The 288,358-nt window shown below is 37.5% G+C and overlaps 2 protein-coding genes across 3 annotated transcripts; both read left to right on the top strand.

Annotated features, from left to right (window-relative positions):
• The first annotated feature begins 28,088 nt into the window (after nucleotides 1-28,088).
• SYT4 (synaptotagmin 4) lies at nucleotides 28,089-40,277 on the top strand. Of its 2 annotated transcripts, none has more exons than XM_059836619.1 (4): nucleotides 28,089-28,593; nucleotides 31,358-32,166; nucleotides 33,715-33,835; nucleotides 36,826-40,277. In XM_059836619.1, exons 1-4 carry the CDS (start codon nucleotides 28,560-28,562, stop codon nucleotides 37,131-37,133), a joined length of 1,272 nt encoding a protein of 423 aa, XP_059692602.1. In that variant the 5' UTR covers nucleotides 28,089-28,559; the 3' UTR covers nucleotides 37,134-40,277. The 2 variants fall into 2 exon arrangements, with proteins under 2 accessions (XP_059692602.1, XP_059692601.1); XM_059836618.1 differs by having other exon boundaries at nucleotides 31,358-32,172.
• Nucleotides 40,278-95,710: 55,433 nt separating this feature from the next.
• Nucleotides 95,711-267,576, top strand: RIT2 (Ras like without CAAX 2). Its single transcript, XM_059873774.1, has 5 exons — nucleotides 95,711-95,813; nucleotides 144,176-144,232; nucleotides 163,418-163,491; nucleotides 181,404-181,595; nucleotides 265,978-267,576. The coding sequence occupies exons 1-5, from the start codon at nucleotides 95,711-95,713 to the stop codon at nucleotides 266,203-266,205; spliced, it is 654 nt and encodes a 217-aa protein (XP_059729757.1). The 3' UTR covers nucleotides 266,206-267,576.
• Nucleotides 267,577-288,358: the final 20,782 nt, after the last annotated feature.

The raw sequence follows: 288,358 nt of genomic DNA, 5'->3' as shown, positions 1-288,358 counted from the left end.
GGTAATAGATACAGTAACTGAGATACTGTAGGGAGTGCTGTTCACTATTGATTCAAGCGTTCTGAGCAGAGCAAAAAATGTGGTCCAGAAAGCCCTGCCAAATTCTGTTTTCACTCAATCTGTCATGAACACCCAAATGCCATTCCCAGGGCCCAACCTTGTTTCTCACTTCCCTGTATTTATCCTCCCCCCACACTATGATGCTCCTTCCCCTCTGACACAGAGTTTGTCACTTCACAGTCCACCCTCTCATTTTCTGCTGTTCAGTCTCCCACCCCTCTCTCAGAAATCATACACATCTATTTCTCTGTTTTAACAGGCCAGTTGTTCTGATTTCCTGGCTTGCTCAGAGTACAGCTCCCCAAAACCAGGAATCCTCTTCCCCTGACAGAGGTGGGTTGTAGCATGTCACAAACAGGTGACACAGCCTTACCAGAGCCAGGGGTGACCTGGGTTCAGCCATGCACTGAGAGCAGAGAGGTAACACACAGACCTTCTCCTGTCTGTCTTGAAAAGAAGCTCACATCCTCAGAAAGTCCTTGCCTACATACTCTTTGTTTGCAAACCAAATCCCTATTTTTAGTCTCCTTCCCCACAAAGGATATGAAATATACACATAGCAGTAATAGTCAACAGTAATAATGAGGATAACTCCTTGAAGTATGAATCATAGGCAGTGTAAGGATTTGAACTGTGAATCAGATCTGGGCAAGAAGTAGTTTGTCAACTTTTTTAAGCACTCTTTCAAAGGGAGGATAAAATCTTGGGATTTGGAGTATTGTTCATACTCATTTCCCCTTTCCACCCAAACTCAAACAAGCATTTTGATTTTGATGTTTTTTGATAGAAAATTGCTCTGAGTTTCCACTGCGGTTATAGGTGGAAGCTATATTTACCTAAGATCACTAGTCATGTTGCAAATATTGACAGCAGGAATTATTTCAGCACAGGGCAAAAAGAGAAAAATTACCTGTTATTTTAAAAAATTCTGAAGTTGCTATAATATGGGTTAGATCACAAACCAAATCTCACGTGGTATTCTAATGCTGTAGAGTGTTTGCAATCAGCATGGTAAACTTCCCCCTAATCACTGATTTCATGGTGCTATAAATGATTAATTGTTCAACTCTTACTGGAATTCTAGTGTCTTACATACAAATATGTAAGGTTTCTCAGACATGCTGGTTGTCAGTTCTGTTTAAGGATAAGGCTGAGTTGAGAGATGGGTAAGATTCCTCCCCACAATCCTTTCTGCTGGTATTGACCTTTGTTTTGGTGTCCTTGCACATTGACTTTGTCATTACTAGGGGGGGGAAAAAAAGAGCAAAGAATTTTATGGAGGGACACTGTTAGCCATTTATGTGACTAAACTCCTTATCCAGTTGTCCTATTCCCAAAAAGAAAGTAATCATCCAGGATAATTTCTGGGAAAAGTCCGTGTACCTTTCTATTTTGTAAACTGCTTGAGCACTGGCAGTAAAAGTACAAACAGGCCCAGATCAAAACAGTGCTGGTGTGGTGGCAATTTTTAGTTTACATCCCTGCAGCATAAACACAAGGATTTTCACACGTAGATCCATGGGTAAAGAACCATTAATTTGGAAAAAAATGATATGAATGTGATTTTTCTGGAAACATTAGCAGTTATTTCATCTGTCAGTCAAGTCCCAGTCAGGGTCATTGACCTTACTTGGTATCAGTGGGCTCCATGGTTTCTGAAGTTGCTTTGCATTTTCAAGTGATGTTAATTAGACATGGGTGAGCCCCTCATCCCCCTTTTCCCTACTCTTAAGAGTGTTAATCCAGAGATTTACACATTTAAATTCCTTTTATTTTATGTAGAGGGTACTTTTCTCTCTACCTGCTTAATTTGAGCATCCTTGAAAGATAATTTGAAAAATTTCTTAAATACCTTCAGGGTTGGGGAGAGTTCATGTTTTCCTGTTTTCTTAAGCATCCGAACTCCATCAAATCCCATAGTTTTGGTTACTTATCCATTTTTCTTAGCCTGCTTTTACATTTCCATATCCTTTCATATTGCCATGATTTTACAATAGGCAATTATTTTATTTGCTTTGCATGCATATTAACCTTCAGGCAGCAGCTTTGCATGTAATAAATGATCCTGTCAAAGAAAGACTTGGAGAAAAAAAGAGTTTTCTGGTAATATCCATTTCATCTAAAAAAGAATTACACAGCAAACAGACATTTATTCCATATCTAACTGCCAATTCATACAGTTCAGCAGACTGTCAGATTAACTGTAATGGTACCTTCTGGTGGCTGAATAATACAACAGTCTGTGCCCTCTCAGTGTTTCTTGCCTATTTTTTTTTTTTTTAAGTGTCTGTAAGAAGTGTGTGTATGTTCAGGTTTTGGAAGTGAGGGGTTTCAGGATTGACCTCTGTTAGGAGAAGTTAAGGTTTCTCCCTGTGTAAATCTCTTTTAATTGGCAATAAAGCATGAAGCAATAGGGGCTTTCTTAGGACCCAAAAAATGTCAATAACTTTTTCCCCAAGCTGAGTCTGTTCTGTCAGTGATGGTAAGTGCTATGCAGTCCCCCTGCCTTTATAAGATGTTTTGCCAATGAGTCTGAGGGTAGTTGTGCAAAGCCTGGTTTGGCTTAGAGGGGCATTGTCAGAATGAAACACCTCTCATGTAACCTAGTGATTTTGATACAGCTGCATGGGCCAACTTTTTTTAATCTGGAAAATGGACACAGTCTCCTCATGTTTTCCCCCCATAACACAGTGGGCAGCTGGGTGAGCAGTGGTGTTTAGCTCTTGAAAACAGAATGACCTCTTTTCCTTCATACAGAGAAGTGAATTTAGTTAGTTCAGTTTAAATTTAAGTACCTCCAGGCCAGATCTACATTTCCCAGTTATTTAAGTGAAAAAGTAAACAGAGAAGTACCTTGTTCAAAGATACATATAGCTGTATAAACTGTGCACACACTTGAATAATACAAATGGATTTTATACATGATGCTCTTTAAGTGCAAGAGAATTTACCCTATAATTTTAGATAAAAGAGAAACTTAGCTCTGTCATTAAATTATTTAAAAGCAAAAGGTAACAATTTAGACAGACAAAAAAGAATTACCATACAGCCCTTTACTGAATCACAGAATCATGAAAATTATAACAGTTGGAAATAAGTCAAGTCCAACCTTTAACCAGCAACCAGCACCTTGTTCATCACTAAATCCTGTCCCCACATGTCATATTCAAGTGTGTTTTGAACACTTCCAGAGTTGGTACCTACATCACTTCCCTCTTCCAATGCTTTACAATGCTTTCCATGAAGAAAATTTCCATAATATCCAACTTATACCTCCCTGTCCCAGCCTGAGGCCACTCCCTCTTCTCCTGTCCCTGTTCCCTGGGAGCAGAGCCCGACCCCCCCGGCTGTCCCCTCCTGTCAGGAGTTGTGCAGAGCCACAAGGTCCCTCCTGAGCCTCCTTTTCTCCAGGCTCAGCTCCTTCCCAGCTCCCTCAGCTGCTCCCCACCAGACTTGTGCTCCAGCCCCTTCCACAGCTCTGTTGCCATCTCTGAACACACTCCAGACCCTCCATGTGTTTCCTGTATTGAATAAGAGGAAAGCAAAAGCAAAGCGAAAAACAAATCCAACTGACTCAGGTTCTCCCTGGTCTGTTCCACTGTGAACTCCCCCTTCAACTTCTAATAGTTCTTCTAACAATTACTTTCTGTATAATTTGTTATTTGTCATTTCTTCTTCAACTGAAAGGCAGAGAAAGCCTTTGCAAAAGCCTGTGCACCCCACAGCCCCTGAAAGTGGTAAACAGTGTTGGAGAAATCTTATCTTCTGTCCATAATAAAAATAAAACTACATTATTAGCTTGACAGGAAACAAGTTTCAGAAGAACACAAACAACTGAGGAGTTGAAGCTCCTATAGAGCTTCAATAAATCTCAATAAATGAGATTTAATTTCTAACTAAAGTCGTGTCTTGTTTATCTGTTGAAACATGTCCTAACCTGCATATTCAGATTAATTTAAGCAGTTTGTGAATTCAAGACAATTTCAGGTAATTGCCTGAATCATAAAAGAAGAAAAGAAAGACTTTCTCTACTGCTACTTCTAAATGGAAACAGTAATGCTTTTTCAGCTCAAAATACTTTATAATAACTGAAGTAACTCAAAATTAGAAAAAAAAATCTCACATATTTTCAGGTTAGTTTTTCCAATAACTTTCTTATGGTGTATGTTTGGCTTTGTACATTTACATTCTCTTTCTGACTGTGGAATGGGGAGAAATTGGCTTTTGATTGCAAAAGTTTGTTTCTGTGTCTTTTCTTTCCTCTTCACACTACTTATATGAACCTTAAACATTAACCTAAGTGCCATTTAAATATTATCTAATGGAAAAGTTGATACAATTTTCCTATTTGAATCTTACTGCACTTTTTATTTTCTCCCAGTGCTCAATTTTAAAAAAATATACTTGATCAATTAAAAATCAGACACAATTTATTTTGGAATTAAATTGTTGTGAACATTTTTTTCAGCTGTGTAAATCAACATTGTCCTATTGAAATTAGGGGAGTTTCCACTGGTTTTAATAGAACAATTCTGATTAAACTGTAAAAAAGGCTCCAGCCTCTGGTTTCCAAATCCAAGAGTGAGAGGTATTTATATGAAAAGACAGTTTCCCAGCCTGCTGCAGATATGGAGTCTTATACATACATAGAACATAAAAACACACACCAGCATGCCAACAGGTTTTTAATTATTTATCACACTCAGAACACAGAGTGTGATAACATTTCTGAAGTCACTTTTTCGTTTGCTATAGCGGGTTTGCTTAATGAATGTTCAGCATTCGTTTGCAAAGCATGAATGTAAAATGGAACAAAATTAGATCCTTGTCAAAGACCATTTAAATGGTAATGCCAGTATTGCAAAAGGTGATAGTCTGTGTCCCTTGTATAGGATTTATTTCTACTACCCCTGCATAGTCTGCTTGAAAAGCTGATTGATTTACCACCTAGTGATTTGGACTGACAGATTTTTTTAAAATGTCTGTATAATTTAAGAGGTACATATATTAAAGGTGTGCTTGCACCAGGGTGTGCAAGCAGGGAGGAGGTCTTTTATAATTTAGGAGATGCCTGGTGTTTTTTTTCCTTCCTTTCAGAGAAGATTACTTCAGTAATTTCACTTTTATTTGTGTCTTTTTTATAGGACTCAGAGTTTTCAAATCCAAAATATGTAATAAGTGACACTCAGTAAAATACTTCTTTTTGACACTGTCTGTGAAATCACCCAAAGTTACAAGTCATTTCTAGAAATAAGATACATAAAATTTTCTTGTCCAATAGATACAATGTTATATAAAAAATCATGTATGTTTATTGCTTGATTCAATTACAGAAGTATATCCACAAAGGAGTTAATATTTAAGCTGCATTTTAGGTTTCTGAACCCACCTTATTAAGCTCACATTTGGTTGAAATCCCAGAGTACCTAAGGGGAATAATTTTTCCAATGCCTCTCAGCCATCAGTCCCTTAAGTTGTTGAACACAGATGTACCAGCTGCAATGGTTATTGGGGAGGTTTATATCAACTGTGTCTTTGAAATTATCAGGAATAAAAAAATAATATTCTTTTTTGGGCATTTGGGATACAAAAAAGTCTTTTATAATCAGTGGCTGTCACTTAAATAAGCTTATGATGAAACTTCTTGACTGACTTTTTTTTTTTTTTTGAGTTTTTGAGGATTAAACTCAGGGACAATTGAGACTTTAAATGCTGGTTTTTGGTTGCACACAGAATTTTTTCCTGATTATGATAATGTTTATGTGTGGTTACTTTAATTTTAGCTGTTATGGGAGGATTGTAGTGAGAATTAGTCATTAGTGGAATTCCTGGTAAAATAGATAAAATTATTCTCTTAGAGAGGGCAAATAGCTCCTTTCAAGGGTCTCAGTATGATACACCTTCCAGAAGAGTTTTTTAGCAGACTAGGCAGAAACTTTACACTAATTTTAGATTCCAAAGTTAGGTAAAATGATCCATTAACTCCAGTGCCTTTTTTATACTCTAGGGCCTTTCTGGATCAAAAAGTAGCAGCATCCAAATCCAAAATCACCCGTAACTAGCGGAAAGACTTCTTTTCAAATCAGTTGCCTCAATCTCATTCTTCTTGGCAGAAAAACTTTTTCATTTTGTCTAGTTACTAGTTTGTCCTCTGGCCTTCTACTGCTTCTTCCCACACTTCCATACTAATCAGCTGCACAGCTCAATATTAATTTAATAAATTTTTGAGCTTGTTCTCTGTATGTATAAGGTGTAATACGGAGCTTGCAGTCAGAACTCACAGCCAAATATTTTCAAGCAAAAGATTTTTCACAAGGGGCACAAGAAAGAATGCTATCACCAGAAGAAGAATGGTTCTCAAATCCCCAATAAAATTTCTACAGTACTGAGAGACAGATCCACCTATCCTAGAATACATTTTTTACTATGGATGGAATATATCTGCATATCTTCCATTTTGGGATAGTGCTGGTTCTTAGTTTAGTTACTGCTTTATTCCTTTGCAATTGCCCTTTTCCTCCTGACATTCAGTAAATTTGCCACTGAATACATTGAGACTGTTTTAACTTTGTATTTCCAAACCAGTTTCAATCTATGGCTGGCTGAAGCAGAGACAAGGTGACTGAATCCACCATGTAATCACAAGGTGACTGGAACCACCAGAGTTTATTGTTTATTGTAGCTGCTTCTCATTAGCCTTGTTTTCAAGCTAAGTCCACTCCTACATTCAGCTTCCTTTCTAGAGGTCAGTCTCACTGAAGCATCTTCTACTCTCTTTCAATGCTAAAAAGGGCCACAAATACTGGTTCCTTCTCTGTGTTTTTGAGGACATTCTGGTTCTGTCTAGACCAAATGGAAAAACTTAGCAGTAGTAGGGTACACTGAGGTACAGGAATGTCACTCTAAGTGCAAGAAGCCAAAAAAAAAAAAGAAGGACTTTTGGGAAAGCTCAATGTCTCCTGCATTTTGCCATTCTAATATTGCTGCTTGACAGGGAACAGAGGCTAGCAACACAATTCGCATGGAGGGAAATGAGATGTTGTTCCCATGGAGCACATGGAAGTTTCTGAGTAACCGGTGCCTTTCTTCTGTACAGGGAGCATGTGGAGAATGTGTGGATCTACCAACATCATGGTTCAGCAATCATTCCTTCACATTTCTGGTAGCTGTCTGTAGAACACTCTTTTTTCACTTTTTCCAGGACATCAGCAGCAGTGTGTGCAGCAGCAATTCCCAAATTTCCTCTCTCACCACATTTTTGAGTAATTACTCTATTCTTTCTCCTACCTTGTAGCTTTAAATTATTAAATGTATAAACCGGATACATTTTGAAAATCCATTTCCTTTCTGCTTTTATGAAGCCTTTCACTTTATTGTAATGTTTGCTTTTTCATCCTCACTGTATGAACTTAAATAAGAGAAGGAACAAATCTTAATTTATTATCAAGTTCATCAATTTTACACAAGAAAGATTATATGTCATGTTTCTTTCTGTGTAATCTATTTCCAGAGGTCTCTAGTCAGGAAGGTATCTCTCACTCCAAACTAATCTTTGCCTAGGTTTCAAAAATATTGCCTTAAATGAACTCTGACACTGTGAATAAATAATTTCTTTCATTTTGCAGGAGTCTATGTAGTTGAAAAATGCTACCAGCTCACTCTGCTGTTACTCCTCCAGCAAAGAATTTGCAAGCTGTTCAATCTCCTAGCAAATGCTTTCTGAAATTCTGCTTGCTTTCCTCTTGCCTCCTTTCAGCTGTTCAACATTTCATTAGAAATTCAGGGGCTCAAAAAGATGTACTTGCCTTCTCTTCTTAAGTTCCCTGGTTTGTTCCCAGTCTTGGATATCTCCACAAAAGAGATGTTGCTGAAGTGAGCTAACCCTGTTTGGGGTGAAGCTGAAGAGCTGTTTTTAAAGATTGTCTCTGCTCTTATCTTTAGAATAAAAAAAGACTACCTATACACTTCTAAAAGTTGTTTTCCTTTACATTGGTAAAGGATGGCTTCTGCTTCAGATTTTCTGTTACTTTTGCAAGAAGTTCCTGAGGTGGCTTTTTTTTTGTTGGGTTTTTTTAAAATTAATATAGCATTTCTTATTATTTTAGAAAATGGTAAGATTTTTCTCTTACATGAAACACGAGTTTGGGAATTTTTCTGTTTCTGAAGATGTCAAATTTCCCTATTTTCTGCACTGCCCCACAGTACCAAATTCCAAATGTCTCTGGGGAAGCTTTCCCCTCTGAAAGAGGTCTGCTTCTCCCTGCTCTCTCCCAGAGGCAGAGGAGAAAACTCACTTCTCTGGACTGAAACTTACTCCATGAAGGATCTCAAATTCAGACTGGGCAGAATGAGGAAGGCAAATGCAAGATGCACATCCTTGGAGCAGTAGCATTGATTCTTCTGAGGCAGCAATAATAGAACCTGCTCTGTTGACTGAAATGGTTCAAGCATTTAAAAGCTGCTGCTTCAGACTAGATTCATCTCCTTGCTGCTTTCTCATTCAGCTGGGAACATTTCATGGAGACGAATTGGTCACTTCACACTTCCGTGAACCTCCTAAACTGCAGATGGATGTGGAGAGCCCTTTGCTTTCATCCTTCTTTTTAAAAGTCCCTTTTTCAATACTGGCAATGTCACTATGGAAAAAGCAGTGTTTTGTGATTAATTTTATTTTGTGGGGCAGTGGTTAATAGACTTCCTAAAGTTAGGCTGAAAAATTTCTGTCTTCTGGGAACTTTGGAAGTATTTTACATTCTGGATGACTGGCAGGATTGTTTAAAACTTGTTTCCTTTGGTAGTTACCTTAAAAAGTTAAGATTTTAAGGTAATAGTTTCTGAAGAAAAGTCCTCTCAAAAGTCAAAGATTTATACTGTATTATTACTTTGAGTGGGATGAAGGTCTAATTAGTGAGTTTTTCTGTTTTTCAGGTAATGTAGTAACACACATGGTTTGTTGTTTACTACCGGCTGGCAGCACAAGTGCCAATTCTGCACATTTCACACATCTTCAAGAAAAGAGAGAAAGCATTATGGGAGAGCAACTGTTGGTGCATTGCTAAAATCCACCCTGAATTTTACTCCTGAAAAATACAAGAGGTAGAAATATAGGAAAAAAAGCAAAACGTGAAATATTGTGTAGAAAGATTGTGGAAAAGATTGATTTGACAAGGTGGAAGAGAAGGAAGCAAGGTTACCCTAATGTACTTCTATATAGTAATTACACTAAGCGGAATGGATGTTAAGGAAAGTAAGATGTAAAGATGGGGTCACCATTTGTTGTCTTAGATATCACGAGTTCTAGCATCATCATAGCACAAGGATTTCGTATTGTCAGAGCTTCATACCTTCTTGATGCTCCTCACGGGCAGCTCCTTTACGCACTGACTGTTCCAGGTCCTTGCAGTAGTAATCTGACTCCCCTCACTCCTCTTTCCTTACTCTTATATATCGCTAGTTCTTGTTGGTTACAGGTGTGGCCTGTCAAGATCAGGCCTGCCTCCAATCTTAAGCAACTGGTCAAGCTGCAACTCATTGGGGGACAAGATCACCCTCTACACAAAGGTGCTTCACAGGTCCTTATATCTCCTACCAGTGGAGACCCAGAGCTTGGGCCAAGGGTGACATACAAGCGGGGTTTAAGATCCCAAGAAATACAGCTGTTGAGTAGGTAGGTAGAGCACATAACTTCTTCATGAATTCAAAAAGCAAAGCAAAAATGTTTTGGTGAACAAGTTGACTATATTCTGTGTCACAGCTCAAGGTAAAAAGCCAGGTCTGAAGATGTGGGTGCTGGTTGGCCAGGATGTTTTTTAGCTGAAGATACATTATTTTTTTATAATCTAACAGCAGAAGGAGCTGGTTATGATTAGTTAGAGCAGTGTAAATTTGCCACAGTGAAAATTTAACCAAAACCAGAAAGAGTATTAAATAAAGTAACAATCCAAAAAAAGTCTCTTGTAGTAAGTATGTAAATCATTTTATTGCGGGCTATTTCTGAAAGGTAAATTTTCCAAATTATGTCATTTACCAGCATTCAGAAAATATCTATTTTAGATAAAAGAATTCAAGGAAAATCTTTGTATGTGGAAGCAGCACAAGTATGGATTCCATTTTTATTTAATTGTTTAAAAAAAATTAAGCGTTTTTCATGGAATGTAAAAATACCCAGTAGCACATTAATGTCACTCCAGGAAATAGCACAATATGAGAATGATATACTGCAAGAAAAAACTTGAAACTCTACTAGTATGTTAATGAAGATGGTTCTGTTAGGTTTTGCTGTTTTTTTTTTTTTTTAATTAGGTGTTTGTCAGTCTTTGATACATATCTTTTAAAATGGCAAAATGTCTAAAATGTGCAGAATACTGGAAATCACTTGTCCTACATGTTGATTTCCCAGAATGCATTTCTCAAGATTTCATATGTGGTCACTGTAACTTTTTTATTTTTCTCCTCTCAACACAGAAATACCAGCATTATTTTCACTATATCTATCTTATCTAAGCTATTATAATGTGAAATAAGCATTATTATATTATTCAGCCACCACAGAGAGAGAAAGCAATATAAAGTACAGGTTGCTTAGTGAGGGAATTGTCTTACATTTAGGGCAGCACTGTTTGGTAGTTATAAGTTTAGGTCATGAAGGTTTTTGCTATCAAATATTGAAGAAAAAAAAAGAGTGTTACCTCAAATCACCTGTCTGCCATTTCTTTCATTTCTTTCCAAATATACCGATTTATCCATTTATCTGAACTACATCTTTATCTGACACAGCACTACTTACCATGCAAATCAACAAAGTTTTATCTCCTTTATCTTGAAAGAAGAATGTTCTTTTCCTTTCTCTCCTTCTCCTCTAAGCCATTAAAATATTAGACAATTTTTGTTTTGTTTTAAACCCTCTGCACAGGCTCAGGACGCCCCAGTTTTTTGGTGGTGACACAATGCACAGTGGCACTAAGAATTGTCTCCCTTCTACAGAGAGAACCCCACTGCTGCATTTGCCACCACATAAATGTGTCCTTTAGAATGTGTGATATTTCTTCTAAAGATGTTGCGAGGATAACTTCATCTTCTCTCTCCATTCTCCTCCCCATAAGAGTGAAAAACAGTGCTTTCAGAACAATAGTAGTTTCATTTATATTTCTTCTGGTAAAGTAGAATAACCATGGTTTCAACAGGAAAAATACATATTTTATAATATCATAAAATTTTAGGGGTTAAAAGGGACCATATGGATCTTGATCTTCCAGTTCCACCCCCTGCCTTGGGCAGGGACGCCTTCCACTATCCCAGGTTGCTCGAAGCCTGGCCTGGGACATTTCCAAAGATGGGGCAGCCACAACTGCTCTGGGCAACTTCTGCCAGGGCCTCAATACCCTCATAAGGAATTTCCTCTTATTATTTATTCTCAACACAGTCTCTGTCAGTTTAAACTCATCACCCCTTAATTCTATTGCTACAAACCCTTACGAAAAGTCCCTCCCCATCTTTTCTGTAGCCCCTCAAGGTACTGGAAGACCACCAGAAGATTTCCCTGGTGCATCCTTTACTCCTGGCTCAACAACCCAAACCTTCTCAGCCTTTCTTAATAAGAGAGCTGATCCAGCTCCTTTGATCACCCTTTTGACGTCACATTATAATTTATATTTTTTGAATCAGACTAATAATTTTTCTTAGCATGACTGGAAGGCACTGCCAGTCATGAGTCATGATTCTTTACCTCTTTCCATCTTGTTTAATGGAAAAAAAAATAATTCTGTGCTGTTCTTGCTTTCTGCGCAGTTTTACTTAAAATAATAAGTTCCTGTTTTTCCTTTCTACCTGCTTGCCTACAAAATAGAGTGTTATAGGCTGACATCTTCTGAAAGCCTGACCTCTGAACCAATGTTCAGAAAATTAAGCAAGATGATTAGTAAAACCAGCACAGGTGACAGTGTGTCTCCGCATGTTTGAGGGAGAAGAAACACTCTGGCATAAGCCCTAATGGTTTTGATGAATTTTAACAACCACTTCAAAACCTTGCCTATACTCTCAAGACAACTTCTATGTGATGAAAATTCTTATATGATGAGAATTTCTGTATAAGGCAGACCCATTATGGTGAGGAGCTAGACTCTCCTTGAAAGACACAGCAGATTTTTACCTGTTTATTTCTCTGGTGGCTTGGCCCTGCATGGGGTGCCCAACCAGCCACTCCATCACTCCCTTCCTCATCTGTCCAGAGAGGAGAAAATACATTGGGGGGGAAAAAAAAATGTGACTCAAGTTAAAGGCAGTTTAATAAAACAGAAGCTACCTGTGAAAGCAAAGAAAGACAAAAGATTTATTCTCTGCTTGCCTTCAGCAGGGAAGGTCCAGCAGCTTCCCAGGATTCAGCATGTGTGGCAGCTACCCCAGACAACAAATGCTGTAATAAGGGATGCATCCTTATTCTCTTTTAAGAGAATAAACTTCTGTTGCAGAGCTGAAACCAAGGGGTCTGTTGGGTCAGCATTCCTGGCTGTGTCCTCTCCCAGGACCTTACCCACCTCCAGCCAGTGGTAGAGGGAGAATGTTGGAGAGACATCACTGGGCCTGTGCCAGTACTCCTCAGAGTAGACAAAGCAATTCTGTGTCATCAATGCCTTTCCAGTTACCAATGCACAGCACAGCACTGGGAGGGCTGATATGGGGGAAATTACCTCCATTTCAGCCTGACTAAAAGCAGCTTCTTGGCAATAGTGGAAAAATTCGTGATTTATTTTCTTGGTTCTAGTGGGGTTTCTTGGCCTGCTGTCCATGAATACTCAAGGCACCTTTCTAGGAGCTGCTCAAAAGATGGAAAGAACAGACAACTTTTTGTTCACTTTCAAGGGGCCTGGGCCTCCCCAAGAATATTTGAGGATTGACAAACCATCATAAAAATCTGATGGCCACTTCTTTATTAGATTCTAGCCAATGTAGGCAAATTATATCTGTATTTATTGATCTGAAATTTTCAGTTTCATGACATCTTTTAAAAAGTGTGACTTTTTTTGGGTTATTCATGGCTGACAGGCAATGTGACTCTGTGAATCATAGGCAATTTAGCTATGATGTAAATTCTTTAAGAGGTTTGCTTAGGTTTCAGTACTTACAGAATCAAAATCTTTTCTCTTAAAATAATTTATGACTTAGTTTGCAGTAATTGGCAATTCTCTCTTAAAAATTCACATTTAGCATTTACCAGAATGGTTTTGTGCTTTAATTCCCTAAATCTGAGACTCATAATTAAAGTTTTAGCATTCACAAGACAGCATGAGTGAAAATAGAGAAGTAGTTAGGTATAATTTTCTTATTCTGATTACATTAAGAAACCTGACCAACCATACCCCTGTGCCACATCTGTTCCACACATAGATGCATAAACCTATTAGGACTTCTAAAATGAGAGACAGGTTCCAAAGGGTTGTTTAGAAACCACAGTATGAATTCATAGATTGCAAGGAATCAATCTGTGATGCATTTACGTTGGTTCCAAACGAGACCATGGATACGGGCTAGGCTGTGAAATTATTCCTGTCACCAGATGCTGTTTGTCTGCTTCTGTGCTCTAATTGCTATCAATAATTAAACACAGGTCTCTGATTCATATGCACAGAGGCAGAGATTCTTAAATTAAACATTTTAAAGTCATTATAGTACATTTTATATGTTCAGCTAAACAGTGCACTCAGGCTGATTATGATTAAATACACTGATATCAAAGTACATATTGATTCCATAAATATCAACGGATACCCAGAACAAATAGGATTCCTAGTAAATAGAAGGAACATTTTCATTTCAGATGACTAACAGAAAGTAGCTTATGTTCATTTATATATGATATATTATGTTGCACATTGAGCAAAAAGATGGCATTTCCCAACTGACCTGAAGAAAACACAAAATAATTTCCATTCATTTGGAAAACATCAAATGAAAACAGTGGGGTACACTGAAGTTTGTGTGAGAGCCACTTGAAAATCCAAGTTTGAATGCAAGTGGAGCTTACACCTGTTAATCAGTTTGTGGCAGTCACAATGTTTTCCAAAACTGTGTCCCCAAGGTCATTCTCACTCTCTTTAAATAGAATACAATCTTCAGGAAGTGTAGAGGTGGAAAAAAAGTGCTTTTTGAAGCTGTGTTTACCCTTTGGCAGGCTGTACAAGGTGATGACATATTTTCTTATCATGATTGCTATTAGTCATGCTGCCGTCCTGCACAAAGGTTTGGCACACTTTCAAAGAGAGGGATGATGATGATGATGATGATGATGATGATGATGATGATGAGCTATCTCTGGTGATTCACTCTTTCCACTCCAGCCACTGAGGTCACTGTAGTATGACCACAAATATCATGTTTTTAAAGTGCAGATCCTCTGATGCCCCTGTTCAGACATTATTCATCTGTTTCTTCCAGGCCTTTGGGACTGTTTTTCTCTGTTTCCAGAATCCTGTGAGCTTTTTTCTGTGACTACTGGTCAGCATGAGAAGATCCCAAACCACTCAAATATTCCTTGGCTACAGTTTATTTCATTTGCAAGTTCAAGCTAGGTTAGTTTTTTTTTTTTGAAACCTGCATCTAGAAGTGAGTCACTTTTAAATTCATATTAGCTTTCTTTTTTTGCTTTGATAAGCTGCCACTGAATAGGCCTGAGAAGGCACTACTTGGGAAGAGAGTCTTGCTGGACAGAGGTTACTGAAAGATAATGAGTTTCAATAGGCTTTGAAAGGCCCCATTCTGTTTTCAGACCAGCTCTTAAAACTAGTTTATCTGGTGCTAATAGAGTCTCAGAAGTGTTAGCTCTAGGGAAGTATTTGGAAAAATAGTGTGCCTGAAGTATAGTGTGAGTCATGACATTTTATAGACGCTTCACCACTGTACACTGTGGAAATCAGAAGGTGACTTTCAGTCTGAGGCATTGGCAAAAAAACATTATAAGAAATACATCACTTAAAGTTCTTTTACTCAACTGACACTTCCAATCACTTAGGTTGTCTTCCACAGATTTTTTTTTTTTAGAACAGAAACTGTCTTTTTTTTTTTTGAAAAATCAGTTCAGCTCCTAAGATGACCAGTGCAAATCAGCAGTTGTTTCTACAGTCAAATGCATTTCTGAAAGGAGCTGCAGTTGCTCAGGAAACAAGATAATTTAACTGTATTGCTTGACACAATGTAGGTACTTAACCATAATTGTCAAATTGTCATCTGTTATTCTAGATGTACCAGAGGTTTATGTACCTATACCTCCAGCTTCACTGCAAAAAAGCAGAGGTCACTCCTAAGTGCTGCATCGTGCACGTCTCAGATTTCTAGGATGTTGAAAATGACATTTATGTTGAACGAAGCTGACTCATTAACGCATCCTAATGCATTGCTGGTACAGTCCACGGTTAATGTTCACAAAGTACTTGGAAAAGGAAAGTGCCCAAAGTGTAGCATGTGTCATCACAAAGTTAATAAAACTAGAAAACTTCAATCAGATGTTGCTTGCTGTTAGCTTGAATTTTTGCATTTCTTTGCAATAGCTCTACTATAAAAACAAACAAACAAAAATTACCAGAAAAATTTGCCAAATTAATTGCCACATTTTCTAATAAGCTGATATTATTTTCCAGAACAGCTAGGCAATCTGCTAAAAAGTTCAGTTGAAATTATTCATTTTAAGACCTTGTTTACAGCTGCTCACAACTTTACAAGCCCATAGTTCTGAGGACAAAAACACTTTATGTACATATGGTGCTTTGTGCACAGACTGAACACATAACTAGACCACTCAAAATATTGTTGACGGTTTTTAGCCAAAACAGCTCACATACCTCCTATTATAAGTAAGCTAGAGAAATAATATTCTGGTTTGTCCTCAGTAAACTCACAGTTAAAACCATATTAATGCAATCATTTTGTTTTCACATCTGTGTGTTGTAATACAGGCTGTGCATTTGGCAGGGATGTGGCCTCAGCAAACCGACTGAGCCACTTAAATTCAGTCTCTCCCTGGGCATTACTTAATGATGGAATTATGTACATGGGTTCCCTCTCTGTTCCAAAAAAGCTGATGTATCCTAGGGATCAGGCTCATGGAATGATGCAGACTGCTGTTAGTAGGATTCCACCTCAAAAAAGGGGAATAAATAATAAACTAAGTAGTAGACTGGGAAGAAAATAATATAATCTGATAACTTAAATTAAGTCCTGCTTGCAATGGATGAATAGACTGATGACTAGTGAGCTTCTAAACAGAATTATTGAAAGTTGTAAAGTGAACTCACACGTTTGTAGACCTGAAGAAAAACCAGAGGAATGAATACCATGAAAGCTTTGATAAATAGATTTCATGCATATTGGACATACTCTCATTGAGAAAAAGTCCACTTGTGGGCAAATCCTTTTCCTAATGTGCAATGAAACCCAAAATCTCTTCTGCTCCTCCTCTGCTTAGGACATCTCTAGTGACAGCAGACAGGTGAATTTTGTGATTTCTGAAAATGGGTAAGTTTATTATCCAGTTTTTTCCTCACTGAGATCTTCTGCCTGCCCTGCTTCCTCTCTCTGGCCACTCATTCTGGAGCTCCATTCTTACGAGTTAAAAAATATGACAAGCTAATAAAGATTTCTCCTACAGAATGAAAAGCAGAACTTTTGTCTCCTCAGTCACAAAACCTTTGTCATTTCTACCCTGTGCATCCTCCTTGCCAGAGCCCATCTACCTCCTTCCCAAACCCTGCCCCAGAATTTTCCAAGTTTCTGTTTCTTTTTGGCCTGTCTGATGGACAAGAGGCGCTTCAGGGAGTGCAGTGAATGGGGTGATTGGTTATTTGCCTTTCAACCACTGAGTTGATCAGGCAGAATGTGAATTGTTCAGCAAGCACATGTAATCCTTAGGCTGTATTTTTGTACATCTCAGCTGTGCAGACTTTAAAATATTTAAGATTTCTTCTCCTCTCTCCAGTTTGGCTGATATTAGCCAGAGGGATCCAGAGTTATTGTGAGAAAGAATCAGTCACAGAAACAGAAGTGATGCCATCACATCACGTTTGCCCCCTAGGAAATCAGACTAAAATGTTGGACACTTTCAGTATTAGGAAATTTGATTGCTGCCCCTGAGAATTTCCTCGCTGAATCTGCCACAGCTTTCTTATGTGATGGTGGACACATCACTTCAATCACCTAAGTATGATTTCAAACACAAAATGCAGTGGAACTGAGCTCTGGCAACCAGGCTGAAGTAACTAGGGCTTGTGCTTTAAAAACACATAAATTACAATATAGTATTAAGATCTCTGAAAACACAAGCCCTCTGAGACTGTTGTGGGACACTGAATAAAGGCAGACTCATGGCCTGAATTTTTCTTGCAGGAATTTAAGAAAACATTTGGGTTCTTGAAGAGACATTTGGGTGAAATTTCAAAGCAGAGGTGTAGGAAGACAGCTCTGAAAAGACATGTTTACTTTTAAGTACTTGCTACGTTGGTGAAGTGGCGATACTTAGTAATGTATTAGGAATTAGCAGGTTCTGAACACGTGTTTTGCTTTTTAGTTTCCAGTGATTTCTAAAAACAAAGTACTTAGCTAGTCCCCAAAGAAAACCATTCCATAGTTTGGTGGTGGAATGGAAATGGTGTCAGTAGTATGTATCATTGTGGTGTCAGTCACAATGGTACCAGATTGTGACTATCTGCTGGTGTAAAACTCACAACTATATCTTTTCTGTTCTTATCACATCATACAGCCAAATTCTAAGCACAGCTTCACTCCACTGTCTTCCTCATGTTCTTTGTCATAATTCTCACTCCTGAGACCTCCGTAAAGTTAATTCTGTCCTGTTAGTATTTATATCATCTAGGAGTAATAATCCATGGTCACATGCTTGCAATTAATTTATTCTAAGAATACTTTTTGTTTCAAGTTTCCTGTGGGTGTTCAAATACTTCATGCTGCTGCCATATCCATCTCTGTAAACAGATTTTACATTAGACAATTGTGCTGTCATTTTTCATTTATTTAACTGGATTGCCATTGGAAAGAGGAGATCACTGAGGGAAAGACTTCCATTATGAGCAACAGGAAGTACATTTTTTTGTGTCATGTTTTTTTCCAGAAGGATAGAGGCAACCCAGTTTTTATTGAATTTCCTTAGGGAAACCATGCCAAGCTGAATTCAAATACAGATGGCCAATTAGGCAGAGAACAAGCTTCCATTACTTTAATTGGAAAGTGAAGCTTTCCATGAAAGAGCCAAGCAAGTAAGATGAGGCTGGAGGGCCAAAGTTGATCCGTACTGATGTGTAATTCTCAATATGTGTCATATACTTAATTACAGCTTTTGATCATTGTGTTTTGTATCATCACATTTTGTGCCTGTAATCAAAATGTCTGTTGTGTTTTTTCAGCTATTTCATCCCACTGAAATATTGGTCTTTTCCTAAAGTGTCAATTTGTGGGACATCTTGCAGCACCTAGAACGAGCTGAAGTTCTTGTGGCTTGATATAATCTCATAAAGTACTTTGAAGTGTATAAACATGCACAAGACAAGAACATCCACCTCATAGATAATCCAGAATGCAACATGTCTGAATATTGGGTGCAGTATTGAGTGAGATTTTCCAAGAGATTTTTGTGTACCTACTAGTTAAAGTCCAAGAGGAGTATTAAAAATTTTCCTCACTAAATTCCATTAATATAGGATCTCCTTGTATTAATCCCATTGGAAAGAATTCCGGGAACCTTGGTGAGCCTGTGAATATTTCCAATTCTCATGATCTAATGAGAAAATTAAAAAATATCATTTGAACTGTTATCTTTATTACTGAAAAATTTTGGAGAGTTAAATCTCTCTAATCAGGATGTTGGTAACTGTCAGAATCATAAAGTAGATGGCTCACTGAAACACTGGGCATCATTTGAAAGCATAACAGTGGAAGATATTTTTAATCTGCTACCTATGAAAATAATAAACAACAAAAATTGTACACTTATTTCTGTTACTTCTTATTTAATTAAATGAAATGTATTGTTCTTTTTTCTAAAAATACATCTTTGTATCTGAGATCATTACTTTCTTAACCCAAAATCTTGTGAGAAAAATATTGGAAAATAACTTTGAATATAATTTTCAGCAATTCAATCTCTGTCTAGATTGCAACATAAAGTGTGTGGAGTGTTCCTTTCCTATTTTGTCTGTTTTCCTCTTTTATTTTTCCTTTTTTTAGTATTACAGCAGTTGGCTCCTTTAAACTTATCTTCATGACGTGAAAGCTCTATCAAGCACTCTTCATGTTCTCAAGAATCCCTAACAAAAGCAGCTCTTGAGATGTGATGCGTACCACATTAAGCAGAAACTCAGTGGAGCAGAACTGTAGTCGAAGATTCCTCTCTTGGATTGTCTGTGGCTTGCATCACTACATTATTAATTTTTTCATCCTTGCTGTGCTACCGAGCTGAACAACCTCTTTTCCTCCTTTCTTTCCTTCTCCCTCCCTCCTTGTGTTCTGCTTTTGAATTAGTTTTCAGTGAAATTTGTCCAATTTCAGGCTTCAGATTTTATCATAGTCACATTTCAGAGAATTCTACAGATGTATTGAAGAGTAAATCCTCATTTTTATCTGTTACTGGTTAATATGTGAATGATTTGGACCCACCAGTCTACAGGATAGTGGGAAGAAACAGAGACATAAAGGAGGAAGGTTTCTTTCTTTTCTTTCTTTTCTTTTTCTTTCTTTCTTTCTTTCTTTCTTTCTTTCTTTCTTTCTTTCTTTCTTTCTTTCTTTCTTTCTTTCTTTCTTTCTTTCTCTCTTTCTTTCTCTCTTTCTCTCTTTCTCTCTTTCTCTCTTTCTTTTCTTTCTTTTCTTTCTTTCTTTTCTTTCTTTTCTTTCTCTTTTACTTTCTTCCACCAATGAAGAATTGAACTCCTCATCATTTGGCAGATTCATATGGATTAAAAACAAAGAGCTCCAAGATGATCACTTGAGCTCACATACTTCAATCTTCATAGCACTGATGTAGAAATAACTTGGCTCAGAAATCCTAATGCTATATTTAGTTAAATGAAAGTACTTCTCATAAATGCTTTCATCTGGATGGTACACTTGGTTTTCATTTACAATTTCCATTTATTTCTGTAGTGGTTCCAGAAGCCCCACCCCACCTTAAAAATTTAGATTTTACTGACACTGTTTTTCAATTTTTTACTTGATGTGTTTCTCTTCCCCAAAGAGCACATACTGTGTCAGGGAAACATAATTTGGAATAGAGAGCAATATGCAGTAGTATGGTATCAGATTTTCAATGAATTTTGGGAGTACTTGATCTTTAAAAATTAAGCTCCACACATTGTAAAATTAATTTGTATTCTTAAATTGAGGTATGTTAGCTTTAAGAACTTCAGTCAGAGCTTTCACATCTGATGAAGACACACACTAAGTGCAGAATATTTGGGATCAATTATTTACTTGTAGGTATGGATTTTTACAGGGTTTTTAAAGATAAAACACCTCTTTCTTCCCTTCCTCTCTTTTTTTGCTGTGACTCCCCTTTCCTGTGTCTTATGAGTGTTTCATCTGTGCAGAATAGTAAGTGTTGCAGCATTTCCACAATTAAACTCTGTAAATGTTGGCAGCAATACCTTTGCTGAATTGTACCATGTAATCCTTGAAGCTGAGACAAAGAGCAGTCTTAAGAGTGAAAATCGCATAAATTGCATCAGTTGCCTTTACTAAATCTCTTCTGTAGTGCAGAGCTTTTAGTCTGAGTTTCAGAGAATTTCTCCAATGTTTTAGCTTTTAAAAATTGAACCTTCTGCCAGAGAGAAGCATTTGCACATGTAATATTCAGCTGCCATTGGTGCTATGACAGAGAACTGCTTGGAATGAAGATGAGAAAATGCATCTCCATCCTTAGAGGATTGATCTAAGCCCTGTGTTCATGCTGCATATTTATTTTCTGACCCAGTATATTATTACATTGGAAAATATCATTAGGTACATTTCTAACTTTAAAGAGTGTTGTTCAGGATATTTACAGAAGAAATAGGAGCAAATGAAAGATTTGAACCTGGTCATGGTGAAATGCTCCAATCTCTGATGTCCTAGAAGGAAATGGGGCTCTCTCTGCTTTTTTTTCTGGTACCTGCTCCATCAGCCATGTCTGAGGAATAGATATAAAACAAGTGCTAACAAAGGAACGAATTGACTCACTTCTTCACATACCAGGGCAAGCATTTTTAAACATGGCCAGAAAAGAAAACACCTTACAGGAAGTCCTTATTATTATTATAAGGTTTCTCAAGAGGTTAACATTCTAAAAGATAAGTCCATCAGAGACCTGAAGGTTTGAATTTTATATTAAAGTTCATAAAACAGGAGTTAGGTGAGATTTAAGCCTTAAACACTTGGGTTTGCATAGTTTTCAGTCCTTATATTTATTAATCAAATAAAAAACATAAAAGTCCTGAAGGATGAAAGAAATCTGAATGAATTAGGTAAGAACTTAAAATTAGTTTGAGCCTTCTAATACCACAATACTTCTCTAAAATCTCTGCTTGTACTTCTCTAATAAAACCTTTTTTCTTTATTTGAGTTATACTTCAACTGCTAAGTAACAGGCAAAAGAGATCCATGACAAAAATAAGATTCTGATTCTGCCTCCTATTTTCAGCACTGTTGTTATCAAAACCTTTACTTGAAGAGGAAATGAAATTTTCTTTTCCTCTACGGGCAGAGGTTACTAATATGAAAGAGTGTTCTATCTGCTGAGGTATTTATAGACCTGGCTGAAAGTGTGAGAGTTTTCTGACTCACCTAGACTGCAGAGCCTATAAAACAGATACAGGCACAGTAGTTTTACCAGCTGACACATGAACATTTACACATTAAAACCAGCTGAATCTAGCTGTTAACAAAGTGAAACTGTCAATTGAAATATTTCCTTGAAAAATGTAACTTAAAAATAAAAAAAAAAAAAGTAAGAAATGTCATTATTAGTAGCTGCTGCCTCCAAAACCAAGGTCTGCTTCTTGACACCTTGTGATACAAATGTGCCAGTAACCCTCAGAGTGCCTGATTTTGAGGCACGTTGGAAAGACTGTGAGTTCCAGTATGTATGGATTGAAATCATCGTGAAAAAAAATCCATAGCACCGGTAAGTGCTTTTCTTTTTCCCTTTATTCATCCACTATGTAGAAGTGCAGAGATATCTTAAAATGAAAAAAAGGAAAACAAAATAAATTTTGTTGTATGCTGAGCAAAACATTGTGCAAGCTGCCCCAATTCTGAAGGCTTGGAAAAATACTGCTTCTCCATGGAAGAACCTTGTCACCAATCAAATAACCAATGTTGCTTCCTCAGTATAAAAATCACTGCTAAATGATTGAAATTATGTCCTTCAGTCAGTCTTACAATTTTATCAAGACACTGGTCTACAGAGTGCCATTATGGAGAAGAAAAATAATTGCTTTCTAATGAGAAAATGCATCTGTAGACTCCTCACATAGCCTTAGGAATGGAGGTCAGACCTAAAACAATCATATCAAACTTCATCCAATTGGCATTGAAGACTTTCAGGGAATCCACAACATCTCATGGCAACCTGCTACAGTGATCCCTGGGACATGACTGAATCTCATGTTGAAAGCATTAATGTACACTTCTACACATCTGTAGATGAGCTGGAGGATTGCCTCAGCTGCTTAAAAGACACAGTATAATGAAATTTGAGGCAGGTTGTCTATACAAACCATTGTAGCAGGCACTTCTACCTGACCCTCTGCTGCTGCTCCAGGCCTGTAGAGGTGTCCTGCTTATCCTTGTATTCACTGGTTCTCTGTGAAATCTTAGGGCTTTTAGTTGACTCTAGACACAGGTTCAGAAGCAATCCAACCAAGTCCCAGAGAGGGGAAAGTTTATATCTAGGCCTGAAATTCAGTGGATGTGCTAGAGGATGATTCAGTTACCAAAAGCCATACCTCTTGTGCCATTTCAGAAGCTCTGTGGTATCCAGTGTAGGCATATGGGAATGGTAAATACAACCCAGGAAATGTACACCATTCTGCAGCAGAGACTGGAACCATGCTCAAGTATTTCACTGTAGCACCGAACATTAAAATGCATGAAGATGAATTTGGTAACGACCTAGGGAAATATGTCATATGGCCAAATAGGCAGCAAGGTGAGTCTTCAGGTGATAAGTGCAGGGTTGTGTGTGTGGCGCTCAAAAAGTTGCCTATAGGCAACTAAGAAGTGTCAAAGGCTGAGAGATGAGACATGAAGGGATGATGGCCCCTTTCTGCTGTCTAATTGTGGAGCTAACTGAAGTGGAAATTAAGCAGAATATGACTACCTAAATCCTTTGTAGATTCCTTTGAAGTTGTATGACTTTCAGAGTGTTGAATGTTCTTCACTTCCCAAAACCAGGGACTGATATTGGTATTCTTGCTTGGGTTTTATTTTGTAAGCATGGCTGGAGGGCTTGATTTTCATAGGTGTTGAATAGTATTAATTAATGTCTGTAGTTTGGCACCTGGCAACTGCAGAACTCAAAATTATTTGAATTCTATTTTTAAAAATGTGAAACCGTCTTTAAGCTCCAGGGAAACATTCTACAGAGATGGAAAAGGGCTACTTTCCCAGCTTCACCTCTTGCACATAAATCACTGAGTTTTATTTTCAAGTGTTGGCTGACTTTGGGGGGTGGGAAGGATTGGGGGGGGGGGGGACACTTGTTTAAAATAACTTGTTGTTTTGTTTTTTTTTTTTTTTCTTAAATGGAATGACTATGTTTTCTCCACAGGTAGATGTGGGATCTGAAAAACAGTGACAATTAATTTGCAGGTGTGGGGGGGCACCTTTTCCAGCCCTATGTGTGTGTTTGGGGACTCTCTGCTTTGGGAAGTGTACAATCTCTGTCACTTAGCAACCACACTCCCTCTTCTTGGAGTAGCAGGAGGATGATCTGTGCATGCATGTGCACCAGTAATCTGGTTTTCAGACCACAGAAGGTCCTGTTGTGATACAGCCAGCCAGATCACATACTGTGATATTTTCCTGATGATCAATCCATTTTGATTCAGTGCAGGAAAAATCTCATTCAGCTCCTTTTAATGTTCTGTCTCTGAGCTTGAAGTGTTTGAGATCTCTGTTTGCAGGAAAAAGGAAGGGAATATTACCTGGGCAGTGAGTTCCTAGCCAGAGTTTGTACTGAAGAGCCTGTTGCAAACGGTGTGCAGGGAATATACACAACGCTGCCTTAGAACAGAAGGAACTGTGAAGAACTTACAGCTGCAGAAATGAGGAGTCATTACTGTTTTGCAGGACAGAAAGGCCATCAATTAATTCATTAAGAAACACACAGGGCTCATGCAATTTTCTCTCTGGACACTTGTCAGAAGTGCAATGAATCAGCAGTGGGCTGGTTATGTATCCTTGTGCTTGTAGTACCTACAGGGGCGCAGGTTCGTCATCCAGTGCTGATGGCTCTGAGACGTACACTAGATGGTGCTTGCACAACGCAGGCAGCAAACGTGTGTCTGTCTCGAGATGTGTCAGCAGCTCAGTGCTCCACCTCCCCCTCAAGTATTTTCCGTGATGAACACTCAGTTCCATTAAGTGGAGTCCTGTATTAAATACAGAAGGTTCATGTGTGACGTAAAAAAATATTTATTTGCTATTTTGCCGACCAAAGCAATAAAGAGATAAAATTACCTTTTTTCATACCTATAGATATGTTTACATGTGCTTCTGTATATACACAGTCTTGGCAGCTCCAAGTTTCTAAAGACAGAGACTTGCTGTCATGAAACCTTTTCATGTTACCTTTATTAAAGTGATACACATGCATAAAACTGAGATGAAAGGAAAGGCTCTCTATGACTGTACAGCACAGAACATCACTCATGTCTTAACTGGTATCTGAAACCTACCACAAGTTGTCACGAATTTCTGAGAAGAAGAAAAAAAAAAGAAATAATAGGACATGCATCTTCCCCATTTCATCAGCTTTGTCCCAGAAAAGAAAAAGAAAAGAAAAAAATAAATCACTGAATGCTAAAGGGAATTATCCCTGTGAATTATTAAAATAAAGTACATATTGTGTACAAGCTTTTTATATATCCCTGGGATGTATGAGAAACTAAACAGAAGAAAACCAGAATCAATCATTTTTATAATTCTGTGTGGTCTCTAAATGATGCATATTTCAACAAAGGAAGTCTTGGGGTTTGCTCAAAAAAAAAAAAAAAAAAAGGAAAAATAGAAAGATTCAATAATTACTGACAATAATTCAAGTGTAAACATAGTATTTATGATCAGCCTATTGCAGCTCAAGTAGGATAAATGCACTACCCAGATATCTATATATCGATTCTCAGTCCTTTGTTTTTAAAGTTCAGACATAGTAATTTACAGTAATCCAAAAATCCAGTTATATGTGTTTAACGCCAAATTTTTTTTTTTTGGATTTTGTTTATTTCAATCAAGTCTGAAATTTCATATACTTGAAATGTAGTCTAAAATCAAATGCAATTGCTTTCAGTGTCCACACATTTTGAGGAAGTCTAAATTTTGGACAGGCAAAGAGAAGTGGATAGCAGGGATAGGGGAATGAGGATTGCCAGAAAGAATAAAGAAAGTGAGCCAGGTTTGCTTGGATTTGTGCCAACACGTGAATCCAAAGATTCCAAATCAATTTGTGCTGCCAAAGCACACCAAAAAAAGAGCTCTTCAACAGTTTCTTCAGTCTTCTTATATCCAAATTCATTGTACTCCAGGAGTTTGTAAGAGGAACAGCAGTGGAAAGCTAGATTCTGCACTTTATTAAAAGGATTGGGATCTTATGAAGATTAGGGTAGTGGGTGCAGCTGTTCCTGCAAGAGTTTTGGATCTGTATACTGAGGCCCAGTTGCTGAAGGTGTAGGAGAAGCAGATAAACAAAAAAAAAAAAAAAAATTAACCAATGGATTCTAAAGACCCAGGATATGCCCGGCATTTAAATCAGCTATGTTTTTACACCAGCTTGCCATGTTGACTCGAAGGGAGGCAAAGTTTGCCAGTAAAATTAAGTTGGGAGGAGCTGTTGACTCCCTCAAAGGCAGAGAGGCCCTGAAGAAAGACCTTGACAAATGACAGAGATAGGAAATCACCAACTGCATGAAGTTCAACAAGGGAAAGTGCCAGACTTGCACCCTTGATAGGGCAACCCTGGGTGTATGGAGAGAGTGGGGATTGAGATCCTGGAAGGCACTGCCATGGAAAGGGACGTGGGGATCATGGTCAGTGGCAAGCGGAACTTGAGTCAGCAGTGCCCTGGCAGCCAGGAGGGACATCCCTGTCCTGGGGACATCAGGCCCAGCATCACCAGCTGGGCAAGGGAGGGGATTGTTTCACTCTGCTCTGGGCTGGGGCAGCCTCACCTTGAACACCGTGAGCAGTTTTGACCATAGTATAGGGAAGAGACGAAGGTCTTACAGGGTGTTCAAGGAGAGCTATGAGGATGGTGGAGGATCCAGAGGTGAACCAGTATGAGAAGTGGTTGAGGACACTTGGTCTGTTCAGCTGGAAAAGGGGAGGCTGAGGGGGAACAATATTACTGTACACAACTGTATATATATTCTGTATGTTTCTCATGAGAAGCAGCAGAGGGGCTGGCATTGGTCTCTTCTCTGTGGTGAGCAGTGACAGGACATGAGGGAATGGCCTGAAGCTCAGTCATGGAAATTTGCACTGGATGTTTGGAAAAGGCTCTTCCCTCAAATAGTAGTTGGGCACTGCAACAAGCTCCTCAGGGCGGTAGTCACAGAACCAAGCCTGGCAGAGTTCAAGAAGCATTTGACAATGCTTTCAGGCACACAGTGGCATTCTTGGGGTGTTCCGCTCAGGGCCAGGAGTTGGATTTTGATGATCTTTACAGGTCCCTTTGAACTCAAGATTCCATTATCTTCCCACTTTAATTTTTCTAAAATCCCTTCACTGAGAAGGAAGAATGTGCTTTGAAATGGGGCAAGACATACTAGCTTCCAAGTGGCTGACTGTGGAGTAAGGTCATGCCAGACAATGTCTGCATCTGGATTTTGTTATTTAGAGAAGCAGCAACACCTGTTTCCCATTTATGCAGAAGAATTAGCTCCAAACCTGGCTGCTATACTTCCATTTGAATCCAGGAGGAGTCAGATGCCAGGTGCTGGCTTTTGCGGCTCTGTTTGACAAGGAGTTAGCTTGGTTTATTATACACTGCAGACGTTCTAGTTACAGGCAGCCCTGCTTTCTTGTCCTGTTCCTCCCACATTCCTCCTCTCTGCCACACTTTCCCTGTCTCTCCACCACATTCTCAGTTCACACTGGGAGACAAGACATCTAAACCAGGAGATCTAGAAGTAAAGTCATCTCTTTCCCAGACCTGCAGGAAGATCAAGAGGATTCCCAAACTAGGGGCTGAATGTTTACGTGGGGGTGGATGTTTGGAGGAAGCAGGGAGGAGGCACAGGGACAAGTCACATCCGGAGTTTTTGTGACTCAAATTTAGTAAATGTATCACGTCAGTCATAGGAAAATTGTGTGCCCTGAAGCTGGAGCCGAGGTGTCTGGACTCCCTCACGTTGGCAACTCTTTCACGTTGTTGTTGTAACATGCACAGCTGATAGTTAATTAAGCAAATGAATACATCTTACCCTGGGAAAAGAGGCACACCCATGTCTTTCAGAGGGTGCACTGAATCACAGACATTGCCATTTCACTGTCTGTGTCCGGTGGAGGGGTGTGTGGGGGAGCTCATAACCTGCAGCAAGGCAGTTAAAATAATCGATGAGTGCGTGTTCAATCCCAAGACAGGGATGGGGAGAGGGGGAGGAGGAGGGTGTAGGAAGAGAGAGAGAGACAGAGAGGAAAGGAGGGAGGGTGTGGTGGCTAGGGAGGGGGGGAGGGAGGCGGGAAAGGTGCTGATTTCAGCCCTGTAGCGTCAGGATTGCGTCAATTTGGGTTTCAACCACGTACTCAGTCTCAGAGCAGAGCTACTCAGAAGAGCCAAAACAGGAAGGGGGTTGCAAATCAGTGTGCAAAGGGGAGGACCGAAGGTTCCCCTCCCCCCTTTCCTCCAGTCCCGTCACAGCCTCCTCCTCCACTGTCCCCACTGCTCGTGTCTCCGGGTTTTGGGTGGTTTTTGTTGTTGTTTCTTTTTTTCCTCTCTTTGTAATTTTTTTTTTTTTTTTTTTTAAACTGCGCTGGCAAAGACGGTTACCCGGGCGCCGTGAGAGCTGAGAGCCAGGGGGGGACAGCAGTGCAGTGAGCTCAGCGCCCCGGGCGGGTCTCTTGGCATCCGGGGAAGCGGCTCCCGCATCCCGGACAGCGGCTCCAGTACCACGGACAGCGGCTCCAGCACCGCGGACAGCGGCTCCAGCACCGCGGACAGCGGCTCCAGCACCGCGGACAGCGGCTCCAGCACCAGCCAGAGGCTCCAGCCTCGGACAGCGGCTCCAGCCCCGCGGACATCGCTCGCCACCAACATGGCTCCGATAGCGGACAGCCGCCAGCAGTTCGGTAAGCGAGTCCCGGCTCCCCGCATCCGAGGCCGGGCGATGCTCCCCTCCCGGGAGAAGAGCAGCCTCTGCTGAGCCTCCCGGTGCCTCCCAGCACGCAGCTTGTTGGGAGAGACCTGGTTTTCCCCCCAGTTCTCTTCAGGTCTCAGAAGTTGTGTGAATTTGCTTTCTTTCCCTAATCTCTCTTCCCTCCTCCCTCCCCGTTCCTCCTCCCTGGTAAAGTACCGGAAGAGATAAAGAGATTTTTGCAGGTGCGGTTTTGGATGAGAGATATTTGGTGCTGTTTTCTGTGTCTCTGTTAAAGTAATGTGCAGCAAGAGTTATATGATGTAAATGCCATAGAGAAAATCTTCAAGTAATTTTTGAAATAATTGTCATTCCTTTTATTCTTATGTTAGGTCAATCGTTAGTTAAAGTGAAGGGACATTGCTAGGAAGATGAAAATATGGGATTTCAGCGTTTTTAGCTGAACAGCTGCATCTTAACCAACCCAGTTTCAATGAGAATAACAAAGATGACAATGAACTTTTCAGTTTTGTCATTTCTATGCCCTGGATGTAGTGAGGCATCAGAAGTTTCAGAAGCAGTCATGTATGTGCACTTATAAAATGCATACATAAGTTTCTTTAGTGAGAAAAGCAGTAAGATGGAACATTTCTGAACTCTGCTTTACAAATATTGACTCTAAACTATATTAGGCTTGCTTTAGCAGTGGTTTGATTCAAGGATCATTCCACTGACTTAGTGAAGAGACTCCAGATTTATATCACATAACTGGAATAATAACTTCTCTCAGAATCATTAGGTGATATTTTCTATTAATGCACTGTCTTGAATGTTAACCAATTGATTATGACAAAAGCAAGAAATTCATTTTGTGACACAATTAGTTGTAAATATAAAACCATTTTAGTTACCATTTCATCTTCTTTCCTCTTCCACCCACTTGAGGTTTCTAACCACACTTGTGACATCATGCTTGTCTAATTACTTATTTAAGAAAGATAATTAATATTTTAAACATCATATTGATTCTACCACTACTTCCAGTAGTTGCAGAATTAAAGTAGATTATAATATCCATTACTATAAAAAGTATATTATCTCAATAAAAGTTTTTGTAAATGTACAAACCATTCTTAAAAGATATTAAGGCATTCTGATTAGTTTTCAAATACTTTTAGCTTTCTATTTATATCATGTACATTTAAATTTCTGCAGTCCAGGGAATTCTTGAAACTCAAAACCATGTGCTTAAGTTAGGAAAAACACTTTTTGGCTACATATATGGTTGTCAGTCATTTCATTAAGTTCCTGCAATTAAGTCTATAGACAGCTTTTAGTCATCAGGAAAGTTGTCATAAAAAATTAATAGCCAGGGCTCATCCTTTCTGAGCTGGAACATTATGTCCTACTTTGCTGTGATAGTATTGTTGTAGATTTTTTTTTCTGAATCATCACACTAAAAAGCAAAGGTGTATTGGCAGCACATTTATCTGCTCGGCTTTTGACCGCATGAAGCTGATTTAGTAATGCAGGGGGATAGTTCCTCTTTACTCCTCCAGAATGACCAGAAACAGAACTGTTACATAACTGCCTTTATGCATAAACAATGTCACGACATTAATATTCCATTGTATATCCACTGTTGCAGGGAATACAGGTTGAGCTCTGGTTGTTACATTTTGGGAGGTTTAAACTCACTGAGTAATGTTACTTATGGGCAAAATTGGATTTCTAATTAGTTGTGCTCATTTACCCTTCGATGCATGCTTTGAAGGGCTAATGATACTCCATATGTAAATAATATATCCCCTTGGCAAAGAAGGTTGTAACACTTGCCTAGGTTTCTCTTTATTCAGTGTAAGTATAGAATTCATATTAAACTGTAGAGAATAATGTTTTAATGTTTTTTCTTATACACTCCTAAGCAGTACTGAGCCTTTCTGTAAACTCCCCATAAGCTTTGCTTCAGTGTCTTAAATATAAAGCTTAGTGGTTAACATTGATAAACTTAACATGATTTTTTCAGCTTTGAACTCACATGTGCTACCTAATATCACATCCATCTGGAAAAGACACTTGTTATATAATTATTCTAAATTTTCTTGATAGACTTCCTCCTGCAAAGTATTGAAAATCCCAGTGAAACTGTTGAGTGCTATAACCTCCAATTAAACTCACTTCTTTCAAGAGATATCTACAGGCAATTATGGGAACAAACGATAAAAAATGGCCAATTGAGTGCACAAAGTATTCCAGGAAACACTATGGAAAGCAGATGATGTATCTATAAGTAATATATATTTCAGAATGTGTTTTAGCTAACCAACAAACCTCCATAAACTCAAAGCTGAAAACAGCTGAGAGCTGGTATTATTCACAGACATATAAGCTCAGAAACTACACACAGAGGGTTGAGACAGGATAGAAATTACAAACAGTGATTATTATTAGGATGGGAATAGTATTTTCCTCCCTAACTCTGCGTGTATGGAAAAATACTAGCGTAACAAGCGTGTCTTGGAGTGGGACTGCACACTGGTGCCTGCAGGTGGCGAGCAATGTGTACAATGCAGAACACTTCCAGTCTGTCAACCCTGCTGATATCACCATCTCCTATCAGCTTATAGCCTGATATCACCATCTCCTATCAGTTCATAGGTATTATAGTTTATAATACCTAAATTATTGCTTTATTAAATATCACGCAGAATTCAAGGTACTGCTGCTTATGTGCTTGTTGCTATTTATTTAATTTACAGATGAAATTCCTACAGTGGTTGGGATCTTTAGTGCATTTGGCCTTGTCTTCTCTGTCTCCCTCTTTGCTTGGATCTGCTGCCAGCGCAAATCTTCCAAGTCCAATAAGACCCCTCCATACAAGTTTGTCCATGTTCTGAAGGGGGTTGATATCTACCCTGAGAATCTCAACAGCAAGAAGAAGTTTGGAGCAGATGATAAAAGTGAAGCAAAGAACAAATCAGCAATGCCAAAGAACTCTCTCCATCTTGACCTGGAGAAGAGAGATCTAAATGGCAATTTCCCCAAAACAACCACAAAAATGCAGGGCTCTCCAGATCTTGAAAATTCATCTCCTAAGCATTTTGCAGAAAGGAAGAAAGATTCAGTATCCCCTGATAGCTTAAAGTCCATCACTTCTCTGTCATCTGAAGATAAACAAGACAAGCTAGGAACTCTCTTTTTCTCCTTAGAGTACAACTTTGAGAAAAAAGCATTTGTAGTGAACATCAAAGAAGCTCGTGGGCTGCCAGCAATGGATGAACAGTCAATGACTTCTGATCCCTACATCAAAATGACAATCCTGCCTGAGAAAAAGCACAAGGTGAAAACCAGAGTGCTCAGAAAAACCTTAGATCCAGCTTTCGATGAGACTTTCACATTTTATGGGATCCCCTACAGCCAAATTCAAGACTTAACGCTTCACTTCATGATCTTGAGCTTTGACAGATTTTCCAGAGATGATGTCATTGGAGAAGTCCTCATCCCCCTCGCTGGAATTGAACTCTCAGAAGGAAGGCTGCTAATGGACAGAGAGATCATCAAAAGAAATGTTAGGGTAACATCTTTTTTATTCAAAGTTTGAAAATGTTGTGATAGGGTTAGCTATGATTCTTGTGTAATGCTGCTGCCATCTTGGAAAGAAAAGCCAAAAAGCTCACCATGCAATTCCTGAGATGCTTTCCTAATGGCAGTGTGAGGAAGCCATTACACAAATGCAATAGAAAAAAAACACTACAACAAGCATGTTGACAGAAATTGCTAATGCCCTAAGTTCTAATATCTTATTCATCTGGTCCAGAAGGTTTGAGTGGAGCAATTCCAGTTAGCTCAAGCTGACTCAAACCCCACTGATTTGCTTTTAGTTGCTTTTAAATGAAAGAATTAAAAATATTTATGTATTATTCCCTTTTTCCTCTGTCCCCTTTTATATTTGACATCATTCTTTCTTAATTCTTACTGCAGTCAATGGAAATATCAACTGCATGGGTGGCGTAGCACATTCTTAAGGAATGTAGGTGGTCTTTAGTTAGGGAAGTGGGACCTGCTAGAGACCATATTGTTGATGTTGTAGCATGTTCCTGCATGTTGGTGCTGTCACCACCTTGTCTCTCATGAATTGAGAGAGGTTGTATCTTTACTAAAGGTAGTATGGGTGAAGCCATAGACTTTGTGGAGTTACCAACAAAACTTCCTGACTTTTCTGGGACAAAAATATTTAATGCTGTGTTGTCTCAGTTCAGAATGCAAGGGTCATTTACAACCACCCCAGCTGAACCACAGAAATGCACAGGCATCACACACACACACTCTTAAATCTCTGCTAAGGAAGTGGAATGTGTATTGACGTTCACCATGGTTGGTTTTAAATGACAAGCATACTGGCAAATAAAATAAATGTCTACTAGGCAACATACCTACAGCTAATATTGTTGTTTTGCAATTCTATCACTATATGGCAAAAAATATACATATGTCACTGATCTTTTGTTGACAATTTATCGGATTTTCTGGTATATAAGGTACTATCTTCTCTTGTCTCCCTTGCCTTCCTTCTCCATTTGAAATAAAATACTCCTGCAAATTCAAATCAAATAATGATAGAGAAAATCTTTCATCTTACCTTTATTTCATGTATATTATACTGCTCTTGAGAGTGTCAAGGGATAAGATTTCACTGACAGTTTGAGTCTACCAAATGTTTTTTCTTTACTTGCACTAGATTTTTTTCTCCCCATTATATCTTCATGGAATTTTGCTTTGCTTAAAAAAAGTTTATTTTTTTAGCTGAGATTTTTATTCCTCAGGATTTCATTTCTACTTTCCAAAGATAGTGATGTCATGTCAACTTATATTGTCCATTTTTTTTTTAAATTTTATTCAGTCTGATAATAATAGGAAAAGTTATATAACTAATATAGAGGGAAATTATAATCACTTTGTAAATCAGAATAGCTATATATGGTATGTCCTTTTAGACAGCTTCATACACTTCTGTGACATTACATAAACCTTTTAAACTCTGGTTTAAAGCTTGGTCAATATAAATGCTTATAAACAGTTTTATTCCTTTTATTTGTTTTTCCTTTAATTTCCTCAGAAATCATCTGGTCGTGGAGAATTACTGGTCTCTCTCTGTTATCAATCTACAACAAACACACTCACTGTCGTTGTTCTAAAAGCCAGGCATCTACCTAAATCTGATGTGTCAGGATTATCAGGTAATGGTTTTAATAATGAATATGCCCTAGGAATATAAAGCAGAATGACAAAAGACAGCTGAAACACGGTATTCCAAAGACTGAAAATATTCCATACATGCAGAAATGGTGTTTCTATTATTTACAGCCTATTCATTTCATTCATATCTAGGTCAGTGCTTTATTTCCAGGGTATGTATTTTACAAATTTGTTCTTCAATCACATCATAAAAAAGTGACATCTGTTAGTGGTGGAAACCAATGAGTTTTATGATTGTCTTGAACAGGACCCATCTGCCATAAGCGTGGGATGTTGTTTGCAGATACCAAAAGCTTTTATTTATGACAAAAAATGAGTTTATTTGTAGAAGATCAGTATTGAGTGAGATCATCATATAATTTATCTCAGAAGAAAAGCAGCATCTTGCCTCTGTGTTGAATTTGAGCACTAAAATTTTTTTGGCAAGGTGAGAAGGTGAGCTGTGCCAGTGCTGGGAGGATGATGCAGCATGACACACATGCTTTATCATGAGCCAGACTTGGGGTGCACTAAGAGGGATCAGGTTTTATCCTCTCTTCTCCTTGTCTGCTGCCATTTCTCATTCAGTGGAACCTCCTCTAAAGCCAATTCTCAAATTGCACATAGAATACATATTTAGGCTATATAACATAATAACAGTATAAAATTTAATGTCCTGTATATAAGACTGCTACACAAAAACAACAGTACACAATAAAGGGCTATAGTACCACATCTGCTGCTGCTTCTTTATAGAACTTATAGTCTTTCATTTCACTCAATATTATGAAAGAAGAAGAAGAAGAGGAAGTAGTTTTGGGAAACATTAAACAATTATCACTGCAGCAAATAACAGAGTTTTTCTATTTTTCATACTGCAATTCACCTGGAAAGTTAGCCTATCCTGAATCCAATGCAACAAACCTATAGGTAACTCTCATCAAGTTCCATTTAAATCTTCCTTTTGATCTAAATTTTGTTCACATATCAGAAGGAGAAAAGCTATATATTGAGCCCAACAATTTACTTGACTAAAAGAGAGGATATGTACTTTTAAAAATCAACCCCAAAGCCACAGGAGATAGTGGTGGCTTCATGAAGACAGCATGACAACCAGCTGATCTCAGCTGACTTGCCTGATGCTTACCCAGATGGGAAAATAACATGGTAATAAAAACCTTTATAGTCACAGCATCTCTACCTGGACCCTATAGAACACCCATTTTTTTACTTCAGCTCTCACAAGTAAAGCTGTAAAATTTGTTTGCATTTCCTGCATTCCCTGGGAGAGCCTTGCTGACTATAATTGGAATGCAGTATTTCTGCAGGCAGCCATGTAGCACCTGGACTCCTACTCCATTTAAACAGTTTTCTATCATTTTCTGTTTGTCAATAAGGCCAGGTGCAATAGATATTTGGATGTCAGTAGCATACTGCACTCAGGACAGTCAAAATTTCCTCTGTGACTTTCCCCTCCACCCAAAATTAATCTTGGAAAAGGAGGAGGATGAAGTGGTGTTTCTATGGGATAAAATAAACAATTACACAATTCAACCTGCTTGAGAAGAGGGAAATTTTTATATTCAGAAACTCTTCCATTTTCACAATCTCCTTGATTTCCTTGGTCACTGGTGCAGAGTGACCTTTGCTAGCCTAATAAAGTCAAGTGGCAATCTCTAGCCTTATCTAGTAGCTGCTGTCTTCTGGTAAGAGAAAACTTCATCTAAAAAGAAATGGAAACCACTGATTGATATTGATTTTGATATTTCTAATGCTTGTATGGCATACAATAATTTCAAAGCCAGTGAGTGTTTTTATTAAGCCCTGGTTTTGAAATGTTCATTATGGTAATAGAATAGGAAAGGGAAGAGATACCCCATTACACCCCACTTATGGCAGGCTATTGTCAGTTCAAGGGAAAACATAACTTTTACTCATCCAACTCTTTCAGACTGATAACTGTGACATAAAATTTGTAAATACCACTCAGTTTTAGTACTACTTCTTTTAAAATAGTTTTTAGGAGTTCTTGATGATTAACTTGGTTAATTGTTTACATAAACTATCATGTTTGACTAGACTCAGTAGAGAAGATTTTGTACTACATCCCTGCACCATGAGAACCTGGAAACAGGCCCATAATTTCACTGAATAAATGCCAAGGTAATTGAAAGGGTTGACTTTTAAAATGTCTCCTCTGAAAGAATAAATATGGCCATTATTGAAGGCAATAGCAAGGGAACCTCACAACAATTAAAAAATTGTGATGAATGCAAACATTCAAAGTTGGTTGGCAACTAAAAATATGGACATTTTCCCTTTCCATACTCAAAAGTAGCACAGCACCGTTGTAAAGACAGATGCACATTCCAGCAGCAAACATGCTCTTACATCTAAGGTTTAGTGTAAAATTTGTTCAGTAACAATTGGTGGCCCAAATTTAGTCAGGTGAATTGACTTCTCTAGGACCCCAGCAGAAATATCACATCCATTCTCTCAGCCCGAGTTTATTCATTTCTTTCCAAAAATTTTCTTTTCAGGGGTTTGATTAGTGCTAATGATTACACCCCAGCAGAATGTGTGAAAAACAAATTTCTGTCACACTTAAATGTGTAATGTGACATATTTCTCAGAGACCTTTATAATTTTGTGCACTTCCAGACCATCTTTGAATATGGTAGAGTGTTTTTGGTTTCATGGACTGCAGGACAGGATTTATCTGATAAAAGAAACACCTGTATTTGGTCACAGTCTAAACTTCAATGCCTGCCTTGAACACAATTTTGGTGACCATACAAGGAAATTAAAGGGGCTAATTCAGAGGTATAGAAAAAAAAAAAAAAGGGATGAGAAGAATCAACTTTATTAACTTGATACAACTACTCATTCTGATGTAAATATATTGGATAATTTTGGAATTTACCATAAATTACATCAAGGAATTTCTAAACACTGCTCAATAGCTGATCTGTGCTCTTTCTTTTCATTGCAGACCCTTATGTCAAAGTGAACCTGTACCATGCCAAGAAGAGAATTTCTAAAAAGAAAACCCATGTGAAGAAGTGCACACCCAATGCAGTGTTCAATGAATTGTTTGTCTTTGACATTCCTTGTGAGGGTCTTGATGATATCAGCATTGAATTTCTGGTTTTAGATTCAGATAGGGGGTCAAGGAATGAGGTCATTGGCCGGTTAACCTTGGGATCTTCAGCAGAAGGAACAGGTGGAGAGCACTGGAAAGAAATTTGTGAATATCCTAGGAGACAAATTGCCAAATGGCATATGTTATGTGATGGTTAGCAGGTTAGAGAGGGGTTGGATCTTAAAAAACTATATATATTTCCATAGGCAAGGAGCAGGTTTTTTTTCTTTGCTATGTATAACTACAAGCTTTGAACTACAAAACATTTTTTTTTTTTTCAAGGTGGGTGGGGGGTTTGAAATAAGCTTGAATTGAACAGAAGGTAACTTAATTTTCAGAGTAAATAATGGAATTTCTATTTCATTAAACTTTAACATAATTAGTTCAGATTAATATTCTTCAAGAGTTTAAGTGGCCTGTAAATTCTGAAGCACTGTAAACCTCAAGAAGAACAAACTATGTTTTGAAAGAGTCACTTATTAGTGATTCATATATAGAAGAAAATAACCTTACTACAATACATCCAAAAAAAAAACCCCACCTGTGGCTTATTAGGGAAGGGGATGGATCCATAAAAGCCATGGGGATTGAGGGTGAGTAGGGGGGGGGGAAATTCCTTCTGCCCCTCCACCAAAAACCTTCTTTTGTGAAAAATTTGTATTATTTGTAAGTTTTGATTACTTATACTTTGATCATCCCAAAGAATTATCATGTTTTCAGTATTTTGCTTTACATATCACATTGTGTAAAACTATTTTTTTTAAGTGTCGAAATATTATATAATTAATTACACTTGGAATTTTTTAGTAAGTTTATAGATATAATTTATTACAGTGACCAAAATAGATATGTACTTCAAGCTCATGAAAGTTAGCATACCTTTTTTTGTTAAAAGGGCTCCTTTACGGGTGACTGTACATGTTACAGTATAGCTAGAATTTGGGGTTAGATATGGCTTGCATTTTTTTCCTCTAGGTAGGATTACACTTTAAACATTTCAAGCCATACAAAAGAATTTCTGTTGAGATGAGGTAACATACAGGATATTACAATCAATTACTTTTCACCAATTATATTTTAATGTTTCATTAGTATTAAAAAGAAGTTGATGCTTTTTAAATTTTTTTTTTAGTTTCATTAAAGAATAGACAAATAGTGAGACAAAGAAGAAAACCTTATTCTGCTGTTTAGCTTTCTGTGTTTATCCTCTTGGACTGTAACAGAAGCCATTACAGTCAGTACCAATATACAAACTCCAGCGCATTTTTTAAATTTTGCAGGAGAGGAAACCAAATTCACTTTATAATTTCTCCAATATTCTATAGACAAAGTACTTAGAAAGTACTTTGGTTATATGAATTAATGTACATTACTGACTGTACTGAAAATGGTGGTGGTAAGGGAAAATAGCATCCTGATTTAATGTCAGTGTGACACATGTCTATTTAAAATTAAATTGTGTCAGACTAAGGAAATATCAAGTGTAACAATAACAAGTGTACAAATAAAGCATTTAGACCTATGAAATTTAGTCTTGGTCAAAACAGATAGGTTTTTAGGCTGTCAGAACTATAGCACAACTATATCAGATTATTTCCTAAAGTTTGTGCACTAACTTCTGATACAGAATTGTTTGCAAGTATTATTCCTACTTCATTTTCAAGTACAATATATATAAAGAAGATAGTGATGTTCGTTGTTGACATAAGAAGGGTTAAAAGAAATGGAAAACCATTTTCAGTATTTTTGCATACATCATTTGTCACATGTAATCCCACTGAAGTGAACAAGACTACTTGGGAATTAAGGCACTGCTCATTGTGAGTAAAGGTAGCAAAATGGGCATGCCAGTTAGAACAAACCAAACATACATTGAATGTCAATCTACTTTCATTAAACAACAGACCTAGGTCCTACTTAAAACTGTTGGGGATTTGTTGTCTACTTTACCTGTTCTCATATGGCCAAATTATGTTTGCAGGAAAGGACACTGAAATATGAAATATGCAAGTAGACAAATAGTACTGGAAGAATTCCATTGTGGCTCTTCCAGGTTTTGTGTCAGTATTTTCTCCAGTTTTTGAGAATGTGTTTGATACAACAGTGTTTATAGATTTCTGTAAAAATACATTTTCAAAATAACATAAACATGCTTTTTATGATAATGCTAAATGTAAAAATATTGCGTATTGTATGTATAAAGGAGAGGAATCTTTTTTGATTATTTCTTTAGAAAGCTGATTAACTGCTTAAGGGCTAGAGTTTACCAGCCACATTAAACCAGAGCTAATCCAAAGCCACCAAATGAAAGATGCCCACAGGCTTGAGTGGGGTTTGAAGTGCAGTCAGAGAGCAAAACTCTCCTGAGTCAACCCAGAAATGTCACTGGGACCATGGATATGGGGAAACATTGTTTTATCCAATGGAGACTAGGAGAGTTTAGGTCAGCATGACACAATCAGAGTTGTTACAATTTCGGAAAAGGGAAGAACTGAGCTGGAAATGATTGCATCAAAGTGAGTGGGGCATCTTGCAAATAGAAAAGATGGAGGTTTTGTACGCTGGCCCATAAGTAGTTCCTTATCTCTAAAAATCAGATGACAGGCATCATCTGTCTCCAATGAACACAATATATGACATTAGGGGATAACAATTCATCTTTTTGAATTAATGCTGGGCTGTGATGATCATCTTTCATTTTGCATCCAACAAGTCGTCACCAATTTTTTTTTTTTTTTTAAATAGTAGCTTGAGGGTCAATATTTCTAAAATTGCTAAATGGCAATTTTTTTGGGGGGGTAGGGGAGTTGGAATTGGAAAGGGAAGCAAAGACATTTTTATTAAATCTAAAGAAACCCTGTAAATATATTTTTTTTCATTTAAAGCAATTCTCAGTTTGAAAAGTTGAATAAAGACGACTTGTAACACATTTTAAACCAGAAAGAGGCAGGAGAGCGAATGTAGGCCTGTACTGAGGTGATTCTGCTGTTTTATAAAGTGTTCAATTCTCATTGTGAATATCTTGAACTCTGTTAAGGATACTGTACTGTATTAAACATGTAAAAAAATTGATGTTTGTCTAAGTAGCTTACAAAAATAATAACTCCTTGAATGGGAGACTATCCATGTCTGGAGATCTGTCGTAACTAAATTCCTGATTCGTTATGGTGTTGTAACTTAATAGAAGCTATTCAAGAGAAAGCATGGTGTATGAGACTTTGTAAGTTATTTGTGCTGGTTCTGTATGTTGTGCCATGTGTGTAAGACAAGAATAAACTGCTGCTTTTGTTCATCCCATCCCACCTATTATCCCACCTATGTATCTTTCTTTTCCCCCAAAGATTTCTGCTATTGTTTGTGTTCATGGTCCACTCTTTCATGCTTCTATCAGAGAGCATTTTACTTACAAAGTCTTCCTCTTCTCAAAGAGGTGGATTAGATTTGTTCTGACAAATACCACCCAGGCACATCACATGCTCTTTATTCCCAGATGCTTGTTGAATATGAGTCCTGAATTGTACTCTGCACTCAGGCTAGAGCCAGAAACACGGCCCATGACAGAAGATATGAATCTTATAGGGACAGATATACAGATGCAAACAAGAATGATTTCTAATATATTAGGCAGAAGGAGAAATATTAAAGTCAAATTATCCTACTGTAGTTCTAGTTGTTATTTACCCTGGTCAATTATGCTATACTACTTCCTTATAGACAAGGAAGTCATGTCGGGCTCCAGATTGTCAGGTGAGTTTGGAAGTTGAGGGAGAGAAAGCATTCATTCAAGTGCTACATCCAAATACAAACTTTGCTGTAGTGCTCTCTAAGATTTTCAGAGTATTTACTGGCACATAAACAGAAACCTGGAAAGAAGAAGTGAGCTGAAGCTGGGATACATGCTGCCATTTAATGACTCCCATTGTGAGCTCCAACACCTAGAATGATTCCCTGATCCTTGTAGCAGAAATCAATTGCAGCCCCATTCACATTCCATCCACACTTCTTCAGAATAGAGATCAAGAATGTCTTTATTTTTTGATCAAGAATGTCTTTATGCTTTGATCAAGAGTGTCTTTATGTTTTCCGAATATGATGCAGATGAGCCTCGCGGGGAGTCTCAAAGCTAATGTTCTGATTGCTATTTGTAGCTCAAATTGCTGCAACAGACCACTGAGAGAGCCTTTGCAGATGTCCTCCTTACAGGACAAATCCCCAAGGTCTAACACTCTTCTGGAAGCCCGTTGTATTTTATTGCATCATGGACAAAAACATACTTAACACATGATAAAAATAAATAACCACAGATGGCCATACACAACACTTTTTTTTTTTTATTCCTAAAACAAAATTCAAATATGGTCTATGTAGGCAGCTATACTTCATGATGTCTCATGGAGGTGCTGAACAACTCACAGCATTATTGCAGCTGCTGTAACTGGCACTGACACTTATTTGTTTTGCTGATGGTGATTCCTGAGAAATTACCTTAATTCAAAAAGTCCTACCCAGTTCTCACAGGCTTTTTACATATTTTTAACCCTCCACAACTGAACAATTGTTGTAACACAACCTTGGTCTGGAAGCAGCACTGGTAGAACCAAAGGACCAAAGTCAGTAAAAAGGGAAATGAAAGAAGTTAAATGCTTTACTATGCTTGCATTGTTATGCCAGTTTTGCCATTGTATTCTTCCCTACACGAACAGAGAACATCCTGCAGTCACAAGTGGGAATGCTCTGGTTGCACCACTAGCAACAGAATCAAGTGTTGTCCTGAAACATCTGTCGAATTCTGCTTTTGCTCTTCAGTCTCAGCTGCAGCCCTCAGGCCCTCACACTTCACCCTACCCCCAGTGCTCTGCAGTCACCCTTGACATGCTCTGGATAAACCCTGGCAGTACTGTTCATGCCCAGATAGAAGAGCTGCAACACTCCAATGGCTGGAAAAACTTTGGCAACAACCTGGGTCTGGGTCTCACTGCAAGGACCAGATTTCCCAAGATATCACCAGGGCAGGTTGGCAGATTGGTCATCCCTCCACATGAAGATGGAATCTCCAGTATCTCCCACCCTCCTTTTCTTCTCTGTGAACATCCTGTTGCTCCAGGCTGAGGCTGGCTCCTGTGTCCCATCCCTGGACACTGAAAATTTCATCAGTTTCTGGCAGGTGCCAGTGCCCACCCTCACTATTCACTCCTGAAGCTGCAGCAGCCCCAGCCACGTAACTCCCACATATTTTAGAGTTTTTGTAATTGTGTAACTGCTTCTCTTTAAAAAAGCAGCATGTCATTCACCCTGGAGATCCTGTGGGATTTCTTGCTGTGGATCTTTCTGACAGCAACATGCTCTTAGGTCAGTAAAGAGCAAGTTGGGTCTGACTGGAAAATGCTCAGCCTCCTTTCATCCTGACAAAGGAAATTTCACTCATTACTGAATCTTCTTCTTCCTCGTTGAACAGTTGTTCCAGAAGGTTTTTTATAGGTGACTGAGCTCTAAGAAGGCGTGGTTTTGCATTTTTGTAAGTGGATGTGGAGGCGTGGAATTTGGGTTTAAGTGAAACATGCAGGAATGCCAGGTCCCACTGGGTGACAGATAAGTGCTGTGCTACTGAAAACAGCTTCACTGGGGCCGAGATCACACACAGGGCTGAGGTAGCAGTCATGTGCAGGAGTTCTGAGTCATAGCATTTTGGATTGTGACTTAAACTAGAACAGATTGCTTGCAATATAAGTTAATGTTGCAAAAAGGTCCCTGTCTTTCTTCCAGGTAAGAAATACTGTGTTATGAAAGGCTCTAGTTAGAAAAAAAAATAAAATAAATAAACCAAAAAACCCAAAAAAAAAAGAAAAAGAAGCACAAAATCTAAGAGGCAAAATTCAAAATGCACAATGAAACACATTAAAACTGTTTTCTTTAGAAATTGTGGGTGAAAAAGTATCATTGTAAAACAATATCATGGCTGTTTACAGCTCTTTTTCCTAACCAGCTAAGGGTGCTGTATGGTGACTGTGATATTTAATTTAGTCTTGAAGACAACCCCAGGGATAACCATGAATTTTCTCTGACAGATGCTGTAAATATTCTACACAGCTCAGAAAACACAACTGTTTTTATGGAAACAAGTATTTCACAGTATCTCTTGCCATATTGATTGCATCTCCATAATACCCTCTCAATGAAATAGCCTTTAGGATAGTGTAAATGACAGTTCCTACTTGAAGAGGGAAACCTCTATATGCCTGCATCTGAGTGCCTCTGTACACTGATTTGTGGGGCAAATAAACAGTATTCCAGCCTCAATTTTCCTTTCGATATCATGGGATAAAGCTTAACAATATCAAGAGCAGATACTGACTTCATGACTTTGGTTATGAATTATTATTTTTGCTGTTCTCCAGGGTTGTAATGTTGATCTGGGGACTGCATTTTCTTGAGATAAATCCCTCAGAGCTGTATGCTGCAATGGATATATATGGCCAAGAAAGTGAATCACAAAAAGGCATGTAACAATAGAGAATTTTCCCAGGCTAAAATCAGAAGTTATATTAAACAACAATAAAAGGTACAGATAAGTAAATCAGTTTGAAGTGCAGATGAGTAAAATGCTGTCAGAGGAGAAGAGGAGGAGAAGTATCACCTAGAAGAAGGTGATACTTTTACAGAACAAGCAAAACCAAGGTGCAGATAGCCCCTGATGCACACTTGGAAGTCCTGTGAGGAGCAGCTGAGGGAGCTGGCAAGGTGCTGAGCCTGGAGAAAAGGAGGCTCAGGGGGACCTTGTGGCCCTGAACAGCTCCTGACAGGAGGGGACAGCTGGCTCTGCTCCCAGGGAACAGGGACAGGAGGAGAGGGAATGGCCTCAGGCTGGGACAGGGGAAATTCAGGTTCGACACCAGGAAGAATTTCTTTACCGGAGGGTGTTTCCTCATAGAAAAGGTTGTAAAGCATGGGAAGGGGCTGTCCAGGGAGGTGATGGAGTCACCACCCCTTGGAGGTCTTCAAGAAGTGACTTGAAGTGCTAAAGTGCTCTTGTCTGGGTGACAAAATGGGGATCAGTCACAGGTTGTACATGATGGGTTTTGGGGACCTTTTCCAGCCTCAGTGATTCTGTGATTTGTATTGGTTGTTTTTCACCTCATTCACTCAGTGAAAGCAGCATACCCTTATTTTAGCCTAACTTGATACATGCTATGTTCACTGTGTTTGATTGGTGCTGCCTTTCCTTTGGACAAAGTCTGCAAGGGATGAGTATTGAATGTCTTTATTTGTAGAAAAATTGCCTAAGGAACTGTCAAAGTTTCACTGTCAGGAGGTGTTGGGCAAAGGCTGATGCTGTCAGTATAGTGGTCTGGACTGGTATAGTGATCAGGAAGCTCTGTTTTTCTCAGGTGTTCCTCTAGTACCCAGGAAAAGCCTTTTGCTTTCATTCTTTGTTAGGAGACTCAAAGAGAGAAATTGGGGTATGCTCAAAACAAAAGGTTTAGTCTACTGCTCTGCTCCAGGCTTTTTGAACCACTGCATTACTTTCTAATTTTTTAGTAGCTACTAAAACTACCTTAGTTTTGCTGCCCTGATATGTCCTTTCATAGGTGTGAACTGATCAAGAGCACCCCTGCCAAGAAGGACTTGGGATGCTGGTGGATGAGAGGCTGGACCTGACATGGCCATGGCACTCACAGCCCAGAAAATCATATCCCAGGCTGGACCTGACCTTGCCATGGCACTCACAGCCCAGAAAATCATATCTCAGGCTGCCTCCAGAGCATCATGGACAGCAGGTCCAGTGAGGTGATTTTGTGTCTCTGCTTTTGTGAGACCCCACCTTGAATGCTGCAGCCAGCCCTGGGGTTCTCAGAACAAAAAAGACATCAACCTGTTGGACTGAGTCAAGAGAAAAGCCATCAGGATGATCAGAGAGATGGAGAACCTTGACTATGAGGATAGGCTGATAAAAATGGGATTTTTCAGGTTGGAGGAAAAAAGGCTTCAGGGTGACCTAGTTGCAACCTTTCAGTACCTGAAGGGAGCCTGAAAGAAAGTTGGAGAGACACTATTTATGGAGTAATGCAGTGAAAGAATGAGAGGGAATGTTTTTAAACTGAAACAGAGCAGGTTTAGATTAGATATTTAGAAAAAGCTATTTATTTTAGGGGTGTTGAGACCCTGGCATAGGTTGCCCAGAGAAGCTGTGGCTGCCCCATGCCTGGAAGTGTTGAAGGCCAGGCTGGATAAAGCTCTGAGCAAATAGTGTAGTAGAAGTTGTCCCTGGACATGAGAGTGGAGTTGGAATGAAATGATCCTTTAAGTCCCTTCCAACCCACACATTCTCTCATTCACCCAAACAGACAACCTACATTTGTTACTCTCCCTGCACCCATTTCTCACAGTCATGGTCCTGCTACATCCATAGCCAAATTTTGAATTTCTGGTACAGTTACCTAGGTAACCAGATCCTCACAGGCTTTTCTTGAGACCTTTCCTTGGACATGGCTGGCACTGCCAAACTTCACTCCCACAAAAGTCTCTGGTGCTTCTCTGTGAAAGTACACCTTTCCTGGCTGTGATTGTCCCTTAATCATTTGTGATAGCCAGCCCTCCCCATAATACTTTCTGGGAATTTTTTGCATCTTCTCACATTACAGTTGGTCACACTGAGCAATTTCTTAAATCAGGCTCAGTAGTTTTCTATTAAGGTGGCTAAACATCAAGCCTATGCCTGGCTTTTTCTCTGTGGTCTTTTAACTGCCACATTCCTCATGTGCTTTTGTAGGGCAGAAAATAAGCTTCAAGACTTAGGCTTGGATTGTTGCTGTCCAATACATCAATAAAAAAATTAGTTAATTTGTTTTACCTTTGTACCATTGGGTGATACTTTAGCTCTGGACTAAATCTTTAAGTTGTGGATGCCTCTTACCAACTGTGACACCTCTTAACACTTCATTTAGGCTCTCTCGAGCCTTTCCTTGTTGAGCCATGTGTGTTCCTTTATCGCTAGCATGGATGAACTCTGTTGTCTCACAGTCAATCCACAGATTCTGAAAAAAATACACTCCTTATTGTAATACAGTCAACAGAAAAATTCTATTTTTTCCCTTTCCCCCTACAGCCAACATGACAAAGCCAGAAATTGAGATAGAAATGATCCTTCAATACTAAGTGGAAAATCCTGATGCATAGATCTGGGGCAGCTCTGAGGTTTCACAAACTGAAGTTTATCCATCTCTGATAAAATCTGAAAAAATGCAATTAAAGTGGAAGCAGATTTGCACCTAATCTCAGAGTAAGGCATGTTGAAATGACACCTGAATAATATTATAAGACTATTCTTCATGGAGAGGCAATACCTTGGCCATCCGTTTTGTTATGGACTTAAAGTTTGAATTGATATTTTTTCATAATTCACATTTATGCAGGATGCAAAGATCTTGTCACATGTTATGGCTCTCTGCTGGACCTTCATCTCTCCCAAGAGGTTTTGTTCTTTGACCATGGAGGCAAGCCTCACACAGCATTCTTTTGGAGGCAAACTTCTGACTAGAAATTGTTATCAAAACTATATATTGAAAATATATTCTAGGGACAGAAATTTTATTGTGATTGGTGTTTTTTTCCCTGTTTAGACTATCAGTAAAGATTTTGGAAAAAAAATAGTTTTCCCAAACCTTTAATGAACTATAACAGATAGTTATTTAGAAGTAAATTAAAGCTGGAAAGTTACTATTTTAATGTCTGTTACATTAATTGAATTGTTAATGCATTTATGACTTGAAGAAGGCTGGTCCAAGTTGTTACTCTGCCTCAGTTTCAGGTAAATGTTCTACCTCTGAGATCACTGGGTACTTAGGCATCTCTTTACATCACCCCCTTCTTGACCCTAATAATAATTAATAAGAATTAGAAGCAGGCATAGATATGACTCTTGGGGAGAACACTTAGTCATGGACTTCGCAGTCCTGGGGTAATGGCTGGACCTGATGATCTTAAAGGCCTTTCCAAGGTAAATGGTTCTGTGATTCTGAAACAAATGTTCTGGTGAAGAAAATAAATTATTGCTGTGAACTAAGAAAATAGCTAGTTCACAGCAATTAAAAAAAGAAAAACCAAACCAAACCCAACCATGCCAAACAAGAAAATTGCCCTAAACAAACAAACAAACGAACAAACAAAAAAGACTCCAAACCAGTAAATCTCACAAAACCTATGAAAAAACTCCAACAAAACAACAAAATGAAAAACCGAAACACGCAAAAAAGGAAGAGCCCCACAACCCAAAACCCTCAAGCATCTTTCTTGGTTTAGAATGGAGAGTAAAATCATATTGTCAAGATTGTTACTACACTCTTTAGAAATCAGGCCAACAAAAACATCACAATGGCTTTGGAGTTTCTTGCTTAGAAAATTGAATATCTGATCTTTTGAAGGTAGAGGTGACATAAAGGGGATGTTACAAATGCATTATGCAACCTGTAAATTAACAGATGACACATTTCCAGGGTCAAAAATTCTACTGACCCAAAATATAAAATATTTTTTGCTTGGTTATATTTAGGAGAATGTTTAATCCTTGGGGAAAAGAGCACAAGTAAATGGTGGGGACTTATCCACAGCACTCACATGTGGGCAGAGTGCATGTATCTATGATTTCTATTGTATTCTGACCATAACTAGCTGTTTTCATGAGGGATGATGGGTCAATCTGCTCTCAATAGGAAGGGGATGTTAATGCTTTATACTTCTCAGGGTGATTTTAAACCTCAGTGAAAGCACATTTGCAAACCCTGTGTAGATGAGTATCACTAAGAATTGTTGTGAAAGTGATCAAGTCAGAGCTTGTGCTTGCCTGGCATTTTTTACCCGCTCAATGATAATTTGCAACTCAGAAATGTAAGAGAGTTATGATACCCAGAGCAAGGAAATATCTGCAAAAAGATTATACTGTCAGCCAACACCAATTATTATGATTAAAATCTGATGCAATAATATTGCCTGTCCTACAATCCCCTTGACAATAACTTTGTTATATATACATGGCACTGCAAAATAGCATTCACACAGACACTTAACTGAATTTGCCCTTTGCATAAATCTACAATATATAGTACTTATATAAAGCAGGCAATGTTTGATATGAATTCTCTCTGAAATATGGTTCATAAAACTGATACAAAACAAGACAAAGTCAATGCAACTAAAATATTTACAGTAAGTTATTTAGGTCTACAATATGAATTTTCTTTTCTTTTTCCCTCATACTTTTGTGTTAAATGCCAAAACTGGCCTCTAATGGTGAATGAATAAGAGAATTATGATACAGTATACAGCAATCATGTCACTTTTATTCTGTGCAATAAATTTAAATGAAATACAAATTATTTGAAGAGGTGTTTGCTATCTGAACTGAAAACAGACATGTTCTCTGCCAATCTTCATCTTATATTACCCCAATTGTGCTTCGCACTTGTAATTTTTTTTCCTCACTTCTGATTAGACATCTAAAAATTTTATCTTTCACAACTACTTCTGGAACCACATTAATCAGCCTGTATTCCTAGTTCCTGGTGGCTTCAGGATACAGGAATTGCTCTGAACCCAAGAAAACTTGGGGAAAGGTAACTCCATCTAAAGCAGCCACATAGGTGTCGGACTGTGAATTGGGAAGATATATTTTGCCCATTGCAACCAGTGCCCAGGACAGGTGCTGCTGGTCATTTTCTGAACAAACATAAAAAGAGTCATGTTCAACCAGAGCACAAAGTCAGCAGGTGAAGACACTGGAGCACAAGCCTGATGAGGATCAGCTGGAAAGGGGCTGAGCCTGGAGAAAAGGAGGCTCAGGGGGGACCTTGTGGCTCTGCACAGCTCCTGACAGGAGGGGACAGCCGGGAGGTCGGGCTCTGCTCCCAGGGAACAGGGACAGGAGGAGAGGGTATGGCCTCAGGCTGGGACAGGGGAAATTCAGGTTGGACACCAGGAAGAATTTCTTTTCTGGAGGGTGGTCGAGCACTGCCACAGGCTGCCCAGGGAGGTGGTGGAATCACTCTCCTGGAAGAGTTTAAGAGAGGACTGAATGTGGCACTTATATGTTATGATTTAGTTGACAAGGTGGTGATCACTCAAAGGTTGGACTTGATGATCTTGGAAGTCTTTTCCAACCTAGTTGGTTCTATTATTCTCCTTTAACAATGTGTGTGTGCATCTTTGGGCCATCATTTCTGCCTGTGTAGTAGCAATATCTCTGACCAGTGCAGCAAACTCATATCCTGTTATATGTCACTGTAATATGATTGTGGAGTGCTCACCTATGTAGTTTGTTAGTTTTGGCCATTGGTTTTGTTTGCAAATTAAAGTTCGGGTTTGTTTCCTGCATGCAGCTGTTTTCATGCACCTACAAGACAGCTTTCTGCAGTGAGCTGGAGGTGAGTTGTGCTCAGAGACTGCTGAGCATCTCTGAAGAATGCCAGAAAAGGGAAGGGATCTCCCATTAGCATTGTGCTGTGTGACACAGTGGGAGCAGGAACACCCTACATTTTTGCTTGAAAATCTGAATTGCACCAGAATCCATCTATGGAGCTAGTCAAAACAAGTAGTGATGAGATTCTGTCAGGTGAAAAGGAAAAAGAATTCTTTTTTGAGAAACAATTCATTCTACTATGAAGACATTTTCAAAAGTGAGATTTTTAAAGTATTGTTGAAACAATTTTGTTCGTTAAAAATGAGAATTGTCTGAGGGAGTATCAGTGTTTGACTACAGCTTTGTTGCTTTGATTCATTTTTTAAAGTTTTACACCATTTTCAATATTGCATTTGCATACCACAGTAAGTAGAAAATAAACCTTGATATATTGTCACTAAAAAAACATTGGTTCAGAGACTCTGAATAAAATTACTTTGTATTTGTCTTATCAACGATGCAGAGGAAAAAAAATATGGATGGTTTTCCAGTTTCAAATTATAACAGTTTTGAATGATGTTTTTCCTGTAAAATTGAAATTATATTTTCTGAATAGCTGTTGCTAGGAATTTGATTCTGCAGCTTTAAAACACTTAAAGTGAGACAGATTAGCAGCAACCTGAAGGAATTAACAAGCCTGAAGGAACCTTTTAGCTTCCAGGGCTTTCTCGAGAGCATTTGTTTCATGTTAATGCATTCTACCGAGTTGTCAAAGGGAACAAAACAGCATCCAAATCAAAGCCTTTTTATCTGTTGTATGGTATGTAGTAAAAACTGCAATAGAGAATTTGTGGGAAAGCTCAATTTTTTAAGGTGTACAGCTCTATCCTTCATGACCACTCTTTCAATGGGTGTGTTTCCTAGGGGCACACGGAGATGTCTTGCAGTGTCCAGAGATGGAACTCTGCTATTTAGTTGTGACCTTGAACTCAAGGTTTGCTACTGTGGTTAAGAAACTTAACTGTGCTGCCTCTACTCCTTAAACACAAAGGGGATTGAGACATGATGTATTCCTCAAACTTTTCAGGGATGCCTGAGCACAAGCTCTTCTCTGTTTGAAGTCCAATGGTTTAACAAAGAGATTTACAGTGTTCTCCTGTTCAGCCCAGTGATGAAATAGGACTCTGAGCCTCTGGGATTGCAAGATAAGAGTTCACATGAAATTGTTACACAACTTTCCTCAGTATAATAGAGCCGTAATACATGTCCATTTCCAGTAATATATCATAAAGGAAGATGATCAGAAGCCAGCAGAGCTATACCAGATTGGTATCCAGAAAAATAACTGCAAACTTTCCAGTTGATGCTTTTGGATTTTCAAGAGTGTTCTACGTTTTAGAGTCCAAAATGAAGGACTGTGGTTCATTTTCTCAGAATTGCACTTTAACAATGTAGTGTGTGTTATCTCCACTTGCCAGGAAGAAACACTGTGTGCACGGGATTAAGCTGTTAATTCTGATAAAACTGGATTCTCAGATTGCTGCATCAATGTTTTCGAGTTTGACAAAATATTCCAAACTTTATATAAGGTGGAAAATATGAGGAGTCTTGATTTCCATGATCAAGGGTTTGATAATGTGAGCTGAACAGGAGAAAGGAAATGTCTTGCAGAACAAGCTAAGAAAAGTAAACAATGTTCATGCCTGGGCTTTCTACCTGAAAATTTTAAGCTTTATTAAACCTTTTTTATTAAAAGGCAATCTCAGTGAATTTTACCACAAATAAATGGGCAATCTTCTCCCTTACTATGGTCACAACAAATCCTCAGAAAGAATAATTCATTAACCTGAAAGTTATTATATATTAGAGGCAAATAGTGCGGGGAATCTCCTATTTTTATGAACTTTAAAAAATGATCATGTTACAGTTACTCACTTTCTTAGCTCATTATCAGTTAAGCACAAAGACTGTATTAAAACGAACTTTCAAACTTCTCGACTTCCCCTGCTAATTTTCTTCCTGAATTTATTGGAGTCTCTGTGTTCCAAGTGCCCCCAGTAGTCACAGAAGACAAAGCCAATGCCTTTGTGCAAATGAAGTTCTCTTTACAAACTCATTCAATCTTTTACCCCTGCTCAGAGAAGGAATTTGGCTCTAACCCAGGCTCCAGCATAACCCAGACAGAGTAGTCAGGGTACTTGTTTACCTAATGAATCAGAAAAGATAAAATCTGGTCACTTTTGCGTCGTGGATTAAACTTACTTCTCATTTGATATATAGATAATATACACTGGGTGCCCTTCAGTACGAAAAATAACACTTTACTGTCTTAATTAATTAAAAAAAACCAACATTTCCCTGACTTTAAAAAATAGCTATTGATAATATCTAGAAACAATATTACAATAAATTTCCAGAATAATATATTGAAAAGTAAATTAAGGACAGCATTAAAAAAGACAAAAAGCAAGGAACTTGTGACATTTTAAGTTATCACTGTTTCTAAGAACAGTGCAAATTTTTTCTACCATATAAATAAATAATGTAGAAAATAAGGTCTGTTTGAAGTGGTATTCTGACTGAAGAGAAGGTTGAAAGAAAAAAAAATATTATTGATATTATTGTCATTATGATCAAAGGAATCTCTGTAAAGGTGCCCAAACTAAAAAACTGTTAATTCAGGGGAAATATAGGAACCAGAGGAGGTCTTTTTAAAACATCTAATATGTACAATATAGGATGATTATAGAATATAGGAACATTATATATATTATGGAGTGATAATTTGCATCTTAAAATTAATACAGTTGATATTAAAAGAGTGAAAAATTTCATTGGAACATTTATATTCATATGGAAATATATTTTTACCTAAGACATTGTGTAATAAAGGGAAGGGCCTTATTTAGAGGTTTTTGATTTCCTTTTAATGAGTGTATTCTCTGGATCACCTTTAAGGATTATCAAGATTCTGTTTTTTTATAGAAGGGTGATGAGAGATTTTACAAGGACATGCTTAACCAGCTTCCTATTAGAAGGAAGGCAGCATTACAGTCATTAATGAGGTAGAAACTTGGTTTTCCTCTAGGTTTTCCTTTCAGTGTGATTATGGAACAAACAGGTATCTGATACTAGATGACAAAAATATTGAGGACAATCTGATAAAGAAATTTTTTACGGAAATGTTGCTAACTAATCTTTTAATCAGAGAGGTGTGTAGCTAACTCTTTTTTATGTCTTCCTGTGGACTAGCTAAGACGTCACTTTTTCAGGTCAGTTGTGTCCAACTTTCATGGCACTGCTGGGTGAACTGGGATATGCAATGTTAAAAAGCTCCTTTTTTCCCACTCTGGTTTTGCTGGAAAGGAAAAGAGGGTACTGCAGTAGCACCAGTTTAGAGATGTGAGGTTGCCTTTTGTTAACTAAGGAGCACATTGGCTCAGAACACTGTGCACTCTCCTGAGGATGAGTAAATGCTTTTTTTGTGAGTACATCTGGGATGACAAAGGAAAAGACGTAGTTCAAGTGTTCCTCTTCTATAATTGTCATTTTTTTCCACTTGACAGGGCCTCTCTCTACCTCTACCCTTGTGTTTATTCCCTTCAAGCTGCACAAATTGGATGAAATAGCAGTAAAAGCAGAGCTTGAAGGTTCTCAAGTTTATAAGGAGGAGCATTCAGAAACTAGGTAGTAATAAAAGTTGTCTCTGTTCCCCAGGTGTCTGACAGGCAATCAGTATTACAACAGAAAAAAGTAAAGGTGTAAAGGTGATAACCTATATTTACTATAACCTAAAATTATATTATAGAGTTCCCTGCTTTGAGCAGTCCTTGAGCTTCCCACTTGCACTTCATATTTAGTTGTGATAAACTTAAAGGCAACAAGCAGAAGAACCTGAAACCCTTTGATTGGAAGTGATATTTAATGACCCACATCCTTTGTTCCAGAGGAGATCAAAGGAAATGTAATTAAATTATATTTTGGCTAGAGAAATTATTCTCAAAAATGAAACCAAAAAGTTATTATTATCTGAAACGTAATAATAATTTTAATATAATAATAATTTTTCCTATAAATATTTATCAATATGTATTACATTGGCACTAAAAAGACATATCAATAATAAAATTAGGAAATCTGAATTAGCTGAACTTATATAGGTTAAGTTCACTGAAAACCATATGTTAAAATGGCTATAGCAGCAATTTGATGTTCAAGAAACTAACTTCAGAAGGTGATAGCCAAGGATTTCTGTAACAAATTCAGGTTTCTAAGTCTTGTCTTTACTTTACTTTATTCTACTTTACTTTACCTATGGGTGTACCTTACCACCACCATCCTGCAAGGAAAAGAAAAGAGAAAATCATTCCTTTATACTTGTAGTTACCAGATTGCAGCTAAAGACACAAATGTAACCTGAAGAAAATCTCAGTGGTCTCTAGACAGAAATGGAATTGGTACTAGGATTACCTTTAGAAGGAAATCTGATAGGCTGTGTAATCTGATTATCAGACTTTACTGCAAGATCAGAGGTTCATATGTATATGCTCAGGCAGGTGTTCTTGTACTGGTCTGATGTATTAATCAGTGCCATTACTAAGAAATAATTGTCAAAATGGGGAAAAAAAAAAAACCCAACCTAAAATGATAATGGGAAAAAGGAAAACACGGGACTGGGGAAGTCTACATTGTTCAAAAATTCATTTTAAGGTGGAGAGAGAAAATATTTCCTTAACTTTATGTATTGGTCAAAAATTTTTAGTAGTTTTTATAATGTACCATTAGTCTATGCTCCAGGGCTAAAAAGCCACACCAATAACAAAAAGTCTATATTGAAACCATAATTGTGCATTTTAAGGGCAGAGGTGAAAATCAAAATTGTACGGAGAGATATTTTCTCTCCTAATTAACTACATTGAGGGCAACATTTTTGGTTTTAACTCTCATGGAGCTGCAATGTTCCTCTGCATAACAGCCAAGCAAATCATTGGAATGGCAAAGAGCAGCTATGTTAAATTCAAATGGAAATATAAACTGCAAAATGACTTAAAATGTGCCTAGCATCAAATGAGCACATTACAGATTATGTGTTTGGCCCGATGCCATCCTCTCCACTTGGATAGATGCACAAACACAGGAAGACTTTCAATGGACTTTCTGAATGGTTTTATGTCTGTAAATAAATAACTATGTACAATTCTACACAATTGATTGGGAAAAACATTGCACAAATGTGTTCCTTGTAGCTGGATAGACGCTGCTGCCATAGCTGTTAATGGTTCCACTGCAGCTTTTTGAGTAAACAGTCCCAAACCCAGTGTTGTGGCTGAGAGGTTATGTCTTTGCTGCTTGTCTCACCTAGGCTGAATCAACAAAGACCTCGGAGTCCTAGGGGGCTCCCAGTGCAGTGTCTCACATATTGGCTAAGTTAAGGTAGTGTTGTTTTCCTGCTTTAGTGCAGTGCCATTTAAGTGTTTGATGTTTTCTCTAATTGTGTGTTGAACTGCACAGAATAAACATATCTTTGGAGAAAACAGTGATTCAGAGCTTCCAGCAGTTTTCTAGTCAATTCTCTGTTTTCTCTACAGAATCAATCAATAGTTCAAGTTCAATCAGTTTAGTTACATGCAAACAACTTCTAACTAGAGAGGTGTCCCTTTGGTCCATCATTCCTCTTAAGAGTAGTCCATTTATTTTACCCCATTTCAATTTTGAATCAGTGAGAGAATGTTGAGTACATACTTTTTAATTCTCTTAGGACTCGCACTGTGGCCTTGCCTATCTCATTGCAATAATCCTTATTTTTTCCAGAAAATAAAAATTGGTGTTCAAAATGTTTGTACGGGATTCTTTTCTTCTGTACAAGGAATTAGGTCATAGTTTTCCTTTCTCCTCTTCATCACACATCAGCTGTAGTAGAGGAGCTGGTGCAGGGAAAACTTTGGCAGCTCCATCCTTTGTACAAAAAATCAACATTTACTCTTGTACACTCAAATGACTTCCAAGTTTCTGAGTGGTGAGGAGTTTATGTTAAAACTTAAATTTTCTCATATTGAAGTATCAAACATCCTCAATGTCTTGATGGTCAAGAAATAATAAAAAGCATAAGAAATAGAGACTGTCTTGACAAGCTTCTTGTTTAGAAGTCAAAGAAAAGAGATGCACAACTAAATGAAAATCTCTGCTCACAGCCTACAGGCTTTAATAGATAAACAAAAAGCAGCACCAAATTTAGCAGTTTGCTGGCTTTCAACATATTATCTGTAAGTGCGCTGGGGAGAAATGGACAACACTTAATAAGAAAGGGATACAAGTTACTTTCTGATTCTTTCCTTCCTCTTAGTTCCTGCAATTTGTAATTCTTCCTTTCCAGAGGAAGAATTACAAATCATACTGTTCCAGGAAAGCATTGCAGCTGGAGAGCCAACAAAAGCTACACTTACTCAGTTGTTTGTAACTTCATGAAACTTTCAGGCTTCAGGCTACAATTTTATAGCCTTAGCTTAACCCTTATGGATTTTATATCAAAAGCTAAATATAGTGAAAAAACTCTTCTCCCACTTTCACTATTTTGACATTGCGAGGACCCCCAGGACACAGTGAACACATTCATCACTAGAAGGAGAGCTATGGATGGATCGCAGAGGTGATCTGCTTCTTACCTATCCCCTCAAAGCCAGAATCCATTGTGCATGCACATATCACACACCAGACACAGCCACACATCCACAAACAGCCGCATGCAACAGGACATGTATGTCTTTGATTCCTTCTCTGACTCTTAATGATCATTTTCTCTCTGAAAGACATTTATCGCCATTTTTAAAATTAAAAAGTATATTTGCAACTGACAAGGTGTAATTAGTACAAACCAACATCCTATAAATGGTTGGTTCAGAAAAACTCAGATTTTTTTTCTTCTTGTACTTCTTCATGGTGTCTCAGAATTTTTTATAGTGTATATGCACCTACTTATCATCATTAAAATGAAGCAGTCAGGCTAGGGGAACTGGAACTAGATGATCTTTAACACCTCTTCCAACTCAAACCATCCTTTTATTCTAGATTTTGTGATTTTAAAATTGTCTATACAAGGTCATTAACATTTCCAAGAAGCATAATGACTCTTCTTTCCTACATACCAGAAACATAATGATGTCACAAAAGCACTTTACCCCCCCCAATTACATGAGGATTTATAAGTGTGTACTATATTGAACTATAAATTCTTTGAACTTATTGAACTATAAATTCTTTACTCTAGGAGCTATAACAACCTGTAATCTGCTGGCACACCTTGTAGACTAAGATATTTATTATTATACTCAACAACAGTGGTAAGAAATAAGTCATACATTTCAATATTCTGTAATTATTAGTGATCATTTGAATACCAGAAGGTTTAGCAGGCTGAACAAGTACTGGAGATATAGTCCAAGCCAAGAAATGATGAGTGCAGAATGTAAGGCCTATTTATGTTGTCCAGTCAAACTAACTAAATGCAATGACACTGGGCATTCCTTGAACTTCAGACTTAATTCCTTTATCTCTCTCTTTCCAAGGGCCTGATCCCACAAGGAAGTCTTTATTACAACATTCCCACAATGACGGGAAACATCATCTTCACCTATTCATTTAAATACCAGTAGAACTTGAACAGATTTTTTTATTTGTTAAGCTGAGCTCCTGCTTTGCCTCTGTAGAAATTAGCACAGCAGGCTCTGAGTCACCAGAATGCCATGATCTACAGTCAGAAACGGGGCTGTGATTCCTCTCTAATGATAGAGCTTAAGAATGTGGAATACCTAGTGACAGCTGCTATGTGAAAATAATCAGCCTTAAATCAGTGGGAATGATCTCACAGCAGGCATCTATTGTTTGATAGCAAATGTTTAGAATAACAATTTTATTGGTGCAGAAATGAAAAAGAATTAAGCAATAAATAGTTTGTCAGAAACCCCATAGCAACTTTGATTAGGGTTACGCTGTTACTAACATACTCTAGGGACAGAGAATAATATTTGGGATTTTTTCATCCAAGACTGGAACATGTTGCTGTTCCTGTTGATTTCATTGTACTTTCTTTCTTTGTAAATGCTTAATAATAGGAAATGAATTATTTATGAAAATACAGACTTGAAATGCCGACCTGCAGCTTCCATGTAGCATTAAAAACCAGCAATGTTATCGCCTACAACAAACAAGCTCTTGGGGTTTCACTGAAAGTCACAGAGTTCTGTTTCTGAGAGTTGTTCATGCCTCTGTAGCATCAAACCTTAGCCACTGCAGGGGGGGTTAACAGAGGCCACAATAATATTAATATTAATAAAATTAATGCTATTAATATTAATAATAGTAATAATAATAATGATAATAATACTAATAATAATCATCAGCTCAACAAAACAACTGATGACACAGAGCTGGACACTTTCAACACATGAGATTGTAGTAGGATTAGAGTATAGTCATCCTGAACTAAAATTGTTGTTACTGTAATAATAATACATTTTAAGTGCCTGAAAAAAAACACAGAGCAGAAGTTAGATCTAATGGTACAGATCTCTGAGTTTGTGATATATGCTTCGAAGAACAACCTTTTAATAAATAGGCAGGATGAATTCCAACCTTGTCTGAAAATAAGAAGGAAATTAGTACCTTACATGTGGTGCACTTTAATTGTTCATTTGCCCAGGTAGTGGGCCTGGAAAAGGTGGGTGTGAAGACATAAATTCACTGCATTTCCTACTACAATTTCAGACTGTGATTGGATTAACAGTGGCAAATAAAGAACCAACCAATTAAAAGAAAGATTTTTCTCTCCTTCTTTCAATTCTCTTTTAGTAACCCTTCAGAAGTGTTCATTTGAGCTCTCTAATTTCTCTGGTCCCAGGACACACAGAGGCCTCTTTTCTGTGCACCAATATGCCATTCATAAACACTAAAGTGTATTTTGGGAAAACAAGTCACTGATTTAAATATCCTGTTTGGGGAACCCCACTGAGCACTTTGGTAGAACTGAGACTAGATGTGATCCAAGGGATTTTTCTAGAACATATCCCATATTCATATGACACACACATATAGATTTAAATATATTTGGACCAAAGAGACAGTGGCTTTGATTGATTTTTTTTTTTTAATAAAATCCTTCCAAATGGAACCCTTTTTTTTAGTGGTGCACACTCTTTTGGAGTTTGTCTCAGTAGCTTTGTCTTATGTCCGCAAGAAACTCTTGCTCTGAAAATTAAATTGGATGCTTTTGTCTTGATTGATTATAGGCAAAAACAAAAGCAGTCAGGCTCAAACCCAGGGACTGATTTTGAAGTTACATGGTGTTTACTGAAACACTTTGCTGCAGGTGTGGAATTTAACAAAAATGGAGTTGAAACACAAAGTTGTTGCTTTCATAACTTTTATAACACCTCTTTTATAAAAACTATCCAAACCTAGCTTTATTTCAGGTGAGAAAAAGCTGTATCTGTGATACTATTCTAAGTGTTTCATGATTTTTTTTTTTTTTTACTTTAACTCTGCTAATTTTTTTATCTACAGCTATTGTTCAAATGGAGGGGATTTGGATGCCACTCAGGAAAGACATGGACCAGAGCATTTGGTTACAAAACACATTAGTACATCATTCTGTTCCTTATTTCAGATGATGAGCTGCCTGAAGGAGGATAAATGGCTCATAAAGTTCTCAATGGCCTAAAAGCAGGACCATCTGTTGAAGTCATCAGTGACTTTGTGTCTGAGCTTAGCAGCTGGGAAACCTTCAATTCATCAGCTCTTCCTTAATCAGCTAGGTATCTCTGAAGTCAGTGGGAATTATTGTAATAGATTCTGGAAGAGCTTAGACAATGGTACGAGCTTCCCCCATTTTGAGATGATATCCATATTTCAACTCATTTCAATACACAGATTTTTGGCTGTTCAGGTACCTGGCCCTCTCATGCTAAAACTGCTCTACATCTGTTCATGTTGCTCAGAGAGATTTGTCAGAATCATAGAAAGTGATAAAGATCTACTGGACCCTTGCATCTTATACTGCTGGTAAATTTGAGTAATCAAATTCACATATGTGCTTCTAATGAATCCTTGCTTGTGAATGCCATCATCCTTGGGAAGAGAAAGCATGAAATGCCAGAGCAAAGGGAAGAAGCAAGTGGTTTTCACAGCCTCTGAAAGACCAGAAAGTTCTGTTATCCCTTGCTATTCAATCCATGTGTTCATGTGCAGGTAGATTAATACTTTCAAGTTGAATTACAGACCTGAAGCAATCTTTAAAGTCATTACCTGAGGAAAGGAAATCAAACACACTGCAATGGATACTGAGAGCTGATTAACTGTATTCTAGGGGAACAATGGAGATAAGAGTGCACCTAAAATCTACATTCTCAGAGAGGATATTTCTTTCAATTGTGATGTGACATATTCCCAATGCGATTCTCAAAATGAAGCAAAATAATCTTTGAAACTTATTCCAGGAAACTCTGTGAAAGGAAGGATGGTGGTCATTCTTGCAAAAGACCTCAGCTACTGTTTTCCCTGGCTTTAGAGATTAAATTATTAATTATTTAAGTTATTTAAAAATAATAACCAAAAAATAAAATCCAACCCTTCCCCTGACAGGATTTAAATATGGAATTTATATGTCCAAAATCTAGGCATTATATAAAAACTGTAAATGAAAACAGTTTATAAATAAATTTCTCTTCATTTTTGCCAAAAATACCAGGTAAATCAAAGGCTCTGTATGTACTTAACCTCTGTGTTACCTGTATCTCATTTACCAGGAACACTGCAAAAATCCCCATTAAAGTATTGGCACAGAAGTTTCAAAAGTGTTATTAAGAAGGAAAATTTTAAAACTCTTATGCACTGATAATGTAATTATGTTCACCTAAGTGTAAAGGCTTCAGATAAATATTGGAGCACAAAATTCTACTGAAACTTAGAAGTAATTTGCTTTTCATAACATGCAGATTCAAACCCTATTAATGGAAAATATCCAGTCTATTTATCAAAACTGAAGAAGGTTAAATCCTGCAGAAGTTTTTAATCTTTCTGGGGAAAAAAAAAAAAAGAAAAAAAATCCCAAACAAAGAAAACCAAAAAAGCAACCAACCAATCAGTCAATAAAAAAAAAGAACCGTAGAGAGGATATATTTATTAAATATGAAATATTTCACATGAAGTTGGGTGGGAATTTTCATAATTCTCTGCTTATTATGCATCGTTTCAACCCAGGAATGGTCAACAATTATGAGAAATACATATATTTTTCTTTTGTTTTTACATGTGAATCAAGATCTTTAGTTCATTTATCTTGATAAATAGAACATAATGTAAAAATAGCATAAAAAATAACAATCGCATGCTACTTTTTTCTTCTTGAAGTCTAACAGCTTGAGGATAAAAGTGTTTACATGGACTACAACACCATACTTTTTGTATTATTATCTCACGACATATTTTTGACTCCCCAAAGTGAAGAAAATAACTAGAAAATTGTTGGAAATGCACACTCTCATGATCTACAGCCAGTGGGGGGGAAACAGGTAAAAATTAAATTATCTAATGATTTAAAGTAACCTAGAGTTGTGGCTTTCACATCCTTCATTTGTTCATAGAGCAAAAATATCTCAAAGAACAGAACAAAGAGGATATCCACTGGACAATGAGCAAGATTTGATTTTTCACTGTTCTATTGTTTTTTACATCATCAGGGTGAGATTTAATTTTCTTTAATGTTGTACATATAACCATTTTCAAATTCTGCATCAATCCAATTAAATAAAAAAAGTCATCTGTTGGTGAGTAAAATTATGTGATATGTTCAGCAGAAGCAGCCACAGCATCAGCAATCATATTAGAAAATGCCACATGCTTCAAACCCATCTTGTGGGATGCCTTGTTTTGAAACAACCATCATTCAGAATGTGAGATTTAAAAATGCAGCCTCTCTTCTGCGGCCGCGGGGCTGTACAGGAGCCCGGCTAGGTGGCCCCCGGCCCGGCCGAAGCTGGCCACACCAAGTGCCACTCCCGGATTCTCTCCGGAACCCTGGGCAGTGGTTACCGTCTGTGGCGTGGGTGGTGCGGGCGGGAACTTCGGCTACGAGGTACCGAAGCAAAGGAAGGAGGAGCGGATGCCCGTATAAATACCAAGGATCTTTTCATCTTCCCAGGTGGGGTCAGGGATGGGCGACCAAAACGGGGACTTGGAGCGAGGCACTGATAAAGGGAGTGGGTGTGATGGGAGGAGACACAAAGATTACCAATAGCAAGGACCCAGGGAGGAGCGTGGGTTACAGCTGAGTCACTGAGAATCACACAGGGGAGGAGAGAAACCCCAGGGGCAAATCATACATCAAATTAAGGAATGACTGACACAGAGAATTCTCGAGACAAGGAAGGTGGTTACCATGACAGGCAGGGGAGGCGGGGGGCGGGGGCAGCTCCAAAAGGGAGGAAATAGGGAGAAACCATTGTGAGGGAAGTACATGGGGGGAACCGAGGACAAAACCATTATTGAGTTAAAAAAGGAATAACCGATTCTAAAAACACACAATGCCACATCAAAAGTCACAAAACTTTTTAGTATGTACAGACAGTCAACAGATCTGACTGCCCAAGTGGTAGGAATATCCTATTATCAAGAGAGGACTGGAAAAATTACCTTTATGGAGGGTTTTTTCTCCACTTTTTCCATTCTACTGAGAAACTTATAGGCTGTTGGTTTTTCTTGTCAGCTGCTGGTTTTTGGGTTTTAGTTGTGTGGTTTTGGGGGTTTTTGTTGTTGTTGTGTTGGGGTTTTTTGTTGGTTTTTTGGTTTTTTTGGTGATTATTTGGTAGAAAGAAGCCTTGAGGCAAAAGCCTTGGAAGGATTCCCCTTACAGTCAGCCATGTCACACATTAGCTTTGGCAGGCTATGTAGTTGTCAGGGTGAATCACTGATTATTTCAGCTTTCTTCCTCTTCTCACTCAAAAAGAGCAACCTTCTGCTGAGGGATGGACACACGGAGATTTGTGAACAAGGAAAATTATGGAGGCCATGCAAATAGGACTGGGAGAGCCACAGTTCACAAGTATACATGCAGAAGTGTGCACCCATTCCATGGATTATGGAAGCACTTCCTGTTGAAGACGCCACTATCTTGAACAAAAACTCACAGTGTATTGCACATTTTCAAGGTGTCAGTCACTGAGATTTGAGATTCCTCCACAGTTGCACGTGGCAGAAATCCCTTAGAGATGAGTCAAACAAATGCAACCACTGCTAAACAATACTTAAGCAGCTATTTTTAAATGGGTTGTTTTTCTGATGTGCATTAATATCTCACCCACCCACTTGTAGTACTCTTGTGCTATAACTTCAGTGAAAGAATGGTGAGCACCAGTCAAAAGAATCCAGCGTGGCATGCCCCTCTCTCTTACAGATTCCTTCATGTCGCTATTCCCCTGCCTTCTAAACTCAGTGCTCTCCACACTGGCAGATCTCCAAAAAGCCCCTTTTTCTTTTTCCATACAGTATTCCCTCCTGCCCAAGACATGTTTTCTTTTCTGACAGCAGTACCCAATCCTTCTCCAATGCACTTTCAACTCTTACAACTCAATAACTCCCGGGAATTGCTCTATACAGCTTGCCAGTCAGTTAGAGAGTCAAAAAGTCAGGCTTTCCTGTTAGCCGGGGCTGTGTGGTCTTATTCCCTGCTGCATGGCTGGGTCCTGTGATCTGTGACCCTTGGATGCTGACTGTTTAACCAAGATATAGGAGCAGGGGTACCACTGAGAGCTGCCCAGCCTGCCAGGAAAGATGCGTTTTTTTTTGGTGGGAGTGAAACTGCACTGTTTCACTGAACTGTTTAAGTCATCCTGCTTGTGAAAGGCATTGAATCATCAGAGGATGATTCTCAGTGGATTACTTAGAAGACCACCTAGCATGCCAAGGACCAGCAGAATACAACGACTTCAAGAAACAGAATTGCAGCTTTGGCTTGTATTTCAAAAAATAACTACTTTTGAAGGTCTTCAATTGAAAGGTTGTTCTGCAGCTGACAAATTTTATGAAATTTGAAGCAATCAGCATGCTCAAGGCAAAGATTGGCAGGGCCACTCTAGATTTGGATTTCCATAAACTCACTCTTTTATTAGTGGGTCCATGTATAAACTCAATATAAGTGTTTTAGGGGGTTTTTTTAAGTGTCCTGTGGAGCTTTTTGAACTCACATCTCTGTCTGTGAGAAATTTGCTAGGAAGAAAGAGGTGACTGTAAGTATCAGCGTATTTAGATGTGTTTGGTTGTGTCATGGGGCTTGAAGTTTTTATCTTTTCCTAAAGACAAAAGTAAAGAGGAAGAAAAAGGCACTCCTAGAAGCACAGCTTGGAGGATAAGCTAGAAGTTGTTTAGATTCAACAGCACAGATAATTACTCAGGGATCTGGTTACTATGACTATGTGTCTTTTCCCCTCAAAATATTCCAGAACTTGTTGGTTGAGTTAAATAATTTGGATTTGTTTCAAATTATTTGGCTCTATTCCAGGTGATTGAACTCTGTAGCTGTTTGAAATGAATGATATTCTGTGCTTTTACATTATGAAGAGCCAAGTCCCCACTAAAAAAAAGGGGTGGCATATTAGTATTACTGCATGGTTTGGAAAACACATTGTTTTTTTTTTTTACTGCAGAAGAGGATGTCAGTGTAACTTCATAAAGTGAGATGATATCTTGACTTACCAGGCTAGGTGCTTGCTTGCTTGTTTATGACGGCTCTTTTTCTCCTTTTTCCTAGCAACCAAGGAACACAATGTTATCAGTCTAAGAGCAGTAGGCTCTACTCAACAGGAATTAATCTCTCTTTGCTGTACAGAAACAGGTTTTCTGGCATCTTTGTGCCTCTTAAGTCCACTTACACCCTCAAAGACACATACAAGCCTTGGGGTATGGATGAGGCTGTTTTATGTAACCCACTTTAAAATCAAACCCTTAGGGATGACCAGAAGAAAGATGGTGCAAAATGGGAAAATGTTCTTATCTCTTTTCAGATTTCTGTACATTTTTTTCCTTGAACCATAGAGCTTTCTTTCCCTCTGATATTTTTCTTTCTTTTCTGCCTTCCACATTTCAGTGTAATTCTGAAGTTAAGAAAAATCAGGAAATAATATTTTTTTTGCATTATAATCTAGGAGAGCAGCAAGTCTATTTCTGCATTTTCTTTCAAAATACCTGTTTAAAATAACTTTGAAAACCTAGTAACAACAGTCATGTTACTAGGTTTGCACTATAATACAGGTATTGCACTATAATACAGTTTTCTTAGTTTTATTCTGAAATTAAGGATTTATCTTTCCTAGATAAACTAAATATTATTCATTATGATGATGATATGAATTTACAGATGAATATTGTGCTTACTGTGTGTTAATCAAAGGATACATTTGCTTTTACATCTTCACATAAATGGTATCACACCAGGAAATGTTTGTGGGTTTGGATAAATTTTGGAAGTGCTATGAAAGTTCTACTTTTAGCAAGACAACAACAATCATTCTGCAGGTTATGGGTCAGATTCCTCATGGCTTTTGGGCTCAAGTAAGTTGTCATATTTTATCCTTACAAACAAACAGTATTCAAGCAATTAACTATTTTTCCTGTATTTCCCATTCTGGATTTTTGATGAGTCTTAGTAACATGATTTTTGAACAGGAGTTTAGCAGTTCTCATTGGATTGTGGAGCTCAGCTGATCTGAAAACCAGACTTTCAATAGAGGATCAACCATTGCTTAGCAGGTAGATAATTCTGATTTCTTTCTGCTGGCGTTATTGCAAGAAGTATCATGGCTTAACCACCAGGTAGGTTCTAACTTCAGCTATGCATAATCAGAGGGCTAAAAATACCTTTTAAATAAATTTTTGGACCTTCTGTTGAGTGGAGAAAACAAGTAAAGCTTGTAATAAAAACAAATGCTCCCAGCTTTCAATTGCATTTGAAATTCCTTGAAGTCTGAAAATGGAAAAAATAGTTCATACTGAGATCATCCAAAAGGTAAAAAGAATTGCTGGAATGCAAAGAAAAGGAAGAAGACAAACCCTACTTTCAACCCCTAGCAAAATCTTCCCTATTGCCATTGATAAAGTGACTGTTTTATCCTACCTTGATCAATTCTGAGTAATCAGGGAGACATACAGAGAATTGTATTTCACTTAAAAGAGTGTCAGGGAGGAAAATATACGGCTGTTTTTTTTTCCAAATGAAAAGGAAGAAGATGAGTTTCTGATACCAGGAAGCACCTACAAGCCTTATTTTACAGTTGATAGAATATTTAGGACATAAAACATTTTTTTCTTGAGCATGCTTGTACATGTGAGAAGTAATTATGTGAATGATACGAAAAAACCAGAAAGATTTCACAAAGTGACATGTCAGAAAAAAAAGTCCAAAATATAACCTCCAAAATCTTTGACATATCCTTTGAATGGAAAAAAAAAATAGATTACAACCTATCTTTTCAGAGATTTTTATGTTTTTCATCATTAATTATCGGCAATATCTAAGGACTTACCTGCCTATTATCTGAGGCTTATTAACTTCTCCTCTCACATGGCACAATTTTCCAATATCTGGCTTGTAGTGCAGTAGTGACACTGACAGGATTCTTATGTATGTCTTTTTCCTGGTGTAAATTCCTAAACTAAGACACATAAACCATTCAGAGTGTCACGAGTGAAGAAAATGAGCTTTTGGGTATCTTGCCAATAAGGTGAGACTACAAAAACTGTTTCTTGGGATACAATATTTAAACAGAACACAGAACAAATCAATCTAAAAGGATTGAAATTCCTCTAGTTTCTATGCTGATAGGTCCCTGGTACAACTTAAATGACAGCAAAAGGCATGATATGAAATAGATAAAACATAATGATTATGAAAACTTCTGTACCTAAGTAGAACCACAGAAAAGAGAAAGAAATATTGTGAAGAAAGGAAAATATTGAAGGAGTTTTTCTTCTTCTGATTCTTGAAGAGATTTATTGAAGTTTGCCAGAGCAGAAAAAGACCTATGTAATGTTAGCCAAGGTGTTAATTGAGGCATTATATGAAGGAGAACTATCATCTTATAAATGTCTATTGAAGTTTTATAAACTTCTAGACAAATGAGTGTGGCCAAGAGGATTTGTAGACATTTTAAACTGCTGGACAAAAAAATTTCAATTGCATCTTGAATGGTTTTGTGTGAGACAGGAAAAAACTCTCAACAGAGAGCAGGGAAAATAGTATAGGAATTTTGTGATAACAATGATAGCATTGATCTGTGAGGGTAAGGAAATACTAAAGACTGGTAAAGACTCTGGATAAAGGTATAAAAGTTATTTTTCTAACTTTTTTCCCCCAGAAATACAAATTTTCCCTGAAAATTAAGTTCTACTCTGTTTATATGTCAAGCAGTAGGAAAAGCTTCAAGTGGTATAAAATCCACCTCAGATACTGAGGTTCCAGAGTAAGAGCTGGAATCCAACTTGATCAAATGAGGCAGTCTGAATAGTGATTATTGTGCTCACACTGTGGTCAGTGAGGACAGGGGACAACTGATCTGCCAGATCCATTCAGTCTTGAAGTGGGAGGGATGAGACATCAGCAATTGTCCATTGGCTTGTGCCACGTTCCAAAAAAGACAAAGAATGATTCCTTGTCTTGCTCTTAGTCAGGGAACTAGAGGTTGATTGGTTTAATCTCAGACCCTGGAAACTAATTTCCAGGCACATGAAGGACAGGAAAGTGACTGAGAACAGCTACCATGGATTTACCAGGCTTAAATTGTGCTAGATCAGTGCAGTAGAAATTATTAGATATGTTGACAACAGATAGTTGAAGAAAGTGGCTCACCTTGACACCAGCAAGGCTTCTGGCAGTCTGGCATAGTATCTTTCTACTTGGAATGCCAAGATATGGACTGGTGAGTTAGGAGGTGAGGTGGAGACTGGCAGGACTGGTGAGCCTAAAGGGGTAGGTCACTGATTGAGTTTAACTGGCTGTTGGGTGACAGTGATGTTCCTCAGGGGATGAGGATCAGGAGGATGCTCAAAGGGAGTTCCGCTGGCTGGAGGAGGGGGCTGATAGCAAACTTAGGGGTTTCCACATGGAAAGTCCTGTGTTGGTTACAGAAATATGACACAGCAGCCACATATCTCCTCATGCCTTGATGTGGTAATTTTGACAAGACATTCCTGTTAAGAGGTGTGGAGGAGGGAAGAAGAGACAGCTATTTTTGTGTAATATAAAAATAAAATAATTTTTAAAAAGCAAAACAGAAGATCAACATCCGAGACTATTTTTTAGAGAAAAAGACAAGCTTATTTCTCTTGCTTTTACTGATATTTGTAAGACTGAAGAGTATTGGCAGACAGCTCTGAAATCCTTGGCTCTCAGCTACTTCTAATCAAAAATACAATGCATTTCTGAATAATTACTTGTCATCCACAAGCATGTAGATGGCTAAGTGATTCCTGAAAAAGTTTTCAGGTCTAGAGAGTTTGGCAAATTTCAGGTTATTTGCTGCTCCAGTGGTTGATGTCAGGAGCATTTTAATACTACTGTCAGAATTTTGTGATTCTTAGCAGGGTTGTTATCCATGCGAGCAAAGAATAGTCTGTTCATGAGCTTTGGCAATAAAGCCTAGAAAAGGACTGTTTTTAGGGTTAAATTACAAAAAGAGCCCTTGGCTGTCAGAACTTTAATTGTGCTATCAGTGTGAAGCATATTTTATTTGAGATTATAAATAAAACAGGACGTAATTCTATCCCATTGTAAGAAAGCATTACAAGGCTCCATGGATGTGAAACACTGGTCTGTTAAATCTCCTCTTGTATTAACAGTTACAGTCAGATTCTTCCCTCTATCACTGATGTGGTAAAGTTATATAAATATTTTAACAGGCATTTCTGTTATGCCTGGAGAAATTGCTGATTGAAATGCTTAAAGTGAACTCGTGGGGAGTCCATCACACTGAATATAATACATAGTGGTTTGAATCACAAGAATAAGAAACAATAAGTTTGGTAGAGCTTTTCTAAGAGGTGAAAGTACAGCTTTAAACAGTTTTTCACTCTGACTTGCTGTGGAGTTACTCGACAAAGGAATGTTTATTAGAATTTTTTGTATAGAGATATAATGTGCAAGGATTTGTAAGCCTCTAAGGGCCAACAGGAGCTGTTGGAGCTCATGACATCACATAGCTATATTTTGACAATTCAACAGCTTTAAATTACTTAAATGGGTTTAGTTACACTATCATATTGACATATAAACATGGTACTGAGATTGAAGACCTCAGGTAGTCATGTAGCAAATATGAAATTATTATAGGCTTGATTAAAGTCAAACATTTTAAAGAAAGACATAATTTTTGTTTTGTGGGTGTGATATCTAATAATGCGACATTTAGTATTGGAGAAGAGCAGCAGTGATATTAAGATGCTGTGCAGGAGGTCTGTGACAGAAACACAGATTCTGAGTGTCAGTACTTCAAATATCCTACAGTGGGTACCATAAATGCTGTTCAGTTGTGCTGATAGCAAGGTTCACAAGTCTCTGAACCTCAGCTGGGTATTTATGATTATAGACACTCACAGGGACTATTAAAGTACAAAACACATCATTTTTAAGGCAATTTGGCTTTGTTTTATACCTAAATTATATAACATTATTTTTATCAGAGTTCTCCTTCAAGAGATGGCATAAAATGGAAGACATGAATTGTTAAAAAAACAAAATCTTCCAGGCATAGTAGGATCTTATACAGAGAAAACGAGCTTTCTCAAAAATGTCAGATGTAGATTAAATCAGGAAAAAATTATGGTGGAAGAACAATCCTGCAAGATGGCTAATCATCTTCCACATTATCATTGAAGACCTACTTTATCTTTGAAAATAAAGGAAAAACAGGAAAAAAAGGGGAAAAAAAAGGAAAAACAGGAGAAATAGGAAAAATCTTCAGTATGTTGATCAACAAACTGGGAAGCCAGAATAAAAAATTGATTTCTGCTACATTTTAATAAATCCCACCTACACATTCCTTTTCTCCTTTCATTTAATGAATTTGTCACCTTAGAACTGGTAAATTTTTGAACTACTTTCTTTAAATATTTAAGTCTATTTGGATGGGAGATAAATTTTCCCTTAAAAAAAAATTGTGTGGAAGGCATTTTTAACTTACAAAAATCTCATCAACACCAGCAAAAACCCAAAGTCTAGAATAAAACAAAAGAAAACAAAACTCAAAACCAAACTTATGCAAATTGAAGGAAAGCTAATCCTCAATTTGGGCCATGTGGTTTGGAACCCAGGCTGTAAGTTGCAACAGGTGTCATATTTTGCTATGTTATTATTTTATTTTTTTATTCTTTTTTATTCTTTTCTTCTTTTATCTCTTTTATGATAATTTCCAAATTACTGCATTGCATAGGCAAAAATATTTTAAAAAACCCAGACAGAGCATTCTTATTGCATTAATTGGATAAATGAAACTTACTTAATATATAGAGAGTATTCTCAGAATAAAATGTACAGAGGGAAGAAATCATGGGAAAAAATAGCTGAGTGTCAATAGGAACTGCTGGAATAAAACATGAGCTAAATTTCATCTTGCACCTTGGAAAAGCTAGTTCTTCAGTGTTTTCACACTTTTTTGAGAAAACTCTGCAAAATAGTTGTGTTCATGCACATATTTAGAATGGCCAGCAAAGTGCTGTGCTACTTAGGTAGAAATAAACATAAAAAAAAAATTATTCAAATAAAATTTGGGAAATTTAAATGCTACAAAGTTTATATGACAATGAAACAATGTGGAAACACCTCAGAGCTTCAGGTTTATTTTCCGGTGGAAAATTGATGAAACATCTGGACAAATTCAAATTCAACTCTGAGCCAACAACAATGTAAGAACTTAGGATAAAACTGATAAAGAACAGTTTGAAAATTTCAGTTGTACTCCTGGACTTTAAAATATGATATGAACTTTTATGTGGTATTTATGATATGAACTTTTATACGGCATTTATTAAGTAGTGTTCACAAGGGATCTGATTGAAGTGATATATAGAAGATATAACTTAATATAAGTTCAACAGAAGATTTAAAAGAAAAAGCTGTATGAATTTTTTTTTTAATTTAACTGCCATTTCTTCCTATCACAATGCAATAAGGTCCCTATTTATTAACTTAATATATTTAAAATAAGTAGCAAAACTTTCAGCCAATATCATATTTAGTGAATTTTTTTTACAACAAAATGCAATAGAATAAAATTAGAAGGTAGCAATTGGAGTTTAGGAAGGGTAGACTGAGTTTACCACTGCAGGATAGAAGAGGTTAATCTGTGTTTACTAAAAAGTAGAGGGAGTAGCATTCCTATTGTAAAGAAAGTTAGACATTCCCTGATTTGCTATGAACCACTGAACAGCAGATTAATCTGTGTCTATCTCTTAGGAAGACTGATGGTGTTCTGCTGCTCATTAATACCAAGTCCTTTTTCATCCTGAGAGTTGTCTTTGTGATGGCTCTACAACTTTCCAAGGTTACTGTATTTATGATAGTTAATAATCTGCCAGTTCTGCTTCTGTTGCTTGAAATAACAGTCTTTCTACCTTAAATTGCAAATTAATGGCCATAAATATTTACTGGGGATACTTCCAACTCATAGAAGAAGACTGAGAACAGGGGATTCTTCCAAAGGTAACTTTAATTTGATAATTTGGTAACAGCAGTCTCCCATACAGCTGGCAAATACAAATGCAAAAATATGCTTATCGGAGAAACAATTTCCAAATGATTGCAAAAGTTTAACAGAAAACTGAAAACAAAAAATACCTCACAAAAATCAAGCCTTGATTCTTCACATTTCTGTGTTCAGCATGTTTTAACAATTTGGTCTGTATTTCTGTCATTGGCCACCTACAGAGTGTATTGTAGCTAAATCTGGATTTGGCAACTACATGATCATGAGCCAACTGAAGCTGGTAAGAAATTATTCACTACTTCATGCCTCTTCCTAGGTAGAAAAATTATATAGAAGACTAGAAAGGATGAAGACGTTATTGGATGTCTCAAACAGCAACAGCCAGTTGGATGTTGAGCCAACCACAGATGGTTGGTTGGTAGCAACAGGCTGTGAGAGAGGACAGGATGTGGCTGTAGAAGGAGCCATGCAGAAGGAGGACATAAGGTTTTTGATATAAACGTCCTTGTTCTGGCTCCTGGAGATAAGCACAACACAGTACAGCAGCAGTGCGGGAATACGATCAAGAAGTCATGGGCTGTAGGGATCAAGGTCATCAAAGACCCCAAACCCCACTGGCTCATTTCCAGAAAGGTCTGTAGCAATGGACTGTGCAGGATAAACTATTTGCCTAGAAATCAAGAACATTATCTTCAGGACAGGGAAATCTGTCTATAAAAGGTGCCTCACCAAGCCCTGGTTCATGTGCCCCAAGACTCTGTGTATCTCATCCACTGGACTGATGCTGGAGCCAGGAGTGGTGACCTATTCCTTTCTTTTATCTCTCTCACCCTCTCTTTAACCCACCCCCCGCCCTGTCCCTTTCACTACCCTATGCCTTTATCCAAACCCACTGCTGTGAACTGATTCTGAAGGTCAGGGACTACCGCACCAATTTCCATGCGAAATGCAGAATTTAATCATGCAATCTTTTTAAGGTTTTGTGAATCCTTTGACTTTTGTCATTCCTTTCATCCATGAGCATCCACGAGTCTTGTCTGTTCCCTTCCCCGTAAGGGTGGGGTGGCACAGATTATAAGGTCATCCGAAAAAAATGTCTGGATAGGAATATTGATCAAAATTTGTGGTGGTCCTCTGTTTCTTGGGGTCAGCCTTGATCCATGGAAGATCAAGGGGCTTTGCTCATTAGAAGGCAGCAATTTTCATGGGTTGCAAAATACAGTTTTCTGATCTATAACTACCAAGTTAGACTTGTTGTCCCCAGGATTTTTTTATCTATCTATCTATCTATCTATCTATCTATCTATCTATCTATCTATCTATCTGTCTGTCTGTCTATCTATCTATCTATCTATCTATCTATCTATCTATCTATCTATCTATCCATCTACCCATCTATCCATCTATCCATCTATCCATCTAACCATCTATCCATCTATCCATTTACCTATCTATGAATTTATCCATTTATCTATCTATTTTCAGCAGTGCTGTGCCAGAATCCCTCACACATAATTCTCTGCTGGTCATGTAAAATACTGAAGATCATTTCAACATCCAAGTTATATATTTTTATTTTTAACCAGAGGATAACTTTATTTTTGGGCACAAGTAGTGCCAATGGCTTTAGTTCATCTTGTTACAAGTGGATTTTGAATCTAGGACAAATTGTCTAATGGCTAGAGCTCTTATTTGTAAGATATTATATCCAGAGATTTCTTTGCCTATCCAATTTTACACAGCATATTAGTATTAAGAAACCTCTTTCAGGGTACTTCCAAGTAGTAATTTCACATAGGCCATGAAGAAATTATGTTCTATAAATGCTTCACTTTTCAAAAAGACATACTTTTTATATAATTCTTAAGAACAGAATGCAAATACTAGCTGTCTTATGAATGAGAATTTTTCTTTTAGAAAGGGAGGAGTTTGATTATCAAAGTTCAGTAAGTACAACATTATTTTCTAATTGTAAAACATAGCACTAAAATGCTTGAGATTTCCACCAACGTTATTATAGTTAGCAGTTAAGATTTTTAAATTTATTTTTTAGTGATCCACTACAGCAAAATACAACTCCTTTCTCCCTCAATTTAAACCAGTAGTAAAATTCAGGTTTTGATGCTCAGTTTACCTTGAACTGATGTTTTGCACTCTCATTTTTTATTTTTAAAATCTCATCTAAACTTACAATAGCAGAAAGTCTGGAATTACTTGTTAGATTTTAATTATTTATAGTGGCCCGTGGGAATATAAATTAACACAAGGTAAGTGATAGAAAGCTAAAATCACTGGTTGGGCACTTACTTCTTCCATAGCCGTGCATTTTTTTTGTGATTTTGTATACTTTAAAAAGAAACCGAAAAGAATTCTTGACCTGTGATTTATCCCTCTGTTTTGCTTAGTATATCATTATACATAATTTATGTTTGTCAATGTTACCAGAGAGGCATGTCAGCATTTTGTAAAGATTTTCCTTCCATATCCACCAGAAGCAATCCACACTTCAGCTTTGTCAAATAGGTATTTTAAAGCAGAGCTAACTGATGATCTCCCTTACAAGAATCTAGACAAAAAAAAAAGTAAATCCCTAACATCAGATGTACTGATAATGGGATGAAGTCATAGAAACTTATCATAAAGATATTAACTAAGGCTGAATGCAAGACTTTGGAACACATGTTGCTTCCAGTAGGCTAAAAGGGTTTGTGACGGTGTCATTTATCATGGAAAAAAAAATCAGTTTTGGACAGTCTGAAGGCATTTACAGTTCTAAATAGGATTCAACTATTGTTACATGAGTACTGTTAAACATTTCACTGTTCCTGTAATTTGTAGGTTTGGCCACCAAATTTAAAAACCCAAGCTATTCATACAGACCTTTTTTTTTGACACTGCTGAGAGGCAGATGTTAAGCTGAGGAAGCACTGTAACTGTGGGTAGTATTTTCCATGGTTTTTTTTTTTTTCTGTTAATAACAGTTTTTTATTTAGTGTAAATTTGTTTGTGCATGAACACAGCCTTCCCTCAGTGCCACAGCTTTCTCAGTTGTAATGTTTGGGATGAGTGGGCTATGGTTTTTCTGCAACCTCCACTGCTGCTAGACTTCAGTTACTTCTGGGTTTATTAATGTATGAAATTATTCCCCTCATAGTTTATATGATTACTAAGCTCTCTGTCAATAATAAGGAATATACCTGGGCAATAGGGATCCTTCAACTGAATATCAGATTTAAGTATGCCAGCTATTCTTCACTAAAAATCTTCTAGGCTTCAGAGATTTAACAAACTGAACTTGGGTGAAATTTGGGCTGTTTTCATCGTACTTTTGCCTACATAGAGAAACAGAGAGAGAAAAAAAAAAAGGAACAAAAAGGGAATGATCAATCATTTAAAACTCTAAAAATTCCTATGCAGTTCCAATAAAATACAGCATTTTCTGTGTTTTTTTTTTTTTTAATTTTTTTCTAGAACAGAAGAAATACATGGGGTTTCTTAAGTGCAGTTTACAGATGATTCTGGACTGAGGTTCAGCAAATACAGGTGCTTTGTCTGTGCAAAGGTTATCTTCCCTAAGCTCATTTTTTCAGGGCAAAGAGGTTGTTGACATTTTTAAGAAAATCTATAGCAAGCTGGAGTCCATGAAGGAATCATAGCTTTAATTTGAAGCAGCTGGATAGCCAGGAAAAAAAATCTATTTTATTTAACAAAGGACAGAAAAATATGCTAATACTAAGGCATAAGGCTTGACATGGGGTGCTGAAATCCTTCAGCAGTTTATAATCCAAGCGTGCTGCAAAAAATCAATGACTTAGTCCTAAGTGTTCAAGTCAGTGTGTATGGGTATTAGTCACATGAATCCTAGCAGTCAATAAGATTTCCATATATCTCCAAACCGTGCTTTGAGAATGCAGTTCTTATCCAGAAGTCTGAAGCTCATGCGGAAAAAAAATTCCTCTTGATTTCACCACGCAGTGAATACGCCATTTGTGAAGAGAGTATCTTTTCCAGGCAGCACCCCTGAAAAATCCATTTAGGACAGCCACACAGGCATTTTAGCAAGGAAAGAAGGATTAGAGAGTTAAAAAGTGAAGAGACAGGTCCTTCTTCTTGACTAACAAGGAAGAGCACTGTAGATTAAAATGTGTTTGCTCAGCCAATGCAAAAATTGTAATGAACGTTTACCAGTAACAAGTACGATATAGAACTTATTCATAATATAATAATTACTATTTTTTAAAAAACTTCTTTTCTCTATTAGATATCAAGAAAGAAAACTAGTGATTTCCATTTATGACAATGCAGCATTCCCGTATGAAAGCAAATCTCTGTTTAGGCAAATTGAATTCTGACTGTGTGGTTTGGTTTTTTTGTTTTGGTTTTTGTTTTGGTGTTTTTTTCTGTTTTTTCAGTTGTTTCACTAGGGGGACCCCCCCCCCCCAATATTTTTTTTTCCTCTAAAAACTCTACAAAACAAAAGAGAACCCCAAAACACACTGTCCCTGGTCCCTCCCCCCCCCCCCCCCCCCCAAATTTATGTGAAAATACTTTATTCTTACAGGTGTTTAATGGGTTTTGATTCCATTTACAGAATGGCAGATTTTCATAGCTCACTACTGCCAGTTGCCATTCCTTGGTAGAGTTAGTAGGAAGGCAGTGTATGTGAAGGATGCCTCTGCAAACATTATTCAGGGAAGCTGACAAGACAAAACATTTGCCATGCTTCTGTGCTTGTCCTGCATATATCATGATTGCAACTGACCCAAGTTCTGTAGATTTGCAATTCCTAAGTCAGTGTTCAAAAATAAAAATCAAAATCGGCTGCCCAATCACTAAACACCTGAGCATGTAATTTAACAAACCTGGCTGATTTATTTTTCATTGATCAATTATTTCCCTACTAAACGTCACCAGGATTGTTCAATAAATTGAATTCAACATCATCAATATAAAGGTTAGAGTTTTCTCCACCAGCATTTGTAACCCTTGTGGATTTTATTCCTTCTAACTGAAACAGGTACAGATTCCACTAAAATAGCAAGAAGCAATTTGAAAGCTAGGGAGACTCTCAGTGAGTGCTTATTGGTAACAGTGAATAAATTCTCAAATAAGATTAAATATTCACCACTAGACATGTGTTAGGATCCATTTGGAAAAGTCACATTTAAGATCACAGGGAAACCAAAAAAAAATACTGTTAATCTTAAAATAAGGTATAGGGAGATCTTTCTTGTGCTGTGTAAATATCTAAAAGAGTTTGTCTCCTGATACCCTTTTATAATCTAAAATTAGGAAAGAGGAATCATGTCTTCTTCCTAAGGTGGTGTTTCAGAGCACTGCTGTCCCTGTGGCAACCGTCTCAAAATTCTGTTACGGAAAACAGCACAAAAGTGTAAGTAAATGCATGTCCTCTGTTACTTCTCAGCTTTGCTTTGCCTGCTTTGTGTCTTCTGGAAGGAAAGGCCGTGAAACTTTCTCACCTCTAAATGAAATTTGGCCTCTAAATCTGTTCAGTTATTGTTTATAGTGGAAGCTGCTGTACAGAAAATAAGTGTGTTTGTCAGGCTTTGAAAGATGCTGCCATGATGGTTTACAAGCACAAACTCAAGATTCTGCTAGGCTTTCAGTTTGTATTAATTAGGAATTCAGATTTACAGGAGAAAGTAAAGATCCATTTCCACTAACATTTAGTACCAGTCATGTCTCTTGGGCAATAGCAGTTGTTACTTGCTTTATGTGCATATTGTTGTGTTTTGCTATGGGACATTTTTCTTCATTTGTACACTTTGAAGCTAATTCTCTCTACAATTCTCATGGTAATCCATCAGCTTTCCACCTATACATGGAGCAGTATTTTATTCTTATCTTTTAAGAAGCTAGATCCTTTACACATCTTACATTTCTTGTAGATATGCTTTTCCAAGTGTATTAAATGCAACAACAATAGCGAGCAACCACTTAAAGGTCTTTTAAAGTATTTTGTGTTCCATTTCTGTTTAGATTTTCGGGTTAGATAATTAGGAATATTAGAATATCTGTGTGGCATTGAACAGAGAATTTTGCAGTGATGATTTCCCTATGTGCATTCTTTACCATTTTCAATTTTTTAAACACAAAGCACAGTAAAAAGAGATTTGTGCTTGCAAGGATTGGGGAAGGTCATGGGAGCACATTTATATACCTGCACCCTAAAGAGAGTTTTACAGGCTTAGTTTAAGACACAATGGAATGAACATGCCCAGAGCAAGCATGAAAGAGCACAGTAAGAGCGTGCAAGTAGAACTGGGAAGACAAAGGCAGGAATTATCTATCCTGCAAACCTTTGTGCATTTTCTAGTTTAGATTGTGGTGGTTGTCTTGTGTGAATGTCCAGGCAAGAATGTGCTGAAATACCAATTCACTGAGAGAGTAAATTTGGAGAAGAGTAGGAGATGGGAGAAGAGCCCATCATGTTATTGATTCTGTTATTTGCTCAGAGCTGCAGTCAGAATTTATTGCCTAAGTATCTGCTGAAGTGCATGTGGTTGTCTTCTTGTTGTTTTAGCTTGATGTTACTAAAAATGATACATAGGGAGAACTGGAAGTCACAGGAATGAATGCTGACCCAGGCATCAGTGGATACGAACAATCTGGGATCTCATGCTTTTTGATATTTTACGCCTGAACTGAGACCTGAATTTTTGAAAAGATTTCTGTACCAAATCACAAACCATTAGATGAGGGATAGTAACCTGCTGAATATTCACTTTATATTTCATAAAATCATAGAATGGGTTGGGTTGGAAGGGACCTTAAAGATCACCTATTTCCAACCCTCTGCCATGGTGAGTGACATCTTCCACTAAACCAGGCTGCTCAGAGCCCTATTCAACCTGGCCTAGAACATAATTTGTTAAGAAAGAATTTTATTTTCCTAAATAACTACAGTGATTCAGTAATCATAGAAGAGCTTGTTTCCTTCATGGCTGTAAGAATGTTCTCTCTCTCAGCTGGTTAAGTGTACTCCATTTATTTTTGCTAGAATGCCAATCACTGAACCATTTTTGCCACAACTGTACGTTGCATTTTGTGCCTTCTATCATGTTATTTAATGTATGTTATCTACTTAAGGAAATGATACTGAACATGATGGCCAGCTTATCACATTTGTATCACTCATATCCATGCTACTAGTGATAATAAAAATTTAAACTTCCTGACAAATGTATGTTATCTCAGGAAAATAAGGGATGAGAAGCTCGAGATGAGTATGCAGAGGATTTAAGAAGTTCAGTATCTTTACGCTTATCTGAAATGCTTAAAGTGAGTGTAAATGTGGTTTTTGATGAAGTGCAGGTAGAAAGGCATGAATCTGTAACTAGAGCTATGTAGACCCAGTAGAATACTGTATCTGGAGTGATTATTTCTGCAGAAGTTACAGAAATATTCCATGTGCATGCAGTATGATTACTGGGTGAGATTTTTGGAGGTTTGCTGAAATGAGAATGAATTTACACGCTGAGGTCAGATGGTAGATGGCTGAAGTATCCCACTTTGGCAGACATTCTCTTTCTCATTCTGCCAGTTCCTGGTAAGATTCTGTAATTTCTAATATTACTAATGTGAATTCTTTAGAAACCATTTGCTGGAACCCAGGGCTCATCCTTATCTTAAGGTCCCAGCAAACAAGATGAAAGTGTGTTCTCCAGAATACTGTCCTAATAGTGCCATTTGTCTGCACAGTGGTGAAGTCACAATAAGACAAATGGAGCCTGTCTTGGCCACCACTAATCAGTATTTTAATATGTTCCACTGCAAGATATGAGCTACACAATTATGTTCCTCAATTCTTTAAAGAGACCTATAGAGCTGGAACAGCACTCCTCTTTTTCTCCTGCATTTTTGGGTGGTATACAGTGCTGGCAAAATAGGTGGAAGTGCCTCTCTTCTCTGTGAAATTGACTGAGAGTGAAGTGCTTCTTCTGTGGTACAGGAAATGTGATTTCAGAAAGGTTTGAAATCATAGTGGAAAAAAAGGTTCTTTATATGAAATGAGTTATAGCTATAATGACATTTTTCACACTTTCTTGTGTGTTATAGGCCAATTTTAAGCACACTGATTGAATCGAGAAACTGAAGATAAATACCTGGTGAAGCAAAAAATGTGGAGTTTCAGATTACCTTGTCGTGCATGCCATAGCATTTATGGGCATGATAAGTACTTGGGGAAACATCTGAACAGGCCATGGCAGAAATTAGTTTCCTCATCTTTTCCTTAATAAACCTACACACTCATTCTGTCAGGTAAAGTTGGAATTGTGAGATTTCTTCTGCCATTTCTGAGGTATTTGGAGAATCTGTTGCCATTCACATTGCAGCAGGTTAAGAAGCACAGTAGTAACTCTGGTATCTTTTACTACGATCTTTCTTCCACAAGGAGCTCCCAAATTCCATTGCAAATTCTAGTTATTATCACTACTACTGTTGTGTTGATTAATAGACATAAACATAGGCTTGTATGCTCAAACAAAGTGGCAGTGAAAGATTATAGGAATGTTGCCATAGGGCTTTCTTCTAGGCCCTGGAAGAATGTTGTTTAAAATCAGGGCTTATCATACATTATGTTATGCCCATATGCTCTGGCTGCTCTGTGGGTTCTGCTCAGTGCTGGTGCATAGCCTCCAGTGTCAGATGCAAAATGAAACTCATGTTTGAAATCTATACCTGTCATGTTCTCATATTTTTTTGGGTCCCTGAGCACTTCAGGTAATTCCAGAGACACCTGTTGGCTAGAAATTCCTGAAAACTGCTCAGACTTTGAAAGGTCTACATGGGCATATGATTTATGGACATGTCTGACTCTTGTCTTTATTAGAAGTTTTTAATTACGTGATGTAAACATGGTATAAATTTAGAACTAAATGTGTGTGGAAACTGTGAGGTAGTGTCAGAAGAAGGATATGACTGCAAAGTGTTTATAATTTCCTCCTGTAATTGTCAGTGACTTGTATTGTTTTTTCTAGTCTTATTCTAAAACAAGATTCAAGGGTAAAAGTGGTTTTATGCTAGCTTAAGATCTGTCCAGATTTCTCTGAGCTTTGCTGACTGCTTTTCTGAAGTAGATTTCTGCACTCTGAGGGTTTTAGTAAAATACAGTACTTCTTAAAGACTTCTGACACAAGGTTAGGCAGCCATGAATAAAGGCAAGAGTCAAGAAAAACCTACATTGTTTTTACTGTGCTAGAGACCAAAAAAAATATAGGTATTACTAGTGGACTCACAGCCAATTTCTTGGTAAAATTTTGCTGGTAAAAGATATTCCACTGGTTTGGGATTTTTGTCTTTGATTTGGACAGCTTTGGATAAACTATCCAAAAGCTGCATTACAAATTTAGTCTCAAAACACATGGAAAATGCTGTTACTCAAATAGGCCATATGAAGTAAAAAGGGTCTTTCCTTTTGCACTCGACATGTAACATGGGAAACCAGGTGTTAAAATCTTAATGGGATGCAAAAAGTAAGCTTTTTTTTGTTTAAATTGTGTTTGGTATCATCAGTCACCTTGCAGTTCTCTGTCCCTCTTCTTTCAGGAAGATTTCTTTAAATACTCTATGTTTTAAGCCAATATTGTAGAAGGTATTTTGTCAATTTCTATATTTTTCTTTTTTTTTTTTTTTTTTTTTGGTCAAAAAAAAGGCCTTCGATTTCTGGAGATGGAACTATACCTTTATCAAAACTTTTCAAAGCCCTGGTGAAATTCTTGTACCCTGAGACTGACATTCCTACACATAGGTTCAGTTCTATCTTAACAGTTTTTCCTGTTTTGTTCAATATTTGATTCTGCTAATTCTTTGAAATTTATGAAGTCAGATAATGCAAAAGTTGCAGTGAGAAAAATAAACAAAAACAAACCCAAACTACCAATTATATTTTACCTCCAGAAAGCTCAGTGCACTTCCTTGACCTCCCCTACTCCTTGTTTCTCAGCAGCCAGAAGTGACACTAGGCAGTAACATTGCTAATGAGCATGTATCCCAAAAGAATGTGGAACTTCAGAGTGAATCATTCCAAACATCTTTGCTAAATGCGTCACTGAGACCAATCAGGAAATTTTACTCAAAAACACATTCCTAGTCCCAATTTACATGTTTGTCTGGATTCACCATTAAAGACTTTAGAATAAAATACATTATTTCAGTTGTAAGGAACCTGCAGTGGTCATCCAGTCCAACTGTCTGACCAATTCAGTGCTGAACAAATGTTAACGTGTGTAGTTAAGGGCACAGTCCAAATGTACTTAAACATTGACCACTTCCCTGGGCAGGCTGGCCCAGTGTTTGACCACCACTTTGGTGAAGAAAAGTCTCCTGATGTTCAATCTAAATCTCCCTGGTCCAGCTTTAATCTGTTCCCACATGCCATATCACAGGAAGAAGAGCCCAACACCTCCCTCTCTGCTTCCCCTCCTGGGGAAGCTGCAAGGAGCAAGATCACCCCTCACCCCCTTTTCTCCAGTCTAGACAAGCTCAGAGTCCTCAGCCACCCAGCACAGATTTTCCTTCCAGCCCTTTCATCAGTTCTGTTGCCCTTCTCCTTCTCTTCGTTCCAGCCAAAGTGGCAAAGGGCAAAATAACCGAAATTCAGAGCAGTGTTCTGCTCATAATAGAGGCCAAAAAGGGTGCCATTCAAACCAGACCTTTGTAAGTACAGGACAACTTCTGTTGGGTAAAAATAAACATTCAGGGAATTTATCATTCTCAAAAGTTGCCTTTTCAGAAAACCTCTATCTGGATAAGCAGATTCCGTGAGGAACCACTCCCATCTTTCTGCATGCTAGGGATATGTTCATGAACACAGAGGCACAGACAGACACACCCCTCACAGAGTAACGCTGTCAAAGAGGATAGTGGGATAACATCAATGCAAAAGTCCTGTAAATATGAATGATTTTAAGGAAGCAGAGTGATGCCAGTGATTATTCTGAAGCCTATTAAATCATCTGACTTTTGTTATCTTTTACTATTCATTAATTTGAGCATGAGTAGGTAGGTGGGAGAAGCCCATGGGGCTTGAAGAACTGCACAATTCAGACTTCATTTCCTTTTTCCCTGTTTATGATTATTCTTATTTCACATGAATCAAATACAAAGTCCAGGGGGGAAAAAAAAAAATCTGTACTTTCATAACTGCAATCTATGTGACTGACTAATCCTGACAAAGATTTGGGGAAGCAATAAGGAACAGGAAAATTATCATGTATTCTTCTGCTACACGTTTCTGTGACTTATGTGCAAATAAATAACTGGGTAGCAGATGAAATAAAAATGCAATTTCAGTCATGAGCTGGATAGGATTCTGTTCATGAAACATTAAAAAGATTTCTCACAGAAATTTATAATTATTATTTATGTTACTCACATAAAGTACAATAAAGAAAAAGAAAGCTGCAGAATTATACATGAATGACAAAACATGGCCAGTCATAATATTGCGTATATTGCCAGAGGAATAGAAAAGAAAATGAAAGCCCACCTTAAAAAAAAATATGGTAAGAAAATATCTATTTGCCATTATTGTATTTGGTACAACAGCATGTGTGCATTGATAAACAAATTGTGATTAATTGGACACCCTTTGACAGTATCCATCTTAATTGTCTGTCTTTAATTTGAGGTTTCCAAAATTCAAAACTCTAAAAAATCAAATCTCCTTAAGTTCCAGTGGGCTGTCAATTAAATTTGACTGATTATGCTCACCATTATCCTATAAAAATAATCCACAATTAATTGCTGCACTGTGCAAATTGCAGCAGGACAAGAATAGTTTACAGGCTTAGGGAAATGTATGGTAATGTGCACCCATGCTCTCCAGACACCTGAATCTCAATTTTAATATTCCCAATGTCCTTCCAATGTCAGACTTAGTGATTTTTATGGGACTCATTATAGAGCATTTCTGCTGCAATTGGAAGATTCTTTAGCATGGTTCATGGCCCATACCTGCCAGATGAATTGCTATTGCATATACATGAGGAGAGAAAGAAATTCAGGCTGGCAAAGTCAGTATTCCAGATTTGCTTTGGGAATGTTTTCTCCAGGATTCTGAGGGCTCAGGGCAAGGCCTTGCTCCAAAGGCCTTCTTCAACTCTGTATGCAAACCTAGCCATTAAAACTTATTTTTTTAGAATAAAGTTGTGTAACACCTGTTGCAATAGGATTTACAGGAAGATTTAAATGAGATGATCCTGTCATATTTTTTAAGATAAATGAATGCTGACATGGAACACAAATAATAAAAAAAAGGCTGGTGAACATTCATCAGTCAAGCAGCAGTGACATTCTGCAGAAGTAAGCGTTAGAGAAAGTTCCACTGGAGATTCTAAGAAATGGGTCAAAGAAGCCACATTTTTCACTAAAAATTTGGGAGAGCAAAGACTTTTAAAAAATCAAGGCCAAATTTGTGGTGATACTTTTTTTTTGGATGCTTCTTCATTACTGTGCCCTAGTTTAGGGCAAATTTGGGAGAAAATCCCCAAAAGGGGGCCCCTCCTGAAAGCAAACCCACACGGCCCCTCCCCCCAACTGGTTCGGGAAGAATTCCTCAGAGAGAAGTGGAAAGAACCTGTTTATTTGGCAAGCACAGCACCCCCCAGCACACACAATGAACAATACCAGGTGACATCGCTCTTTCACCGCTCTGAAAAAGATGACAAATTCAGAAAGTCTCTCCTGGGGGGGGTCGCTCTGTTATCAGTCCCTTCGGCACTGGGGCAGCTGCTGCAGCCTCAAGGTGCAAACTCTCTCTCTGGGTGTTTCCCAGGTCCCAGTCCGGAGCCTGTTCAAGTAGGTCCAAAAAAGGAAAGGAGAAAAAGTCCAGGAAAAAATTTGGACTGTTTAGTTAAACTAACTAATGAGCAGGAGCAAAAAGCAAGAGCAAGCAGGAGCAAAGCAGAAGCAGGAGCAAGAGCAAAGTGAGAAAAGCCAGGCAAAAAGCCAAAGCAGCACTATGTACTGCCCCGTCTTTGTGTCTGGCCAGCCCTGGGGAAGGGGCTGATAAGAAACCAAACCAAAACTTTCACTTTTCAGAGCCAGTCTTGAAGGCACAGAACATAATATCCAGCATAAACAGCACACACGAATGGGGATACCAGCATCATAACATCACCCTAGGACAACTGTGAGTCAAAGTTATTATGATTTTAAAAAGTCATCAAACATAGTTTGACATTATTGTTTGATAACACAAGCATTGTCAGGGACAGGTTCTACATACCCACATAAATGTTACTAATAGCCAAGTTAAAAGAAATGTTTAAAGTTAATTTAAAAATTGCTAAGCTATGTCACTTGTTATGTAGCAATTATCATAATCATAACTGTAAAGAAATAATCTTTCTTACCCACCTGTAACCATATTTATAGTCTCTCAAATCCACCTCTACAGTCAATGAATCCTTATCATGGTCTTTTGCTTTCCTTTTCTTTTCAGTTTTTGCTAACTTGCAGCAGCATTTTTTCAAGTCAGTATTTCACAAAGAAATATCACTTAATACATGGAAGAATTTAACTGTATTTAATGAGGTGCATGATAAATCTAGACACCATTTACTTCAGGCAAACTTGGAACTAAGTTGCATGCTGAAAGAACAGAACATCTATTCCTTTATGTAAAAAAAGTAAGACATAGCTATGGTCTTAATCTCAAAAGAGGAGCTGATTTAAGAGAGAATGTGAGAATATTCTCTTTAGGGCAGAGGATAATCTGTTTTCAGGATAATCAGATGGATTGTTGTGGCATTAGAGAAGTTGCCTTTTCACTTTTCTGTTAAAAAAAAAGACCAAGAAAAGAATTATGTAATTGTGCAGATTTTCCTTTCAAAGACAATGTATCTCATAATCTTTCTGAAGCAGGAGGGGTTTAAATGCTGTGAAGAATGTTCACAACTGTCAGGCACCATGTCAAAGCCATGGTCTGTTGATCATCTGGTAGCTAAGATGCTGAGAGAGATTTTTTGGCAACACTGCTCCAAGAACAGGCATTTAGATGAGCACAAGGGTTACTGTAATATTATTGTAAATGCTTGTTTTGTGTTTGTATGGCCAAGTTTTGGTAGTGGGGGTATTACAGGCTTCTGTGAGAAGCTGCTGGAAGTTTCCTCTTGTCCAGCAGAGCCAGTACCAGCTGGATCCAGGATGGGCTCTCACTGGCCCAAGGCTGAGCCTCTCAGTGATGATGGTAATGCCTCTGGGAAAACAGATATGAGAAGGAAAAATTAAAAAGTTATTGCACAAGTTTAATTGCAGACAGAGAAGAGTGGAGTGAGACCATGTGAGAGGAGCAGTCCTGCAGAGAGCCAGGGCAGTGCAGGAGGTGCAGGAGCTGCTCCAGGCTCTGGAGCTCAGATTCCCCCACAGCCCCTGGAGCAGCCCAGGCTGAGGCAGCTGTGCCCCTGCAGCCCAGGGAGGGCACGGGGGAGCAGAGATCCAACTCAGCCCATGGAACAGACCCATGCCAGAGGAAGGGGATGCCCAAAAGAGGGCTCTGAGAAGTGGGAAGTGGGAGCAGGGTCCTGACAGGAACCTGCAGACTCACAGAGAGAGGAGCCCAGGCTGGAGCAGGTTTGCTGGCAGGACTTGTGACCCCATGGAGGACACTGCAGCAGGCTGTTCCTGAAGAACTGACCCTGTGGAGAAGAGTCCCACATTGCAGCAGCTTGTGAGCAGCTGCTTCCTGTGGGATGGACTCACACTGGAGAAGTTAATGGAGAATTCCCCCACATTGGAGCAGGGGAAGGAAGGACGGACTGTGACGCTTCTCCCTGAACATGTCATGGTCTGACCATAACCCCCATTCCTTGTCTCATTGTGCTGCTGTGGGAGGAGGGAGAGACTGGGAAGGAGGAAAGAGGTGGTGGGAAGATTTTTGTAAAGATTTAGGATTTATTTTGCTGCTCATTATCCTGCTCTGATTTTTTTAGTAATACATTGAGTTCACTTCCCCAAGCTGAGTCAGTTTTGCTCATCACAGTAATCAACTTTTGATCTCTCCCTGTCCTGTCTCAACTCATTAATCTTTTCTGATACTTTCTTTCCTACGTCCAGTTGAGAAGGGGAGTGACAGGCCAGACAAGGCCAACCCACTTAAATTCTCTGCTAAAACCTGAAGCAATATAATTAGAAGCTGTTGTGAGAAGAAAGAGAAGTATCATAATGTGGTTTTGAGGAACTCTCAGAAAAAAATGAAGCCATGTTGCATACAGAAAGAGAAGGACCTTTCCAGGTATGGTGGTAGAAGGGATCAGTTAATTTGAATACTATTAGAAGGTGCACATTCTAAAGTCACTTAAGTGTGAAAAGCATTTCTTTTCATTCACACTTGAGGACCTGAAAGATCTTTCCACAGGGGGAAAAAAAACCCCTTTGCATTCATATGAAATACGCCCAAAATTCTAATTAAATCTACATGGAAGTAAAGAATACCACAAAAAATAGTCAAAGCAAGGATTAGACTTGCTTTGGTTTTCAAAATTAAATTGTTTATCCTTCTTCCTCCAAAGATTGGAGGATAAATATAGAAAACAGAAACACAACACAGACTCAATATTTGTAAAATAAAGATATTGCAGAGGTTGTACTAAGATGGTGCTCAGGTAATAAAGGATTCCTGAAATCACCTTAAGGTCCTGGAAGAGCTGTGTCTTTCATCTGGTGTGTATCAGGGGCTTGGCTGGTTGCCACTATTCAAGAATTCTTTACTGTTTATAGTTAGTAGGAGGAACATAATTCGTTTGATCTCTTTGTTGGCCTCGGTCTAACATGGAATTTGTGTGCTCCTTCCTATTAAAGATCCATTATTGTCTCAGCCTTTTGCTTTTGTTATATTGTCAAGCTCCATCCACAGCAAACAGCAACAGCAAAAGTAAGGAGAATAAATTCTGCAGCCTATCCCCCTTCATGTGCTCATGCTTTGCAGGTACACCAGTATCCAGAGACTGCAAAAAGTAACAAAAACTGTGTTATAGCCAAATGCAGAATTATGTTGCTCTGCAAACTTGAGTCTAACACAGGTGTTCTGATCCTCAGGGTTTTTTGTGGAAGAGCTCTGAACCTGATTCTATGGAAGGAAAAAGTGTCTTGGACTTGAGAGCTGAGTAGATGTGCCTACCATTTGAGTTTGTTTATTTGCTTGTTTGTCAGAAGAAAGAAATAATATTTTAATTAAAAAAATGTTTTTTCTACTTTTGTTTCTTACAGACAGCAAATTAAAGCCAAATACTATAATTCTCACCTCCTGGAGCCCTGGAACATCATAGCCACTGAGAAAATAGTGAAAATTTTCATCAGTGGAATGTGGGTTTGGAAATAATGTCTCAGGGAGCATTTTAAGTCCTAATGTGTACTGTTTAAGTTACATTGTCCATATCTATGTTATAATATATGAGTTTATATGTATGCATATATATTTGATTCCAGATTTAATATTAATTAGAAGCAAAATATCTTAGCAGAGATTTGTGGACGTAATAGAGTGAAATTTGGAATGTGGGTGTAATTTTTAGCATTTTAATTGCAGTTAGCAACAATATTCGTACATATTATACATTTATTATGTACAGAGAAATATGGCTCTTTATCCCAAATCTCTGAGCTTTAAAGAATTTTGAAAATTAATTTATTTTTAGATCAATGAAAACTATATCTGATATGAAAACTGATACTAAAGCAAGGAGTACAAGATTAATCTAATACAAAATATTTTCTCGTGGGTTTCTTTGTGAGATTTGACTCCAGGTAAGACATATAAGGCATTTCAATACAAAGAACCAGGATTCTGATTTTTGCTTTTTTTTTTTTTTTTTTTTATGCTAAAGCTGAGCTTGTTATGGTCAAACAATTAGTGATACAATGAAGCCTACAGTGATAGATTTTTTCAATCATGGTTAATTAACAACATTATTAAATTACTGCACTGCTTTGCTTTTCATGCCACACAGAGGTTAGATTAGCACTTTTCTTAGCACGTAAGCTTATTGATCATACAGTATCTTTTAAGAGTAGCATCTTTAAACTGGTTAACAGACTAACTAAAGACAGACTGCAGTGTCTGCTGTCTTTGGTAGAAGCAGATCTCAAATCGATTGTAGTGGGAGTGACAAGTGGGATATTTGTAATCTTTTACAACACAGCTCAGTAGGAACTTTCCAAATAAATGAACTTTTATAATTGTCTAGCTCGTAATCCACTTGGAAGTGTTTAAATGAGAGAGTTTATTTCAGATTTGTAAAAGATAGTGATGTCTTTCATACAGGTTTCCCAGAGTTTCCAGTTCCTTTTTTTACATATGAAACTGGTTACTTTAAACAGATTGAATGCTGTCAAAATCAGTAGTTTGAGCAGAAATCAAGCACAGATATGCACAGAATGGCAACAGAAACTTTTAGTCAAGAGGTGATTGCACTGTTGGTCTGACAACAGCAGTGTATATATTCATTTTTGCCTTGTTTCTTGTAAAGCATTGTTCAGCCCATTATGTAGATGAGTCCAAGCCTTTGTTACTCCAAAGGTTGCTAAACGTTCCTCTGTTCAACATGGGAAAGAACATGTCCAGGGGGAGATTTAGCTAGCCAAATCCCAGAATTTTCTTGATATACATTTCAATAATGATTTTAAAGGAACTGGTGTTGTGTTTCTTACCATTGTTTAGCAAAATTATGCATTTAGTTCTGATTATTTTTAATCACAACAGATTTAAAAACTAATGTACTCCCTTCCGTTCAACCTACAGAATACCAATAAACAACTCCATTTCTAGGAAAAAGAAAATCATAGTGGAAAATAATCCATGACACTAAAAACGTCAAGTTAGAGAAAATAAAATTTGTTCTGTTTGCTGTTTCCCTGGTGAAGCTAAAGCTAATCTTACATTTACTCAGTATACACAGTGAAGTGGAAAGCATATGAATGACTGATCACAGATGAAATTCAAGAGCCTACTTTTTTTTTTCTTTTTCTTTTTCTTTTTCTTTTTCTTTTTCTTTTTCTTTTTCTTTTTCTTTTTCTTTTTCTTTTTCTTTTTCTTTTTCTTTTTCTTTTTCTTTTTCTTTTTCTTTTTCTTTTTCTTTTTCTTTTTCTTTTTCTTTTTCTTTTCTTTTTCTTTTTCTTTTTCTTTTTCTTTTTCTTTTCTTTTTCTTTTTCTTTTTCTTTTTCTTTTTCTTTTTCTTTTTCTTTTTCTTTTTCTTTTTCTTTTCTTTTTCTTTTTCTTTTTCTTTTTCTTTTTCTTTTTCTTTTTCTTTTTCTTTTTCTTTTTCTTTTTCTTTTTCTTTTTCTTTTTCTTTTTCTTTCTCCTTCTCTTTCTCTTTCTCTTTTCTTTTTTTCCTTTTCCTTTTCCTTTTTCTTTACTGATACACCATTTTACATAGTTCAGAGTGAAATTCTGCATCCTTAAAGTGAAGTTCAGGAAGTGATTTTCAAGTAGAAGGACTTAGGGGATGCAGGCATTATCATCATCCATAAACTTTTTGAGGTAACAACTGAAATGCAAGATTTTTTTAATGGTTTTTTTTTAGCAGTCCAAATTGAAATTGAAAGAATCACCTTTTTTATTTTTTTTTTCCTAGAGAACAATATTACAACGATGATTGAAAAGGAAAAAAGGAACAACTTGGCAGAACATTAAAAGTCAGAAATTCTGACAGTCACAGTAGATTTTGATCTGTCCCTGAGGGCGTTAAAATATAGATCATAAAATAAAATAAAAACAATGTGTCTATTATTGTTGAGTCCCTGTGTTTATTGTGACTATATCAGGCTTGACATGCACTGGTGGTAGGTGTAAATCCATATTGTGTGAAGTCTTGAAACACTAATGTGGACAGATTTGGGACCAACCCTTCAAGAAAAGCAGCAGATAGTCTTTGGGAACAGAAGTAGCATTAAAGGTCAATAATTGACCTGTGGAGGAGAGTTCATACACTAACTTTTCTGGTGAAAAATAGGAAACCTGAGAGAAAAAGAAGAGACAGGAATGCTGAGAAGAACAACATTCTCCATTCTCTATACTTACAAGGTTTCTTTGATTCACTAACCAGATATTTAAATATGTGCTTAGTATGTTCACTATGCCCTTTCATAATAGCACCAGTAAATAGGATGAAAAGTGATAATCTTATTGTGTAATAAAGACATTTGGGTTTCAGAGATGTTTCTAATGGGATAGCGAGGCAATTTATTTCAGAAAGTGAGTAATTTCTCACTCTGGAAGACTTTAATATAAGCTTAGTAAATATGGTTCAATTTACTTGCATGGATTTGTGGCGTGGGGCAGGGATGAAAAAGATGACCTCTTTAAAGCTCTTCTAATGCTATTTATATGGTATTTCTTATTATAGTCATGCTTGTAATTTTCCTTCCTAACGAAGGAACTAGAAGGTGTATCAATTTAAAATAAGCCTACATTCATTCTCACAGGAAACATATTCATATGGAGCAAGGCTTTAAGATCTCCAAGATTCTCACATTCTGAATATCAGTCTTGCATTTTAAAGTGTAGAAGGCTTATCTGTGGGTGTAATTAAAATTCAACAAAAATCCATAAATGGCCCAGAATCATTAGTATTTCTAGACAGTTAGGATCATAAATCATTTGTGAAACTTTATTGGAAACCCAGAGAAAAAAGCTTTTCCCTTTTTGAAATAGTCTAAGACATGACCTTCAATGTTTCTGTTCTGTATGGAGTTAGAGTAATCACTTGTAGGAATTTAAAAGTTAATATTGCATGAGTGCTCTCAAGAATGTGACAAACTGCCTGTATTTCTCAAACCTTTTTACAGCAGGCACAGTGTTAGTTGTGTTGTTTGACCTGGGATAACCAAAGGGGAGCTGTTTTCTGTGACAAACTTTTCTTTGACAAGACCGAAACAAAAATGCTGCTTTACTCTCTGGACTCTGAAGTAGTTTCACATTTTCTGCTGTCAGTCTTGCATCTTTCCTCCTACTATTTGATTTTTCTTCATGACACACCGATAAAACTTAGATTAAAATGTATTTCAGCAGGAGCAAGGCTGAAACATGCTTGACACGAGGGACAGCAACAAGAACATCAGAACAAAAAGCATCTATTTAGCAGCTGAGGACCCATCTTCAAGGTGTGAGGTTGTCAAGTGTCCAGTCAACTACGCCACGTGTGACACAATGAATCATCCTACAGATGAGTAATTTGCAGAATAGACAAGGGATGGGAATTATTGAATGAAGTCAGGGTGCCTGTGGAAGGTGAGTGATTGAACCACTGGGTATTTCTAGTAGGAATCTTAATTCCAAAACCACAGAGGTGCTTCTGTAGTCTGTTGGAGGTCCCTTAGCAACATGATTCAGAGGTGTTCAGCATATTTGAGACTGAATATATTAAACACACTAATGTAAAATTTAGGTTTAGAATTTTTCTTTTAGGTCCCCCAGCAATTACTTTATTATGCTAGCTTTTCTCAGAATTGATCAAGTTAAGCTGGTGTGCCAAACTTTTTTTTTTTTTTTTTTCCTCAGGAGCAGGTTGAATCAGTTCTCCAGTTCTGTGCAATGATTTCTGCATTAGCACTCTTTCTTGTCATAGCAGCACTTCAGCAATTCAGCAGGTTGGCCTTATATGCCTTTTTATGAAGGATTTTTTTTTTCTAACAATTTCTCCCTTTGCTGTATCTAATGTGTAAACATGAGGGACAAAGATTGGTCAGTGTTTCCATAATGGCAGGGACCTCCATGGGCTCATGTATACTCACTATTATCAGACAGTTCATATGCCTTTAACCCATCACTTAATGGAGCACAAATCAGTCAAGATTTGCATTTTGCTTGCTATTCAAGTTTTCAAACTCATGAGCTCCCTCCCTAACGACAGGAATATTTATCCAGGTTAATTGATGAAATCTCCTGCACATAAAGTGCTCTAGGAAACAATTTCAGAACACTTACATGTTGTATTAACATCTCATTATTTTATTCAACAACCCCAGAGCAAGTGGGGATGTAGGATGAATGATGTGTATTTCCAAATGGCATTTTCTCTAGAAAAAAGCTCATCTCTTTTAAGATACCTGTATATTCTTTTTCTTAAGATCCAAGTGTCCTTGTGATCTTTTCAGCCTTAACTAACAAAACATGAATTCAAACAAAGCAGTTGCTAGAGTTTCAATACCAAATGGTTTGATTGCTTGCTGTATATTACAGTGAGTTTTAATAGAAAATTAAAAATAAAAAAAAAAAAAAACAAGAAGAGGAAAAATCAGCAGAATTGCCATAAAGTCATAAGCAATATGTAAACAGGAATAGAACTAAATTTCTTGAATAAATGATTCATTACAAGATAGTACTCCAAGCTTTTTTCCCACCTTTGCACTTTTTTTTTTGCCTACGGACAGCTTTCTCTGAATTTGCATCAGGATAAATGTATCTTTAAAGCAGTGAAGCAAAGATAAAATAGTTGGAATTTGCTGTGGAATGTCAGACACTGTAAAAACTCCAGTATCTCAGGTTAAATAGTTATACAGATTTAGTACAAAAAAGATTCCGTATGGTTTATTCCTGTTATCTGTAAAATATTTATATTGCTGATTTTCCCCCCTATATTAATAAGTGTTTCAGGCCAGGAAATTTCAAATCATCTCAGTACTAATTTTTATTGGCAGCAGACTGAAAATAAACCCTTGTACTTTACTGCTCTGGTGGGAGAAGGAAGACTAATTGATGTTATTGTAAATGGAAATAAAGCTAAATACTTCTCCTCCACTACTGAATTGAATGAAATTAGGGCAGAGAAGGCTGTTTGTCAATAGCAAGTTATGATGAAAACCAATTAGAACAAGTCCTGTGTTATAAATAGGAATGCAGTATCACCTTTTCAATCTGTGGAAAAATCTCTGGAATTTAGGAGGATAGGTCTGTCCTAAAAATATATTTATTTATAAAATTTATTAACAATTAATAAACTGCTAAAGTTAAATAAATATGTATGTGTCTGTAAAGTAAGTGTTTTAAGTGTTCAATTCTCATCAATAAATACTTTATTCTGCTCTTTCAGACAAAAGAGTGCTATCAATTTTTTTCTTCCTTTTTTTTAAAAGATGAGAAAGTGGCTTTCTATTTGCTGATTCATCTTCCTGATCTAACATAATTCCATTTTGTAGCGTCTTCCATTTTACAAATTTCTTCCCCATGTTGCATGTCTAAACAAAAGAAAAAATGGACTTGACCCTTCTATATGACAAGCAGCTGGAACAGCTGGGAAAAAAAAAATCTAACTCATTTTTGCCTATCATGTATCCATTATGATTGCCAATATTTTTATACATAAATATATTTTCCTTAGGTTGCCTTTTAAGTCATGCCCACAGCCACTCACTTTCCTGACATTTTAATGTCAGCCAAATGTTCCTGCCAGGTATGGGAACAAAAGCTCCTCAGGAGAAGGTTGCTGTGTTGATGGGAGATTACCAGAAAAACCCAGCTGTTCTAAGCAGTGGTTTTGATATCAGTTCTAGTTTTATCCACTGTATCAATAATGATCACACAAGAATGGTTTTAATGAAAATTAAATCCTAATCGCAATGGGGATTAACTAACCTACCTGTCTGTTCCTGCTGAAATTCAATATTTAGATACCATATTATTATATGTAGCATTTCCTGTTTATGTCCTACTTTATGCTCTGATGAGCAAACCCTTCTGAGTTCTGAGGTTGCCATCCAGACATAAATACAGGCACCCTGCCCTGGCACCACAGAGTTGCTCGTAGCAGGGCTGGCTCAGAAGTCACTCAGGACAGTAGCAAGTCCTGACTCTGGAGGACTTCTCAGAACACAGTGACTCTGTCTCTGCCCTCTTTTGCTGCCTGGCTGAAAGCAGATCATCATACTTGGATTTCTCTCTGTTTTTCCAGGATCTGTTCACGTGAGTATTCCTTAAGCAGGAGATGGTGATTTTAATAGTCCACTATGGAGTTAATATTACTTTGTATTTAATTTTTTTTTCATTACAAGCTCAGTTATACTGTCCATGTTTCAAGCTTCAAAATTTTTTCTTCTAAGTTTGTTTTGTTTTTTTGGTTTTTTGAACTTGGCTACTTTCTGTTCCATCCACTGTCTCCTAAGTTTTTATTCGGAAGAAAAATGACTATTCATGTTCTGTTCACGTTCTCCACTTGAATTATTATTATCCTCATATCTCTGTATCTGTTCTTTTTTAATAAAGTATTTTCTTAGCCCATTAAGTTAGCCTTCTGAACAATATGCACCCTTCTACACCTCTTCCTCTCCTTAATTTTCTTTAAATCATGTCCGACATCAGTCTATGATTTTTTTTTTTTCATTTCTCTCTCCATTTTTAATTCTAACTAATAACATGTGTTTACTCTCTGTGAAATTATTGGAAGAGTGGGCAGATGAAGGTGTCTGACTTCCAAAATACTTTATTAGCTGCTCCTCCTGCTTCCATTTCCATGTCTCCTTCATAGTTACCTTTGTCGTGAAAGCCCAGCACTTCCAAAGGAATACAAGTTTTGTTTTCCATTCGTTTTTCAATAGATGATTTTTGGTCTCCAAAAATATCAAGTAGCAGTTAAAGCTAGGCAAGTATCTTAATATGTATCATGTTCTTTAAATAGACTAGATGTTCTGTTCTAAGAACAAAATCATAAATCAATGAAGAGATGCTGTGTTTTGTTGTAAGATTTCACTGAATAATTTCAGTGAGAGATTTTCACACTGAATGTCCTTCACCAGCTTGGTAAGATAAATCACTTGATATTAGTATTAAATACATTTAAATGTAATACATTTAAATGTAATACATTTAAATACATCTTTACACCTTTTCTGAATGAACAAATATATCCTTCTCCCTTCAGTCCCTATCTCCTTCAGAAATTTTATGGAGAAAGGAGGGAAACAAGTAAAGTTGGTTTTTTTTCTCCCCCACGGTATCTGTTTTATTTCTACAAATAATTGATGCAAATGAACTAAAATGAGTATTGATCTGGGGACGAATCTAGTCCTAGAAAACTTCTGTGTTAGTAGCAAGCTTCATGAAGACAAAGGCTGTTAAAAGTTGTTACTTGTTTCACTTTTAATAGCATCAAGTGTAAAATTATCAGACATGATGATTATAGGATGCATATTTAACTCCAAGGTTAAAAGAAGGTTGTCTGGTTTGTTTTAAGATTCAAGCAAGTACTACATAGAATAACAAGCTCCATAATTAAGAAATTTGATCCATTTTATTTTGCTGAAGTATCTGGTCCATTTGTTCAATGACGCTGCAGCCCCAGAGGTACCAGACCTCCTAAGAGTCACAAAACTGCTGCTGTCCAGGAAGAGAAACAGAGAACGATACAGAGCTGGGAGGGGGCAGAGAGAGATTTTTATTGGAAGCTGTTAAAGTGGTTGCTATGAGACCTTCTCTAGCTAACACAGGCACAGCAGTGTGTGAGGCTGTTAAATCATAGCTCTTGCATTATACCTTCCTTTTCTGCCTTTTTTTTTTTTTCTTCCTAACACAGCTTTTATAGTTGTTTAAGATCAGAGAAAACACCTGCCAGTTGCTTTTTCTTCCGTTTCAGTCCCTTCTGCTGCTTCGTGCAAGATGGAGCTAGAAAATGCAACGATCAGCTCCTCGAGCAGTTCTTCAGCAGGCTCCAGAGAGTACAAGGTGGTGATGCTGGGAGCAGGGGGAGTTGGCAAAAGCGGTAAGTTTCAACAACAATATTTTGGGAGAGAAGGGGTGAATTGGGAGAGTAAAGTTCACTGGAGAAGGACATTGTTTAATGAGGGATTTCGTTCCTCTTTCTCTTGCACATGGCTTGGATAAAAGACTATAGTTCATGGCTGGGGCAATGAGTCAGCTTAATTTGTTACAGACTGAAACGCTGAAAGCCTTTTTAATTGGTTATTTGTGTAAGGCTGACCTTGGGTGTGTTTTGTGTGAGGAGGGAGCAGCCAGGCTGCTGCTGTGAGTTTAACAGCAAGTGCCTGTGTCACTCTCCCACTTGGCGAGGGCTGGTGGTTTGCTGGACAGTGTGGATGCAACTTGTTGGCCTGAGGGTCTTTGTGCTCAGGCAGAAATCAAACTAACTGCAAAGTCAGCTATACAGTGCAGAGTGTGGGGGACGCCTGCAGTGGCTCTGTTTTCTTCCCCACTTTTTTTTTTTTTTTTTTTTTTTTTTTTGAGTGTCATTGTGGTTCAGCTGAGTTTCATCTCCTCTCTGGTCTGGACAGGTACAGCATGCCTGCCTGAGTCTCAGTCCAGGCTATGAGGCAGATTTGCAGCATATTTTAATATCCCTGTCTACAGCTGGCAAGATATGCTAGTGTCTGACAATGATATCTCTTCAGAGGAGTCATTATTTTCCCTGGACAGTGTTTTCTTTTTCCCAGATATTATCAGCTTTGATTTATTCTCGCTGCAACCAGCATTCTCTGTTCTTACAAAGACTTTGCTGAACACGCAGAGTTTGTCTCAGAAGTCAGTATATTGAGCTGGCCACACAACAAGAATTTGATTACATCTTCTGGAAATTCAAAAGAACAGAAAGAGAAACAAAATTGCAAAAAGCAGTATAATATAATAAAATGCATCCCAGATAGATTCCAAGGAATTTTCAGGATAAATAGGTGAGACACTAAACTGTAATAATTGTGTATATCAAACAAGTTTTATTTATATTCAAGCAATAAGATAAAGCCTAGGTGCAAAAAGTTAAAAATGATGAGCGAACATAATTTTATTTCTGTATCCATAATCTTTGTGGTTTTGTTGTACTTGGCTTCAACTTCAGTGGCACATCTTTACATCTTTCAGTGAAAGCTATTTCCCACCAGTACTACTTAACCAAGCAAACAGTTCTTGCACAGATGTTACTATATAATCACCACATAAAATGGGAAAGAAGAAGACATTGGTAATCTCAAGGTAAATTTATACAAATTCAGATTATCTTTTCCATAGGAAACCAGGCATCCAGGATGCACTAGCTGGAACTTTCAGTATTTTTTTTCCTTATTTATGTATTTTTAGTTTCTTCTTTCTTTTTTTTTCCTCTGAGTGTATCCAAAAGATGGAAGCAATTTCCCCCATTCCCAAACATATGTTTGTAGGAATAATGCAATTTTGAAAACTTGTTCACCACAAAGTATTACAAACTATACTACATTCATAGCATGACTGAATCATAACAACCAAACTTTACACACACGTGGAGGAAATTTCTGAGTTTCTATTTACTGTTAGATAAGAGTTGAAATCATAAATTTAGTTTGTGTTCAGAAACTGTTAGCTGTTAATTTAATGAGAAGAAAGCCTTTAAATCTGTAGATTGAGCAAGATATGATACACCTCCAGAGCTGAGAAACACATAATTAACAAGTAGAATTGTGTGGTCTAAAGAAACTAAGATGGGATTGGGTGAAAATTTATGAAATTCAATAGGATTATTGAAAATTTTCTCTTGTTATCATGGCAGTGAAACTCCTGCAAGGAAAAAAAAAATACCCCAGCAACTGAATATTATTAAGAGTTCATAAGAAAGGAGGTGGGCAGTTCAACATTTTCTGGCCATAAACTTCTGATGTGTAATGGGTCTGAAATTTTTCAGGAGAATGCTGAAAGATTCCCCAACTGACAGAATTCCGAGAAAGATAAAAATTAAAAATAGATGTTGTTCCGTAAATCATTAATTCATTCTGACTGTTACATAAACAGGATTAATTTACACGGGATTAAAACCAGAAAAAGGCCGTAATGTCTACTTTCATTGTCAAGATGAGCTCTGCTTTCTCCTAGTGACCTATATTCAGTGTGTCCAGGAAATCATGAATTTAGCCATAAAAGCGAATCAGAGTAGAATAAGGATGAAAAAAAAAATAGTTCAGCTTCCATTTTTGATTTTGAGAAATCAGTGATACGTGGTTTGATATATTGATAACATCCTGCCTTCTTTTTCCCATCTTCTCTCTCCTTTGCTTTTAAGTCATGATAAAAACAGTAACAGCCGGGGTTAAATTACTGAGTGGGAAACCTCTTTCAGATGAAAGCCTTTCCATCCCTCAGTTCATTCAAATATTAAAAAATTCAGGTTTGGAATGAATTTTCCATAGGAACGAAGCTGCAAAAATGTCAGATTTCTTTTTACCCTGGATGTATTCACTTCCAGATATCCCCTGGGCATTTTGGTCTTGTGGTTCCAAGTCTCCCCTGCTCTCTACCTGTGACACTTGTGCATGGGGTGGAATGAGGAGGAGGGGACCAAAAATGGCAGTTCTTTTGGCATTGGATTAGTCAGGCCTGTCTCTTCACTTCTGTGCTCAATGATGGCAGACAGTCCAGGAGGACAGCCAACATCCTTTTATTTGTCCTGTTCAGTGTGGTGTAAATTTCACAGGAATCGGTAAAAGATGAACTCTGTGTATCCCAGTCTGACACCCATCACACGCAGAGTAATAATGTGTAAACTGCAAATGGTCTGAGAATTGTTACTTAAGGGTTCTCACATTTCAAAATCAATTCTGGAAAACATGTGCATAGCTAGCTGTGAATTTTTATAGGAGTTGATTTCTGTACTGTAATTATGGAGTATAGATTCCCTAGAATGAGTTATCCTTTCTAAGACTTACGAAAACAGAATCCTTTTTGTTTTCAGAGCAACATGTTGATTTCTTATGTTGTGTAAGTTGTGCTTATCATCAAGAACATACAGTACAGGCTGATGCAAGTTCAGACCAAAGTTATGCTAGACCAATAATTAAATTGAAATGAAACTGAAGTGAATAAAGTAAATTTTGTATTGACTCAAATTCAATTATAGTCAAAATATCAAAATTATGTATTTCTAATTTTAGTTATATTTCAATTAAGAATGTGAATTTGGCATCAGTTCTGCTCTTGTTTCATGACAAATATCAAGCCACCTCAGTGCCACTCAAACTTACATGAAGTTACCTGACATAGAGCTCAAACCCTGAGAACATTGGAGATTATGAAACCCATTTTGCTCACAAATACCTTTAGAGAGCAGTAAACAAGGTGCTGTCATGGCCCTTTCCTGATGCAGATCAGACCTCGGGGTTAGCTCTGTTTTTCAGTGTTACAAATAAAAAAACATGCACAAAAGAGCCTTTCAATCCCATTGCTGCCTTATATTTAGCAAACAAGTTACACTGATAACAACACTTAACTGCAGCACATTCTGCAAAACATTAGTGATGATTAACCCAGGGCTTGCAAACTGACTGCTAAAATGAACAAATTGATGTTCCTGTGCAACTGAATAAAATAAAAAACCTCCCTCTGATGAAAAATTATTACCTAAGCAATCTCCAAACAATGATCAGGTTCCACTGTAACCCACTTAATGTGCATCTTCTTGGCTGAATAAAAGTGTTGATCTAGTGTTGGTTTTTTGTTTGATTGTTTTTTTCCTAACCCTGGTTAACAACGATTTATTTAAGGCTGAACATGATCTACAGTTATTCCAGGCAAATAAAATGACATGTTTATGCTTAGAATAGGTTTATCATAGGTGTAAGTTGAATTTCTATTTAGCTGTCTTATGGAAGTTTATTTCTTAGACAGATTGCCAGATGATCTGTTGCCACACCAAAAAATTTGAAGATATTTTAAAATAATTGCCTAAAGACTTTTATGAAACTAATATATTTCCCGTTTAATTCTATATTGGAAAGTAGTTAAAAATGTGTTTTCAGGCTTCAATCTTAAAAAGAATTTTAAAAAGTGTAAGAGAAGAAATCAAGAATAGATTCTCTCAAGGATATTGGTGGAATACTGTGAGGAAATGTATTCTCAGACAGGGCTATCTCAAGGAGACATTCCTCCCCATTGATTTCCTTGATTTTTGTTTTGTTTGTTTTTTCCAGTGTGGCATAAAGGCTGTGTTTCTACAGATGCAGGTGACTCATCCAATTAATTTCAAGATCATGTGTACACAATAACTTCCAAAATGTGTGAAAACAATTATGTTCTCTGTGATGTGGGAACTTCACTATGAGGAATTAGATTAAATCTGCAATTTTCTTTCATTTATGTGCTCAATTGCCTTTTTTTTCTGGACCGGTTTTGCCTCTTATTCTGCCTTGATAAAGCAAATTGTGTGCCTATTATTTTCAAGCATGTCCTCATAACAAGAGTCCCCAGTAAATAGAGCACCATGAAGTGTTTGCTGGAGAGCTAGCCCACTGCAGCTGCTTGCAAACTCCCTGGAGATAAATTAATGTATGATCCAGGTTACACTGAAAAGGATGAAGGGCAAGGGAAGAGATTCCATTGTTATTAAAAGTGCTGAGCTTGAAAAGCACCACTTGGGCCTGCTGATGCTGTTCTTACCCCACCACTGGGCTTGGTGTCACTGGCACTCTCCAGACATTGGTCAAACACCTCAGCAGCAATTTTTTTTTTTTTTTTTTTTTTTTTTTTTTTTTTTTTTGGAGGGGGTTGGTTTTGATTCAGTTTCTGATTTTCCCCAGGAATATTCTCAGGTACAGCTGTGCTTCCCTAAATGCCTGGTAAATGAATCAAAGGAAAGGGTCAGGCCTTCTCTCATGTCCTGAGGCAAGCCAACCACCAAGATGAAGATGCTGGATTTAGTTACTTCTCAGTATGAGTCAAGGTGAAAAAAGTTCCCTTTAAAGTGCTTGGGCATGTGGTGGATTAGAGTTAAGGCAAGCTAAGTCCCTTTTTTTACTCTTCAAAGTCAACACAAGTGTAGTTTTTTGCTGTTTTGATTTTTCCTTCTCCTCTAACTGCAAAAAAAAGACAATTTTTATTTAGGTGGAGAAAAAAATTGAGATATTTATTAACAAAGGCACAGATCTGTATGCCATCTGAAAATAACTGGTTGTTCCCTTACCATTCTCTGTCTGAAAAGCAAACAAACAAACAAAAAAAAAATAGTAATCCAGATTTTTATTTCCTCCTGTGTTTCAGGGAAATTATTCCACTTATTCAGATTTAAAAATAAATAAAAAAGGAAGGAAGAAATAATTTATATCTTTTTACTAGAGGCAAACTTCCTTCTTGATAACAGTTTTGAAAGAGTAAGGGTACTGACCATTCAAAATGTCATCTAAATTCCTTTGGTCACCTCATGGTGCTGCCTGCATAGTTCTGATGCAGAATTGCAGGTGTTTCATGCAAAATAATGGTGGTGCACACTGTATTTTTTGCCATGAAAAAGCAAACAGTCACCTTGTAGAGAAGAGCCACCAATGCCAGACAATCACATCCCCAGGTATGGGCGACTTCCAGTTTTCTCATAAACTAGATTAAGCTCTAGAGACCCTACAAAGGCAGAGTTCCTGCTAGGTTTGTGTTCGCTGATTACAAAGCTGTCCATGGGTTTTAGTTTCCTTCACAGGTAGATAATTGAATTTGCTTCAAGCTTGATTTTTGTGTAATTCCAACTTTTAAACATATTATCTTTTCTCTTGGTTAACAACTTCGAGAAAATCTGTGTTTTCTGTCAGTGCTTGTAAACAATCAAGAATTCACACCTCAATCTTCTTTCACTGCAATACACTGAATATCTGAAACTTCACTTGTAGGACCTTATTTTCCTGCTCAGAGCATCTTTTATGCTAAATTATAGAGCCCTAATATTTCCACATCAACCTTTTGAGTATGAATTCCAAAAAATTGACATGCTCTTCTATTAGTGGCATTATTAGAAGAAACATTGCCTGCTAGTTTCCGCTGTGGAGTTATTTTTGCTCCTCAGAGAATAACGAATTCTTTTATTCAGGTGTAGTTCAGAGAGGTCACATACAGAGAAATATCTGTAGTAACTTGAAGCTATTTTCTCTTTCCCCCAGTGCAGTCACCTGTGCTATCATATCTCTCATGATGACCTAAATTCTTTATTTTCATATGTGTTATCTTATTTGGGACCATTAAATCCGAGAATTCAAATTATTCTGGACCCTTTTCTGATATTCTTCATTTATCTTCAGTGTATATGTTATCCACTTAAAAAGATTAAATACATTATTTATTAACCAATTTCCTTTGCCTATGGGCAGACCTTGTGGACAGAATTGTTTGCCTCAGGGAGATGAGTAAAAGATGTTTTCATTATTTTGGCAGTTTGCATAGTTCAATGGTTATAGGGGTGGAGGATTCAATTATGGCCTCTATATTTAATGGGGGGGGGTTCTGCATGTGAGATACCAACTTAGTGCTGAGAAATCTGACTGGACTCCCTGATTCTTCAGCACTAGAAGATGCCTGATAAATAGGACAGAGTTCAAAGAAAACCAACAAAGATGATAAAAGGAATGACATAGTTTGATTTATGATGACAAATGACGATGACTATATTCAAATAGCTGCTGTAGACAGTAATTCATGATTCTTTATTGTGCAACTTGCATATGTATGCAGAGATTCAATGTAAATGGATGCAGCTGTGATGTGAATGGGTTGATTTATCCAGCTTCTCCCATCATATCATCCAGATGATAAATATCCACCTGGATAAGGCAAACGAGCTGGTCACTTCCCTGCACCTTTGGAATGGGGGATGGAGAACTCACAATATTTAAAAGTAATGAATATCAAGAGAAAAATGCATATATTCCAAAATTTGAGGAGGAAAGCAGCCAAAATTGCTTAGTGGAGAGTAACAAGTGATGAAATTGCTGTTAGAACATGCATTATTAGAGGTGTACAAGGTCTTCAAGACAAACTTGCTTTGGTCAATAAGAAGAGCATTTGCCCTTAATGATTTGCTTAATAGCAAAGTGGAGCAGATTGTGGAAGAGTCTTTGAAAGGAACAGGCTGGTGAAAGTTTTGCTAGTCTAAGTGGTTTACATTAGGACAGAACACGTTGCAGAGATTGACCATTACAGAGCAAATATACCAGAACATTTAGACTTGTCAAATTCTCTTACACAAAAGAAGGACTGCTATCATCCTCAAAATTATGAGATGTGTTAAAAATCCTCAGGACTTTTGGCTGATGTGGCACTAATAATGGAGACATCCAGCAGTTTTCTTTGTGTTCAGACTGCTAAAGCAGCGATGCTTAGGCTAATCTCAAGATTGGATTTGTTTGTAGTGTACAAAAAAAAAGTCATTTATGTGACTTCAAACAGAACTAAAATGTGTCCTTCTGACTATAAAGGCTCCAGTAGAACTGGAAACATGCTGAGATAGCCCTGAAGCTATGGACCACATCGTGTGTGTGTTGGGTAGTGGTGCATGGATGGAAGGCATACAGATTTGTTAGCTCACCTCCTGCTTCCATGGGTGGAAATGGAATTTAATGATTCAGGGTCTTCACCTACACTGCCTCTATGTGAACTATTATGTGGAGGACCCAAGGGAATGGCCTGAAGCTGAGCTGGGGGAGGTTTAGTTTGGATATCAGGAAAAAGTTCTTCCCCAAGCAGGTGTTTTGGCAATAACAGGTTTCCCAGGGAATGCTCACAGCACCTGACTGACAGAGATCAGGAAGCATTTGGAAAATGCTCTCAGGCATGGGCTGGGATTCTTGGGGATGGCCCTGCTGAGGGCCAAGAGATGGATTTGATGATCCTTGTAAGCCCCTTCCAAGTCAGGGTATTCTATCATTCCAAGTGATCAGTACTCACAGAAGGTTATATTAATGAGTCTGCTTTTCATGGTGTTTCATTAGGGCAGAGCTTCTCTTAGAGTGAGGATTTCAGTGACTTGAGCACCACTCAGGTGTTCCCAGTCACCGTGCTTGCCATAAAGAGACAGAAAACCTTCCAGGCTATTCCTCAGCAACAGGAATTGGACTATCAAGGGCTCTCCTAGTTTCAGCCACACACACAAATCTGCCATTTGAAATGCCCAGACTGAAGTCTCAAACAAGGGAACAAGCACTGTTTCATGACAATGGCTGGGCACTGTCGGCATCTTTGCTGTAAACAATCTGTTGAGGCAGCCACAGGAACTGCTTCCCTTCCAAGCTGTCCCTGCTGCTGAGCCCAGCCATCTGCAGCATTTTTGGCATGTGCTATCTGCTAGAATTTGGATGAGATTAATTCCATTAGGGACACTCTCGAAACAGCAATTAAGAATTTTTTTTTTTTTCTTCTTTTTCTGTTGCTGCTTTCATCTCTTCTCTTTCTATACTTTCCATTTTATTCCCTTCCATTCCTCTGGTAATCCTTTTCCACTTTTAATTTGTTCTTTGACTTTAATTAGTCTCCCTTAATGCCTGCAAGCCTGTCTAATTTTCTTTCCTAGAGGCTGAGAGTCTCATCCTGCTCACACAACTACAGTGACAGGAATTGGGTGTTACCAGAGTGTTGTGCAGGGCCCCAGCTTCAGAGAAGTTGTGTTGGGAAGACACTGTTCTGCAAGCCCTAGAAATCTGCTAAAGCATTACCTGTACACTAAGCAGTGGAGACACTGGCTAGAATCACTTTGTTTCAAAGTCGTGGGAAAAATCCAAAAGATGAGGGTGTCAAGGTGTGCATAAAAGACTGTCTCAGGAGATGCCAAGCTGTGTGTTGTTGCCAAAGTCTCCAGAAAAGTTATGTTTTCAACACACATAGTCAGTGTTTTATCTTTTTATTAAAACCCTAGAACTAAGCTAGGTATTTCAGCGGTCCCAAAGGTGGCTTCACAAATATTTATAAGTTTTAAAAATTAATTTCATGAGATTTGGCAAAGTAAGAGCTGTAATCAGCTGAGAGACTGATTCACATAGTTCTTCTTCAGTTTACACTGACTACAGTTACAAGAGGAGCTGTTGTGTAATTTCTTTCCTTGCAATCTCCTTGAAGTGCTAATGTAATTCTGTAATTCTTGTCCATTTTCACATGCCCAAAATAAATGAGTCTTAGCTGAAAGTCATATTCTCTTTCAAATCCTGATTCCTTTGCCAACTTGGTTGCCCTGTAAGATTCTGTGATTACTTCAGTAACTTTGCTGGATGACTACCTGCAGGACAGCTTGTTGTGTTACACTGAACTTTTCTCTGTTGAACAGGATCCGCAGTGTCTTAACAGAAATGTCTCTTTAGCAGCTTGCAAAATGTGTACTGTTATTTTAGATTTTAATTCAGGATGTTCAAAACCAAGCCCAAGTGTTGTCAAATTCTCAGTTGTTTCAAAACAGCAGCTTCTCAAGTCATCCAGAATGCCTGGCAAGCTTTAAAAATCCCCCTTCTCTAAATTTTTTCTGGACTTTCTAATATAAAAATTATGTTCTCAATTTGATTAAAAAGCAGTCATTAGACATTTTCCTCATGGTGAATAATCTTACTTGGGCTGCCTGGTGACATGATCATTTGATCACTCATCACACACAGCATGCCAGAGCTCTGCTCTGTGCAGTATCTGACACTGGGCACAGCCCAATGATGTGTTCCTGGGCTTCATGAGGGTTCCATATGTTTGTAGATAAGCTCTAGAAACACATTATTTCTCTCCTGGGATTCGAGGAGAAAAAGAACAATCCATTACATCATACAATCATATAATGTATAATATATGAGGTCCAGAAACCCATGAGCTTCAGAAACCAAATTCTTGTGTCTTTCTTCCACTTAGAGCAGTTTCAATGGATTTCCAAGAGGAAAAAAAAAAAAAAAAAAAGGGAATTTGCAACATAATCTCTCTCTCAGTGCACACTGTGTTTACTAGTCTGTCCCTATGAAAGTGGAAGTCAAAAGCCCCATTTTTCAAATGTTTCCCAAGATACTTAAAAGTTATTTAATACCTGACATAACAAGGAGTGCATCACATAAGCTTCCTCTTTTTTTTTTTTTTTTCTATTTTTATTCCCAGGTAACATGCTCAAAATGACAATTGGCCTCTGATATTTGATGATGAGGAAGGGGTTAGAAAAAAGTCAAAAGAGAAGATATAAAAGAAGCAATCCAAGCAGTTTGCATGGGAAATGTTAACAGGCATCAACAATTAAGAATAGAAAAATAGAAAAAAATAGAAAATAGAAAAGGATTCAGAAAACAGGAAACTAGAAACAGATGAGTAAAGGAATGATAAAGGAGTAAAAGGATAGAAGGAAAATGCAGAAATTTGTACTTCAAAGAGCATTGGTTTCAGATGCTGCCTTTCTGCTGCAGTTATCCTACAAGGTACTAATAGTCCATGGTCATATCCTATATTTGATGTACATGCTGGTAGCCAAAATACACACAGAGGTCATGCTAGGGGATCATTCTCCTGCCTCTGTGAACTTCTTAACCCATGTTTCTCCCTCAGTGGCTCTCTGGAGTAGGAAGCTGGAGAGGCATCATCTCAGCCGTAGACTGGCATGGGTCCATATTTTCTGTCAGGCAACAAGCCATAGGACAAGAGAAAATGTCTTCAAGTTGTGCCAGGGCAGGTTTAGGTTGAAAACTAGAAAATATTTATTCAGAGAAAGGATGCTCAGGCATTGCAAAAGGCTGTCCAGGACAGTGGTGGATTCACATTTCTGGAAATATTAAAAGAATTTGTGCATGTGGAGGTTAGGGACATGGTTTTGTGATGATCCTGTCAATGCTGAGTTAATGGCTGAGCTTGATGGTCTTAGGGAACTTTTCAAACCTCAATTTTTCTGTGATTTTGTGATTCTAAGTCTTCTGAGCACAGGCCTTTTTTGCTCTCCTCAGCCATGAACAAAGCTGAGTAAATCCAACATTAATATAAATTTATGGAGTGCTAGGCAAAGCGATGCTTCTCGTGTCTGGTGTTCTGACAACCATCCAGAATGGAGAGGAGTCTGTGGGTCCCAGCCTCAGCAATATGTAACACCCTGTGAAATCAGTGGGAGGCACAGCATTTATCAGGCTCTTCTGTGTTCTTTGAAGAAGTAGATTCCTCCTCACACAAAAATCTTCAGCAGAATTATGAATCACAGTGATGCTAGAGGGATATCTCCTTTGGGTCTAAGAAATAAAATTCTGTTTTCCCCTAGTCTGGGAAAAAAATGGCAAGATGCAAAACAAATATATGCGTTTCTATATGTTTTCTTTTATCCTTTGTGGCCCAGTTCTTACCTTTGCTCTCACTCCCCAGCTTTTACTGCTCATAACAATATAAACAAGCTGCTACTTCACTATAATAAATTTTGAGCAAGTGGCAGTAGGAGGAAAAATCTAAACAAAATGCCAGTGACTACAAACAGATTTAAATACACATATCCCTGAAACATGCTCATGAAAGGTTTATTTACTGTAAAGTAACACGCATTTTCACTCTTTAAGGAAAATAGTGGTTAGTGACAATGTGTTATTCAAAGAATTTATAGAAAGCTGTGCAAAACCCAGCAAGATAACAACTTGCGCTGATTGACAGTGACAGCATATTTAAAGAATAGGATTACTTGGTGATTGAAGGTTTATTTTCTTTATTTTCATTTACCTAAAAATAACTATGAATCAAATTGGTTTGCAAAGCTGTGTTTTATGTTTCTAAACCATCACTGTACGTACTGGATGAGTTTTAGTATATTAAGTTTTTAGCAATACTTAAACCAATTTTGTGTGTTGGGATACTTTAGGGTGGTGTAATTCATATACATTTTCAAGCTTGTGCATAAAATGCCTTTCTGATTGGCTGTAAGTAGGAAAAATGTGGAAATTGAAATTTTTATTCCAGTAAATTGGTAATTTTTCCCTTTCTGACCCCAAGCATTGCAAATAAAGTCAGTAAAAATCATATACAGTGAGCAATTTACAGGGTTGGACCACTTGGGAATATCTTTAGCACCACTGATGTTAATTTAGTCTCAACAAAAAGCAGGATGTGGATTGGGAGCAAATGAGATACGCTGTAGTAGACATGATTGCTCAGGAAATGACCTAGGTAGACACAATACCTGTTTTTACTGTGATGAAAGTTTCTGAGGGAATCAAATATTTCCTTGGCTCACAGTCAAAGTTCAATGCCATGGACAAATACCATGAATAATTCTTTTCAGGTTTAGTGTATAACAAGCTGCTAAAAATCACTAAGATGTTGTTGATAGAATTACTTGCCTCTTAGTACTAATTCCTTCCACCCAACTCTATCTCTTTTCTCCTTGCAGGGTCTCCCTTTAAGTATATGACAGAATTTATGAGAGAACTAGGAAATGTAAAATATCACCTGTTTATGTTGGTAAATGGTGAAGAGCCCATGCTATCTTTCAAAATTCTTTTTTTTTTCCCCATAAAGTTACTGTAAGTGTATTTCCTGCCAATAAAATATTTTACCAGGAAAATGGCAACATGGAAGGACTTAAATTTACATCTACTGGGAGCAGGTTATTCTGTTCCCATTTTATTTTATTTATATATCTAGTTTATTTCTGTATTTTTATTAATCTCAGGATGTTTAACATGTGATGAATTTCTCACAGTGGCACAGTGTTTAAAAGTTACCTATCTTCAGAACCCTCTCTAGCTAAACTGACAACCAAATACATATTTGTTTACTTAGTGGAAAACCAAGATAGGATGGGCCTTATTTGTTCTGTCAGTGTCTTGTGTGTCATATCTGTTCAGCTCAGTGATTACTGTCAGGATTGTGGCATTTAAAAGAAGACCTGAAGAGAGTGGAAATGCGATTTGTGTTCTGTGCTGCCTCACACATCACAAAGAAAACTGGCAGCTTGACCTTAGCAGCAGAGCAGAAAGAATACAACTCTTTTTTTTGCATGCTGAGAGTTTCAGCCAAATGAATGCGTCTTAATGGAGAAGTCACTCATGCCAGAGTGGGTGGGGAGGGAAACAGGGAAATATTGTGCAGCTGAATTAAAAAAAACCAGTGTTTATTCTTGACTGTCTCTTTGAAATTACCATAGGATGCCTTGACCCCTATTTTCTGCCCTACCCACTGAAATATCTGAATTAAAGTGGTTAAAGCAGTGCGTGGTTAAATGGGATGGAGCAGAGAGAGGGAAAGATGAAGGAATTGCCCTTGTAATTTCTGTAGGATTAGAGAGAAGCATCAGAGAGTGTTGTGTCCAGCTAATATTAGAACACAGTTTATAAGAACATTGAAAAAGCAATGAGCCTCAGGAGTGTTTTGTGTTTGATACATTATGGAAGAGAGCAGCTAACAGGATTAATGTTTCTGGGCTACAGGAGAGCTTCTAAAGTTTAAAACCTAAGCAGTTGGTGAAGGAATTACAGTGGATTGATTACAAGCAACATCCAAATGAAATTATGGTGGATTGATTCAGCTACTTGTTTGCTTCCCAGTCCTTCAGGAAAGAAAGAAACAGAAGGAGAGGAAAGAAGGGAGGAAGGGAGGAAGGAAAGGAAAGGAAAGGAAAGGACAGGAAAGAAAAGAGAAAAGAGAAAAGAAAAGAAAAGAAAAGAAAAGAAAAGAAAAGAAAAGAAAAGAAAAGAAAAGAAAAGAAAAGAAAAGAAAAGAAAAGAAAAGAAAAGAAAAGAAAAGAAAAGAAAAGAAAAGAAAAGAAAAGAAAAGAAAAGAAAAGAAAAGAAAAAGAAAAGAGAAAAGAAAAAAGAAAAGAAAAGAGGAAAAGAAGGAAGGCTTGTGGCTTGAGATAACTGTTTAACAGCTGAAGCAAAAGCTATGAATACAAGTGAATTTAAGAATTTATTTATTAATTCTCACTGCAGGCAGATTTTTAGTCAATTCCTGAAAAGCAGGCCCTTGGCTCACATAATGACAGCTCAGGAATATACATGCCATAACCATGAATGATCCTGCTTCTTCCTGCTTTCTTTGAGCTTTTATTCCTGAGTACAATGTCATTTGATATGAATATCTCTCTAATCAGTTCAGATCAGCTGTCTCAGCTGTGTGTCCCCACAGGTTCTCGACTAGTCCTGCTGGAGGCACAATGGGAAAAAGGGAAAGCATTGATGTGGTGCAGAACAGTTCATCAGTGACCAAAACACTGGTGAATTATCAACACTGGTTAAGTCACAGAACCAAAACCTGCCCCCATATGGGCTGCTGTGAAGAAAATTGACTTCACCTCAGCCTTACCTCCAGTACAGAGAGTTATAGCATGAAAGGGAGTTAAGGAAATGTGGGACTTTTTTGTAGTTTGTCTCTAAAACATCATAACTAACTATACATTAATACTGACATGCTCTTCTGTTTTGTTGAAAAGCTGGAAGTCACATCCTGTGGGAAACAGCATTATTTTTCTTCTCTTCCCTCCTTGTTTATTGTTTATAACTTGAGTGTTTATATTTTTTTATCAATTTTTTTTTTTTTTCTGTAGAAACATGATAGTTTGAGACTGACTGCTGTTGGCATGGAGGCAATTGTGTTGTGCACCTTACACATGTATGGTTTTCCTGAGGGCCATCTAAAATATTTTCTGTCCAGCTGTGTTTCTGGGGAACACCACCACTGAATCCAGCTGAGTCTTATGGTCAGGTGATGAGGTATTTACAGTAGTGCTTGAATTTTTTTCCACACAGAAAGATGTCTATGGCACAGCCCTTTTTCTGCAGCTGAAATGAGGTTAGCACATTTGAGCATAATTAAATCATCATTGCCAAGTGGTGGGTCAGCAACACCAATATATTTTTGCCATTTTAATCTGTTAGATTCTGTTCCTGGAAGGAATCTCTCAAAGCCCATAGTGACCAGTATTGCAGTCATCCTCCACAGCAGGCTTTTAATTTCAGTTTCTCCATACAGCACAGTATTTCCAGGTCAGTCTGAGAGGCCAAGCTGCTTTTGAAGCTCAGAAATGTTCAATCCAGCTGTTCTATAACAGCTGAGGAGATCTGGACCAGCATCAACCATGTGCAGGAACCAGACACAAAGCAGTGGGGCCAGTGGAATGGGCCAGCAGCATCCCCCTGCAGAGCTGGTGCCACAAGGGACACATCCCTCAACAGCAGTGCTGTTGCTCTCATCATCTCTCTGACACTGGACACAGCACTCATTGTCCAAGTAGGTTTGGGGTTTTTTGGTTTTTTTTCAAGGCCTGGTCATTTCTTGGCCTTGTCAGCATTTTTGGCAAATTTTTAGATCTGCTCAGTGGCAGGGAATGGTGATTCAGAACTGCAGTAGTCAGTACTGAAGAATGCAATGAACAATACTGATAGTTATCAAGGACAGATGAGGTTTTGTCCCTTTCTTTCAATTAAAATAATTTAATAGACAAAAATGTCACAAAAAATATGTATAAAAATAAGCCCTCCTTATTTTCTTCCCTATTTCATCTGATATAATATAGTACTTAAAACTGTGGTTTGTGGGAGTATATTTCTTGTGCTGTTCCCCCCGTCACTGTCTTGGGCCACACTTATTTTTGAAAAATGCATATATATTTGTTAATTTCTGGACATTAAAAAGATACAGAAATCTCAAGCGAAGTCCTGTCTAATATAGACAGCCATAAATCTTTGCTCAGGTTTTAATTTTAAATTTTTCAGTTCATAAATGTGCCTGATTAATAAACTCATCCTGTACTTATAAATAAAAAGAAATATAAGTTACATCATTTGTAGCAATCAAATCCCCATATTGCAGCAGCTGGTGCATATGCTGGTTGAATTAAGAAAGCTACTGCAAACATAATTAATGAGAAAATGTAAGTATCTTTCTGGTCTAAGCTTCCCAGTATCCTGACACTGTAGCTTGGGGCCACTTTGCTCTGGTTATCTGATGGCAAAACTTGTATTGAAAGACAGAATCTTTACCTTGCCTGTGATTTATTTTGTCCTGTTTTGTGGTCTAGTGTCCTGTTTCTCATCTGCTCCAGTTTCTCATCAGTCAAATGAGACCAGAGGTATTTGCCTTCCTTTGTATGCAAGAAGCTCTCTGAACTTGAAATGCAAAATACCTTTTTAAAGCTGTTAAATGTTACATTTTTGCAGATATTTCAGCCATGAGCTGCCATTATGTGCAGCATAGGTCCATAACTGGTTCCAGGTGACAAGTTCTTTGAACTCTATCCAGCAATGCCACCTCAATAATCAAACTAAGAGATAAACATGAGATAAATTCTGTAAAGGTGATACAGGCATAATGGCTCAAGATAAGAGAATCTACAACACTTTCTGGTAAATTAAACAGTCTGTAAAATCAGCGTGTATCTCTTCAAACAGAACTTTGCAGACAATACACAGGTTTAGATGAGCTATGAGGCAGATATTCCTGGCTGTGAAGGTGGTGAGGCACTGGCACAGATCAGCTGTGATTGTCCCATCCCTGGAAGTGTCCAAGAACAGGTTGGATGGGTCTGGGACAAACCTGGGATAGTGGAAGTTGCCCCTGTCCATGACAGGGGGTGCAACTTCAAGGTCTCTTCTAACCCAAACTGTTCTATAATTCTATAATACTTAGCAGCTGAAACTACTGGATTGTTGAGCAGATGTGGAGGCACAACCAGCTCCTTCTTGTCCTTGTTTTGGGCAGGAGCCAGCTTTGTTCCACTTCCCTAAGATCTGCTCCCAAACAGAAACTCCAGGAGACAAAATAATGGTTTATTCCAAACGTTGATGGACTTAAATGTGGCACATCTCTTTAGGCATTCAAACCCAGGCAAATGTGGGATTTGCCAGAGAGAAGCATTCAATAAATTCTATGGGGAGAAATTTGGATACTAAATCTGAGTAATCCGGATAATATTCTGAATCCAGATGTCTGGGCTCCCTGAAGTTCATGGATTGTGTAAGGCAGTATTAGACACAATGCTTTCTATTGCTTGAGACAAACCTGGATTAGTAAGCAACTGGGATGTAAAACTGTCAAAGGGTAGGTGGGAATAGACATAATTCAGCTCTGGGCAAGGGTGATTTATGTAATTGATGCCAATAGTTTTTGAAAATTATTAATTGTGGCATTCAGTAGCAGTTCCTATTAATTCAAAGTTTAACAGTGTTTCCTGTTATTTATATAGGGGGCATCTGACAGAATAACTCAAATTTTTTTTTTAATATATCTTTCTGCTATTAAAACCATCCATAGCTGTGGTGAAAAAAATGGCCTTGTTTAAATAGAAAATCAGTGTGATGTGTATCTTCCTTGGACATTAATTCATTCAATGTGTGAGATTTTTCAGTCCCTTGCCTAAAGAGTTACTTTCCTTTAGCTTTTACAGACTGATGAATTTAACTTTGGCATTCCCTAACACAGCAACCTTCAACATGCCCACAGGCAAAGATCCCAGTTACATCCCACTTTTATTAAAGCAAGTTAGATTCATGAATTTTTTATTTGCAGCAAGGCAAGCAGTAAGCACTGTCTGTCCTACTGCAATCTTCTTTTCATATATTTTGCAAGGGAAACAATTTAGCTTCTACATAAAGACAAAAAGGGGAATCAGTTATTTAGACAGTCTTAATTTTGTTTGCAGAAGGTACCCTGGAGTTTTGTAGATATTTTACAAAATATATGTTACTGCGAATAGTTTTAGGGATCTCTTAAGAAGGAACCAACATCACAAAGTACATCTCTGCAAGGAATATTTTTAATCTTAGAACAGCTAGGTTTCCCAGAAATGCAGGATTGAAGGCAGCTGACAGCACGCAAGCCTTTGCTTTGCTTGCATTCAGGCAGACAATTCTTACTAGACAGTCACTTGATATTCATAGTTTCACTGAAGCAAGTTAAGTCAACAGTTTCGAAATGGTATCACCATATTTAGAGAGTTTGGTGAACGATGAGTCAGAGCTTTGTGGAGCAGACATCTCTCCTGACATCGATATCACTTTGTCTGCCGCACTCTGCGCTTTCGCTGGCACTTGTTCTTGATTGATCTCTTGTTCTGCACCACTTGATTCATCACGGTCAGCCATCCAGGGGCATGAAAAATTCATCCCGAGACAACAAATACTTTGTAGCCTATGATATTTCTTTCCCTTGGGTTTCAAGACAATTAATTCCTCCAGAGAGCAGAAAACTTAGGGATAATAGCAATTCTGGCGTTCTGTGGTGAGAGCAAGCACAATTGTGCATCTCCTTTCCCTCACACAAGAATGAAGATAGCATGTTAGGAAGGTGAATTATCTAAATAATCAACAAGTAATTCTACTGAGTGGGTGTGCAAAGGAATTTCTTTCTTTTTTTATGCTAAGTATTACTTAATACTGTGTATTTAATTTCCAGAAAGTTGTATAGATCTATGTCAGCAACAATTTTTTTGTAAGGAGAGTTCTCTTTTTAAACTAGATATCTTACGTAGATAAATAAGTTCCAATATGTCTTGGTGTTGCTATACCTTTATTTGTAAAATGCCTACTTGTCTGGGTCAAATTTAGTCTCCCACAAACATAATAGCCCTGTAAAGTGTACTTCTCTCTAAACTTGCAGTTGACATCAAGTTTTTCACCACAAAATCTTTTCCAGCTAAAAGAACTGGGATAATATTCTGCCTCTAGATACTATGGAAAATCTGAAATGAAAACTGTGAAATCAGAAATTATTAGGTCCAAGAGGTGAAAGAGAACTCTTAAGTCACAGGCCAAAATCTTATCCCTGAGATTAACTTTCCTCTTTAAGAATGGGAGTCAAATTTACAAATCATTAGACCTAGAAAATGTGATATTTGATAAATGCTGTCTGATGCCTTTTAGGTTATTTCCTGCAAGACAAAGTGGCATCTGAAACAATCAAAGAGACAAATGAAGTGAGAACTTTGCATAAGAGACAGATTATATGTAATTTAAGCTATCTAGTGGCTGACTACAGTAATTGAGTTGAATAAATTGCTTTCCTCTGCAAGCAGTGGAATTGTCTGGTGCAATGTGTGTAAACAGCTTGTGAACATGGGGTGGGGTGGGCATAACTGAGGAGAGGGGCCCAAATCATGCACCTGCTTGTGCCTAGGCTCTTACCACCTCACCCCTTAGCTTGTGCTTCTCTCTGTCACCATATATTAGTATTAAACAGATATCTAGTTTATATCTTTTCTATATGTATAGTCAATTTTTTTTTTCTCTTTTTTAAAAAATAGGTATTTTCTCTTTACATTTCAAATGCAGTATCATATTACAATTCCTGTGTCACTGCAATATAGGGCATCTCTTCTTATATTATTTTGCCTAATATTAAATCTCTACTATTTCCTGAGAACTGACATAAGCCTGATGAGAGCAATTTATTGGAAGACAACCTTACAGCTGCTTTGTGTGTGTTCAGGGATGCAGCAGCTCCACTAGTGAACACTGCAGGTCAACTCCAGTTGCCTCTGACCAGTGCTGTGCTTGTAATGAGCTGCATTCCATTAAAATGTCAAAAGACATTGAGGAGAAACACATGTTTAGATGCATCTGGGCAATTCTTCAGGTGACCAGATTTCCAAAAGCAGAATGATATCATGTCACTCTCTTATATGTGCTAGCCTCCATGAAAGGCATTTCCTTGGCCATACCATTAAAATGACTCTTATAGATAGAGGTTCCTATCAGATGATGTGTATTGGAAAGTCTGCCTGTGTCTAAAAATACTCTCTCTGTTTGAATTCTGTTTCTGTCAGATCATTATTTGGTTGAGTCAATTAATTTTCAGACTATTTTTCATGCAGCACAGGACATGGTTTGTCCTCTTGGCTGCCAGGGCTCACTGCTGGCTCATGCTGGACCTGTTTTTTTAACCAGCACCCCAAGTTCCCTTTCCTAGGGCTGCTACTTGGCCACTCATCCCCAAGTTTATGCTTGTGTCCAGCATTACTCTGTCCCAGATGCAGGATCTGTCATTTGCCCTTGTTGAACTCCACAGAAGCGATGTTTGCCCAATGCTCCTGTCTATGTGGATCCCTTAACAAAGTCAGCCAAGAGGGATCTTCTAAGAATTCAGTTTCTATTGCTCCTCTAGACCCCATCTTGAAAGTCAATCATAGAAATGAAATGGATTTTTGTACCAATTTGCTGAATATCTTCTCTTCAGCAGCTATTGGACAAACCCCAGGGATTTCCCTGGCTTTTTTCTGTATCTCTTTCTGGCCAGCTGTATCAGAACACTCAGTGCACAGCCAGACCTCAGGAGTAAACAAGGTAAAGATGAGGCCCTCTAGAATGAAAGAAGCATTGGGAAAAACATCACCATTTCTTTTTGACCCTTTTGTCACCACATAAAGCTACTTAGCAGAAAATGCACCTGAAATTAGATCAGGTGTTCAACAGCTTCAATATATGGCTTTCCAGAAGGCTCCAAAGGAGAGAAATGCAAACCACCCAGCCTTTGCCAGATTCAAAGGGGATGGAACCTGTCTCAAATCCCAATTAATAGCACATCAATACAGCTGCAAGTCTCGTGGAGAAGATTACAGCAAAAGTCCCTTTATGAGAGAAATTACTACTGTCAAGCATCTTGAAATATATAAAAATAAGCTAAAGCCCAATTTTTGTTAAATATTGTACTTTCAAAACTGATGTGCAGTTATTCCAAACACAGCTATTTACAAAAATCAATTCAGTAATTGCAAAATAGTAAAAAACATGCTGTGCACCTGCCTTCTCATTATCCACTTGAGGATAACAGGCTGTCAAAGGAAGGTAAAAATAAACAAAGTCTGGGGGTAATTTTATTCAACAATAATCTAAGAGCCAACAATATAATACTCCATGTTAAAAAAATAAATGGAAAAGGTGACTCCTTGTTTGGTTGATTTTCCTTTCTGGTGCTTAAGGCTGTGGTTAACATGGTCCTCCAAAGTCACCTGAAGATAGTGGCAAGGTATATGTTGACTTCATTGTGCTGTGAACAGAGGTGTAATCACCTCTCTGTATTTAAATGCACCAGAAGTTTTACTGTACATTCTTATACATAACCACTCCTAATCTTCCCTCAGCTCCCAGAGGTTTTCCCATGCGGTGATAAATACACAGCAGAAAATTCACAGAAGTTTCCTTTCTACACTGACATCAGATAGGAGTTGAATTTCAGTTTTATGTGAAATTCAGTGCTCTTTGAAATGCTTTTTTTTTTTTTGGTTGTACAAAAGTGTTTAAGAATCTCAGATTTTTATAATTACTTTAAAACTATAAGACTAAAATTTGTCCTGTTAGAGAATACACAAACAAAATGCCCATTCAGTCACTGATAATTAATTTTGATGTCTTATGTGGTGGACACCCACTTAATATTTTCCAAAAGTTTTAAGCTCAGGTACAAAAGCCTTTTCCTACTTTGAAAAGGGCAGATCTCTCTCTTAGCATTTGTTCATCAAACAAAATTTTCACTTGGGATATTTAGTGGGTGAGGAGGACAGAGGAAGTCCTACATTTCATGCATGCAGTATCTTGCTCTTGGGTTTGGGTACAAAAATATACAGTTCACTTGAAGGAATCACTTAAGGGTGCAGTCGTGCATTTACTGTCTTGGGGGAAAGAGATGATCCTTGTCCAATACCTAAATCAATGGTTGCCCTTGTATCAGCAAAAAGCCCTGGAAAGCCCTCTCTATTCATACAACATAACCAATGCCAGCAATTCCACGGAGAAAAAGAAATTAAATAGGTATTTAAACAATATGTCAATGGATAAATTGAATTACATTCTAATATCTGCTTTTTTTCCTTAACCTTTCTATAAACTAACGAGCCTCATGTGTTCAAAAGAGCAATTAAAGAGCTCAGCTACAGAATAGTTTTATGACCTCCCACACTAAGAGTTATTTGATATTAATTTTTTTTTCTCCTTCATCTTAATATGCAGATTTATTTAATGGAGAATAGGGTTATTTACCAAAGCGCTGGGAAAATGTCTCCAGCAGCATATAAAGAGAGCTGATCATATATGATACCATCTATTTTATTCTGATTTTAGCACTTGATTATTTGTCATACAGTAAAATAAAAAGTTAAACCACATTGAGTATTTAAAAGAATAAAATGCCTAAATAATTTAGAGGAAACCAAACAGACTATTGTTCTAAAAGCTCTGGTCTTCCTTTGTATGAACATTAACTTCTAATCATTTGCATAAAGCAAAAAAAAAAAAAAACCACAAAAAAACCTGAAACAACAACAACAAAATAAAAAAAAAAAAAAGAGGCAGAGGGAGGAAAGACTGAACTAAATGGCAGCAGTAAGGAATAGCACTGGAGAGCTCACTGCCATTTCTATTCCAGGTACATTTACAAGTATTTATTTGCAATATTCTCAATTGACCCCTGTGTTTTTTCATATCAAGGTAAGCCAAATAAAGCATGAGAAAGAAAAGGACTAACACACTTAAGGTTTCTGCTGACAAGAAGCAACTTCTCATAGTTTCCTAAGTCCTAACTTGCTTTTCTCTGTGCAAAACTGTTCTTTGGAAGACAGTTTCAAGTGACTTTATTCTGACAAAAAAAAAATGTACTAAGTTAGAATGCAAACACCTGAAGAATCTGAGTTATTGGGGAATGTCAAGGCTGTCCGAGATGAAGAGACTTAGCTTGAGTAAATTTTATGGATTTCATTTTCTGAATGTTTCTTGAGTGGTTCTTCAGTGTACACTGAGTGTGAATTGTGCCTCCGACCCATTTGGAGTAATGGAGCTGCACAAAAATGAAGAATCTCAAGAAACATTTTTCTCAGGTAGAAACAGTACCTACTGGTGAATCCTCCACTTGAGAGGTCCAAATCTAAGAACTTGAAATCAGATCAAAAATTCTTTTCTTTTCAAGAGATTTTGTAATTGTTCAAAAGAACACTGCTGCACTGCTGCATTCTTCTTATGGATTTTCAGAGTTGACAAAGTAAGACTTCTAAAATCCTTCCTGAACAGCTCTTTTGCTGAGGTATGCTGAGTTTATGAATCACCAAAGAATTTATATTATAGGAAATTTCAGATCCAGTTACTTCAGAGGAGGTCCAGAAACATATACCTGTTTAATCAGGTATATTACAAGGAAAACTGAAAGGAAAAATCTTCACATGTTGGTAATGCATGTTTCTCCAGGGAGGTGAGGGTTTGGAGAGTTATAATTTGGGGCACAGCAAAAGTGGCATTCAGGCCTAGATTATTTGAAAATCAAGGTGGGGACTCCCGTTTAAGTTTATACTCAGAGACTGTTTTATGGAAAAATAGTACGAGCCTTCAGGCTGTTTCAGAAACATTCTCTCCATAGGAAAATGTGTTCCTGCACACCTTGTACATATACTGAGAATTAATAATCAGGCCAAGAACTCAAAAAAAAACCCCAAAAAACTGAAATAATAAATAATTTATAGCACTTTGATCTGATGCTCAATATAATAAACTGAGGTGATTCCACAGACTTAAATGAATATGGAGTAGATCTTATGCTAGGGAAAGGCTTCAGACAGAGCAGCAGTCATTAAAAATGATGGCATTTGTGAAACCTTCTCTGTTAGATCAGCTCAGCATCTAAACTGAGGAAGTATGGAACTCTCTGTTTAAATAAAATGATAACTGGGCAAGTACATATGACAGAAAGCAAAAAGGTATTTCCCATACTTCAACACAATAAATGGAAATAAAATCAAGCAAGATAAACTTTAGCTTTGCTGGATGATAACCACTTTTACAGAATATTCTATAGAGGAGTGCTTGACAACTGATTTTTACATGAATACTTTACCTTTGTGTTGCAAGGTAAGGGATAAGCATAAGCTAATCAAAGCTACATTTAACAAGCAATTATTAAAAAAAATTGAATCATTTTTTACAAGTGAAATGGTCAGTGATAGCTATTACTGTGCTCTCAGGACCAGTCTGTCTTTCTTAAAAATGAATCTGCTCTTTGTGAGTCAGGAGCAATCATTATTTTCTGCTGGTTTCAAACCTCTGTAGGAGAGAGAATGCTTTTAACACTCCATAGAGACAGTGCAGAAGAAAAGATTTTAATTAACAAAAAAACCTACAGTTAAACTGAAACTACATTAATTGACAGTGAGCAACCTTTGAAATACAGGGAAAACAGAAATTTCTTTTCTTATGATTTACTCAAGCTTTTCTTCCTAGTCAAACATGCCATGGTCTCATTCTCATCCTTTGATTCAGGCTTATCAAAGATGCAAACGACTCCTGTAAAAATCAAGAATTTGCTAATTGCCTTTCCACAATGCATTATCTTTTTATTTTAACAGTCGTGGCAGAAGCTCAGACCCACTGTAAAACTTCAATTTTTCATTAGGGACTTGAAACTATTTCTTGCTTTGCTTTTTAAGGTGCAAAGAGGGTGATATAGCACTTCCCAGTTGCTATTTTATCTTCTCATGGATAATTTAGCTTGCTGACAGGAATGCATTACCTTCTGGCACGAGTAAGTGGCACAGAACTCATTAACCTAGTGACTGGTACCTGGGACCCTTTGGCCCAGACCATAGCTGTGGACAGCTGTAAGCTCCTGGTGCCTGAGAGCAGCTCTGCAGACTGTGTTCTTTGCTGCTGAAGACTTCAGTGATGTGTTTTCAGCGTGTAGATCTATTGAAACAGTGCCTGAGCAGCATCTGTTGTCTTCAGGCTCCTAAATTATTTATATGTCTTGTTAATTACGCTTTTCTTTTGAAATGTCTTGTCTTTATACGTGATGTAGAAGTGAATACTTTTAGCTGGCAACATTTAAATGTGGTTTTAACTTTCCCAGAGTCAGTATTTCTCCAGATTTGTTGTCAGCTATACCCTGTGTAACTGCAAGTCATTTGTAACAGGAATCATCACAATATTTGTTAAAGGGACACATCTACAAGAGTCTAGAGCAATACTAGGGAACTAGATGGCATAATTTGTAATTAGCTGTCCATAAAATGAGTATAATTATAAAATGAGACTGTTTTGAGCAGTATTCTGATCTTGAATTCTTCTGACATTTTTTCCAAACAGAGTAATGATATGAATGCATAATTCTATATATTTCTTGTATAGACAATACAGATCCAGATATCTGCTGCATCATATACAAAAACTGCCAATGAATCTTCAGGAACTGAGGTTGTCTTAGCCAATAGGTTTGTTGCTAAAAAATCATCTTTGATTATAAAATCACAGAATCACAGAATCACAGAATGACCTGGGTTGGAAGAAAACTTAAAGATCATGTAGGTCCAACTTCCCTGCCATGGGCAGGGACACCTTCCACTAGACCAGGGTGCTCTCTTTGGATATATTTCTTAAAGTGAAGATTCTTAACATACATTAACAATAAAAAAAATGCTACTCACTTCCTTGTAGGAAAGAAAGCAAAATGAAGGTATATCAAGGAAAACTTTTCTGTGGGCTATGCTGTTCTCAAGAAAAATGTGCTCTTTATCTTCATAGTAGACTTTTAGGAATGAACTGGGAAAAATCTTACAATAGTCTTTAAATTATCTTTTAACTCTCACATGCACACTAAATAGCACTATAAATATCTATTTAAAATAAAATGTGCCTTTTACAAATGTTCTTTGCAAGCTAATTTTTGAAAGACATGTACATTGTTAAAATTGTATGATACTGCAGATGAGTCAAAATCTCTCTGTTTTGAGTCATTTAACCTCTCATCCTCATAATCAGTGATGTCTGTATTGCAGAAACTGGCATTTTTTTAGGTATGTTATTATGGTTTTAGCTTCTTGTGATGTGTGTGGAGGTGTTTGCTCACATTTTCAAGTCTTGGCCACTAAAACTGCAATTATCCTCAGCTTGTGTATCTCAGTGGGACTGAAGATTTTACTTCTTTGATGTTGCATACCTTGCCTTGTAATAAAAATGGTCATGCAGTTTCTAAATGCATTGCACTCTGCAACAATCAGATCAAAACCTAGAAGGAGAAGGCAGGAATAATTTTGTAAAATTCTCTCTCTGTAATCTCATAAATCTTTCACACTATTTTCTTCCTTCTGAGGAATTCTGAAGGAGCATCACTAACCCAGACCAATAACATGCTAAGACAGGGACAGACTATAATTACACAGTGAGGAATACCTGGGAAGAAAATGAAAAGTAAATCAGCTTATAGAGAGTAGTGTTCTTTGCTGAGCACAGAAGAGATGTGTCTGTTTTGTCCACTCAGAAAGGGAAAATTCATCCATTCTTGAGGAAGAGGGAGAAAAGGAATCTCAGCTGTGTGCAGCACGCTGAACAGGGCTGATATTCCCAAGCCCAGATCCTGCTTTGCCTGATCTGGCAGCCAACAGCCTGATCTTGCAACCTTTCCCAAACAGATCATTAGGAACAGTAACCATTATTTGTGCTGGAGTGCATTTGCATGCCATAACTCTTATTTCTTCATTTACTTCTTGCACTTCACTGTTTATGCTGGGAGAAATCTAGACTGACATATTTTCAGCTTGGGCACTTATCCAAGACACATGCCATCTATCTTTGCATATGCTGAGCTGCTGATACACAGGGAAAGCATTCCCTTAGTTTTAGTTTGTTTGTGAATTGCTTTATTTTCCAGTTTGGTATTGTCCTCCCGGTACTGCACACTGTGTTCACTGTAATTCTGATAGCCCTGGGGTGCAATCACACTGATAGCACACACAATAAAACTGACAGGCAGACAAATGCTGACCCATCAAACACAGCATGGTCAACGATTCTAAATATGCCAATCAACTGGATCAATGTGAAATGGTTCTATATATCTTTTTTTTTTTTTTTTCACTGACTGGTGTGCTACATCATGGGAGAGTAATGATGGAGGGTGAAATGAATTTTCATTGGCATATGTCATCTTGTATTGCTATTTTAAATATTGAGGATGTTTGTCAAAAGACATGCCCTGTTGTCACAGATTTTGTAATTTATTTATCACTGATGATCTTAAAGGCAAATTTGGAATTGGAACACAATTTTCTCAACGAGGTTTATGGCCACGAGTTCTTGCATATGAACTTTGATACATAAAACTCAGGGATACCCTGGATTTATGATGCATGATACAATATGGCTTGCATTAAAAATATGTTATTTCCTCATCATTTCCATGTGAAATTCAGCTTCTTACTTAAAATTCTCTCTGTGCTGTCGTATTTTGTGGTAGTAGGCTTCCTGAAGAAGAAAGCAGAAGTTTTAAAACTCTGGTTAAGAGAGGTCATCTGACAATTTTAGAGTTACCTAATTCCTTTCCTGGACAGCAAATGTTTTTAATTAGGTATCATATAAAAAATATACACATATGCACACTCATGAAATCAGCAGGCAGTGAAAAATGTGTGTTTCACTATACTCTTCATGAAGCCCACTGGAAAGCTATTCCTGGTATATGGATGAACACAATCCCATGTATGTTCTGCATGAGATATCATTCACCTACTTCACAGCATTTAAAGATTCTGGTGTGTTCCTTGATTTGTCAGAAATCACTGGTCCAGCCATTCTACTGCAATGAGAAAGTGCTGCATGGCATTGAACTGGTGAATCACAACGTTGCAGAGATCTGCAGTGTGTTTCCTACCAATATTAAGTCACCCCCCTAAGTTCACTACCTGGTCAAGTGGTCAATAAACCAATAATATGTCTGCATTCTTCTTTACTTGTGAATTTGTACATCCTGGTATGCAGCATTTCTGAAGTGGTTTTACCATGAAAATTACTATGCACATGTGAAATAACAGTATTGTAAATATCTACATAATGATTACTTTAGAAATAAGAACAAAATAACATGCATCTATATAATTTCTTAATTCAGTGACTTCTTTATTTTAAAATGTGTTTCAGGGCTGATGAGAGCATGAATAAACTGAAGTAGGAAAAGCAATCACTCTCAGGATCACACACCTATCTTCTATAAATGCTTCAAGAGGCACAGTGCTATCAGATCTGATGATGCCAAGTATTCTTTCCCAAATTATATCTTGTTATTTAATTCATGTGTCATGCTGAGTAAAATGGCATCATTTAGTAAAGGGAGCTAAGAAAAGATTTATCTACAAAATTAGTGCATGCGGCCTTGAAATGCTGCAGCAATGAAAAAAGAGAAAAATGTTCAAAAGAAAAAACATTTTAAACACCAAATTCACCCTTCACTATACACATCTTCAAATCTTCTCCAGTTCAGTATTTAATACTTGAAAATTATGGTCTTAAAATAAAGTCTGCTATGATCTTTTCTCAGTGATTCAAAACAGTCTTGTAAATTTTCTTATAGGATGAATTCTCCACAACTCAGAGCAGATATGCCAAACACATTCAGCTATAACTGTATGCTTGAATCCTACTGAAAAAATTTTCTTAAATATATGCTTGAACACTTTTGTAAATAAATTATGTTGATGTTTAGCTGAATAATATCTGTACTAGAGATTCTTAGTAGGATTGGATCTTGCCAACATACAGAATTGATCCCAAATTCAAGCAGTTTGTACCACAGGTTTACGCCAAAGTTGCTTAGGTCTGATAACTAGAGTAAAAATAATTTAATTTTTTCACCAAGAATCAGAGAGACAAATACCTAAAGTGTATTTTTCCCAAAGCTTCAGTTTTGTGTTGACAGCTTTTAACTCATTTTTTCCATTAAGGTTCTCTTCAGTTTTAAGAGTTTTTGTCCTTTTCATCTTAAACACATCCATTAGTGCTGGCAACAGCTGTACCTCTATTTGGCAGAAAACAATTTGATAGAGTTAAAATTCTGTCTCATTTCATTATTATTGACTCTAAAGCCTCCATCACAGTGCAGGACTTCTAATTCTTTTAAATTAATATTGGTGGTTACATATACATAATACATATATGTACACTTCCTTCATTGGTTTATTTGTTTTTTGTTTTTGTTTTTTGTTTTTGTTTTTGGTTTTGTTTTGTTTGTTTCTCTTTTTCCGATTTCCTCAGACAACAAAAAGCCTCTCTAAAGATAAATATTTGTAGCAAATTGTACCTAGGACAAGTCTTCCTAAATAGCTTAAATAATGGAGAAGGCTTAAAAAGTGAATGAAAGTGGAAAAAGACAAAAAGGAGAATTTAAGGCTAAACATAAAAAACAGTGGCAATATTCCAGCAGCCATTTATCTGTTGCTCTTAGGTAATTTTTTGGGCTGACAATATGGGAATATTGGAAATGTTAAGAATTGAAAGAAACTGGATGTATGGTTTTTTTTGCACAGGATTTTACCTATGAGAAATTCACCTAACTTAAACAAGTAAAACACAGCTGTTTACAGCTAGTCTTATATAAAGGCCTTTATGCCCAGTGGAGAGAGTAGAAATTTCAAGACATGATTCAGCAATTGTTGAATAATGTAACTACGGCATCTTTTGCTTTGAGACAGATATAAAGATTGTTATCAATTATTTTTAATATATATGTCATAATATATGACATATGCATGTTTATATATGTCACTGACACAGTAGCCTCCTCCAAGTTTAAAATCTCTTCTGCCCATCTGTCTTGTACTATAAACTCAGCAGAGATTTCCAGAAAGCTTCTTGTCATTGGTGAATAAACCTAAAGTTTGGAGCACCTCTGCTATTGAGAGAGGCTGAGAGCTGGGGTTCTTCAGATTCAGGAGCTGAAGACTCTGGTAAGAACTTTTTGAGGCCTTCCTTAGGGGAGATTTATAGGAGAGAGAGAATTTTAACTGAGCCTGTAGCTAAAGGATGAGGAGTACCAGTTTGTAACAGAAAGAGTTAATTTAGAGCACTTTGAAATAATTCTTTTAATGATGAATATGCTGGGGCACTTGCATAGGGCAGAGCAGCTGTGGTTGTGCCATCCCTGGAAGTGTCCAAGGCCTGGTTGAACAGGGCTTGGAGCAAACTGGGATAGTGGAAGGCAGTGTCAGGATGTGGAACCTATTGAGCTTTAAGGTCCCTTCCAACCAAAACCATTCTTTGATGCTTTGATTCTGTGAAACTTAATGGTGCACAAGCTGTGAAATCACAACTGCCACTGTTTATAGTGATTACTGCCATGAAACCTCACTCAAAGAAAATAAAACATATTGGCTGAGAGGCTTTTATTACTTGCTAATAGGAAGCCACCCTGGCAAGTCCTGTAATTTCAGATTTAAAAATTTTCCTTTATTCTTTGGTTGCTGACATATACAGCTAGATTGGTGTCACCATTAAAACAAAGCAAAATTACAGACAACTCACCTCCACTGTGCCTGGGGCTGAAATAAAAGTGGTATGTCACTTTTCAAGACCTAAAGTACTAAAAATATGTCTACTTTAAATATGAAGCATAGTTGTCTTGAAACCTTTTTAATTAGTTCCACAAAGGACTGATGAAGTAAGACTTCAGAGCACCTCTTGTGTGAATATGAACAAATGGCAGTCTGTGGACTATGTAGAGGATATTTCATGTCAGCAGATGGTATTTGAATGTCAGATTTACATCCTTGTGTATTAGGTGAAATTTCAGGGTTAATTAATATATTCTACCCAAAACTCTGTAAATATTCCAAATACAAGAATCTTTAATTTGATCTAATTCACCACGTTTTCAGGTTATATATTATGCTTCACAGTAATCAACATATTTCCAATATAAATATTGCCAGAAGCTCAAACATTAATTTTACACTTTCCCAGTTAATCAGGAAAAAAAAAGCCAAAAATGTTTCTACTTGATTTGACTTGAAATGTAATTTCATAATCTTTGACTTTTTCTGATATTTTTCCTCAAACCCTGTATTTTTTAATCAGGAAATTTAATAAGTAAATTAAATTGATTGCATGTGATATACCTGCTGTCTAATTAATAGAAAAAGAGTGTGTCACACAAATTATAATGGACTTCTGGTTGCATTCAGTGTATAATTTGTATGTTCCACAGAATCATAAAGGAATATGTGTTTGTTCACCTGTGGTGCCTCAATAAATGTGTTTAAATATTACTTTTAGGCACACAGTACAGATTTTTGTAGCAGTACTATCACTAAACAGAGATAAGTTTGTGGTTTTTAAGTTGTGCATGAATAGATTTTCATTGTGTCCTTTTGATCCAACCTGAATATCCCACGTTAAATGAGGCTGAGAGATAGAGGTTCAAATAGGGCTTTATGGCTATGCAGAAATAAATGATCTGCAGCTTAAGAATATAAATGTACATGTGTGTGTGTTTATATATGTTCATGTGTGTCTCTACAAACAATTATGTGCATGACTGTGTATATAATCATCATTTTTCACCCTGTGTTTAACATTTCTGTATGAAGTGCAAAATTGGGCAGGTAAAATCATGATTTATTGTTGGAGGATGCCACTAGCTGCTTATTCAGTATTCATCATTGCATGCAGTGCAAATTCAACCACAAGATTTATGCTAGGGAGAAACTTCAGATAATTAATGGGATGCTTAGTTTTGTCTACATTTCTCAAATGTAAAAAAAATTAAAAATACATAGAGAAAAGATAAACAGCACTCCTTCTCTTTCAGTTACTTTCACGCAATGTTCCTCTCACATAGTCATTTTAGCAATGACTATTTCAAAAGCAGTTAAAATAAGTAAAGTTTTTTATTTGATTCTGGGAGAAACTCAATCTGTTGTCACCCAAAGTTCCATGACAACTTTTTAGAAGACCTGGAGTTGTGGTAAGGGGTGAGGTATCTCCCACTTGCAGTCCTCCTCTTTCATCTAGTTGGGCATTTTATGTGACCTGAGCATTACATTGGTAACAAGGGGGAAAAAACAGCTCTTCTGAAGAACTGTGAAGTAGCATTAATTCCTAGGTAAGCAGTGGAAATTCAGCTCCTTTCTGGTGTCTAGGATTCAGTTCCTTTGAGACTTCTTCAAGTCATTAAAAAATCACAAGAGAATGCTGTTGAAATGAAGGGGAAGCGTGATGACATAATCAAATAAAATGAGTGGCAAAATTCTGAATCAAATCTTATCCACAGAAGAAGCTTGAATAGACTTTTGAGCAATTAGTTTGGGTAAAGGTGAGGATCAGTGCAGGGTTAGTGGTTTAATGTTTTTGTAACCCCTGAGTCTGTGCACCCTCATCACAAGTCTATCATAATGAGACATATGAAGGTTATTACCTGAGCTCAATCTGTAAATTGTTTCTTCCCAGAAATGGCCCAGCCATTGGTTCTGGGCCAGATGGTGATTCTCAATTTTTGGTGGTGCTCTGAGCTTCAGGGTGTTGCTATAATATTTGTTGTGCTCAGATGGCTAATGCAACTAATTTCTAAATATTGTGTGTAAACTGCTGCACCTGTTCTAAAGGTGAAGTTACCTGCTGCAGATTCTCCAGTCAAAACCTGACACTTACAGGCAACTGTCACATTTGGGATGGTCATTCTGCCTAACTTGGGCACAAGCATCTGCCTTATCAAGCACCTGCAGCTGAGCTGCTGAAATGAAATATTCACTTTAGGGCTGTGGATATGACCCAAGGACCACTTTCAATTGGCTTCAGTGAACATCAGATGGAGACCAGAAGACAGAAAACAATCTTGAAAGTCATTCAGCTCTGGGACTGAACACAGATGTCTCTATGTAGGCAAAAACTAGAATTGCAGGGTCTCTCCCTAGTATAAGCATGAATTTCTGTGTGACAATAAATATTTTTATAAAAATAGGAAAAAAGGGCCATAAAGAACTCATAAAGCTGTACCAACTCACACATTGAAACATTTGCATTTATATGTAATAGATTCGTAATATTACACTACATCATGACGTTTTTGAACTTTTGACTGTTTTAAGCAAACAGACCTGAAAAATTGTCAGATTTTCCCCCTTACTAAATCAAATGTCAGCTTCAAACTGCTATGCTGTATATGTTTGGACTGTAGTGCATACATGGTTTGCTTAATTTTGCTGTTATTTATAGCCGGGAAATCAGACTCAAGCTCTAATTTAAAATAACAGGTAGTGTGGCAGAAGAGATACACCCACCTAAAATAAATAAATCCCCCACTGTATCTTGGAATATCCTTACTTCAGCATTTCAATGGCCTAAAAGTCTTTATTCAAGAGTTTGGTCGAATCCTTCCCAGCTCCCCAAAACTCAGGAGTTTTATCATCAAAGCCAAGGAGTGAAGAATCAGAACCTCCCTTTCAGAGAAGTAACTTCAAAATTCCTAGTGGTTATTGCTGACCCTGCTGTTTATTAAGGAAACGTGCCTTTGCTTGCTGCCCCTAAATGATTTTCTATCTGACTAATAGCAACTTCAGCTTTTTTAGAAAAAAAAAAAATCACTGTGGATGATAACAGGGAAGCGTGTGGGTCTATTAGGAAGGAAAATCCTGGAGGTAAAGGTGACAGCTTTATGGCGCCAGTCCCTGTGTTATTTACAGTAACTCATTTTGTATCTAGTGTTTCATATTGGCGAAGCCAAGGGCTGGAGCTGTTTGTTATTTACGCCAGCCCCGTCAGGGGATGGGGGTATCTAAAGGGGTGGAAAATAGGTCTGTTGATTAGAGCAGTAAATTAGGGGAAGGCAGAAAAACAGAGGAGAATAACTGGATTCCACAGACATGCATAAACATTTCATGTTTTTTGTTACTCATGACTTGGCTTCCCTATAAACTGTGAGCCAGAAGTCTTTAGGTAATAATAAAGCTTCCCTCCTCATCCCACTCCTTGGGTTATTTATCTCTCTGGTTTGTCAGACCTTCTGTTTGTCTGACCTTTGCTATGGTTAAAAAACAAAGAGTTGTTTAATTCAGAGTGTTGAAACTGCCAAGGAGGCAAAACTACCCTCTGTACAGCTGCATAAGCACTTGTTTTTGACCTTGGTGAAAAGGAAACCCATATGTGGGAGGTAAATTCATCTTTTCCTTCCACCACACTGGATTTAGCTCTTCAAAAAATGCCCTGAGGGACCACTGGTCTACACATACCAGTTCAGAGACCATCACAGAGCAGTCTTCCTGAGCTGTAAGTTCTCAGGGGATTTTACAAAGTTCTGGGGTTTTTTATGATGTATTTTACCTATATTGTTCCAGCATCAATAAAAAAGGTAAAAAACTGAGAGTGTCAACTGTACCAACATATTAACCAATTACCAAGATGACATGCAAATCTTGTAGCATATTTAGTTTCTCCACAACTTTTGTTTCTCAAAATATTTATTTATTTCATACATAAATATTTTAAAAGTCACAAATGTATTTTACAGATTTCACTATTTATTCTTTAAATACATAGTTTTAATAACAGTGTCTCTAAATTTCTAAATCCATCCATAATAGTTTTTGGTTAGGCTTGATTTGATTTTTAATCTTACACCTTTCTGCTAACTTAAAATTATACTAAAAGAATTCACTGAGGATTGCTAAATTTTGCAAATTAGCAGATTATACCCAATTCTGAAAATTCACGCAGCATAATTTTGTCTTTAAACATACAAATAGCCTCATTGCCTTTAAAGTAAAGTAAGTGCTCCAGTTTCTACTTCAAAAGCATACATTATTAGAGGTAGAAATGAACATTCCCTATGAAATTACACATTTCTGTCTTCGGATGGTAACTAGAATTTTTTTTAACTCACTTCCATTATTTGCTCTTTTTGCATTATTTCTGCTTTCTTGACTTTTTGTGCCTGCTTTACAGACATCTTTGACAATTTTAAAAGCATTTAAAGATCTCACATGAAGTTATTTTTCAAAAGTTATATCAGAGTAAGGAGAAAAATTTTCAAAATGCTTTTAAAGAGGCAAATTTATCACTCAGAAAATAAGGCAAATTCACATGAACAGCCACTGGTGCTGTGACCACTCTCAGCTCCTACAGGGTGAGGCATCTAAGAAGTTACATCACTCTGACGAGAAACTGGAATGTGAAACCATTTTGTGAATGTGAATGTGAAACCATTTTGTAGGTGTCTTTTCTTTTTCCCCCAGAAAATACTGGTGCATCTCTCTTTCTTTCTCTTTCCCTCTCTCTCACTCCCTCTCTCTCTGTTCCTGTTTGTCTCTCTTTATGTACATTTGTATCAATTCTCTCATTATTAGGAACTTCTGAGGAAAAATAAATCTACTGAATGAAATAGCATATCTGAGAATAAATACCAAATACCACTGACAGCTCTTGCTGTTCAGTCTTTAAGTGAAATCAATCAATTTGCAATTGGCAGGAAATAATTTGAACATGGTCCATATACTCTATATTTTCTTGGGTTCCTCCTATGCACAGATTTGAAGATCCTGTATAATTGTAGCCCTTTTTTTATGTCTTGGCTAAAGGATTTACATGAGTTCTAGATCTGAGTGTTTATAAAAATGCTTTTCTTTGCAAGAAAATATATTTTTCAATTTATAAAATAATAAGGAGTTGGTTTTCTTTAACTAAAAAAAAAAAATCAAACAGAAATCTTTGTTTGATGTCTCCTCTTTCTTCCCCCCTTTATAAAAACGTAATATTTTGAGCCAAGAAGTCATACAATGCACCAAAGGAAAGTTATAGGTAATAAGTGTATTCATTTGCAAAATGTAAAGGCAAATAACCATAGTTATATGTAGATAAAAGAGAAATTTCAGCCTAAATAGAAAGGTTTGCCACTGATCTCAGACTCACAATTTCACTCATTATGGTTTATTTTGAAGATTTTTAAATAATCCTGCTGAAAGACATTGTGGAAAGAGCAGAAGTAAAAACTTACATGAAATGCCCCCTAATATCAATGGAGAAGATCACAGTAATTTCTGTGTATCTTGGTTTATATCCTTCAAAACTTTTCTGCAAAGTTCTCTCAAAGGAAGAGGTTCCAAGCCATATCATGCATGCCATATAAAACTGAAGTAAAACCTCTAGTGAAAGACATACTGCAGAAGAAAACGTGTATTTTCACAAGAAAATGGACAGAGATAATGAATTCTGTGCTTAGGTGAGTGCTGCAGAGTATATATTCCCTGAATCAGAAACAGAGAGAAATGCAAAAAGCAGATTGTTCAATGGATTTGATTTGGCATTAAAGTCGTGCTCAGGTTATGGAATGCAGTGACCTCATAGTCAGATTTTAAAATCCAGGCTCAATATCCAGATCTTTTTTGCTTACTTCCTTTTGATTGAGGGACTCTATTTTCCAGTTATAAATACTTGTCATTCAGCCAAAGACTTTGCTGACTAAAACACTGATGACGGATGAGTCATTCTGTCGCATCTATATCACTGTACCTTTGAAAAAGACCTGATTCTCCCCTTTTCTGGTAACTGAGCTGAGTCATTTCTGAATCAGCATAGCACAATGTCCTCACACTGTTAGCATGCAGAGTACTTCAATATCAGCTTACTCACTGGGCCTCTAAAAGTCCTTCTAAATCCTTTAAAAAAAAAAAAAAAAAATATATATATATATATATATATATATATATATATATATATATATATACTTAAGGGAACATTTCCAGTGGTTGTAACCTGAAGATGTGTGGGTTTTTTGTGCTTAAGGTAGTCATAAGCTTTTCAAGGTCTTAAAAAAGTTTCTCTATGGTTTTCAGCTGCCAAGTTATGATTTTTAGGGAGATGAGTTATGATGCATCTGCACCACCAAGACAAAATTTCAATGTTATAATTACTGTAGAGAAAGGGGAAACATAAATCCTAGTCCTACAACTGAGCAGATGAAGTAAATATCCTGACCATGGGGCAAAATTATTTTTGTTAAGGAGATCTGATTATAGAACAAATTTCCACAGTAATTAGGAAAATCCAGAAATGGCTACATATATGTGTCTTTTATGGCCTTTTATGAAGAAGAAGTTAGTTTCGATTCTAAGGATTTTTTTTTAAAGTTCAAAAATATTTTTATTCATCTATCTCACCCCAATATATTGTGTTCCAAATTAATTTCCAAAATCCTGAGTAGAATTTTGCCTCTAATGTAAATGTCAAGACTTGTATAAGTACACCGTGTTTGTCTGGGGAGAGGGAAGATTTGGAAGGTTGTTTCTGTTGGAGTGGTCAGTCAGTGGGATGGCTGGGGTTTTTTACCTGCTGCTGTTTTTTTATGGAAAGGTCTAGGGTCACCAAATAGGGCTTCTGTCAGCCATCAAGTGAAGGTGATGTATAGTACCATAAACCCCTGGGACAGCTGGTTCAACACCAGAATAAATGACACCAAGGACAGAGAGTGCATTACAAAATGCACAAAAGTAAGTTTTGCCCAGAAGAATGAAAGACTGAGTCTCAGCCTATTCTGGGGCCTAAGTGTTCCTGGGGCATGAGTAATCTCCTTCCAGCTGTAGGAAAAAAACCCAACATTGTCAAGTCTTTCCACGTTGCTCATATGAAGAGCTTTAACATTTCTTATTCACACTGAGGATACAAGACTGAATAGGATAATGTAGGTTTTCTCTGTGAAATTACAATCAACCCTCTAAAACTTTTTGTATGTGTTTTGCTGCTTTCTGACCTTTTCAGTGGCACACTAATGCTGCAATAAATCACCTCTTTTAGTGCCTGAAGTGCTACCTTTCATCCTCAAACATGTCTGGCAACTGTGCCTGCTGTTAATATATCACCATATAATGTAGGGTGTACTTGTGTCAAGTCTTATGAATGTGCTTTTGGCAGATGTCAACTTCCAGCCAAGTTTTCGCTGAGAGAGCAGGCAGAGGATGAGAGGCCTCATTTCACTTTTTTGTAGTTGTTCTTTGTAGTCTTTTGAACTCTATCACTAACTTGAATGTCTTGTGAAAAATGCTTGATCTCAAGCCTCCTGCCTCCTTTTCTCCACATAATTTCATATTGAAGGGATTGGTTAGGTTTGTTCTTAAAAATTTCATGGTTTTACTAACTTGATTTTAGATGAACAGTTAAGGAATTCATTCGCAGCCAAGTCTTATGTGGCAATCCCATAAATCTCAGAGCTTCCTGCCCATATTGGTGTTGCCTTGGTTTTCTTGCAGGTTTGGAAACTGAAGCAGAAAAGATGCTGGTGATAATCAAAGGACAGAGAGCTGGTAGCAGGGTCAAAAGCTCAAAACACCTCTCTCCAGATTCACACAGTCACATAAAACTTCCTCAGGAGTTTTTCAGTGATTGCTATGTAGAGTGAAAGTAAGAGAAAGCATAAGGGTCTGTATTGCCCTTTGAGATAGCTCATTATTTCCCATTGGTTTGTCTCCAAATTGCCTGCTGTTTTCTGGATCTACAAACTCTCTTCTTCCCAATTAACTACAGCCTCTGGAGTGTTTAGATGTGAAGATATTATGTTCCTTTCCATGTCCTTAAAATGTTAAAGCTACTGCTTAGAGCTCTAGGATGTTTATTACAGCCAGTCTAAAATTCCAGGGCCAGCTTGGATGGGATTTTGAGATTCCTCATCTAGTGGGAGATGTCCTTGCCCAGGGCAGGGGGTTGGTCTTTGAAGCCCCTTTAAGCCAATTTTTTTCTCTGACTCTCTGAATATTGTTGTCTTTGTGATTTTTATTTTCCCTGCATAAGCATATTCTAAGTTAAAACACAGAAGTCCTCCACCATCCAGAAAATCTCATTTTCCTCATTTCCAGGCTTTCTCAATAGTTTGATTTGTTTTTTGGGGAACAGTTCATAATTACCAGGCTTTTAGATTTGGGTGTGCTCATATGTGGATGCAGGGGCAATAAACTGAGGAACCTCACCTTTCTTTGATCTAACAGAAACATTTTCAGTACAGTAGAAAAGACATTAAGAACTCGTGTTGGTGCAAGAGTTAATGTTGCACATTTGACTTTATTGTGAAGTGCTGCCTAATTAGCTGAGAGAGAAAACATCTGAGATATGACAAGTAAAATATGTTGGAGTGCAAAGTCACCTGGGCAGTGAGGAACACTTTCCCACTCATGTAATGCAGGTGATGTGGTATTTAGCTCCACTGAGATAAATAACTCCTCTAAGAGGAATGTAAATTGAAATATGTTAGGAAATAAATTATAGAAGACAACATTCTGGGAAGAATCAAATGTTTTTGAGGAATTAAAATATTTGTTGGAATTTTAACAATATTCTGGAGTCAGTGTTCTGACCAAAGATTTATCTTCAGAAATGCTTCCTTCTTTGTTAGTCTACTTCCTTCAAATATTATTTGACCACCATGATTATTAAAGAAGAAAAGTGTGTCAGATTTTGAAAGAAAGGATGAGAGAATTTCTGATAAAAATACAGTGTTTTAGATTCTTTTCACATTTTTATTGAAAAGGAAAGCCAACATATAAAGCTACAGTAATAATAAAAAAATAATAATTATGAAAGTGATAAATAATTATCTATAAATCATGTTAATTTATAGTAGAAGGGTAAATATATGTAATTTATTACAAAATATATGACAGTAGTGTTAGTAAATCAGTTTCATACTTTAAAAATGTTGATGCTATCAATCCAAACCAGTACATTTTCCTTTATTTGGTACAATTTCCTGTCTCAAATTTCATCATAAACCAATTTTCTCACAGTATTTTAATTTCATTGGAAGTTATATGAGCAGCAGGAAACAAGACCATAATTTTAATCATCAACAACACTTAGCACTCTCTACAACTGCCTTGAGAGGAGGTTGGAACCAGGTGGAGGTCAATATCTTCTCCCAGGTAATAAGAAGAAATGGACAGAAGTTGAGCCAGAGAAGGCTTAGATTGAATATTAGGAAAAATTTTCTTTACTAAAAGGTTTGTAAAACATTTTCACAGCCTGCCCAAGGCAGTGTTGGAGTCCTCATCCCTTGAGGATCTAAAAGCCATGAGGATGTGGCACCTGGGGACAAAGGTTGGTGGTGATCTGGGAAGTGCTGGGCAAATGGTTGGGCTTGGAAGTCCTTTCCAACCTAAAGTATTCCCTGGTTCTATAAACTTTCAGAAAAACACCTGAATGTTTGAAAGAGGCACAAAAGGTTATGGTTCAGATGGCCATGGGCAGATAAACACCCAAAGCCTGTTTAGTCAAAGGGAATTAGCTGCCAACAGTATCTGTGAATCTGGATCTTATCCTCAATACCTAATAACTGATACATTGAGAAAACCTGGCATTGGAAAGAAAAGAATGAATAAAAACCTCATTTCCACTTCAACCCTGAAAAAGATTTCTGAGAGGATTTAAATGGAAGGGTTGTGTCTTCCTCTTTGATGTGTCGTCAATTTTCCAAACTGTAGGTTTGATGTTCAGAAAGGCTGGTACCACATTACAGAACAGCAGCTACTCTGTCCCACTCACAAGAAAATACAGCTGCTGTCACTGCCAATTCCTCACTGCTTGATGCATGGGGTGTAATTTCACGTGGAAGGCAGCACAGGAGCTAACCACTAGTTTATGTTAGCAAACCTGCAAACAACCTCAATTTGCCACTACCTGAAACAGGAGCCAAGCAAGCCTGGGCATCTCAAGTTATCATTACAGGGAAACATGTCAACAGTTAAAAAAAGAATGGGAGAGCAATAAATGTGGTTGTTGAGAGGTTTTTTTTTTCCCATTGAATGAAATGACTTTATCCTTTTTTAAAAGTGTTTTTCTCAGTGAAGGTATGATACTTAAGGCTGGTAGCAGCAGGCCAGAGCTTCCTTCTATGAAGAATGACCCTATGTTTCTCTTGTTTGCTGTATTCCCTTTGTAAAAATGAGTATTATCTATTGACTTTAATTGAAATGTGTCTATCTGCAATGGTTCAAGAACAGTTCTATTCTTCTCTGAAATAATATGTGAAAATTGAGTTTTTCTAGCTTTATTTAATGTATTCTGCTTTAAAAATCACATTATCCTGGAGCCTGCTTTAAAACCTATTTATGTCATTATATTTTGGATTGCTCACTAATGGAAGGCTTAAGTTGCCATTGCATTTGCTAACTGAAGAACAGTAGAAGACACATTAAGTTTTCTCTCTGATTTTAACTTGATGGAAGAAACACGGTGGGAAAATGCACTAATGGTAGCATTTACCAGCAGTAATTTCTGTTTATTAAGGCATCTTGTCAAGTCATATAAGCTAAGCAGGGTAGGGAATGTTCAGTATTTCTGTGGGAGAATTTCTGGGAAGGTATCAGGGATACACTGTGGAGGAAATTGTTTGTAAGTGGTGGCAATCTACCTTATCATTATCGTTAATTTGTATCACATTAGGATGATGTCTCTTATGTGGGCAATAAATGCAACTCCCATCTACTTTCTTGTTTCCTTTACCACTAAATGGAATTTTTAACACAAATTTTACAACACAGTGTGTTCTGCTTTCTGACCTGGAACTGAGTCTGGATGTAGATATTAATGGTGGTTAGAAGTCTTCAGTACTGCCATTTTTCACTTGACTGTGCTGATTCAGAAAGCATGAAACTTTTTTGTCATGAGAGCACTTTTCTTACATGGTGTTTTCCTACAAGTTTCTCATGTCTAGGGTGAATTTTTTGCACATTTTCTCTGTTCATCCTTCAGTCCATGCTGGAAAACTGTAACCACTGCCTCGTATTCATAATTTTTCTACTAATGACACCTTAAAGGAAAATAATGGGATTTCATATCTCTACTGCTAATGATTATAGGAAAGACTGGGGTGAGCACTGTTGTGTGATTTAGTGATTTTTATCTATTCATTCAAGATCATCCAAAACAAAAGATCATTTTCTACCTTTTATTCCCACTCACCTTCTTCCTAATTATTTATTTTTACTCTCAGGGAACACATGGTCTCAACATAAAAGTTTCTGCATTGAGTTCTTTGTTTCATTCATTAAAACCTGACTATTTTCCAAAGAAAACATCTGCCTTTCTCAGTTACCACCAGCTCCACCTCAACGTATTTTGATTACAGTCTGCTCTTACTTTACAGTGCAAGATTTACAGTGGATTAAGAAGAGTTTCTTGTTTCTCCAGCTGCCCTAGTAACTTGATTTTTTGTGTAAAATTTGCATGGGGTTTTGTGTGTTTAATTTTCATTCTAATAATAAAAATTAAATTTAAAAACTTTTGATTTTAGGACGATTCCTTTCCAATGACTGATATTCTTTTCAGTGGACTTCTCCTTCTATAGATGAAAGAAACACCCACCAATTTAGCAAAAAAAAGGTATAAAAATCCAATGCTGTAGCAGCATGCCAGCCTATGCAGGGGATTCTATTACAAAAAGCTTCTGTATTTTCCTAGTACACCGGAATGTGCTTAACACAGAAATAAAATTCCGCTTACCTTCATTTCAGAGCTACTGCTCAATAAATAATACATAGTAACACCTAAAAAATTAATAATTGCAGCTCACAGATCTTGCAGCATTCACTCCTGAAACAAGTGGTAAAGCTTTTGGCCAATTCCTTAAAGGGTATGACAATGTAAAAATAGCTGTATTGGGCCACAACAAAGGTGTCTTGAGACTGTTCTCCTGTCAATGCCTCTAGTCTGTAGTAGTGTTTGGGGAAGAACAGAGTAAAAGACATTAAAACTTCTGCTTAGAAATCCTCACATCCTCTGGCACTATGAAGATAAGAGTACATTTTTGTGGGGTGAGATCTTTGAGTTTACCGCAACCAGTTTTAAAAAAGTCAAAACTTTTGATCTAGCTATACACTTTACCATTTACCATGTCATGGGGCAATCATACAAATAACTATAATCAACCTACAAAAATACCTGATTGCTAGAAAATTTACTCTTTATCTCTAGGTACCTGCCCTTTACTCTTTAAATTTCATGAAGCACAATAAAAAAATGCCCTCAGCCTCCTCTTCTGCAGCTGCACAGACCCAGTGCCCTCAGCCCCTCCATCCCCCCAGGGCTCTTCACCACCCTCACGGCCTCCCTTGGATCCTGCCTAATAGTTGGAAATCTTTCTTATATAGAGAAAGGCACCCAAAACTGCTCACGGTGTTCAAGGTGAGGCAACCCCAGCCCAGAGCAAGAGTGGGACAATCCCTCCCTTGCCCAGCTGGTGATGCTGGGCCTGATGTCCCCAGGACAGGGATGTCCCTCCTGGCTGGCAGGGCACTGCTGACTCAAGTTCCACTTGCCACTGACCAGGACCCCCACGTCCCTTTCCATCGCACTGCTTTCCAGGATCTCACTCCCCACTCTGTCTGCACATCCAGAGTTTACCCACCCCAGGTGCAGAATCCATAATTTGCCCTTAATGAGCCTCACTTGGTTGGTGTCTGTTGATTAAAATTCAATGGGTAGAGGAATAACTGAAAATGATGACTTATCTAACATGCTGATCTAAAAATTCATAGCTAATTATTGGGATGCTTGTAATTTTTCCAAGCTAACAAAATAGAAGTAAACATTACAATCTTCAGGTGAGAACTTTTGCAAAGCCAGTACGTTTTAGAAGACGACTCCCGAGATCTTGTGGGTCTGAAACCATCAGACAGACCAAAACTGATTAAAGTCTTTACTATTTCAGAAATAAAATAGTAACAATATAGTTCTTTTCTAGTTTTTTTAAATAGTCTAATTTTGATAAAATATAATTAGTATATATTTATTAGCAATCAAATTCTTTATTAAATAATAAAATATGTCCAACTTGCCCTGACTATGTTTTAGAAAGTTTTTAATGTTTCATATAGACAGGGGCAAAGCTGCATGTTAAATTTTTAAATAAAACATATTTATTTCCTCTTTTTCCATGACAATGTCTCTTATTATGTTGCATTCTTTGTTTTAAGACCTTGTACTTTCTTTGCCACCTTCTCTATTCTAATATCTATGTGCTCTCTCTTTTTTTCATGAATTGCATAAAGTAATCCTCCAGTCCACCCACTTTACCACATTATATTTTTTTAATGTCCATCTTCTACACTGGTCTCATTGAAATCTCAGTGTTTATAGATATTTCTATATATGTTTCTATAACATTTCTACAATGGAATAGAAAACACGAGTTAAGGATCCACTGGAAGGGTGGATCTAAATTAAAATAATGTGATTCTACCCTATGGAATCACTGGTCTCTGAGATGCAACTACTGTGGCAATTTTTTTAGGGTGACTAAAGTGTAGGATTTGTGTTGAGGGTAAAGATTCTGTTGGAAACAGATTTATTATACCATCAGATCATCACTGCCAGGAGAGAGTCAATATGTGGAAGATCTTGGGTGAATAAAGAGGGACAAGAAGAATGAGATATTCCCCTCAGGGATACTATTAGCATAAAAAATATTGTGTAACTTGCACCATAATCTCCAGCCTTGAAAAATAGGTGTAAAACTGCTTTCAGTTTTTGGTATAAATAAAATTTAGAGAAAATTAGGAGAAGAGTGTGATTCTATTCTATCTGCTTTCATAGCTGTAGGAGTATCAAAATATTTTTTATATTGGGTTGTGAACCCACTCACACATATATATTTTTATGATTCATTCTTTCTTTAGATGAATTTTATTTTTGCTTTTCTGGGCAAAAGGATGCTTCAGAATAAACATGTGACCTCAGCCATTTTCTAAGCATGGCATTTTCTACTCTGTGGACAACAAAATAATCTTAAGAGGGATTTAGAATTATATTGAAAGTAGAAGACAGGACTACGTTTATCATTTAAAGAAAACATATTTATTTCTATGCCAGCATAGATGTAATGTTGTTTCCATTATAACAGCTTTTTAGATAGTTAATGAACATTGTGTGAGCATGTTTGCAAAAAAAAAAAAAAAAAAAAAAAAACAAAAACTGAAGGATTTGATCTGAAGGATCTGAATTCCTTTCTTGTTTTAAAACGACAGGAAAACTTTAAAATTGCATAGTTACTCATGCATGTCAGGCTTACATTTGCTCAGCTGGGGCAACCTGCATTTGCTTAGCCACAGATGGATATAAAGAAGATGCTATTCATCTGAAACAATGATCCTTTTACTTATCATAGCTTCTGTGTGATGTACATGTCCCATTTAAATGAAATGATCTTTGCAGTGTCATAAAATATTCATTAAAAATTTTCAGACAACTTGCAATTCAAAATGTTTCACAATGTATGCTATGGATTAAAAGGGTTTTGCTTGGTTTGATTTGGTTTTTTTAACCATTTCCTAACCAACATTGTTTTTACATGTATATGTATTTATTCAAGAATCAGTCTTATGAATTTATTCTATTTTCAAATCCTGCTTTAAAGCCTCATTTATATCAGAATAAATCAGAATCAAGGGTCCCTAATTTACTGACCTGTAAAAATTTGGTGTAGTGTAATTTGGATTTCCAAAGGGGAAAGTTCACAAAATATTCAATGACAGTTTGAATTTATTAGGTGTGGGTGTTAATTTACATGGGGAAAAAAGAAGGTAATGGATGAGGAAAACCATGGGACCAAGGAGAATATTTTCCACACACAGCATGAAATACCAATACCATTTTTCTGTTAGTTTTCAAAATTAATTCACTCTGGAAAATGAGTTTGGAGCTGATGTTAGTAGCAATGAAGAAGCCAGCATATTCCAGCTGAGGCAGGTGTCCTGCTGGGAAGCCCAGATAGGGCAGGTCTAATTCCTGAGGCTCCAGCTGAGCTTTGTGGTTTTATGCCAGTGGTGATTGAAGGTCCTTTTCCTTTGGGAAGCACTCCACCAACCTTCAGCATCATTCAGAGCTATTTTCTGCACATTCAGCAGCCAGGTCTGTGAAACGCCTGGTAAAACTGGACAAAGCTGTTGTTGCACATCAGATGTTTGGAGACTTCTTTTTTCTTCGTCCTCCTGATAAAAGGAACTTATTTTTTGTACCCACAAATCAGTTATTGCTTTCCCTTAGACAAAGTGACCAGCTATGCCTGCTCTGAAAATACTTTCTAAAGTTGGCTATTGCAGAAAATTCAAATTTTTCTCTTAAGGAACACACAGAGGAAGATGGGTTGCAATTCCTACTACCTATACACCAATTTCCTTATCTTGCATCATAATCCAGTGATTAAAAAGATCCGTGTACCTCAATTCCTTCTGTACCCTCTTCCTGGGAGAGTGCTAAATCCCTGGGTGAGAGGTGACAGAGACTAAAGAGGCCAAAGAAGTTCCTTCCCCTGGTGATAAGGAGGAGCCTGTGACAAAGGGCTGTCAGGGAAGAAACTGTGGGACAAAATGAGTAAAAGAAGGGATCTTTTATTTGTCATTTTAGGGAGGAGATTAATGTAAGGCGTTCTCACTTCATTACTTTGAGTGCTTCTCTTGACACTTTTTTCAAATTCTGCACCTCTCCAGATTCATTTTATACACAATCATAGAAACATAGTTCCATTCAGACTGGAAGGGATCTCTCAGATCCTCAAGCCCACCCATTAATCCCGCACTGCAAAGGCCTCCACTAAACCATGTCCTCACATTCACATTCCTTTGGAGTACTTCAGCTTTTGCATACCACAATAGAAAATTTGATGTTTATTACAACATGATTCGTTCAGTTATGATTATTTCAGTCCTCTTGAATCCGGTGAATTTGATGAGGATATAAATGATGTATTGACTCCGGGCTGTCTCAGGCGAGAGGAAAAACATTTACCATGAGTTCTGCCTGTCCTTTGAGAATTTTTGTTTCCATTATAACTACAGATTTTGTGACGCAGGCATAGCTCCAGAAGGAAGCAGAATGAGATCAGATGCAGAATAGTTTGGGGTGTTTTTTAAAGAAAAAAAAATGCTTGGCAGGAAAAAGTAGCAGGTAGTGAAGCAAATTGAATTAATCTGTGGAACAAGGCCTCAGAAAGCTGGAAATGTGTAGGCATAAACCATATGAGCAGCATCTCTGCTAGCTGCCTCAGCTCCTGAGAGAAAACTAGGCAGATCACATCAGACAGGAATTTATTCTTCATAAGCCACTAACAGCAATCAGAATGGAGGTGGCTAAAAAAAGTCACAATTGAAAAAAAAAACCAACAAAAACAGGTGTCTCTCCTGGAAATAAAAGTGTCAAATGTATATAGTGCTTAAAAGTAATGCATCTGAAAACATATAATACAGAAGACATGAGTGTGACTGTACATAGATTTATTGCTCTATAATATACATGGACTGAATGAGCTTTTTCTTACACAGTTACCCTCTCTGGTTATCTATGAATTTATAATGCTCCTTCTTAGCATTTATATTTGTCTACACTAAAGATGCAATAATTTATTAACATGCTAATAAATGTTTAATACTTCTTCTCTTTATCATTTTATAAAACTATCTCCCTAGCCTCTGTTTCTTAAAAATATGAGAAGGACAACCATGAAACTAAAACAATGCTGTTTGAAAAGTCGATGTATTTATATTCAGTTTTTTAAAATGTCTCACATCTTGCTCATAACCTCGGTCGTGCATCCTGTTGAAAGCAGCTGAGATGTTCAAGACATGAGGCAAAATCTCATGATGGATTTCTTGTTTTGTGACTGATATGTTTCAGGAAGGCTACTTTTTTAAACAACTATCTATATAATTCACCTGTAGATGAATTTTAATGCCAGGGGAAAACAAATTGAAAGAAAATGATTTACAAATCAAGCAGTATTTTAAAAATTCTCTTTGACCCTTTTTTCCCCCCTTTTATTTAATTGAAATTCACATATTTATTTTTGAAAATGTTTTTATTCATAATTGTAGTTATTTGGGAGATTCAAATTATTTGAAATTATAAGGAAAAAAACAAAAAGAAAATGTAACTCCCCAAGTTCATCTAATTCTTATGAGGTTATTGTATTCACTGAATACCCAAGTTTACTTTCATGGCTTTTCAAGGTGAATGAACTTCAGATGTCATGTTGGACAGGACATGAAAGTTTATGTTTCTACATAAATTAGAATTTCACTTTTAATTCATACCTTTCTACCTATTTCACTTTCCACTTTTATAGCTTGCCACCTATTCCAAATGGCAGAATGCAGTTTTCCTGAAGTCCCATGTTACTTTCCTAAAATTTCTGAAAGCAGTTACTTTTCAGTCATAAAACAAACTCCTCAAAATAAAGGTTCTCTGGGTCGTTAAGAGAAGACTTCATCTGTGGCATCATGTTTAATTAATTAGATATTGATAAATACACCAGAAATCAAATTAGGCACTCCAGTTAGTGGCATTTAGTAGCACTGTGAAAACCTTTATGAATCAGTGTCTTGTAAGTCATGTTCTATGTTTTTGTCATGGCAGTTTTCATCTGAATGCAAATTAACAGTATTTACGAAGTGCTAAAAACATGTAAGAACTTAACACAGGAGTGGTACAAAGAAGTTTGGAAATTCAGACAATTAAAGAGGTTTAATTCATATTTTTCTTCATTTATCAGCTGGGAGTTATCAATGTAGAGCCAATGCATTGTTGCGTTGTAGAAGTAGACAGAACAAAATTGCACTCACAATCTGAGCTGATATTGCATGAGTGAGTTTTCCATGTGTCCTTCTGGCTATTTCTATTTAATGGCGGTGTTATAATTATTTTTTCTTCCCTCTCTCCTTTTCCTCTGCAGCAATGACAATGCAATTCATTAGCCACCGGTTCCCTGACTACCATGACCCAACTATAGGTGAGTACAGGCTTTTCTCCCCTTCATCCCTTTCAGTTTCTCTGCCTGTGTGAGACTGTGAGATATTGTATTTGCTGGGAATGTCCCAGTGAAGGCAGGAATGATGAATTTTACTCTCTGTTCTCAGGTTAATTTATTACTTTATAATACTATATTGTATTAAAGAATACTATACTATGCTAAAGAATACAGAAAGGATACTTACTCAGTGCTAAAAAGATAATAATGAAATTCGTGGCTCTTTTCAGAGTCCCGATGCAGCTTGGCCCTTATTGGCCAAAGAGTCAAAACAACTCACAGCAGAATCCAATAAAACAATCACTTGTAAGTAAACAATCTCCAAACACATTCCACGTGTGAGCACAACACAAGAGAAGCAAGTGACGTAAAAATTGTTTTCCTTTTCTCTGAAGCTTCTCAGCTTCCCAAGAGAAAAATCCTGGGCAAAGAGATTTTTTTCAGAAAATGTGAATGCTACAGTGAGACAGTGAGAAGCTGCTTCTGAAAGCCCCATAGATAGAAGCAACATTTTCAAACTTTAGATTACACCTTAATTTTGTGAGGACAATTGAGTTGTGTCCTGGCCTTACTACAGATATTTTGTCCTGATGCTCTTTATGCAAAGTCTCTTTCAAACACAGGGTTCTTCATTCATGCCTTTTGGCTATTAATGTCATGCTATTACAATTACAGAACATAAAACAAAATTGCTAAAGAATGTGAAAACTCCAATCTGGAGTGGGGTTTGTTTTTCTGCTTTTTAAAATTCTGTTATTTTGGTCCCATTTCCCAGTATTAAAGTCTTAGCTGACCTCCTCTAAGAGGATCAAATGAATACTCAATTCAATAGAGTTGTGCTCTGGGATTACACACTCTGCTAACTTTGTTGGGTTTACCTACTTTATAAACTTGTGAATATAAAAATTCATACATATCTATTTTACACTTTATGACAATACATGTTTTTATCTGAAATAAACTTCAAATGCTGAGTGACTGTCAGAACTGCATGTTTATTCATTTAAGAGTGCCTTTATTACTTAGTTTTACTTATACTTGCATTTATACACACTATCCATGATCAATATTTAATTATAATAAGGAAACAATGGCAGAATCTGGGTCCAATAAGTGGAGAAGGCACTAAAACCATCTGCATTTTCAAAGATTTTTTGGGGGGAAAATGAGAAACCAATTCCTCTCAGCCAAAATCTTTTTGTTTTCTTTGAAATTTTCAAGTATTTCAAACTGATCTTTAACTTCTATACATTATTGTTTCACTCTACAGAGCAGACAATGACATCCTTAGTTTTTATTTGTTATTTATATAGTATTCCACATTTCCTGGATTTTAACTCTTGGTAAATTGTTGTAACTTTAATAATGAAAAAATATGTAAACTCTTCATGTCACTAGTAATTTTATAGCAGTAAAAAAAAAAAATTGCAAAACACCAATGGGATGTATCATCTCTAAAGAAGGCAAACTACTGTGGATTGACTACAAATTCATTTGCTCTTCTCAGGAAAAAAAAATGAAATAACTAAATCTAATTGGAAAAGAGGAACATTATTAGTTATTGACATCACTAACTAATGTACATACATCCATCTTTATTATTAGCTATTCACCTGCCATCAGTATTTATTCCTATATTGTATCTCGTCACAATCTCAACTTATTGGTCTCTAGACACCACCACAATATGAATAATAGATAATCATGAAGAGAAGGAAAGCTTATGGTGCATTCTAAGTACATACTGCAGGAATGCCTTGATGACTTGATCAGGATGAAGGTCTCCTTGAGTGAGAAGGTGTTTCTACTCAGTAAAACCAACACTAAAGAAGAGGAGAGAGGCTAAAAGTGAACAAGGAATTATTGAATTCCATCTCACCCAGCTGGCTAGACACAGAACTGCAGTACAAGTTTTTCTCTTCAGCATTTCTCTTTCTCAGAACATGACAGGGACATCCTGAAAAAGTCTTTTTATTGGGTTCTAAAATACATACTAAACAGAAGAGAATGATCTTGGCTAAGTATGAATGTTTTTCCTTAGTTAAATTTGTGTATGACCCCTTAAAATTGTACATAAAACCAAAAAAACAAGCAGAAGGAATCATTTGCTGTCTCATCTATAATAACAAACACATAATTTTCAAATGACAGCCCACTGAAAAAATTTGTTGAGATGGTTTTTACTACTTTTAAGCTAATGGTGTCAACTCACAGAATTAATCTCACGTTTAGTTACACTTCCACAGGAAGGATATTTTTATAATTTAGACCATCAGCCTAAAGAAAATAAGGGGATCCAAAATGAGCACTTCCAGGACCAAGACTATGCTGATTTCAGGAGAAAAAGTTATTCCTCCAGGGCCATGAGGAGATAGACTCAGATGCTTTGTGTCATGGGGAAGTTATTATCTAAGATCAGAGCAGTGACCTCTCCAGACAGAGTTTTGTTTCTCACTTTAACCCAGCAGCAGATGATGCAGAAATTACAAAACAGGCCACATATGAAATCTATATTCAAGCTGGCTGAATGACAAAGCAAAAAATTACATACAATATTTCTTCTCTCTCCGAGATCCCTGATCTCTCTGGATATCAATTTATTGCCTTTCCCTTGCACCATACATTTCAAGCCCCTTCCATTCCTCAGCAATTTTTATCTTGTTTATGGAACTTAAGTGCTGTCCTGAACATTTATGGGCACCTGGCCTCACTTTTTTTGGGGGTACTTCTTTGGAAATAAATAGTTCTATGTACAGGCAGTTTTATTTCTCTGGGAATTTTTAAGGAAGAGAGGTTCCTGTGGAAGTCACTGAATGGATGATCCTGTCCAGAAAAAACTGTCTATAGTGTGTTTAAATGATAAATCACAGATTTTCAGTGTTAGACAAACTATTGAGACTGCAGCTCCTCAGCTGAGCATTAAGGTAAGGTGGACTGTCTCATTTGCTTGGCATGTACACAGGACTCTAATAACTACCCACCTATTTTTTTTCTGATGTTCTTGCACTGCCTATTATATTCTCTTTGTTTTCTATGATATGACATTGTGGTGGCAGTGACCATGATGCTTAACTGTGCAAATTTAGCCAAGATTTAAAGAGGTAGGGTTCACAGAATTGATGCTATCCCTCCTTGCACTTGATGGAACTTTTTCTAATTAATTCTCCTAAAAAAAATAGATGGTAGTAAAATAGAGAGGCCATTCCCTGAAATCCCAGAAGTCTATCACTTTCAGTTTTAAGGGCAAGTTGTTGATGACCCTGGGGCTACCAAAATATTGATAATCACTTTATAATTTTAAACTTTTCATTGTCCATTTTAAGCATTGGCATGGAAGTAGAATAATAATTTCAGTTGTTTTTAATTTCTGCAGATTCCTGTGAAATAATTTGTTATACATACATACATTTCAAATGTGTTAATTTTGATCTTGAAAGGGCTATGCAAATAGGTTTAGAATTATTTACATATCTTTTCTCTCTATATTTATGATTTATGTAGACTTTTGAAGAATTTAACAAATGTTGTGTGCATACACATAAATACAGAAATATACGTGTCAGTATTGATTTAAAATATAGAGTAAACATTGATTAAAAAGTTAAATGCTACCTGAATTGCTAATTTTAATGCTGTCACCTTGAGTTTAATGCCACTTCAAGATCAAATGCGTATAATGGCCATATTTTAGGTTTGCCACAAGCATTGCAGTTCAAAATTTTGAGACAGAAACATATTATTTTGTAAGGAAAGGGGGAGGGGAAGGGTAAAATTAGTATTAGACTGTATGTAAGAAAAAAATCAGAGCTTAGCACTTTGTGAAAATTAAATTATTTTTGCACACATTTGATATTTAATTGTTGTCAACAATGGGCATAAATTCCAAATGGCAGTGGATGTGATGATTTTCTGGAACAAATGGCTAAGAGCAATTTACAGTCTGCCCAGTCTTTGGCAACATCACAGAGAGTTAATGCAAGTGGAGCGTCAGGAAAGGAAACACGGCATCGAGCAGCAAACTGGACAGGCTCCAAGATGCTCATTAACCATGTGACTAATCTTAAAATGAATACATAATGCAAACGAGATGCGAGAGCAGCTTCCTGTTTCGGTGAGATATCACTGCGTGAGATGGTGTCAAATGAGCAGTTGAGGGCATTAAGGCTGTGTCAATGTCAAACTCTAATTGAAATGGGTGTGGGATGGAAAGCACTCTAGCATTAAGCACATGAATTTCCATGAGGTTCCCTAACGGAGTGCTGCATTCACCAATGCATCAAATAAAATGCATTTACTCATCTTTAATAAGATGTTGGAAGTGCGGGGGTGAATTTCAGACAAAAAAAATGTAAATTGGAGCTGGAAATATTCTAGGTTTATGTAATGAATACCAAAAAATGTCTGTGATATAAAGATTGTATTGGTTTTGAAGGTACAATAATAAAAAAGTATAAAGCAAGGAAAATACAAACTCATTAAAAATTAAAGAAGACAAAGGTGGGACATATCTGTTAGATCTGGGGAGAGGCATCTTACCACAAAAGTTCTATTCATATTTATATTTAGGGTACAAAAAGTGTCTAGAACATTTCTGCTCTTATATAAAACATGAATGCATGTTTAGACCATCTCTAAATTTATTCTCATCCTCTTTCTTTATATAGAAAATAACTATTTAAATTGGACTGAACGTGTCACAACTGGATTTGAGCCCCAAAATTTTTTGTTTTCTTTTTTTTTTCTTTTTTTCATTCATTCATTCATCATTCTCCATATATTTATTGGCCTTATCTGAGATGGCATAAAAAATTCATATAAAATGATCAATTTGTCTCCAAGGACTGTCTCCCAAGGGTATTCACACTGATTATGTAGATGTAGCAGTATTGCCTCTATTTTCCATATTCATCACTGTTCAAAATAAGAAACGAAAAATGTGCAAGAATACTGGTGCATGCCTTTGAACCATATTCTTAAAATTGTGGGTTTATTTTTCATTTTGCTGTCTGTTGGTATTATTTGCATTATTAAGAGATTAATAATCACCTTTGGTGAAAAGCATTTTGACTTAGGTCTATCAAAAAGAGCAGAGATTATGGATATTCTGTTTGAAGAAGGCTCACATTTAGACATCCAAATTATAAATTCTCCACATGAATCTTATATCTTGGTTCCAATTATGTGAGATTCAGGGAGATTTAGGAGAGGAGATTCAGTTCTTTGCTTAGTTCCTTTATCACTGTTTGTGGCAGCAATTTGAGATCCTCTGGAGTGTGTCCAGAGAAGGGAGCAGAGATGGGGAAGGATCTGGAGCACAAGTCTGATGAGAAGTGACCAAGGGAGATATGGGGGCCCAGCCTGGAGAAAAGGAGGCTCAGGGGGGACCTTCTGGCTCTGCACAACTCCCTGACAGGAGGGGACAGCCAGTGGAAGGGTCAGGCTCTGCTCTCAGGGAACAGGGCAGGACAAAAGGAAATGGCCTCAACTTGCTCCAGAGAAGGTTTACACTGGATAATTTTTTTTTCTTCCCCTGAAAGGTTATTAAGCAGTGGCACAGGCTGCCAGGGCAGTGGTGGTGTCACCAGTCCCCACTCCTAGAAGGATTTAAAATCCCTATAGGGGTGGCACCTGGGGACATGGGTTAGTGGTGGGCTTGACAGTGCTGGTTAACAGCTGGACTCAGTGATCTGAGAGCTCTTTTCCAACCTAGTTTTCTGTGAAGGATTCTGTGCCCTGCAGTCCTGCTTTCATTCAGGATCCCCACCCAGAAGGCTGTAGATCTCCCAGAGCTCCTGTGAGGCAGATATCTGTTCCCCTGTGAGTGTGACACAGGATCTATGAATCATCAGAGCCCTTCCAGTCCAGTGACTGAAAACCAGAAAACATTCCCAAGAGCATACCAAACATCCAGACTCCAGCATGGACAACTAGAGAGCATCCACACTTCAGAGCGAGGAGATTTTAGCTACCTACCTTGCATATAGACAAATACTCTGTAGTTTTCTAAATCTAGATGCCTCAAGATGAATTGTGGTGCATCCTCTGACAGCTCTGTCAGAACAAGGACCTTCACAATTCACTGTGATACCTGTCAGAGTGCCTGGATACAGGAAAAGGAAGAGTGAGACGTGCTGTGCACCATCCTTGCTAAGGTGGCAACAGAAAGGAGAGCACTGTCATGTGTCTGGCAGTGGAGGGTCTTCCATGGTAAGAGAAAAATAAGCCATGCATAGAAAAGTAGGAAGTAGCATCAAGAAAATAAGAATGGAAAAAGTGCCCAAACTGCTCAGTTAGTTTAGATTTCAAGGAGGCAATAACATGCCTTCTGCTTAATGTTACTATTCCATCTAACTATGAAAGGAAATACAAATTATTTGAAAGTACAGAGAGGGAAGACTGGAAAATCACAGCAGATTTTTCTCTCTCTGATGGAAACAATTTGACTTGAAAGCCAAATATCCCATTTCTCTCTGGGATATTTCTTTTTAAAATGCAGTATTTTTTCTTTAAAGCTCACATTAATGATTGTCGGATAATCTGTCAGCATTTCAGTAGGAGATATGTTTGTCTTAGATGAAGTCTCAAATCATGATGAAATTTGATTCTTTCCATTGAGAACTTCAGTATTTTTCTTGTTAAAGGGCTAGACTGGTCCTGCTCTAAACAAGCTGTGTTACTCAGACACACGATCTCCTGCTCTAATGTTAAACTTTCCTTCTTTGAACTTCGTCTTCATAAGACAGCTATTCAGTCCTAAATTGTTTTCAGATTTCACACAAAAAATTATCAAACAAGAACTTGCATTTTTCTGTCTGTACTCAAGGGCAATCACCCCTGAAATCCTGATCATAATTTCGATGTCCAACATTCAGGTTTTCTTATACATATGACTCATGGAATTATTTTTAGGTCTCTTTACAGCAGGTGACAGTTCTATTTTGATTAACATTTTCAAAAACCAGGGAAACATTGCTTAACCTAATAATTTTCTTTTGGTAACATCTCTGATACAAGCAATATTAGAGAAGCAAATGCAGTCAGTGTCTTTTTAGAGAGTAAGCACCCCAGAGGGTTGATTCTCCAGTCATCGTCTCCCCTCTCAAGTCACAAAACACCTCCTAAAATTTGGATATTGGTCAGAACACCTTGAAGAGAATTGTGGCTCTCACTTCAGCCTTGGCAATGCAGTGGTGTGTGTCTATCTCACACGCCTTTAGAAAAGTGAACACAGCAGCTCTGCTGGCAGATTCTCTTCAGGCACAGCAGTGCCAGACAGCAGCCATAGCTGTGAGCCCTGCTTCACCAGGCTGTGAAGTCTCAGAGGAGGAAAGAGTGTAGAGATCAAGTGTAGAGCTATCTCTCCAGAGCTATTAATATTATAATATATTAATAAAGAAAGATATTAGTATCTCCATGTAGATATTAATACCTGGGGCTATTCTTTACCCTAAAGCATGGGCAAGGATTGATGCATGAGCCATCACCTGCTAGGAGCAGACACTGGAGACTCTGAAACAGTCTGTAGTTTTGTGAGATGGAATAAAACAAATCTTAAAACTCATTTGTGAAGAAAATGAGGAAATCCCACTCTTCATCTCTGCCCTTTTCCCAGCCTCACTTGCTCTCTGACATTTATTGAACAGCTTTTCAAGCTGATTCAGTAGTATTCCAGAAGCAAATTAAGCCACCCCAACATGGAATGGCTGCCTGACAGGTTACTGAATTTAAAAATTTGGTGAAAAAATAGTTCTCAAAGCTCAAAAAGTCAAAAGGGATCATGTAGAAACAAATATGTGCAAAAGATGGTATAAGTGGGAATGAAAGAGATCAGAAATTATTTTATTTCTGGGGCAGGCGAGGTGTGAAAACCCAGTCAAGCATCTCATGCTTTCACTCTCAGACACCAGTGCATGAGCCAAAATTCCTCCACAAGCTGATCCCAAAAATAGCAATGGAAATTACCTGTGCCACGGTGTGGGGCTTCTTGGGTTATGGAACATTACCAAATGAGGAAAACTGGTTAAATGGTCTTTTGACCCTTCATGGCTCTATATATTCTCTGTTGGAGCATTTATCTAATCAGATTTAATTGATAATCTGGCTGGTTATACAACTTCCCTTTCTCCACTGTTTTAGAAATTAAGAAAACAAACAAATGACTGCATTATGAGTAAAATCTGACAGCTTGTGAGTGGTGGTCAGTGGAGTTAAATCCAGTTGGTAGACAGTTGGTAGAGGGGTGCTATGATTATATGATTCTATTTATCCAAATCTCTGCTCAGCAAGGGCTTACCATGACTGGAAGAGGACAGGAAAGTGTTTACCCTTTGTGCTGTCATGAGAGATTTGTGTTTGCCTCATGTTCACAAGCAAAAAAGCACCAATACCCCTTAGCTGCTAATGGCTCATATTTATTATTTTCCATACTCCATTAATTTTCTTTGTGCTGGAAGTAAAGCATATTCCTGCCTTGGCCATCTTCTCTTCACTGAAAAGGGTCAGTGGAGGATCAAAGTATGGTATATTACCCTTCTATTTCTTCTGGAAATCTGAGATTAATTGTGTATCTGCTAAATACAGAAAGAATATAAAATATAGAAGTGTTACTTGGTGTTTGTGCTTCTTAAGCACTTAGTGGTCTGATTAAAACTCAGGAAGGAAGGAAAAAATAAGCCTTTTCTTATAAATGTGAAAATACAAAGGCATTTTTGTGGTATATGTTTATAATAATAGTAATAGTAAGAATAATTATAATAATGAAACATTTTTATTAAAATTATTTTATAATATCCTCTATATTCAGAGTGTAGAAAGAGTCAGTCAAGAATAGAAACCATTATTGTTTTTTTTTTTTTCCTGTTCTACACAAAACAGTCAATTTTTCTCTTCATACCAGCTTTGTACTGGGCAGAAGACCTCCAATTCAGCAATGGGTGGTTTTGGTTTGACTTCACCAAAAAATCCTTGCTTCCCCTGTTTTGATCCACCAAGCCTCTGATTGATAAATCTAGTAGTTTGAAACAGAAAAAGAGCTTAAATGGTTCTGGTGGCAGAAGAGAATATTCTCAGAGCTGAGGTCTTCAGTCCTCCTTTCAGGCCTACAATTATACACTAATATTAACCTAAAAAAGAAAACTGGGGCAATGTTTCCTTCTTAGGTTCTTCTCTGCTCTCTTGTAGTAGAGTTTCAGTGGCACGCTTTTGTTGGGCTGAGCCCCGCATATGATCTGTGGAATTCAGCTCTGAACCTTTAGATTCTGACTGACTTTGGCTGCAGGAGAGATCTGCATCTGGATGGTGACATGGAAAACAGGAGAGTTTATGTTTTTACCCAGAGCTACTGTCCACAGTGAAGCCACACACATATTGTAGTTTCTGATGACAGTATAAGTATGCAAAGTGATAGAGCATGATTATCTCACCCTAACCTCTTCATCTCACCTTAGTCAGATGGACAATTCTTTGAAACATGAAATACAATGAAGAAAGCCTAGGTTCTTGGGGCTAAAGTGGGGTAGAGTTGTGTTGTGTGGCAGGTGAGGATGTCCAATGTCCTGGGAATTATGTGCCTGAAGCTGGAGTGAACACCAAACTCACTCTGTGGCCTTAGCCCAGTGGTTCTGTCGTGGGTGTCACAACTCTCATTTGGTGATTGCAATTACCATTAATTACCTGTAATTCCCATTTTGGTCATGAACTTAGAAGGACCTGAGGCGAGACTTGACGCCCATGAATAGAGAAAACATGCTTACCTTAATCGGGTTTATTGTGATTAGTAAAATTATTCCACATATGATTTTTGAAATTGAAAGAGACGCCCATGCCACGGTTTTCTAGAGGCGGATGATTTATCACGCTCGATTCAAAATTCCTCATTGCAGGACAAATGTTTCCATTAACCTTTCTTTCATGGAAGCAGCAGCCATCTACACCTTACTAAACCCAAGGCACCATCCGTGCTAATAACCATGCAGATGTAGCCAACTTGCTAATTACTTCCCCTGAAATGACAAGAAGAGAATTCGTAGCCCTCAGATTCTCCCACTCAGTAGCACAAGCACAGACTTGAAAGAGTGGTGAAATTGCTACCTGCTATTCTTGTTCCCCAAGATAAGGGTACTTGGACTCCTGTTAATTATCGTGTTTTGATTAAACAGGACTATTTTGTTCACTTTGTTCATGTACGCCTTTGAATGAAATGAAATTTTTCTGGAAGCAGAGGAAGTAATGATATGCTTTTATTAAATATTAGTAGCATTATCTACATTGCAAGCAGTTCCTAACAGCAAGCACAATGGTTTGCCTGAGTTATCTTTAACTTTAAGATGCAAAATTGCTAGTTTTTGCAGAGAAATTGTAATTTCTCTGTAAGTGCTAGCTCTGAGAAAAATAGCTTTATTCACTCAGGTGTGGGACACTAAACAACTAAAATTTAACCTTTTTGGTGGACTGCACTGCAAGCTCTAATGAAGACCTGAGCAAGTTTTCTAGGCAACAAACTTTGTCCTATACAATGATTAACACAAAATTAGTCACATATGTGCATATTTGCAGGTTAAGTTCATAAATGGTGGCTTTGTTGATAACAGCATTTGCATCATAACTGAAAACTGCTTCACTGGACCAAATTATTCAGCTCGACTGTGTCATCTTTTACTTAAATCTGTGTCCCAGCAGAAAGTTATCATTTAAAGGAGGTGGCTAAACCCAGAAGAATTCTGCGTTTCACAATGTGTTACAACGTAAGAATGGAATGAGTTTCTCCATCTACGTGTTTGGGGAAATGAAAGAAGAGGGGTGCATGGCTTTCTAGACTTCATCTTGGTTATATAAATTGTAAAATAAATTTGATCTTGATTAGAACTTGTAACCACTCTGTGGCCTTTTGAAAAAGCATTTTGCTTTAATTAATATGAATTTTTTTTTGGAGGGGGAAACACTTATCTGCAACTAGAAAATAAAATGTTGCAAACAGTAAAAAACTAATACATAAAATATAAGAATACTGTTCCTGTAGAAGGAGATATTTGCATTACTGGTTTTGTGCTTAATTTTCAATTTGCTAATGGGCCTAAGATTTTTCTCAGGAGTGAATAAAGTCACATATACTGTTATGCTCACATATCCTACTGTAATTCATAAACTTTGGGCCCTGATGACAGAGTTCTGACTGGGTGCAATGTGCTACAAAACCAGAAAAGGTAGCAAGGAGTTTGCCTTGCTGGCTACCAAGGTTTATATTTTTACCTCCTTTGTCTGGAAATAGGTGTCTTACCTTGAATTTTCTATTGTACATTGTGCTTTGTATCCTTGTTGATTACCCCATATAGAAGAAATTCTCTCCTGTGCAAAACTGTTCAGCACAATCATTCTTAATTTTAGTTGTTCTTGAAAGCTGGGCAGACCAATGCCTCCTTTTCCAACTGCTTTTTAAAGAAACTTTGTGATCATGAGAACCCAAAGGGAGAAGTGAAACTAAATTGAACTGGCTCAAAGTTCAATTCCCTAAGATTTCTGATCACACTAATTATTTTAGAGCACAGATAATGCTGTTGTTTTTTGTATTTTCTTTTCTTTTTTTTTTTTTGACTTACCATATTCTAAGTGAGATTAAGCTGCTTTTGCTTCCAGTGTTTTTCAGCAAAGAGTGAAAGGGCATCAGGGTAATGAAAAAGCAAGCTGACATTCAGGAAGAGGTTCTTGTACACGTCTATAGGTAAAACTGAAAGAGGAAAAAAAAAATAGAAGATGGATTGTTCAATGGATAACCCATTTCCCAATTTAAAAGGCACTGAGTGCATTTCAGGTCACCAAGAAAACTGGCATGTACTTAGCCAAAACTGAAAATCAATCAGGCTGCTTCAGCAGTTCAGTGTTATCAGTCCTGCCCTGCAGAGCACAGCTCTGAAACATTAGGCAGCCCAACAAGAGGGAGAAAGTTAATTTGAGAGCAGCTGTTCTAAGACAGATACATAATGGCATTAGGAGAGGAGCACTGTGGTGAGGTGAGAGCTGAACAGAAATGCCCATTAGGCTGAGGAAGCTTTTAGATGAATTATTGGAAGCAGATGCAGCCAAAGCCTGAGGTAAAGGAGCCAGACAAGAGTATGATGAAGGTGGATACTAAAAACGACTAATAATGAATAGTGCGGCTTCATGAGACTTAGTGGGCCTAAATTGAAGTTTTTATTCTGCTGCAATGGTTCCAGAGGTTCATCAGGTTGGCAGAGGTGTTCAAGGGAAGTGAACATCCCTGGAAGTATTCAAGGGCAGGTTGGGCAGGGCTTAGAGCAACTTTAGTCTAGTAGAAGGTGTCCCTTCCCATGGCAAGGGGAGATAGAATGAGATTCTTTTAGGTCCCTCCCAAATCAAACAATTCTGTGATTCTATGGTTTTATGCTCTGTGCCCCTCTAAGCATTTAGACACTGCTTTTCATTGATTAGAATTAAATGAAGAGGTTTCTTTGAGGATCTGGACGTAATCTAGTTGTGCTTCTGCTTTCCATTGAAGATATTAGCATTTCCTATATTGGACGACAAAAGCAATTACATGATGTTCTGCTCTTTTGTTTTCAAACTTCGATAATATAATCATTACTTTTTTGTTGTTTGTTTTTAATTGGTTTTATTTGCATCTTCACTATTTGAAATTATGAGTTATCTTATAAACTGCATAATCAGTGAAAAATTTTCATTGGAAGGGACTACAAATATTCATTCCAGCTGCACTGCCATGGGTAGGAATATGGAAAGGTGTAAGGATACCTTCCACTGGACCAGGTTTCTCCAAACCCTATCCAGCTTGGCCTTGAACATTCCCAGGGATAGGGCAGCACATCTCCTCAAAGGAACCTGTGCCATTTAGAACTCAGGGATAATATTTATGCACCGTTGGAGGAACAGAAACCTCTAAAACAGAACACAGCAATTAGTTAAAAGCATGTTATGACACTGAACAAAGGCTAAGTAAAGGAAACGTGTTTTCAATTGAAATTAGGGAGATGGAATCTAAAACAGTGATATGCATTTGAATTTAGCAAGGCCATTTGAAAACATTACAGAAGATTTTCTGAAGACATATGTGGCCAAAGCTTTGGTTCAGTATCTTATCTGCAAATAGGTTTACGGCAATTTGAATGCTAAAATGAAAACAGGGATATAGAGATTTTAGTATTTATTTATCATGCAACTGAATGTGCAATGAATAAATTAATTAATTCTTTTTATGATAAGCACTTAACATGAATAATGACTCTTTTTTTCTCAGATTATTTTAATTTTCTCAGGTCCTACACTATAAGTTTTTTTATAGGCTAGCAGAGAAGTAAAATCTACATTAAATGCTGCACTACTTACCTACGTCTCTTCATAGAAATAGCTGAGGTGTTCAGAACATGTGGTTACTGAAGGAAGTGTTTCTGGCTGTGGATTTTGAAAGGAAGAGGTATTTTTTTCTTCCTTCTGCAAACCATCATTAAGATTCTTCTGCCTGGAATAATATTGTCTGTCACCATCACTTTTGTAGGCTGGTAACAGGCAACGTGTGCTGTTAACATGAAACTGAGTGAAACCTGAAGGATCTGACAAAGACATGACAAAGCTAAACAAATGACAACTGGCAAAGCACAATGCTGAGAAACAAAAATCATCATCACTGGGAAAAAAAGTATGATTGTAGATACAGAAATTGATTGCAGAAAATAGAATCACAGAATAAGTTGAGCTGGGAGGGACTTACAAGGATCAAGTTGGCTCAAGTCCCACTCCTGGCCCTGCACTGGACATCTCCAAGAATCACACCATAATGATGTAACAGAGCTCAGAACTGGAATATTTTTATAACCTAGTTCATAGTCCAGTACAAATATCCCTATTTTCATTATGTTAAAGGATACTGCTATCTATGTGAGTATTTACAAAATACAAGGCAATCAAATCTGTCAGTCCTGCTCCTCTTAACCACCCATTGCTTATCATGTGTGCAGAGCTTATAGGAAGGCAACCTCTGCAACTTGGTGTCCTTGTCTGCAAAATGCTGATAGCAACGCTCACCCAAATTGTAAAACACTCATAGTCCAGGAAAATAATTATTTGCTAAGGGAGGTTTTAATAGCAATGTATTTGGATGGGTAATTCCTATGACATGCATATTCTTATCTCAAAGAGGAGGAGTTTATGTGTAGTATTTGGTACAGTGGTTTATGTCTCTGTTCATCCAGTCTTTTCATTTAAAAATTCCTTTCTGTAAATAGAAACAGCCCTCATACAGGCAAAGACTCATGACCATCCTGCATTCAGGAGCATTGCTAAATTAAAATGCATTTGTAGCAGATAATCTAAGCAGACCAAGAGCTGTGTCTCCTGCCGTTGCTTTGGCACACAGGGAGAACAAGAGGCAGAATTCCAGGTGTGGCTGACTGAGCTTGGATCCCTTCTGCTGGCTTGACACCTCCTCAGTCAAGTAAAATGTCTGTTGGCTCACCTAGATATGTGAATCTGATTATTTTTAACTGTAATTGGTATTGTACAAGACAGAGAAGAGAAACTTTACTTAGAAGGCATAGAAACAGAATTAACAAACGGAAGAAAGAAGCATCTGACCTAAATTTCAGGGACTGGAACATGTCTGTAATGCAGACAAAAAGCCCAATACAACTCCCCTTTAAATTGGACACCATTCAAATCTATTTGTCATGAAGCAGTTACCTGTTCATAACTGAAAAAGTACATATATATATTTTTTATGGGTTCAGATTCTCCAAGATAACGGGTCATAATACAACCTTGCATTAATTACTGTATTTCTGTCTCCAGAATTATGTCCTGTAAAAAAAGAAATCTTAAAAAAATGATCATGCATTAATTTCAAACACACACACACAAAAAAAGAAAACCACAAAGCCAGGTAACATAAAACTTAAACAATATTTTTCTTTAATTTTTTAACAATGGAAGGGGAAATTAAAAATGAAACAAAGAAAAGTAAAAAAAAAACACGCATAGATATTTAGTGAAGGGGGAAAGAATTTAAAATTAAAAAGAAATAGAACCATTCAGAAAACAGTTGAATCTCTACATTTTTGTCCTGACCTGCAACACATTAAACAGTCAGTATTCATTGAAGCCATATGATATAATCCTCTGAGAATAATTTTGTATCCATTTTTATTTTTAATCTTTGTAGGAAATAAGATTCAAAAAAAATCAACATTGTATGTAGGAAAAAAACCCCTCTTTTGTGGTACAGTTCATATATCCACACATTGTTCAGATTACAAGGATAAGGAAGTTTTGTTTTGTTTTCTTTTTGGTACCCTAAAAAGTGTTCATTCTTGCAGTCAGTGTTTGAAATACAATTAGCAATGTCAGTAAATTCCCTCCACAGATTTTTCATGCAATTACTTACTCTTCTGCAGAATTTTACCCAAACCAAAAGCTGAGACTTTATGATTAACCTCACAGAAAAAATACTAATCCTGAGCTTAATCTGAAGAATATAGGTTTTGTCTGATTTATTGCCTGATGTCTGATTATCATTCCTGCCTATTTTGTATGTTTTTTTAATGCTTTACTGAAATAGCAGCTGGATTTTGGCCTTTTATTAAATACCACTCCTTAGAGCTGTAGAATGTAAAGCATTAATACATGTGGTTTAGCAGTCCCCAAAGTAGTTTTATAGTGAAAATTATATTCATATTATAAATTAATTAGGTGAAAGAAAATTTGGCATACTCAAACACTGTGAGCAGTGTAAATACAGCAGACACCATTTGTAATTTTTAAAGGGAGGATATTGGAGTGTGAGTTTGTTGGTGTTCCTGATGGAGATTTTCCCACTTTGTTTCATAAACATTTAGATGCAGTTTCAGAGGAACATCTCAACTTCTGTCCCCTGTCCACATGTGAGCAGCTTGTTCCTGCTCTTTACAGCAAGATCTCAGAACTTCCCTTACCATGACCATAAATTGTACCATGCTGCTTGGACTAAAAGGACCAGCCACACAGTAGTCCCTTCTGAAATCCTTTGGGAAACATATAAAAATACCAGGATTTCTGCTTAACCTCACAGCTACTAATAAACCAAAAAAAATGGGTCCAAGATACAGATTTTTCCAACTCTTGACTTCTAGGAAGAGGCTTCTTTCCAGGTTGATGCCTCTGCATCATAATTTTAAATAAAATAAAGATGTTTGCCCATGTAATAGACAGAAAATAGAATTAAACCTCTATTTTCATTACTTTCTAAGACAAAATCCCAGTTTAAAAGTATTAATTGTAGAGCAGAACTAAGTGGTATAGCTCTTCCTCTTGGTGGTCTTTATGACATGATATGGGAAATTTGAAAGTGGTTTCAATTTATGAAATCGAGAGGGGTTTCAATTTCTGCATCTTGCTTCTTCTTGCTGCATTGGAAGGAATGAAATGCCCAGGAGATCCGTGACTCGGCAGGAAAATGGAAAGGCAGTGCCCTCACAAGAGTGGCTGTGTTTGAGCATTAGGGAGGTGATTAAGAAGGTGAAGTTCATAAGTGGGTGCTATGATTTGCTCTCTGGTATGAGAGTGAGCTGGCTCAAGACTGATTTCTTTGGCAAGCACGCAATTAAAGACTTCCTCTTAAATGTGTGCCTGAAGAAAATTAGGGGTTAAATCTCCCACCTATTTTCCATCTACATGCAGGTTGAAAACACCCCTTATCACACCCCAACTGAGGACATTTTTGAGCTTTTCTCTTTATTATCTGTGCCATCCTGCTTTTTACACATAGGCAGAGAGAATATTACAAAGGAAACTCATGTCTCCTTTCAGTTTCATCTCTACATTTCTCGGGGCAAAATAAAATCTTACATGTGAAAAGCATTTGCTTATAAAATTATTTAGATTCATGAACCTGGTCAAAGCATATCAAAACATGTTTCTCTACCACCAACAGAAGACCTCAGCATACATCAAGAATGAAAATGGGACAGCGATGCTAACATTTCTTTGTGAAATATTTTAAGGTCAGTTGTTAGGGAAAGCAAAATAAATGAAAATGACAAAATGTCTTTCTACAGTCAGTGTTATGTTTACAAAGTAAAAATATTATAAGGATAGGCTGGCTCCAGCTTCTAGCAGCTGAAACTTTACTGATGACAGTGACATTATATCAGAGTACACCTGGGGTAGTTCAGCAGGGTAGATATCTAAAAGCTGTGGCTTATATTCAGAGGCCAGTGGATCTTTTAGTTGTAACTAACTCTTAACTTGTACATCCTTTCCTTGGGGAAAAAAAAAAAAGAAAAAGAAACAGAAGAACTAAAAACAAGACAGGATTTATCTAGTTTCATTTTTATCCAAGTAAAATTTAAATAGGAATATTTTTTTCCACATTAACAGTTTTAAATCTTCTGTATAAAGATTCATATTGGTCTAAGTTAAAAGGGAAGTAGGAGTGCTGGACTGCTGGCTTTAGAGAATTCAGCTGCAGAGCCAAGAATGGGAGCTAAATTTGTGGAAGTCATATGGTAATTATGTATGCAGTAATGTAATGCAAATGGACACCCACCTGTATGGAAGTACATTAATAATACTTGATTGTATCAATAGAATTTGTATGAAGGAAATATCATGTTTGATTTTCAAATATTTTGCCTTTATTTTTTATTTTTGGTTAATGGAAAAGAAGGAAAAAAAAAAAAAGAAAAGACAATCTACTGCAGGTAGATTACATTGTCATGCAATAATAAATTACTTAAACTGCAAGTAGCCCAATGCCCTTAATATAGTCCCACTTTGCCACACAGTTTCTTGTTCAGCAATACCTGCAAAAAGATCTATTAATCAAAACATATGGTGGTTGGAGTGTTCTGGTTTTCTCAGCAAGGTAATATGTCATACAATTAATTAAGCCTCTGGGCCATCTTGATATCAATGGAGTTAAGTATTTGTTTAAAGAAAGTCATGTGCATATTTGCTGAATTGAGGCAAAATATAGAGGAAAATATACTGTGTGTGATTATGTCATAAAAGACAGCAGCCCTCTGGCTTGACAGGAGGGAGCTGAGTAAAGGCTATACAGACTGGTGTCCAAATGCTTTCTTTCTTTCCCCTCTGCTGGTAGAAAGAAGGTTTTCCCACTCTTTTATAAAGTGTTGTACAATGCAACATATATATTATGGCACAAACTGGAAGGTCCCAAGTACTCCGACTACCTGCCATAGTATCCCATATTATAATCTCAATATTATTTCAGCAGAGCTTGAGGGTGTCTGCTAGGACAGACTCAGGACAGGCCCAGCCTGCTCGTGATGGGTAATGACATTTCTCAGGTTCAACAAATGCACTTGTCTTCTCTTCATGCCTCAGTGCACTTCCAGTGTCAGTCACAAAAAACACTCAGGCTGCTCTGCATGATTGTGCAATTAAAGAGCACAGATAATTTCCAAGACTATTTCAAGTATAAACATGGGCCTGTATCTACGTGCCTTTTAATCTTACAAAGAAAATACAAATGTTGAGAGGGGAATGAAATTATAATGTGAGGAAAATAACTTCTGCAAATAGTAGTTCACCCTTTCTTTGCTCATATTCTTCTAAATTGAGTTAACAAAATCATGAGCTAAGGGAAGGGTCCACAAAGCAAATTTCTCCTCCTCTGCCTGCATCTATAATGAATGTAAAGACACAGATTAGAGAATTTATTTTTAAAAAGGTTTATGTTCAACCTTTCTGGAGATCTACAAAAGTTTAAATAGTAGCTCCGAGCCACAGGGAGTTTATCCCAATAATTTAGACAATCTTCAAAATGAAACTGTTTGCTAGAAAATCTCTTGGAATGTTTCATTGTGGTAAGTAAAAAAACACTTTGTTGCACAGCACCAGCACAACCCCTCTGAATCTTTGTGGCCTAAGTAATACCTGGGGACTGGACTTAAAAAAAGGGAAATGTTTCCTTTTTAAAGGAAGGAAAATTTAATTTTTGTATTTTGAGACAATGTGATGGAAGAGACTCCCTTTTGCTAACACTTTGCAGTGACGAAAGGATTTCAAAAAGGAGCTTTTGAAATAAAACAATGTTAGGTCAGATTGGAAAGCTTTTGAAAAGCCTACTCCAAACTAGCAAAGCTGTTTCATTTTCCATTCTCGGAGCCTTTCACATGCTTAAGAAAACTGCACTGTGTTTTTCAGAGGATGCCTATAAAACTCAAGTCCGAATTGATGATGAACCAGCATATTTGGACATTCTAGATACTGCTGGACAGGTGAGTAATTTTCCAATGAGAGTCATTCAATCAGAGATAAACTCAAAGATTTTAACCTCAGAGATGTGGGTCACAGTGCTTAAAGTTCCCTATTCAAGCATAAAGGAAGCAGTGGCAGAATAATACAGAGGAATTAACAAAGGGAAACATTAAAGAAGTGCTGCAGTATAGAACATTATAACTTCCAAATCTCATCAGAGGAGATAGGCAGGCTAAAATGAACAATAGATAAAAAGATGTTTGTTTCTTTTTCTCTTGTATGCAGGAACATCTATCACAATAATGAAATTAATAAATACTGTGTTGATTGTCTTACATTTTTCTCATTCCTCCTTCTCTACATCTATTACAGGAATTTTCTGGTCTACTTGTGGACTAAGTATTTTGTTACATTTTGTCTTCTCCCCACATTATATCTAAATATCAAATGCTCACCCATAATGAAAATGCCAAAAGTAACACACAGTGTTACATATACAGGTTTTCCAGAGAAGCTGTGTCTGTCCAATCCCTGGCAGGTTGGATGGGGCTTGGAGCAACCTGGGATAGTGGAAGGTGTTCCTGTCCGTGGCAGGAGGCTGGAATGAGATGAAATTTAAAGCTCCTTCCATCCCAAAAAGTCCCGTGATTCTGCCAATTCTATGACAGCAAGTCTGCTGTTGGGGAATTAAGCTTCATATGAAGAAATGAAGAATAAATTTAAATACAATAATTTATTCTGCCTGACTCAGTTAATTTCCTTTCCACCTCTAGATATTTTTACTGTTTAATCAAAATGCTGCCACTTGCTGATCTTTTCCTCAGGGTCTCTTTGAAGGCTTTTGTAGTTTCTTGAGTTTCTATAGAGTGTGTGCACCTTGTGCAGGAACAAAACAACCAAAAAGGAACTTAAACACACTTAAATAAACAAGAAAATATTTGGGAAGCAAAAGCCTGGTAACCTTGTCCTCAGCTTCCTAGAGGTTTGAATGCACCTAAGCTAGGCACTGCAAATGGTGGGAAATGCAGTCTGCAGCCAGAATTCAAAGTTCAACTACTGTCAGTCATTTACACATATATGAAATTTTTTATTCATTTAAAAAAAAATGATTGTATGAAAAGGCTAGAACTTATTCTTAATTCTTAATTTATTTATTATAATTATTTATTAATAATTCCTAATTATTAATTTATTTATCCTTATTCTTAATTTATGGAAGGAGGCTATGATTGTCAAGGTTATGAATTTTTTCAGAATAAACAGTTGTAAGGTAAGAAAATAAATCAGATTAATTCGGTCAGAGAAAGGTGGTGACCACAATAGTATCAAAAAGCTGGAGTTTTATCCTAAGTTTTATCTCTATTAGAAAGCAAGCAACCCACAGTATTAGATGTCCATGGCATACCATAGTGACCAAGTAATGAAATGTGGTGCAGCTATTTCATAGAATCATAGAATTTTAAAAGTTGGAAATTATCTTTAAGATCCTTGAGTCCAACCATTAACCCAGCACTTCTAAGTCCACCACTAAACCATGTCTCCAAGTGCCACAGACATGTGATTTTAAATCCCTCAGGGCTGATAGTGACTCCTCCACTGCCCAGACATCCTGGGCCAGGGCTTGAAAATTCTTTCAGAAAAGAAATTTTTCCTCATTTCCAATCTAAACCTCCTGTTTTTCCTCATCCATTCCTCTTTGTAGCATGCAGAGGTGTGTGCAGAAGCACCTCACTCAGCAGATTTATCATCCCAGGCCATTTTACAGCCTGGGCATAGCTATTGTACTTCTGTTGAAATGTTGAAATGAATCAACCAAGTTGATTTGATATGAGCAAATCTCTGTTTTAAATTCCCCCATTGTTCCAATGTAGATTCTTTCACTGAAACACACTCCCAGCAAACCTAGGAAGCTCTTCCCACTTTCCCTCCCACGATTTTTCAGGAGCTGTCCATTCTAAGTGTCCTGGATTTAGCTGCTTGTCTTTGTAGATGTCTTTGGATTTGTTGCCTCTCTATCTGCACTGCACAGCTCCAGAGTAAATCAAGACCTAATCCAACTCCCATTGAAGTCAGCAGCTGAAATAGGCTCTTTCTTCACAGAGCACTTAATGGTGCTCTCACCAAAGCTCACACAAATTCTGCTCTGACTTTGGTGACTCAGGGTAAAAATCCAAAGCACCCATTTGTGCTGCTGCTGATGTGTGCCTTGGTGGTGCCTAGTTGTTTTTATTTCTCTTGGTTTTATGTCAAATTGGAGATGGTGTTACAGCTTCTAAATCAGGCAGCGGAAAACTCATTTGTCTGGGTGTCCTCACAGTCATAAATACTTCGTCATCAACTTTGAATAATGAGTTTAATCACTTCAGGAGATCAAGGAGCCAAAAATCATGATTCATCCTTATTTGGGAAATACAAGAAATCAATAGTGAAACTGACTGAATTTAATGTATTTTGTTGTTGCGCTGGAGGACATGTTTCAACAAATATGTTTCTCCTTTCCCTTCTGTACCTATGAACTAATAAAGAATTTCAACACTGACCAAATTAACTACTAATAATTAATACAGATTTTAATAGTCAAATCAAGACTTAAAAACCCATGTGTGATTTCATACCTGACACTGCATGAAAATCTTCAATACTTTAAATGGTAGATCCAGTTTGAAGTTGAAGCATTTAAAACATAAATGGTTTTTCAAAAATACATTTATGTTCTCAGCTTTCTGAAGTTAAAAAAAAAAAACAAAACAACCTAACATTCAAACAATGGGAAAACCAAAAATATTGATAAACTTGCTCATCTAGTTACTGATTTTTCTCTTATGCATGTACATGGACACTATATCATAGGCCAATTGCTCATCTCAGGAAGTAAACTGATGTTCAATGGATTCTGTATACCTATTTTATACACCATCATTTGTCCTTTTGTGATCTTCCAATACTGTTTTTCTACTGAAGGCACAAGAGGCATTTTCTTAAAGAATGTAAGGGCTGGTGCAAGCAGTTATGCTTCACTGAACTCACTACACCTTCTTTTTACCACCCTCTAAACCTGTCAGCTGGGCAGCCTGTGTTTGCTCACCCCATTTAGCTTCAGACAGAATATGTTTGCCTCAGAGAGTTTCAAGAGACAGTATTGATGTAGCTCCTGGTAGCTGGATTGCCATAAACAGACCTAACCTGAGCTACTCCTACCAAAAAAAGCTTGAAAATGTGGTGTTCTGCAAGGAAATGAACAAAGAAAATGATGCTGATATTCTTTTTCAGTAGCACAACCGAATCTAGAAGAAGCTGCCAATAATTCCTTTGGTTAGTTATCAATGATGCCTTTGGCTCTTTGACTAGAAGTACTATTCTCAACCCAAAACTTTTCATTTTGCATCTACATTTCAAGTAAAACAAAAAAAAACTAAAAAAAAAAAAAGAGAGAAGCAAACGAAGCCAAACACATTAAATGTGAGATTGAGATCATATTTATAAAAATGGGGAAGTTTATTTTTTTAGCTTTTAACTCCCAAGGCTAGCTGCAATATGGCATGTGGAGTATATAGGACAAACTTTATGGAAATCTGCAAATGCAAATTAGTATCCGTAAAGTTAGCTTGAACTTCCTTGTTCACCCATATGGGACATTTTTTGAGTGACTTTCCCTGGAAATTCACCCCTGTCCACTGAGTTTGGAAGCAGTGTTGGTAGAGGTAATTCTGGGATTCCCTTCTTCGTAACCAGTGCGCCATAAAAATAATCTGCTTTTACATGCATTTAATCCAAATTGACGCAAACTCTTTGGTTCCCAGCAAACTTGCAGGTGCAAACAAAAGGACATTCAGCCCTCAAGCACTTTATTCTGCATTCAGTTCCCCTCACAATTATTCTCAGAGAGTGACAACCCCCAACTGCTCCAACCGCGCACAAAAAGCCTCCACACAGAGTTATAGAAACCTTCTGTTCTCTCATTTGCGCTTTCTCACCTTCTCTTCTAGCTTAAAAATATGTTGCTACTTCTGGAGCCCAGAAGTATGCTCCTCATGGAGCGCACACAGCAGTTATCTCTCCCGCTGTATTTATAGACTGTTGACTGACACAGGAGCTTTTATTCTTGCCACAGCTTTCCCCTGTATGACACATTACCCAATCTCTCTGTGTAGACCTCACGCCGAACACTAAAAGAGCAGCAGAGTTTCCTTCACTGGAAAACAATCTGATCTGACATGTAAAAGAGGCAAAAATTGTTTTCAGATACAAAGCAGGCAAGTATGTGGAAAAATGGGTTTCTGTGCCTGTCAGTGAGACAATACATTCTGAGATTATTGCACCAATTTCTGTTTGCTAAAACGTGAGCTTTTTATGATAAACTTAGTGCACCGGTATATTTCCCAGGTGTGAGTCAGAGACTTGAAAAATGGGCCCTAAAATGTGATGGCATGCCATTTCAGGGAGATTTTCCTTTGTCTGGAGTTGTGTGCGCATGAATTCATTTCCAGGCAGACACTTTTCAACCTGACAACAACAGTGCGCTCTGTACCGAAATCCATCTCTCAAATTGCTAGCAAATCACAGGACATGTTTATCCTGCCAGCCTGCAGGACTATGATTCTTGCCCCCTGCTTCAAGCTTTGAAGAGGAACCATATTAGTCCCAAGAGCCCTTCAGATAAACACACTTTCTCAGACTAAACACTATAGTCCGATGATTCACTCAGGCTGTTATCTGAGACCCCTCTGCTTATTATCTAAACATGCTGCTCTAATCCTGAATCAATGGAAGTGAAATCTCAAAGTACACTAGTGCAGCTTATCTCAAGGAAATGTAAAATGCCTTTTTGGCAGTAATTATGTCTTAATGGGCCTCTACAGCATGTTCTTATAAGTGGAAAATAATTTTATTGCACTTTTTGCTAGGTACTGTAGTGCATAAATGAAATCCATTTTATTTTTAAAGCACAGGGATATTGAAGTAAGTAGCAACTATTAACATGGTGTATTAGGTGAGAAGAGCATTAGTTTTATTTTCTTTGTATGTTGTTCCACAGGCTGTTGAAAACATATTTAGAAAGTATAAAATCATAGCACTGAAATTTTCCTAGGGTCTTGAGACAAGTTGTTCTGTACTTTCTGGGAAGAGCTAAAATGTCTCCCTTGACCTAGTAGTTTTATTTGCCAATGGACAGATTGTGGAGAAACACTTATTTGGCACAGATACAGAGTGGAAAAAACAGTTGCAGTAAATCACAGATGAAATTGTGGACCTGACACCAGTTTCCTTCAGATCATTGGCAAAATATTCCTTGACTTCAGTAGGAAAAGATCTAGGCATATGCTGATAAAAATGAGTATATAACCAAAGGAAGAGCAGGCAACTGGCAGCCAAGATTCCCAACTTCCTTTTTCATCCCTGTCCATGAGTGAATCATGATGCAATAAAGGGTGGATCAGTTTGTATTTCTAGGCCTGCATTTATCATCCTGTCAAACAGGTGCAATAAAATGTTGCAGGGAACAAGCGTTTAGGGGGAACATCAGCATTTATTGAGTCTGACAACCCCGATTGCCTGCCCATTGCTACCATTCCTCTTCAGCAAAGTCAGTGGCAGTGGTTCTGTGCTGCAGGTGGTGGAAAACTTTCCAGCGTTATCTGCTCTCTTTCAACAAAGTCTTTTTTTTGTTTTCACTCGAAATGCTTTCCCTCTCATTTTTCTTCATCTTTCTTTAACTTGCAGCTTTCAAAACCAGATAAATACAGAGTGATGCTGTTGAAAGATTTTTTTTCTCTTTTTAATGAAATAAGGACATATAAGAGAAAAAAACATATTATTACAATTTTTGAAAAAAAATCTGGAAAATCATTTTTTCTTCTTTCCAAGACTTTCTTGCAGTATTTTCTTCTGGGCTTTTGGTGTTGTTGTTGGGGTGGTTTCTGTTTTTTATTATTTTACTGAATTTGGCTTTGAGGTGGTTATGCTTGTTTGGTTTTGTTCTTATGTACATTGTATGGAAAAACACCTATGTAAACATATTCCATATGAGTAAACTTCATCCAGGTCCACCACAAGATGCTGATAATGTAATTTTTTCTTTTCTACCATCATTGGAAAATATTCTACACTTTTTCTTTACACCAGTGAACGGTACTGAAGTACTTTGAAGTCCCAGCAGACACTGCACATACACTAAATGTGTCCTGATTTCTTTATATATATATATTTGACTGTCCTAGATAATCTCACTTCGAGGTCCATTTTACAGAGGTTTTCTATCAAAATCTACTTGTTACCAAGTAGCTGTACACGAACCAGGGACGCCAGTGGGCAGAAAACTGAATTCTACCTCCGCCAGTTTTCACAGAGCTCACAACATAATAATATACCCAGGACTAAAAAAATTGGCTTGAATGCTGAGAAAACAAGCACATATTACAGCACCACATGGTGCCCATTTCCCCTGAACAAATGACCAAGAAATGGTTCCTTTGGAAGAGCAGGGCTTTAATGTTTCATAGGAGAAGTAGGTTGTCCCCAAAAAATTGAGATTTTAAAAATTAAGTGATTTTTATGTCATTCTGAAGCTTTAAATGGTGGTGTCTCCAGACAAAGAGAACAAAAGGAAAAAATTATAAACTGCTATCAGAATCATCCAAACATTTCACTTGCTAAACCACATGAGATGGAAAAAGCTGGAAAAAGCTTTCTAAAATGCAATTATTATTTCCTGCCAGCAGGAAGGGAAATGAAAAAACCAAAAGCCAAGTAATATCTTTTAAGCTGGAGTTTCAATAGTTTAGCCCCAGAACCTGGAAGTGAAATTCCCTCCCACCAAGCAAACAAACACTCAAAAAGTCCCAACAAACAAACAAACAAAAAACCAAAAAAATTCCCAAAAAACCAGAAAATTCAGCAAATTTTGAACTCCATTGTTTGTTACCTTTATAATCTGAGAAATGTTATTCCATAAATTGAGGTTCTTCAAAGAGGGGATGAGGAGCAAAGTAGAGACTCAATAAAATAATTTGTGAAAATATGAAATATTTTCCTGAAGTTTTTTTCCTTTTTTTTTTCCTAGCAAGCTATATTTTTGGATATATATTTTTCTCACTTCCATAGACGAAAGCTTGAACAGCTTGCATAGACTTTTGTGCCTTTTTTTTAATTTGTGCCTGTTTGATGACGAGAATAAATTTTTTCCATGAGTGCTCCATGTCATTATCAGAGCCGTGGGATGATGTGAGACAAACCAGGCCAGGGAACAATCTTATCTTTTAATAAGGTAAAAAATTAAAGTTTAGAAGTGGCTGCATTGACTATACCTGTGTCAGAAATCAGTGTGGTACCTGACTTACTCCTTGGGCAAAGCTGAAGGAGTCAGAGTCCTCTAAATTTTGGACATGCAGATGAGCTTTGGTCTGGTGTAGGAAAGTATTGGCATATCTCAGAAGCTACTCCGTGTCTTTCAAGATCATAAAATCATGGAATGATTTTAATTGGAAGTGACTGTAAAACCCCTGCCATGGGCAGGGACACCTTCCACTATCCCAGGTTGCTCCAAGCCCAACCCAACCTGGCCTTGGATAATTCCAGGGGCAGCCACAGTTGCTCTGGGCAGCCTGTGCTGGGGCCTTACACCCTCACAGGGAAGAATTTCTCCCTGATATCTCATCCAACCCTGCCCTTCATCAGTTTAAAGCCATTCCTCCTCCTCCTGTCACTCCATGACCTGTTCCCAAGTCCCTCTCCAGTGCTCTTAGGAAAGTGCTCCAAGGTCTACCCGAATCTTTTGCTTTCTCTGTTGGATCTGCTGATCCAACCAAGATACCTCATGCCTTGTTTTTTTAGAGCTCTGCCTTTGTCATCAAGTTTTGTTTGTTTGTTTGTTTGTTTGTTTGTTTTCCCTAATGCAATAAAAATTATTCAGAAGTATTTATGCACATGGAAATGAAAAAGCATGTTCAGAAGTCACAGTGACATGACAAATCAGCCTTTTCATGTCACAAGTTTACTTTGTAAGCAATACAAAATCCATGCAGGATTGTAATTCAGGTATTTTGCATTCCCTTTGGTGGTGATTTATGGAGTCCCCAGGGAACACACCCCTCAGATAAACACTGAGCTAAATTTCAGTTGCAGAAATGAGTACACTATTGATTAAATGTTACAAAAGTCTAAAACAGCCACCCTACAAATTGTTTGCTTCTTTCTTTCCCCCCTTTTCAGATTCTCAGATTAAATTATGTCTCTGCTGGTGAGTAGGGCACAGGGGAGGGAACAGAAAACACCTGTATTGTGGAATTTTTAAGGTCAGCACACTTGTTAGGGCAGTCATCATGAGAAAACATATATGCAAGCCAGAATATAATTTGCAGTCATTTATCAGAGCAATGAGGTGTCTGACTCCACAGCCTCCTGGTTTACTTCTGCAAGGCTGCACAAGGCCTCTCTGGGGATGGTGGCAAGCCTGTGATGACCACAGAAGCTGACAAGAGCATGTCTGAATCCCTGCAAAGCCCTTGCTTGCAGCTGCTGGCATTACCTCTTCACCGCTGGGTTGTTGTCTTTTTTTTCTTTTAATCTCTGCTGTTCACTAAAATGTAATTACCAAGGTATTAACTTTTTCCCTTTAACCATTTATGATGCATTTGTGATAAAAGGTGAAAACTGGCTCTTTTTTTGCATATCAATGAGAATGGGGGAGAAAGTATTGTGTGGTTGATGATAAACCAAATGCATATGGGGGTTTTAGAGGTAGTTAACAATGAAGATTGCTTCAGTGCCTGCATTTAGAAGAAAATTGCTAAGGTGTTTATTCCTCAGAGAGAGACCATTAGCATGAATATGAAAGAAAAAGGCAGTTCTCTGCGTTAGGAAGTGTAGCACTGTGGAATTTTTACTGGCATTGTGGAGAATTGATATGGTGATTTCATCCATATATAGGAGTGAATAAAGAGTAGATATCATCTCCCAGGTAGGTGATGGACTGCATCTTTTCATTACTGCACATGGCAAACCATCTTGGGAAGAGCAGGATTAATAAAGTTAACAAAGGCACAGTTGCAGAAAACTGGTAAATATATTATCACGTGGAAGCAGGAGGGCAATTAGAGTGGGAACACTGGGAATCTTAGTGAAAAGAAGCTGTATCTGGAGGGAGAGTCTGAGTGCCAATGCAGGTTATTTACTAGTTCCTCACTAAGAAAGAATGGTCACTCTGTGATGTTGTATTTTGTAGTCCTGAGTTATTTTATTGAAAGTTGCTCAAATCTGTCTTTTTCTCTGCCTTATTTATTTTTCTTTATTTACTCTTTTTTTTTAATCAGGCTGGTTTGGCTCAATCTTTTTGCATAAGTCAGGATGCAGGACATGTGAAAACAGAATAGTGAGTTCATATGAACTGCTCTGCAGTTAGGGAAGGGGCAGTGAAATTGTCATCCATCAGTGCCCAGGATGCAAAGGAATACTGACACCTGTTCTTCAGGAGGCTTAGTCCTGCTTAGTCTGTGACTGAGAGCAGTGCCAGCTAGCATGAGAAGCAGTATCACTGCTGAAAATAGAAGGGGAACCTGAATCTATAAGCCCACCTGTGGGAAACAACATGATTTCACTGATGGTGAAAATAGATCGTGTCTAACAATGATTTAAAAAAATAAAAAAAAAAGTCACAAATAAAAAAATAAAGTCACAAATCCATTATTTTCAGACAGGATGAAAGCTTAACATACCAGTTCAGAGCCTCAGACTCATTTGGATGAAGATGAGAGCAATGTCATCATGAATTACCCTGACTGAGTAATCCATATTAAGAAACTGCTATCTTTATTTTTAATTAATTTCTCTTTACATTGAGAACATTAGTTGTGCATAAAGTCTCTTCTGTATTCAGAGATAAGCGATGCATTAACCAGTGGGAAGGAATCCATCTCTTTCCATGAGAATACATTAGTTTTTAGAAAGAATCCTGAACTGAAGTATAATGCAGCATCATCTCCTTTCTGAGACTGAAGATCTGTTTCTGTAGTAAGAAGATTTCTGCTGAGGAACATAAGTACAGGGGAAATCAGGAGGGGAAAATAATTTTAGAAAGTTTCCAGCCAAAATTTTGTGAAAATCATGAATGAAAATCTATGCTTGAATTTCATAATCAGTGCATGCCTAATTGTGTTTCTTAAGATGCTGATCATCCATGCAGTGGACCCTCTAAGCTTGGACAATCTTCTTGCCCATAGGCAAGGTCTTAAGGTGCTGTCAATAACTCTGCCCAGGTGAGCTAACCTGGAAAACACCTAAGAATCAGCAGCTAACAGAAATGGATATCATACCTGCTTTTTCCAGAAAGACCACCTGTCATGAATATTCTTCTTCTGTTTCCCTTTCTGTACAAATAAATTAGCTTAAACAGGGAGCTGCCAGTTGTCTTCTAAAGCACAGATTAATTTCAGTGCCTGTCTGAGCTTTTTCCTCAAATATTCCCAGAGTTAAGAAAAGGCTCCTGATTTTGTACAGTGTGGAGTTTGTAATATTGCCCTGGAAGGCAGTCAGATAAAGCTCAGAAAGCCATTAGTCTTCTGGGAGCTTGGACTGAATCTTTTTATCTTCATACTTCTCCCATCATCAGTGATGGGCATTTGGTCCCCAGTACAAATTCACAGAAGAAAAGGGATATTGCTGTTTTACAACAGAAGCAATAATTCTTTCCTGTAATTACAAGGCTTGAGATGCTGACTGATCATTAATCAAGGGACTGATTATTAAAATAATCCCCTGCAAGCTCATGGGCTAATTCTCATTTATTCTAATCCCACTTTGAACTGCTCCTGAATCATTACTAGAATGGGCAAAAAGGGTTGTGAGAGATGGGTTTGATGCCCAACCAGAGCAGTGTAGAGACTTGAAGAGAGGAATCCATCTCTGTCCTCCAGTGTTTAAGCCAGAGCCCCTGCATTTTCTTTGGTCTGTCTCTGAGCTGTTACTCAGCTCCCTTCCTTCCTCCCAGTGATGTGGCAGATGGTTTAGGCTGGCACAGGTTGCTGAGTGCCACCTGCTGCAAATTTTTCTCTCTCTTTTTCAATGTACCTCTTTTTGTTGTTGTTGTCATTTGCAAAGGGTGGCTGGAAATAAGAGGGTGGGAAGAAGAAAGTGTGAAGAGATGTTGATAATGTTCAGTGCTTTCTTGTTTTCTGCTGCATCATTGCTGGGGACCTGTAGCTGGTGCAGGCAGGGCTCCTGCTAGCAAAGGCATCAGGTTGGGAACTTTGGCTTCTGTGGTGGAAAAAGTGTACCTTTTTTATCTCATGTTGTTACTCAGCCCATGCTGAGGAACAGCATTTCCCACTGCTGAGTGCTGTGAAGGGAAAAATCCTCGACTGGCATTAGATGCTAGGTTCTCTTGATCTTTTCATTCCATTGGAAATGCAACAGCCTCACAGGTGCTAAATGAAAAGTCTAAAATGGAGAGGAGGAGTAGCCTTATCATTTAAATGCATGAAGGATATGACTGGGCAGGGCCTGGCTGATACTGGGGACATCAGAGGCAGGGCTCTCTATTTAGTCTCTGTCAAGGTAGTGAGAGAGGTAGAAAAGAAAAACACCCCTGGCATCTTAAACACTTCCCTGAGGAAGTTTTGGGATGGGTTGAGTTACTCTCTGGAGTCAGTCATATCTCTCTAATGACTGTACAGAGAGGGACTTGAAGACTAAATAAAGAGATGATTCTAAATTTAGAATACCTGACTACCTCTTCAAGAGGCAGAAACCACATTTAATAAAGCCTTTTGCATCCAGATTAATACTGGTATTATGATGTTTATATGATATAATATCCAGCTAACATCTTACCTGGATGTTTTCTTATTTGAAATGTAACTGCTGAATGTTTCTTGCTGCTTGCTATTACAAGTAAGTTTTAAAAAAATGCTTACTTTTGTCCCCTCCTCCCATCACACAGGAAAAAAAAAAAACACTAAAAAGTCCATGAAAACCAGATAATTATCACAGCACTTCTCACCAGTGTACTTTCATTAAGTAAATCTATTTCAAGAGGTAAAAGAAAAGTACACTTTATGACAAGCAGTGCCAGGTGGATGACATGTAATCCTGACAAAGTCAACTGTGGTGCTTATGTGTGTAAGAGGACTTACTAACAGGGAGATATGGGAGGTTTGCATTCTGGCTTTAAAAAAGATTTGCTGCTAAAAAGTAATATTGTACCATATTGGTAACAATTTTTTGGAGACAGAAGAAATTTTAAATTTACTTTTAAAAATAAAATTCTGAGTGAACAATGAAGTTTCACATATTTATTTATTGTTGTTTAAATTTTTTCTTCTCTCACTATTTGAAGATTTTTTTCTTCTCCTCTTCCTGTCTCCTTTATGTTCATTTAATCCTTATTTGTTTTTTGCCATAGAAGAACAATATACTGCCTGTTTGTAAGAATACATCCCACCCTTCAAGTGTTTACTATAAATATATAAAAAAAAACCAAGTTTATAATAAGAATGACCCCTGTGGTAATCAGGGAGACAGTTTTGATTAAGAACATCTGTTAGCATATTCCTGGTTCTAAAGTCAAGCAGAACATAAGACAAGAAGATATAGAAAGTGACATTCTTCAAACAGCGAGGCTGGCCTCCCTGGGGAGGCTCTGACCTCTTCCAGAAGTACAAGCCAAGATCATAAAAAAAATAGAGCAGACATCAAAATGTGTGGAGTGTGTGTGTAGTTTGAAAAACATGACACCTTTGCTTCGGAGGTGCCACATCTTTAAATTTCTAAGCACCACACTTCTGAGCAGTGTGGGGAAAGACTGCACTTGCAAGCTGTGCTTACTGCTCAAACACATCCCCAAACAATGAAAAAGAGGGGCAGGAATGGTGAAATGGTGACCCTCTGCTCATTGCCTTGTCCTTTTTTTTTTTTTTTTTTTTTGCTGTAGTTGTTTTCCTTCTTCTTTCGCTTTTATCCTTTTTTGGGCTGACAAGGCCATCTCTTAGCTACAGGCAACATGGGGATCTGGGAGAAATGGCTTCACTTTAGAGCTCTGCTGGTATAAAATGGTGATATGGGAAATGCTGCTTGTAAACATCTTCTGTTCTGAGTTGCCTAACAGTTTTTCTAACCCAGCACTCCTTCTCCAGCATTGTTCAGGAGGAAATACTTAAGAAACAGCAAAGAAACAAACTGGCTTTGCTGAACTTTGTTATACATCATTCTAGACTCTTTTGGTCAGCAAGACAGGGCTTTCCTGAGCTGAACATGAGACCCAGACTTATGTTTGATGATAATACATAAACCAACCCTTCAAAAAGATCAGGGTATCTAAGTGCAGTGTGACTTTACTGCTCAATGATTTTGTTTCCCCTTCTGGACGCATTAAGATACTGATCTTATTTGGAAAAGATTCGGATTTGTAATGAAAAAAAAAAATCAACATACAAGTTCTATTTCTATTTCCATGATAACAGTATTAATTTTAAAATTAATTAAAAATACTGCTTTTTATGAAAAAATTTTGCTTGCTCATTATGAAATGTGAGATAAAAGAGTACCAACCAAGATGAAGGAGAGAAAACAGAGGTCAGGCATTTTCTTTTTGCTAAGTTCTTTCTTAAGAGCTGCTGGAAAAAGCAAGACTATACAGGATGACAAAATGTGGAAATAGGAACACTCTCCCAAGTGTAGGTATGGAAGTATTTCTTCAGTGTGAATGGATTGGATTATGAAAGACAAAGAGTTGCTAGAATTGAGAATTTTGAAGGATTAAAAGGAAGTGAGATAGATTTCTACAGGTACACTGACAATTGCACATCGGTCAGGAAAAATGTGGTGCAGCTGCTGGAACAATGAGTGTCCTAATTATGAAGAACATGGAAGGTACAAATACACTCAAAGCTTCCTCTCTCCCCATCTTCAGAGGCAAGCTCTGCTCTTATGCCTCCCAGGAAAGTTTGAGGAAGAGAGAGATTAGAGGGGGATAAATCAGGGAGAAGTGAATCAAGCTGAGTGTAGGCATGGATCCATGCTTGGATAAGATATATCCAAGCCGGTTGAGGAAGCTGCTCGACATCACTGGGAGGCTGTTCTGATACCTATGAAAAATCATGTCAGATGCCTGATCACTGAAGAAAGGCAAATGTGGCATCTTTCTAGGAGCAGACTAACCATCAGGAGACTTTCTTGTCAGCATTCTTCAACAACAGGTAGAAATATATAGTCTTATGAGGATTAGTGGATTTTTTTTTCTGCATTCAATTATACTGGAAAAAGAAAAGGAAAAAGTTATGCTCCCTTCTTTCAACTTTTAGAAAAATTTTGTTTTGTTTCTGTCCAAACTTGATGCTTGTTCTCAAGTATCACATCTCCTAAGAAGAATGATGATTTGGTTTCAAAAGAGTTTTTACCACACTTTTCAGTTAAGTCTTAGTCATAATACACAAGAGAGTACTCAAGATTGATGTCAAGCTGCAAAGTGCTGTAAGCATGACAAATCTTCACTTTAATTTTAAGAATTGATTTTCTTTTGAGGGGGTGTGATTTCATTCTGTCTTTTCCCCTTGGCATTCACTGACTTGGGAATGTTTTGCATTTTCCCTTTATTGAGTAGAAATTTGTATCCAGTACTATTCCTGACTGATTTTTAAGAGGCCCTTTTTACAGCAGGAAACAATTAAAGAAATTAGTGGGACAGATGCACAGCTCATTTTGTAAGGGAACCAGATAAAATATAATAATAAAACTACTGAAAATATCTAAAACCTTAGGCTTTGTCTCTACACTGGAACATTCACAAAACCCATGTCAACTTGTGTTTTAGTTCTGTTTACTGTAGATAAACATGAAAAAAGTGGAATCTGGATAAGCAGTCAAGTAAGACTTGAACTTAAAAATTAACAAAGAGATGTAATTTCTTCTTAGTCCTTTGTCTTTTTTGTATAATATACATACAGATTTGCAAAGATTTTAGTGTCTTTATTGGTAATTATTCTTTCTCTTAGTATATATTGTTATGCTGAGGTTCCTGGTGAAAAGGTTAAAAAAAATAAAAAAACCCAACAACTTCTTTTGAAATCAAAAAACAGGCTTATTTATGTTTGATCTTGGAGTCCTTGACTTTGTACTGAGCAATTGTGCCAAGGGAAAAAAACTGAGAAGTGAATGTCAACATCAAAAAATTGCAATGGAAATTACTAGCTGAGTTAACAACAGAAAGCCAATTCTATTCCTCAATCCAGTTTGCACAGAATATTTAATGCCTCTGAAAATGGATCATTTCAAAAATGACACTAAAGTATTTTGCCTGTTTGGTCTAATTTATCAGCAGTAATAACGTGTCATAATAAAAAATTGCATAGGTAAACCCATTCTTATCCTGAAAGTTTTAACTATGCCCTGCCATGAACCACAATGTGTAGGTAGATGATTCTGACTCAAAAGTGTCATTCCTAAAAGCTGAGAACTTTGTCCCTTTGGAATGATTCAGTGTGTGAAATTAGGAACCCAGGGCCTCCTGTCAGTCAGGGAAAGCCATTAAACATCCTTGGGGAGTGATCCTGGGAGTACTTGTGCTCCAGAACATCACTTACTGTGAGTAACTTAAACAGGGATGTGTGACCTAATTCCTTCTTGGTTTGCCATAAATGGCTATAAATAAGTGTACAAAGCTCTGAGCACTTCCTAGAGCTGGATCACCTCACTTAAACAGAGCTCATTCTTTGTAAAAGGGTGTGCAGAGCTGTCATACAGTGGTACAGTAGTTGATTTATGGAATTTCTAACCCAAGGAGACAGGTCGTCTGGGCTGGGCGTTAGGTTCCCTATGAAAACATGTACTTTTAGCTATCAGCTCCATTCAGTTGTATAAACCCTCTGAAAATAAATAATGGGTGCAAAAAACAGCTAATCAGATAACTAATGGTATAGCTGTTTTCCAGCATTAAAAGCAGCCTGTAGTCCATTAATGGCATTGAATTGTTTTCCACTTTTTACAAGGACAGCTTAGACAGTGGACTGCAGCTGCACAGCCAGATAAATGCAGAAGCCTAATCCACAAATTTAACTTCTCTGAAGGTTTCCATCATTTGCTCAGCCTGAAGTAATCCTGGACTAGCTCTGTTCCTCCTGTAAACGAGACTACCCTCCTAATAATGGTGTAGAACAGTTCTAAGGGACTGGTGCAAAGAGGAGAAAATCAGGGTCACATGGGATGGGGGCTGCACTGAGATCTTTGTTTTGGTGTAAAAACCAGGGGTCTGAGAGCAGATAATGGATTTAATGACTGTGTTTGGTCATTAGCACTCCCTGCTCTCAACTTGGAGACTTTGAAGGTGATGTATAGTTTTGTATTGCATCGTTTATCAATCTAGTACCTGCCAAATGCAGACGGCTGGAAGAGGCCTGGGAACAGAGACACAGCTCTGTTCAGTGTCTTGTCCAAACCACAGAGTGTGAAATCCTTTCTGTTTGATATCTTCAGTGTTCAGCTGCCCTACTCCTTGCATATCCACGTTCCAGGGGATGGGCGACGTTATGACCTGACCTACTCTGTCTTGTAGCTTAGTAGTTAATAAACTCTCCTGGGGTGCTGTGGGGTGATAATTCAGAGATTTTCAAATTCTGAGTAAGTCTCAAAGCAGAATCCTACCCTTAAATTGCCTATTAGTCTGCCATTTTGAAGCTTAGTGGGATGAACTTATTCCTGCAGCAGGTGAAATGTTTTGGATGATATATAAAACCCTCGGGTAAAAGATGCATCATAAATAAATGATAATGGTCAACGTGAAAGTCTATTCACAGCAAGTATTGTCAATCAACATGAGCAAGTATTGAGAGAGATTTAAGGTTGAGACTTTTAAAAGAGCATTAGCAATGCATTTCCCTTCAATTTTCAGCAAGGGCTGAGGATATATATATGTAAACTAAACTGTTTTAAAGAATCCTAAATTCTCAATAGAGTAAAAAATACAGGATTTTATGCTGCATGCTGCTGCTCACAGAAATGGTCCAATGTTGATATGTGCATTCCTTTTTTATCAGACCTTCCTGCATCTTAATATCTCTGGAGAACTGATTCTGTCAAGAGGATTCTGATCCTGACTGACTGTTGCCATGGTATTGGGTTATTCTAGGCTGTGATCAAGAAAAACAAACAAACTTGAGAAAGATATTGGCTTTAAAACATATTCTCAAGCCACCGTGCCTAAGACGAGTTTTTGAAAACTAAATCTTGACTTTTTTGTACAATGTGGCAGTTATTAAAAGCTTCTGAAAAAAAAAAAAAAACCCATACCAGTAGCAAGAAGCACTGCTGTGACAATAAACACAAAATGAGAAAAATGAAGGAGAAGGAAATGGGGCCAATTCTTGCACTGTTTAAAATTGTTCATTTTCATTTAATGACGTCACCCCACACTGAACTGAAGCCTCCATCTTTTCTGAGATCCTTTAAAAAAGCAGAACTTTTTGCATCAGATCCCTGTTTGGTTAGGCACTGTTGTCTTTTTTATATTACTGAGTTTTTGAATTGAGTGCATAATAAGGAATTTGTACCTGTCTTCAACTCCTAGAAATTGTAGTAATACAATTTCTTTTACATCTGTTAATATTCATTCTGTTGCAAGTCATCTGTTTATACTGGCAGCACTGAAGAAGTTTCTGATAATACATGAGAAAGTATTTTCTGTATCCAGGCACTTGTTTAATAAGTTCATATTCTTAGAGGACAGAGCTCCCTGAATGGGAAAAGAAGAAAAAAAGTCCTAAGAGAAATCCTTATTATTGGGGTTGATGAACCCAGAAGGATGCACAAATTTCAGCAAGGAGTGTTTCCAAGGGTAAAACAAGCAATGTGGATTTATATAAGGAACTGTGGAAGTTTCCTGCAAGTTTGTTATTTACAGATGGATAATTTTGTTTGCCAAATTACTGAGCGTGTTCTTCCTGCTCTGCAGGCAGAATTCACAGCCATGAGGGACCAGTATATGCGAGGTGGAGAAGGCTTCATTATCTGCTATTCCATCACAGACCGCCAATCCTTTCAAGAAGCAGCTGAGTTTAAGGAGCTCATTTATCGCGTCCGGCACACCTACGACATCCCCGTGGTGCTGGTGGGAAACAAAATAGACCTTGAGGAGTTCAGACAGGTAAGAGACTTCTCTGCTGGTTTTGGCTTGGTTTTGCTTGGCTGCCTCAGGGGTTTCTGCAGCATATGTTGTGCAGTGCTGCTGAGAATTATTAGCACAAGAAGAGGTTCAATCAAAGAGCGACAAATTTGTAATGAATTAAAGTCTTCGTGGTGTCTTTCATTCATATATTGTGGAACCTGAAGTAGCCTTGGCAAATCACATCTAAACTTTCTCTGTTTTTACTTGAAGAACTTTGACTACTGTTGTCAAAAGATTGATATATTTTAGTGAATATAAATATATCTGAATATGTTGAATATATATATAAAAATAACATCGAAAGAGCTTCAATCAGGACCTTGTGGAAAACTACCTTTGTTTTCTTTGACATTGCCAGCCATTAAACAGAGGTTTGGTTTTTTCCCCAAACATACTAGATTTGATTAAAGGTTTTTCAACACGACATTTGCCTGAAGATCTAGCGACTGTGCTATCAAAGTGTTCAGGAAAAAAGGAGACATGCAAGACTTGAATTCACTTTGATTCGTATACAAGATTTCAGCTACCACCACCTAAAGAGCAACAAAAATTTTTTCAACTACAAGGTCAATGACTGTGGCTCTCTCAATGTCTTTAATAATCTCTGCTCACTTTTTTCCTTTTGCTTCCTCTCTGCTTCCTTACTGGTTGTACTGGAGAGCTAGAGAGAGATTGCATTAGAATGGTTTGGTTGTGACCTGATACTGAACAGAAAATATCTACAACTAGAACTGCTTTCAAATATCTGACTTCTGTGCAGGCATATGTAACACTTAAATAAAATGGTGGTTTTTTTGGTTCATTAACGTCTGTGCTCACTGATCCTATCTACTCTTTTCCACTTATCCTGTCACTCTTCTCCCCATTTTGTTGTCTTCTTTATTCTACCTGAAGAAAATCCAAGACAGCAGTGAGCTTGAAATTAGTCTTAAAGATCTGATTATGTACATTTAAAACATCACATCTGTTTTCCAGATCATTGGCTTTCTCCCCAAATCAGGCTGTGACAAAACCCTGATGGTGACAATCCAGCTGCAGTTTAACAGGGGCCACAAACACAGGTGCCAGAACAGAAGGGGAGGGATGAGGGTTTGGGGAAGGACATGGGTTCAGTTGTTTTGCTGGGAGAACTTGACATTCACTTGATCCCAAAGCATGATACAACTGATTACCTACAGCTTCCCCTAGATGAGGTTTCAGCAGTGCTCTGTTTCCTAATTGGTACAAAGAATCTCTTTCATCAGTCTTTGGCACTATGTCTTTCTCAACTTTTGTTGAACTTTTATATTTTAATCACTGACAGCATATATAAAAATATATGCCTGGTTTAAATACTTTTGCATGTTCCTTGGTGGTCTTGTCTGGTCTCACAAACAGGAAAATTACTGCTCATAAATGTCTGGATTGGATTTCACCTGCAGCATTTTAGATTATGGGGCATGGGGGGGGGAGGTTTTGGGAATAATATTATAAACTAAGCCTGTGAGATGTGATAAACACACTAAAAACTATTCTATGAAGTCACCACTGATGATCCTGCCTGAATGTGTGAACAAGGAAAATCCAAATTGTGGTTCTAAATTTTTAAAAGTTTTAAATGAAACAGAATTTAGGTTTTCCGAATGTTTTCCTCCACAAGCCCTCTACTAATGCCAACAGATTTGGCAGTGTCAGAATGGTTTTCTCACGTACTGCAATCCAGACTTTGACCCTTAAGTCAAAGACTAGTAAAGTAGTGTAAAGCAGAACTCCTCCTTTAAATAAAGCCTTTAAATATGACTATATGTCCATTAGTAAACATTATGAATGAACAGTAGGAAAAGCAACTTTTTATGGGGTCCATATTTTCGTATATTATTTTTAAATTTTGACTATCTCTACTTCATGGCTGCTGTCTGCATAATTAGTTGGTGCTGAGGTGTATAAGTTGTCCTCCTAGAATGCGTCTTCACTTTGATTTCATCCATTTCAGATTCCACTCCACAGTTCAAAGCAAATCCTGGTTAAGTGGGGATGTTGAGCAGATACTGCTCTGAGTACCTTCCTGACCTAACCTGAAGCCCCAGTGTGTGGGATGACACTTCTGTGTCCAGCTTTAAGCACACATCAATGCTTTCCAGTGTTTCATTATTTCAGAACTGGGACATGAGGCTGTGCTGTATGTTTAACAAACACTGACAAAAGTTTTATCTGTGCTCCCTCGTAAGGTTAAGCAATATCTAAGCAACTGGACTTGCTCTGGGAAGGTAGATTGAAAGGGGTCTCTTCAAGGTCGTGCACTGTGGTTACAGCTTCATTAAAAGCATTTGGATGGTGGAGAGTGACAGCCAACTAACTCTGGAGTGACAGGCAGCAATGAGCTGGTGATGTAGGGCATTAACATATCAATGCACAAACAGGGAGGTACACAAGCACACCAAATTCAAACAGCTGAAAAATAGTAGGTGTCAGAATGCAATCAGCCAGGTTGGAATTTGACCAGGGCACCAGGGATAATATTGTTGCTTTGTTTAATGACATTTTTCTCCTATGAATTTCATTAAAACAACTGTAATGTTATCAATGTTATTTCAGGACATAACTCCAAGTTCAACATTCGCAGGCAGCATTTGCATTTAATGACAATTCTGCAACAATTAGATGGGCTGTAGTGGCTTGGCCAGACAGAGCTGTTGTCTGAAATGTGAATCCCCACTCAGTACAGTTAATGATGTATGCTGCTTTATTCAAATCTATCAACAGGACTACTAGAAAAAAATTATTCTGCAATTAAAATTGTGATTTAGGAGAAACACTGCTGAAAAAAAACCCACTGAGTTTATTAATTTTAGTTGATATTTTTATTTTATATGGCTTCAGTGAAATCATAGTCTTTACGTGTGCATGTGATTTTTAATGTCCTAAGAAATTGCTTTTTATGTTCTCCTTCTTAAAACAAGTTTTAGTTATATTCACCAGCCTAAGGAATAAACACTTTCAATTTTCTCTGAACAACATAGAAAAAGTTGTGCAAAAACTGTGTGGAAAAGAGAGTAAATCATTATCTTGATATTTATGTGGTGACTCCATCCCCCACTGAACAGGCATGAACTGCTTAGGCATTCACAGAATCATGGAATGGTTTGTACTGGAAGAGACTTCAAAGCTCATCTCATTCCAACCCCTCTGCCAGGGGCAGGAGCACCTTTCACGAGACCAAGCTTGCTCCAAGTCCCATCCAACCTGGCCTGGATCATTTATATTTAACTGTGTCCTTTCCTTGATTTTTCAACCATCGCTCTAATAAACACTTAAATACTATATGCATTCTATTCCATAGCTATATGATAGAAAAATACAGAACTGAATGATTAGGTAACATTTTAATTTCAGTGTTTTCAAACAGCAAAGTCATTAGATCAGTAAATGTATGCTTTTATGTCTTTAATTATCATCAGATTTTCAGGGTCATGTAGGACCAGCTGTTAGAAAATGCTGATACTGTAGGTAATGATGATACTTTCACCTTGTCTTTTTACTCCAGATGAACACCTGATTCTTACTGCTTAACACATGTGTAACAGATATATATCTAATTAGAACATATTAATCTTTAAAAAAATGCATTAAAGCAATTGAAGCTCATGCCGTACTAATGTTAAATTGCAGCGTTACATTAAAAAAATTAATAGTTAGGACCTGTGGCATTACTGAACTGTTGTTTAGAAAATATGCATAAGCCTTTACCTACTAATCACTCCAAAATATTAATTACACTGAGCAATTTAGAGGGGAACTAACTACTCAAGCTCCTTTTAGTAATGTGCTGTAAGTCTGAGCTGTAAAACATTCTTCCTAGAAGCTTTTTTGAACTCCTATTGCCAATGCTAGGACCCCTCTGGAAATTCTAGCCATGCAGAAATATCACAGCCTTCATGGAGCAGTTTTTCCTGTATTTGTTGGTTTTTTTGACCCCAGAGGAATCAGCTGTGGGCTCAGTTGGGTCCATGGATAACATGCTGATGTCCATTTCAGCTGAAGTTAGGAGGGCTGCTCATGTTTCTTTCAGCTCCTGGCCTCTCTGGGAAGCCTGTCATCAAGGCTGTTAGTTTTGCCAGTATGGTTTTGCTCCAGAAAAGAATTATGCAGTTGCTTACTCTTCCACCCATGAGTTGTCTTACTGGTTAAAAAAAAAAATCTGAGAAGAGCAGTGCTTTTGAAAGCATTTTCCTCTACAACCCTCTCCTTTAATAGGAAGGAAATAAAAAGTCAACAAGAAATCTGCCTTTTTCATTGAGAACTGTAGTGGTGGAACAAGGGGGAGTGTGTTCAAAGAGAAAGAGAGTAGGTTTAGATCAGACATTAGGGAGAAATTCTTCCCTGCGGGGGTGGTGAGGTCCTGGCACAGGCTGTCCCACCCTTGGGAGTATTTAGGGCCATGCTGGACATGGCTTGGACATGGCAGGTGTCCCTGCTCATGGCAGGGGAGTAGAAAATGGGGGTATTTAAGGTCCTTTCCAACCCAAACCATTCTCTGGTTCTGTGATTCTATGATTTAACAAAGAGCAATATATTAATTGGAGTGCAAATGTATTACAGAGGTTTCATTGTGATTATTTCCCCTGAAGTTTTATTATACCAGAAAATAATTCACAAACCAGGACTACAGTGACTTTTCATGATCAGATCCAGCTGAATATTCTCACTTCAATGAGATTTTACTCTGTATTTTATTCAAGATAGGACAACTGGTTATCAGACAATGTGAATGTCAACTTTAAGGTTTTCATTTTGACAGTTGCTCTATTTTCACGCTTCTCAAACCTTGAAATAGCAGTTGAGTCTGAGACAGACAAAAGTTTTGGTTTTGTTTTGTTTTGCTTTGCTTTGCTTTGCTTTTGTTAAGCTTTATTTTCTTAAAAACTTGCTTTGGTTTGGTTTGTTCTGCGTGAGTAACTTTTTGATATATATATGAAAAAAATTGTCAGTTTGTACCTTCTGGTGCCTGGTTGAGACTCTGAAAATACTTCAAGAATATGATATTTTACTTTTATTTTTCAGTGCATGACTATGAAGCACTGTTTACTAGATGCTCCCTTACTCATATTATGAATCATGAATCTGTAGTATTATGAATTTCGTACCTTAGCATCAGGCTGAATTCTCTTGCTTTTGGGATTAAAACTCCTTTTAAATTTGTAACTGTACTTCAACACCAGCAGTTCCACTTTCTCTTGAAAACATTAAATGTAAGGTAAGTAGAAGTGTCTGTACTGAAGAAAGATTCTTTCCCATTATTCAGACCAATGTCCTACACAAAGAATAATTGGTTTCAATTTTCCTTCTGAACTTGAACTGCAAGTCAAGGGAAACACATTTTTTGCTGCTTATTAACAATGAATAATATAAATTTGTGTTAATTACAGACGTTGTAAATTGTGAGATTAAATGACTTGCCTAGACTCTCCATAAAATCCATGCAGAAAACCAGGATTTATCACGTATCAGAGAAGTGTCTCATAAAATGAGATGTATCTGCCTGAGAAAAAGTCTGTCTTGCTGCTGACAGCAGAGGGAGGCTCAGACAGCCATCTTCTTTGCCTTCTTGTAGTGGTGTTTTGGTGAGATGAAAACTTATAAAATTGTTTCTGACATATTTTCAGTTTAGAACCCAAACTTACTGATTCATTCTGTTATTGCTGCTGCTAACTACAGACCGTACTTCTGAACCATGCACTCATCTTTTCTTTCATTTTTGAATAAAAAAAATCCTAGACAACAACTACAAAACCATAATGGAAGCTAAATGGAAAAAATCCTGAGGAGAATGTGGCACAGAAGAGCAAATTCTTCAAAACTATGTAATGTCCAAAAAAGGGGAGCTAGGGAAGGATCTGGAGCACAGGTCATATGAGCAGAAGCTTAAGGAGCTGGAAAGGGGCTGAGCCTGGAGAAAAGGAGACTCAGGAGGGCTCTTGTGGCTCTGCACAACTCCTGACAGGAGGGGACAGCCGGCTCTGCTCCCAGGGAACAGGGACAGGAGGAGAGGGAACGGCCTAAGGCTGGGCATGGGGAAGCTCAGGTTGGACAGCAGGGAGAAGAGATTCCTTTGTGGAAAGGGCTGTCCAGCCCTGGCACAGCTGCCAGGGCAGTGATGGAGTCCACATCCCTGGAGGGATTTAAAACCATATGGGTGTGGCACTTGGGGCATGGGGCAGAGGTGGCCTTGGTGATCAGAGGGCTTTTCCAGCTTCAAAGATTCTAGAGTTCTCTTTATTCGATTTTTTTATTTCATTTTTAATTCATTCTTTCATCCATTTTCATTCCATTTGATTGTTCATTTCCCATGGATATTCATGTAGTTCCATTTTCCATCAGTGTCTGACGACAATTAATTGTATTTGTAAGGAGCTGCCGTCATCAGTTACATGCACTTGCCTACATATTTCCTTCTCACATGATATCACATCATATTCATTGTTTGAGCTTTAAAGTCTGTACAATATAAGCAATTTTTTCTGTTTTGATGGAGCCATGACAGTTGTCTGAATATTTGGAATTAAAACTACTGAAGTTGTCATGGTGTTTTAAAATCCTGGAAAACTGTCAGACCTTTGAATAATCACTTTCTTGCATTATCACAATGCCTATCTGGATTCTGTCATGTTCTTCTACAACTCTAACTTCTATTTACTTTTAATTGATTTTGATTTTTCAACATTTCTTTTTCCTTGGTCATTGTCCTAAGTAGTCTTTCTCATGCATTTTTTAAAAAAGAATCTTTATAGCGTTTTCCCTTATGAGAAAGAATGAATGAAATAAAGAGAGAGAGAGAGAGAGAGAGAGAGAAAGAAAGAGAGAGCAAGAGAAAAAAAAAGAAAGAGAGAAAAAGAGAAAAAAAAGATAAGAAAGAAAGAAAGAAAGAAAGAAAGAAAGAAAGAAAGAAAGAAAGAAAGAGAAAATAAGAAAAAAGAAAAAAAGAAAAAGAAAGAAAAAGAAAGAAAGTAAGAAAGGGAAAGTCAAGAAAAAGAAAAAGAAAAAGAAAAAGAAAAAGAAAAAGAAAAAGAAAAAGAAAAAGAAAAAGAAAGAAAAAGAAAAAGAAAAAGAAAAAGAAAAAGAAAAAGAAAAAGAAAAAGAAAAAGAAAAAGAAAAAGAAAAAGAAAAAGAAAAAGAAAAAGAAAAAGAAAAAGGGTATGTGGTTTTTCATATCACTGCAATTGTAGCAGAAAAATTGGCAGCTGTAATCTCTTGGAAGAAAATTCTATCATTATCAAAAGTCCTTAGTAAATATTCATTTGTACAGAGTTTACTTCCTGTCATTACAATGCTTTCATGTTTCCACAACTTCCCCCAAACCACAGCTTCACATTACCCAGGCTGCAGTAAATGCCATCAGACACACAGACAATTGTAATGAAACTGTTGGCCCATTTCTCAATTTATAATTGTGTTAACCTCTAGTGAACCACTCAGTAAGTCCTGTAATTCCTTCAACATGGAGCAGAAGACATTTGAAGGGGACTAAGATGCAGATAACAAGCTTCTCTGTAGGAGAAGAAACAACAGCAAAACAATAGCTGCACTGCAGATAATGAAATGTTTATAATGTAAAACCTGGATATTCAGAGATAAAACCAAAGACAGCTAATTGCTTGTAGGTGAAGCAGGACAAAGCAGGATGTGTAGCCAGGGGTATACACAGGGGAGGGTGTTGCAAGGTCACTTCACTGCTAGGGATATTAAACAGCAGCACAATTTATACTGTTTTGAAATGCTCACAGTACTCTTATCTCTACCTGCTTTAACTTCACCATCCACCTCAGAGACTTTTGTTCTGCCCTTGTGCTGAATCCTGGCTTGGCCTGACCGTGTGTGACTTCAGTGGGAAAACACCTTGGAGGGGAGGCATGAAGGTACAGAGAGGCTCTCCCACCTCTTGCCTCACTGACAGAGGCTCCTCCTCAAGGTGAACTTGGGCTGAGATTTGCCTGCTTGTCCTGCAAATTAACCAGACTGACTCTTGTGAAGGTTTCCATATGCAGTCATGCCAGCAGGATCTTTCATGGTAACTAAGCAAGCAGGTCATGTCATAAAACTTCCACATAAAACTCCTGGCTGGAGGAGTGTAGGGCTTGACTGCAAGTGAGTTCAGGATGCTGCAGCTTTCCTTAGAATCCCTCAGAGGGAAAGATGTTGGTTACAGAATGACCACACAGAGAAGTAGAGCTTGCAAGGGAAAACATGGTGGCATCATTTGTTGGGTGGCTAGTGTTCAGTCAGGAGCCTGTACTGATGCCTGTGCTGGATATTTGTTGTGGTTTAACCCCACCATGCAGCCATGCCCCTCCACTCCTCGTGGGGAGGAAAATTTAAAAGTAAACAAAAAACCAAATGTAAACATTTAATAATTGGAAAAAAAAAAGCTTTAAAAAATTATATTAGGGATAGTAATAATGAAAAGGAGAGAGGGGGGGGAACAAAGATCATGAGAAACAAGTGATGTTTACAACCCACTGACTGATGTTCAGTGTGTCCCCAAACAGAAATAGGCAGCTCCTGGCCAAATCCCCCCAGTTTATATCCTGGGCATGACATTCCATTGTATGGAGTACCCCTTTGGCCCGTTTGGGGCATCTCTCCTGGCCATGCTATCCTCTGGCTTTTTGTGCACCTGCTCGTGGCCAGAACATTGGACATTAAAACACCCTTGCCTGCAGTGAGCACTGCTGAGCAACAACTAAAATTTCACTGTCTTGTCAACATTATTCTCATTCTACATCCAAAACACAGCACTCTACCTGCTACTAAAAAGAAAATTAACTCTACCCTTGATGACACCAGGACAAAAGAAAGCTTTGGAGAAAGCTCCCATAGCTCATTTTTCACTAGCATAGCAAGGTGTAAGGAAAGAGCTGCATGTGTCTCTCCCTCCACTTCTTTCCCTGTTCCAGGGCTGAGTGCAAAATGCCATTTTATTAATTTTCAGTGTATTTGACAAAACCTTCATTTCCCTGTGAATCTTGAGCAGGGTATACAAGCCAGGCATCAACCTGTTGTTAACATGGAGGAGGAAGAGTCAGGAACACACCACAGCAGGCAGAGCTGACTGGGGCACAGTTCTGCCCCTCCACCTTCCAGGCTGGAAGAAACATGACCTCAGAATTTATCCTGCCATTTTCCTCACTGGGACACACATGTAAAGGATTCCATCTTTACATACTTGCTGCTGTTTTTACTGCAGCAAAATCAAGATTTCGGCCACAACCTTACATGTTTAATACAGTTCCAGTTCAGAAAACTGAGCATATGCTTAATTGGGGTGGAACTAATGCATGTTTTTTCAATTTAATCCATACTTGAGTGAAGATGCTGTCCTGAAAGTGAGGCAGAAAAGAGTAACTTTGTAAAAATAAAAGTAGCCTTGCAAAGTAGCATATTAATATAGACAGGCAAAAAGTGGGTTGTTTGTACAAAAATGTGAATTTCTGGGAATGAGGATAGCTTCCTATGTGTTTTTTGCAGTAGGAGGTCAAATTACTTAAAAATAGAATCTTTGCCAGAATTTAATTACAGCTCATTATGGTATTATTAAAAAAAAGAGCATGACCTAGCATTTAAAGAAATGAAGATTAATCAGTTTAATCATCTTTGATTTTTAAAGATTTAATTGTATTATCGTCTTAATGACTCACTTTTTTTTTCCTAGATGAGTTAGGAAGTTAGAGAGATTTGTTTTTAATCATATCTAACAACTTGCCTAAGCATAGCAACTTTAGTTTAACACAGTGTGACATTGTTTAAGTTGTGCAGTCATGAAAATAAAAATTTTTAAAAAGTCCCTTTTCCCTCCCACCTCCCAAAAACGCAGTATAAAAAAAGGAAATTAAGGGGAAAACATGTGTTTATACCCCATCCACAGTGTCCAAATTTTACTATATAAAATCTATGAAAAAATGGCAGCTTCAAAACCTCTGAGTAAATTGTTTGATATAACACAGTTATTTCAAGAAGATCCAGGAAATCACCTACTTTAAAATGACATTAAAGCACATTATTGCACTTGAAACTCAAGATGTCAAATGTCTACAAAACATCAAAATTTGGGATTCAGTGTTGGCTATTTACATTACTAATCAGATAGTTGTGCTGATCAGAACTCCAGAGCCTGTCTGGGAGTTTGGGTATGGTGTGCTGTTTATGTGAAATTAATCTGCATTGAATTTGATACAGCTCAGTATCTTCATCCACCTTCTCCTGATGACTTTTGTTTCTAAAAGAAGAAAAGGATGGATCTCCCTTCTACCATTACTGTATTTATTTCCTCTGTCACTCAGGAAATGTTCTTTCTCTCTATTTCCATCTATGTCATTTTTCCCACTGACTACAATTAAAAATGTTAATAAGGAGAAAAATATATCTTGTCAATTGTTTTCAGCCATTTGGTTCAAGCCCTGACACACATATGCAGGGTTTTCTCTGTGCTTGTGTCTGTCTGAGTGTTTTAACACCATAATTTAGCATCAACATTGTGCTCAGTACAGGATATTCATCAGCACCACCGGCCACCCCTGGGGTATTCCTGTCATAAATAGTTCAACACTGAAATTTTGAATTCACTTTGCATTTTATCTGAGGTAGTCACATAATGATGTGACTAATATAATGTCTTGGAAAAAAAAAATAAAAAAACTAAAATTTCCTTCGGATGTCTAGATTCCATTTATTTCTGCATCTTACAATTTCTTGGATTTTAAAACCTGAGGAAGCATGAGGTGGTTGTTTCCTTGGGTTTTCCACCCATCTTGTTCTAAAATCTGAGTGTTATTATGCCAGATGTGCTTAGTCTGGGGCTACTTGAACTGCAGACCAAACCTTGTGACCTTCCTATCATTGTTTGAAACCTTCCTAGCAACTAATTTAAACCCCACATCAGCTACTGTCACCAAGTCTTGGAGTATTTTCCACTGCAGCCAAACCCCAGGATTATTCTGGGTGCAGGCAGTCAGACTGAGAGGAATGTTCAAATCCTCAGAATTATTCAGGCATTTTGACTTCATTCTGAACTGATGCAGGAGTGTAGGTGTCGGTGGCATCCCTCTGATCTGTTTTGCTCTCTTTCTCTCTTCTTGTATGAAGAAAACTGTGGATTTGCTCCACTTAATTTAACAAATATAGATTTTTTTCCTAATTGTTTTTATAATTGGTTATTTGTAAGAGGTCAGGGGGAGATTGAAGGTGTTTGTGTGTTTTGTGTAGTCAAAGAAGGAAAGCGGAGGGTGAAAGAGAAAGTGGAGATGATTTATGCTTCCCTTGGAATGAAATACACTTTGAGCACTCTCCAGACCTGTGGCCTCTGGCTTGAATTGGGGTACAGACCCCTGTGGCTCATTTCCCATTGCCACCCAATGAGGAAATGCTGCTGATGGAGAAGCTGTATTCCCTTTATACCCCATTTTCTATCCCATCTGAAGTGAATCAGATGATTTCACTGATGATTGCCTGTGACTACAAGATGTCTGGTGATGGCAGGTAACCTTTTCAAGATTGTAATGCTCTCAAAACCAGGAGGGGGTTAGAACTTGAGAATGGTTTGGTTTGATTTGGAGGATCTGCAATGCTGAGAATCCCTGAGTTCTGCCAGGAAGCAAACAAGCCCCCAAAGCACCAAAAAAACCCCACCAAAACCAAAACAAAACACTGAAAACAAACCAAAATAAAACAGAAAAGAAATCCAAAACAAATAAACAAACTAATGGTAGGGTTAAAGAGATCACAGATGGATCAGTAACACTTGGTAATCAGTGACACTGAAGCCTAAAAGTCCTTTGGGAAACAATCCCCACTTCAGACATGGAGATGTCTGCAAAAAATTCTTGATTCTCCAAGTGTAATACAAGAATTTTAAATGATTTAATGCTAATATGCCCCTGTATTTTGAGACAGAGAGTATTTCACTGTCAGATATCTTTGCTCTTGCTAGGGTTTAACCTTATTTGATAATTATTTGTGAAGAGAAAAAGTGTGGGAGTGGTTTATAGGTAGCAGTTCGTTAATTACTGCTTTTCCTCATTCAAAGCATACACCTCAGTCCTTTGTATTTTTAGGAGGGAATTTTGTGTAAGATAATTTTGTGTAAGGATAATTCCTAAACTAAAAATCCCCATTGAGCTTACTAAATTTCTGGGGAAGAATTTTCTTGTATTCAGTGTTATTGCTCTTTGCTCACTGTGGAATCTGGAGCACAAAGCCATGGCTAGATGGGGCATAGTGGCAAAAGTGCTTTTTTACTGTATTCTGAAAATCTTTCCTGACATTCTTAGTAACAGAAGTGAAGAAATTCACATCAATAATAACTGAATTTTTGTTTATGCCAAAATATGTCTATCTAAGGCACAATTAATTTTTCAGAACTTGCTGGAGAATTTCCCACTGTTTGTATCATTGTTCTGTGAACAGAAAGTCTGACATACTTTCCATTGCTGTCAACCTGGCAACTTTTATTTCATTTAAATTTAACACACACACACAAAATACTGCTTTGACTAATTTTAAATCCCTATAATGTAAAAAATAATTTTATATTTGTTCCCATTGCCTGACATTTTCAATATGGAACGTCTGTAAAAGAGAAATTGGTTTTTATGGAACACAGGTAAAAAGGCCATGTGGGAAACTGAAGATAATTAATGAAAAAAACCCCTCATAAAAACAGTGGAATAGTTCCAGTGGGAATTTGTTTCATTCTACTTGTGCAATAAAGTTAAAGGCTTGTTGTTATGCCAAAATTAGACAGTAGTGCAGAAATCTTTATTTTTTATAATCAGCAAATTCCTTAACCTTGTGAGCAGGTAGTCTGCTCTTCTGCAGAAGTGTTCCTCACTAAAGCAAGAGAGGATTGGAATGTCTGTTTTCTTTTAAAAATTAAAAATATAAAGAAACAGCAAACTTTCATAGTATTGAAATCTTCAGCAGAAAATATTTCTGTAAGACATGTGGTATTTACACAGAAAATTAACACAATGCAATGAATGAAATATCATGAAAAAAACTACCCTGCTACCTGAAATTAAGTAATGAGCTGTTACTCAGAAAACCCTTAAGGTCATTATCCACTTTAATGTATTAAGCCTTCAGCTTCTTCAGTGCATGGTTTTATTTGTCTAGGTAGTGATTGAAAATGGATAATTTAGGTTATCTCCACTTTTCTATAGTGATGGAAGTATCAAAAGTGCCTATATTATATCCTTTTTCTTCCTGCGTGTGCTTCTCATTGAAATTCTACAGTCTGAGCAAAGTCAGACCTTAATGTTCTGCCTTTACCTGCTTTAATGTCTGTGGTTTTATCTTGGTGAATAATGCACCTAAATGACAGGATTTTGTGGCATTTTATTCTGAACAATCACAGGAAAGACAGAGAATGCTGAGGTGACTTCGAATGACAGAAATGTGGGTACTTAATACTAAAAAATAGTGTAATGAAATAAAGTTTAGTTCATTATTTATATCAGGGTAGGAATAGCTGGCATAGAAGATCTGCAGTCAGAACATAAGCTTCCCAAAATTGGGAATTAGGACTTTAGGTTTGAGGGTTCTTTAGTAGGCTTTCTAAATTCAATACTTGGGCAGCTTATAAAAATGCTAGAGAGCAGAGGTTTTACAACTAACTGATAATATATCTGCTAACAAATCATCAGGAACAGATGGTATTCACCCAAGAGTTCCAAAAGAGTTCAAGTATAAAATTGCTGAACTATTAACTGTGCTTAAAATGGAATCAGCAACAGGGAAATGGAAGATGGCACGTGCAGAAGAGTCCAGGGAGCTGCAGACCTGTAAGTCTCAGCTCTACTGAGCAAATTTCTACCTACCACAAGAAAGACTAGGAATAATAAATATATCAATAAACATGACTAAATAGGAATAAAAAATATGTGAATAAATATCATTTCACAGGCAAAACTTGTAGTGGCTTTCAGAAAGGAAACTTGTGCCTGAAAAATTAAGTCGACAAACATACAAGGAATAGGATTATGGCCATAAGTTTCATAAACTTCCAAGGAGTATTATGTAAATTAAAAAAACAAAATTGAAGGAAAACATGTCACATGCTGCTAAATGTTAAAAAGAAGAACTAACAAAAGTAGGAATAAATGGTAGGAAAAATGAAAACTTCTTACCTTTTAAAGTCAAGGTAGATAGAGATATTCCTTTTTGAAATAGAACCATCAATGTCTGGAGAAAAAAGGTGATCGACTTTCTATTTAACTCTTTTGGTAAGTATTTAACTCTATTTTGGTGGTAAAAATGACAGTTAAACATGATGAGGTTTAAGAACAATTCTCAATATATTTAGAAGTTTAAGATTAATTCTCAATATTTTTAATATAAAGAGTATAGATTGTTCTTAACCATACAAGATTGGGGGAGAATTAATTGATTAATCACATTATCTGTTAAAAATGAAAATGCTTTGCTACAGAGTGCACAACTAAACAATGGAACTCATTGCTGTAGGAATCACAAATGTAAAAGATTTTTAATGGGTTAAAAAAGCAATTCAACCATTTATGCAAGGGCTTTTAAAGGGAAACATGACATTCCTAATTCAGGAAGTGCCTGAGCCTTAGATTCCCCAAAAATGCAAGGAGACAGTGGTAGTATTTTATATGTTTCATCTACTTTCATGTCCTGTCTCTGAGCAAGTTGCTGTTGTTGATGATAGCATGGAGGGACAAGGCAGAGCTGTGGTCTAATTTATTCAGTGTCACGGCTGTTCTGCTATAACACGTTTATAAAATGAACCATAACAACTGAATTTGAGAGGGCAAACACACAGAAGTCTCATGAAAACACTCATTTACATAAGTATTTACATTTCCATGTACTCATATATAATACATTAATGTGTACAGCAGTATTAAGGCAGTGTTAATATAGAGTAATCACAGTAGTTATATTATGATTGTATGATTATTATATGATCATTGATATTATATGATAATTACTGCTAACGATGGTTGGTATGGGCTTCCTCTGGGATTCTTTCTGGTTTTTTTCCTTGTCGCTATTTCTGAGGTACTCTATTTTCCAAGCAAATGTTAGCTTGAAGCAGATGTTCAGTCTGCACTATAAAACAGTCCAGAACACTGGTCCCAAGAGTTCTCCCTTTTCAAAAGTCTATGAATCTTTTAATACTCTTTCACTTTAAGTTCAGGGAGATTGTTAACAGTAGTCATATTTATCAGAATAATTTCTGGCAAGGAAAATAAAAAAAAAATATTAGTCAACAAAGCCAATTCAATTAAAACTAGAGATTTCCAGAAACCTTTCTTACATCTGTGTTCTCTAAGCTAAAGTACATTTTAAATACACACATAAGACAAGAATCAGAGACGGTTTTAGAGGCAACCCAGGAACCCTGACTTCTACTCATCAGATCAAACATCAGATAACATTGTCTCCCTCACACATGATTATATGCATTGTCTCATTTCAAAGTAGAAAATAACCAGTAGTAAGGGGTGGAGAGATTCACTGATGCAAGCTCCAAAGCCTAAGGCTGACATTGCCTTTCAAAACAATTTTGGCTATGAGTGCTTACAAACAGATGTCAGGCTGGGGAAAAAACTGATCAGCAGTGCCACTAATTTGATGTCCTCAATGCTTCACTAGCTGGATGATTTCCCATCCTGGACTACTGGCCCATTAAACCTGTCTTTTATTACACAGTCATAAAGCTGAATGACAGAAAATACATAATTAAGACTAGTCAAATAGAAAGCAAAGGATCTATGTTGATCCCATTTGTCTGAGATAGCGAGGGATAAATTGGAATCTAAGGGCTAATATAGAGCAACATTAAAGTGTTTGCTTTCTGTAACACAGAGCTGAGATCTTTATGGCTATGTGGGGAAAATGCTAGGTACATGGACAGAGCTACTATCCCAGTTATCTGACATTCTTGGAATAAAAAAAAACAAACTTATTTCCTAAGGTCTTTGTGTTGCATTAAGTTTTGTCCTAGGGTGAGGATTCTGGATAAGTTCTTTGTCAGTGAGATGGGCAGTGCAGTCAAAGACACCCTCAATAATCTTGGTGATGGCACCAAGCTCTGTGGTGCAGTCACATGCTGGAGGCAAGGGATGCCACCCAGAGGCACCTGGACAGGCTGGAGAGGTGGAGCTGTCTGAAAATTGTGAAGTTCAATAAGGCCAAGTGCCAGCTCCTGAAGGTGGGTCAGGGCCACCCCAAGCACAAGTAGAGGCTGGGCAGAGAATGGCTTGGGAGCAAACCCAGGGAGAGGGACTTGGGGGTGTTGTTGAGAAGCTCCATGTGGCCCAGCCATGTGCACTGGCTGCCCAGGAAGCCCCAGCTGTGTCCTGGGCTGCATCAGAAGAAGTGTGGCCACCAGGTCGAGGTGGGGAGGGACTCTGCCCCTCTGCTCCTCTCTGTGAGTCTGCAGGGCTGCATCCTGCTCTGGGGCTCCCAGCAAAGGAAGGTCGAGGAGCCCCTGGAGTGAGTCCTAAAGAGGCCACAGAGATGCTTCCAGGGCTGGGGGACTTCTCCTCTGAAAAGAGGCTGGGGGAGCTTGGGATATTCAGCCTGGAGAGGAGAAGGATCCAGAGAGACCTTAGATTCCCTTTAGTGCCTAAAGGGAATCACTGGAGAGCAGTTTTGGGCACGGGCCTGGAACAACAGGAAAAAGGGGAATGGCTTTAAAGAGAAAAAAAGGGAAGTTCAGGTTAGGTATTAGGAAGAAATTTTTCCCTATGAGGGTGGTGAGGCCCTGGCACAGGTAGCCCAGAGCAGCTGTGGCTGCCCCATCCCTGGAGGCATCCCAGGCCAGGTTGGGTGGGGCTTTGAGCAGCCTGGGATAGTGAAATGTATCCCTGCCCATGGCAGGGGCTCAGAGTGAAATTAACTTTACAGTCCCTGACATCATTAGGGCAGAAGTTATTCAGCTTGTTTGCTACACCTTCGTTGCTCCTTCAGTCAGGAGGAATAATGAAAAGATCACTGGAACTGAATCTTCAGTATCATAATGCACATTGTATGAGGGCAAATTAAAGCTGCCAAATTAAGACCCAAATGTTTGGTTGCCTTTGAGCTGAACTTTTGACTAGAGACACATTAGAGGGGGTTGGGAATTGCCACTTTGTTCTTATTTCCCAAAGCTGTAAACACCACCTCCTCATTCAATTGTTCAGGAAGAGTCTGTATGATTGTTGTAATTATCTTGGTGTAAAATGCTTCATCTGTAAAAGCAGACTAGTTCTACTGAATAAATAGTAATATTTCAGGCAAATTTGAGATTCTTGTTCTACTCTAACTGCCTCTTTCTTTATGCAGTTTGTTTTCCTAATATTTGCCAACTTGTAAACTTTTTTATCAGGAAAATTCCAAATATAAATTTTATATATATATATTTATATATATGTGTGTGTGTGTGTGTGTGTGTGTGTGTTTATGTATGTATATTGCAGTGTTTACTTTTTTTTAAAATCCCATATGAATTTCTGAAGTTGCCAGTCATACTAAACAACTTCAGCTATTCACAGGATGTACTGTCACGTATTATAATCTACTATGTCTCCTTATTCTTTGCTCTAGATTCTTGAAGTAAAGACTGGAACTCTCGACCAAGATTAATGACTTGGGCCTAAAAAAATCAGTCTAATCTAATAACTTTGAATTTTAATAGCTTTTGAGTTTAATGCAGCTGTTGCCTCACTCCTGTTTTACTCAGACTTATGGGTAGTGTGGCTTTTTCCATGACAGATCTGCAGGTTTTGCTCTTGTGGCCTGCCTGCTAATCAATTCTGAAAATCAGTAAATATCTCTGTGTGTTTCAGTGAAAAAGATATTCTAAAAGAGCCTTCAGCAACAGTAGACCATTAATGTATAGAGTGATAAACCTTGTCTGCAATTTCTATTAACAGTTTCTAGCTTCTCCCTTTCATTTCTTCTCTTAATTCTTTATCTTTAAGCTTTGTCTTGTGTTTTTCTTCACAGAAGCATCATTAAGGGGCAAACCCTGTGAAAAAAATCAGATTATTTCATTGTAATAGAAAAGAAGATTAATTTGTTGTGCTGAATACAAAATAACATTTTAATGATGATTAGGGGTGTATAAATAGTTTTCAATAAGAGTGATTAATGCAGTTTTTATAACCATTATAGCAAAATATTGAGGACAAGCTGCTAATACATTGGCATCACTGATTTTATTAACTCATTTTATTTCAATTCCTGCTGTCATATAAAAAAGTGTCTTTGAATGTCGGAGAAGAAATTATATATAAATATAATTTTCTAAGCAAAATAGAATGGTTAGGAATATTCAGCAAAAAATATCTGAGCAATTATGTAAATTGTTATGACTGTTGGAAATCAGAATGTAACTAAGCATTTACGTTTTACTGCAATATTTTTATTATTATTATTTCACCTTTAATAGAGGCTATTTTGTGTGTGGGTGAACCAGAAGATTATGTTGTAGCTAGCAAGAATGTTAACATAATTTTTGGTACACTGCGTTAATAAAACAAGTGTAATGAGCCATAGTGGTGTGCAATATCAGGTCAATGTGAGAATTAAACTGCAAGTAATTATAATACTAAGATTGGTTGTATTCTAATTATCCTATGGCTAATAGTACAGAGTCGATTGTCTGAAACCAAAATTATTTGGGCTGGAGTTGTTTTAGTATAGATGAGTATTAGCTGATGCATTGTCATTGAAGTGATATTGCCATTTGTTTTTCCGTAATAAAATACCCCTTGAAGAAGCAGTTAGAATTTTCTTCTAAATGGAAATGTAAAATGTGCTGGATTGTGAGAAGCAGTGACACTATCTCCCTGCATTTATTCTGGTTTTTATGGTGTAAGTAATGTTAAGCAAATTTGTATTCCACGTATCTCATAATGCAAGAACATGACTGTAAAAATGATATCTATAAAACTACTAATTACCAGGGAGAAGCAGTAGATGGATATAGTTATGTTCTGAGCACAAATTGGACACCAGTCCTGAGTGAAAATTCACTTCATGCACAAGCTGCTTGAATTCAATATTATTCTTAATTGAGAAGTGCAGGAAAATTTCCGGTCGTACTGAAAAATGGTGGGGAAAGAGTTGGAGTTTGCTACAGTAGTACATCAATATCAACATAAAAGGTACTGTTAGAAGTATACCCTCACTGGGTAGGACTCCCCTCATCTGCCAAACCTAAAAAAAATCTGTGATTCAGTTGTCTAAATTTGTTCTTTTCTCCCAATCCATCGCTGTTCAAGGGGAGCAACAAATGTTCTGTGCAATCATATAAACATCTGTCCTATGTAAAGATAATTCCTTGTTATATAGTGAATATCTGTCTGCATTGACTCTTTCTTTTTGGTGTTATTAGCTGTGAAGGAGGACTGATATTGGGAAAAAAAAAAGTATGTTCTGCAAAGTGCATGGGTTTAGTTAACAAAATAGTTTGGCTTGGTGAATTTTGGCCCAAAAGAAATGGTTCCGAAAGGAGAATTCTGCAAAGATCCCAGCACTATCCCCAGCAATTAACAGAGCTTGTCTTTCTATTTTAATTATTGCTTCAACTGTATGCAAATTTACCTTACATAGAACTTTCATGACAAATAACTTTCTCTCATAAGTTTTTTTGTCAACAGTAGAATTTTCAGCAAATTTATCCCTGTTTCTCATTGTGATTGATCACTGAACATGTTTTTCCTTGCATGAATCTTTTTATCATTCACAAGATAAGAATACACTTTATTTTAGAGATTGTTCATCAATTTGCTCCAAAAGACTACCACAAAGAATACTGGCTCATCATAATTTACAATTCTTGCTGCTTAATGGATTGCATCACTCACAAGCTTCTGGTTCTGCTTCTTTTTATTTCCCCAGTAAGAGGCCTGTAAGCAGGAGCTGAACCAGGAGCAGACAGGCATGTCCCCACTGCTGGGACCTGGGGAGAAGCTGTCCTGCTAGACTCCTTTCTCATTTTGAGAAGCCTCACATTGGAGATTATGAGCCAATTCCCCTCATTTTCTAAGCTGATGAGAATTCAGGTAATAAGTTTTCTGCACGCAAGGAAAGTATTCACCCATGAAATAATTTTTGTTATTGAAGTAAATGAAAGATCATTACATACATCAGTGACTTCAGTGTAAAAACCAGCACTGGGCTAGTTACTGCTAGACAGCTGCAAGGGTTGGATGCTCTGTAAAGGCAGGAAAACCAGGAATCAGTAGTGGGGAGCTGCACATTATCACAAGGCTGTGGCTTAGGCTACTGCTGTGGTTTAAGACCATCCATACCCCAGCCCCCCATAATCTCTTGCTCCTGGCCAACTAGCAGGAGCAGGGAGAAAATTGGAAGTGTAAAAGCTGGAAAACTCATGAGTTGAGATAAAGACAGTTTAATAGAGAAAGAAAAAGCCATGCACACCAGCAGAGCAAAAAGGGAAATTATTAATTCCCTCCTTGCCATGGGCAGATGGGTGTTCAGTCACCTCCAGAGAGCTGGAGCCCACCACATGTAACAGTGACTTAGGAAAACATTCACCATCACTCGAAACATTCCCCATTTCTTCTCCTTCCCTCCCATTTCATACACTGAGCATGATGTCACACAGTCTGGAACATCTCTGTCACCTGTCCTGGGGTCACCTGTCCTGGCTGTGTCTCCTCCTAAGCTCTCAGCCACCCCCATCCCCTCCCCAGGCTGGCAGTGCAAAAAGCAGCAGAGGCCTTGGCTCTGTGCAAGCTCTGCTCAGCAATAACAAAAACATCCCTGTGTCATCCACCCTGTGTTCAACACAAACACAAAACACAGCGCCTGGGAAAAATCTAACCTTACTCCAGCCAAATCAAATAGACCAGCAACAGGTAGTCCTACAGCACCCAGCTGAGGTGAGTAGAGTGCAGATCCTCAGAAAAGTTAATGCTGAAGAGGCACATCCAAGAAGAAGACAGGAGTAAAAGCTCTAAAAACAGGGTCTGGATCATGTCTGACAACAACCAGCATCAACCACTGTCCAGAGATCATCAAGCAAGGCCACAGAGTTGATGATATTCCATTTGTGAAAAAAAGAACATGTCAGGATGTCAAGGGTATCTTACAGATTAAATATTCAAAAGAGGAATATAGAAACCCCAATGTTGTCATCAGCTTATTTAGGTTCTCCAGCTCTGTAAAGAGTATGAAATCAGTGTTACATTTTAGTATCTGAGTCTGCTTGCACCCAGTTCATTTTCAGGAGATTTTCAGTCTGCAGGCGGTGTCAGCGAGGAAGGTTCTCAGGGCACCTCGTAACCAGCATGATTGTGGCTATGTTTCAAAAACCTAGTGAAGCTGACAACAGGATCTCAGGATTCTGATGTCAAATGATATTTCCCTCCTCTGTTTTCAAACTAACACCCTAGAATGGTAAAGATACACATCGTTACACTAAATTATAGTAAATAGTAATCTCCAGTAAACTATAGTAATCTCTGTGTGCTTTGGGGCACTGCATTGAATATTCACTGCATTTTAATATTAAGCAGGTCTATGCCTATACTTTGCATACTTGTAGTGGTTCTGACAACTTCCTTTTTTTAGTAGTAATTAAACTGTGTGTGTATCAAAATATTTGCAAAGAAGATGTAATTTCTGTTGCATGTAGTAATTTTATTTTCATTCTCTATCGCATGCTGATAGTGTAACCAAAATAATGAAAAAAAACTTGCAGAAAGGATTTTCTCCTCTGTCTTCACTTCCCTCTTTCCAAGTTTCCTTCACAGTTATGTCTTGTTGATTAACACAGAGCAGCCGGCATCAATATTCATACTTTAAGGACAGCTATTGAGATCTATGAGTCTCTGTCTCAGTAATGTGCAGATTCTGAGGGACTTTTTTTAGGACAGCAGAAATAGAATTTAGAAAGTGATCTGTTTAAAGTGATTATTAATAGCTAATAACATTGGCTACACAGTTTCATTGCTTTGCAATTACCTCAGAAGAGACTCCATTAGACCTGTAGGTACATCCTACAGGTGTAATGGAGTTTAGACTAGGTTCATAGAGCACATACGTTTAACATACGTTCAAGAGGAATATAGCCCTTCTCCAGAAGGAGAGTCAATTTTCAAATCATTTAAGAATGAAAAGAAAATAAAAGTATAAAGATAATCCTGCAGTCTATATTGCAAATGAAGGGCTTTTTCATCTCAGTAAAACCAGCATTCAAAATTCAATTCAAGTTAGTGAAATTAATATTTGAGAGGTTACATCAGAAAATTGGTAGCAAAGAGCCATTGGTTTTATCACAGCACAGAAGATCTTTTCAACAAAAGAGGTCTGGGTCTGGCTTCTCTCTCTCTCACCAACCTCTGTTTTATGCATCTTCAAGAGAAGTGAAAATGTGCAAGGCTGTGATCAGCTAGAGTAATGTATTTACTTATGTATGCATCAAGCAATGGAATTTCTGCCATTATCTAAATTATGATTAGCAAGGATTTCCCCTCTCTCATTTTGAATACTAACAAATTAAGATACCATAGAAAACTGTGATTTCAAACAAACAGAGCTGACTTTGGCTGGTTGCAAGATATCCATACAAAAACTCTTCTCTGGGTTTCCCATAATTGCTTTTATACAATGTCGTGCCCTGGTCTATTCACATCTGGATTTAGATTACAGATGAATCTTTATTCCTCCCTGAATACCTGTGTCTGTCAGTATACAGAAGGAAGCTGATGTCTGCCTGATCAGACATAGCCCTTATACTGTGCTCACAGGGTCAGATCTTAAATTCACAACCCTTAACATCGTTAGGGTTGGGAAAAATCTCTGCTCTCTCTGGAAATCTAAAATGTAGAGCTCTACAGCAGGATGAGAGGCACTCTAAAGAGCATCTCTGGGTGAGCCATATGTGGGAATGCTGATTTCCTTTCACTGATAAAGAGAAAATGGGGTCAAGATACTAGCTCAGATGGAAGGTTATTATGTTTTATTTTAGTAGAAACCCACAGAATCACAGAATACTTTGGGTTAGAAGGGACCTTTAAAAGCCATCTAGTTAAGTCCCTCTACAGTAATCAGGGACATCTTCAAACAGATCCAGTTGCTCACAGTTGCATTCAACCTAACCTTGAATCTTTCATGTGCTGGAGCATCCACCACCTCCCTGGGCAGCCTGTTCTGGGGTTTTATCACCCTCTTTGTAAAAATCTTCTTCCCTAGATTTTATTATCTTATAATAAAAATGGATCCTCCTTCAGCTTTATGCCATTACCTCTTACCCTGTTGCCATAAGTGCCCGTAATAAGTTTGTCCCCATCTTTCTTTCTGGCCCCCTTCAAGTACTGAAAATCTTGTCTGCCTTAACTAGTCTTGAAAACTAGGATAAAACCATATCAAATCCCAATGAAAATGAAATTTACAGCAGCCCATCTGTTAGAGCCTACAGGTAGAAACTACTGCATTATTCCTCCTGAGGTTTTGTGTTTGTAATTTAGTATGGTATGTGTGGCGTGCCTAAATTAAACAATTGTAAGAGCACAGCACAATAGGTGTGTACTCAAGAGCATCTGTAATAGACAGAGAAAAATTAAGGAGACTCTGAATGAGTCTCAGAAGCCATCTGTTAAACAGGATCAGAAATAATAAAACAATACAGTGGAAATCCTCTGTGGCTGATTTCAGGTGCACTTATGGTTTGAGAAGGACAGTGATGAAAATGCTATTCATTAATTGCTTCCTGCAAAACTTCCTTGCAGAATCAATCACCACCTGGAGACAGAATTAGGTTTTACAAAAAGTTCCACAAATATGAATAATGGCAATAATAACAGTGCATACTTATATCAAGTCTAACATTTGGGAATCACAAGAACTTTGTAAATTGATTGAAAAAATTCAAAACTACAATGAGGAAGTTATGTAATAGAACTAGGAAGTCCTGCGGGCCAAACAGAAAGCAACATCAGGTTTTTCTCTTGATATTTAAAGTGACTCCTGAACAGTCTGTGGTTTGCATCTAATTTAAAGGTTTTAACCAGGAAAAAAACCTCCATTCTGAAGAAGAGTTTGCTCTTCTCTGAATGGTTTGAGATGTTGTGCAAGAAACAATTTTTTTTTTTTTATATTCAGTGTCCATATTGAAGGCAAATAATTTATTTAGAGCGACCTCAAACTAATGCATTGTTTCAAGATCAAATTCAACAAAAACTGTATATTAAAGAGACAATCAAACCAAAGTGAAAACTGTTTTATAGCACTCCCAAAACTGTACAACCTATGAAAACATGAGTGTTGTATCAAACTCCCACTTACCTTCTTTGTTGCTGGTAGTCATTAGATCACTGTACAAAATATACATGATCTGTATGCAGGCTCTTCTTTTTTTTTTTTTTTTACCCCCCTCAAATCAGAAGACATCCTCAAAGTTGCACAGTTTTTACAGGGGAAAAATGTTACAGGCTTTGATCGTTTACCAGGATATATCCTGAGCCTTGTGATAAGCCTCATAAAAACTATTTTAGGAATTTGAAGATTTACATGCCCTTCAGTAAGAAAACAGAGTTTTTCCACAATAATTTATTTATTTTATTTATTAAGTTATTTAATTTTATTCTTTTCCAAGAATGTATTGATGCGACTCTCACTGATGCATTGTCTGAGTGGTTTCCTGTAATACAATAAGCAAAATATTCACCATCTGCCTCATGTGGCTCATTCTCAGCATAAGAGAAGGAATATATGATCAGCTGAATGCTTTGTTTTGTCAATGTTTCCTTTTATTTGATTTTTAAAATAGGTTCTGTTTTATTTTTATCTTAGAAAAAGTAGTTTAAGGAGAAATAATCTTAGTCTCGGGATGCAACAGGAGATTTCAATTTTCAATCCTCAAAAATCTAAACCCTTCCCAGGCTTAAGGAGCTTTTTTGGATAAGGTTTGCTGTACCTGGAGAGAAACTTAGGGGTGGTTTAAAAATCCTTACTGCTTTTAAGAGTTAAAATTAGCAACTACAGTTGTTATTCAGGCTTATGATATTTCAAAAGTTATAAATCTGTGTCATAAATGGTATAAATGTAGTTGGGTATAATGCCAGAGGTCGAGGATATCTGAAAAAGTGATGTCATGGGCTACGAAGCAGGTCCAGTGCAATCTCTTTTAGAAGAAAAACTCTTACACATCAGAGCATGACATTTGATGGCTTCATGCTAAAGTTTGCTGCATCATAAGCATGAAATGACAACAGGAGTTCTGGCTCTAAAATCCTGTCCCTGACTTCCCCAATGAGACCTGTGCATGGCCCATCAAAAGTTGCATCAGTTTGCTTAACAGGTAGGTTAATCTTTTAAATGTAGCCCAGGAGATGGGCTGTGAAGCCTTTGGAACTGTCACAGATGATCCTGCACTCAGTGGGTCACCACTTCTGCCTTGGGCAGAAAAATCCTTGAGACTCAGCTGCAGCTGGAGTGGCTTGAAAAATGGAGTTAGCTGCTAGGAAAAGAAGTACTTGCCTTCACCAGTGAGATGCTAAATAAGCATATTTGGTCTGGGTGTCTCTGCCAGGCTTTGCCATCTGATATATGGGTTAAGTGGTTCCCCAGAAATATCTCAATACTCACAGAGTGAAACCAGAAATGTAGCTGGCTGAAAGAGGTGGTGAAAGCTTGGGATTTGTTCAGGTTCAAAAAGAAGGGGCAGAGGTCACCTGGGGATGGGGAGGAAGAAGAGATATTCCTATTTAAAATAATCTATAATGAGGATCTTTTGTCAAGAAGCAAATAGAGGAAAAACTGACAAAATCCATATTTTCGTCTGTCTTAAAAAAATAAATCAACATAAACAGTACAAAAGAATAATCTAAGATAACTGGGAAAAAAGGTGAAAGGATGGACTGGGATCTATCATTCTGAGAGACTGGGTGGCACAACATGTTGCCAAATTGTGGCCTCAAAGAGAAAATTTACTTTGCTCATGTTTTGAAGGAATTTGTGTTGAAAATGAGAAATGTGTGTAGAAGTTGATGGAGTGGAAATGAAAGTTGCCATAGTCAAGCTCAGAACTAAATCTCCCAAGTAAAATATCCTATCAGATGAATTGGACAATCTACATCATAGAATTCAAAATGAAGAGGAAGATGGAATAGCTGGCCTAAAGTGGATTTTAGAAAATATCTTTAAACAGATATCAAACATGTTATCTGTACTTAAGGAAAAGAGGCTAGGGAGAAGGTTCTGCACATTTGAACAATAATTGTATGCATATTAAATAAAATATATTTGCATTCTCAGAATTAGTTGGCTAAAGCTACAGTATTTGATGATCTAGAAAACGTTGCCAAAATTCCTTTTTCCAGTTTTGTGATAATTTCAGGCTGCACAAGGATCTATGAGTAAAGTCCCCTGGAAATGCTTTTGGAGATGCTGTGGTGACCTCATAAGGGCACAGGAGCAAGCAATTCCAAAATGCTGGAAGTCAAGCAGACAAGGCAGAAGGCTAGCTTGAAGGAGCAGAAATTTATTTTTGGAGCCAAGGCAAAGTGCTTGTTCTAAAGAAGCAATGTTAGCTGATGTGGGAGAAACACAGAGATGCCTCTTGCCACTGCAGGCAGAAAATCTGTGTGGCCAAAGTGCAGTTGGAGATGAAGCTGACCAGAAATAAATTGGGGGATGGGGAAAATTTTTTTTTAACATACATTCTTGGGTACCTTGGAAGGGGCCGGACTTGGAGTCAGTGATTCCAATGTGTCACTTTTAACTCAGGATATTCTGTGAATCTGAAATTCTGTGAAAAAACAGAAACAATTTTGGATATTATGGAACAAAATATGTTTTCTGATTTATTTCCTTTATTTGAAATAGACCTCAATTTAATTGCAACGTTAAACTGCTTACACCAGGAGTCCATTAAAGATTTAGTTACCTTCTGTGGTGAATGTTAAGAACTTATTACTCAAAAGTCTATTTAAAAAGTTAAAAATAATTAAAATATATGGGCAAGAGCATTCCACATCATGAGATAATTTTCTAAGGAAAATGGTACATTGTTAAAGATTCTCTAAAGTTTTAGTTCTGGGTTCAATAATTCAGAGATGAGAGTGGGGTTTTGTTGATTTTTCATTTGTTACCAGCAGTTTGCCCCAAAAATAGAATGCTTCAGTACAGTGTCTGGACTCTTTTAATGGTTTTTTTTTTTTTTTTTTTTTTGGTTGGTTGGTTTTTTGCTTGTTTTGGGGGGTTTATTTGTTTGTTTGTTTTGTTTTGTTTTGTTTTGTTTTGTTGGTTTGTAGGTTTTTTTTGTGGAGGGGGGGGTTGTGGTGGGTTTTTTGTTGTTTTTTTTCATGTTTTTCATACTTGAGTCTTGAAAGAAAAGTAATATCTAATCTCCAAAACTGACACATGCTCAAAGCACAGTTGAGTTTTCCGCTCAAATCACCTGAGAAATGTAAATAGGGTTTTTTCTGTCATTATGATAATTTCAGGATCTCAATTTTGCAAAATTCTTTAGCGGTTTAATTTTACAACATTTTATAGTTAGCATTTTTGTTGTGTCTGTTATTCAGGGTGTTTCTAACTGAATTTTTATAGCTGAAGATATTGGTATTCATTTCTTTGCTTAAGGCATTTTTGGGCAGATCTAGATGTGGGAAAAAGATAATCTGTAGTTAAGGTTCACCATACTCTCATGAGTTTTTGCTGAGTTGTTAAATTTTGAGAGTTCAATAAATCTGAATCAAAAATCAAAAAACTGTGAAAAATAGATCCACGAATATTCACAAATTATAATTTAAAAAAATAAAATCTGTGTATTGAGAGAAAAACTTTCAGAGAGGGAAATATTTAGATGTATATGATTATTTTTTATTCATATTTATTATTAATTTTTATTTATTATTATTACTTGAACAAAGTTCTATGCTGATGTCTGAGAGATGTATCTCACTATTTTTATTTCTTCCATATCAAAATTAATGATATGAACTTAGGCAAGTTTTGGCTTTGTATCACAATTATTATCATAATTTTCACAAAAAGGGAGAGCCACTGGAAGTCAATGCCTTATATAATTTTGGCAAAGTGATTTCCTTTTTTTTTTTTAAGTAGGGCTTTAATTTTCACAAATAAATATCATCTCATTATATTTTAAGCTAATATATTCAGCCCTCTTCTGGGTACTCTTACTATGAATGTCAAGTATAGTTTCATCTTTTTATTAGTCAGCCCTATAGAGAGGGTTTCATTTTAGAGCTTTTTCCCTCCCTCAATCAACTGGCGATGTTAGCATTGCTTGCAAAATAACAGTTTTCAAAATAATAATTCATGTTCACTTTGCTAGTCTTAACAAGATTATTTGCTTTATGTGTCCGCTGTGAATACTATTTTTCTAAACATATAACAATTTTTAATGAAGGCACTGGCTCTGCTCACTGTGTGCTGAGACACCAGGCAACAGTCTTGGTGCAGGAATTCCAGGTGGGACAGCCAGGGATTTGGTCCAACACTGGGCTATGGACAACGGGGTTTTCCTAGACAGGTTTCCTGTGTAGCAAAGAATGAGACAACTGTAAATCAGGTAGAAAAATGGGGATGCAACTCCACTCTTTCTTGCTTTTTGTGATGGTAGTGACACTCAGGGGTTCTTTGCACATGGCACAGGTTTCCATGCTATTTCATGAGCAGTGATGCTAATACTACTCTGCAACAGCAATAAAAATACCACCTTTTTCATCTCATATCATATAATCATGAGATGGTTTGAGTTGGAAGGACCTTACAGACAATCTCATCTCCTCCTCCTGCCATGGGCAGTCACACTTCCCTCTAGACCAGGTTGCTCCAAACTCCATCAGCCTTTGAGCACTTCCAGGGATGGGGCAACCACAGATCCTCTAGACAACATCTACCATGGCTTACCACCCTCACAGACAAGATTTTTCCTAACATCTTATCTGAGCCCTGCTCTGTCTGTGTGAAGCTTTTCCCCCTTGTTTTGTCACTCCAGGCCCATGCACAAAGACCCTCTCCTGTTTGTTCTATCTATCTATCTATCTATCTATCTATCTATCTATCTATCTATCTATCTATCTACCTATCTTCTATCTATCTATCTATCTATCTATCTCTCTATCTATCTACGTATCTTCTCTACCTTTCCTTTCCCATGTCTTCCTCATTTTCAAACCAGCTTTTCCTTTATGGCTCAAGCCAGGACTCTGAAATTAACAGAAGATGGCCATGCACGACAGGGATGCCATTTCAGTAGGGTGATATGAATCCAGTGTTTTACAGAATAACTCATGGTTAAGGGGTTTTTTTAGTACCTTTTTCACCTGTAGTTGTTTATTTGTTCCAGACCTGCTGTGGAATGAGGTGTAAGGTGCAATGCATTTTTGCAAAGATGTGAAAGCACTCTCTTCTGAGAAGTACCAACATTTACTGTAAGGCTCTGTCCTTTAGCCCAAAGGATATCATCTCACTTGTTTTCACTCTTTACCATATGTGTACAACCTTTGGCAACTGAAAAACCCATCAGTGCAACAAAAATGCCCCAAAACAAATCAAAAAAGCAAAACCAAAAATATTGCTCTGTGACACAATTCCCTGATCCTCAGCAATCAGGCAGTAGCAGCATTTCCCCTTCCATGTTTGTGAATAGCTGCTGCTTGCATGAATAGCCTGGACATTTTGCTTTATGGGCAATGATATGGGTTAGCTGATCTGAAATGTTCAAGCAGATTCCAACTCTTCTTCCTTTTGAATAAAAAAGAATAATGAGAAAGAATAGAAAAGAAATACGAAATAAAGAGGTTTTCCTTCTCTTAGAAATGTAATCAGCATACAGGGAGCAAAAGAAATTCCAATTACTGCATTTGTGATAACACGAGTAGAAAGACTCAAATAATTAAATGATTATTGTATACAGGGTTTTCAGTGGGACTTGTGATTCACAAAACTTTTTTCAATTATTCAAATTCCTAAGGTGAAAAAAAGCAAAAATTGAAAAGCAAATTGAAAATCCCATTAACCACTCCTGCTATCTTTGCACCTACACAGGCACATGACTGTATTCCTTTGCAACTGCAGAGATTCTGAGACAAAAGGACATCTGTAGAGAGTGGCTGCCCGAAAAACACTGTGGTCTGTTCATGTGAAATAGGCAAAGCAATTTGTCAAAAGCTCAGGGATCACTGCAAAAGCTATCTAACCCTACAACTAATGTTCCCTTGGCTATTAAAAGTTCACCTGGGACCATATCCTGAAGATAAGTTTGTTTGATACTTTGCTCCCTATTGGAATGGGTAGGTATGGCTGGAACTTTTGTACTTAGGCTGGATTTTTTTACAACCACTAAAATTTGCATTATTTTTTTTAAGACTTTTCATCTCCTTTCACAATATTAACACAAAATTTTCCATCAGAAAGCAAAAATAATTCTATTTGTAGTACTTGGGAAAATTGGATTTTCAATTAACAACATTTACCAAAAACATTTGTTTGGTAATTTGTTTGGAAATGAAATATATTCTGGCCAGCTATGCTTATGACTGAATCGTGCAATTTCAAACACTGTAAATATAATGACCTTGACAGAAAGCTCATCAAAGTAAATGAAAGGAATTCCAGTGACTTTCATCACACCCTGTGTCTGGCAGTAAAAAGCTTCAGAGTCAAGCCCAAGTATGCCATAACAATCAGTTAATTATGCCATGATTTATGGAGCCTATTGTGATGAGATGTTTTTTCCACCATCTCGGGTTTAGACTGAAATCTATAATGTCCTTTCAAAGGGCGCTTTGAGATCACGGAAATCTGGAGTACCACAGGAAACAATCTAACACTGCTTCATTAACCAACAGGATGATACTAGCATAAAACTGAAAATAATACTATTCATAGTTTTTTGAGGAATTGCGTTTTCTATGAACAGATTTTACCAAAAAAAATATTTCTTTGGAAATTTATTTGGAAACAAAAGATATATATTCTGCAATATATTTTAAATAAAACATTTAGTAATATATTTAAATAGTTTACTATCTATTTTATTTTATATTAAGTAATCAATTTTTTAGACAGAGCTGTATAGAAGTTACCCTTCCAAGTTCATGTGTCCCCTGAGAATCAGAGACCAGAGACTTGTAAACAAAGAGAGGGATAAACAGCAAAGTTATTCAGCAAATATTCACTGACTTGCAGCACTGAAAGACCTTAACAAAGGGGGGAAATTCCACTGGATATGATATACTGGCACAAAAATTGAAGGGCCCAATCCTTCTCTCAGGAATTCTTGGGAACACCCACTGACTTTGGTGGAACAAAAGCTAATGGGAGATTATTATGGAAAGCAGAAAATCAGATTCCAGCTTTCATCATCACTTAATTGTTAAAATATACAAAAAGAGAAACAGCTCTTTTAAAAAGAATAAAATGAGCTCCTGAAAGCACCCTAAGTCTCTTAGCAAGGTTTATCAAAACCTTCATATAGAATGAAAACAATCATCTATTTCATAGTTTCACAGAAATTATATCCTGGCTGATTGACTTTTATGATGACTTGAGTTTGCTTCTTTCAGTCCTAAGACTAATTACATTTTAGACAGGGACATTGATTAGATAATGCCACCCAAGCACCAGTTCTTAATGATGCAAAACGTGAGCCTCAGGACTAAATTGTATTTTCAAAAATTGCTGTGTGTCTACACCCTGTCAGTCCCAGCTTTTGCAGCTTGAGGCAATACTGCTGCTTTGTTATCCTAATATGGAGGAAACGAGGAATGGAAAAAGAGAGGGAATTATTCCCACTGTATTTAAAGGAAAAGATTGTAAAGGGATTTTGAAGAAAAGAAGTAGAGATAAGTATTAATTAAAAAAAAAGAAAAAACAAAAAAACACCTGTTCAGAGAAACTGTGATATTTTGGGTAAACTATTGAGGGTAGTTATAGTCTCATTTCTACTTTCTCACCTTCTAGCAGACCCAGGATTTTTTTTTTTCCCAGCCCTCTCTCACAACTTCAAATTTGTAACAATCTTTCACTTCCCCACATGTTAAACAACTAATGAGAATTGAAATAACATGCAGAGCATATTCCATGTGCTAAGAGAACCTAAGGTAATAAAAAAGGCTGGGCTTGGGCTAGGGCCAGAAAAAGCACTTGCAGCTAGCTTTAATTATTAAAAGTTTGAGATATTGGCTGTTCTCCAGTTCCTTCATTCATTGTGGGTTTATTTCCCTCTGAATGTTTTTAACTCAGTGTATTTTGTGAAAACACAATAGTCATTGGAGTGGCTTTGCTCATGCTGAGAAGGAGCTACCAATTCACACAAAAATCCTGTCATGACTTGGTTAGAAGGGACCTCCAAGATCATCTCATGCCATCACCTCTGCGTGGGCAGAGACAGCCTCCACCATCCCAGGGGACTCCAATACCTGTCCAGTCTGGCCTTGGACACTTCCAGGGATGGGGCAACTGCTCTGGGAAACCTGTGCCAGGGCATCTCCACCTTCTGAGGGTGTCCCCTGTGAGGGGACACCTTATCCCTGCCCCTGTCAGTTTGAAGCTGTTACATTCAAGCCACTGAAGACAGCATCCATAAAGCCATAATTCTTCAATTTGAAAAGCAAAGTTTCAAGAAGGTCTGAATTTTTAAGGAAAATGTGGTGGTGATCTACCTCAGAGCTCAGGATACCTTTTGGAAGTGATGGTGGTAAGGGGATTTGAACTCATACAGAATAAATGCATTCTTTTGTCTTCAAAGTGAGTGATTGCAATAGTCCACATCATCCTTCTTTGAAATGCAAAGTAAAAGAGCCTTGCTCTAAGGGAAAATGAAACCAAAAGTATGCACTCTTACTCAATGGTAAATTTTTTTCAGTGACTGATATTTATTTTTTGCCACCATTACTTGTTCATGTAGAGAAGATTGATTCACAAAACAAAAAATAAAATTATAGAACTCAGGTTATGGCTTGGCAAAATACATGACTAAATTTATTGCAGTTTAACAGGATGTCTTTGTTTCCTTTATGAAGACTTACAGAGTCCAGAAAGTAATGAATATAATTCTGAATTACAACTAATTCCATAGTTCAAGAAGCAACAATTTTTATCTCATATCTGCCTTGGTCATATTAATTAATCATTAAATGCTAATTAATTAATGAAAAAAATCTTTCAGCAAAGAAAATATATATGATTAATAAATATATCACCAGAACCCAAACCTTAGTAGAAAACAATTTTTAAAAATTCCATTTCCTAAAAATGATGATATGGGTTATTCAGCCAGTCCATTAAAAATGCCAATTCTGTTAAAATTAAAGGGATTCATTTTTTGGTTGGATGAGTAGTTCGATTCATGCTACAAATATGAAAGAACATCTGAAAAATGTTTTATATATAAGATGACAATTTTAGTTAATGCAGCTTGGAAACTTGCCTGAAGAAGGATATACACAAGATAATGCTAAGTATACATATATTGTAAAATATATGGATACACAATTTTGAATTAATTCCTTCTTCATTTATTTTAAGTGCTGGTAGAAAAACAAAAAAAAGGAAAAATATCACAGCAAGGATACTGTATGCATCTCTCCATGGTATACTGTAGAGACCCCAGACCTCACATAAAAAACCAGAAATTGTGCAGATGAGAAGTATGAGGATCTATTTTGTAGAAACAGTCCAGAAACAGTTTGGCCTCCTCTAAGACATTGCTCACAGCACTAATTAGTCTTGCTTAACTACACTGTGCTCAGAACCGTGTTGATGGAGCTATATTCTTTTCAGCTCTAGAGGAAATATGGATTTAGGGTGGTTGTTTCTGCAGTGCAAGACATGAGTCTTTATGTCAGGTTTTGTCAGCCACTTCTCCCTGTGGCACAGCCTGGGTGATGTGACCTTGCAGGGCAGGCCACACTCTCCTGCAGTGCCCACCAGCACAGCCCAGGGACACCAGCAAAACAGATAATGACCTTGCTTTCAGGACAAATCCAATCCTCAAACAGCTTCTGGTCAGAAGTTAACTTTTCTGCATGTACCAGTCCTCAGTGAATTTTTCTCATAGGAGTCTATTCCAACTCTTTTTAAGTTAAAGGTGTGTTTTTAAATAATAATTATCCTGGGTTTATTTGTTGTTTTCTATTTGCCTTTTGAAAGTGAGATGTTCTTCTTTCATCTTGTTCTTCCTACCACTCTTATTTGTATAAATTTCTGTCTGTGATAATATTAAATAAACTTAACTGTTCAAATAACAAACACAAAGAGAGATCAGACAATAAAAGCTGTATGATTGCCTTTGCAAATGATCAGGCTTTTCAGAAATGCCTTCTTTAGGGCCACTTAAGATTTGTGAAAAAGTTTTAGGCTCCATGTTTCTCAGGAACAAGTAAAAATTAAAAAATAATGCTCATGGTATACTAAATATTAAGCTATGCAGTGCAAGGATTTCATTGAAGGTTAGCCATTAAAGAGAAAAGAAAGGAAGAAATCACAACCAGCTTCTTGTAGGCTTTGTCAGGAAAATCTAGAAAAAAATTCATCTAGTAATAAATGAAGTATTCCATGATAGAATACTTTGTCTCAGAGTTCTGCTTCATAGTTGAGAAATAGAGAAATTAAAAAGAATATATTGCAATGTATTACTTGCTGTTACAGAGACGTGATGAAGTGTAAGTAGCAGTTAAAATATGAAGCTCTGGGCTGCAAGCTACCAGAATCCTTTTTTGCTTCTGCATATTTCAGTCTTTCTGATTCCTCTTTTTTTTCCAGCTTTTTATTTTCCTTTTGTCTTTCCAGCTTTATTTTTCACATGGGTTTTTGGTTTTTTGTTTTGGTTTTTTTTTTGTTTTTTGGTTTGTTTTTTTTTTTTTTTTTTTGTTTGGGTTTCTTTTTTTTTTTTTTTTGGTTTTTTTTTTTTTGTACTGCCTGCTTCCAAGCACATTTTCCCATGGTTTTCAATGTTCTTCTTTGTTACTCTTTGTCCAATAAGGAGAAATTTTTTCATTCTACTTATTGCTGCTTTGCCACCAATCTTCTCCTGCCATTTCTTTTGTATTGCTTCCTCTGCTTTTTTTTTTTTTTTTTTTTGTGGTCTTTTTTTACTCATATCCATACATCTTCCCAGATAAAGACACCTGTTTAACTGGATGCGAAAGGCAGAGAGAGATTGCTCACCTCCTCTGAGAGCTCCAACTCTGCAGAGAGTGGGAGACCTTTTCCTGGTGTTTCCATTCAGAAGTTTCCTGTACATAGCACAGCAGATACCAAATCACTTCTATTCTTTCCTGAAAAAGGACAAGCCAGGGAACAGATCTCACTACTGGCACCATACAAGAGAACAGAATGACATATATTGTGAGAGAAAATAATCCTCTGTGTAAGAAGATCTCACTTTCATTCAAAATAACAGGATACTGGGCCATTCCTTTAAAAACCTGTTTTAACCCAAATCTGTAAACATGTGTTCCCATGCCACAATGGGAAGCATTCATTCTGATCCTCTGAGGAGATCGAAATGTATTATTGGTGTTTTAATGCAATGTGTGCCACAAAAGGTTAGCTTTTCATTTCTTATTGTCCTCCATACTATGTCATGCTTCATCACAGAACGTGCTGTCAATAGGCATAGTGACAAAAGACAAGCTGATGTGGTGTGACAGGGCGGGCAGAGGTCACTTTGATACTACATGATGTAGCTTTCCAGAAATGTGCTAGAAATGCCATAGTCTTAATAATCTTTAAGCTTTCTGCTGCTGTATAATTTTACGTAGCTGAGCCACCTCCTCATCCACACATCCTTGTGATATGATCTGTACTATTTTACTCTGTTCTCCCGAGGTGTCTCAGGCATTTAGACCTTCTTGTTTACAGAGAAAAAGGTGTAAAAGCCCCTCTAGTCTTTTGAGAGCCCCCATGAGAGTCTTTTAATGCTGTATGCAGCAAAGCTGTCAGAAACAGCCTTATTTCAACAGCATTTTGTATGGCTTCTTGCAAATATATGAAGAATTTGCATTATTCATATCTGTTGATTTCCAGTATATTTATTTCCATCATCTCTCCAGTATTAGGATCTAGCTGTAGGCATTTGGATCATGGCACAATAGTTTTTAAAGATGAGGGTGACTAATTCCCTCATTTTCTTATTACCTTGCAGTCCATTATTCAATGTATCATGTGCTCTGTACCTACAGTATCTACATAAAATAGGGAGAAGTTATCTGAGACAGCTGAGCATTTGTGGGTTTAGTGAGTTATAAACTCTAAAATAAATCCTTTTTTTTAAAAAAGGGAAATAACTGTTAGGCAGTGGTTCAATTATGCATTTAAATTCAATGGAATTCTGGATTGCTCTTCTGCTCAATAGAAATAGACAATAGGTGGGTGGACACTTTGAGCTTTTTCTTTTTATTCATTTTTATTTACTGTTCTCTATTAATGCTGCTAGAAAACTATTCAAGAATAATTTTTTTTTAAAAAGGTAAATAAATCAAAAAGTCAAGAAGGCAACCAAGGAGAAATGTCTGTTTGCAGCTGTGTAGTCATTGCAAGAATGAGTTAATTCTGGTCTAGTTTTTCTCTTTCTAGTTACAATCTATGTCAAGTGAATAGATGAATTTTTCCCATTTTCACTTCTCATTACAGGGTTTGTCATGAAAAGTGAGTTATCACAGGATTTTATTACCTGATATATTTGGTGAATTATGACTGTGCAGAGGACATTTAACCTCTTTCAACAGTGTGTGACTTGTTTGACTGTTCCTGGGATGCAAGGGGGTACACAGGAATTCAATGTGATATTTCCTTGCATACAAAAACAAAGATTACTCTTTTCAATGAAGCAAAGAGCAAAGTCAGAACATGTTTAAGTGCACATTGTGACCAGGCTATGCTACCCCTGAGCAGTAATCTTGAAAATTTAAAGAAAAAATTAATGCTGCAAGTCACAATTACACAAGTGTTTAACACCATTAAAACATTTGGCCTGTAAAAGTGTTTGCTTTTACTTTGCCTGAGTACTGACCTCCAGGCTAATTTTTCTCTACAAAACATTTGGTCCTTGCATTGAAAATGTTAATAAATAAAAGGAATATTATTCATTGAGAGAAACACCGTCATTTGACAGTTTTCAGACAACGTCATGTTTTGTGAGGGCTTTCACCTCCCTTTTTTCTTCTATTACCAGGACACTTCCCAGAACATTATCCAATTACAGTAATTAGGAAGAGCGACAGAAGAAAGGAGATAGAATACTTTAATACTCTGTATATTTTGGCTTTCCCCTATCACTCATCTGCAGCTAGGCACATGTATTTGATCCATGGAAAGCAGGCAAGGGAGGGTTGATTTTACTACATAAATGCTCAAGGAGCACACATTTCCTTATGTCACACAAACAGACATTATCAGATAATGCCCTCTCATGGTACTGTCACACTTGATCACAATGGCCTTTACACTGAAGATCTCAATTTAATCTAAGTTATAAATATCCACTACCTGTTTCTAATAACTAAGTTAGAGGACAGATGGGAATGTTGTCCTGGTAGAAATGAAGACACTCTGAAATTGAAGAGTCACAAAAGAGTAATGGAAGCACACTACAGCAATCAGTGCCAACAGAGATCACAGCCTTGGCTCTTCAGCAAACCCACACATGAAACTTGGCTATTGATGAGGAGTCTGACAAAGCTTGGAGGATGGTAAGATCATCTAATCTGGCTTGGCAAGCCTACATTAAAAGCATGCAGAACCTTCTTTCCTGAGGATCTCCAAGCTGCTATTTAAACACAAAACACACACAAACACCTGTAGTATATATAGAGAGATACATGTATATATGGATATATAAATTTAAATTTTAGGCAATAGAATGGTTGAGGCCATGCTCTAATGTAATGCTGTGGAATGAACAGGGCATTTCAGTGCTGGAAGCATGAACTTTCACAGTGAGGGATGAAGAATGAGGCTAGACCAGGAAAGAAAAAGACCCTGAAGAAAAAGTGGTCTGTTCACTGGCTCCAAGGAAAATTGCCATGGTTCAGGCAAACATGTACCTTTCCAAGCTACCTTCAAATGTTTGTGTTACCCTCACACAAATCTCTGCTATTTTTTTTCTGGAGAGAGTAAACTCAGTTGCTGTCCTGTCTGAGGCTGCTCATGGAAGCAGTGTGAGACTGCTCATGGAAGCCTGTCTGAGGCTGCTCATAGAAGTCCTGTTGGCTTTTCAGGACTAAGTTCTGTTACACTGAGTAAAAGTCACAGAACTGAAGTTTGTAAATTGTGGTCAAACAGTTTCATTCATATGGTGGTTCCAAAGAGAAACACCAGTAATTAAGCTTATATCCATCCCCAAGAAAGCACACCGTAATCTCTTTAATCAATCCCAAGACAGGTAATAGCACACAGAGAAAATTTAATGTGTTTTAATCAAAGGCCACAATCATCCAAGGATGATGCTATCAGTCACCCACAATTCTGCCTGCCAATTGCGCACTGTGTTGAGGTACAAACAAATCATGTGCCAAAGCCACTAACTTATTTACCATGGAATCAGGCATAAAGGCAGATTTATGTGTAGCCAAAATGTTATTCCTTAAAACAAAATTCATTAGCTTTGCATAAACATGTGCAAGCAATTTAGACAATGTGCATCATGGTGGAAGAGGCCACAGCACTACCCCAGGGTAAAATGATTCAGAGGCTGGTATCAGTCTGAGTTCACAGATATAAACTGACTGTTCATAATATCAAATTTATCATGGGAAAGCCACAGGAAGAGGGGGTGGAGTGATCATCAAAGTTGCTATCATATTCTGAAACCCAAGTACAACCAAAGTTGTTGTCATTTTCTGAAATCCAAGTACATCTGTTCCAACCAGGTGGGAGGAAGAAGGTAAATTTATTTAGCTTTGTTTGACATCAGAACTTTTTACCTCTTATTCCATAGCAGGCAACTTGTCCTGCTGAAGTTCTTGGAACCACACCAGTGGATCAACCTTCACCAATTTGAATATGGAATATGTTATTAATATAACTAAAGAATCAGGGTAATATGCTCTGGGCATCCAAAGGTATGGGATCTAAAAGCAGTATGAGCAGTAGCATTGTAATTTTATTTATAGTATTTTTTGTTGTGATGGCTACTTGAATAAGTAAAATTCTTCTAAAAATTAATTTTTGGGGGATCAAAAGGGTGTACATTCTCTTGACTTAAAGCAGTGTATCTACTCTGAAATCATCTAAGATTCTTTTGAGACAAAGTACATGAGGTTTTAGAAAGGTCCATTGGCCAGATTGTCTCATTTCTAAGGCAGTACATCTGTCATTTCTGTGGGAAAAGCTTCTTAATCCATCTCTGAATTGCCAAAATCTTAATCCTTCTATGTGAATACTTTTGGTTTCTCTATTTTATTCTGATGAACCATACATTTAGGAGTGGATCCTAGCCAGGATCATAAGGAACAGCTAAACATTGCTTGCGCAAAAGTTTGTGTACTGTCTATAAAAAACACGTCCTGGGGATAATTTTCATCAGCCTTCTTAAACTGTAGGAGGAGGAGTGCATATGTGTAAAGCTGTGGTAAATTATGTTTCATATTACATAGCTGACTGACTGCTGTTTCACAGTGAATTTAAATTGGACTGAAAGAATTAAAAATCAGAAATACTTTCTGAAATATTATGTGCAACTCCAAATGTCTGCTCATGACTGATTCACTAGCAGTGATCAGGGAGAAATATTAACTTATTTTGCACCCTTGGGTCTTCATCAAGGACCAGATTCAAGATTGCTTGGATTCCACTAAAAAAAAAAGTTCCTTCATCAGGTATTTTACTGCAATTTGCTTTAGACATCTGAAATTGTACAGCACTCATCAGCAGGAGTTTCGACATCTCAACAAAAGCTCTCTAGGTCAAGGACTTGCTTCTTTCTTTTCTATTGTCCTGCAAAGAAACATTTTGATTTGACTCAGATCTCAAAACTGCTGACAGGAGCATGTCTATTTTCACAAGCACCAAGACAATATTTGTAGACGTTCTCCAGGAATGTTGGCAGTTCAGAGGCCAATAACATGGAATTGCAAGCTGGTCACTAAGCAGCCATGCTGTAATAAGGTTACTTAAGTCAGTTTTATGGGAAGGATTTAAAACAGAATGATGATGTAGTATATTGCGGAAAAAGCTCAAATCTCAAACTTTGATGAATCTTTATTGGTATATTGGCAATCCAAAGTATAAAAGTAATAATTTTTCCCCCTCTTCTTGGACAACTGCATGCTAGACTGTAATGTTTATTGATCACCATCCTTTATCACTTTCCATTGACCATTTATGTCCGTAGTTATGCATAAGGACTATTGATTGGGTAGTAATTACCCTCTAATGTAGGTCAGCTAAGGTCACCTGTACCAACTTGCCCTTCTTGATTTTTGTTAATTTAGTTTATTGGGATTTTGTTTTTCTCATTTTCAGTTTTGGAATTGATTTTCTTTTTTGTGCCTTTTTACATGCCATGCAATATTTAAGTTGTTTACAACCTGAGAAGAAACTTCAGCTCTGTAAGGTCTTTCAGGAATATTTATTTGCACTCTTACTATATGCTAGTCTTCAAGAATCCAACATACATTTTCTCTGTGAAATCTAAAGTGCAAAAAGAAAAGAAAGAAAAATATTGTAAAAAATACTACAAACTCGAAAATATTGGTTTTATATTTGCTCCCCTTTGGGACAATTGACCGATTGTAATTCATTTTACATCTCCTCTCATAAAAGAATACATAATGAATTCACCTTCTCGAAGAAGCTACTGAAGTGGGAGTAGGGTGGGATTGTATTTGAAGATGTGGGTCAGATTTTTAATTTTGGTCTCATAGTCACAAGAGCTGAGCCAGCACAGGGTGTGGGAGTATTAATTTTCTACTGAAGTGTGGGTCCACAATGAATTATTGCACTTTGCAAGCAAATAATTAGAGATAAAATCATGAGATGGGGATATTATTTGTTACACTTGTCTGCTATGTCTGAAATTGAATCTTGAGTACTTCCAAGGAGAGGTCATATGTTCCAATTCACTTTCCAATGAACCGAACACACAAGGGACCTGATCATCACCAAGTTTGTCTTTGAGATGACACAGCCACAGAAGTTATGATAAGCAGTAATAGAGTTTATTCAACCATTGAATTGCCACTAAAGTGGTTGACATACAGCCCTGGTCTGAGGGGCTGCAAGGAGTGGGGGCTCAGGATCCAGCTTGTGCAAAAGACTTGGGACTAGGTGCAAAAAAGTTGGGGTTTTGGGGGTTTTTTGTCTTGGGGGGGGAGGTTGTTGGTTTGTTTGGGTTTTTTTCAGTGTGGCCAAGAAGGCCAATGGAATCCAGGTCTGTATCAGGAACAATCATTGTGCTGTATCAGGAGGTCATTCTGCCCCTGCACTCAGCACTGGTGGGGTCACACCTGGAGTGCTGTGCCCAGTTCTGGCCCCTCAGTTTGGGAAGGACATTGAGATGCTTGAGCACGTCCAGAAGGGGCAACGAGTCTGGAGAGGGACTTGGAACACAAACCCTGAGAGGAACGACTGAGGGAGGTGAGGATGTTTAGCCTGGAGAAAAAGAGACCCAGGGTGACCTTGTCACTCTCTACAACTGCCTGAAAGGTGGCTGTGCTCAGGTGGGGTTGGTCTCTTTTACCAGGCACCAGCTGACAGAACAGGAGGGCACAGTCTTAAGCTGCACCAAGGGAAGTTTAGATTGGACATCAGGAAAAAATTCTTCACTGAAAGAGTGACTGGGCAATGGATTCATCTGCCCAGGGAGATGGGGGGCTCACCATCCCTGAATGTGCTTTTCAAAGCCAGGAATGTGGCACTCAGGGCCATGGTTTAGTTGATGAGGAGGTGCTATGTCATAGGTTGGATCTCAAGAAGTCTTTTCTGACCTAGTTCATTCTGTAACTCTGTGGCAATTTTGGAGGCAAGAAAGCTAATCAGAAATTATTTTGCTTTTAATAGACCTCTGCGTTAAAGTGAATTTTTGTGACCTCATACACAAAGGATATTTACATTCCATGTCACACAGGTATCTGAAAGATAGATAAAACTGCCTGGATATCCCCAAACTAGGTTTTTCATTCATATGAAACAATACAATTTAAAAAAAAAAAATTCTCTGGATTGTCTTTTTTCTAACTCTCTGCTATGAATATTTTCACAAATTCCACAGAAAATGGTTTCTAGTTGTCTCCTTCTCTAGGCAGTTCAGAACAGTATTATTGGTGGCTTAAAGAGTGACTAAGCAGTTGGAACATGTTTGTGGGAACACTGAATCCTTCTCTGTGAATTAGGATCATTGTAGGTGATATCTGACTTACATACAGGAAAGAATTAAGCACATAATTTAATCAGTAAGGATATTTTGACCTAAAGTGCCACAAGTGATGCAAAAAAACAAACAAACAAACAAACAAAAAACCTGCAGGTAATATATTGAAACATGTTCGTCTCTTGAGTCTTTGCTAAGTATAAAACAGGTTTCATAAAGCATTTCATTCATTTCAGGCTGTCCAGACATCAGAACTACTGGCTGTAGTGTTTTGTCTTTGGAAGGCTGGAATTCCCCATGGCTGTTGTTCACACTGACCTTTACATTGGCTCATTGTCCATACTTGGCATGGGTCAAGCAAACAAAAGCTGCTTTCCTCCTATCAGTCAAACTGAGTCCTTTCTAGTTTGTCCTTTAAGGCCATGCCATGCCTTTTGTGAATCTTTTGGACATGACAAATCATATGAGACTGTGTTTCTTGAGGAAGGGCAAAGTGTCGTACACTTTTTTATAAAAACTGTGAAAATCCCTTCAAGCATTTACTCCTGCTACTGTGTACAAAATGAAGTTTAAAAGAAAAAAAGAAAAAATCAAGACGCATTAGAGATTCACACAGGTCTCTGGGATAAATAGATTATCCTAGTCTAAAGATTAACTTCTCCCTTTTGAGTTGTCTATCTTAAGAAAGTTTTTTCATGAAACAGCTATACATGAGGAGCCACTTCCCTGATCCCCTGGGAGAGTAGCTATAGAGTCAGACGTGGACAGACAATTTTAGCTGGCAAAAAACAACCCAACTCCTATTTGAAGAGCACATTAACTTGAAATTTTGCCCACAGCTATATGTTTCCTGGACCAGAACTGATGCAAGTCTTGCTGTTGCAAAGAAAGAGCAGAATTAGTGCATGACTCCTTTCATTAGCTATCTGAATATGCCTTGTCTGCTGTTACATAACAGCCTCCTGTGAAAACTAAATATGCCTGTGGGATATTTTGTAGAAAATAAAATGATTTCTGGTGCTAAATACATGGGCCAGAGGTAACACATTGTTCAGTGTGGCGTGGTTAAATTAGGCTTTTTCATTCTGTCCAACAGTCAGTTGCTGTTACTTACATTTAGTTTCAGGACTTGATGAGCTCTAGTAACAGTGATTAACCTCAAAACAAAACAAAACAAAACAAAACAAAACAAGAAAAAAAAAAGGAAAGCAGAAATTTTTGAATGTAGACTACAAAATATAGAAAGGGCACATAAATTATTAAACACATTAAGAAAGCTACTTAAGAAAAGGAAATATCTTCTATAAAATAAAACAGATTTTAATGCTCTGAAAATACCCTCCAGTTATTTTGAGTTATTTTGCTTAAATATGATGCCAACTGATTTCCTGGCCACAGAAACTTTTGAAAGGAGCTGAGTAAGAGCCGATGTGGCTGAGGTCAGCAGATAGCAACTTCTCTTAGGATTCGGGCAGAGCTGCAAAGTAAAATGTGTCTCAGGTCCCTAATGGTTTTGGAAAAAAACAGATGGCCCATTCTTTGGGCCCCTGAAAAATGGATTTTCACTGCATTATTTTACAGCATCTTGAATTATATTACAGTTCGGTCTTATCAGGAAAGCAATATTAAAACACCCCAGTTGGAATCCATGTTTCTACATTTAAGAAGGTTAAAAATAAGTTCCTAAGCAAATCTTTTGTTTGAAGACCCTTTCTGCAATCAATAGAGACAAACACTTTCAGAGAATAACCCAACCATTCCAAAATTACAGATTCTAAAACCAGCAAGAGGTGGTGCTCATGGCCCTGTTGTATCTAGCTCTTCTAAGTGTAAAAGGAACCTAGAGAAGGAGTCCCAATTTGGTTCTGAATTTCCAGGCGGACATACTTAAAAGATATCATTCAATTTGCAAGTTATTTTTAAAGTATGCACACCTATGACCCTGGACTTATTCAGACAGCCTTTCATGCAACCTCTTGCTGCAGGTATGAAATGGAGCTTTATTCCTTTTAGGACATCCTATCAGATTATCATTGTCACACATCCAAAGATATAGATTTTTTTTAGCAAATACATCAATACAGACTTAGCTATAAGTTGCATATTGTTAAGTACTAAAGAGTGTGAAAAATCTCGTGTGCACAGAACTCAAGAACTGCCTTTGATTTACAAGCACTTTTGAAAAAAAAAGAATAATTGAGTCAAAGAATGGTTTGGGTAGGAGGTGAGCTTAAAGACGGTCTTATTCCCTGCCATGGGCATGGTCACCTTCACCAATCCCAGGTTGCTCCAAGCCCAGTCCAACCTGGCCTTGAAGGCTCCCAGGGATGGGGCAGGCACAGCTGCTTTAGGCAACCTGTGCCAGGGCCTCAGCACCCTCAGAAAGGAGAATTTCTTGCTTATCATTTACACCTATTCCTTCTGAATTTAAAGCCACTGCACCTTGCCCAAAATGAAGCACAAGACCCTATTTTGGTTTTCTTAAACTCTTTTGATCTGAAAGGTATTTTGCCTCTTGCCTGGTCCATCCCTAGTTGCATTTACTGGTGGAATAAGGTCACCTAGAGGACTTTCACCTCATCAGCTCATTCAGCAATATTAAGTGAACTTTGTTTTTATGTTCAGACAGTTTAGCAGTGATGCCTTTTATATGACTAATTTATGTCAAACATGTCAAGATTGTTTTTTCAGAAGTACTGCATCCAATATGGCATCAGTCACGAGCCATTCAATACACAGCTGCATACCTAAACAAGCAAAGCATCAGACATATATGTTTTCTACTTGGAAAAGATGCTAGATATGTTAGAAGTAAAAATATGGCAGAATTTCAATATACAAAGTAGATTTTCTTGAGAACTTACTTTAATTTCTTGTCTTTGAGAACCCTTTTTTAAAATTTCCTTTTAGAGTGCAATAACAAATAATTTCAATTTTTTTTTTTTTTTTGTCCTAGACAGATAGGAAGAGGACAAAACCCAGTGAGAATTTTTAATGTATCAGGAGAGGAATGTGTGCAGGCATATAAGATAGCTGTCATATGGCACTGACAATGTTGTTGTCATTGCCATGGAGTACAGCGTTGTATCCAAATGAAAAGTTATGACTAAGATGTAATTTATTTCACTTGGACTGTGGCCATGTTTTTTGGCCATGGTTAATATCTGTAAGAATGTCAAAGTAATCTAAATGCTTCAGCATTAAATGTTTCAGCTCTTCTAAAAAATTTTCATCCAGCAAGATTGACTCCCAGCCAAAAGGGTTTTTCAAGGAATAGTAGGTATTTATTTCTATGACTAGAAATGTATATGCAAGCTTGAATTTATTTGTTTGTTTTTTCTTTTAAATAAATCTTCGTGTTAGGTTCTTGATCCATGTGGAGACCCTTCTTATCCACCATGGAAGGATAATTTCTGTAACACCCTCAGAATGCACAGAGGAGATGAAAAGAAGGAAATTTATTCATATTTAACTCTTGATGCTTTCATAGAAGACTGAAGGACCTAACTGTCAGTGTAGTCCCACATACCAAAACATGCAATAAAACCATGTTGTTGAAACAAGACCTGTGGAATATCAGGTCAGTTTGGAGTGCACTACCTTGGAGACATCCCCAGGGTCTGAAGTTCCACATCATTCTCCAAGAGCATCTGCTCTCCTGTCTGCCTCTGTACTGAACACAGTTCAGCTAACTCCAGCACTGGTTCAAATTACATCTTCCATTCTTCTCCCTTTAAGACACTGTCTTCAATAAATATAATATTATAAGAAGATACCTCACTTCAAAATTGAATAAAATGTTTTTCTTCAGTGTGGCGTTGGCTGTTACAGTACTGAAGAGAAGACATGAATGTAGATTATATATTTACTGATGTCATGACTCCTTGAGACAGGAAATATTTCAGATGCAAAACGATTAAAATAGGACAGATTTCATCGTGTGTTTGTGATTCATGATAGGTGTTATTGATCCTATTTACCTACCTTACATTCAGTCTCTAAATTGGGAACTCAGGATGCTGAAACTAGCAATTTTTCTTCATAAAGAATATATCAAGTAAAAGGAAATCTTTTGGGGTAGAATTGCAATTCCCTGTAAAGCAATTTCCATATCACATTAAGCACTTGCATTAATTTGCAATAGAAGCAAGAGTTACTACCAGATCCACAAAAATAAAAGTAATTTTAAAATTTTCACATATTTTTCATTGATTCTTGGGAAGTTTTTTCTTTATCTAATGAAAGGTCAGTCTTGTTTGCTTTCTTACTTTTTTTTTGTTTTGGTTTTTGATTTTTGGGGTTTTTTTCCCTAAAATTATATAAATATAGCTAAACTGTTGAAAAAACATTGCTTTTTTAAATTCTGGGAATTTTTTTGCAGTAGGAGAAAGAGAGACTGGTGCTGGAATTTTTTGTGTCAATTCTTTACTTAGCTTTGAAGATATTGAATTTGTTCTATATGTTTTTGGGGGAATTCAAGTGAAGCAAAGAGGTATTTAAAACTAGTATCAATAGACTAAACATTTGGATAAGAAGCATATTGAGAGAAAATACAGCAAAACTCAAAACTCAGACATAGTATTTTACAGGTCCAGACACAGTATTTTACAGGTCCTATAAGTTTCAGTAGAGTTTCAGTTCTAGGAATTTCAGTCTAGCTCTTTCAGCAAGACCATTTGAAGAAAATGTAAACTGAGAAATTTGCTATCATCCTTGAAGCCTAAAGTTTGATTAGAAATATAATTATCTCCCATAACTTCCCTTTTCCTGGGAAAAATACCCAGGAAAAAGAAAAGCAGGGTAAAAAGAGCCTGTGAGAAACATTCAAAATTTTTAGAAGAGGGGAAAAGAAACAAACAAACAAACAAAAAAAAACCAAACAGAAAATCAACCAACCAACCAAAAAAACCCCAAAACCACAAAAAAAAACCCAACAAAATGTTTTTCAGTTTTAAGTTGGGCATAACACTTGATGGTAAAGGACATACTGACTTAGTTTTGTTGAAGGAGACTGATAAGGCTACATTTCCCATCATGACATCCACTAAGAAGTAATAGGAATTTATTTTCAGTCTCTATTACAAAAAAGCATTTAGAGCTTGCTTATTTCTTTCCCAGAGAGCAAAACAGCTCATATTAGGAACAGGGTGGAAACAAGTTTCAAACAAACCCTTATTTCCAATACTCAGTGTAAAGAACTTGAGCTGCTTAATATGTATGCAGAATGGGTAAAACAATTTAATATTGTTGTAGATGACCAGCAAATTACAACCCCTTAAAGCAAGGAAGAAACAGAAAAGATGTTATGATTTAGATGTGTAATGATACTTCTAGAGGCTACTGCTGTCTAAATGCTACTCATACATCAACCCTTGCTCTGGGCTGTATATGGAGTCAAAACAAGAAGACACTAAAAGCTGAATTCATGAGGAGAAATCCCAGCTCCACTGAAATCAGTGAAAAGAGTCCCACTGTCTTAAACTGAACCCATCTTCCACACCTGGTATTTGCACAGTGTGATGAGAAGTTCCTGTTCCAAGTGCTGAATGGGCTTAAAGCATCACAGACAGCCTGCTGAAACAACAGCATAACTTATTCATAAAAATTACAGCCCTGTGATTATGTGATGCTCTTCAGGTTTTAGTTTGGGTTTTTTTTTCTTTTTCTTGTGGAGCTTTCAGGCTTATTAAAAAATTTAAAAATATTTAGAGAGGTGTTAGGATGAGGTCAGGCTAAGAAAGTAATTTAATATGAATATCATTATTAAAATCCCACTGCTTCAAATTATTTTTTCAGATTAATAATTCTGCTGAGATATAAAATTATCTGATTTATAACTATGCATTAATGGAGCAGAAATGTCAGTTATTATCTCCCTGTTTAATACTTTGATTGTTATATAATTTTATGCAGCTTCTAGAATATGCTCAAAAGGAAAAGAAATAGGAATTTTTCTAGCTACAGTGTCAATTAGGTTTCCAGACAAGGGAGTAACACTCAGAGTTAAATTTTCTGTGATTAACAAAATCTGAAATAAGATATCATAGTGTTAGTAATTGGCATTGTAAACAGTTTCATTGTTTAATGGATATCCAGGAACTGGGTACTTCAGAAATAATTTACAGTACAGTTATATTGTTTCAGCAATATTCTTAGCCATTGTGGTGTATACTCTGGTAATAAATAAACTGAAAACTGTGTATTCTCCATAAAACAGCACAAACATATTAATCTTACAGATTGTACATTAGATAAAAATCTTTTGTGGGTAAGAACAATATCTTGACTGGACTCTGAGCATTGAGAAAAAAGTCACTGGCAACTTTTTTTCATAAGTTATGAATTGCAGGGTTAGTAATGGCTGAAGGGGTAGGCCTCTTTATACAGCATGAAGGTCAGGAACCTGTCTCTTACTGCTAGAGGTCTTTTCACACTGACAATAAGCAGACAAAAAGCTCTACCGTGCTAGTTAATTCATAATTTACAAAATTTGGCAACTGACTTTACTGGAGTCCTGAATTCATCCTATTCTTGACACAATGCCTTATTTTAGACCTCATTTCCTTTGGTGAAAGTTTTCTCATTTTGTACCAGTCCTGTTTTTCTCTAAAATATAGTGCAATGGGAATGCAGACCTTGTGCAGAAAATGGATTAACTCCTGATAGGTTTCCATGTGCAAATTTATTAGAAAAGTAGAATGTGATTCTGCAAACCATGACTGCTCTTTGCTGAAAACTTATTTTCTCCCTTACCAACACCACTGGGGTTTCCACATCCAGTTCTAGATGAATAACTCAAAGGTTTCTTTATCCTACACTCTCTAATGGCTTGGGACATTCCCTGAGGGGAAACACCCCAAAAGATGATTTTTAAAAGTCTTCCCACCTCACAGACACACACAGTACAATTACCTTTAAGTAAAAAATAAGTAAAAGGAGTACAGTTACCTTTAAGTAAGAAATTTAATTTTGAAGAGAAAGTAAAACAAAAAGCACAACACAAGGGAATACCAAAACAAGCCTTAGGGCCTTACTCTGGAAGAAAAATGCACCCATGGAGCTGCTGCAGTTAGCAAAACCCACTGTGGAGCTAGCAGGGACTATCATTTAGCTTAGAAACCAGCATCTGGCCATGACTGATCTAAAAAGCCTAGCTCACACTTTACCTTGTGTTAGTTGCTTTTTTTGGGTAAGCACATGATATTAGCACAGTTAGGAAAACATAAATCTCAGCGTTAAATGTTATAAACCACCTTTACTCCTGGTGAATTTCTGGAGCTGAACTATGTAGAAGATTTTCTGTAGCTGTTAAGGCCAAGTTCAATATCCAATTTTGCTCAAAATTCAGGCCCCATTTCAAATCACAGAACCATCAGACACAGAATCCACATGGTTTTGGTTCAGGTTCAACATCAGACATTTAGCTGGAAATGTTCTGTCCATGTACAGTGAATTTCACATTTTCCATACTAAAACTTGTCAAAAAATCTCTTCCAGTCACCTCCTCTTCTCATTTCATAGGTATGGCTAGAGCTATTCCCATTCTTTTTATGCCACATACATTTCGTATTAATGTTCTGCTGGTCTCCAAAATCACTGGAGGAATTTTTATATTCTTGCACAGAACGCCATTACTCTATCTGCAGCAGGCCTGGGCTGACACATCTGAGCTCCCAAGTCTCAGAGCTGTGCCATGAAAAATTGTCTGGGTGGTCAAAGCCAATGAGTGGTGGTGACCAGAATTGAACTGAGTGGGTGGCAGCTTACTGTGGTGTCAGCCAAGGCTCAGTATTGGAGATGGTCCTGTTTAATGTCTTTGTTTATGGTCTGGACAAGGGCAGTGAGTGCCCCCTCCGTCACTTTGCACCAGGCTGGGTGGGAGTGTGGATCTGCTGGGGGGCAGGAAGGCTCTGCAGAGGGGTCTGGGCAGGCTGGGTCCATGGCCTGAGGCCAGTGCTGGGAGGGGCACCAAGGAGAAGTGCCGGGTCCTGCTTTGGGTCTCACCATTCCCTGCAGCTCCAGGCTGGGCAGAGGGGCTGGAAAGGGCCCTTTGGGAAAGGCCCTGGGGGTGCTGGTGCCAGGGGCTGGACACGAGCCCAGGGTGCCCACGGGGACAAGAGGCCAATGGCCCTGGGCTGTCCCAGCCAGGCTGTGACACAGCCCCAGGGCAGTGCCTGTCCCTGTGCTGGCACTGCTGAGGCACCTCCAGGGCTGGGGACAGCTCTGGGCCCTCAGGACAGCAGAGACACCAAGGGGCTGGAGCGTGTCCAGGGCAGGAAACGGAGCTGGGAAGGGGCTGGAGCCCCAGGAGAGGCTGAGGGAGCTGGGAAGGGGCTGAGCCTGGAGAAAAGGAGGCTCAGGGGGGACCTTGTGGCTCTGCACAGCTCCTGACAGGAGGGGACAGCCGGCTCTGCTCCCAGGGAACAGGGACAGGAGGAGAGGCAGAAGGATGAGGAGGGGATGGTCTAAAGTCATGTCAAAGGATGTTTAGATTTTATCTGAAGGAACATTTCTCCACTGAAAGAGCTGTCAATCATTGCAAGAGGCTGTCCAGACCTGTTGTGGAGTCACCATATCGTGGGACATTTGAAAGATGTGTAGATGTGACACTTAGGAATAGTGCACCTGGCAGTGATGAATTCCATGATCTTAGATGTCTTTTTCAATTGTAAGGAATCAATTATTCTATGATTTGATACAGAACTAAAAGTCCATTTTTTTTTTGTCTTACTTCACCACAGTCTACCAAAATATTTTAATCATCTTTTGCATGTTTAATGTAACAATGAATCTCATATCTGAAGAAATTATTTAAACACAATAATAATAATAATTTAAAAAAATAAAAACCCTCTAAAATTATAGCACCTTCATTCTCACATATAACAGTTTTCAAGGTTTTAATAATTTTTGGGTTCCTAGGACTGGATCATTAGTAGCACGACTGGAAAATTTACAGGACAACTGGTCTCCTCTAGGTTTTTGATGGAGCAAAAGTTATGTCATTTGGAAAAAGCATTTATACTTCTCAACTGAGATTTAAAAATCACTCCTAGGAAAATCAGAAGTGATATTAAATGGGTACTGATATTGCAATTGGACAACAGGCTCCTGTTAATCTTCTCTAAAAAGCAGATGAAACATAATTCCTCACATAAAGCTAATTCTGTGGTTTCCTGGTTCCTGTGGGCTGTACTAGCAGATGGTATCAGCAGCATTCCTTCAGCTTTGGCTAAGACTCAGCTTTTCATTTCAATTTGTCTCTTTTTAATTTCAACCATGGGCACAATATACAGTAGCTGCTCGAGTTAGTCAAATAATTATTGCAAGACACCATTTGTGGTGAAATTTAATGTCTACCTACTGAACAAGAGCTTGCAGATAACATTTTTTTATTTCTTGGCAGCCAGAGTTTGAGAGAGTCCAAATGACCTTTTTTCATAAGGCACAAAGGCAGATCCATGGATAGGTCTTGGAATGTCACAGGGCATTCTTCCCTTTTAACATTTTGGGTCTCTTTTGCTGTGTTACTTTTCAAGGGTCTTTCCATGTCAGTTTTTGAGCCTAGCTGGCAGTACAAAGAACCTCAGATCCTCAGCAGAGCCTGGGACTGTGGTAGGAAAATATGGGGAGAAAACATCTCCTCACCTGTAGAGATGGTTCTCCAAAAGGTACAAGTCTCCATTCAACGACCCTGTCAAGTATGGTGAACAAAATTTTAGAAGGTAAGAAAGTATTAGTAATTCAGCTGAGAAAGTGTTACTGATCTGGATAATGAGGATAAATGGGCAGAATTAAGACATGGAAAATATGGTATGTAATTATACACAAAAGTAGAGATATGAGAAATTAACATTTTATTAACTTTTTACATAAGAATGTGCATTGTAAAATTCTTCATATTATGTTCCTAAAATGAAAAATAATTGGTCAGACTGTGGAAAAAGGGAACATAACCTTAGTGGAATACTTGAATATGGGCCATAGCATAAGGATTAAACTTTGCATATTTTAATTTATTTTATTGATCTCATGTTGAGGTCTTTTATTTTTACTCAATTTTTATTTTTACTGACATGATTATAATCTGTGACAGTTATTTTAAAATAATTTTTACCTGCAAATAATGACTGTTAACAAGTAACAAGGTCTCTTATTTAAATAACAGACTCGTCTGCTGCAGAGGAAAAAAGTTCATTTTAAATTAAAAAGTTCAAATTTCTCATAATTTTTCTACTTTTTTATCAGGACAGATACAGTTTATTAGTTAAATTCTGCCTGTAGTCTTATAATAAACTAATGCCACACAAAACTCATATCATGAGATTAAGAAGAATATTTATTACCTCAGCCATTTTAAATGTTATTAAAGTTCCCAGTGAGATTAAAATAACAGCATTTTCTTCGGGATGTAAGAGCATGAATTTAGTAATGTACAACTGTCTTTGTAAACGTTTCCTAGGGTACCCCTTGATAAATTTTATACATTAGATTTGTTGCTGAGAAAAAAAAAAATCCTACAACTTTCTTTTACTGATTTTAAAACTCTTTGAAATGTAACTCTGCCCTTGATGACATTCATCAAATATTTACCAAATGTGTCCTTCCACATCATCATAGTATGTAACTGATGAAACATTTAAAAGCTGTCAACAGTGGCATATTTATAAGTTTGACTGCAAAATCATTACATTGCCTATAAATGTTGCCATGATGCACTAAACCTGTGAAGAAAAAAAACCCAAGACAATGTCCCTCTGGTATTTTCTGGGCAGGCGTTGTGGATTTTTGAGTAAAAAAATTGATTTTACGTGTGCCATGTGTCTTCTTCACCCACTAAATTGTTGGGGTGGTGCTGGAGAATGCTGGATAGAAGGGTCATTGGCACTCTGTGATTATTGACACCTTTAATTACTTTAATGAGGAGAGGCAGAAAAAATCTGTCCTTTAATTAATTAAATAGAATTAATTTATAGATATATAGAACAAAATACCAGAAAACTTAATACCACCTTACTATTAAGGAATATAAAGAGTGTGACTTAACATTTATCAGGGTTTATCTGCTTTGTTGGATCAGAAGTATATTTGTTAAATATGAACTTGTTAAGAGGATAAAGACAGAGAGAAGATTAGGTCAGCAGGAGGAGAGGTGATGTGCAGTGATCAGCTGTGACAGTGGATGATCACTTCAAACAGGCAGATAGATAAGAGCAAAAGGAGTTAATGAGTGAGAAGATGAAACCAAGAAAAATAAAGATTAAGCAGCATGAATAAAGTTCCTAGCACCAAAGTCTATTAGTGTATGAAATTATCTGCTGTAGAAAATGATAGATATCCTATTTTTTGACTCACTGCACACTAGATGGGATAAGTTATTCATAAACAGATAATAGTAGGGGAAGAAAAAGCTCTATTCTTAAAAGCAGAAAGGCAACAAAATACCCTTAACAAGGCTTTCCAATTTTGCAATTTCCTTGGGACTACTTACCTGACTTAGTGGCAGATACTGCAGAGCAGTCTGTCTGTCTGATTTTTAATAGGTTGTTTTAATAAGCCTTTCTTGTGATTTGTGTTTCTGATACGAACAGCAATTACCCAGCCAAGTAATGAGACTCTAATGAACATGTCTTTCCTAGATTCCTTTAGAAGTTCATCAGAGAAGCTAATAGCATTGTAAAACTAAAATCTCCCTTTTTTTTCCCCCCCTGTCAAGACACATCTGATTGTTCTTCTAAGTGCCTTTATATGAAAACAATGGAGAGAAAAAAAAATATATATAGATCTGTGCACATGTGTGTGGCCATCAAATACATGTTGTTTTTATCTACAGTATGCCATAGAACAAAGAAAATAAAGTTGTTTTTGTATGTTCTGATCACATGTGTACATCAATGTATTTATTTTCACTACAGGTTTCATGCCAAAGTGTATAGAAGGAAGAATTCTAGTATTTTGAAAATGTTAGTTATTTAGTATTTCTAAGAACATTAATTAAAAAATTTAAAAAATCAGAGGACAGGAACAAAGTTATGACCTGCAGTTCAAAGCAGTGCCATAAGGGCTGGCACTGTACAATGAAGAAGGAAAATTGGGGTGATGCTTTAAATCTGCTTGCAGAGGCATGAGCAAGCACCCCGTTCCACTGAGCTAAATGACCATCATTTCTGTACTACCAAGGGTTGCAATTCATCTGACTTGTAACTTGGAGACATATAAGGTTAAGGGGAAATTTTTTGAATATTTGGCTGGCAAAAAAAAAAAAAGGATAGTGTTGCCAATTCACTTCTTTAACTGATTTAGATGAGTACTTTATGATGGGATCAAACCCATCCTGAAAGGGCTGATTTCCACTCTCTTATTGCGCATAGAGTCTTCTAAAACTAACTCTACTCTTTAGTTCCCTATTAAATAAATGTTTGATCAGAAGAATTCCTCCATGAAAAATAATTCCTGAATAATGTGACTTAAAAATATTCACGGCAATAAGTCTAAATTGAAGTTATGGCACAAGTTTGTTTTAAAGCGTTATTAATGTATGCAAGAACCTCATGACTTAAGATGTTTAAGGTTGACCTTGAGTTTTGCTACAAAATAATACTGTGAGTCATTTTGCTGGAATAGGTTTAAAAGCAATTTCAATTTCTAGACATTTTGATAAGGTGATGCCTCTTGGTTTGTTTGCATTTTTTTCCCCAGGTGATTTTATATACTGATGTGTTTGCTTGTTTTGGTAGATATTTTCTCCTCACAGCATGTCCACAGAAGGGAAAGCACAACAGAGTGTTATATCATTACTTGGAAATAATTATTTCTAAATAATCATATCTAAATGTTTCCCAGACAGATTTTCTCTAAGGGAAATTAATAGCAATGTGGTGAACTCCAGGTGGATGTTTTTCCAGTTCAGGAATTCCAAATCCAGTTTCAGGTATTAAAAGCTTTTAAGGTGTTGATTTTAAATGTTTTTTTTTCTTAAGGTCAAAGAGGAAAAATAAATGTTCAAAGAGTAGGAAGTTTTATTTTCCTACATTTAGTCAATAGAAAGGCAAAAAAACAGATACTGTTAATTTTTTGGTAATTTTATTGACACTGCTAAAATAAAAATCACTGATAATTTATGTCAAGCAAGCTTAAATGAAAAGTAATTAGTTCAGTCCTGCCACCTTGACTTGAGAAGAAATATGAATAGTAACAGCAAAAATTTTTTTATCCCAGAGAGAGACCTGGAATGAAGATTCCTAGCCCAAGGACCTCAGAACTTTTCCTTCTGGAACACAGTTTCTTTCCTGCTGGTTAGAAATTACATTCCTTGAATTCAAAGCATGTAATCGGTGAGATAAACAATTCAGGAACAAACCTTGCCTTGCAAATTGATGGCTGCAGATTGCTGGTGCACAATGACAAATGATGACTCTGCTTGGGATGTGTTTGCAAGCAGAGAAGTAGAGGACTGGCTACGTGCATCAAACACTTAAATTACACTAAATAATGTGACTGGTCCTAGTCAATAGTAAGTGGAAAACATCAGAAAACAGAAACAGTGGTTTCACAGGGTAGAAAAACTGGCATAGTATAAGAGACAGAAGGGCTGTAAGGTTTGGGAGGTTTCTGCAGAGGTTAAGGTTTGAAGCATTCAAAAAGAATATCAGGGGGGATAGAACACAGGAGGTGGAAGGAGAGTCACAACTACTGATTTTAATGAGAAGTTATGCAGTCTGTGTCTTCATCAAAGTGGTGATCATTGGAATGGCATAAACATACTTTTAAAGCCAGTAAGTGGATCTGCCTAGCAGGCATCTCAGGGCAGAAAATTAAATCCTTCAATAAAATCCCATATTTGGATTTGAAATTTACTCTTGGAACCACATAACTTATGTCAGTATCTTCCATCACCATGCAAGTCCGCCTGTGAGTGTAAAGCCTCAAGCAACAGACTGAACACTGAAAACAGAAAATTAAAACTCTGAGGTGCACAGAAAATATAAAGGGAGGGAAACATTAAGAAAAAAAATATAGTTTTAACAGCTAAACGTTCATATATTTGGACACTGACCAAGACATATTTAAATCTTTTCTTTTCTTTTCTTTTCTTTTCTTTTCTTTTCTTTTCTTTTCTTTTCTTTTCTTTTCTTTTCTTTTCTTTTCTTTTCTTTTCTTTTCTTTTCTTTTCTTTTCTTTTCTTTTCTTTTTTCTTTTCTTTTCTTTTCTTTTCTTTTCTTTTCTTTTCTTTTCTTTTCTTTTCTTTTCTTTTCTTTTCTTTTCTTTTCTTTTCTTTTTTCTTTTCTTTTCTTTTCTTCTTTTCTTTTCTTTTCTTTTCTTTTCTTTTCTTTTCTTTTCTTTTCTTTTCTTTTCTTTTCTTTTCTTTTCTTTTCTTTTCTTTTCTTTTTTCTTTTTTCTTTTTTCTTTTTTCTTTTTCCTTTTTTTTTCTTTTTTCTTTTTTCTTTTTTCTTTTTTTTTTTCTTTTTTCTTTTTTCTTTTTTCTTTTTTCTTTTCTTTTTCATGAGAGGAACATATCCTCTTTTGCTTAATTTGACAACTGCATACACTAAACACAGAGTTCTAAAAATAATTTATAACTTTTGGTTTGTACTTTTTTTCCATACCTAGCTTATATGGTAGCAGGTACTTCATAAGTACTTAAAAAGTATTAAACAATTTGAATTTTACTAAATGATACTTTAATCTATTCTTGTAATACCCTGAAAGTTTTGCGTTGCTTTGTGGAAAAAAAATTACAAGAAAAATGTCATTGCTAGAGAGTAGGGCTCACGTATATCCCTCATTTATGAAAAATAAAGGGTGAAGACAGTTTTAGAGAGTGAACTCAAAAGTCATACATAGTAGAAAAAAGGTTTCAGAATTGATTGAGGTAAAGAGTGTCATTACTCACAGAATGCACAGAGGCAAGTGGATTACCTAAGAGAAAAGCAATAACAAATATATTCTTATTGAATAAGCATATTTTGTTCCTCTCAGTATTTTCTGTCAGTGATACCAATGAAAAGAACAGGAAAGCCTATGCAATAGACCTTTGGAAATGTCAGCACCTTGTGTACAGTAACTTCAGTGTTTTCTTCATCTCACTTTCTGTTTGCCTCTTTTGAGCATCACTTTGTGTAAATTCCCAAGGGAAGAGATATTGGCTTGTGTTTACCCTGGCCAGCACTGGGTGGAAAACTCAAGCAAATTGTGCAGTTGAACATTGCTGTTAACTCTTCCTCAGTAATCATAACCACATAAAAGCTATGAAAAAAACACATTTTAATTTCAGAGACAACATCTTTTGACATGTGCCTATCCTATTTGGATTGTGGTCCCTGGGATTTTCTCTGGGATTTTTGCGCATATGTTGATGAAAAGCAGATTATCTTCTATAACCTGTGCATTTGTGTGACTGCTGTGTTTAAGCCACTGTTCATATCTGAGCCATGGTTTTCTTTCATACAAGCAAATTAAACTGGATCTGCCAAAGCCATACATCCCTCTAGTCCCTGGAGAAATGAACCAAGATGCATAACACTTGCTCGTGCAGTAAATTAACAAAATTAATGGGAGATTTCCTCTTACCTTGTGAACCCAAAAATCCATATCTTTGTTCACACTAGATTAATTTTACTCTTTGCAAGTGGCCCATCCCTAATTTTACATTCTTCAAAGATAATGAATAATTTTAGACTCTAAATTTCCAGTACAGTCCTTGAGCAGGATGCTCTCTGCGATTTTGATTTCAAGTCTACCCTGAGACTCAAAAAGTTATTTTCATTAAATATATACTGGTATCTGCTTCTGCACATATTTATCCTGTGTCTTCAGATTCATGACATATTTACTTTGTAAAAAACATCTCCATATAAATAAAACACAGAACATGTGAATCATCATAGCATAGGAGGCTTGAATCTTGCTGCCACTGTGCAAAATCATTTGGCTTTTTTGTGTCCAGATACAATTGGAGCTCATTGTATTCAGCTGGAATAAAAACAGCATGAAGAGGTATAATAGAACGTTTCTTTCTGAACAGGTGATCAATTTAATTAATTTTTTTTTTTTTTTCATAGAGTCACAGTGTCACTACTTAGTGCTTGTAGGGACCTCTGATGATCATCAAGACCAATATCCACATTCAAAGCAGATTCAGCTGCTCAAGGTTGTGTCCAGTTTGGAATGCTTCCAAGAAATACACAACTTTTCTGGGCAATTTTTTCCACTCTCTGACCACCCTCACAGTAAAGCAGCATAGAATCACTAGGGTTGAAAAAGACCTGCAACGTCATCAAGTCCATTTCATCCTGCCCTTAGCTAGAAGTTCTTCAGATTCAGATAAATAAATAATGTGCTCAGGTGCAGCCAAAAGTATAATAAACCTAGTTTTTCAGCAGTCAGGTTTTTAGAGGCAGCAACTTTGATAACTTTTTTCTTCCATCACTCCAGGTAATGTTGTAATTTCAATTTGTTTTAGAATGATATTGTAAAGGTGATAGGATAAGAAACCCATATCAATTCTTTATGTAAAACCCATGCAAAATTCTTACTGTAACAACCAGGTGGAAATTCAATCAAGTTTAGATTCTATATTTGCTTTTGGTAATAACCATCTCAGAAAGAACTTGAAAGTTAGCAACAGTTCCAATACAAGTGAAAAGTATGAGTGTGTGTGGCAGAAGCATAAATATGAGCAGATCAATAAGAATCTAACTTCAAAGGGGCAAGAAAGATGTATTTGTGCTCTTTTATGGATGTAGAACAGCATCGCAATAAAAGTTCATCCCAGAAGATCAGCAGAATAAATTTAAAACCTGTTTTATTTGGAAAAAGCTCCAGTAAAACTGCAAAGTGCATTTCTAGTAAACTTCTAGTCTAATATATTCAGATACAGGTCAAGATTCTTGCATATATAATTTTAACTTTTTCCATTATTTAAATAGCCCCAGAGGTGTATTTGTATTTCTTTTTTCACAAATATTACAAGATCTATCCCCTTTTTCCTAGGGCTGGATGTTGGATGAAGCATATTAAGTGCTAATTATAAAAGAAAAGGGAAGATTGGAACCATAAAAACAAAGAAAGTCATATGTTTGGTTTGCAATATGAATTTCTGAGTAGACATAATGACATTAAAAGTACATACAATAAAAATGGTGAATAAAACTCCCTAAACTATCTTTTAAAAACACCCAAACTTTCTCCGATTTTTCTTTTCTTTTCCTTTTTTCTTTCTTTCTTTAATTTTTTTCCTCCTTTTCCATTTTACCCTTCCCTTCCCCCTCTTCTTTCCTTTCCCTTCCCTTCCATGCTCCTCATCAACTTAATTAGGTATACTCCAGCAATGTGAGTAAAGCACCCCGTTTTTAGATATAATAATCTGAGAAATGCAAAGCCACTTATTTGCACCTAGATGAAGAAATTTGATTTGATATTTCAGGATACAGCAATATGACAGTTGTTATTTTCACAAGCATTCATAAAGATATAAATAGAGATGAACTTCAGCCTAGATTAGATAATTTCTTAGATAATTAAAATATTATATGCAATTAAGAATGAAGTCACCGTGGCTGACAAAACTGTACAAGGGTATCCTGGGTAATTCAGGTATAAGGTGAATTCACTGCTCAGTTCTTAACAAATACAGGCAGCCAGAACTGATTTTGCCATTTAATTACCAAAGTCCTGAAAGTTCATGGGATCAAAACAGATATTTCCATTCTCTACGTATTCTGGATCAAGGGTATTCACAATACAGGGACTCTATTTGAAATTTAATCTAAGTATTCTGTGTCTCAGAAGGCGTCTGTGGCTCAGGTCATGGTCAGCTCTACGGCACAGAAATAACCTTGCATGCATAAAGCAGAAATATGGAAGTTTAAGTGAAAAATGTTAAACGACATCTTCTGAAAGACAGAGGAAAATGAAATAATGAAGCACATTAAAATTTAAGTACTTAAATACCAGGCTGAGGATCCAGAAATTGTAATTTTTTTTCTTCGTTATCTAAGTCTTTTTTATTCAATATATTAAATTATAGGTAATGAAACCTTCATGAACTCCTTCTTTCTTACAAAGATATAGGTACATTTTTGCTGAGGTTTTTTTTCTCCTTTTTGCTGTACTGCAGTCTTGAAGACAATAGATAATATTTTTTTAGTTCTCTGTTATCCTGCAGAGAAAAGAATCCATATAATAGCATTACATCCCAAAGTGGTCCCAAGTCTGTAATAAGATTCTAATGTTGTTTTTGTGCTTTCAGGTCATAGAGCTTTTTTGTAGGGGTAAATTGTCAGGATCATCTTGTGCTTTGGGGAGCTCAAGTTATCTTCAGTATGACTTGAAAATTACTATTAAACAAGGTAGAGGAAGCTAATTCTTGTACTCTGCTTGGTACTGTGGAAGCAATCAACAGATACAAATCACCACCTCCAACATTTCAGCAAGACACAAACTGCTTTCTGTTTAGCTGCTTTTCCACTGCCTTGCTTCTCAGCTTCATTTTCTCTCCCTTCCTCCCTTCTCCTGAAAGAGTGTGTGTGTATGTAAGCACATTTGAAAAATTATATAATATTGCATATTTGCAGTAAAGAGGTTGTAAAAGTTCTTAGAGTGAATTTCATATTAGGCTATAGTCAAATTACCTGTTTAAGACTACCAATAGCTGAATGTTTTCCAGATACTCCAAATCAGACCCTAAATGTGCATTTTTATTGATGTTCTTCATGTTTCATTTTTTTAAGACTGTTACTCATTTGAATAAGTGAAATAGGTTTTTTTTATTATTTAGGTACTAAAACATCTTGTATAATTTGATTAAACATCCAGAATAAGGATCTCACTTTGGCTTATCATATTTCTTCAAGACAAAAATAGGGGTGGACACATTCAAATCCCTGTAATCTTGTGTGAAGCAATTTTTTTTCTTTATTTTTTGGGGCTTTTTGTTAGTGTAAGGTTTCTTTTTTGTTTGTTTATCTGTTTTGTTTTTTGATGATTTTGTTTGGTTTTGTTTTGTTTGTTTGTTTTGTTTTGTTTTGTTTTGTTTTCTTACTTTTTTTTTTTTTTCTGATGTAGAGGAAAAGCCCTTCCCAAGGACTGTGCAAACTCTAAGGGATGTGTAAGTGCAAATGCACTGAGAGGAGAGGCAGTTTCATGGCACACAGCAGGATCTGGTGTGGCTTCTGCCTATTGAAGCCTTCAAAAATCTTTGAACTACACAGCCACCTCCTACCTCATCTCTCCATAACTTTTCTCGGCTACCTAACACGAGCAGGTACATTAAACCCCATGATTTTAACATTGTTTCTGGCATTAGACTCATGCAGTGGCTGTGTCCAGGTCTGGGCCCCTCGAGACAAGGGAGACAGGGAGCTCCTGGAGTGGGTCCAGAGGGCTGCTAAGATGGGGAAGGTCCTGGAGCATCTCCCTGCTGAGGAAAGGCTGAGGGAGCTGGGGCTGCTCAGCCTGGAGAGGAGCCCCAGCTGAGAGGGAACCCCATCCCTGTCTGTCCCTGTGTGCAGGGAGGGTCAGAGCAGGGCCCAGGCTCTGCTCTGGGGCACCAATGGCACCAGAGCCACGGGCAGGGACTGAGCCCAGGAAATTCCTCCTGGATACCAGGAAGAGCTTCTGTCCTGGGCAGTGACCGAGCACTGGGACAGATTGTGCAGAGAGGGGATGGAGTTTCCCTCACTGGGATATTCCAGACCCCTCTGGACACAGCCCTGTGCCCTGTGCTCTGGGATGGCCCTGCTGGAGCAGGGAGGTGGGACCAGATGATCCTACTGTTGTTCCTTCCCACCCAAATCACTCTGTGTTTCTGTGAGCTTGAACTTGAGTTTTAAGCTGATATTTGTCCATCCATATAATTTTATTCCCAATAGCAAAGGACCTTCTGAATCATGGTATTGCTGCAGCATATGTCTTCCTAGGAGAAATCATTGAGGTGCCATATTTTCACAACATATCATTTGTAAATTGCTTGACAGTTATTTCTCCCATTATTATTTATCCTGCTTCACTCCTCGTAAACTGGAAAAAAAAGGGTTTATTTTCTGGTTAACAGAGCCTAAGAAGAAGATGTGTCTTGATAAATGACAGGATATGAATCAGGGTATATTGCACATTGTGAAACATTTTGCCATAGTAAAAGTGCAACAAATAATAATTCTATCAGTTTTATTGGATATTGGTTGTTCAGTCTCATATGTTAAATGGATCTGGTGCCGCAACTATCAAATCTAGTACAGCTGTAAAAATGCACAGTCCTAAGCTTTCAGCACCTGTTTTTATAGTGAAGGTGGGGATAAGACAAAAATACTTTAAGAAGGCTGTATTGAGCAGGAGAAACAGCTGATATTGCATACCAGGAGTGAGGAAAAATGCCAGAGACTTAAAGTAAGGATGTTCTTCATAACTGCAGATACCAGGCACAAATACTTCCGTGGCAGAAACAAAGTCTGTAATAGTGTCCACAGTAAATTCCACAAAAGGGACTGCCTCTGCTTTTAACTAAATAGCTAAGCAATAATAATAAAATCAGCAATAAGAATAATACTAAATTAAAGCAATCATTCTAGTACACGGTCTCCTGAGTGGAAGACGCTCTTGAGAATTTCTCAGAGATCTTGCCTGGATTGATTAGTGAGTCTGCACATCACTATGAGCCATCCCTGTGCCTGCAGCTCTCCTCTGTCCCCTCTCCCCCAAAACAGTCCTGAGCAGCAATAAAACAAAAAATTACAGTAAATCCACCCAAACACTGCCACAAAAATCCAAGGCATTCCAAGGCACACAGAAACAATGATGCACAGGAAAACAACTTTCAGTATGATGTCCATGAGAGATTTGAAGGAGTGCAAGGCCACAGGCTACTTCAGAGAGCTATTATAGACAAAAGGCTACAGGACAAGTTTATCTACATAAATTTAGGGTTAGAGAATAGCCTCTGGTCTATTTTATTTATTGAGATAGATTTAAATGGGATAAGTAATTTCTCAAACAAAAACCTGTATCTGACAGATAGTCTGCATAGGACAATAAATGGTCAACACACTTTGTTCCCCGCCTCTGGGGCTTCTTGGAATAGTCACGGGATGTAACTTTTGTGGCCATACATTAACAATAAAATATTGCCATTCTTGTCGTCTGAAAGATTTTGATAATGGGGATACTGACCACTACAAGCAATTTCATGAAGTCCCCTGCACCAGCTCACCAAGCAGCTGGAGTGAGTTGGCAGATATTTTAGAAAACAGTTATTACTGCTGGAAAAAAATGAATTCATTTTTTACCTGAAAGCTGTTTTCCCACACCTCAGTGGTTGGGAAGAATTTGGGCAGGAGACTAAAGAAAGAAAATCTCCAGTATACACATCAGGAGCAACGTGTATATAGCACATTATATAGAAAAATGAAGAAAAACCTCAGCTTACAAATTGCGCTGTAATGCAGCCAGCTATTTATCGTCCTCTTCTGATATCAGCTGGCTACTACTGCAGAGAAGATACTGGCCTTGGTGAAAAAGGATATTCAATCACCACTGCTCTTTCTGTGCTTTCCTCATTCATGCTCCAGAGAAATTCAGGGAATATGGCCAAGACCAAAGGCAGCAGCTCAGAGAGCAAAATCAAACACGTGCACTAGAAAAACCCAAAGGGCCAAATGCCAGCACAACGACTGGGACAAAGAGATCTTAATCTCAGGCAACACTGTTTACAGAACACAGTCACAAATTAATTTAAAACAATATGGGAGCAGGTGGAGCACTCCACAAGGAGTCAGGAGAACTCTTTTTAAAATTCTTTGCCTTCATATAGACCTTTTTTTGTGAATTAAGTGGACAGGTTTTTCTCTTTGTGTCTTGTTCTTGCTCATCTTTCTTTTTTTCTGGTCTCTGTTGTCCAGTCTCAAGGCTGTGTCTTATTATGGGGTATGAAATCCTAACACTGGTACAGTCTCCAGACACCACAGCAGTAAGAGATCTACCCATCTTCACATTGTGCTTTGATTTGGAATTGAGTTATCCTTTACTTCAGTTTTCCAGTACTACTCTGGAAAGTAGTACTGGAAGAAGTACTTTTTTGACTTCTAGAACAGTTTCTATATCACACTGTATTGAACTAGAATGGGTCAGGGAAAAAAAGAGTTCTTTTTTTATTTCATAAAATTTATATCATCATCCCAGGGATGGGGCCTGGAGGACACATATTACCATGAGACGCTTAAAAGAGCTCGGTCTGTTTGCCTTATTAAGCAGAATCTTGGGGGTAGCTTGCTTTCTGAGTTTAAATCCCCCAGGGGAAACAGAGACAAGGGCAAAGTCTCTGCTACATCCAGCATTGAAACAAGCAGCAATGCCTGGAAGCTGAAATAAATTGCAGCTGAAGCCCATTCGTACTTGAGAAGAGGCTCAGCCTTTTCTGCTGTGCTTGACCACGGCAGTGTGACGCCCCAGAAATTTCAAATCTTCTTCCTTCTTTTAAAAGTGCTGAGATGAAATTGTAGAAATGGAAGTGTAGAGCCTTTGTTTAACTCTGAAGGAGGTCTGATTAGTTAATTGTACTTTAAAGCCTGAAAATATTATATATTTTAATGTCCATACACAATGTGCATTTGAGACTCCGTTAATGAGAAAAACACTGAAGCAGATTATAAATTTGTTGGCACCTCTATTTAATATTTGACTAGAGGAACCCATAGTAAATAAATAGGTTCAATCTGAGGCTTAATGAGTCTAAAAAGAGAAGAGTGTCTCTGTGGAAAGCACTACTTACTGGGATCATTATTGTTATTGCTGAAACCACAGTCATAGAGGTCAAAATTTCCCACATTTTTCTTTGTGGGAGAGAGGCACTTGCTTTGAGGGAGATTTCTACAAGTCTTAGACAGCAGATCTACAGACTGGTAAGAAACTCACTCTGACAGGCTATATAAAATGGATAATTCTGATTTTTTTTTTCAGCAAGAAAGGAGCAGCTTACTTTCTATAAGAACAATGGTTCATAAAACACCTTTTGATGGCTGCTTTATCTGATAACCACAATTAATGGCAATGGGAAATGGAGTGTGACATGTTTATATGTAAGGACAACTAAGCAGACCCAGATATGATCTACATTACCTCTAAAATACCCTACTTCTCTTTTTTTTTTCCTCGTGCTGTGTGCCACCAAATATCTAAAAAGGGGTGGGAAGGATAACCAGCCTGTAAAAACATAATTTAGCTTAATGCATCACAAAGACCACAGAAAATAGAAAGAAAATATGGTAAAGGTTAAACCTTTTCTGAGAAAAGACTTAATTTTGCTTCCTAATAATTTCATTGTATTACTGTTTTCAACAATATACATGACACCACATAGCCAAATAAATTCAACTGTCTTTTTGACCTTTAGCTAGCTAGGTTTTCTGTGGGTGACTGATGGCTGTCATTGATTTTAAAGTGATTCTGATGATGGTGTATGTGTGATATGTGGTGTGATTTTCAAAACCACCTCTTGTTGGCCTCGATCTTAAGTATTAGAGGTCAATAGCACAATTGTAGTGGGAGTAAAGTTAAGTCACTGATGAGTAAATCAGGGGAAAAAAATCCATCCACAATAGATTTTGAGATTTTTTTTCAGGGAATACTTAGAAACCACCTTCTGTCTAGAACAGGCAGTTGAACCTGAACTTTGAAAATTAAGACGGGTCAGAGGTTCACCAGTCTAGCAATTTGAGATACTCAAAATAGTAAGTTTTGAAAGTACTGACCAAGACATGAAAAAAAAATTTTAAAGAGAATATAATACTCTGAAAGTGCATGTTAAATTTTGCTTCAGTAATGAGAAGGAATTGCAATTATATTCTCACAGAGCTGAACACACCTTGCATGAATTTCAGGGAAGCTACATTATTCAAAAGCCATGGTATTCTGAAGAATGGCTAGGCTTGATAATTATTTTAGCAATGTGCTACTTTCTAGCACAAAATAAAAGGAATTATGTTACTGAGACTATATTAGATAGTGTGATCAATCAGTAGATTATGGATCTCCTGATACCATGGAACAAAGAGGTTACGCTGCTTGGGTGATGGCTTTTAAATTTACCTTTTAAAAGATGTGGCTCTGTTTAGGCATCACAGAAGCGCTGGAACTCACGGAACCATCCCAGCCATACCCCAGTATAGTTTGAAGAAATGTTGTGGAAACATCCTGATGTAAAGCCTTGTACATTCCAGCCCTACCCTCTTTATAATTCCTGTATTCCCTCCAATGAAAACCATCCAGCTTTGCCAAATTCTGGCAGCTCAAGGTGGCTTCATTGTAGAGACCCAGATGAAATGCCAAGTTTATTCCTCTGAGTGACCCAGGCAAAATGAGGTTTGAAGGACAAGGAGATACTCCAATACCCTATTTAGTACATGGAAGGGTAGCATAGGACATCCACCCCAAGGGATAAATATAAAGATGGGGATTCCATTAACTGTACAGGTAAACAGGTGTGGCATTGTAGTCTGCTTCACTGTGGTGGTTACCACTGCAGCTGGAATGCTCAATTTATTATAGCTAACTTTTTTTTTAAGGACCACTATACAGATCAAAAATTATTTTATTTCCTTCTATCTAATGTTCTTTATCCAAATATGCTTTGAATACTCATAATTAGATTTGACAGGTATTAAAGACTATCTCATGCAGCAGATTGATATAAAACCTAATTTAGTATCTACAGAGTCCTCCAAACTTGAAAGGAGGTGTGCTAACCCGCATATTCTATGTGGTGTGTGGAAGTGTTCTAGAACAAAAAAACATGCTAGGAATTTGCTCACAACTTTTTGTCACTTCAGAGACAGTCTGGACATTCTTAAATATACCTTAAAAAAAAAAAAAACCCGCAGCACTTACTTTCAGAAAATAAACACATACATTTTTTGTCTGTCTTATGTCTTAGCAGAAATGAAGTATAGCCAAATACTGGCACAAATATGGCTGATAGTGTGTCAAAAAGTGGAAAAATAATACATTTAAATAACTTACCCATAACTGTTGGATTTATTTTTTGGATTGTTCTGCCATTTTTTACATCATTTATTGTATAATGGAATTCAGTGTAGTGTCATTACAATGGTGTTGCCAGAGGCAAACAAACATGGTAGAGATGCTTCAGAGATATTAAAAAAAATCAATGTTAGTATTTTAATAATATTTAAAAATTTTTTTAAATGTCAGGACAGGAGCAGTGCTCACAGATTTTTTTTTTTTTTTTCTGTGTTAAAAGGGTGCTTCTCACATATATGGGGTAGTCACAGCTTGAAACACATAGATTTTATTTCCGTGGGTTTTAGTGCTGAGGAATGTGACAGAGTTGTTTCTGACAGATTGCCCTGAGCGTATATCTGATCTTTCCAACTGCTGCCTCTACGGTTCACTGAGAGGAGATCAGAAGGCCTGGGGTTGTCAGGTGGCAATGCAGAGCACACAAACCACAGGGTTGTCTTTTACTGGTTTTTTTTTTTTAAATTCCCAAATCCTTTATTTTTTTTTTCCTCCCCCCCAACCCCTGCCTTATCACTGACTTTCAACAGTTTGGCCTCCGCATCTCCCCATCTGCTCCATCCCCATCTCCAAAAAATGGCAAGCCTGTGCAGTTAATTCACAGAGAAGCCTGAAGGCATTGGATTATTGGAATTAAAGCTGTGCTGCTGATCAGCCTGGGTCTTGAACCAGGCCCCCCACAGTGCTAGGAGCCAAATGGAGGGCTATTCTCAGAGTGGGGTGTCTGGAGCAACACAGCTTTATGGCTCCTTGCCAAGGAGCATTTAGTCTCTGTCAGCTTGGTATTTTCACATGGAAAGCTCTGCCATTAGACTATTTTCACTCAATGTAGCTGGAAAGTTATAATCACACATTAATAAAAATAGGGACAGTCATCCAGCATTTCATAAATCAGCTTTTTCTCCACAATGTTCTGCACAACCGTAACAGATGGGTTAGTTGAGATGAGCCAACAGAAATGGGTGATTTACTGGCAAAAAAATTATGACAGCTGGATTGCACACACATAAAACCACACACACTCTTAAATTTAAGTAACGTTTTAGAAGGAGAGGATTTGGTTCTGACCCCACTAGTTGGAACTGGATTTTGCCCTAAGGATATTAGGCATTACCCTTCATTTTGCTGATCTTTAACTTTTTCATTAATGACCTAGGCATAAAAATGCAGGAGGTTCTGACACAATTTGCTGATAACACAAAGTGGGAACATTTTCTATCTAGAAGAGACAGGATTATTGAAGAGGAAAAGCTGTGTGACCCAGAGGAGTGATAGAAGTGGAATTAAATGCAATTGTAAAAAGTGCAAGGCCATGTCCTTAAGGACTAATAGCAAGGCTTTTTACTATAACACATCAGTTTGGAGGCAGGAGAGAAATCTTGGATACATCAGCCACATGCTGGGTGATTATAAACTACAAACATCATGAAATTCTGCATAAAATAAATTCCACTATAGAAGAGGCATTTGGAGTGATTTGTTTATCAGCAACATGGAAGCATTGAAGGTATTGTAAAATATAAAAGTGAAAACTCAGTTAAGATTAAGTGCCGTTGTTTATTGATGAAGGCAAGTTCAAATTGGACCAGATGCAGAACGTGTATCAGGCTGGTCCTATCAGAGAAAATTACAGAAAGCTTAATTTCTTTTGTAGGTAAATGAAAGTAGAAGTGTGATAAAATTACGTGCATATGCTGATAACAAGTGAAGGAACATAAAGAATTGTAAGGAAGAACCATTTAAAACAAAGGACAATGATGGAACAATACCTAGTGGCAGCTTACTGGCAAGGAACACATTCTGCCTAGAAGTTAAATGATGATTACTGGCTGACTCATGACAGTACAGAAGCTCCAGGACAGTTGTTCACTGAGCAATATATGGAGAACAAACCTCTCTCCTCTCCTCTCCTCTCCTCTCCTCTCCTCTCCTCTCCTCTCCTCTCCTCTCCTCTCCTCTCCGAACCTCTCCGAACCTCTCCGAACCTCTCCGAACCTCTCCGAACCTCTCCGAACCTCTCCTCTCCGAACCTCTCCTCTCCGAACATCTCCGAACCGAACCTCTCCAAACCGAACCTCTCCTCTCCAGAATGTCACTGATATTCATCTCTCACTCTCCTGTTATCAGTGTGTTTGACACGCTGACCAGGTCAAAAATTCTGAATCAGCTCAGAAATTATTTTTTGGGCTGCACCTAAGACAGCTCAAAAGATTCTCACTCAATACAAGAAAACTCTGATGGGCAGAGTTAAACATTTTTCTATGCATTTTCTATGGGTCAGCTTATTGATTTCACAGCACTGCATGGCTTACAAATGCAGAGAACACCAGCACCTAAAAAGGATGTGAGGCAACATCAGACACCTAATCCCTAGAAGATCAAAGAAATTGAAAAATATTAAATCCTATTGTGGATGAGTTGTAGTGTAATTTTCATTCAAGCTATTTACTCATCCCACAGGTACAGCTTTTCTCCAGTATGCAGTGTGTCCCACAATCACATTATGGAGCCCAAAAGTTCAGTGTATGTTCCAGAATGAAAATAGTATTGAAAGGTGGATATAGATCGAAATCATTCATCTTTCACCAGAGACATCAGAGAAAAACAACCATTGCCATAAATGTCAAATCTACACAGGAAAACAAGGGCAAACCAACCCTTTTAATGTGGGTTAAGCTCAGTGTCCAGAGCTGTATATGATGAAAATGTGCAGTCATTCTGTATATAAAACAAATTTTCTTTTGGATCATCTTACACCATCTGTGCTCAAAGCTCTTCCCTTTTTTCACTATGCCCCCCATTCCTACCTGTTTTTATTTGTTATGGACAGGTATAACATCTGCTCAGAGATGGGTCACTCACTGCTTGTTACCTTACTTCTTTAGGGCTGAACTAAGGTGAAACAGCATTTGTTTTCCATTTCCTTCAGAAATTTTGCTTTATTTGTTCATGTCCATATGGCAGGAGAGTTGAGTATTTCTACTCTATTTTCTGTGATTCAGGTTGGGAAGCCTTCTTTCTCATGCCATCAGGGGCTACCTTCCTCGATAATATGCAATTTACTTTGGATTTGCACTCTTTTTGATTAACAAAACTATTAAGAAAAAAGGGTTTGAAGTACCTAATCAAGTTTTTGAAGTGTGATATATAGTTAGAAAAGTAAACAAACAAGAAAACCCAGAAAGGGATAAAGCAGAAATCCAGCAGGAGCAAAAACTCAGATTGTGGTCCAAAATCTTTAATTTGTACAAACTTCTGCTTGTATTTACTTACATGGGGCAGAGGCACCACTTGTTACACTTGTTATGCTCATCTTGACTCATCAGTTACATTTTCATGTACATTATTTGAGCATCCTGGAAAGAAGCTTCAGTGAGGTTGAAGTGAAGGATCTCAGCTGGTGAGTAAAGACTCAGTTTACCTGTTAGAGCTAAATCAATTATTCTGGTTTTCACTATCTTTTGCCTCCAGAAGAAATGGATGATGTGTTTATGAAGCAAACCCCCCCAAAACACCATGTCCAGGCACATGAAAGATAAGAAAGTACCTGGGAAGATCTAAAACACAGATTTACAAAAGGAAAATCTTGTCTGAAAACCTGAGTTCTGTGATGGTCTTCAGGACTAGACAACTGACTCTGCAGATGAAAGAAATTAATTATGTTTCCCTTCAATCTAAGAAGGCTTTTAAATCAGTCTCACACAGTGTTATTGTAGCCAAAGAAGTGTATCCGAAGTATTCTTCCTGTTTAGGACTTTACAGCACCAGAAAAAACTTGACATGGTGAAATGAGTTCAGGAGAAATGCCCAAGGAGGTCTTGGGGTAGAGCTCCAAAGCAAAACAGAAAAGGTTGAGGCATCTGAGCTTGTGGATTTGTTCAGCTTGATGGATTGAAGGGAATTTCATTCATCTTAGAATGAAGAGAAAACCAATGGAGATGGGCAGTGAAATGATGAGGAAAGAAAAAAAAAAATATTTGCAGAACAAGAAAATATGATTAATTAAGAGGGTTGATTTTGGGGTTTTTTTGGGCTTTTTGTTTACTGGAGTGGTCAGCCAGTGAAACGAACCCGCAAAATGACTGTGAGATTTCCTTCCTTAAAAAAAGGAATCTCAGAACTTGGTTGAATATTACATGAGTGATCTGTCCCAAGTGGGCCCACTATGAGCAAGAGTTCGCATTAGGCGACCTACAGAGTTCTCTTCCATATGAAACTATTCTGTGATTCTCTGATTTCTATACATCTTTCAGCAGAAAATATTTAACTACATCTTGAAAAATATGTGTCAACCATAGCAACTGCCTCTTCTTTCTGAAATGGAGTCTACATTTAATTTCCACATCTTTTTCCAAAAGATATTATATCTATCCTCATTGTAATGTCCCTTTCATTACATAAAACAAAATTTTACCAGGCAGTCGTCATTTTCCAAACCATTTTATAACATTCATCTCATTTCCACAGGTAAAAAAAATAGTGGGGTGATAGCGTGTCCTGAATTGTTGGTGACAGTCAATTGCTGGTAACTGTTAAGGCTTTCAAGCACTCAGTGTTTTTCACTAGCTGTTGCTTTTAGCACCAGCAATTTTGTTACCATAAATCTACTTTTATTTATGAATTTAAGAAAATTAGACAAAAAGAGCCAATAGGGAAAAGTAAGCAAGCTTGTTGGAAAAAAAAAAAGTCCCAAATGTGTTGTTATCTGTCTTTGTCACTGTCACAAGTTTGCTGATGGCACCAAGCTGAGCAGAGAGGTCACATGCTGGAGGGAAGGGATGCCACCCAGAGGGATCTGGAAAGGCTGGAGAGGTGGGACCATGTGAACCTCATGAAGTTCAACAGGGCCAAGTGCCAGGGGTAATCCAACACAGAAATACAGGCAAAGCAGAGAATGGGGAGAAGCACTTGCGGGTGATGGTTGGTGAGAAGCTCAATATGACCCAGCCACATGCACTGGCAGGCCAGAAAGCCCCAGCTGTGTCCTGGGCTGCATCAAAAAAAGTTTGACAGGCAACCTGGTCTAGCGGAAGGTGTCTTGCCCTTCTTGCCCAGGGGACTGGAACAAGCTGAATTTTTTCTGTCCCTTCCAACCCAGACCATTCTATGATGATTCTGTGATTTCCACTCCATAGCCTGAGCTGTGGTGTTGCTTATTCAGGCACGGAAGTCAACCTGCAGAGGTTCCAGATTTATGTAGGTGCCACTGGGATTATCAGTGATTGAATACTGATAATATTTAATCAACCAGATACTCCTGAGAAACTATATCTTTCTTCCCCCAACTCTTAATACTATTGTTTTAATGTATTATTTGAATATGAAACATAATGTATTATTTTCATAGTATTATTTATCATCTCTTCTGTGTTATCTGTTTCCTGTCTTTCATTTTCAACATTTTTTTTTCTCATTTTCACTTTTTTGTCTATAGAGGGATGCAGAAGAAGTCGTTCACTTGGCTGGCTACAGCCGACCATTTTTTCCTTTACAAAAAATTCCAGAAAACCTTTAGAAAAGGACATCCTGGCTTGCAGCATCTACACATTCTGAAAGGCTTTTCTTCACATTCTGAAAGGTGTTTTTCACCTTTTCACAGCCATTTCCAGAGCCTTTCCAGACTGAGGGCTTGAAATGAATCAGTTGCATGAAGCATGGGAAATAAATATATGTCAGAAACCATTTCTAATCTGTAGAGGAGCTAATGCTGAATGCCTCCCAGTGCAGAAGGGACTCTTTAGAATGGTGTTTTGTCAGAATACACATCAAGGCTTTGCTGTAAGGCCAACCTTTTCTGCCAGGTTTAATGGAAAAGTTCAACCTGATCCCAGCAGCATTTGTGGTTTGTGTGTGTTTGTGTGTGTAGATGCATACTCACACATGCTGCTGGGTAAACTGAGCTACAGCTTTATCAGTGGTAAGGTGACAAGTCTATTTCTCTGGGTAAGAATATGAGTTTATCAGTTATAATCACGATTTGGGCTCACGGGGTGTTTTAGCATAGTAGTTTTTATATATCAAGAGTATCTGCATAATTGGAAGGATACATCACAGATAGAAGAGGTTAAACAGATGCTTCTAGCAAGGAACTTCTTCCATTTTGTTTGTTAAGACTCTATTTTCTCATTCTACCCTCAAGCTAGCATAATAAAGATGTAATCTGTCTTCCTCCCCGCCACCATCCTTCCACCTTCACTCTTCTGCTTTTCTCTTTGCTTATTATATCCTTTCTTTGAGGCAATAAATAAGGATAAGAATTCTTGGTTTGACTCCAGAAAAAAAATATATATAGGAAAAACTCTACTCATTAACCCTCAAGCATCACCATTGCTCAAGTTTCTGTTAGTAAAGAATCCAACACCTCTTGGGGATGTAATCAAGAAAGTTTGGTTCTATATTGCACAGATTTAAGATTCTGCTAGCTGTCAGCTGCCACTTTGGTTACTTTAGGGTGCTCAGTTTTACTACAAGTCAAAATCCACAGGCAGGAACCACGGAAGAGCTATCCAAAGAAAGTTCCCCCTGAGCAGGGAGCTTGTTCATGTATCTGTGCTTAACCTGTCCCCCAACAGGACAGGTTAAGCACAGATACATGAACAAGTTACCATGGACACCATCCAACCCCATGATCTTACCCTGCTGCAAAAGTGAGGCAATTTGATCAAAGTTAGCAATAAAATAACTTGTTATGTCGAATTAGCAAAATGTGTTCTTACACCTCTTCCTACCCATCACTTAAGATCTTTAATTTTTGTCTCTCTGCACATTCATTTCTCCTTTTTATCCCTTTAAATGCAGTTCCCCAGACTCAAGCTTTTGTTGTGCATTGCCCACATGGCAGGTCTCATCACACGATGGAGCTTAATGCTCCTTATTCAGCTGTCACTCCTGGTTTGACATTCCTGTATCATGGGTCTCTTGCTTCAAATGTTCCTCTGACCACAAAAAACCACTCTTCTCTTCCATGAAGCTCTCCTTTCATCACACTGGAAAAGAGCTGAAAAAGAAAGGTTCCATAAAGCTCCCACAATTTTTTCAATCAATTCATATTCTGCAAAAGTGTAAAATTTTCCCTGAATTAGTATTGACATGGGGAAGATCAATGCCATTAGTTTAATAAAGATACTCTGCAATATTTCCTGTAATGAGATTGTTTGACAGACCTTCCTAATAAACTTCAAAATTACTAAACCCTCAAAATTAATTACACATTCCAGGACAAATACAATGATTCACCACTCCCATTTTCTGACAGCTCAACCCCCTTTCATTGCATCCAGTAACTTTTTCTTTAAAAAAACCTCAAGTAAATCTTCATCTCATTGCATTGATTAACTTTGTTTCTTTAAAAAGCCACTCAAGCAAAACGTGAAAGAGTGAAACATTATTCTGTAGACTGTGCATAAGACACTTTGATACCTCATATATTTTTGCATCTGCTTGCTTCAGTAAATAATTTCTTAAAAAAAAATCTATTTTAGTCCAAATATTTATAAATCTATTATAAATTCTTCCTCTGCCTCCCTTCTGTCAAACACTTCAGCAGCCCAGACAGAATCCCTGAATCCCAGCAGACCAAAACTGTGTGGAAATGAAAGGAGGAAGGATAGTTTCTTGCAATTTTCTTTTCACTACCAGAAACTTAAGGTGATGTTCCCTGTCTGCCTGCAGTCTGGATCTGAGAGCATGTTTAGATGTGAAAACTGTATACCAGAATATATATGTGCTGCTCTCAGAAGTGATGGAAAGCATAAGACAAACAACACTCTTTACTGCATAATTTTTGTGACCCTTTTATTCCAGTGCTGGAAACTCATATCCAGCTCAGGAAAAAGGTTCAGAACTAAATTCCAGTTGTTTGTCCATGTGTCTAAAAATGAGACATTTAGCTAAACACAAGCTTTGGCTACTATGGTTCAAAAAATTATTCTACTTCTGTGAATCACTAATACTTTGATTGTGGGGTGTTTTGGGTTTTTTTTCCTTAATTTACAGTTCTTTTTTGCAGCTGTATATATAAACATGTACAAATAAATATAGAGCTATTTCTGCCTCTTCCTTGATTTGCATTTAGCTGTCCAGATCCCTTTCTAATTCCCTTAAAATTCCTTGAATCATATTTCTCAGTCTTCAGCAGACAACTGAGGAAAATTAAACACTGTAAGCAGACCCCTGATCTTCCCTTCTTACTGACTCTTTATTGTCTCATCTTTTCATGTCAATTGAGTGACAAAATATTGCTGTTAGAGACAAAGTTATATAATAGCAGGGAGATTTGCAAAGGTTACCAGGAATTAAGTTTATTTACTCAGTCCCCAGTGTGCTCAGTGCTCATGTCCTGATGAAGAACTGAAGTCAAGTGGAAATTTAATGCCTAACACATAACAGAAAATACCTTACACAAGTTTACAGATAGATAAATGGAGGCTGTCTACTAGACTGATAGTCAGTTTGTTCTCACAAAGCAATAGAAACCACTAACAGTGTTAAAGTAAGAGTTGAATGCCATTAATTTTCTATTTGCTTAAAAAGAAGTCCAAAATGTACATTTGCAGCTCCTTTTATATGCACTTTTTTTAAACAACCGTCTGCTGGTAGCAGATGATAATTGATTTCTTGTTGCTTAAAAAAATTGAAAAAAGAATCATTTCTTGTGAAAATAGCACTGCAATTCCTAGATTTTTTCCCTTACAAAAACCAGCAGATGTCCATGTGAAACTGATGCAGAAATGTCTTCTTTTTGCAACCATCTTATGGCCATCTATGTCTTCAGCTGAGTGTTGCAATCAAAGAACCTTTAAAGATGATGGACAATTTAGAAAATTGTCAGATCTCTGAAAAATGCTTTGAGCAATTGACCTGAACTTATTCATCTTGAAGACAGATGCTAAGGATTTAACACTTCCACATTCTCTTCAAATTAGACCCAGAGCTATTGCTGGCTGATGCAGGATCATGTGGCTTTGAGTATCCAATTCAGTCAGATCCTGAGGCCATCTCTTTAGAAACACTTCGTGATGTAAAGATGCTCTAACCACTCATCAGTTGTGCTTTTGACAAGATAAAGTCAAAAGGGTACAGTCTGTAGTAGAGAAGAATTTCTTCAAAGTCTAACCTGCACACAGCATCCTGATTCTGCAGTGATTCTTGCTTGAAATGAGATGTTGACTCAGTTATTTAGCATTGTATCTGTGAAATAATGAAGCAGCATTGTCATAAGATGGAAGCAATAGACCAAAACATGTGCTTTGCTAGATTTGCAGCTAAGTTACTGCATGAAGGATTTTTATCTTTATTTCAAACTTTTGCCCAAAGCAGGAATGAAATTACCTGGAGGAGTAGCTCCTAGGTCACAAGAATATTCTGGATCCAAAAGGTGGAAAAATAATAAAATTCCAAAAATAAAATAAAGACTAGACAGATACTAGTAATCTTCATCACAAAAGATGCCAAAAATATGCAGAAATTATTCAAGTGTAAATGGAATTTAGAATTTTTTATGTATGAAAATGCATGAGAGATATATTTAAATAAAATAGGTAGTGTTAGCTTAGAGTTTTCTTGCAAGAGTCTGGAAATTACTAAAATAGAGAAAGTGTCACTCTAATCTAACAGGGGTCAATAGTGAATTGCATAAGAACAATTGCTCAGTGATGTTCATCAAATTTCTTTCAAAACTCCTTAACAATTTGCTGTTCCCTTGGATCAAATAGAAACATGTTTCTTTCGTGCTCAGAAAAGACTTTAAATAGTGTTTCTTGTCGCACCTTTTTGACTAACCGGGTGAGAAGTACATCATTTAGAAAAGATCAATCTCCCTGGCTTTGTCTAAAAATATATTTTTGTCAAGACTATTAAATGGCTTTGCTTTAGAAAAATGACCAATTAATTTTACAATCCCACACCTTCATCCACTAAAAATAATGCATAAAGATCATTACAGAAAAGCTGGACAGTTCTATTATTTTCAGCATTGCTAAAGCTGCATTTTCCTTCCTGTCCATCCCTTCCTCCCTAAAGCAAAGCCCAGGTTACAGGAAGGGAAGGAATATCTGAGCCTTTTTAATGTGAATTTCTTCAGAGGGTGGAGCAGCTGAGGATGAGTTGTGCATTGCTGGGCTATGTGCTATTTCCATGGCATCCAGGCTCTTCAGGGCACCAGTTCACACAGCAAAACCTCATCTTCTCCTTGGCCCAGTCTGCTAATCCTGCCTACACCCATGGCCATTCAAGGACCCCACTCTGGTCACCAAACGTGCTTTAGTGTGAAGCCAACAAAAAAGCATCACAGAGTGACAAGGCCAAAAGGAAAACATGGAAAACTCTTGCATGGCACATCACTCTAGAGAGGGAGAAGGAGGAACAGAACTAATTGCAACACCTTCATGACAGTATTTAATTCTGTGGTTTCACAGTCTAGAGTGCCAGCCAAGCTGAGCTTGCAGAATTGCCTCCATGAAGTTGGAGTGAGGTTTCTCATGAAAGCGTTGACATGAAATTCTCCTTTAAAGTTTTTCTACCATGTTACTCATTAACTGTGCAAGCTCCTGAAAAGAGAGTTGCTTACCCAGGGACTGAGGGGAAAAAGTAAGGTGTACTTGTTTGGTTTAATGAAAAATGCTGTTTTGTGACAATGGAAATTAGTTGTGAACTCCAGGGGATTCATGGCCAAATCAAATGGTTAACTGCAGTGTTTGCATTTGTACGACGGTTGAAATGTTTATGTTTTCAGAAGAAAAAGTTTCAGCATTATACTTCTAAGCAGTAATTCACTTTAAAATGAAGTTAAAGTTCTGCAAGAAAGCAGAATGTTTGATGTTGAGGAAGATAGAAACAAGAGGTTTTAACAACAAGGATTTCCATTTAACTTTTGAATTTGCTGTGCACATATTTAGACCTGAAACATAGTCATATTGAATGTCTAGCCACAAAAGGTCACGCTGGTTCCACACAAACTCTAGTCTTCAACATTTTTTTCAGACTAAATTGATTTTGAATTGATCTTGGTTTTCCCCCTTCTTTCAGAAACATCATTGCTCAGTGGCAAGAATATGATAGGCAATTTATAAGTGCAAAGATCTGAAGAAGGAGAAGAAGGGTAAAATGCCTTGGAACACTTCTTTCATTTTCTTTTAAAAAGATATTTCATGACATGCATTATGGGAACAAATAACAACAGTGCTGCTTGTCTTAAGAAGACAGAAAGATTGATTTTTCTTGGGTCTTTCATGTTTCTGCTCATGTTTTAAACCCCAGCCACTTCTATAATAGCCAAGTGTTTGAGCTTTGACCTGAACAATAGCATTTCACACTTGGAAAGATCCCTATTCCAGCCTGTAGGAAGTCTCTGCCACCATGCCCCTTGATACTTGTCCAAAGGGAAAAAATAACAACTGTCAAAACTGACATAGGTATAATGGATCTGCTCTTTGGTTAGTGGTTTGCACCACATGTTTCTCAAGACCCAATTCAAATATTTCCAGTGAATGTCTTTGGCTGTAAGAAAGGCAGATGGCAATATAGAGACAGCAGCTCAGCCTTGCTGGGCACAGTCCTATCCATTGAAATAAAGAGCTTTTCACTGTTCCAGGCGACAAGAAGTAGTATGGAAGGAAAAGGATTCAAGTTGACCAGGGAAGGCTTGGATTGTTTATTAGTAAAAATGTCTTCACTGAAAGGGTTTTCAGGCATTGGAACAGGCTTCCCAGGACAGGGATGGACTCACTGTTCCTGTAGACGTTCAGAAGGCATGTAGATGTGGCACTTCAGATCGTGGTTTAGTGTTGGGTTTTGCGCTGTTGTGCTAACAGGTGGCTTTGATATTAGAGGTATTTTTCAACCTAAATGACTTTGTGATTGCATTGATTAATGAGAAAACACAGTTTTTCTGTGTTCTGTTCAAAGCATAAAATTGGTGGTCAGTGGTAGGATTGATAGAATCACTGTTCATGTCGGTCACCACCGACTCTTTCTCATTTTGTTGTCCAGGATGCCATTCTTTTTCTAGACCCATAATATTAATTTTCTCTTTTTCTTTTGGCAAAGTTACTTATTAGAGACTGGGAAAAAAAAAAAAAAAACCAAAAATGGGAATACTTTTGATCTCTTCAGCTCTTTCCTCTAATATATTATGGGTTTATACCTGTACCAAAAGCTTATTCTATTTGTTCTGGTATGCCAATGGAGTGGGCTGTAAGGGGGAGGGACCCAAACATGCGTGTGGACTCTTCCTGATTGCCTGCCTACCTCTAAACTGATATCCAGGTGCTAATAAACAACTTGGTGCCGGTTCTTTTTTTTTTCTGAAATGAGACTCATTGAGAAAAAGAAAAAAGTCCACCAGACATGAAGGGGAAATATGTCAATCTTTCTGGGACATTACTGAGAACTTTTCCTTGTCCAGTTAATGACTTTTCCTTTTTCTTTTATTATTTACTCTTTACTGTAAACAGTAAATAGTAAAAGGAAACTAGGCTGCTCAATATGCTTCTGCCCTCCTTATTTACTATTTTTTCCTTATAACTCTCATAAATTATTGCCTGTCAAAAATGCAAATCTTGATCAAAACAAACAGAAATTCCTCCTGTTTCCCAGAGTGGGATTTAGATGAGCACTCTGTTGAACAACATGTGTACCCTTCTGTCTCTGATCTAGACCATGTGCCTTCAGAAAAAAAAATACAGAACAAGGTTTTTGGATATAAAATTATCCAGAATTATATAACTGAGTTATATGATGACCACCAGTGTAGAAATCTGTAATGAAAATTTAGGCGAATCCTTGCAATGCTTAGCACTCCACCTGCAGCTCCCAGATTTCTCCAGGGCAATCTAGAGGTCCCAGTTATGAGGGGAAAACTGAAAAGGCCATCTGAAGTAGACCATGCTGCTTCATGGATGCAGGGATGAAATGCACAAGTGGAAATGCATTGCTTCCCTGCCTGAAAACCCTCACTAACTCACCCAGAGCCAAGCTGTTGACTCTGACAGCAAAATCTCCATCAGTGAAAACTACTTTGGGATCCTTCTCATGCTGACATGACCAAAGGAGGTAACAAAGCCGAACACAAAATAATCTGATCCTGATGGAGATTTTCCAGCTAATGACAGTCCAAGGGCAGAGGAATACTATTGATCTGTTTAGTTTCTGTGCACTTTCCATCTCAGATATAAGTATTCAGGTATTTTTGTGTGCCCATGGGGGCCAGTGATTGCCAGTGCCTCCCCACCCACCACCCAGCCCAGGTGGTTTTGTGCAGGAGCTGACCTTAGTGGGGAGCTGGCTGTCATAAAGATGGCAGCTCATCTATCACAGCTTTCGCAGCCTGTCAGCATTGCATTTAATCGCATTTGTAATTTTCCAGAGGAGGTTTGCAAAAGCCACAAACAGAATCCTAATGCTATTTAATGAGGTTTGTAGCCAGTGCTTCCCCTTAGGAAGAAGCTTGGCTGTGTTCTAGCTGCCCTCATCTATGCAGAGATGGGAAATTCCCAATTCAGCCTACAGCCCCGTGTGCTTTTGGAAGGGGTATATCTTGTCTAGGCAAGATTCAGTTATATGTTGTCACTGGTATATCTTCCTTCTCAACTCACATGTGCTGTCAGAAATGGGCACTCAGAATCCTGCTCTTTAGAAAAGAAGACCTTTTCAGCCGCTAACACATCGCATCACTGAAGCTTCATTCCGTTTTTTGGATTTGGGAGATCTTGCTCATTGGTTGTGCTGCAAGCTTCAAGGCCTTCTGCTGATCAAAACCCCACCCAGAAAATCGCAGTTTTTAAAAGTTGAACTAAACTCAGGAAGCTTGTGTCAGCTCTTAAATTTTCATTTTTCATTGTGTTTACTACACCTATCTTCCACCTTCATTCTCTTCTTGAGGTTTAGCAGCACAGAAATGAGCTAAGTTGGAATCAATATGACCAGAATTATACTCTTGCAAACAATGTCAGATTCAATCAAGAAGGGTTACTCTAAGGATGAGATATAAAGCTGTCCTTCCCAGATATATATTCAATAGAATGACCTCTCTCCCTGACCTGTCTGTCCGTGTCATGCTGACAGATCATATCTTCCACTGATACAGACCCATGGAAGCTGCAATTTGTCAACAAGTCCCTGGGCTGTGCAGATCTGGAATGGATTTCTACAATATAGTTTCTCTTCTGGCAACAAGATGGGAACAGGCTAAATCCCTGGAATTACGTGGGCCTCAGTCACCTCATCAAGCTTTATCCCTTGTTTCTCATTCCATAGGTGTCTAGCCTCTTGACCGAATCATGAACCAAGAGAAAAATGTGTATTTTTTCTCTAGACATCTCTTAATATTTACAGATTCTTCAGCAAACATATTAGTTAAATTACTATAGCTATATTCACCAGTGCTAAAAGCAGCAATGATAATTATTACAATGTCATATTTCAAAAAACTATGTTTTCAGCCTCGAAAGCTGAAAAACATCAGCTAATCATCCTGAAATTGTTTGTGCCAGGTGTCCCCCTCCTGCTGAATTAGCTCTTAAAATTCCACCAAAGCAGTTAATCAGTTCCTGAGGGCAAAATTTAAGAAAAATGCCGTGCTTTGAAATGAACTATCACCATTAATAACTTTAATGTTGTCTCTGTAATTTGGCAAGAAACTGGAGTTCAAAACCAAACTTTTCTTGCTTTTTAAGAAATTCAGCCAAATTTGCCCAAGTTGCTAATTTCCAGGCACAAAGATATGGGGAGAAAGTTTTTCTGCATGATTTAATTCTCCTGAGTATTATCCATTTCTCACAGCTCTTAGCAGTCTTGTTTCATTACAGAGCATAGCAGGTCTTCCCTGCAGTGATTCTTCCTTGTAGGATGGAGAAAACATATTTTTAGTCCTAGAAAAGAAAAAAAAAAAGAAAGAAAAAGTTGAACAAAGGAAGAGCAAAATAAAGACTTGAAATTCACATAGAAAAAGCATGGAAAATTTTTATATTTGATTCCCCATTGTTCAGACTTTTATTTGATTAACAACCTTGCCATTATTTAACATAAGGATATTTTGGTTCATGTTGATTTTTTTTTTTTCCTTTTAGGTAATGAATATATGAAATCTTCACTGAAATGCATCTCTGTGCAATCATTTGCTTAGAACTGCAGCATCTTTACAAAATAAAAAAAAATTTCCTCCTTCAGCTCAAATAAGGCATAGCAAGGAAAAAAACCCTTCATTTTAAGGTCCAAAATAAACCAAAATAGTTTTCTATCCAGACAATCAATTTCTCAATGGTGCCCAATAGACATATTGAATCATGCATTTTGCTTACACAGCTGCCCAGAGAAAAACAAGGACCATATTGCTACCCATCTCTTTTTGCAAAAGGTTGGCAATTATAGCACTTGGAAAGAGGTAACCATCTTTTATTGTGTCAGGAAGTATTATTCAGTTGGCCTACAACCTCCCTGCTTACCCTCACAAAATTCCTAATTAAATTAAGATTGTACCTGGAGCCTAGAGGCCTGATCCTTGCAAATGCTACAAAGTTTGTGACTCGGTGGAAAGGGGGTGGTGAGAAATTCTGAGGTCTGTGTTGTGCAGGTACAACCTCAGTGCAGATTTACCTCCAGGCTGGAATGAGCCAAACTTCTGTTTCATCCCAAATCCTGTTTCTTACCTTCTCCAGCCTCACAGATAAGTGGAATGAATGTGATGAGGTAGTGTCATAATTTAATCATAAAGGGCATTTTCTTCATGGTAGGTATGAGAGAGTGTGCTTGTATCTTGAGTCACAGGGCTTTATTTCCTTAATAAAGATAAATAGTATTTTGGTTGCATGAAGCTAGAAATCAGAAAAAAAAAAAACAACAACCCAACAAAAACAAAACACCAAGAGAAGTCTTGTGGTAGACAGCAGCAATTGAGACTTTCCATAGCCTATTATATAGCCCTTCACAAGGCCATCTCTAAGTATTGCTTTGACTTTTCATAAGGATGTTTGGAAAGTGACTTGAATAAATCATGATATGCAAATGTGAATAAAAACAAAGCCTGGGATTTCTGACCTAGAATTTGAATATACACCATACACACAATTCATATAATTCATTTATTCAGATTTATGTCCAAATACTGAAAAGAAAGGACAGTCTGTTGGGTAGGAAGCTGGGTTAACTTTTAGAAGCTCACAGGGTTTGTTCTGTGTTTTTCTATGGACCTTCTGCATGCTATTGGATGAACTCTCAAAGAGTAAAAAGTACCTTAATTATCAGGCAGTGGCAGCCCTTACAATAAGCATTTAAGCTCTATTTGATGCACACATTAATCAGCATGCTGAGCACCCTTCCATTTGGCAGGCTGGCAGGTCAAATGCCAAGAGATAGCCAATATGGAAATTTCAGAAAATATGATCCCTGCTTCAGAAGTCAGCGAAAAGAGCTGTGTTGTTTTCCTCTAGGCTCGTCAGTTCCTCAAAATGCAGACACATTTCCCAAACCTTCCACAAGAGCCTCTTAGGGAAGATGAGCTGAAAAACAAATAGATTTTGGATCTTCATACAGCTCAGGTATGAGCTCAGTGATAGGATTACAGGCCTGCAAAGACCAAATCACTCCAAGGCATGCTCAGAAATTAATGTGACTGAAAAACATTAGGGTATGAAAGCTGGTGTGCTTAAAGAGTCAAGTTGCTCTCAGGATTAGGTTAATGCTCAACAAGGATTTCCTAGGGCCTTAATTCTGTGTAAGTCTTTCTAGTCATCCATTCCAGCCTATAGAATAAAAGTACCAGCACTGTCAAACCAAGAGTAGAAATACATGGAAAAAATTGATGCATCAGAATATACCTGAGCAAATGAATGCTGCCAATCTGCATTGTTCAAATATTTCATTAATTCAGCCTGATCCTTTCACCCTTGAATCTCATCTGTTGGATGCCATCAAATGATATTCCTGGTCAGTGATTTGCAGGATCAAAGAAGTCAGACTATATATATTGTAGTGTTCTCAGGCTGATTAATGTTTTGTGCATTAGGCAATATTTATGGAATTTTCTTTTCTTTGCAGGTCTCAACTGAAGAAGGAATGAGCTTAGCCAGAGAATATTCCTGCTCCTTTTTTGAGACTTCAGCTGCGCTCCGCTTCTACATTGATGATGTCTTTCATGGACTAGTGAGGGAAATTCGAAGGAAAGAGTCCTCACTGTCCATGATAGAGAAGAAGATGAAGAGGAAGGATAGTCTGTGGCGGAAACTGAAGGGATCTCTGAAGAAAAAAAAGGAAAGTACAACCTGATGGCAATTCTCTATGATCCCCTCATCAGGAGCTGACCTCAGTAACCTGTAATAATTCAAAAAGGCAGCATTGACACAGAATCTTCCAGGCCAGGTCCTGGAGTTCCTTCCCTTCAGCTCTCATGCAGAAGTTGTTCCTTGAGGGCCCAATTAATGGTTTCCCTGTGACTCTTCTGTTCTGTAGTGTCATTTAGCATACCCTCTCATACCTTTTCTGCAACTCTGAGTGGAGAAAATACTGTGTTTTTTAGCGTGTTCTCCATGGCTGGTCTTCAAATGCTGTGAGTTACGCCAGCATCCAAGGCAGAACCAGCTTCCACCAGCTCTAGGACAATGGACACACTTACTGCCTCCTCCTCTGCATGCACAGGTCATGTCGCCATCCCAGGAACAAATGACATTGACTTCAATGGACATTTTGGCTGTTTAAAGACTTTTGGGATGTGACCTTCAGCTTTGCATCCACATGTAGGTTTAGGGTTAGCGTGTGCTCAGCCTGCACGCCCGTGTCTGTGTGTGACCGTGTCTGTGAGTCAGCCCAAAGGGAACCTGGGCACTCACAATTCTGACCCTCTGCTGCCCCATCCCTACTGCATCCTGCCCAGACAGCAGGCAGGTTTTGCAATGTCATGCACCAGCCCTGCAGAGGCTGCAGGGGTACTGCTCTGTCTCCTCTGAGCTGCTCTTGCCAGGGCTGGCTGGCAGAGGTGCCATGCTCTACAGGCATGCTGTGCATTAAAGTCATACAAGAGTTTGTATTGGAAAGGAACTTTTAAAGGGCACTTGGTCCAAACTCCTGCAATGGACGGGGAGACCTTGATCAGGTTTCTCAGAGTCCTGTTCTGCATGACCTTGGATGTTTCCAGGGATGGGGCATCCACCACCAATCTGGGCATCCTGGGCCAGTGCTTCACCATCAGCCACACTCCCCTGTCCCATCAAGGAGCTCACAGGTGCTCTGTCTGTCCAATGAGTCCCAGAGCCCTCCGTGGAGCAGAGCAGCCCTGTCCTAGATGTTATAGCATCTGTGATGTAGCATCCAGCCCTTGACTTACTAGAGAATTGCGTCAGCTCAATCACCATTGCTCACAGTCCTTGACCATCCGACTGAACCACTTGATTAAGCAGTTGGATAAGTCTTTTTAAATATTCCTTTTTAAAGCTGGCATGAAGTAGAGTATATGCCCCTAAACATTTCCCCCCCCCCCCCAAAGTTCCTTTAATGTTGTTGCTATTTATAAATTTTATAGATAGAATATGCATAAGATTTGTCAAAAATAAAGATTGTGATTTCCATGGAGCCATACTAGTAGTCAGTGTCATTTGTGTCTGTCTTGGAGTGATAATTGATATAACAAAAAATTTGTCTCTTTATTAAATGTTCCTTCTTCACTTTTCTCTTGTGATTATTTTGCAGAGTTTCAACCAATTATATTTTGCATAGTCTGGGTGGGAGAAGATTTTTTTTTTCCTCTGTAAAGTTTGGAAAGGGTATGGTATTGTGAATAACTTTAGTTTATTAAAATCTAATGCTTTGTTTTCCACTCTCCCTTCCTTTCAAGGGAATCTGGAGATATTTTGTGACTTGTCAAAAATCCTTCATCAAAAGTAATGGTTTGCTGTACATTTTTGGATATATGTGGCTATATTTCTATTTAAGAAGGATGACTTTGGAGGAACACAAATACAGGTACCCATTCTAGGTGAATTTTCTGCTTCTTGTCTCTGAAAGCTGAAGTCTGCATTTACACCATTGCAATTACTATTATTATTTTATCTGTATTTCCACTGAGATTTTAGGTCAAGAGTCCTAGAGACAAAAAGATGAACTTGTCCAAAGAGTTTATGAGCTAAGTATTAGTGGAGGGAAAACAAGAGGCTGCACTGGACAGATGGCAGCTCTGAGACAATAAATAACAAGGGGAAACATCTGTGTCTGTTCCAATCCTGCACACTGCACAGGGGGGAACGAAGCAGTCATTCCCTGTGTAAGAGAGCATAGAAATTACCACCCTGAGAAAACTTGAGGGATGATCTCAGTTTTTTTTTCAGGCAGATGCCCGAGTTTTGAGTCAACTGAAAATCATTTAGTGTTGGTTATGCCATTTCACACACTCCCCCACTGAGGAACATATAATATGAAAAAGAACTTGGCTCCATATTTTTAGGAGTACCTTGGTTCAAGTCAGTTTGCAAGACAAAGAAAGGTTGCAGAAAACAGCATAGATACAGTCCACAATTAATTCTTAAATGGATTACCTAGATTAAATATAACCATTCACTAGCATTAAGGTCATCTGGCATAGAACAACATCTTTCCATATTGTTAAACTTTTTAGCCTTCACAGCAGGGTTACCACACACAAGCTGCTCTTGGAAGTGATTCCTGGACTGTGCCAGGTTCTGCACCATGCTGATCAAGAAGTCAAAAAAGTGCTGCTCTTCTGTGGTCTGAAACCAAGACAGGCATCATTCTAACATTTTGGCAGTAAGGATGTGCTCAGGTGTCTCCTGGGATATGTTCAAATTAGTGGCAAAGACACAGGTTGAATCATCATATTTTCAGATGTAGCAAGCCCATGAGAATGCCAGGTTCTGTGTGTCTTCAAAAACAGCCCTGAAATGCTCATTTTGAAAGGCATTTGATACCAGGTTAGTCTCTTCAGAAAGAATGAGGCCTCATACCCTCTGAGGATATTCTGAAGATATTCTGAGGATATCTGAGGATATTCTGTTGCATCTTCTACAAGTAATTTCAGGCATCGAAATGTCTTAGGCAGAAAATTCTGTATTTTTCTCACTCCACTTTGATCATGTAGAACTTGAGAATGGCATCCAACCATTCAGATCCTCTCTTTGTTTAATACAGAAAGAGATGTTTGTGATCCTTCCCATGTGGCATGGATGGTTAGCATATGGTGAATACCTCCTGAGCTGGCTGTCTCTTTCCAGTGACTCTATTTCCCTCCACAAAAAACAGCCCAGTCTCCCAGCTAACATTTTGATGTCTAAATTCATGAGGGATAAACTCCATCCGTAAAGATTTTTCCACTCAATATCAACAGCAGAGAATAGTTCTGCAAATGTTAGGCATTGAGCCTTGTCTCTGAAACACCTCACCATCCGTTACTTCTAAATTGGGAAAGGAATTCTGATTTACCACGACCCAATTCCTCAATAATCTATAATGCTTAACCTCAGTTAATTGAGCAGAGCTGATGGAGGTTAGAGTCAGCGAGGATAACATAAGTCATAACTGCAGAAGAGGCTGAGTGCAGCTCCTTTACCTAATTAATCATTTTGATTCCATCACAGAAGACTGTATTTAGCTGTCAGACCTAAATGAGAGAATTTAAAAAAACAGCAGCTGCTTGTCTGAAGACTTTTCTGTGTCTGACTATTTTCTCATCTAATCACATCTGGAGGATTTGAAGAAGGAAAGAGATCACTTTATTTTGCTGTGTTGCCTACAGTCCCATGAAGGTAGAAGCCATAACTTATTCCACCGTCAGACCGTGTTGCAATTGAACCATAATTCAGGTTCCTACAGGAATATAATTAAAGCCAGCTAATAAATAAAATAAAGTAATAACAATTTGCAAAAGTATCCTTGGTGTCTCTCACAAATACATAATATATGGCAGTTAATTACCCTTCTTCACAGCTTTGGCAGATCACATGTTGCCTCTAGTTGAGAAGTAATCTGGGGAAGGCTGTAAGTCAAGTTGGAATATTGCAGAACTTAAGTTTTCCTTTACACATGGCTTTTGCACACCAGCCTTAGAACTTTTGAACAGTATCCTCCTGTGTTGCCTCAGACTGGCAGTTCATAACTTGTTAGCAATCTGATGTCTTTACAAATCATTGAAAATAATTTCTTTACACATCCAAAAAATGTCTGTTTTGAGGCTGAGATGTAAGAATGCATAGCTAGAATGAAAAGAGCTAATTATCTTTTATTTGTCCTCTAAATATAATATATATAAATATATAGGCAATATATGTACACTATAATACATATACTGGATGTCTCTAATTTGTAAGAGATATTTGTATTAGATATTTGAGCCCTCTCTCTATCATGACAGATAGGAAAAAAAAAACAAAACAGCAAAAGACAAAAAAACGTGCAGAAAGCAAAGCTTAGTCTTATAGTGAAGATTTAGACTTCACAACGGTGTCAAATTCTTCTCTGATGTTGAATGTTTCTCTTGGTGGCTTAGGTGTGAAATTTGTGATGGCCATAGTAGCTGTGAGTGCGTCTCCTTATGGATAGAGTAACCAAAGGTACCTACTGCAGCCACCTCAGGTGGTGACACTGAAATAATGATGAGCATTAAATTGAAAACTGTCCATGTATTTCATATAAATCACAAAAAATTTGTGGTTAATTCCTAGTGCTAGGCTAGATGCACTAGTATGGGCCTGAATTTGTACTGATAATCAAAAGATGGGTGTCTAACCTGGACAATTATGCTAATATAATTCAATTAAGTATACTTACAGCAGTTAGCCATATTTAGACATTCCCTTTAGGGACTCTTATTTATGCAAGTGTGCATCACACACTGCTCATTGCTAATGACTCTGAAAAAAATCCCTGAAAATTAGCAGAGGAAGGGTAAAATCTTTAATGCAATAAGAAAATCACTGTTCTCATAACTTTTAATAGCAGCTGAATGGAATAGTGACTTATACCAGATCAAGCTCCCTCTTAGTACTATTTCTAGCTTGATCTGTCCCTTCAAGCATGTGGAGTTAGGATGTCTGCCTGGCAAAATGATTTGTAATGAGGATGGCATTGTCTCACAGACACTGTGAAAGTCACCCCAAGAGGCATTGCCCTGCACCTCTGCCTGATTTATCACTCCCTGATGCTCTTGGTTCTAAACCTCCTCAATTTGAGCTCTCCAATTTCGCTACATCGTGCTGAATTATGGGGTTGTTTTGTGATGAGGACAAATGTCCACTCAAGAGCACCAAACTCATTTCATGATCTGAACTCTTTCCCCAAGAGGTAATAAAGACAAGAACATCCAAAGCCATTGTATCACCTGCTGTATATCTTCTGTCAATAGATAATTAATGTGACAATTAGATTTTCCTATTCTCGTACTTTGTCATGCATCATTTTTTTACAGCACTTTTGGACTTACAACTATTTCAAAAACTGCATGAACAATCTAGAAAGCCATCCTTATTCATGGTGCTCTTGGAACAGAAGTTCAGTAAAAACATAATTTTAGGAGGGTAAAGTAAAGCAGGTCCTCTGTTAATGTTATATCGCCTAAGTTGTATAAAAAAAGCCGAATATCATTTTACTTTATAGATTAGGTATAATCAATAGAAGAAAAAGGCAGTCTATTGCAGATTGGTGAAATTCAGCAGAGAAAAATCTTGTATATTTATGCTCTTCCTGCATTCAAACAAGATAGTTTGAAATTATATTTCAAGAAAGAGGAAATCAAGATAGAACTATTAGATTAAATAACTGTACTGTAAACCATGGTTGTGACTCCATTCAAAAAGTTTTTTATGCAGTTCCTTCCATTTGTCTCTCTGCAATCCCAAAACACCAAGGGTAACCAATGTGTCTTCAGTTTTATGATAAGGTCACTCTTTTTTCATTTTACAAGAGGAAATATATTTAAATTGAAGAGAGTAGGATTATAATAGATTAAGGTATGGGAAGAAATTATTAAGAAATTATTTTCTTTACTGTAAGGGTGTTAAGGCTCTGGAATATGTTCCCAAAGCTGTGGCTGCTCCATCCCTGGAAATGTCCAAGGCTAGGTTGGGTGGGTATTGGAACAACCTGGTCTAGTGAAAGGTTTTGCCCCTGCCCATGGCAGGTGTTTGGAATGAGATGAGCTTTAAGCTCCCTTCCAACACAAACCACTTCATAATCCTATGATTTTATTTCTTTTATTCTCTTGCATCATCCCCAGCTATTAAAAAGGCAGCCTGAAGTGCTTTTGACAAACCAAACACACAGAGTCTTCTGCCTTCTTCATAAATTTCTCGTTAATGCTCACACTGAGGAGAAAGAGTAATGTTTTCCCTGGTAAAGTTTTGCAAAGTCACTCAGCTTTCTGAATAAAAACTGACTTTGCCTCCACTGCTAGACACAGCTGACTAATCACAGATGCCTCTTTATGTAGGACATTGACTGAATAATCTTGAACACATGAAGCATTCAGCCAGCATAAGTGGGTAGTGCCTCTGAAGACAGTGGAAAATCTTACGGTGGATTCACATCTGTCTCCAGAACAAAATTGCACATTACGCCAAGCTAATGAATATACTTCAATCACACAGAGGAAGATGAGGTTTCTGTCACTGAAAACTTACAAAAATCCATGATCCAAAGCAAGCCAATTTAAGGAAGAAAGAATAAACAGACTATTAGTAATGACAAGGACAGGCAGAAGGAGTAGAGGAGAATACCGTCTAAATAAATGTATGAAAATCATAAAATCACGGAATGGTTTGGTTTGGAAGGGACTATTAAAGGTCATCTAGTTCAGCCCTTCCTGCTGGGAAAAGGGATAACTTCAACTAGATTACTTTTCACTGTGCCCTGTCCAACCTGACCTTCAATTTTTCCATCTACCACCCCAGTGAGCAACATGCTCCTCCACTGAACTTGGAAAGCCTTGCAGCATTCTCCACTCTAGGTGAGCCTTGACACTTTTTAGGAGGGGACCAAGAGCAGACAAAATGAAAAAAAGATATGAGGCAAGCTCCAGAGATTTGGTTCAAGTGCGTCCACCATAAGAGTTTGGTGGAGGATATTAAAACAAGAGGAGTGATACTAAGAGAACAGAAATTGGTGATGATTTGCTTCATGCTTCATGAGGATCATGAAATTTGGTTGGCTTAGAAAATGAAGGGGAGAGATCAGAGAAGTTACAACTACTATGAGTATGCAAGATGGTTTAGGAACTTTTTAATGTAAATCAAATAAAAAGAGCACAGCGCAGAATGGAAAATTGAGCAAGAGGGAAAAATACCAAAACTCAGTAAAGTGAATGTGAAGTTTGTATTTCCTCGCACATCAGGTTTCTAATGACAATCTGCTTGAACCTGACTATGGAATAAGTTGGTCCCTCACTGAAACATCTTTAGACACTTAAAAAACCAAATCTCTCTATGGTCTTTGCTGTCTCACTTTGCTTCAGGAACTAAAAGCAACTCTTTCAACAGAACAGTTGGGGGAGAAGTAGGATGCTCAGCTTTGTACTTTTAGGATAGTAGTGAAACCCTCATTTGTATGCCTCATAACTAATATAAAAGATGGCATGATAGCTCCCTGCTGAAGATTTTAAATGATACTTCAAATATGTAGTTTCATCTGGGAGAGCAGCTACCATTTTGCAACCAGTGCATGCAGATCTTTCGCTGCTGGCTTTTTCCCTCCCACTGTGCTCAGACCAGATGTTAGTGAAAAATGTAGGAACCTTTCTCTGCTCTCCTGTTTAGTTAATAGGGTGTTCACTGAATACTCCTAAGTCTTTATCTAGCAAAGCTGGATGAAATCCAAGTTATCAGAGAATACAGCAGGGATGTCTTTAAGGAGGCAGATGTTCAAAGGAGAACTTTGAAGAGTTTTTTGACCTGTGAGGAGTTGATTACCATGATGTGAATGAAAGATGGGAAGAAAAATAGATGAAACCATAAAGCCTAAGAGAATATGCTGTACCTGCCAACAAAAAACTTCAGAAAGACTTAAGTTATAGAAGCTGTAAAATACTGCTGTGATAAAAGTTCTGAGCAGGGATAGACCTTCAGGGACTGCAGAGAAATTTAAGAACACTCATTACCTTCTTTGTTCTTCCACCTGACAAATTTTTCGATCCACTTGTCACTGAGTAATAAAAATCCTTACAGGGAATCACAGCGGTCCAAAGAGATGGGACAGGAGAAGCCATATTGTGTCACAAAAAGATCTTCACTTTTAGTAGATAAGGAGGTCTGATAAGCTTGAAGATTGAGTTAGATTTTGTAAATCAAGTGCAAGTTAGAAGACCACAGTTAAAAGCCCTCAGCTCACCCTGGATATAAATCAATGTGAATTATGTCATTGATATACAACTGATTGTGCTGTTGTCAGCCTGGTACTGAAGCAGCCTGTCCTCCTTGGCCACCATCCTCCAGGCACTGCTCAGAACCTGCAGCCCCACATGTTTTTTCTGTTGCCGAATGGTTCACCAGCAGTGGGTGAGTGCTGAACCTCAGGCTCTGCCTTACAAACCTGCTGCTGGCCACCTGTGGTGTCACCCAGTCAGAGCCTGGAGAAGGAATCTCATCCATCACAACACCCTGGGCTGCAGCAGGTCCTTTCCCCTGGGGTGGTTGTGAACTGGAGCAGGAGAACTATCACCCCTGGGAAGGCATCTGAAGGCAGATGCCCTTTCCAACCATCCTTGAGCTGTGCTGATCAAACAGGGAGCAACAGCTCTTCTTGAATTTTCTTTTTCCTTGAGAAAGTCTTTGAATGGTAGAGTTAAATAAAATTTACCAATTTTTTATCACTTTAGAACTGCTTGTATTCTTTTTATCTTGCAGAGCAGGGCAGGCACCACATGACTTCTTGGTCGCTGGAAAATATGCACCCCATACACCCCAAATATTCTCAGAGACAAACACACATATATAAATACACACTGTATTCCAATCCCAGAATTTTATCTGTGCCCATTTATCATGAAGCCTGCATCTGAAATAAAATAGTAAAATAAGGGTGATTTTTTTTTCCACATCTTTGTATTACCAAAGGGAAAAAAAAAATGGATCACATGCTTCATAATTTTACTGATAACACCCACACCATCTATTTTCTATGAGGCCCATTGGGTATGTTTCAGTCATTATTTTCCTAAACATAGAAATCATAATCCTCTTCTTTTCACCGCAAAGAAATCCAGAAAAAGTTGCTTAACGTAAATGTATCATTTTAATGTGGCCCCATTTGCCTAAAATAAGTATGAAATTTGTTCAAGTGCATCAAATTTGGGTTATGATAATTCATGGTGAAGATGAGCAAGATATTGGCAGTTGGTGGAGTACTTGCATGTGACTTATATTAGGTATTTTTAATCTCTGTAAAAAATTTATGCCAGTGAGAGAGCAGAGTCTGCTGGGATGACTTTGGGTATGTACATTAATCAGCACTAGCAGAAGAAAGTAAATAGAGGTTCAATATTTGGCTAACTTCCAACAGTTGAGACACATTAGATGGTAGGCAAAGCTTGCAAGGGAACTGGTAAAGGCCTTTACATTTAGGTCACCTATATTTAGACAAGATAAAGCACTATGTCTTGTCCTGCTAAGAACTGTCCCAGATTAATAGATCATTTCTCTCCCCAGCTTTCACATTTCTGCAGAGGACTGCTGTGCTGCTGCCTACAAAACAATGCCTGGATTTGAAATAACTTTGAGCATGGTTTAACCAAAAAACAAATTGCATTTATCTTTAGAAAGTGATAAGTTGAAAAGGATAGGGGCTTCCTTTACTTCGACCAACTCACAGCATATTTTGTGGTGTATTTTTTTGGTTCAGTTTCTGGGTTTAAGCACTTGCAGTGCTTAGGTAATTTGAATATTGTTTACCATGTGTTTTCCTCTTAAAGAGTGAGACTTTCTGTATATCCTCATTCTGGAATATTTCACAATCCCTTACCTTAATTAAAGGTTCACAATACAACAAAACTTAGGTTTCACACTGCTTCCAACTAAATGCTGAAGCCAAAGCAGAATTCCCAGAAAGCAGATGAAAAGACAGGCATGAAATGAAAACATTCAGGCATGTTGTCTATCCTCCTTCAAACACTTTCAGTAGAAACCACCTGAGTCAGAAGTTATATCTGAGAAATCAGCAATCCTCAATTGAGACTCTTTCACAAAATTGTTCTGGAACTTGTTTTTGAAGTTGTTCTGGAAATTCTTTTTGAACCTGTACACTCTGGCATCCAAGTAAAAGGCTAAACCTTTTGAATCCAGTTAAGTTTTGCACAACACCCTCCCGAGAAACCTTGAGACATACAATTTTTCCTCTTTTTCTCCAATTGCAGAATAGACACAAGTTTCATATAAAATCACAAATTTCTCAGCAGATAACAGCATTTGGACTGCTAGACCTTAATTTCTGTAGCTAAATGTGGATTTTCTTACTTCTTGAGAGAAACAAGTCTTTCCATAGAAGAAGCCAGAATCTCTGCCCAACACCCTGGGGCACCCCAACAGGATTCTTGGGCAGGTAGGCATGTGTGAGAAGCCAGGAGACAAACAAAACCCCAGCATATAAAGATGTTTCATTGTGTCCTGCTTGCATGGGATGATTCCTGACCCATCCAATGTACAAACAGTGCCAAACCCAGCTCAGAAGGTGTTACCTTCAAAACTCTGAGAGGAGTTAGACCACAGAATCCTGGACTGGTTTGGTTTGGAAGGGAGATGAACAATCCCCCCATTCTAAGCCCTCTGCCTTGGCCAGGGCACCTTTCACTACACCAGGTGACTCAGAGCCACACCCAAGCTGACCTGGAATGCTTCCAGGGATGGGGTAGCCACAGCTTCTCTGGGAAACTGTGCCAGGACCTCACCATGCTCACAGACAGGGCCGTTTATATCTGCCCACTCTCTGCCATAGGCCATATACTCTAACACTCTAAAATAATCAGCATCAAAAAACCCCAAACTGTTGTTTTCCCCACTGCAAAGGGAACAAGTTATCACACGTTTCCCACAGTAGCTCCTTGAATAAATTTTGAGTGCTTGTATGACATGTGTACAGGACCAATGCAGCCACAAAATCATTACTGACATGCTTCCAAGTCACTATACCATGCCAAAGATGGTTATATGTCTTTCGTTGCCTTGTAAATACAAAATAAATTTGAGAGAATTGTGGCAGCTGCTCTGAGATGTGATAGAAGCTCAGCTTCTATGGACCATTAGGAAGAAAAACGAGTAGCCTCTGAGTTTGCAATTTGAACATGAACACTACAGAGCCTAGAAGAAGCACTGCATTGAGCAAGATAATTTTTTTTTTAATGGCCTTCTCCAATGGGGAGAAACATTTAAAGCAGCTACTCATTTACTTGACTGAATCTTGAGGTCCTGCTCCACACTGGCTTTGGATCACTCTCCATGTTGTTCTCCAGTTACATTTATTTTACATGAGTCCTAATTGCAGCATCTAAGCATGGAAATCATGCTTATATGCTTAAATCAAAAACATAGCATTGCTTGTGTGGGTTGTATAATCCAAGCTTCCGGGGCATTTCAGAAATCCTCTCCAAACTCTGTTTTCTAGGGCTTTTTTAAATTCAGTTATAAAATTATCAGGAAATTCATTGTAATGATCACTTTTTACAGAATCATGGCATTACAGAGTTGTTTGGGTCGGGAGGAGCCCCAAAGACCATGATGTTTCAACTCCCTTCCGTGAGCAAGGGCATCTTCCACAAGACCACATTGTTACTGGAAGGTGTCCTTTTCTTAGAGGTCAAGACAAGAGTCTGATAAGGTCACTGTCCAATAAAATAAAAATGTATTCTTCTATTTATCCCCAAAGTACCTCAAAATCCCCCAAACATGTAATCAACATAAATACGTAACAGAGTCATAACATAGCAAGAAGTTTCAGGTTTGGGGTTTTTTTTTTAATAGGAATGAAGCTAGAATATTCAGGTTTAATAATTTCTTGATTTTGGAACCACTTCAATAGGGAACCCTTTGTGAAAAATGAGGGAGGATAGTAAAATTAACTTCAGTATTGGTTTCTTGAAGGTTTTGTGTAAAATACCCTGTTCAATAAGAATTTTCCTTTGTTTTAAAATAGAGTCCATTAATTTTGCATTCTGATGTATATGATTTTAAGAACCTAATTTTTTGCATATCAGATATAAAAATTACAAATGTGAAATAATATATGCATGAAATCAATATATTAACTAGAAATCTGTTACTTTTTGACTGAAAATATTTAAATTGGGGTGGTTTTTTTAAATTTATAAGAAATGCTTTGCATGTTTTTCTTGTATCCAGTTCAAGTTTTATCTAGTAAATACTGAAGAATTTTAGTTTTAATGTTCTATTGAAAGTAGCAGGGCTCTAGAACATTCAGAGGGATGGGGCAGCCACATCTTCTCTGCAAAACCTGTGCCAGGGCCTCACTGCCCTGATAGGGGAGAATTAATGTCCAATGTAAACATCTCTCAGCCTAAGGCTATTCCAGTTTTACTCCCAGTCTGCTAAATCTGGTGTCCAAGGTGGGTTTCTAAACTTTAATCAAAGCATAAAAAGTACTGGAAGATGAACCATGGGATTTAAAGCCCTGAAAAATGATTGAGCTAGTCCACAGAAAACAGCTCAAGGAGAGTGTATGAGATCCTGCTCATTCCATAATTTAGTGGATTGTTTAAAACTCTGAGTCAAGCACCTGTATTGGGCTTGTGCCTTCTGCTGTATTTAATCACCTAAAAGTGTTTGTTCTTTCCTGAAATGGACTGAGAAGAGCAGACTGGGGTAGCAAACGGAGTTCACTCTTGATTCAGGGGCTCTAAGACAGAGAATTCACCCAACCACAGGCCAGACTCATGCATCTGAGATGGCTCCAGACCTCTGCTGTACTCAAAGTCTGGGCATACACCAAACTAAGGCAACTACGAAATTTATTAAAACATAATACAAAACAAAGGAGTTGAGCAAACATTTCTATTTCTAAATTTCAAAGGAGAAGTGGAATATTTGCCACCCTCCAGTTCACATGCCTTGATTTGAAGCATGGTAGTTCCATTCTGCAGCTTCTTTCCATGTTTCAAGACATTACCTGGCTGAGCATCCTCCTAAAGGGAAAACCATAAACAGTTAGATCTGAAAATGATGGTCAGAAGCACTTTTTAAGGATGCTGCTGCCTGTTATAAAAATGTGTTTCGTTTTTATCAGGCCTCTGCTGTAATTAAGGGACTGACCAGTACTAGCAGTTACATAAAACCACTATCTCACTGGAGCAGTAGAAATAATGTTGCCAAGGTGATTCTGGTTTTTGTGATATTCTAAACATATGGTGAGACAAAAACACTATCATACAAAGGCTTAAATCTTGCTGGGTACAAAGGCTTCATTTCAACTCTCAACTGAGAAACTGGGACTTTCATTACTATGATAATTCCAGGTAAGAGGGCCAAAAATAGTTAATTTTCCTACAGACTTAAAAATTAAAATTCTTGAACAACCTAGAATATCTTAGTAGAGCAGCAGGTTTTTATGAAGATAGTGTTCATTAACATATTTGCATTACTGTATTTTTCAGTTAAAAAAAAGATAAAAATTCCAAGTTGTGTTGGATTCAGATCAAATCATTCAGGCAAGCTTCCAGCAAGTGGGCTGTTTCCCAAATGACAGTAATTTCATTAGTGTACTTCCTGCAGCTCATCCAACATGCTAAACCAAGCACTTGGTAGTAGTTGATGTTGTCTAAATATTTTGTGCTCCTATAACAAGGGTTTGATAAGTGATTTAACTCCATTTTCACCAAACAAAATAGGTGATTTTTCTCTTGGCACCAGTATGAAAGGAATCAAGGCAGGTACTTTATGCACCTGGAGTTTATAAAGCTTCCTTTGACTGGGTGTATCTTGAGGTTGTTTTTTTATTCATCACCTCTTTTTGAAGGAGATGAGAGCAGCCAAAAGTGGACACTGGACAGGGGTGACACAGCATTGAAAGAGTAAAAAAATTGCTTAAAAGAATCCTAGATTTTTTTTATGGGCCAGATAAAGACTATGTTAAGGAAATTAGGAACTGGGAAAAATTAAGTGAGGAAGATTCACCAGGATGTTGACAGATTTTCACATCCTGTTTCAATGTGGGAAGCTTTGTGTCTGAAAAGGTCAGAAACCCGTGTAAAGAGCTCTTTATATAAGCCCATTGTCTATTTCAGCCTAAAATCTTTGCAGCAATTTCAACATTTATTCTAAATTTGCCAGTTCTGTCTCCAAGTCTTTCTTGTTAATTTTCCTCTTTGGAGTAAAACAAGTGAACCCTGATCAAGAGCATCAGCACTTCATTGCTAATGATGACATTCTTATCATTATTTCCTTAAATTCTTTGTGAGTTTATAAGTATTTCTTTTCCTGCCTCCAGCTCTACCTGATGACAAAGGAACTGTTTCATTATGGGATTTTGCATGATGGGGTTCAGTTGTTCACCCAAATGTGTTTGTGCACCTCTGCTCTGGAGACTTCTTAAATGTGAGGATGAGAGAGTTTTGGGAGGAAAAGAGATGAGTCTCAGCATGCTTTTTGTCACTGCAAACAATCCTTCACAAGTGATCTATGTGTTTTATAAGGCATAGCTGTTGAATATCCACTGGTAAATCTGCCCTCATGCATTGTCAGATGTGGGAGCAGAAAGGCAAATTAATAATGATCTTAGGCCATAGATTCTCCACCACGTGAAGTGCAATAAATCTTTCCTAAATAGTTTTATTATTTTCCTCTGTGAAGCACTTCTGCACATTGTTTAATAAATTATTACAGAAAATTGGCATCCATTTCAAAATTCTGAGTGTCAGTACAATTTATAGAGCAAAACTTCATTGTAATTAACAATAAATCGAAAAATGCAGAGAAAATTCAGCTTTCTCATCACCTTAGTCAAGCATACTATGGCTCTATAATCCTAAAACACTCTAATATGTATTTTATTATCTTCAATGGTGATACAAATAATTATATGGAGTCAGATCTCTTAGGACTTCCAAATTTCAGCCTCATTTTGTTGAGTCCAAAACGTTCAATAACCTTGATTAAATGCCAGCAAGGGATCTGAGTCTGAGACATCACATAATAAAGCTGAGTCAAATATTAGTTCTGTGCAATCCTGGCTCACTTTGCACCACCTTTGGGAATGTTTTAAACTATTGCTGTTCAGTGATTTCTGCAGCCTTGCTAAGACCACTCCACTAGCATATTTCCAAAAATGGATCCCTAGGAATGTGGAGAATGTGCAAAAGTTTCTGATTTGCATTTTATTTTCAGGAGAGCAGTTCAGGAGCAGTTCAATTCCATTGACAGAGAGTTTATATTCTGAGTATGTCGGGTCACAATCCATTACAGGTATTTTTTTTCCCATCAGCAAACTCAGGCTTCAAAGGAGGGGAAGGAAATGCAATCTCCTTGTCCATGAAGGATTGTCATGGTGGTGGCAGGAATGTCAAATCTTTCTTGTTTTCCTAATACCTGTTTTGGGCTTTTTTTTTTCTCCCTCTCATCTTATTTTACTCTTTTTCATTACAGCTAACAAAACCCATCATAAGCAAGCAAAATGCCACCAAGATAAGTAAATGTTAAATTAAGTTAAAATATTTTAATACGCATTGTCTGTGTCTATAACAGAAATTGAGATGAGATGGGAAATATTCATGGGCACTGGAGAGTGGTTTTCTATGCTACTGATCTGACAAAATATTTACCAACTTGCTTTATTCCGAACACCTTCCCTAAGTAACTCTCAGACATCATTTGATAAATAGAAGAATTGAAAGGGCCTTTCTCTGTAAACAATTAACAAGCTGCCTCTCTGCTTTTAAAGTTTGATCAATTTCCTGGCACAGGGATAGGGTATTTGGTTGCTCTTGACCTCCATGTCCTAGAATATTCTCCTGCACACTCAAAACATGGTATTGGATTGACCTGAAATTCTCTTTATTCTGGATCCTCCTTGACTTCAACTCCCCTCATCCACTTACGAAGCAAAACAAAATGTCTGTCTCTGAAGCAAGGAGACTTGCTGCCTTGTCAATTTTCTTTCTGACATTGTTTGATGTTGGTAATTATTCTCTTAATTTCTTCCAGGGAAAAAATGAATGAATGAATGAATGAAAAATTTCATTGCATACAGATAATATTTTTGGGGCTGTTTCTTGTCTGCAGTGTCAGGTGTCAATGAAAAGCAGAGCTTAAAGTGTAGCTAAACCTCAGCTAGAATACTGGCAGGCTTTCTCTCTTCTCCCTGCCAACTTAATTTGATGAACCTTGTTAAAATTTCTCTATCTAAGATACCCACTCTTTTGTCAAATATGACTGCAATTTGGCAAATTGATTTATAAGTTATTAAAGCTGCAGGTAAATCAAAAAAGACATAGACACATGTGCAGTCGTGCAGAGCTGGGCCACACAAGAATTGTTTTAATTAGAAAATCTAGCAAATGACAAATCCTCTTACAGTTTTTATTATCTAGCTTATTCAGAGTCTTTTATTCCAAGACAATAACACCAGAGATTTCATTAGCTGTTTAAAAAAAAAAAAAATTTAATATATTACCGGTCAATTGAAATGGCGTCTTTTCTCTCATGGTTTATATAGAAAAAATTTAAAATTTAAAAAAAAAATAGTAAGAAAACCTTATCCTGTCACATATTTTTCTATGGAGGTCCACAAATGAAGATCACAAACAGCTTCAACTTCTAGGTCTGGATAGAATCTCTGAAGCTTAGTGACATAGAATATAATACGGTATATAAATAATTTCGATATTCTGGCACATTGCTCACATCCTATACAAGCTCTTTGTAAAGATTGGTCTTGCTCTGGGACTGCAGTGTTAACAAGAGTCATTTCAGCTTTTTGGAATTACATCTGTTTTTATGGTGCCCTCCTAACTGATGAAACCGTAGGGGAAGATGCCACAATCAGATGATGACTAACATCTCAATTTGAATCTAAAATTTCAGAAGTTTCATGAGATCAGACATAAAGAGCTGCAGAAATAAATTCACGAGTAATGTCCACCATCACATGGATTTATATATAGTGAGACTGGAAACTCAAGGATTTTTATTAAGTATTTTATAAACAATAATTAATCACATCTCACTTGAATAACTCTGTGGAGTATGAATTATTAACCTTAGGTTTACACATGGGCGAACAGGCACTTCACTTTAATTTCTCTCCTCCATGGCAAATCATACTTGTGTTCCAGTATATTGTGAATTATCTGGAACGCTTCAAACCATTACAAGAGTGTTCTCTCTCTTTTTGTATTTCTTTGGTGCCTTTTTGATTGGTTTTTATTGGATAGGGGTTTTTTTCAGTACATCCCCACTCCTCCTCCCTTTCCATCATGTCTGCAGTGTAGAAATTGGTTTACTGTGTTTTGAGGTTTCGCATGAAAGTTCTACTTTTTGAAAGCCTTCTGTTACATGTCTGTGATAGAATTTTACCATAGATGTACCATAGTCTATCTCTGCCAGTGGACGAACTGTGTAAGACAGAAAATGCTCTGTAAAATACTTGTAATAGCCCTTATTTTTTATGATTTTTAAGGTAGGGATGAAGTAAAACACGTGGAGGAAAATGAAAGAAAATAATACAATTTCAAGTAAAAGGGTAACTCAACACTTCTTCTGCTCCACTGGAAAAAAACTTTGGTGTTGTTACCAGACCAGATTTGTTGCATTTTTTAGTTCTTGAGAAAGCTGAAGACTTTTAGTTTTAGAAGACTAAGAAATAGTGGTGAAGACATTCTAGTTTCTAACCTACTTCCATCTACATAAGTAACCCAGAAAAAGTAAATTTAATTTTAATTATTTCAAGTTTCTGAACATTTTTGAGGGGGAAAGTTAGGTTTGTTTTTTTTCCATTGCATAAAATAAATCTACTGAAGGGAATCTATCCTTTGTTGATTGGTCTGCTGTTTTTTTTTAACAATAACTTCTCCATTTTCAGTCCTATGCATATGCAATATCACTGTCACAGCGAGCCTGGGACAAAATCTTTGATGTCACTGTGCTATAATAGATAATATATAGATAAAGTGCTCAAAACAGCAAAGCTTTGTAGGCTGAATGCCAACAGAAATTTCACTGGAAGCTTCTGACACCCAAAGCCACCCTAAAGAAAGCCAGGAAGATCTGGAGGGAGCTGTATGTGTGCTGAGTCAGAATCTTGGTCAGGTATGTCCTGTCGTGGGACTGCACATGGTGTCTTCAAATATCTCCTGACCCACATGCAGCACTTTTAGCCCTAGAAAAAAATATGTGCTCATTCTTGGGACACTCAGTGATTCCAGTGGTTTGCAGCTGCAGGACATTTGCTTCCAGTCTCCTCTGTTTGTGCTCAGTCAACCCGAGACATCCATGAGGCACAGATCATTTGTTCTGCAGGTCTGACATTTCCCAGATGTGTCAGGCTAACTGTGAATGTATAGAGCTCTTTTCCACACATGTTGGGCATATGTCCCAGATTCCTACATATCTGGCAGCCGTGTTGAATAAGATTTTCCTCACAGAGAAAAAGCATCCAGTCAAACAATAGAATCTCTATTTATGCCAGTCAGCTTTTTCAGGTAAAGAAAAAAAAAAAAAAAAAAGCCCAAAAATAAAAAACAGGCTGCTGGAAAATTCCCATCTTTCCTGACTTGGTGCTTCTCATCTTCCAGACAACCTAAAACCCTTCTGGACCTCATTGGTCAATATTGCTGTTTTGGGCAGCATGTTGCCATGTGTCTTTATCTTCTGTCTTAGACTTAGCACAGAGTGAACTGCCTTATTTTTCAGTTTTTACTGCAAAATATTACAAAAAAAGAACAGTTCTAAAAAGAAGACAAGTGCAATGAATGTCACTCTGTCCTTTATCCCAGATGTGGATGAGCTGAGATGTCCGGGGACTAATCATTAATGCATCTTGGACAAATGAACAAGAGGTGCCAAACTGTCTGCAAAACCCAAATAGATCTGCTCATATCATCCAGTAATACCAGCTGCTGGTGGGTATTAATCACTGAAATGATCCACAAAATCTAGGCCAAGGCACCTCGGGGGACTTGCGACAATAATTGATATTTTTGGCTGACCTCCATCTGTTCCTTTAAACTTGAAATTTGAAAGACTTTCTTTCACCCTTGCTTACTAGCACTTGATTTTGTCCACACATGATGATGAACTTTTGCCCTGATGGATCAAAAACCTGACATAATGGCATACTTGTCATTTCTCCTAGGTAGCTTCTATCCAAAGCCCTAATGTGTCTCCCCTTTGTCATTTTCTGCCACTGGGTCGAATTTGAGCAATTTTCAAACCCCAATGGGATGGCCACAATGAAGATCACTGCCTGTTCGATTATGCATTTTTTGGCACACACACTGTGCCAGCATTAAACAATTCTAGAAAATATGCACAATAGACTTGACAATTATTGTATCTCAGCGTGTGGCTGTCTGTGGTTTTTATGGTATCCAAATAATGGCATGTGAGGCAGATTGCATGAATAGCCTAGTGATGTTGAGCAGCAGTAATGAGGATGTCAGTTGAGAGCATTAAATAAGCTTCCCTTAGTCGTTTTAAGGATTTATGCAAGTATCTGGTCGTTTGTCAGCTTCATATTACATGAAACGAGTACCCCATATTTTGCATCAATGGGTTATACTTGCATGTTCAAACAGGAGGAGAGGCAGAAAATATCACTGGGTACCAGCCATGCTCTCCTTAAAGTCCTTGTTGCAAACAACACAACAAAAAACAAGATTAACTTATGGATAAGACAGTATCTGTAACTATCTGTAATACTACTTGTTTCCTATCCACAATTATCCAAATTTCATGTACTCTGTGCTCCACTGCTGCTGCTGCAGTAACTATAAAACAACAAAACTCCCCATGTAGCATCTAATCACATATACCACAAGCCATGCTGATGCATATTTATGCATTTAGTAAGTGCTGAGTCCAAAACATAAACAAAAATACACAGCTTTTTGCCTTTTCAAAGGATGTTTGTTTAGAATTTTTTATTTATTCAGCCAAATGAGATGTTGCTGAGTGCAAAATACTTCATACAGTCACGACCAAAAGACATGTTCCTTAAAGGCTTCACACCGTCTCACACCTGCAGCTGCTAAAACTGAGCCAGAGCCCAGAAAGCAGAAAAATCTAGGATCAGAACAGCAGTAAGGACAAGAATTTCTTGTCTTAAACCACTTGATTCCCTGGGCATACTTGAGCACTAAATAGGTCTCAGTCAAACACTTTTTGGTTAGCCACCAGGAAAACAAAAAATTCCAAAATGTTTTATTTGTTCTTTTGATCATAAAGGTAATTTAAATCAGGTTGCTTAGCACAGAACCTTAGAATGGTTTGGGTTTGAAGGGACTCCAAAGATCATCAGATTCCAACACCCTGCCATGGGCAGGGACACCTTCCTCTATCCCAGGTTGCTCCAAGACCTGTCCAACCTGTGCCAGGGATGGGACAGCCACAGCTTCTCTGGGCAGCCTGTGCCAGGACCCCACCAACCTCACAGACAAGAATTTATTGTGTATATATAACCTTAATTTCCCCTCACTGCATTTGAATATATTCCTCCTTGTGCTGTCAATGCAGTTCCTTGTGAAGCTTTCCTGTATGCCCCCTCTCCAGCTTTCCTGTAAGCCCCCTTCAGATACTGAAATATTGCTACTGTATTCCCCTGGACCTTCCCTTTCCCAGGCTCAACAGCCCCAAATTTCTCAGGCTGTCTTTCACACAGGACGTAGATCAGCCCCCTTATCATCTTTGTGGCTTTCCCTCGACTTGCCCCAACAGTTCCATGTCCTCATGTTGGGAGCCCCAGAGCTGGAGGCAGCACTGGAGAAGAGGAAGAGAATCCCTCTCCTTAACCCGCTGGCCAAGCACCTCAGGATGCAGCTCAGGACTCTTTTGTCTTCCTGGGCATCAGTGCACACTGCCAACTCATACCGGGTTTTTCACTCACACTCACAATTCCTGCTCCCAATCACTTCTCCACCCAACCTGGGGGTGTGCCTGGGATTGCTCCACCCCAGGTTTAGGACCTGCACTTTGCTGTGTTGAACTTCAGGAGTTTCATATAGCCCCATCTCTCCAGCCTGCCCAGATCCCTCTGGATGGCATCACTACCCCCTGGTGTGTGATTTCCCCCCCCAGTTCTGTGTCCTCTGTACAGTTTTCCCAGTCAGTTTCTATGGATTTCTCTGACACAGACCAGAAGGAATGTGAGGAAGAGGTTCATGTTCCCTGTCAGGAGAGTTTGGGGGGGGGGCTCAGATTCCAGGATGCCATTTTCAGTTTTCATTTCAACTCCAGATGGATTGAGCTCTGTCTAAGTTTAGACCCTCTTGGATGGATGATGACCCATCTCTTAAACTTTTACTTTTTACCTTAGTGCCTGGAATTTAACAACAATCATGTAAAAGACATGAAGCAAACACTACAGTAAAAAACCCATGAGACAAAGGCAGGGAAGGGAGTACCAAAAAAACCCTCTGGCACATAAAATATTTTTTTTTTATTTTATTTTCTCTCTCTCTAGGGGAAGAAACAGGAAAATGAAGTTTTCCAATAAAGAAAAGCTGTATTTCAAGATGTATTTGAAGATCATCCAGAACAGATCATCTCTCAAAAAATCACATTATTTTCTTCTCAATCTATGAAAAATACTAAATCCATATTTCCCAACATGATGTAATTATTATCACCAACTTCTGATGCAAAACTAAAGCACAGAGAGATTATAATTCTAGCCCAATGTCACAGTGAAGATTTCTTTCTTTGCAAATCCTCTCTCAGAAAACGATTGCAAAGACCTTCACTGTGGCCAGAATACATCAGACAACCTTCTGATGGCTTTGTCCTTGTTTGTCTCTCTTTCTTGATATAAAAAATGGGGTCAATCTGGCATGTGGATCTTAAAATGCCTCCAGTATATTTCCCCACCTGCAGGTATTATGGGGTCAGGAGACTGAGGCTATATTTATCACTATTTCTGGAAACTTGCATTATTCACTTTAAATATTTCAGGAATGATCTCACTGAAATGTGAATATCATAGTGAAGTGACTTTCTCCTTAAATATTAATGAAAAAGAAAGCTGAAGGTAACAATGCTGCATAGAAATCACAAGCTGAGTAAAAGGGACTCTTTATTAATATGCACCTGTGCTCCTGTGGCTGGTATAGAAATAATTCCTTGTTTAGAAAACGTTTAAAGAACACCCAAAGAAGCAACCTCTCCGTCCAGTAGCCTGGTTACAGAATTATTGATTTGATTGCCACATAACAAACTTGATTTTCGTTGTCTTAGATCACCCTTAAAACAGGATTTTAGTTTTCACAGCTAATATTGCATTT

The sequence above is a fragment of the Haemorhous mexicanus genome, chromosome Z (genome assembly GCF_027477595.1).
Source record: "Haemorhous mexicanus isolate bHaeMex1 chromosome Z, bHaeMex1.pri, whole genome shotgun sequence".
Lineage (NCBI taxonomy): Eukaryota > Metazoa > Chordata > Aves > Passeriformes > Fringillidae > Haemorhous > Haemorhous mexicanus.
The sequence above is the reverse complement of the archived record's forward strand: the minus strand, read 5'-3'. Positions and strand labels throughout refer to the sequence as shown.

Excerpts from the sequence above, each read along its gene's own strand:
- SYT4 (XM_059836618.1), top strand. The coding sequence starts at position 28,560 with ATGGCTCCGATAGCGGACAGCCGCCAGCAGTTCG. Across the intron at positions 28,594-31,357 it reads GGACAGCCGCCAGCAGTTCG|ATGAAATTCCTACAGTGGTT; the intron begins GTAAGCGAGTCC and ends TTTAATTTACAG. Across the intron at positions 32,173-33,714 it reads TCATCAAAAGAAATGTTAGG|AAATCATCTGGTCGTGGAGA; the intron begins GTAACATCTTTT and ends TAATTTCCTCAG.
- RIT2 (XM_059873774.1), top strand. The coding sequence starts at position 95,711 with ATGGAGCTAGAAAATGCAACGATCAGCTCCTCGAGCAGTTCTTCAGCA. Across the intron at positions 95,814-144,175 it reads AGGGGGAGTTGGCAAAAGCG|CAATGACAATGCAATTCATT; the intron begins GTAAGTTTCAAC and ends TTTCCTCTGCAG. Across the intron at positions 144,233-163,417 it reads CTACCATGACCCAACTATAG|AGGATGCCTATAAAACTCAA; the intron begins GTGAGTACAGGC and ends TGTGTTTTTCAG.